The 269576-nt window shown below is 36.6% G+C and overlaps 1 protein-coding gene across 5 annotated transcripts; it reads left to right on the top strand.

The window, feature by feature from the left end:
- The first annotated feature begins 142887 nt into the window (after nt 1-142887).
- Nucleotides 142888-268044, top strand: LOC142858636 (complement factor H-like). Of its 5 annotated transcripts, none has more exons than XM_075988150.1 (22): nt 142888-143103; nt 154739-154924; nt 155249-155354; nt 157800-157876; nt 159752-159943; nt 162067-162237; nt 164021-164194; nt 175825-176019; nt 176403-176579; nt 189157-189339; nt 191455-191631; nt 198573-198746; nt 199462-199647; nt 199732-199911; nt 202101-202277; nt 204802-204984; nt 205177-205386; nt 205821-205994; nt 206116-206292; nt 210156-210332; nt 214708-214890; nt 222489-222947. In XM_075988150.1, exons 1-22 carry the CDS (start codon nt 143046-143048, stop codon nt 222698-222700), a joined length of 3729 nt encoding a protein of 1242 aa, XP_075844265.1. In that variant the 5' UTR covers nt 142888-143045; the 3' UTR covers nt 222701-222947. The 5 variants fall into 5 exon arrangements, with proteins under 5 accessions (XP_075844265.1, XP_075844266.1, XP_075844264.1 ...); XM_075988151.1 differs by lacking the exons at nt 214708-214890; nt 222489-222947 and adding exons at nt 263720-263902; nt 266894-268015 and having other exon boundaries at nt 142929-143103; XM_075988149.1 differs by lacking the exons at nt 214708-214890; nt 222489-222947 and adding exons at nt 253679-253861; nt 255198-256424 and having other exon boundaries at nt 142929-143103.
- The last annotated feature ends 1532 nt before the right edge of the window (nt 268045-269576 follow it).

Genomic DNA, 269576 nt, shown 5'->3' with positions numbered 1-269576 from the left:
CTTTAAAGAAAATCAAGAAAAAGTAACCAAACATATGAAAGAAACTATTCAAGACTTGAATACTGAAACAGAGACAATAAAGAAAACACAGGCTGTGGGAATTATAGAAACAGAAATCATGAAAAAATGATAAGGAAACACAAATACAAGCATGAAGAATAGAATACAAGAGATGGAAGAGAGAATCTCAAGCTCTGAAGATACAATAAAGAAAGTAGACTTGTCAGTCAAGGAAAACATTAAATCTAGCAAAAACTAAACCAAAAATATCCAGGAATATATATAGGACACCATGAAAAGGCCAAATCTAAGAATAATAGGTATAGAAGAAGAAGAAAAAAGTTCAACTCAAAAGCACAGAAAATATATTTAACAAAATCATAGAAGAAAACTTTCCCATAGAAAAGGAAGATATGCTTATGAAGATACAAGAAGCTTACAGAACACCAAATAGACTGGATAAAAAAAATAGTTCCCTCACTACATAATAATCAAAACACTAAACATACAGAGTAAAGAAAGAATATTAAGAGCTGCAAAGGAAAAAGACCAAATAACATATAAAGACAAACCTATCAGAATTACACCTAACTTTTCATAAGAGACAAGGAAGGTCATGGTCAAGCATTATGCAGACATTAAGAGACCATGGATGCCAGCCCAGATTTCTATATCAGGCAAAACTTTGAATTACCATAGAAGAACAAAACAAAATATACCCTGACAAAATCAGATTTAACCAATACCTAGCCACACACCCAGCATTACACAATATACTAGAAGGAAAACGCTAGCACAAAGAAGTTGACTACATCAACAAAAACACAGAAATTTGATGGTTTCATAGCAACATATCCCAAAGAAGGCAAAAATGAACAAATTAGCATCACCAACAATGAAAACTAAATCACTTATATCCCTTAATATAAATGGACTCAACTCACCTATAAAAAGGCACAAGCTGACATATTGGGTATGAAAACAGAATCCATCCTTCCTCTGCATACAAGAAACACATCTCAAACTCAAAGACAGTCATTGTCTCAGAGTAAAGGGTTTAAAAAAATCCAATCAAATTAACCTAAAGAAATAAGCAGGTGTAGCTATCCTAATTTCTAACAAAATAGACCTCAAACTAAAATCAATCAAAAGAGACAAAAAAGGACATTTCATATTAGTCACAGGAAAAAAAATCCATCAACAGGAAATCTCAATAGTGAACATCTATGGTCCAAATACCAAGGGCTGTTTTCTAGGACATTGATCTTTAAGTTTTTCCCCTAAAATAAATAACCCTTTTATTAATCATAATTCCAAACTGGTTTGGGATTGTTGTGTAACTTAAACCTTCATCTGACACCCAACGTTTGGTTTTAAAACTTCCCAGTTAGGCTGCTTGCCCCCCATTCACCTCTCATAGTTATTGATTTAAAGGATTGTGTCTACACTATACCTTTACAAGAAAAGAATAGAGAAATGTTTGCCACCACAGTGCCTACTTATAATAATTCTTAGCCTACTAGAAGATATCAATGGACTATCCTCCCACAGGGAATGCTCAGTAGCCCTACACTGTGCCAATTCTTTGTTAGCCAGTCATTGGAAATAATTCATAAGCAATTTCCTAAGTCTATAATCTACCATTTCATGGATGACATTTTGTTATTTGATTAAAATAAAGATACTTTAGAAAGGATGTTTGAAGAGGTGAGGAAAGTCTTGCTTAAATGGGGATTACAAATTGCTCCTGAGAAGATTCAAAGAGGAGATTCTGTTATTTACCTAGGTTACAGAATAGGTTCACAGAAAATTGGAACACAAAAGGCACAAATTTGGAGAGACCAGTTGCGGACTCTCAATGACTTTCAAAGATTATTAGGTGACATTTCCAGTCTATGACCGGCTGTTGGGATACACCTCATCTAATAATTCATTTTAACAAAATCTTACATAGTGATAAAGACTTGAATCGTACCAGAAAATTAACATCTGAAACAGTAAAGGAATTGACAGTTGTTGAGGAGAAATTACAGGAGGCACATGTGGATAGGGTGAATCCAAATCTTAATTGTATTCTAGTAATATTGCCTTCCAAAATTTCTCCTACAGGAATTTTAATGCAGAGGGATGATATTATCTTAAAATAGATCTTTTTACCACATAAACCAAGTAAAAAACTAAAAACCTATGTGGACAAGATCTCTGAATTAATTATAAAAGGTAAGTTGAGACTTCGTTAATTAGCAGGTATAGACCCAGCAGAAATTATAGTGCCTTTTACTGTTGATAAAATAAAAAAGGTTATGGGAAGACAATGAAGCCTGGCAAAGAGCTTGTGCTAATTTTTTGGAAGAAATTAATAGCAATTATCCCAATAACAATAGAATTAACCTTATAAAGAGAACTTCATGGATTCTTCACTGAATATTATGTGATGCATCAATAACTGGAGCCCATACATTTTATACTGATGCAAATAAATCAGGAAAGGCAGGTTAAAAATCAGATGAATTAAGTAAGGTGGAACAAAGCTATTCTTATGGTCCTAAGGGATTTTAAAGAAGCTCTCAATATAGTTACTGATTTGCAATATGCAGAAAGAGTTATCTTGCATATTGAAATTGCTGAACTTATACCAGATAATACAGAATTGGCTTCATTATTCATCCAGGTGCAAGACATGATCAGGAATAGGCTTTGTTCTATATACCTAACTCCTGTGGGAGTACCAGCCCACTATGCTGCAGGATCACCTTCCACTCCTTCAGCCAATAGCCGCCAAGATACCAGCCCACAGAGCGTGGTCTATTGCTCTTTAAAAAAAGAGCGGCAGTTTTCTGCTCTCTTGGTTCTGGCTCTTGGTTCCAGCTCTTGGTTCTGGCTGTTGCTACAGTGATTAGACTCCTTTCCTGGCTGTCGGTGTTCTGTAAGTTTCCCCTAAAATAAATACCCCTTTGAATTCAAACTGGTGTGGGATTGTTTCACGCATTATCTGGCGCCCAGCGTTTGGTTATAAAACCATCCCGCACCCCTCTCCCCCCCACCCCGGCTTGGCTGCCAGCTGTAAAAACTCCATGCTTCCCGGGATCCACAAGCCCAGATAGTCTGAGCGGTTTTAAGCTCAGCACTTGGGCAGGGGGAGTCAGAGAGCAAGCCGTTGCCATATCAAGCAGAAGCGCTATTTGAAATACCCGCCATAGCATTTGCATTTGCGGAATGGACGCTGGGCCAGCAGTCAGCTGTTCTCAGTTGGCCGGTCTCGCAGAGGCTGTGTCACTACCCTCTATATCGGGTCTGAGCACAGCGGGTGCCCAGGGTGAGCAGTGCTATTTATCAGCTGCTGGATTTTGGTACATATACACAGATCAAATTGCCCAAATAACATTCCTCTTCTCCCATGGTTCAGATGGTAACCAGCAGTGTAAATGTGGAGAGATCCAGGGAATCTGCTCCTTTCCCCGACTTTGAACAAGTCCTAAGTACAGCCTCCCTTAAAGTACCATATGATCCCTTATTTCTTAAGGCTTTAGAGGTCTCTTTGTCAAGAGCAGTCACTTGTGATAGCACTTCCTCTCTAAATCTAAATTCTAATTTTCTATGGACAAGCCAGTTGCCACTCACCTACTTCTTTTATTACTTCCAGAACTACTGTTGCTTCATCTACTTTACTTTTAGGTCTTATGGGTATTTTTATTAACTTCTTGCCAATTTACTACAAACAGGAAGAAATTGATTACATTTAATTCAATGACAGCTTTCCAAATTTATTTTTTATATTTAAATGTAGAAGATATTGTACTATATATATATATATATATATATATATATATATATATATGTCCCTGCTCCTCAATAAAAGACTATCAGATTTGTAAAATTAAAAAGTCATATGAACAAGATTGACAACTACGTGTAAAACAATAACACATACACAATTATGCTCAAATTCATTACTGTATCAGATCTGATTGGACACTTTTATACCCAACTATTTAGGAAATCTCAAGTTGTAATTATATAAAATAAGGAAGATCTGGATTAAAATTAAGTAACGTGAAAAAAGAGGGGTAAGGACATTTTAATTTTTTACTTTAGTTTATGTGTCTCTCTGTGTGTATATTTGTGTGTGTCTGTGTGTTCTGCATGTGGGAAGGGGCACGTGTGTGGAAATATACACAGAAGCCAGAAGACGATAGCTCCAGGCCTCCTGTCTAGACCTACATACAGCGGCAAGTCACTTGAAAGTCACTGGGAACTGAAGTCTGGTTCTTTGTAAGAGGAGTACATGTAGTTAACCACTGGATCATCTCTGTAGCCCTGACTTTTTAACATTAGTAAATGAACTATTTGAGATCTTTTCTGACCACGTGTTTGGGTGATGTCCAATGATTAGTTAAAGGGCCGCTTTGGCAAAACTCCGTAAACTCGGGTTAATCAACAGAAATCTAATGCCCCACAGATCCAGATGCTAGAGTGGGCTCAAGGTGTTGACAATGTGGCTCCTTCCAGAGCTGTGAGGGGAGACCTGATGTTAAGTGCATGTCTTTGGCTCTTCTGTTCACTTTCATGTTCATTTGAAACCCTTCCTGTATGCACCTTCCTTAATTTTTTTTTCTTGTATAGGACACCATTGCTCACAGTAGTTGCTTCATTATTACACTAAAATTTGTCAACACCTTGTCTCAAGATAAATTCAAATATTGAACTTAAGAGTAAGGTCTTCAACATATGAATTTCGTGGAAATAGAATCACTTCCTAGAAACCATTTCTAATGAAGGATGAGCTTTTTTTTTAAATTTACAGACATATGAGCAAGACATTCAAGTAAAGTACAGGGACCATGTCATGTAACCAATCATATTACCATTTACTAATCCAAGTTCATACAAAACAAAGTGCAGTTAAATTATCTCTTTGAAAACTGAAATCATAATGCAGCAATTTATTTAAGTTAGTTTGATTTCGAGAAGTCTGGACTTAAGAAACACATCAAAAAATTCTGTTCAGTCAAAAGTTACTAAACTGTTACCTACATATCTTTTTAAGCAATGCATATTTCCAGTCTCCACTTCAGATAACTGGAAATGAATTTTCAAAGGAGCATTTATTTTAAATGAAAATTTTCAATTGATTCCAATATTATCTGCTTGACCCATCTGCTTTCATTTGGGGTTGGGGAGAGTTAGGCCATCTTAACAAAACTTTATCTTGGAGGACATATTTAGCTAGAGGATTACTAAAATGTAAAGGATTAATAAAACACTTTTGTTGAAACACAATGGAAAATGTTTTTAATGTTAAAATAATCATAGCTAATAAATAGTTCCTTAACGTCAGTGAAAATTTAAGGTTTCAATGTTTCATTACAGCATTTTTTATTTTCTGTTTTTGGCTTTTTTGTTTTAGTTTGCTTGTTCGTTTGATTTTTCTTTTTTTAATTTCTTCGTTTCCACTCAAGCTAAGCAAAAACCTTGCATAGTGGAAACCAAAGTGTACTGAGGGGGTTTTAGGAAACTTACAGATGATGTCTTGTCCACTCCATAGTGGCTGATCAGAAAGAAGCAGGTCTCTTCATAATCCATGCTAAACACAGACAGGAAACAGAGCAACCACACAGAAATGCTACTGGAGTGGCTGTGTCATCGCCTGGTCCACATCTGCATGCCTGTCATTACGCTTAAAGGACAGCTGGATATCTTGCTTAAAATGACTATATTTGTGAGGGAAAAAACAGCTGGCATAAGTCATAGAACTCCATAATTTAGTGCAGAAAAAGAAGTTGAACTTTGCTTTTATTTTTTTTATTAATATGCTTTGCACAAATCAGTAACACTACTTATCATTATTTTCTAGCTAAGCCAACTCAGAACTACTTAGCTAGAGAAAGGGAACAGATATGCTTAGTGGTATTAAGTCAAATTGCACTGTATGTTAATGATTCAAGGAGACTGTTCAACATTTTGCTCAAAACTCTTTATTTCTCATGTTAATGTTCTTCAATTTTCAGAATTAGTAACTAAAAATATGTTTTAGTACTTCAAAAGTAGGGAATTTAAAAGCTAAGAATTGTTATTTTTCAAATGCTTAATGATTTAACTTTCTGGTACATTGTGATAAATTAGATTCTTCAAAAAACGTTTTCATTGGAGAAGAGAAACCAAAAGCCCAGGAAACTAATCCAAATAAAACAATTCTGAAGAAAACATTGAGGCATGATTGCTAAATAACACTGGTGTTGGACAACATTCTCTAAGCGTCATTTTCTGTAAAGCAGTGAAGTCATGCAATTGACCTTTGAAACTTGTTTGGAGACTCCTACTCCTTGTTCCTTGCATGAGGAATTATGCTGAAGAATATATTAGTTATCATTAAGTCCCAAATATTATATAAAATTAGGATTAGAAATGTACATACAGTAGATAGTCTGTCACCCTAAGAGATGTCTTTCTCAGCCCACCTCTTAGAACAGTGCTAGGTGGTCAACAGTCCCTTGTCACCCCCTTTTTTTGCCATTTATCTATTTACAATTTACATGGAGGGTTTTCTGTAAAGTGACCCTTTTTGTAGAAAATCATTTTAATACGAGTACTGCCACATAAAATCTATCAGAGATAACTACAGCTAAAACAAACAGCTTGGATTAAATTCCCAGAATAAAATGCTTCCACTACATGCATACATACCAATACACAGTGGAAAAGCTACGTGAAGAACTTTATTGATAGTAATCTAAGGAGATTGATTTATATAGATAAAAGAATATAGAGCTTTAGATGATGCAAATGTGGCAACTTCTAATTATTATATAGATATCAATTAAGAAAGTGTTAAAGCTCAAACTCACACAAGATTTGGTAATATCTGACTGTTTATAAAACTGTCACCTGTAGTATTTATTGGAGATAAACTCTAAGAAAAATCATATACTCTTAAGCTTTCTAGCTTCCCAATATTTACCATTCATTCTATTGTGGAAGTGTTTCCTTACTGTCTTGTTTCTTAAATTAAATAAAATAAACTTCAGCAAATTTATTTTCCTCTTGATAAATTAATGTCAGAATTCACAAATACTGTGTACCTAAGTATAATTCCGGATTTTAGGTGAGTCCTGGAAAGAAAAAGTCTTAGTTTATCAACTGTGATGAGGAAACCAGGACAATTAAAACAGGAGATGAAAGCATCCAAGGAAAAACATGAAGACATAATTGAATCTTCAAGAGCAGCAGAAGGCTCCAGGAAAGCCCTGCCTGCTTGAGATTTCTTCTGGTTTTGACACTAAGAAAATTGTTCTGTGCTAGATCTCATCCCCTGGTGACCTAAGTCCTCCCAATCCATTCCCTCACTCTGCTCCTGTGTTAGAAGACCAATCTCCCTTAACAAATATTTAGACCATAGCACCTTTTAAGCCTGTTGACAGGCATATAGATAATATGAGGGAAACTCCACAGGATATCTCAGAATCCTGCTTTCCCCAGCTCTGAGGACTCTTCAGACTTGAACCCCAGCAAGATAAATGTTGTTGCTGAATGCCTGCTGCAACCTCCTTAAAATCCAAACCATGACTCATGCTTGGTTATCTCACCTATATTTAGTCCAAATATTTTATTTTTGAAATGAAAGCCAAATTGCAAAATTTGGAGACTTTAACTGGAAGTCTGAACACCACCTTTATATCTCAGATAGCTGTCATTCTATCATGGCAACTTCTCATCACATGGTGTACGCATGCTATCCTAGACATCTGACCTAAAACAAAAGGACGAAACAGGAGCCTGTATTTCTAGCATTATTATTATATAATTAGCAAAACTGAGATAAATTTTATATTTAAATATGTGTAAAATGTATCTTGCAAAAAATTATGAGAGAAAATTATCAGTGGACTGAAAATTGAAAACTGAGATAGAATGTGGTGATGATGCCTACTTTGCTCATAGGAGACCCTAATCTTTAATGGCTGAGCCTTGAAAGTAAATCACTCTCTAGGACCACACTGGAATCTGTGGTACCCTCAGAACTTGTACATCCATCTCGGTAGGACAGGAAAATCATCACATAATAATCCTGTTCAAGGTAAAATTGGCAATGGTATAAGTAGAACCATGCTCTACTTTTTCCTAACAAGGTACAGAGAATACGTAAGAAAGCAGTCTTCTTTAATGATGATCAAGTTGAAATGAATTCTTGGTAATAAACATGTTTATATTTAAATTAAGACAAGTTAAATAGGATTGCACTATGATAAACATAAAGTTATAAAATGCAAACAATCCATCAGCCTGAGCTATTTCAATTGCATCAGTAAGTAGCACAAAGGTAGGCAATCACAGAGTATGTGCCACACACATCTTTAATTTAGTTAGCACTGTCCAGTGAGTGTAAAATACATACTGAATGGGAGAGAAAGGTTTAAGGGTCAATTCATACCTCAAAGTGTTGATATTAGACTGAAATTTATTATAGTCATTTAACTAGTATTATATTATAAGCTGGTATGTTGGAGCAACTTCTGATGAATATTTGTATAGTTGTGAGATTGTGATGTCCCATACTCTTGGGTATGTAGAATTAACATAGTAAAAATGCCAATTTTATCAAAAACAATCTACAGATTCAATGCAATATTCAGCAAAATTCTTCACATACCTCAAAAGAATAGTACTCAACTTCCTATGGAAAAGCAAAAAAAACCCAGGATAGCTCCAACAATCCTGTACAATAAAAGAATTTCTGGAGGCATCACAATCTCTGACTTCAAACTCTACTACAGAGTTACAGTACTGAAAACAGCCTGGTATTTGAAAAAAAAAAAAGAGAGAGAGAAAGAGAGACAGGAAGATCAATGGAACTGAGTAGAAAACCCGATATTAATCCACACAAACACCTAGTTTTTGACAAAGAAGCAAAAACTATGTCATGGAAAAAAGACAACATATTCAACAAATGGTACTAGCATAACTGGATATCAAGATGTAGAAAAATAGGGGAGTTGGGTCCCAGTCCTCCCGGCGCCCGGGCGGGCTCCACTGCCTTTGTTTCTGTGGCCTGCCTGCACCAAGGAGGGTAGGCGCTTTGTTTGCGAGCTGCCCATCCAGCACGGAGGCCTGATCTCTCGGCCCCAGGAGAACCAGCGTTGGGGTGAGTTTCTGGCCCACGGCGCCAGCCAGGGACGGGGATCTCGGGGGTCCCCTGGCCTCCTGTCTTTCTTGGGCTCTCTGCAGGACCTCTATTCCCTGGTTACTGCCTCTTTCTTCCTGGCCCACCCAGCTTCCGTCCAGAGCCCTCCCCACTTGGGCCCCCCGCCCTCTTTTGGCGCGAGGCATTGGGAGCTGGGTCCCAGTCCTCCCGGCGCCCGGGCGGGCTCCACTGCCTTTGTTTCTGTGGCCTGCCTGCACCAAGGAGGGTAGGCGCTTTGTTTGCGAGCTGCCCAACCAGCACGGAGGCCTGATCTCTCGGCCCAGGAGAACCAGTGTTGGGGAGAACCAGCATTGGGGAGAACCAGCGTTGGGACGAGCCAGGGTTGGGCACGGAGACCTGATCCCTTGGTGCCAGGAGAGCCAACATTGGTGAGGCCGCGTTGGGTAGGCAAGGAGACCTGATCTGGTAAAAGAAGACCCATAAGGGAGTATTTGGAAGAAGAGATGGGCAGACGCCAAGGCAAGAATTCGCCCAACAAACTGAAAAGCAACATGAAGCCACCAGAATCCAGCGACCTCACAACGGAAGGTCATGAACACCTTAATCAAGAAGGAGAAAAGTTTGACTTCATGAAAGTGATTGACGCCCTTAAACAGCATGTAAAAAACGCCCTTATAGAAATGGATGAGAAATATAACAGAAAGTTTGAAGAATTGAATAAATCAGTGAATGATACCCTAGAAAACCAAGGAAAAACAATCAAACAGATAATGGAAACAGTTCAAGACTTGAAAACTGAAATAGAGGCAAAGAAGAAAACACAAACAGAGGGCCGGCTGGACATGGAAAATCTAGGTAAACGAATAGAGACTACAGAAACAAGCATAACCAGCAGAATACAAGAGATAGAAGAAAGACTCTCAGATTCTGAAGATACCATAGAGAAAATAAACACACTGATCAAAGAAAACAGCAAGTCCAACAAACTCTCATCACAAAACATGCAGGAAATATGGGACACAATAAAAAGACCAAACCTAAGAATAATAGGAGTAGAAGAAGGAGAAGAAGTGCAGCTCAATGGTCCAGAAAATATATTTAATAAAATTATAGAAGAAAACTTTCCCAACCTAAAGAAAGATATACCTATGAAGGTGCAAGAAGCATACAGAACACCAAATAGGCTGGATCAAAAAAAAACATCCCCTCGCCATATAATTATCAAAACACAAAGCATCCAGAATAAGGAAAAAATATTAAGAGCGGCAAAGGAAAAAGGCCAAATTACTTACAAAGGTAAACCTATCAGACTGATACCTGACTTTTCCATGGAAACCATGAAAGCCAGAAGGTCCTGGATAGATGTACTGCAGAAACTGAGAGACCATGGATGCAAGCCCAGATTACTATACCCAGCCAAGCTTTCGTTCACTATAAATGGAGAAAATAAAATTTTCCAGGATAAAAACAAATTCAAACAATATGCAGCCACAAATCCAGCCTTACAGAAAGTAATAGAAGGAAAATCACTAACCAAGGAATCCAATAATGACCACAATAACTCAGACATCTAGAGACCCTTCATCAACACAAACCAAAGAAGGGATACACACAAACTCTATGACTAAAAAAAAATGACCGGAGTTAACAACCACTGGTCATTAATATCACTTAATGTCAATGGTCTTAACTCACCTATAAAAAGGCACAGGCTAAGAGATTGGATAAGAAAACAGGATCCAACATTCTGCTGTTTACAAGAAACACACCTCAACCACAAAGACAGGCACCTACTCAGAGTAAAGGGTTGGGAAAAGGCCTATCAAGCAAATGGACCTAAGAAACAAGCAGGTGTGGCCATACTAATCTCTAACAAAATTGACTTCAAACTTAAATCAATCAGAAGAGATGGAGAGGGGCATTTTATATTCATAACAGGAACAGTTCATCAGGATGAAGTCTCAATCCTGAACATCTATGCCCCTAATATAAAAGCACCCACGTACATAAAAGAAACATTGCTAAAATTCAAGGCAGCCATCAAACCGCACACACTAATAGTAGGAGATTTCAACACTCCTCTCTCACCAATGGACAGGTCAATCAGACAGAAACCTAACAGAGAAATAAGACAACTAATGGAGGTAATGAAACAAATGGACTTAACAGACATCTATAGAACATTCCACCCAAATAGGAAAGAATACACCTTCTTCTCTGCAGCTCATGGAACCTTCTCGAAAATTGACCACATAGTCGGTAACAAAGCAAACATCCACAGTTACAAAAAAGTATTACTAACCACCTGTGTCTTATCAGATCACCATGGATTAAAGTTAGAATTCAACAACAAGGCTACCCCCGGAAAGCCCACAAAGTCATGGAAACTGAACAGCCAACTACTGAACCACACCTGGATTAAGGAAGAAATAAAGAAAGAAATTAAAGTATTCCTGGAATTAAATGAAAATAAAGAAACAACATACTCAAACTTATGGGACACTATGAAAGCAGTCCTGAGAGGAAAGTTCATAGCACTAAGTGCCCACTTAAAGAAAACAGAGAAAGCTCACATTGGAGACTTAACAGCCCACCTGAAAGCTCTAGAAAAAAAAGAAGCAGACTCACCCAGGAGGAGTAGGAGACTGGAAATAATCAAACTGAGGGCTGAAATCAATAAAATAGAAACACAGAGAACAATCCAAAGAATCAATGAAACAAAAAGCTGGTTCCTGGAGAAAATCAACAAGATTGACAAACCCCTATCCAAACTAATCAAACGGCAGAGAGAGAATTTGCAAATTAATAAGATCAGAAATGAAAAGGGGGACATAACCACAGACACAGAGGAAATTCAGAGAATCATTAGATCTTACTACAAAAGCCTATACGCCACAAAACTGGAAAATGTAAAGGAAATGGATACTTTCTTAGATAAATATCATTTACCAAAGTTAAATCAGGACCAGGTGAACAATCTAAATAGACCTGTTAGTCGCGAAGAATTAGAAGAGGTTATCAAAAACCTCCCTACCAAAAAAAGCCCAGGACCAGATGGTTTCAATGCGGAATTCTACCAGAACTTCCAAGAAGACCTAATACCTATACTCCTTAATGTATTTCACAATATAGAAACAGAAGGGTCATTACCAAATTCCTTTTATGAAGCTACAGTTACTCTGATACCAAAACCACACAAAGACTCAGCCAGGAAAGAGAATTACAGGCCGATCTCACTCATGAATATCGATGCAAAAATCCTCAACAAAATACTGGCAAACCGAATCCAAGAACACATCAGAAAAATTATCCATTATGATCAAGTAGGCTTCATTCCTGAGATGCAGGGCTGGTTCAACACACGAAAATCTATCAATGTAATCCAGCATATAAATAAACTGAAAGAAAAAAACCATATGATCATTTCATTAGATGCTGAAAAAGCATTCGACAAAATTCAACATCCATTTATGTTAAAAGTCTTGGAGAGATTAGGGATACAAGGGTCATACCTAAATATAATAAAAGCTATATACAGCAAGCCGACAGCTAACATCAAATTAAACGGAGAGAAACTCAAAGCCATCCCGCTTAACTCAGGAACACGACAAGGCTGTCCACTTTCGCCATACCTCTTCAATATAGTGCTGGAAGTTCTAGCAATAGCAATAAGACAGCATAATGGGATCAAGGGGATTCAAACTGGAAAGGAAGAAGTTAAACTTTCGTTATTCGCAGATGATATGATAGTGTACATAAGCGACCCCCAAAACTCCACCAAAGAACTTTTACAGCTGATAAACAGCTTTAGTAATGTGGCAGGATACAAGATCAACTCCAAAAAATCAGTCGCCCTCTTATACACAAAGGATATGGAAGCAGAGAGGGAAATCAGAGAAGCTTCTCCATTCACGATAGCCACAAACAGCATAAAATATCTTGGGGTAACTCTAACCAAGGAAGTGAAAGATCTATTTGACAAGAACTTTAAGGCATTGAAGAAAGAAATTGAAGAGGATACCAAAAAATGGATGGACATCCCTTGCTCTTGGATTGGGAGGATCAACATAGTAAAAATGGCAATTCTACCTAAGGCAATTTATAGATTCAATGCAATCCCCATCAAGATCCCATCAAAATTCTTCACAGATCTGGAGAGGACAATAATCAACTTTATATGGAAAAACAAAAAACCCAGGATAGCCAAAACAATCCTATACAATAAAGGATCTTCTGGAGGCATTACCATCCCTGACTTCAAACTCTATTACAGAGCTACAGTACAGGGTGGTACTGGCATAAAAACAGAGAAGTCGACCAATGGAATCGTATAGAAGACCCGGATTTTACCCCACAAACCTATGAACACCTCATTTTCGATAAAGGAGCTAAAAGTATACAATGGAAGAAAGAAAGCATCTTCAACAAATGGTGCTGGCACAACTGGATGTCAACCTGTAGAAGAATGAAAATAGACCCATATCTATCACCGTGCACAAAACTCAAGTCCAAATGGATTAAAGACCTCATTATCAGCCCGAAAACACTGAACCTGATAGAAGAGAAAGTGGGAAATACCCTACAACAGATGGGCACAGGTGATCGCTTCTTAGGTATAACCTCAGAAGCACAGGCATTAAGGGCAACATTGAATAAATAGGACCTACTAAAACTGAGAAGCTTCTGTAAAGCAAAGGACACTGTCACTAAGACACAAAGGCAACCTACTGACTGGGAGAAGATCTTCACCAACCCCGCAACAGACAAAGGTCTGATCTCCAAAATATATAGAGAACTCAAGAAACTAGACTTTAAAATGCTAATTAACCCAATTAAAAAATGGGGCACTGAACTGAACAGAGAATTCTCAACAGAAGAACTTCAAATGGCCAAAAGATACTTAAGGTCGTGCTCAACTTCCTTAGCAATCAGGGAAATGCAAATCAAAACAACTTTGAGATACCATCTTACACCTGTCAGAATGGCTAAAGTCAAAAACACCAAGGATAGCCTTTGCTGGAGAGGCTGTGGAGGAAGGGGTACCCTCATCCATTGCTGGTGGGAATGCAATCTTGTGCAACCACTGTGGAAGTCAGTGTTTCGGTTTCTCAGGAAATTCGGGATCAACCTACCCCTGGACCCAGCAATACCACTCTTGGGAATTTACCCAAGAGATGTTCTATCACATGTCAAAAGCATTTGTTCAACTATGTTCATAGCAGTATTATTTGTAATAGCCAGAACCTGGAAACAACCTAGATGCCCTTCAATGGAAGAATGGATGAAGAAAGTATGGAATATATACACACTAGAGTACTACGCTGCGGTAAAAAACAATGACTTCTCGAATTTTGCATGCAAATGGATGGAAATAGAAAACACTATCCTGAGTGAGGTATCCCAGACCCAAAAAGAAGAACATGGGATGTACTCACTCATAATTGGTTTCTAGCCATAAATAGGGGTCACAGAATCTACAATTGGCGAACCTAAAGAAGCTAAGTAAGAAGGTGAACACAAGGAAAAACATATCGTTATCCTCTTGGATAAGGGAAGTAGACAAAATTGCCGGGGAGAAAAGTGGGATCTTGGGGGTGGGGTGGGAAGGGGGTAAGGGGAGATGGGGAGAGAAAAGGTAGAAGGGAAGGAGGGGGGACTTGGGGAAACAGGAGGATCGGGATAAAGGAAGGTTGGATAGGGGAGCACGGAACCACAATTCTTAGTTAAGGGACCCACTTTAGGGTGGGCAGGAGAATTGACCCTAGAGGGGCTCCCAGGTGCCCAAGCTGAGGTCCCCAGTTAGTTCCTTGGGCAGCGGAGGATAGGGAACCTGAAATGACCCCATCCTAGCGCAATACTGACGAATATCTTGCATATCATCTTAGAACTTTCATCTGGTGATGGATGGAGATAGAGACAGAGACCGAGACCCACACTGGAGCACTGGACTGAGCTCCCAAGGTCCCAATGAGGAGCAGAAGGAGGGAGAACATGAGCAAAGAAGTCGGGACCGCGAGGGGTGCACCCACCCACTGAGACAGTGGAGCTGATCTACTGGGAGCTCACCAAGGCCAGCTGGACTATTACCAAAAAAAGCATGGGACAAAACTGAACTCTCTGATCATGACGAACAATGAGGGCTGATGAGACGCCAAGGACAATGGCACGCAGTTTTGATCCTACGCAATCTGCTGGCTTGGTGGGAGCCTAGCCAGTTTGGATGTTCACCTTCCTAGATATAGACGGAGGGGGGAGGACCTAGGACTTACCACAGCGCAGGGAACCCTGACTGCTCTTTGGACTGGAGAGGGAGGGGGAGAGGAGTGGGGAGAAGGGGAGAGGGGTGGGAGGAGGGGGAGAAGAGTGGGAGGAGGGGGAGGGAAAGGGGAGGCTGGGAGGAGGTGGAATTTTGTTTTTTTTTCCTTTATTCTTTTATCAATAAAAAAAAAGATGTAGAAAAATAAAAATATATCCATATCTATCAACATGTACAAACTCAAATCCAAATGGATCAAAGACCCCAACATGTTGTCTGAGGATTTTTGTCCTGCTGGTTTGTTAAGTCCCAAAGAAATCACACAGAGGTCTATATCAATTTTAAACTGATAGGCTTAGTAGCTCAGGCTTCTTATTAACTCTTATAACTTATATAGGCCATTATTAGCCCATTATTCTTATCTGTGTTAGCCACGTGGCTCAGTACCTTTTTTCAGCGAGGCAGTCACATCCTGCTTCTTCTGTGGCTGGGTAAAGAACTTCAGAGGAATTGGCTTCCTCCTTCTTAGAATTCTCCTGCCCACCTCTACTTATTGTCTAGTTGTCCCACCTATACTTCCTGCCTGGCTACTGGCCAATCAGCGTTTATTTAAAATATAATTGACTGAAGACAGACTGTGGCCCCACACCACTTCCTCCTCTTTTTGTAAAAAAGAAAAAGAAAAGAAAAGAAAAGAAAGACAGACAGAAAGAAAGAAAGAAAGAAAGAAAGAAAGAAAGAAAGAAAGAAAGAAAGAAAGAAAGAAAGAAAGAACATCCATAGTCCATTTGGGGGGAATGTGAGATATAGGATATAGTTTCCCAGACTACTTCCTGCTCATTGGGGCACTGATAATCTTATGTGGACCTAAAGAAAATTTATAATTTTTATCAAGTCATGACTGGAGTATCCTGTGAGGCTTGATCATCTCAGGCAGCAGTCTTGAATCTGTTCTGGATGTAGAACTCAGACATCTGGGCCATCTGTTCCTACCAGAGATTTCGCAGATGGTCTTTCTTGATCAAACCTGATTTTTCTTAACTCAAAATAAATCCATAGCCTCCCATTTCCTGTGGAAACAAAAACGAAACAAAACCTCTTCTCCAAAGTAACATATCTTTTGACTTCAATTTTGAAGTCAAGGCATTTAAAAAAATATTTGTTTTATTAATCCAGCAGCATTTATATTTAAATGTTTTTTAGCAGCTGTTGCTCCTTCTTCAGCATTCAAACAATTCAAAGAGAACATAACAACATACAGTATCCAGACTTTCTGTGTATTTTTCATCTTTACATGGCTTTATTTTAACCTCTTTTTCTTTTATTTTTACTTTTAATTTTTGGCTTTTTGACATAGGGTCTCTGTGTATCTTTGGCTTCTGTAGACCAGGCTATCCTTGAACTCACAGCGATCTGCCTGGCTGCTTTTGCCTTCTAAGTGCTAGGATTAAAGGTGTGTGACACCACACCTTGAATTCACAGAGATCTGTTTGCCTCTGCCTCCCAAGTGTTGGGATTAAAGGTGTGTACCACCACACCCAACTACTCTCTTTCTTTTTTATTTTAAGGGCTTTAACCATTTTATTTAATCTCCCAAGCCTGTATATATTTTTAACACACTGTAAACCATCTAGAGATTTTCTTCATCTTTGAATCTCTCTTTACTGTATCTCTCTCTCTTTTTCTGATAACATGAGCCTTTAATTTGCTAAGCAATATGGAGAGGATTAAAGCCATGGCTTTAACTGCTTGATCCAACCCATTCCTTAGCTCTGAGATTACAGGCTCATAGTGGAAGTACTGGTCAGAGAAATGTTTATTGCCACAACTCTATGGTGTTTCAAGGTCCCTGCCAGCAAATAAGCTGCAGCAGTGTGCTTACAAACCACATTCAAATGCTCTGTAGCTGGACCTCCTGCCTGAAAAAGTAAGAATTTGCACTGGCAGGATGACCCAGAAAGCTGGCATTTTAAAATGGCACTGCTTTTTTACTGATATGGATGAAAACCAAAAAGCATGTGGTCAGCTTTTCATCAACACCATTTAAGCATTTCGTGGCAGGACCTCTTAAAAGAGCTGCAAGATTTTGCAGCTAAAACTGAGTCAGGAAGCCTCTCTTAAATGAGAGTGCTTGCCTCTAGCAAGCAGAGTCCACCTGAGAAAACACTGCTATCAATAAGCCATGCTTAACTCTATCCTTTTCTGTCTGGAATTACTTCCCAAGCTCTATCAAGCTTTATGTGAATGCAGTCGTTCATACGTTGGGCACCATTTGTTGGTGGGGTTTCTGTCCTGCCTGGTTCCCACAGTCATTAAGTCCCAGACACAGAAGAAGCAAGAAGTGACTGCCTCGCTGAAAAAGGTACCAAGCCATGTGGCTAACATATACTAGAATAATGGGGTAATATAAGTTTTAAGGGTTAATAAGAAACCTGAGCTAATGGGCCAATCAGTTTATAGTTAATTTAGACCTCTGTGTGATTTCTTTGGGACTTAATGACTGCAGGAACTGGGCAGGAAAGAAACCCTGACAACACCAACATAAAGCCAACCACACTGAACCTCATAGAAGAGAAAATGGGAAGTACACTTGAATGCATTGGCACAGGAGACCACTTCCTAAATATAACCCCAGCGGCACAGACACTGAGAGAAACAATTAATAAATGGGACCTCCTGAAACTGACAATCTTCTGTAAAGCAAAGGACACAATCAACAAGACAAAATGGCAACCTATAGAATGGGAAAAGATCTTGACCAACCACACATCAGACAGAAGGCTCATATCTAAAATATACAAAGAAGTCAAGAAATTGTTCGTCAAAAGAACAATTAATCCAATAAAAAATGGAGTACAGACATAAACAAAGAACTCTCAACAGAGGAATACAAAATGGTTGAAAGACACTTAAAGAAGTACTCAACATCCTTAGCCATCATAGAAATGCAGATCCAAACAACTCTGAGATTCCTTTTTAAACCGATAAAAATGGCTAAGATCAAACACACTGATAACAACTTATGCTGAAGAAGTTGTGGGGTAAAGGGAACACTCCTGCATTGTTTGTGGGAATGCAAATTTGTACAAAACCTTTGGATATCAGTATGGCAATTCTCAGAAAATTAGAAAACAACCTTCCTCCAAACCCAGAAATACCTTAACTTTTAGGTAAATTCCCAAAGGATGTTCAATTGTAGCACAAGGACGTGTGCTCAACTATGGTTAGAGCAGCACTGTTTGTCACAGCCAGAACCTGGAAACAACCTAAATGCCCCTCGACTGAAAAATGGATAAGAAACATGTTGTACATTTACCCAATGGAATACTACACACCAGAAAAATAATGACATCTTAAAATTTTCGGGCAAATGGATAGATCTAGAAAACATCATATTGAGTGAAGAAACCCAGACCCAGAAAAACAAATATCATATGTACTCACTCATAAGTGTCTTTCCAACATAAAGTAATGAAAACCAGCCTACAATTCACAATCCCAGAGAACATAGACAATGAGGATCCTAAAAGAGACATACATGGATCTACTCCACATGGGAAGTAGAAAAATATAAGATTTCCTGAGGAGATTGGGAGCATAAGGACCATGGGAGAGAGTAGAAGGGGAAGGAAGAGGAAGGGGGTGAAGCAGAGAAAAATGCATAACTCAATAAAAGCAATATTTTTAAAAAGATGCAAAAACAATAAATGATAAAATTGGGTTTAGGTCAAAATATTTCAAATTGCATGATCATTTAAAGACCTGGAAAATGCATTCAAAATGAAAATTGACTTAAAACTAACTAATATACAAGGACTTTGCTTTGCTGGAAAACTTCCCTATGAGGTTTCTCTAAAATACATCTACAGCAAGATGTTTAGTACTTAAAATCTCTATATTGTTAGTAGAGTTAATTATTATGAGATCATATTTGATTATATTTATTTAATATAAATAATATTAATAAAGAAATTAAAGTTGATGGAAAAGGTTAAGATCATAATATAGGATAAAAGTATTAAATAAAATACTATGTAGGTTAGATATCACTTATAAATTATATGTATATTCAAAATTGTATAAGTTTTTATTTATACAAATTCATTTAGGAAAAACAAAACAAATAAGTATTTATTCTTTGAACTGAACTAATTGTACTGCAAAAAAATTAGCTAATTCTTCTTTGTCTTAATTGTGCTTAGTCATACTCCAGGAAACAAATACACAAAAGGGAACTTCCAAGCTTGACAAGTAAGTGTGTTGGAATCTTTTAACATAGGACCTGAATTTGGCTCCCAGTAGCCAGACGTAGCAGTTCACAAGTCTACAACACCCCCTTCAGGGATCTGATACAATATTATAGTTTCTGCAGCCACCCATACACAGAAATACACAGGCACACTAAAGCCACATACGCACAGACACACAAATACACAAACACAAATATTAAATTAAAAATTTACAAAAGAGATCTTCCATATTCTTACATTCCTATTAGTAGTAGTACTTCTTATAATGATACTTTTCAAGATGACTTCTTCATTGTTTTATTGTATTTCATGTTAAAACTGACTGCTTCATAGAATTATTTATGTTTTACCTAAGAGAGAAAACAATCCTTTAAGTCAAATGGAATCTTTCTTTCTATTAATAACAAGTCTCATCTTTCTTTTAGCACACCTTCTTATGTAGATCCATATCTCACTCTCTTTGAATCTTCTTTCTTGTCCTGTTTCTCTGGGTTTGTGGCCTATAGGCTGTTTATTCTTTGGTTTATGTCTAAAAGCTACTCAAGCATGAATACATATTATATTTGTCTTTGTGAGACTGGGTTACCTCACTCAATATGTTTTTTTTCTAGATTTCAGAAGGAATAAAGGTTCATTAATGTATACATGGGCATCTGCAGAAAACTATTAACAATAATCAAATCATAAAGTTTTATATTCTTTGACTATTCTAACAATACTGAAAAGGGATGGACCTTGAAGAAGAGTTGAGGTCCCACCTCATGAAATGTAATGCTGTTATTATTGTGGGTAGATTTTTGCTGTAGGCAACATAGTTTATCCTATTGTATGAAATATTTCTTTTTCTGAACAACCTTATGTTATGCTCCCAGCATTTTGCAATGGAATGAAAAGAGAGTGGGCAGCTTTGAGCACCTTTGTGATGGATTTCCAAGATTTAGAACTGAATTACAACAAATTTCTGTTCTGCTCATTCATTAAGACTATTCAGGTTACAAGTATTCTGTCACAAACCAAACTAATACAGTAGTGTCTCTCAAATTGGAGTCTACAGTATAAAACAAACTTCTACAGAAAGTAAATGATATGTAAAAGAATTCAATAAAAAAAACTCTTAATGATACCAGATGTCCACAAATCAGAATTACTAAAATCACATTAGATATACCACCACTATTTAATTATAAAATAAAAAGTCAAAAATTATGGGAAATGAATGTATTGTGCATGTTGAAGAGTAATAATAAATTGGCAACATGAAACTCAGTACACAACTACAATCAATGATTTGAAAAAAAGATGTTCCAATTCATATATCAGTATTAAAATGTGGAAACTGTAGGGAGTAGAAAATCATGAGGGTTATGTCCTCAGACATGAGGGTAGTCAATCTTATGAAAGCACTGAAGCTAAGCACATCAATCTACTCGTTCTACATTCTGCCATGTGATGATGTACCAAGAAGACACTGTCTTAGAATTAGAGAGAAGGCTCTCACCAGAACCTAATGTGTAACATCTCATTTGAATCTGTTAGAAACAAAATCTACATAACTTTTGAATTGTTCATTTACCTGTATTTTTATGGAAACAGACTAACAAAAGATATCAAAACTGAGAACAGATTTTTGGCTTAGTGAATGCCTATACATAATGACTCAGCTTGTCTTCTGTTTTCTAATAAAACATTCATTTCTTACTTCCAACTAGTCAGGATCAACTTCAACATATATTGTTCAGCCAACATTCTTCTGACTCCTTCTGTGATCGTCTACTACAATCCTGATTTCCTGAACCCTGAGAGAATTGTCCTTAGTGACACATTCAATGTGATGCAGTCCTTGTCTTCCTGTTCCCAGTTTTCCATCCTCTATCCATTTTCCATTCCCAAAGCTGAGTCATTATGTATAGGCATTCTCTACTATAATGAGTTTGAGGCTAGGCTTGGCCACACAATATCTTGTTAAAAGAAAAAAAGGTAAGCATGAATATGAATACATGTATGTATACAAACAATTGTAACACTAAAAACAGCTTTTATTATAGAGCATACAGAATATAATACTTATGAAATTCATATCTATATAAACATAGTAAATGAAAGTTTGTAAATATGACATTTATATGTATTAAACATATTTATGCTGTATAATAATTTATACCTACATTATATAAACAAAACTATAAAATAAACAAAAATGGGACATGAATTAGTTTAAGTACCAGATGAATTTAGCCTATCGCTGGCATAGTTTATAAATATTTGAATGATTTAATAAACTATTTACTAAAACAAATGCTTGACTTTCATTCCCAAATAAGTCCTTGGTAGTGAATACTACAATACCAAATTGAATCACAGAGGCCGGTAAATACCATAGTCATTAGGGAACTGTTTACTTCATATTTTACAAAAAGAAATAAATAACTACCGATACTATAAAAGTTGTCTCTGTAGTGGCTGATTATCTATGCTCCACTGTCACCCTCTTTTTCTCAACTCTCACCGTTTATGCTCTTGCTGTCAGGTGTGTGTGTGTGTGTGTGTGTGTGATATGTACAACTTAATTTCCTGGTAGGATAAGAATAAGTGTGAAGAATTTTGTAGAAAATTACACAAGTCTATTATATTTGTGGTTGTGAGCCTAGCCTTTAACGGCTGAGCCACCTCTTCAGAAGGTGGCACACGCCTTTAATCCCAGCACTTCGGAAGCAGAGGCAGGCGGATCTCTGTGAGTTCAAGGCCAGCCTGGTCTACAAGAGCTAGTTCCAGGACAGGCTCCAAAGCCACAGAGAAACCCTGTCTCGAAAAACCAAAAAAAAAAAGAAAAAAAGAAAAAAGAAAAAGAAAAGAAAATTACACAAGTCCATCAAATTCTAACGTAAGAGAGCACACATACTATAATTTTAAAAACCTTTCAAAATTCATACTAACTTAAGAACTATTTTGAAAATTTACTTGTTCTAAGTTCTTTCTTTTTTAACCAAAGCTATGTCAATACATGAAGTTTAGCAAAATGTCAGACACTAAGCGCCTTTGGTTGTGAATCAACCTCCTACTCATTTTCTGATCCCTGTTAGAAACAGTCTCCTTAGGTAATACAACATGTGCATGTGTTGATGGTGGGAGGGGGCATTTTGCATACAGACAACACAAGAGAATATTTGGAGGAGTAGTGATTATTTGTTCAACTATGTGCTAATCATTCAAATAAAGTATGTATTGAAATCATTCATATTTTAATAATAATTCATATGGTTGTAGGAAAGGCTTGCTAGATAGGAAAATTAGTCAATTATTGTAATGGTAAAGAGTTTTAAAGGCCAACACAATTGTAGCACTGGAAATAGGAAGCAGTTTTTATTACAGTAGGTACAAATTTAATACCGAATTTAAGCAATGCTTGCTTTACCTAGAACTCTGATTCTTACAACACGCTTTATAAGGACTTAAGAGTTTTTAGATGATAAAAATATATTTTAATATAGATAATTATCAATTCATTCACAGATATAGTTCATTTATTATTAACCGAAGAACTCCAATACTCTCATCACATTTGATGAGTGTGGTTATTGTGTATCTGCATGCAGAAGTGGCTTTAGGAGAGACATGCATAGATTTCCTAAAAATGAGACTGTCAAATACCATACATTCATAATAAAAATATTCAATTTGCCTTTAATTAAAGTGCTAGAAATTTTCAATCAGTTAAGTACAGGTTAGAACCTTTCATTATGTCCATAGTTTATTGTAGCTAAAGAATTTTACAAAGCAGGAATTTTGTTAGTAATATCTATAGTTGAATATTTTTAATCTTCTTAACTTTGCACTGTCTGCAAATCAAGCAATATTGTTGTATGACTGAATAGATACTTCTCATTACAACTTACTTAATTACAACAAAAAATTTACTATTGTCTACTACTTGCATAAGCATTTTAAATAATTTATAATTTAAAATATAATACTTATGAATCTCAACCTTTTCTAGTTAATGCTTTGCTTATTATACATAAAAATAGATTCATCTATAGTTATTTAGTAGATTAAAATTAATATGTACACTTCACAAGGCTGTACTGTGAAATTTTTAGATAAACATTTTATATGAAACTAGTAGGCATCAAAATTCTAATTTGTGTTTCATAATTAAAAAACAGTTACCAGAATGATAATAAGGCTCTCCAGGTATAAGCTGGATGGCCTGGAATCTCATGAGAACCAGACATAGAGGCATATGCATAATTCCAACTCTGCCTGGGAGTTGCTTTCTGGGAAATGGGAGGTACAGACTGTAGTTTTCTAAAAGCTAAGGACCTACAAGCCTAGTATATGCAGCAGTGAACAAGAAGAGACTATGTTTCAAGCACGGTAGGAAACAAGGCTGACACTGAGAATGGTCTCTGGTCTCACACACATAAGCAGATTCACAATACACATCATAAAGACACTAAAACAATGACTATTTTATTGTGAAATTGTGTTATATTAACTCATAAATAAATTTTCTGATGATTTCTTTAATAAAAATTATTATTAAGAATAAATCACTGGTCCACAACCTCTGGATAGTGACCTGTTTGAAGGTTGACTGACCTTCATAGGGGTTATCTAAACCATCAGGAAACACAGGTTTTTATATTAGAACTCATAACAGTAGCAAAATTGCATTTATGAAGTAGCAACAATCATTGGGGCCACTACAACATGAGGAACTGAATTAAAGGTTGAAAAATACTGACAATCTGTAGAAGAATAAAAATAGATCCACATCTATCACCATGCACGAAACTCAAGTCCAAATGGATTAAAGACCTCAATAACAGTCTGAACCTGATAGAAGAGAAAATGGGAAGTACTCTACAACACATGGACACAGGAGACCACTTCCTACGTATAACCCCAGCAGCACAGACATTAAGGGCATCTTTGAATAAATGGGACCTCCTGAGACTGAGAACCTTCTGTAAAGCAAGGACATTGTCACTAAGACAAAAAGGCAACTGGGAGAAGATCTTCACCAACCCTGCAACTGACAAAGGTCTGATCTTCAAAATATATAAAGATCTCAAGAAACTTGACTGTAAAAGGCTACTCAACCCAGTTATAAAATGGGGCACTGAGCTGAACAGAGAATTTTCAACAGAAGAAGTTCAAATGGCCAAAAGACACTTAAGGTCATGCTCAACCTCCTTAGCAATCAGGGAAATGCAAATCAAGACAACTTTCAGATACCATCTTACACCTGTCAGAATGGCTAAAATCAAAAACACCAATGATAGCCTTTGCTGAAGAGGTTGTGGAGTAAGGGGTACACTCACCCATTGCTGGTGGGAATGCAAACTTGTGCAACCACTTTGGAAAGCAGTGTGGCGGTTTCTCAGGAAATTCGAGATCAACCACCTCTGGACCCAGCAATACCACTCTTGGGAATATACCCAAGAGATGCCCTATCATACAACACAAGTATATGCTCAACTATGTTCATAGCAGCATTGATTGTAATAGCCAGAACCTGAAAACAACCTAGATGCCCTTCAATGTAAGAATGGAGGAAGAAAGTATGAAATATATACATATTAGAGTACTACTCAGCAGTAAAAAACAAGGACTTCTTGAATTTTGCATGCAAATGGACAGAAATAGAAAACACTATCCTGAGTGAGGTAAGCCAGACCCAAAAAGAGGAACACGGGATGTACTCACTCATAGTTGGTTTCTAGCCATAAATAAAGGACATTGAGCCTATAATTCGCGATCCTAGAGAAGCTAAATAAGAAGTTGAACCCCCCAAAAAACATATAGTCACCCTCCTGGATATTAGTCTTCATCAGGAGATGAAAGGAGACAGAGACAGAGTCCTACATTGGAGCACCTGACTGAAACCCCAAGGTCCAAATCAGGAGCAGAAGGAGAGAGAGCACTAGCAAGGAACTCAGGACCGCGAGGGGTGCACTCACACATTGAGAAAATGGGGATGTTCTATCGGGAACTCACCAAGGCCAGCTGACCTGGGTCTGAAAAAGCCTGGGACAAAACCGGACTCGCTGAATATAGCGGACAATGAGGACTGCTGAGAAGTCAAGAACAATGGTACTGGGTTTTGATCCTACTGCATGTACTAGCTGTGTGGGAGCCTAGGCAGTTTGGATGTTCACCTTAGTAGACCTGGAAGGAGGTGGGAGTTCCTAGGACTTCCCACAGGGCAGGGAATCCTGACTGATCTTCGGGCTGAGGAGAGAGGGGGAGTTAATTGTGGGAGGGGGAGGGAAATGGGAGGCGGTGGCGGGGAGGAGACAGAAATCTTTAATAAATAAATTAATAATAAAAAATAATATTTTTTTAAAAAAAAGAAAGAAAAATACGTACATGATCAATCTTGCATTGAATGTTGCAAGTGAAAATATAAGAAAAGGAAAAAGTCCCCCTAATGTACAGAATGGAGAGTCCCCAAAATCTACAGAGGTGCAACAACACTGTTAGTAACAACAATGCTATTCAAACCTTTATTTATGACCTCTGTGATAATATGGATAAATTCTTTAATTTATTTCAACTTTATGCTCACCAGAAAAGGAAATGCAATGATATTAACTGAATTATTATCTATTATGAGAATTAAATGCACAAAAGATCAATGAAATACCTAGCACATAATAATGTTTAATTAATCACTTTATAATTTTGTTAATGGTTTCCAATTCCTATATGAAATAGAAACATAGAAATGAGGTTACTATAATCATTAAATTTATATGCAGAATAACTAACTATAATTTATAGTTAATTATCATATATAGTTATATAACTATAACAGAGTTTCTGATTTTATATTTCATTTACTGCAGTGCCTCTGTGTGTGTGGGTGTGTGCGTATATGTGTGTGTATGTCTGTGTACCTTTGGAGATCAGAAGACAACTTAGTGAAATGGATTCGTTCCTTCTACCATGTGGGTCCAACGAAAAGAACTCAGGTTCTCAACCTGGGAACAAGCATCATTAGTCACTAAGGCATTTAAAAAACCCCATATACATTCATATTTTTCTATTTATAAAGATATAATGACCAAAAGTAAACTAGTGCTGACAAATATTCCATTGGGCAAATGTGCCACTTTTTTTCCATGCTTTGCTTGAGTAAATTTGAAGGCAAACAGATGGAAACAGAAAAAAAAAAAACATACTGATGAGGTATTAAGACCCAGAAAGACATAGTATGAACTCACATGTAGATGAATATTACCTATAAAGTATAGAATAATTGTGCTAAAATTCACAGTCCTAAAGAGGCTAGGTAATAAGGAAGGCCCAAAGGGAAATGCATGAACTTCCCTTGGAAGAGTAAACAGAAAAGATCTCCTAGGTAGACTGGGAGCAGGACAGGATGGGACCTTGAAGAATCAAGTTGGGAGTGAGTGGACAGAGAAAATACTTTAAAGGGTACTTTTTGGTTCATGTAGGTATCTGATACAAGGGAAACTCCCACAGATCTACAAGGATGATCCCAGCTAAGACTCCTAGCTGATGTGGGAGTGTCATATATCAATCTGTTGATTTCATTGGCTAAGCAATAAAGAAACTGCTAGGCCCATTGGATAGGCCCACCCTTAGGTGGGTGGAGTAAACAGAACAGAATGCCGGGAGGAAGAGGAAGTGAGGTCAGACTCCACAGCTCTGCTCTCGGGAGCAGACGCCTCAGCAGAGACGCCATGCCCAGCTCCCAGGCAGAAGCACGTGATGAAGCTCCGACCCAGGATGGACTTAGGCTAGAATCTTCCCGGTAAGCGCACCTAGGGGCGCTACACAGATGATTAGAAATGGGCTAAATTAATATGTGAGAATTAGCCTAGAAGAGGCTAGATAGAGATGGGTCAAGCAGTGTTTAAAAGAATACAGTGTCCGTGTAATTATTTCGGGGCATAAGCTAGCCGAGCCGGGCAGGCGGCTGGGGTGTTTGGGGACCCAGCCCCGCCGCTCCCCTTATTACTACAGATGGCGCCCCACGTGATGGACTAAACCCACTTAAAAAACCTGAGAAGGCTTAAAAATAAGGGAGAGAGAGTTTAACACAGATTTTTGCTGTTTGTTGGTGGCGTGCTGTAGAGAGATTTCCTGATTCGGCAACAGCAGCAGAAAAAACGCTGTGTCATTTCAAAGCATGGCTTCCTGGGGCTGTGCCACCAGTGCAAACTCTGGCTTTATGTTTGTGTTCCCGCTTGGGATCTGAAGGAGAGTGCTCTGAGACCTTGACGATGACTCAGAGCTCCCAGCCTGCTCCTGGGCAGAAGGCAGAATCAGGCTTAGGCAGGCGGAAGAGCATGGCGGATTCCTGCTGCCATACAGAGATGTGTTTTCAGACTGCATAGTGCTCTGCGTGTCAGATTTGGATGTAACTTGGATGAAAAGAATTTCTGTGCTGCATGCTCAGTCTCAGAATTAAAGTGCTGAGTGCCGCTCCTACCTGGTAGCCCCAAGAGGCTTCCTGACTCAGCTTTAGCTGCAAAACCCTGCGGCTCATTAAGAGGTCCTGCCACAAAACACTTAAACAGTGTTGATGAAAAGCTGAACACATGCTTTTCGGTTTTCAGCCGTAGCAGGAAAAAAGCTGTGCCGTTTAAAAATGCCGGCTTTCTGGGCCATCCTGCCAGGGCAAACTCTGACTGTTTGAGGCAGGAGGGCCGGCTACCAAGAGAGGATTTGAGTGTTGTCTGTTGTAGTTCACTGGCTGGCAGGGACCTTGAAATGCTATAAACATGGCTACAGCCAGTACCTCAGCCACGAGGCTGAAAAGCTAAGGAATGGGCTACATCTAGCCGTCAAAGCCACGCCTTTAGTCCTACTGAGTGAGATTGCTTGGTAAACTAAAGACTCATGTGGTCAAAAAACAGAGAGATATACAGTAAAGAGAGATTCAGAGACAAAGAAAATTTCTAAATGGTTTACTGTGTGTTAAAAATATATGCAAGCTAAAAGTTGAAGTTCTTAAAAAAAAAGGAAGAGAGTTGTTGTGTGTCCTAGTACACACCTTTAATCCCAACACTTGGGAAGCAGAGGGAGATAGACCTCTGTGACTTCAAGGTGTGGTAGCACACGCCTTTAATCCCAGTGCCTAGAAGGCAGAGACGAACAGATCTCTGTGAGTTCAAGGTGTAGTAGCAAACACCTTTAATCCCAATGCCTGGGAGGCAGAGACAGGAGGATCTCTGAGAGTTCAAAGACAGCCTGGTCTACAGGGTTATTCCAGGTCAAAGATATGCGCTCAAAAAGCAAAAAGTTAACCTAGGAATGTCACAGCTTAGATTCTTAAGTGCCTAGTGATTTAAAGGTGCAAATCAAAAGTGCTCCTGGATGGTAAAAAATTGCAGATTCACAATAGGACAGATTCAGACTACTAAATGAGTCACACTGTTGGATGAATGTACGTAGGCTTGGGAGAGAGAAGAAAAAGAATATAGAAAATAAAGTTAATGTTAAAAAAAAGGTAAAGTCTTTAAAGAGACAGAGTACAGATAGTTATAGATATAAATAAAAATAAGCCGTGTAAAGATGGAAAATTCACAGAGAGTCTGGATTCTTTGTATTATTGTGTTTTCTTTAAAAATTTTGACTGTGAAGGAGCTAAGTACAGAGAGACATTTCATTACATGGGCTGCCAAGCTAAACCAGAATGGATATAAGGGTATTACGATTTTGAAATTTGGATCTAAGGATATGATGCTTTGGAGAGAGTCTTCTTTTGTTTTCACAGAGGACCAGACCCTTGGATTTCTTCTATCCCGATTTGGTATGATGGACCACGACCTCCTGAAATGTTCCTGTGAATGCCCTCAAAAAATTACGTCACTCAACTGCCAACTGAGATAAACCTGGCACATAGGTTACACCCTAAATGATCTGATTAACAGCGCCCCCATTCAGCAGGAAGCAGTTTGGAGAGAAAAAACTGCGCCCATGTTCCCAAAATATTGTTTATAAATGTTCTTTTACATTTAAAAAGGGGTATGATATAGGTATGAATAATTTGCATTAGTATAGATTTTGCTTTATTGATAGAGATTTAAGGTCAATTTTGTTATATGTATAAGTGTTTCTGATTTTGATTAAGGTATTGTGATTGTGTAGTTCATTTAAATACGTACTGTATAATTAAGAAATATAGGTTGTTAATGGATAATCATCGATAACAGTAAAGCTTGTAGTCATGTTAGTTAGATTTTCTCGATATATAGAGATATATTTTAGATAGACATTCTTCATGTCTTTCAAAGATTACAGAATAGGACATTTAATGTTTTAATAACTGAGGACTTTTCATGACAATGAGACACTCTGCTCCTGGCAGCACCAATCTACTTCAAGAGGAAGATGGGCATCGAAGAGGATCCTTATGGAGTTTGATAGCCATTTGGGCAAGAAACTGCTCTTGCCTGGACTATTGCATAAACTGGACACAGAGAACCCGCAGAGAGAGGACTACTAAACTTGCCTAAGGTGAGATGATCTTTCGGGGTTCCTGATTCATGAAAGAGTCTGCGAGACATTCTTCAGGACAAGCAGATAGTGACTGCCTTTGAAATTTCCTGCTTTATGGAAATGTCTGCTGGATACCATGGGCCTGAAGGCTGAAGATGGATGCCCCAATGGTACAGAGGAACTTTGGGTGACTGTCCAGGCAGCTAGATGTCTCTGTCATTTCTAGAGTTTTAAAAGTTGCTTTTTTCTTATTTTCTTATGTAGTATTGTATCTTTCTGGAGTCTTTGATGGAGTTAAGAATAGTTAGTTATAGTTATAGTTTTCCTTAGTTATGATAAAGATTATTGTAACTTTTACTTGATAACTGTTTTGTTATATGTAATTTTGCTATGTTAAGGTTAAAGCCTTCCTTTTTTTGTTTAAACAGAAAAAGGGGAAGTGATGTGGGAGTGTCATATATCAATCTGTTGATTTCATTGGCTAAGCAATAAAGAAACTGCTAGGCCCATTGGATAGGCCCACCCTTAGGTGGGTGGAGTAAACAGAACAGAATGCCGGGAGGAAGAGGAAGTGAGGTCAGACTCCACAGCTCTGCTCTCGGGAGCAGATGCCTCAGCAGAGACGCCATGCCCAGCTCCCAGGCAGAAGCACGTGATGAAGCTCCGACCCAGGATGGACTTAGGCTAGAATCTTCCCGGTAAGCGCACCTAGGGGCGCTACACAGATGATTAGAAGTGGGCTAAATTAATATGTGAGAATTAGCCTAGAAGAGGCTAGATAGAGATGGGTCAAGCAGTGTTTAAAAGAATACAGTGTCCGTGTAATTATTTCGGGGCATAAGCTAGCCGAGCCGGGCAGGCGGCTGGGGTGTTTGGGGACGCAGCCCCGCCACTCCCCTTATTACTACACCTAGCAATAGTGGATACATAGCCTTAACTGGCCTTTTCTTGTGATCAGATCAGTGACTATCCCAGTGGTGAACAGGAAGTCTTCATTTAGTAACTGATGGAAACAGAAAGATAGACCTACACCAAACACTAGGCATAGCTCAGAGAATCCTACTGAAGAGAGGGAAGGTGGATTGAGGAGCCAGAAGAGTCATGGACATCACAAGGAAATCCACAAAACAACTGACATGATACATAGGAACTCAGAGTCTGAACCCAAAGCCAGGCAGCATGCAAGGGACTGAACTAAGCCCCACACATATATGTGGTGGTATCCGTATAGCTCGATCTATTTATGGGACTCCTTACAGTGCGAGTTAATCCCTGGCAGTCTATCCCTAACGCTTTGGCTAGTTCTTGGGTACGTTTTCCTCATACTATACTTCCTTGTAAAGATTTAATAGAAAGGAAAGTGCTTAGTATTACTCTAATTTGATTATCCATGGTTTGTTGTACTCATGGTAGGCTTACTCCTTTCTGCACAGAAACAGGGAAGGAGTAGATGGGGAGAGGGACAGAGGAAAGGAACAGGTTGAGAATACAAGGAGAGTATAGAGATGAAATTGTGACCCGGATATAAAATAAATTAATTAATTTAAAAAAATTAAGAAGTGTTCTACATTCTTTGCTTTCTACATAATAAGAGAAAATTTTACAAATGGAGAAAAAGTCAGATTTACAGAAGAAGATACAGCAATGGAAACATAATGTATTTTCTTCTTTCACATCAGTGGGCCAAAAGAACTGCTAAGAGTGAACATCATTAATGTGCTACAATCCAATTAGTAGCCTGACAACTTACACCCACTGCTTTTTTTGTGGTGTGTGTGTGTGTTTATGTGCTTTGTGTATTTTTCTCTGTTCAAGGAAATAAGAAATTATAAATCAATTTTCAACATAGCCTGCCTAGCCAAAGGGAATATTCAATTTCAACATCTGGAATTAGAATTTATATTAAACTTTCACCATAAAAACAAAAAACATAACATAAAATGGTTAAGAATATCAAAGAGAAAGTTTTATAAGGACCTTAGAGATTGTAATTAGAGATAAACGGAAATAATGCACGCAAGCAAATTACAGTTAATTTGAGTTAGGTCTCTTAAAGTTGAATTTACCCAAAACACACACAAATGTATAGTTTCAGATTGCCAAATAGTACACAATGCAGTGTTTATAATATATCCTTGTTAGACACAACTGGGAGTATTTTTGTCTACCATTATAATTTTCTTAAATATTTATTTTTAAAAATCAGTAATAAGATTTTATACAAGTTCACATATACAGGGTTGTGGGAAGTGGTGCATGTGTTCTAACACTGGAAGTTTTGTATTTTTCTGAAATTAGTAACAGAGTTTGGATCCAATTTGAGTTTCCTCCAAGTGCATTGTGAAAAGTCAGCAAGCCTGGTGATACTGGTGTAGAGAGTCAGTCACACACCTTAGTAATGACAGAGTAGATAACAATGCAATGAAGATTTAGACAAGTAAATAAATAAATATAACCATCCATGGGTTAATAACCTTATCTAATCCTTCCTGAATGCTTCAACTCCCCTCAACTGTGGAAACAGCAACAAGAATAAACAAAGTTTCTATGTGAAAACAGAGTTGGGTAGACCCATAATCATTAACTTTTGACAAGTCTAAGCATACTTGACCTTTGGATGGCTTCACTGCCATCATTTACAGAAACTGACAATGAATTCCTGGGAAACAGCAAAGGGACTGGGAGATTCATTATATTCTGGGCACAAATTTCAACATCAGGTTAGCGACTTGTTTGAAAGTGTAGCTTGGTCCTGTGTTCCATATTACAATGGAAAGGCCAATTTGACCACAGGCGTTCAAAAGCTTCAGGGCTCCATATACATTCAAATACATATGACAATACTTGAAATAAGCACAGATTTTCATCCAAAGACTTTTCACGTCATTTATATGAGTTAATATTTTGTGGAATTAATTAGATCTCTTTTTTCTTTTTAACCCAGATTAAAAAATCCCACCAAATATGAACTCAAATAATTTGTGTGTTAACTAAACTGCACAACAAAAGTCTTCAGTTTGTGCTGTATAAATATTTTAGAATTACTCCAAAGTTATTTCCATACTTTATAACTTTGTTCATGGTTGGTACTAAATGACTCTGGATTAATCATTCCTTGAGCATAATTTAAGCCAAAAAATGGCTCAACAGGCTAAAATGTGTGCCAACAGCCCTATGACCTCAGTTTGACCCCTGCGAATCACAGGGAGCCAGCGTCTACAAGCTTATGTCCTTGTGTGTTCCTGCACACCCACACACATACACATAAAACAAATGATAAATGTTATTCATACTAAGAATAAAGGAATTTAATAGTGAAACTCTAAGGCCCTGGGTACATAGTTTTGCATCTGTTTTATTGCTTGAAAGGATCAAAACAAAGCATATTAAAATGACATGTTTTGCATACTGTGTTTCTGTTCTTTACATCAATTCTACTGTAACTAAGTAATTCCTCGACGTTGGCCAAAGCTGCTGTCTCCTTCACAGATCCACAAGAATGCATAGTTCTTACTCATCATTCTGTACTCTTTACCAATGTTGGTCACATTTTGCAAAGCACAAAGCATAAACACCAGTCCATCATATATACACTGTACAGTATTTCAGCACACAGTAGAACACCTGTGTGGTCCTACTCACGTGGAAGCCTGACAAACAGAACATGCTTTTACAGGGACTGTGAGCATAGAAAATGTGAATCAGTAAATTTAATTTCTACGAGAAAAGACGGTCTCAGGATTGCAACTCATAAAAACTTTGAAATCCAATTGCTTTGTAAACTGGAATACTGTTCAATCTCATTAAGAGTGATTTTGGTTAAAAAAACAAAGCAAGAACAAATACAAACCATCACACAGAATAACTATCACACACCTATGCAAACATCTTATACATAGTAACTGTAAGAAAACTAAATTTTATTGTGCTGTAAATACTTACAGTAGAAAAAAATGACTTATTGACAACTTCCAAACATAGAATCTAATATGAAAATAGCACTCATTTCTTACATAATATTTAGGTAATTATTCTTCCATTTAGTGTTTCATCTGTTTTGCTTAAATTAAATTTTCATCGGTTTCATATGGTTTTATTGTTTTGAAGGGAAGTGATTGACGGATTGAACCAGGGCATTTTGCACTATGTTCAAGCATATTCTTTTGTACTGTAAACAACACTGCCTCCAATAGCTTCATATATCTTTTGATAATCTACTTTCAGGTTTCACTCATTTCGTTAAAATGTAAGATAGAAATTGTCTGAGGCTACAGACTATGTGTAAACAAAACAAAATATAAAGCTATTTTCCTATATTATGACCTTCAATTAAATGGATTCTATATAGTCTACTGTCTTCCCTGCAAAATATATTCTTAACAAAAATTATATTCAATTGTAATTCATCCTCTTCAGTAAATAATATTTTAAGAAAAATGGTAACAATGATTAAACATTCTGTAAAACTTTTACAGACCAAAATTCTTATGAGGCATTACTATTAACAATACAAAGAGATAGGTTAGATGTTCATGGTGGTGAGGGTGGGTATTATTCATTGTATAGCATTCTGCTGTTTGTGTTGTTTTGGCTGTATGGGGCACTGATCATGTGTTTGTGTTCAGCCATAAAGTAGTAAGAAAATGTGCTTTGACTTAATAGGAGATGTTTTCAACTGTGAATTTTGAAGAGAAGAAAGACAACACTATGGGACAGAACCATGACTGGAGTAGATTAAATTAACTAAAAGTAAAGAGATAAATACTTATAGTTCATGATAATGAGAAAGCATAAGCAAGAGTCAAGCAAACCTCTGAGGCTTCAACATTCTTGCTGCCAAGGAAAACAAATCTTTGAAGAAGTTCTGTCATAAAGCACAAAGTAAGCACCTTTTGAGAGAGAGAGAGAGAAAGAGAGAGGGGGGGAAAGAGAGAGAGAGAGAGAGAGAGAGAGAGAGAGAGAGAGAGAGAGAGATCCATGTCATCTTTCTTTTCCTGTTTAACTACAAACATATTGGAGAAAAGATTTCTACCAGTCAAAATATAAAAGTAGGCCACAAGTAAGTTCAAGCAGCTTTTCAGTGGAATCCGGTGACACACGACTCTCTAGGCCATAGTATCCAGAGACACAGCCTATGCCCCAGCGCACCAATCAGAGCCCAAGGAACCTGGCAGAAAGCCTCCTCACAGTCAAAACCAGCCCACATCTGAGACCACCTAGGCCTTGGCCCCGCCTACAGTTGCATGTGTGAGAGTAGGGTTCCATGCTGGAGAGACCCACCCTCTAGAACCTGGAGGTACACCCCTTGCTGAATCCCCAGCCAATGAAACCCCAGAGCAGGCTTCCCACACCGCCAGCTGTTCCTCATGGCATCTGTAACCACTATAGCTTTGGTCTGAATGCACCTGGAGAGGTGAGTGTCTGGGTCCCTGGAGGCACATCCCACACTCTAACTGGCAGCAGCCTACCCATACACCCAACCAGCCCCCATGGCCTCTGTGATCACCAGAGTCTTGGTGCCACCTGCACCTGGAGGTGCTCCAGAGCCATATCAGCGTCCACCAGTAGCATGGACGTTCCTGAATCTGGAGGAAGCAACAAGTTCCACCTGCATCAACTGGAGGAAGGGAACCCCCTGAAGTGCAGATTCCAGCTGCACCCAGAAGAGGAAGTGATGGGCAGATGGCAAAAACATAAAGAGTAATATGACACCACCAAAAACTAGTGGTTCTACATCAGCAAGACACAAATGTCCCAATGCAGACAAAGCAAAACAGTGACCTTAAAAATATTTTTATGAGGATAATAGAGGCCCTTAAAGAGGAAATACAAAATTTCCTTAAATAAATAGAGGAAAAGGCAAACAAAAATTTGGAAGAAATCAACAAATCCTTTTAAAAAAGCAAAGAAAGCCAAAAAAAAAAAATCAAACAGTTGAAAGAAACGGTCCAAGATATGAGAACTGAAATAGAGGCAATAACTAAAACACAAATCAAGGGAACTGTGGAAATGGAAAATTTAGGTAAATGATCAAGAACTACAGATGCAAGCATAACCAACAGAGTATAAGAGATGGAAGAGAGACTCTCAGGTGTGTTGAAGAAACAGTAGAATAAATAGATCCATTGATCAAATAAAATAAAATCTTAAATCCAACAAACTCTTAACCCAAAATATCTATGAAATCTGGAACACCATGAAAAGACCAAACCTAAGAATGAAAGGAATAAGAAGGAGAAGTCTGGCTTAAAGGCAAATATATATATACATATATATAACAAAATCATAGAAGAAAACTTTTCCAACCTAAAGAAGGCTGTAACTATGAAGGTACAAGAAGCTTACAGATATAAGAAGCTTACAGAACACCAAAAAGACTGGACAAAAACTCCCCTCACCATATAGTAATCAAAGTACTAAACATACAGAATGAAGAAATAATATTAAAAACTTCAAGGAAAAAGGCCAAGAAACATATAAAGGCAAATCTATCAGAAATATACCTGACTTCTCAATAGAAACATTGAAAGTCAGAAGGTCCTGAATATATGTTCATTAAAAGACCACAGATGCTAGTCAAGATTCCCATACCCAGTGAAGCGTTCAATCATCATAAATGGAGAAAACAAGATATTCCATGGCAAAATCAGATTTAGTCAATACCAATTCACAAATCTAGTCCTATAGAAAGTACAAAAAGGAAAACTCAAACCTAGAGGCTACCTACACCCACAAAACACAGGCAATGGATAATCCCATGGCAGAAAAACCCAAAGAAGGAAAACACACGTGCAATACTATCACTACGAACTAAACCAAAATTAACAGGTACTAACAATCACTGAATATGAATATCTCTTAATACCAATGGTATTAGGTGAATTAATTCACCTACAAAAAGACACAAGCTAACAGAATAGATGGAAAGGTGAGGCGGGAAGTGGTAAATGATGTTCTATAGATGTCATAGTCTTTGCACTCATAAACTCAAAAGTGCCATGGGTACCTACATAGAAACTCCACAGTATCGTGCCTGTCAAAATGTCACCAAGGCTAGAGAAGTTGGTCTCCACAATGGAGCCAGAGGAGCTACAGAAAGCTAATGATCGTTAGGGGATAGAGAGTCAGTTTTCTTTATTGGTAGTTTCCTACGTTTCAGTGGATTTCCATCTGCACATGAGCAGCACTAACAGGATTAGGGAGGGTATTAATTTGTATGTAAACCAAGAAGGCATGGATTTAGAAGGAAAAAGTGTGTGTGTTTGAGGGGGGTTGTTCAGTCCTTAGAGGTGTGTAGTAATATGGGGAGCGCGGCGGCGGGGCTGTGACCCCAAACACCCCAGCCGCCTGCCCGGCTCAGCTAGCTTATGCCCCGAAATAATTACACAGACACTGTATTCATTTAAACACTGCTCTGGCCCATTCCTATCTAGCCTCCTCTAGGCTATCACTCGCACCTGGACTAGCTCATTTCTTATCATCTGTGTAGCACCGGTCTTACCGGGAAGATTCTAGCCTAAGTCCATCCTGGGTTGGAGCTTCATAGCGTGCGTCTTCCCTGGAGCAGGTAGCATGGCGTCTCTCCTGCGTCTGCTCCGGAGAGCAGAGCTGTGGAGTCTGACTTCACTTCCTCTTCCTCCCAGCGTTCTGTTCTGTTTACTCCACCCACCTAAGGGTGGGCCTATCCAATGGGCCTAGCAGTTTCTTTATTGCTTAGCCAATGAAATCAACAGATTGATATGACACTCCCACATCACTTCCCCTTTTTCTGTTTAAACAAAAAAAAGGAAGGCTTTAACCTTAACATAGCAAAATTACATATAACAAAACAGTTATAAGTAAAAGTTACATCAGAAACATTTATACATATAACAAAATTGACCTTAAATCTCTATCAATGCAAATTATTCATACCTATATCATTTCCCCCTTTAAATGTAAAAGAACATTTATAAACAATATTTTGGGAACATGGGCACAGTTTTTTCTCTCCAAACTGCTTCCTGCTGAATGGGGGTGTCGTTAATGATTTTAGGGTGTAACCTGTGTGCCAGGTTTATCTCAGTTGGCAGTTGAGCAAGGCAATTTTCTGAAGATGTTCACAGCAACCCTTCAGGAGGACGTGGTCCATCATACCAAATCGGAATAGAAGAAATCCATAGAGTCTCATCCTCTGTGAAAACAAAAGAAGACTCTCTCCAAAGCATCATATCCTTAGACCCAAATTTTGAAATCATACCCTCATGATATCCGTTCTGGTTCCACTTGGCAGCCCATATAATGAAATGTCTCTCTGTACTTAGCTCCTTCGCAGTCAAAAATTTTAAAGAAAACACAATGTACATAATCCAGACTCTCTGTGAATTTTCCATCTTTACGCGGCTTATTTTTATTTATATCTATAACTATCTGTACTCTGTCTCTTTAAAGACTTTACTTTTACTTTTTTCTTTTTAAACCATTAACTTTATTCTCTATATTCTTTTTCTTCTCTCTCCCAAGCCTATGTACATTCATCCAACAGTGTGACTCATTTAGTGGTCTGAATCTGTCCTATTGTGAATCTATAATTTTTTACTATCCAGGAGCACTTTTGATTTGCACCTTTAAATCACTAGGCGCTTAAGAATCTAAGCTGTGACATTCCTAGGTTAACTTTTTGCTTTTTGAGCGTATATCTTTGACCTGGAATAACCCTGTAGACCAGGCTGTCTTTGAACTCTCAGAGATCCTCCTGTCTCTGCCTCCCAGGCATTGGGATTAAAGGTGTTTGCTACTACACCTTGAACTCACAGAGATCTGTTTGTCTCTGCCTTTTAGGCACTGGGATTAAAGGCGTGTGCTACCACACCTTGAAGTCACAGAGGTCTATCTCCCTCTGCCTCCCAAGTGTTGGGATTAAAGGTGTGTACACACAACAACTCTCTTCCTTTTTTTTGTTTTTTGCTTTAAGAACTTCAACTTTCAGCTTGCATATATTTTAACACACAGTAAACCATTTAGAAATTTTCTTTGTCTTTGAATCTCTCTTTACTCTATATCTCTCTTTTTCTGACCACAAGAGCCTTTAATTTACCAAGCAATATCAGTAGGACTAAAGGCGTGGCTTTGCCAGCTAGATCCAGTCCATTCCTTAGCTTTTCAGCCTCTTGGCTGAGGTACTGGCTGTAGCCATGTTTATAGCATTTCAAGGTCCCTGCCAGCCAGCAAGCTACAACAGACAACACTCAAGTCCTCTCTCGGTAGCCGGCCCTCCTGCCTCAAACAGTCAGAGTTTGCCCTTGCAGGATGGCCCAGAAAGCCGGCATTTTTAAACAACACAGGTTTGTTCCTGCTGCTGAGTCAGGAAAATTTCAAAATGGAGGACATACCATTTTGTGCTAGCTCTGGGGCCACCAGGTAGGAGCGGCACTCAGCACTTTAATTCTGAGACTGAGTGTACAGCACAGAAATTCTTTTCATCCAAGTTACATCCAAATCTGACACGCAGAGCACTAAGCAGTCTGAAAACACGTCTCTGTATGGCGGCAGGAATCCGCCATGCTCTTCCGCCTGCCTAAGCCTGATTCGGCCGTCTGCCCAGGTGCAGGCAGGGAGCGCTGAGAGCCATCAGCACGGTCTCAGTGAACTCTCCTTCCGATCCCAAGTGGGAACACAACATAAAGCCAGAGTTTGCACTGGCGGCACAGCCCCAGGAAGCCACGCTTTGAAATGACACAGCGTTTTTTCTGCTGCTGTTGCCGAATCAGGAAATCTCTCTACAGCACGCCACCAACAAACAGCAAAAATCTGTGTTAAACTCTCTCTCCCTTATTTTTAAGCCTTCTCAGGTTTTTTAAGTGGGTTTAGCCCCACGTTGGGCGCCATTTGTAGTAATATGGGGAGCGCGGCGGCGGGGCTGCGACCCCAAACACCCCAGCCGCCTGCCCGGCTCAGCTAGCTTATGCCCCGAAATAATTACACAGACACTGTATTCATTTAAACACTGCTCTGGCCCATTCCTATCTAGCCTCTTCTAGGCTATCTCTCGCACCTGGACTAGTTCATTTCTTATCATCTGTGTAGCACCGGTCTTACAGGGAAGATTCTAGCCTAAGTCCATCCTGGGTCGGAGCTTCATAGCGTGCGTCTTCCCTGGAGCAGGTAGCATGGCGTCTCTCCTGCGTCTGCTCCGGAGAGCAGAGCTGTGGAGTCTGACTTCACTTCCTCTTCCTCCCAGCGTTCTGTTCTGTTTACTCCACCCACCTAAGGGTGGGCCTATCCAATGGGCCTAGCAGTTTCTTTATTGCTTAGCCAATGAAATCAACAGATTGATATGACACTCCCACATCAGAGGTGCTAGAGGGAGGTAGTCGAGGAAGGATATGATCAAAATATCTCACATATATTTTTTATAACAGCTCTAACTGTCCTGGAACTCGCTCTGTAGACTAGGATGGCCTCAAACTCACAGAGATCTACCTGCCTCTGACTTCAAGTGCTAGGGTTAAAAAGGCCCGTGCCTCCACTGCCCAGCTCACAGACATTTCAAAATTTCAAAGACTGAAAAAAGATCTACAAATTTTTAAAAGTTGCTTAAGTTCTTTGAAGAATGCTTGAATAATATGGTTTATCTCTTCTTGTTAAAAAATATATAAATGAACACTGAGAGAATATATCTTTTTAAATTATACCTTTTTAAAGTGCAGTGAGTAACCAGGAAAGTGCAGTAAACAGGCAGGATCCCATTAAATCTACTTTATTTCTGAACTGATGCTCCTTTACACAAATATGCATATTTCCAGGCTCTGTGAAGCAAACATCTCGAAAAAGAAAATCTTCTTTGTGAAACTCTTAACATGTTCCCTGAATTATGGCAGTAAAAAGGCTGCAATATATTTGAATGGTACATTGCACTTCACACATGCTTTTTAAAAAAATATAAAATTTCTGGATCTTTGTGGTTTCTCAGCAATGGTGGTTATGTTTAAATTTATACTTCAGAAATGGAACAGATTGAGAAAAAAGCAAACAAATACAATGAAAAAAGTACTATGGAGAAAACATACCATTTAGGGTATATTTTGCTTGAAGGGAAAATATTAAACCATGTGCTCTCAATGGTCAATATAAAAGATTTATAAAAGAATAGATTGAAAGTGTTTTTCATCTTCACAGATGGTACAATAGCAGGAACCAGCTCATATGAAACTCAAATGAGATATTTAGAACATCCTAAAATAAATTTGCTAACAAATCAAGTATCTAAAAATAAATATCAAAACTTTGCACGTAAAGACAAAAATTTCTAATTATTGTAATTCAACTGGATAATGAGAATTATAACAAAATTGAGTGACTCCATGAGGCTGAATTATTAAGAAAAACTGAAGTAATGTTTTATAATATGTGACTAGAAAAATACTGGTGAAAGTTAATGTAACTCAGGTTATAAGATAATTAAATCAAATTTTTTAATGCATAGAAAAGAGACAGTGCTGCAGTGAACCTTCCAAATTCTAAAGACATAATTTACAACAAACTAGCAAAGGTTATGGACAAGGAAGAGGATAACTGTTATGTCCAAATCCGTGAAGACCCCCAAAAAGCCAACAAGGAGACTGAGTCCATATGTCAAAGCAAAGACCCTTTATTTTATGCAAGTTTGCTAACTCAGTCTCTGCGCATGTCCAACGTATTGAAATAAACGGCGAGCCCAGAACTCAGTAAGAGTAGAGTTTTTATAGTAGGAAAAGTGGAGGTAAGGGGGTTTCTGAGGTTCAGGACCCCTGATTGGCTGATATTTGCCTAGAGGTGTCCTGAGGAGTGTGTGCTGGCAGGTGGTCCGATCTACAGCAGTTGGAATGTTAGGCATTTCCTTTGGATGTTCTGTTCTTGGGTAATGCTTGGGTAATCTCAGTTTGTGGTTCTTCAGGCAACCAGGCATTGCTTCAGGGTAAACTACTGAGACTCAGGCGTCTATTAAATTTATCGATGGCTGAGTCCTAATCTGGCAGGTAATAATGGTTGGAAGTAAAGAACTTCCTTTGGGTGATCTGTTCATATTTAAATGTTTATCATGGGTGGCTCCTACAGTAACCTGCTGTGAAATGTGCTGAAAATTTTCAGTTGGGAAATTATGAGTGGAGCCCTGATAAATGTTTAAGTATAAGGATTCTAAGAAACAGCTCAGGCATTGGAGAGATTGTGTAGTAGGTTTGGGTGATTGACATGCAATCATTAGGACCTGAATTGATCACATACATAAACACACACACACACACACACGCACACACACACACACAGCAAAAAAATATAGCTTCAAAGTATAAGTATCTAAATAAATTTAAAAAGTTGCATAACAAAGGAATTAAAAAGGGAAAAATAAGATGAAAATTTAAGAAGAAATTTTAAAAGAGGAAAAAAATGGTGGTGATTTTGTTTTTCGTTTGTTTATTTGTTTGTTTTTGGTATAGGATTTCAGCCAGAATCTGGTTGCTGGATGGTAGGAAAATGCTTTGATAATAATAAAAGTGGTCTATAAAAAGTGACATTGAATACACTTTAAAATAGACAACCATCTGGTTTGGATAGTATAGAGAGGGCTCTGTTTTCAAAAACGGGAAATAAAGAAATTCTTAGATCCATTATAGTCATACAGCACTTCATAAAAATCTGCTGCATTACACTTAAGAGATTTGGGGTTTTCCTGATAGGTTTTTTATTTATTATCTCCTGTTGGATTCCTCAAAGGCGTCTGTAACATAAGAGTCTCTGTGTCCGTTTCCCTTTAGGTTCCTTTCCAGATTTCTGTCTTGTAAATAGCACATCCCATTTTTACTTTCTTGGAACACAAACTAAACTTAAAATTCAGTTTTCTTCCTTCTCGTATCCTACATCTAGTTCCTCATATTTATTACACATCTATCTTTAAGATGAATGTAAAATATAACAACAGCAACTTTCTTGCTATTGTTCCAGGTCAAGACTTTAGAACCTCCTTCCTGGAATCCCAGAATTTCTGACTCTGCCATTCTCTTCCTACAGCCCATTCTCCATGGAGTACTCAGAGCACTTTTAATATGACATTTGTGAAAGCATTTTCTTCAAAAATATAAGAAAAATTCTGGTCTGGAGTGTTGGCACAGGTGGCATTTCATCCTGAACAAGCATTTTCCAGAAATATGCTTAGTTCACAATGTGTTCTTTATTTCCTAATTAAAATAGTATACCTTTAGACAGCCATTCCCTCAATACCCTACCTAAAAAAGCAGCCTGTTTCCAGGCTTAGTTCAACTTTACATTCTTTTACGTCATTAACTCTTTATTCTGTGTTGCTATTACTTTGTTTATTTTTCTTATTTCACACACAGAAGAAATACAAAAGTATTATAAAAATGAAAAAATTGTAAATACATTCTGGCCTCTACTTTCATTTTGATTTTCATGTTATTCTTTCAAATATGCTTTAGTATTTTTTTTAAACTATCAGTCTCTTTTTTAGTCAAAAAGTTTGGTGTCTATTGGTAGGAATCAGAGGCATAAACTATTTTATATTAATGTTTAAACTTTTCTACTCTTATGGTTTCTTCTTTTACATATTGTTCATGGGATTTTTTTTTAATTTAATCTAGAAAACAACTTCTTTTTTATACTGTGCCTCTTGAAGCCTCCCAGAAAAAAAAATTTGGTAAAGATATAATATCTTCTAGGTTGCCTTTTTCCATCCCCTAGGCTTTATCAGATAATTTAGTTTCAATATTTAAGGAATCTTAATCAAAGGATAACTAATCCCACAGGTCATTTGTCTTAGCCAATGTCTTGGATTTAAAGTCTCATGTGCTGCATGGTGGCCTCCTTAAGACTCTTGCTCCTTGTAAGAATTTGATGTAGTGCTTCCAGCCACTACAGCACTGAAGAAATGAATTTAAATTTCTCCACGTCTTAATAATGCCATCACCACATTTGCATCTACATTATTCCAGTACCTGCTTTGTCAATGAGATGAATCCCAAAATCAAACTGAGAACCAATAACTCCTGTTATATGAAAAGCAGTGATGATTAGTCATACTGTTTTCATTTCCATAGCCTGGTTGCCATCAAATTTTAAAAATACATTCTTCTTAAAGTTTTATCCTGTTTGTCTATTTTTATGACCTCTGACTTTTTCATCTGTTCATTATCTCTCTATATGACAAATCCAACAATCTAACATTTTTGTTTAATCTCATTTAATAGCTGAGTTTCACATCCAGTTATATATTTCAAACTAGACCTGTAACTGAGCCCTGCCCCCAAGTCACTTGCTGTTTGACTTTAGGATAGGTTCTACTAACATGACTTTGTGGACAGCAACGCTTTACTAAGAATTTCCAGGGAAGAAGAAGGAGGAGAAAGAGGAGAAGAAGAAAAGAACGAAGAGACAGGGAGTGTGTGTGTGTGTGTGTGTGTGTGTGTGTAGCGGACAGATATTTGAGCAGCATCCTCACTGTGTGTTTTGATGAGTTATTTTGGGTGGCAACAGTAGCAATTATGTTCATCTTTAGACTCAAGGATCATTCACAGTCACTCATCATGTGTATCTTGATCTCTTGAAAAGTAGTAACTGTGATAGTAAGGGTTCATTTTCAGGATCTAGGATGATATGAAAGAGGAACTCTGTTCATGTCTGTGGTGGGAAGACCCACCAATATTTGGTGGCATTATTCCCCAATGGGGATATTTATACTGGATTGTATAAATAAATAAAGGGTAAAACAGCTGAATTTGTTCATCACTATCAATGTTTTGACTGTCATACAATGTTACTTGTGTCTTGCTGCTGTTTCCTCCTTTCCATGATGTACTACAACCACATTCTGCAAGACAAACAAATTCATTCCTTTTTAGATCTCCTTTAGCAGAGTATTTTATCACAGCAACAGAAAACACAAAAGACAGCGGCCACAATACCTCCAACTTTGTTATTTATACTTTTATTCCCATAGTCTGAAGTGAGTTAAGCTTACTATTCATTTTTTTTTTTTTTGGCTTTCTTGAGAATTTCCAATCATTCTGTGGGCAATTCTCTCCATCGACACCCATGGTCACCTGTATTTACTGGGATAGATACTGAGTGAGATAGTCTGACCTCTTAGAAAATGTGTTTTATGACTTCCTGTTATAATTACTGGTTACTTGGCCCACTGAGTTACATAATTCTCTGAGTTGTATCTCAGAGAATCCACCCACCTACAAATAGTGTCTCAAAATGTCACATTTTGCACAAACTATCTGCAATTGTATCTCACATTGCCTCTTTATATTTATTCCACTGGGTTTTCATAAAACTGTAATTAGTACTCAAAAATAAGTACATATACTTTTACATTTATTATTTGATTGTCATTTGCCATTCTACTAATAATCATCCATTATACTAGAAACTGGCAAATATTAAAGAAATCTACTTGGCCCTATCTCTATCTGTAGCCCATAATGAGGTTCTTGAGTATATTGAATTCTAAAATAGCATCAATTCAATAATACATAATATAATCCAAAGCCATATTCACACTCCTTCATCTGTCCATATTGTCAGACAACTTGATTGCCTCTGTATGTTTTCTGCCATATTTCAATTTATAGTATGGCACAATACTACATATTCAGTAGATTGACTTTTATTTCACTTTCTCACTGGAATTTTGAGAAAGTGTATTTTTCCTTAAAGTTAAAAACTAATGTTAGGCTTATAATGTAATGTATATGTTTTCCCACATTTCTAGGTTTACAGCTTTCTTCAACATAGTATTACATTTTCTTATTATTTGCTTATTTTTCCTCTATCCTTTACTTTCCATCATTCTGATGCCTGTAAAACTGTTTAGAATCCTCAGAAATATCTGTCAAATTGTTTCACAGTATATTTTATTCCTCAGAGTACATTTACTCCATTACAGATTTCACTAGATTATTGCCCATGTTCCTAATTTGGTTACTGGCCCTTCTGAACAACTATTCAGCCAGCTGGACTCTGGCTGCAGTACCAGGAAGATCCCACTCCCCTGGTTACAATTTTTTAACATATTTTGTTCAATAGGTAGAAAGGCTTTAGTCAAATTAATTACTTCTCCCTTTATTTTTGGAAATCTTATCTAATAATTGAATTCAACACAGCCAATGTTGACCACACAGGGAAGCCCAAGTTTCAACAATCCCATGAGCTGGTGTAAATCCTCACTCATTTGTGTTTGAATAAGTCTCATGCTCTTCTATCCCCCACCAAGAGAATATGATTTCATCATCTCCAGTGCCATTTTTCTTGTCCTGAGTTAGGAAACAAGGAAAGGTGGAGTGGAAGGAACTGGCAGGCTCAAGGAATTGTTCTCCACAGTCTTCTCTCTACTTTGTTTTCCTTAACTCTTTCTTGGAACAGATAATGGCCTCATGATAGATAGTCATCCCCATCATTGCTCCAATTGCTACATTCACTTTTTGTTGGATTTTTAATCATCCTTTCTGGTATCACCATTTTATATATGACATATAATATGGAAACATAAGCCTGTATGTGTAACATGTCTTTTTTGTGCTACCATTATCACCTTTACTTCTGAATATGTCTTTTTCTGCTGGTCATCAAAATGTCTGTTTCTTAACTATTTTCTAGATATTATTATTCTTCATAGACATTAAAGTGTTCTTAATACTTCCAGAATCTACACAAGGAGTTTTTATTTGATTCTTTTGTCTCCCTACTGTGTTTCTGGGCATAGATTAAAATGATATAAAATTAAATTTTACCAACATCAGGTTCTTATTGTTGCTATTATAATATTTTATCTGCTACAAGATTTTCCCCAATAATATAACATTCTTAAGGTCATAGCATAATTAGTATTGTGAATATAGCAAATGTCTAACAAAAATCTTTACACTTATCAAAATTACTTTATAGAAATAGGAACAAATAATTATTTTAGTACACAACGTAAAGCAGAATATGTGGGCAAATGTAGGTATCTGTGCAGAAGGACACAAATAGTGATCTAAACAGGAGCGTTCTGAAACTAATTTTTAAAGAGTTAATTAAATTATCAATTTATATCTCAATAAATATACTATTTTTCAAACAAAAGATATTTTACTTCTAACTTGTGAATTCAATATCAGCTCAATATGTATTTATTTAATACTTCTGAGAGGCCCCTGGCTTGCACCTGGTCCCAAAGAGGTCTCTGGCTGGGGCCTACTCACTCAGTGGTCACTCCTCCAGTGGAGGTCACCAGTTCAAGTCTGCTCCTGCGGGGGTCACTACTTTGATCCTGCCCTGTTGAAGTTCACTGGCTCAGGCCTGCTCTGGCAGAGGTTGCTATCTCAGGCCTGTTTCAGAAGGCCCTGGGTTAGGTCTGCTCCTTCAAAGGTCCAGGGGTCCATGGCTGGGCCCAGGTACCACAGAGGTCTCTGGCTAGGGCCTGTTCCCTCACCAGTTGCTCCTTTGTACCTGCTTCTGTGGAGGTCACTGCCTTAGGCCTGCTCCAACTGAGGCCACTGGCTCAGGCTTGTTCAGCCAGATATTCCTGGCTTGCACCTGCTGCCTCAGAGATCCTTGACCTGCTCCCTTTTCCAAGTGTTTAGAGAGATATTAGGCATGATATGGTAAAAAAAGGAAAATTGAATCTTTACTCTTGTATTATACATATTTATATGAATATATATAGTATTATATATTGTATATATATGACAAAAATGTTTTCCTAAAATGTTTCCTTTACAAAACAGAAAAATATGCATATTAGTCATCTCAATATTATTTATGTCTATTTCAGAAATGTTCTACAAGAGAAGATGAAAGCTATTATTTATCCAGTAAACTGAAATAGTTGTACATCAAAAACCATAAACTCAGCTAGGCAATGGTGGCAAATGTCTTTAATACCAGCACTAGGGAGGCAGGCAGATCTTTGTGAGTTTGAGGCCAGCCTGGTCTACAAGAGCTAGTACCAGGTCAGGCTCCAAAGCTACAGAGAAACCCTGTCTCAAAAACAACAAAAACAAAAAACAGAAAAACAAACAAAAAAAAAAAAACCAAAACAAAAAGAAAAAACACAAAGCAAAAACCATAAATTCTGAACACAAAAAGAGTAGAGAGAAGAATGATGTGTGAGTCCCCTCAGTGTGCTGTGATTAGCATTAATCAATAAAGAAACTGCCTTGGCCTGTTGATAGGGCAGAACTTAGATAAGCAGGAAAGACTGGACTGAATGCTGGGAAAAAGAAGGCAGAGTCAGAGAGACACCACGGATCTGCCATTGGAGATAGACGTGCTAAAACTTTGCTGGTAGGCCATGAACTCATGGTGATACACAATTAATAGAAATGGGTTAAATTAAGATGTAAGAGTTAGCCAATAAGAAGTTAAAGCTAGGGCTGGAGAGATGGCTCAGCGGTTAAGAGCACTGACTGCTCTTCCAAAGGTCCTGAGTTCAATTTTCAGCAACCACATGGTGGTTCACAACCATCTGTAATGAGATCTGGTGCCCTCTTCTGGCCTGCAGGCATACACACAGACAGAATATTGTATACATAATAAATAAATAAATGTTAAAAAAAAAGAAGTTAAAGCTAATGGGCCAAGCAGTGATTTAATTAATACAGTTTCTGTGTGATTATTTTGGGTGTAAGCTAGCCAGATGGCTGAGAAGAACAAGCGACCCTTTCCCCCTACAGTAGAAGACACTAGAAGACACACAGCCTTCTCAGGCTTATGGATTAGTAGATTAAAATTGTGAAGATAACTATCATATCAAAAGTAATCTATAAGATGGAATGGGAGCACATGCCATTGATCCTAGTGTTCCTGTGGCAGAGGCAGATGGAACTCTGTCAGCACCAGGACAGACATTCTGTCTCAGAAAGAAAAAAAATATATTTTTAAAAAGTATTCTGCATATTAAATTCAATCACAATAAAAATTCTATATACCAGTCATAGCAAGCATACCATTCTCTTCTGAAAAAAAAAATCTTACAGATCATGTGAAAGCACAAAACAAGCTACATAGTGAAAACAGTTTTGAAGGGGAAAAAGTTAAACAGCTGATTTCAAATTCTACTACAGAGCCATAGTTAATGAGACAACCCAATACTTGTGTAAAAACAAGTGTAGATCATTGTAATGGGAATGAAAGACCCAAAAATAAGTTTGCGGACCTACACAGATCTGATTGTTGACAAGCATACAAAATTTAATTTCGGATTAAAGACATCTTTTTTTTAAAAAGGTTCTGGGAAAACTGAACACCTATACATGGAAGAACTGAGCTATGCTAAGAGGGAGAGAGGGAAGTCTATTAAGTGCAGACGGATGAGGATGACAACATAAAACCTGAAACCGTGACATGGTTAAAGCAAAAAGAAGGCTGGGACACAGCAATATGGGCACAGCTGAAGATTCCTGAAAAGGTCCCGGTAGGCTTAGAAAATGTGACCAAAAACTGACAAATGGGAACTTAGAGAGTGAAAAATGGAAAGAATCTGTACCATAAATGAAATGGACAGTCAAAGAGACAATCCAGCAATACACCTGACAAACAATTGTTACGTAAAATAGATAAGGGAACTCAAAAACTAAACATCAATAAAACAAATAACACTATCACATACTGAAGTATGGAACGGAAGAGTGAGTTCTCAAAAGGAGAAATACCAATGGCAAATAAACATTCTAATTAAGTGTTAGATATCATTTACCCACTGATAAATGCAGATGCAAACCAACCATATTGGGATTCAAAAATGTCATTCATTGAAAAAAATTAAAATAAATGCAGAGAAGGGTGTAGGGAAAGAAAAAAAAACCTTATACATTGTTGGTAAAATTATAAACTGTACAGTGACTATGGAAACTAATGTGGGGATTTCATACCATGCTAATACTATACCTATCATATGACTGATCAGAATCATTTCTGGACATATAACCAATAAACTTTACAACCTAATGTAGAAATTCTTGCATATGTGGATTTAGCACTGTTCTCTTCATAAAAGCAAGCCAATGAAATCAGTTGAGGTGTTTGTCAACTATTAAATGGATATTAAAATTGTGCTACATTTACACACACAAAAAAATCTTTCTAGTACTAAGGGAAAATAAAGTCTGCAGGAAAATATCAATAGAAAAATATATGGCGGAGATAACCTAGGCCTTGAAAGACAATTAGCTTATCATTTTTCAAATGTAGATCTTCATGTTCAAATCTTAAATAGGCAGGTTTAGTTTGAGTGAGATATCAATAGTGACCATGTAGGAAAACAAAGATCTATGCAATTTAGCAGGTTGGGACAGGCCAGAAACAAGGAAAAATGATAGTACAATACACGAGATGTGTATATAAAAGTAGGTAATACTGTCTGGTGGGTGTTGGCAGCTAAATGGTAGAGTGGTTATGAGGAATAGAGAAAGTTGAGGATTGTAGGAATTTTCAACCAAAAATAAGGATGTGTCTAAAACCCATATAGAAACTACTACTTTATAAGCTAACTGAAAAGTGATAGTTGCAATAATAAAGCTGAAATGACTTTCAAACAAAATCCCAGTGCCAAGTGAGGAACATTTTCCCTTGAATTGTTTAGCCAGGACCCACAGAGGCACCCTCAGTGAAAAGATAATTGCCACTGCTCTTTATAGCCCATAGAATTAAGCACAAAAATGTTGTTTCTCAAAACACCACATACTTTGGATACAGAACACAGAGAACACAAGTGGACACTGAACTGGGAGCTTCCTCCCTGTGGGTCCTGTTATAAAAATTGTAAACAAATCTTATGAAAATACTACAGTTTTGACAACCTTGCTGAAATTAAGATACTTAACTACTTATTAAAAAGACAAATACTCAACCATTATATAATATATATTTAAAATAATTTATAATAAAACTTAATGTCTGTAATTTAAACTTCACAATAGTGAAAATTTTAATTTCTGTTGACTTTTTTTAGTTTCTTATTTTCATATCTGTAGATTAAGTTTTTCTGTTCTATTAAAATGTTACTAAAAAACTGGATGGTAGTGGCACATGCCTTTAATCCCAGTACTTAGAGGCAGATGCAGGTAGATCTCTGTGAGGTCAAAGCTAGCCTGTCTGTAAGAGTTAGTTCCAGGACAGGCTCCAAAGCTACAGAGAAATCCTATCTCGAAAACAAAAGAAAAACAAAGGGTACTACAGTATTTAAGTATTATTCAAATCCAAATCTGAATTTGAGTTCTCCCTAGGTCATAGCCTAATGAGATTATATGATTTGTAATCATTTCCCATCTCAGCTTCATTATTATAACTGAAAATAACAATGTGTGCCACAAAAGCCCAATGAGAAAAACTAAATATTTAATACAAATGTATCATGAAAATCATGGAAAAGACTTGGTGTCTGCTTCCATTCTTAAAGGAACAAACATGCATGTTTCCCATTATATATGACTTATCTTCTACCTCCTTTCTTCTTTCAAAAATTCTTGTTTAACTTAATGTTAAATTTTAGTTGACCATATTTCAGCACAAAGTGATTATTTTTTATTTTGTTTTTGATTGTTTGTTATTTATTGTTTGCTTTCTTTTTTGAGACAGGGTTTCTCTGTAGCGTTGGAGCCTGTACTGCGACTAGCTCTTGGAGACCAGGTTGGCCTAAAACTAGACAACGAATGGGTACCACTGCCTAAAAGAATTCAGGTCTGGGTGTACTGGTTGACTGATTTTATATTTGTGTGTCCTGCATAAATAGTTGGTTCTGCCACTGTAGCATGGTGGTTTCAGTGTTCCCTTCACTCCTGCATCACTGCTTTAACTGGAGCTTCCCTTATTTAGAAGTCACCTATGGTTTAGCATTGGGGAATACTAATTTAAGGTGGGTTACTTTTGTTTATGTTGCATTTGTTTAACGCTGTGAAGCCCATCTAAAACACCTAATTGTCCAATAGTTGATCTTCCAATAGAAAGGCAGGAGAAAGAGATAGGCAGCAAGAATAAATAGGAGGAGAAATCTGGGTAAAAAGGATCAGGGGATGAGAGAGAAAGGTTAAGGACTTCAGGGTCATCCACTCAGCCAACAAGCTACACAGCCAGACACAAATAAAGAAGGAAAGAAAAAATATACAGGAATAGAGAAAGATAAAAACCCTGAGGCCAAAGATAGATGGGATAATTTAAGAAAAGCTGGCAAGAAACATGACAAGCTAAGGCCAGGCACACGTAACTAAGAATAAGGCCCCATGCATAATTTATTTGGGGGATGTGGTAGTGCCCACCAAAAGCCTACAGAGTAAATAGCAAAAATATCCAACCAAATTTTTTTTTATTGATAAAAGGAGAATAAAAAAAAAATTTCCACCTCCTCCGAGCCTCCCATTTCCCTCCCCCTCCTCCCACTCTTCTCCCCCTCCTCCCACCCTTCTCCCCCTCCCCCCACTCCTCTCCCCCTCCCTCTCCAGTCCAAAGAGCAGTCAGGGTTCCCTGCCCAGGGGTAAGTCCTAGGGGACCAACCAAAATTTTTAAGCCCAACTTGGGACAATGATATTCTTCTTTAGGGCCTTAGAAAGCTGGAGGAAAACGTGTGGCTCCTTTAAGAGTTTCTGCCCGCTGGTGAGCCCTTGAACACCTAGTACAACTTAAGGAGAAACAAGAAAAGGTAGTAAAAAAACGCCTGTCACAGAGCCAGCATCACCATTCTAGAGCTCTAGGAAAGTTGTATTCAGTTTCTGGTAAGAAGAACCTACTACTGGGAAGCAAGATTTAGGCTTGGCTCTCAAGAACCATGAAGCACACAGAGATGGTCAACAAAGCTGCACAGTCTAAAGGTTGCTCATGTTGTTTAAAAAAAAAAAGACTAAAATATACACAGTGTAAGAGTTCCACATGGAAAACCAAACAAAACAAAACAATCTAAAAAGGTTCCAATCTGTTTTACAATGTGAAAAGGATTTTTTTTAAAAAAAAAAAACGAAAATATGTATGGGCAGTTATAAAAAGAAATGAATAGTTTTAAAACAAAGTCTTTAAAGAGAAAGTAAGAGTAATATAAAAGGGAAAAAACACATATTAGGAAATACATAGGGAGTTTGGATGCTGTATGCCATTGTGTTGATTTTAATTTTTTTGAATACTTATAAGCAAAAGGAAGTTGCTAAGAGGCCTGGAATTGAAAGAGGGAATGTTGAAAAACACCAGCCTAGACATTTTAAGAGTTTCTTAACTTTAAAAAACTCAAAAGTCATCACCAAAGTGTTTTTGCTTTTGTTTCAACAGGAAGATGCTGTGGATTTGTTCCAGGTTGAAATGGATCTGGTTTGTTCAAGGGAGACCTCTTGAAACACTGAAGATGATAGCTATCAAAAAACATTATAACTGGTCTTCCCAGGACTCAGACATTATCTCTGGTTTTCTCAGGGACTCTAAAGATACTTCACCCACATCAGCCAGAAGCAGTCTAGAGAACATACAGTTCACATTCCCAACGGCTCATTTGTGGAAGGCTTTTGATTATTTGATGAATCATGGATGTTTGTTATGCCTAGGGGAAAATATACTAAAATACAACTGTTAGTCCAAAATATTATCCATTTGCATGGATTTTGGTATATGGATACAAATTCAAAGACAATTTTGTTACACTGTATATATGTTTTTACTCTTGTTTAAAGGACTTTTGTGTTTTGATACCAATTTAAGTTTTTTTTGTTACATATATTCTATATATGTTTCTGCTCTTGTTTAAGGTATTGCACCTATGCAGTTCATTTAAAAAGTAAGGTGAAATTCTAGTTTTAAAAAGCTATTATTATGAACTATTGAGAAGAATCAAGAAATATAGATCAGTAGTTAGTCATCTATAACAATCAAATTTGTGGATATGCTAACTATACTTTCCAGATCATATGGAGATAGGTAAATGGTCTTTATACTGTAGATGAATGTGATGAAGTAGTCCCACACAAGCTCAGAATGAAGAATAATAAGTTCTTTTAAAATTTATTTCATTTAAAAAAAAACAAAATCTTTAAAATAATTGTAAAAAATAAAAATTTATTTTGATTCACTGCTTCAGAATTATTAGTGCTTTTGGGGTATGGGAACACAGTGTATCGTGGCAGGAGTATGTGGAGGTTATACTTTTTTATTACCTACTGTGGCTGCCCCTTAAGCAATGGTTTCAGCTTCAAAGGCCATAGTCTGAGGGCATTATGTTCCCTCAGGCATGGATTCTTTCAAATCTACTAAGGGAAACTAAGTTAAAAAATTCACAATTCAAGTTTTAGATGGGATTCTGTTGCTGAGAGTAGATGAGGAGCAAGAAGCTAACCTTCTGCATCAACCCCACGCCCTTTCTGCTCCCGCTTTAGAACCCTTGCTACATGAGATTCTTCCTTACCACTTCCTGTCAGCTACTTGCTGACACAGCCTCCTGCTTGCAGATTAATTTTATTTAATCAAATACATCTTTGAATTGTTAACAAAACCAGTAGGAAAAAATGCAGCACACTTTAAAATAATATTCCCTGCCATTTCTCCTTTTTTTTTCTAATTAAAACCAAAAAGTTTTAACTGAGCCATTCCTCCAGCCACAAGTATACTTCTGTTATAGTTTAAAAGATCAGGTAGGACAAACAATGTATAATTCCTGGCCTCAGTATTCAAAGAGAGATTATGACACAAAATGTTATTTAACAATAGATATACTTCTATGTGCCTGAAATTTATAATTCTATCTTCATATAGCAGTCACCAGACATTACGAATGAACTACAGTCCCTAGACACAAATATTTCTCTACTAAATTCATTTTATATTGCATGTAATAAGCATTATTTTTTCAGCAACTATTTTTCTAATTTTGTCAATTCTTTAAGTTATTATGTAGAAGTATTTATACTTAGAGCATTTAATAAACTCTAATGACAAAAACTTTCTAAGATGCTTAGACTTACTGAGATAATAAAGGAGACCGCATTGATTAGTTCCAAGGTGAATGTGATTCATAAAATCTGTTTCCAAATATTTCCCTACAAAATAAATGTTGAATAAAAGCAAAAGTTAGAGAAGTACTGGGACTCAGAATTTCTCTAGTAATACCAATGCTTTTATTAACAGAATACTGAATCTGTATATGAATGCAGCAATAACTTACGCATCAATTTTAAGCAGAATTGTGCTCTTTGGTTTTATAATGTTAGAACTAAACTAAATATCCAAAGTAGACCAGTTAGGGAGTATATAACATTTGAACCCTATAATGCACTCTAAAATTAATTACTAGTAAGTAAAGTACATTAGTAGGGCCTTAAGATGAACTGACACAGTTTGTTTCCACTATCATAAATGTACTAGTTCATTGTAATGCAGCTTAATACTTTAGTTAATCACACTTGTGTTTTAATTTAACTGGTATTATTTTTCAAGTTTCATCAAATATGAAGAACCATTTAATCATGTACATTCTAATCTCACAATCTACACTATGAAATTAATCAGGACTAACTATGTAATTTTCAGGCCCAGTGAATAATGAATATATGATGCCTCTTAATGATTTCAAAAAAAGCTATGAGAATATTAAAACAGTTACAGAGATCCAGCTGCTGTGAAATCCTTTGTCATGAGACAGATGACATACTCATGAAGTTGACCTTGATTGTTAAGGTCTGAGTAAGGTCTTAATGTCCCTGTCATGTAACAAATGCTGGATCCTCTGTGTAGAGATTTAGTGATGGACATCAGTCTAAGGCCCCTCATAAGGGGGTGTCGACTTGAAGGGGATCAATGTTGCATTTGTGGATGCCTGTGAGTTTCATTCGGGACAGACATTCACAATCAGAGCAACCCTGGAATATGAATAGTCCGGGTTTCCCGCACCACCTCCTACACTCTTCAGGGCACTCTTCTTTACTGTAATGTGACCCAACACACAGGCATTGGAGAAGTCAAATCCATCAAGCTACATCACAGAGGCTTTTCAGACTTCAGAGCTATATGGGACTCATCTCTTCCTTTGTCACCAAGCCTTACAGACAAATATAGTACTTGACAACAAATCTTCAGAATGTCCTCAAAAATTTCAGTGTATGAAGAGATCCACACAATGGGAAAAAGAAATCTGGTTTGCCCACATTTTGCAAGCATCATGTAACATTAGATATAAATGAGAAGTTTTCAGTATTACTTGAGGTTGCAGTCAGTATACTGCAGTGCTAGATCATCTCTTTCCTATGTGCTAAGATGTTAACAATGTCTGCCACATTAGCTCACAACCCTTCCTCATCTTATAGCCAATGTGGTAGAGGAGGGAGCATGTGGGGTATGGGAACACACGGAGATCTTTCCTGCAAAGAAATGTCTGGAGTAAAATGATGCCTTTCTCATCAACTCAAGCTAAGCAAAAAGAACTGAAAAGAAATCTCTTAGCTTCATGCAGACCTGAAGTTATACTTAGCCCATGCCTAACATATGTGGGAAAATAAAAAAAGGAAAAAAATGAGAGCTAGCCTAAGAACAAGCCACAGTTCTTTCAATTATGACTATTTATATGTTATGTATATATACATTGTGTGTGTGTGTGTGTGTGTGTGTGTATGTGTTTAGAATTTGATATGGAAAATAAGGAAGGGAAACTGATATCTTTTTAAGCGGTTTTTCCTCAAAGGGTGTGTGCCAGAGATGACAGGGGACTGGAACAGATAGGGCCCTAAGGAGTCTGACATTCTTGTCAGACCTTGAGAAGCTAGCCTGAAGCACTGTATGAGGGGTCTTTAGACAAAAGCCCCAGCAAAGCCATGGAAGCTCTCACAGAGAAGGAGGAAGAGCTTGCAGTCATCTGCCCAAAGGATGTCACACCAGACTGCTGTGGAAAAACTGATCACATTCCCCCTTGGCTTTCTTCTGCTCCAGCCTCTCAAGTCACTTGGGAACAAACGAGAGGAAATGGAAGTGGGACGGAGCACCAAGATGTGGGTGGTCTGAAAGAGGTCAGTCCACGCTCCGCTTCCAAGAAAAAATTTAATTATGCATCAGTTGTTCATTTCATCCAATTAGCATGGACCAGTTGGAAGTTTTATGGATTTTGGGAAGTACAGGATGACCAGATTTTCCTACTGACACTGACTCAGACTTCTCCAATAGGCCATTTTAACTAAGTTTACTGATACCAGTTTATTTTTTACTTTACAGGGTAATACTTTTTCTCTTGGTATGTAAATGATTGCTATTCATTTTCCCAGTCCCTGGGACACACTGAGCAAGTTCAGTTCATGCTGCCGTCCTCTGATGTACATCTCCGTTTAACACATGATTTTTTTTAAATGATTTTTTTGACTCATTAAAGATGTCTTAAAACTGGCAACTTAAAGCGGATTTGACTGGCTTTGTTTCTAAATTATGTTTCACATCAGGACACAAACTTCCTTCTAAATTCTTGTATTCTTATTGTCTAGAGAATGAAATCCAAGCCCACAGTTATATTACATAAAGATTCACGATTTTAACTCTGGCTACTAGTTTAGCCTGTATTTAGAATGAGCCTAGCTCCATTCTAAAATCACCCACAGATTTATCGGTATTAAAAATTACAGTTTCCTGGATCTGCCAAGCTCTTTATACTTCTGAAACATTGTTCCCATTTCTCCCTCTGGATGGTATGCCTTACTCCCATACAAGAATTTGTAAGATAGATTATACTTATTTATGTACTTACTAGTACTAAAATAAATAAACAAATGAATAAATGAATTCCCAAGGACATCACCCCTCCATTCCTTTAATGTAATGCTTTATTATATTTAACTGAAATATATTCTTTTAATAATCTAAGTTGAAAACCCTTGAAAAAAGTTTATAAAATTAGAAACGTCCCTGTGTGTAAGTACACACAAATCACTAAACATGAAAGCAAATTTAAACATAAATTTTCTAGAAAAAATATTTCAAAATTGCTTATTTGTGTGTCATTCTAGAGACTTCTATCTATGCCTTAGTTACAACTTATAATCAATAACCTGTGACTTCCAAACAGGCTATCTATCGTCCAGATCAATATTCCATCTTAGAAATTCTGACTCAGGTCAAATATTTAATCCACTATTCCATATTGAGGTCTTGAAATCATAAATGTAATATGTCTGAAGGCCAAATTTATATCTTGCTCCTTATTGAGTTCTCTTCCAGTAACATAAATCAAGCAGCAAAGAGAATCCTATTACATCATGCTTTCCCATTACATGACTGTAATGTATCAACAAGACGTAAAGACTGGCAAACAGAACATGAAATTTTCCTAGTTCACATTTTGATTTCTTTTCTCCTCTCTCATCTAGTCAGACCTCCTAATTAACATCTGTCCATCTATGCCTGTCCCACAGGAATTTACCTAAACAATCTATAACTGTATTAAATTACCAAACATGCATTGCCAATATACCGATCCAGCATCCCTTCATTCCTCTAACTTCAAAACTCTTTAACTCTTCACACACTTTAACAAGAAAAAGTCCTAATAATGTACAAAACACTGTCTGTGGTGGTGTGTCCTGAGCTCTCTATCCTTATTTTTTAATTTAGTTTGAATTGCAAGGAAGTGTGTGTGTCAGCATGTAGGGAGGTATTTGCATTTGAGTATGAGTGCCCAAAAAGAATAGAGGCATTAGATTTTTCTGGCGATGGTGTTAGAGACTATTGTGGACTACCTGACTTGGGTGATGAGAACTAAATTCATAGCCTTGGGCAGAGCAACAAGCATTCTTAAGCACTGAGATATCTCTCTAGCCTTCTACCCTTATTTTAAAAGTCATTTTAGCTTCCAAGTAATTTTGATCCATTAAAAGTGGTATTACAAGTTTTCAAGTTGTCTTCCTGACTTCATTTTACATACTAAATTACTCTGAGGAGATTTATGGTTCTTTTGTTTTTGTTTCTCTTTCTTCCATCATCCGGTCATCGGTCACTCTAGGGAGGACATTGTCCAAACACAACGTTTTGTTGCAGCTAGCACTCAAAAGTAGATTTTATGCCACACAGTGATTTTCCATAAACACAAGTCAAGATGTTTTGATCTGTTCCTCATACAAATGCCACAAAGGATGAAGTTTCTAAATAAAGACTGTGATTACATTATGCTGACCGTACTAGGGCTGCTTCATTTTGTGTGTGTGTGTGTGTGTGTGTGTGTGTGTGTGTGTGTGTGTGTGTGTGTGTGTGTGAAGTGCGTGCGTGCATGAGTGTGTAAATGCGTGCTGCAGCAACTGAATGAATTTCTCACTGAAGACTATTTCATGATCAAACTGTACAGAGGAATAATGTGTTTACAGCTAAAAATAAACACATATATCTTCACTTATATTCAGTTTGCTTAAATCTTAGGTCTCAAGTTATCTTCTTAATGAAGTGATGCCTTCATAAATTTTCTTCCCTAAAATAGGCATTAAAAATAAATATAGAAAGAATCTGAGAGTTTCACATTAGGAATTCACAGTGGACATGCATTATAAAAATCCATGGGACAAAATTAAATTATGATTAAAAAAGAAAGTATGCATTGATGGAATTGCAACTATGCAGCAAGCAGTATTAAAAACAAGCAATGTGCCTCTCAAAGTCATATTTCACTTAATTCAACTTTCATGATAGAAATAAAAGCATTTGTTCCTTCCAAGAGATAACTTGCTACAAATTCTACATGTGTAATGCTAGGTTATTCTTACCTGAAGAATGCAATAAAATGTAAATAAACCTCAATCCAAACATTTCAGTTACCGTGGGCATGCCAGTCCTTACATTTTAGCAAAACATATAATAGCTAGGACACTGGGCAGTGGAGAAGAGGTTTTCTGAATTAGCCTTGTCCCATAGTCAGACTGATGCCTATCTTGAATATCACCATCAAATCTTTGTCCGGAGACAGATGGAGACAGAGACAGAGACCCACAGCAGAGCACAGGATTGAGCTCCCAAAGTCCAGTTGAAGAGCAGAAGGAGGGAGAATATGAACAAGGAAGTCAGGACCACGAGGGGTTGGTCCACGCATGCAGATCAGACAGTGTATCTGATCTAATGGGACCTCACCAAATCCAGCTGGACTGGGACTGAACAAGCATGGAATCAAACTGGACCCTCTGAATGTGGCTGACAATTGGGGACCACTGAGAAGCCAATGATAATGGCACTGGGATTTGTCTCTACCGTATATGCTCGCTTTGGGGGATCCTGTTCTATTTGGATGCATATCTTCCTAAGCCTGGATGGAGGAGGAAGGGCCTTGGACTTCCTACAGGGCAGGGCACCCTACCCTCTCTTAGGACTGGAGGGGGAAGAGGGGAAAGTGAGTGGGGGAGCAGAAGGAGAAGAGGAAGTGGAAATTTTGAATGGTATTATTTATAAAGTAAAAGTTATTAAATGAAAAAAGAAAATATAATAGATATGATCACCAAGGAAAACAGAAATCAGTTACAAAAATGCTGTAAAAGTTGCAGAAATGTAGCAACCTAGATGTTCTAGAGCCAAGTTTGAACCTTGGAATTATATATAAACATTCTATTGTTTGTTCTTGAGACTGTATATTAATTACATTTTTCCATTTCTTTTCCTCCCTCCAAACTGCACATAAAATCCTCTCTCACTCTCCCTCAAATTCATGTCCTCTTTTTTCACTAGTTGTTATTGGAAGTACATAAGTGTTTATATATATATATTTATATATATATATATATATATATATATATATATATATATATATAACCTTATTAGTCCACATAATGCTACTACTGAATGTATACTTTCAGGGCTGATTGTTTGGCACTAGACAATCAATTAGAGTACTCTTTTCTAAGGAAGATCACCTCACACACTGCCAGTTATCCCAGTTGTCTGTAGTTCCTTGGGTAGGGTTGAAAACCTGTGGACCTTTCCACATCTGGTTCCCCATCCTCCTTGTTGAGCTCCTATTTGGGCTGCCTTGTTAAGTGTTTCCTGTATAGTCTCTGATGTTACAGACTCACAGCAAAGTCCCTGACCCTCTGCTTTTTACAGTCTTTCCTATCTCTCTTCTGTAATGTTTCCTGAGCATTAGGTGTGTGAGTTAAGCATGTACTCTTTAGGGATAAATCAAGAAGGTTTAACTTACATAATTAAAAAAATCTGAGAGTTTATCTTCTTTGAATAGATCTCAAAAAGTATAATGAATTTATAACATTAAATATATGATTTACAATATGTAAATTTCAAAAGTCAAAGCATGACAAACAATCCAAAGTATTTAGATATACTTGAGGACATCTAGAGAATACAAGTATTTTTTCCAGATAATTTATTATGGTGATATATTTCTCAGAATTAATACTTTTTTAGAGTAAATGGAATAAGTAATCACAGACTTAACGAAAGCTTCTAGGTGTGATAAATTTTTATTTATGGAGGCTTGGAAACCATGTTGCAGTTTGTTTCTGTTTCCTTTGATTTAATAAATATGTATGTATAAAGAGAGTTTTATTTTAAATGCAGTTGATAAAGACTTAGAGGGTATTTACAGCCATAATTAACATGAATGGAAGGATTACATGAACACCTACCTACACATCTAAATAAGGAAAAAATGTTCATCATCCAAGGATTCGTAATTCATTATGTGGTAATTTCCACATGTACTTTATAATTTTGCTAATTTTGGTCTTAGCATCTATAATACATTGAACTTTTTACATTTTAATACTCAATCCTATTATGGAAAGCCTGATGTTGATGGGTTAAATGTTTGCTTAATATTGTATTTTTAATATTAAATACATAAATGCCAATATAGTTATACAAATACATAAAAGAAATATATGTTTAGTGTCTATTCACATTGATATCTCAGACCTCTGGGTATCAAACAATATTAAATATAGACAGAATTTGTAATGTAATTAAATACCATTTTTTTGCAAGCCCATTTTCTACTTTTTAAAATCCCTACTTTGTAGAAAGAGGAACTTTTAAAATTCTCATTTATAGGACATATGTTATTACCAATTATTTAATTTACTCATTGCAAAAAAGTTACCCAACATTGTACTGGCTAGTTCAAGAGTTCATAAATTTGATTAAATTTATGAGAAAAAAAGAAGATAATTAATAGAAATTTATTCTACTGTCACAATTTTATTTTTATCTTTTCTATTTCCTTTGTAGCATTTTGGATTTTAACATCTATTTCTCTTCTAGCAAAGCCATTAAAGTTTATGGGGGTCAGAAAGAAATATTACATATTATCAAGCTTAGTCTGCTAAGACATAATGTTCTGCTCTCATTTTCTCAATGACAGGAAGGAATTAATTATGAATGTCATCATGATATAATTGCAAAAGAAAGTTATCCTGAATCTCTTTGTATATTTTAAATTACTTCTTCAATCATAACTGGCAGTCCTTTCAGGAAGGTAGAAAAATCATTTTTATATTACCTTTAGTTGGAATTTGAACAAAATATGTTCACAAATTAATATTAATATTTGGCTATATTATGTTTCTTCAAATAAGCATGCACAAGGGAAAGAGACATGACATATATATCTAAAGGGCCCACATGCCTACTTGGTTAGGTGTAAGTCTCTTAAGCCTTACATTCAATATTCGTTACTCCTCTGAAGACTAAACAATTTTAAAGACAATCCTCACATTTCTATTTTACATTTTGAGTAATTGAAAATCTATCCCTCTGTCAATACAGGATTAGTACTATCTAAGTAATATAAATATATGTGATTTCATCACCCATCATCTTCCATATTCTCTTATGAGAATGGAACTTTATCACAGTTGGTATCTAAATCCCAGTTTCCTCCCATGAAATTTCTTCTTCCATCACTCTTTAGCCTCCCTATATTTTCTGTCTTCAAGAAATGCAGATCGTTCAGAGTAACATCTCTGAGTCAATCCTTCTAGCAAGTTCCTGCCCCCCAAAAAAAACCCAACATTATAAATTAAATAAATTATATTCTTAATTGTGCTTCAGTAAGATGAATTTCTGAAGGTGAACAGAAGCTCTCTGCTTTTTTCAGAAATCCCAGGCATTTTTCATTTTTCACACACTTTCAATATTGATCGTATTTAGACATTTCTACTATTCTACTATTCTTATGTTGCTATGTGTGACATGAAGCAAAAGTAGTACTTTCTCTTCCCACTTCTTTTCTGTCTTCCAATTGCTGTGTATTCTCTCTAAAACCTACAAGGTGATCAATCTACCCTTCAAATTCTAGGCTTCTACTTTGATATTGAGATTTGCATGAGAATTCCTTGACTCTCTTATCATTTCTGTGAAGATGAATATTGAATTCTAATGAATCTTCAAGATCTTAATCCTCACTCTGTGGTGTTTTCATATCATGCCTCTCTGTCTACCACCATGTCATAATCTCCAAAACCAGTTCTGTTCTATCTAGAGCCTACTTTGACATTTTTCTTTGTATTATAACTCTAATATTGTTTCCAGTCATTTCAATTCAGAAAACCTTAAAAATGGTGTTTTAGCTTTCTTTTCTTCATTGATCAAAACCAGCCAGCTCACCATTTATTTTTTTCCTTCAAAATCTTTCAACAGCTACAATAATTTGTTTGACCTAACCTAATCCTCACTAATGATCATTTTATTAGGTTGAGTTTTCTCTTTGCTTGCTTGGTTGATTGAGATGTCTTTTTATTGTTTACTTTTACTTTTCTTTCTCTCTCTCTGTTTTTTAAACCATATCTTCATGAAGCTCAGGCTAATTTTAGACTTTCCGTGTAGCTAAACTCGGCCTTGATTTCTTCATCCTCCTATTTTTATCTCCAAAGACTGTAATTACAGTGGTGCACAACCATGCCCAGCTTGATTTTCTCTGAACACTGCATCATTTATCACCAAACACATGGATTTTACTGTGAGATCTATTTTGGAGTCTTACTAGAACTTGATATGCGATGGTTTGAAGAAGAGTGGATTGGAAGCTGGTGACAGTGTGGAAATGAGGAAGGCACTAGAAGAAGAGGAGGGAGGGAAAATTGTGTTTAGGATATGGAAGGAATGAAGGGAGGAAAAAAAGAAGGAAGGAGAAATGGATGGAAGGAAGGGAAGAAAGAAGAAAGGAAAAAAGAAAGGAAGGAAGGAAGGAAGAAAATTAAAACTCTTGAAATAAAATTCTTTGGTATTTTCTAAGTGTGATTTTTTTTTTCTTCCTTACTCAAGCCCCTTTTGATCTGTTCTTCCCTCATCTCTGAACTCTCTTCAGAATCCAGTTACTCAGGGAGATCTCTAAGGATTTCCTGATCAATGCTGGTAATTCATTTTTGACACTATCACTCCTCAAATGACTCCTGAAACTCACTGTAATTGAAATTTTATATTTATTTGAAAACATTTATTTTATGGTTATTTCTCCCCAAATTTCAAGTCCTATAACATCAATTATTATGTCTGTTTTACTAGCTTGTTAACTCAGTACCAGGCTGAGCTTCCAAAGTCCAGTCAAGAATGGGAGGAGTGAGAATATGAGCATATGAGAATATGAGTCAAGACCATGATGGGGATACCCACAGAAACAGTTTACCTGAGCTAATGGGAGTCCACCATCTACAGTATGACAATGAAGGAACCAGTATATGTCCAAACTAGGCCCTCTGAATGTGGCTGACAGTTGTATGGCTGGGGCAGACTGTGGGGTCACAGGTAGTGATACCAGAATTTAACCCTACTGCTTGTACTGGCTATTTGGAACCCATTATATTCAGGATAGCTTGTTCAAAATAGACAGAGTGGGAAGGGCCTTGGTCCTGCCTCAAAGCAATGTACTAGACTTTATTGACTCCCCATGGGAAGCCTTACCCTCTCTGATGAGTGGACGGGTGTGGAGAGAGGGGGTAGGTGGAGGGAAAGGGAAGAGGGGAGGGAGTGGGAACTGGGATTGGTGCATAAAATGAGAAAAGAAAAATTTTAAGAATATAAATAAACAAAAGCGAAAATAAACCCATTACCTCACTAAGTGTACACATACAAGAGATTAGCCAGCCCATATGAATGACGGATGGGGTCAGAAAAGAAAAGACTACAGCTGGAAGTTTGCTATCTTTCCCTGAACATTTATTTTGTATTTTCATTAAAGCTTGAGAAACAAGAAACAAATAAAGTGCTAATTTAGTCCTGACCAGAGCATAGAAGCATAGTAGAGTCTAGTGTCCATACTGGAAAAGTTTTTTTGAAACCTAACTTTGCAAAGAATCATAAAAAAAACACTGACTTCAAGTCATACAAGTGGTAGTTAAGAATGCCAGTGATGAACCTACTTTTAAAATAAATAAACATTATAGGCTTTAGGTGTGCTGGCTGTGGCAGAGGTGGCCTTAACTCGTGAACATTCTTCGTCTCTTCCCAAGCATCCCAGAATAGAATGCAAAAAGCCACCACAGCCAGACACTCATCTCAATCCTGTCACAGTCTGAAGATATGACTAATCCTCATGTAAGATAGTTCTGTGAAGTTCCAGTAATGACTAATCCTCATGTAAGATAGTTCTGTGAAGTTCCAGTAATGACTAATCCTCATGTAAGATAGTTCTATGAAGTTCCAGTAAAAGTGGTGTTGGTTAAGTTACAAGAGTTTTTAAAACCAATTTTTCTTCTTCATGCACGTTATTATATTATATTTATGCTATGATGCAATTGTGTGTGTGTGTGTGTTTTGTATTATATAGAGAAATTTTTCAGCTTATTGGGAATATCAACATTAGATGCTTTGTTAAGAAAAAAATAAATTTTGAGATTTTGTGATACATTAGTCGGTGCTCCCTGAATCTACACAGTACCTATATGGAAAAGTAAGGAAGGACTGATGTGGGATTGTCATATATCAATCTGTTGATTTCATTGGCTAAGCAATAAAGAAACTGCTAGGCCCATTGGATAGGCCCACCCTTAGGTGGGTGGAGTAAACAGAACAGAATGCCGGGAGGAAGAGGAAGTGAGGTCAGACTCCACAGCTCTCCTCTCCGGAGCAGACGCAGGAGAGACACCATGCTACCTGCTCCAGGGAAGACGCACGTGATGAAGCTCCGACCCAGGATGGACTTAGGCTAGAATCTTCCCGGTAAGCGCACCTAGGGGCGCTACACAGATGATTAGAAATGGGCTAAATTAATATGTGAGAATTAGCCTAGAAGAGGCTAGATAGGAATGGGCCAAAGCAGTGTTTAAATGAATACAGTGTCTGTGTAATTATTTCGGGGCATAAGCTAGCCGGGCAGGCGGCTGGGGTTTTGGGGATGTAGCCCCGCCGCTGCCCATATTACTACAAAGGACTATAATATAATATTCATTTCTATAGTTTATCAAATATTGAAAAGACATAGCCACTGGGCAGTGGTGGTGCAAGCCTTTAATCCCAGCACTGAGGAGGCAGATGCAGGCAGATCTCTGTGTGTCAGAGGCCAACCTGGTTTACAGAGTGAGTACCAGAACAGCCAGAACTCCACAGAAAGACACTGTCTTGGGGGAAAAAAAGGAAAAAAAAAGAAAAAGATACTGCCACAATTCTATTTATTCATTGAAAAATTCTTATTATTAGTTAGGAATAATCTTTATAATCTGATCACATCAGATGTTATACTAAGCACCAACTTTAAGTCCAAATTCGAAAATTTCAAAATCAAGAAACATTCATATGTGCCTCAGTTTCCTTTCCAGAAGTTAAAACAAAACTAAGGGGAAAATAGTTTATTTTAGTTCACAATTCCAGGGAAAATTTAGGCACAGCTGTGAGGAATTTGAAGCCACTAATGACAAGCACAGTCAAGGGCAGGGAGAGAAGGAATGCATACACGCTTGTGCACAGCTGACTTTATCTTGTATAGTCTAAAACTAGAATCAAATAACTGTTGCCACCCTCAAAAGGCAGGTCGCCCTAGTGCCATATGCAAGACATCACAATAATTTCTTACAATCTTTTGTTTTGTTTTCTTCCTAGGTCATTCTTGAATGTGCTGTAAATTAAAATAACCACCATGGTGTACTTCCTCACTTAACCCTGCCACTAACTACTACTCCCATTACTAACAATAACACTGACAATATTACTACTACTACTACCACTACTACTACTAATAATAATAATAATAATAATAAAAATAATAATAATAATAATCTTGAACATTTTCAAAAGTCAAAACAAGGATGTGCATTTAGATAAAATTGAAATGTATGCTTCTACGGCCCTGAGGAAACACAGCTCTTCTTCTAATGTGGCCACTAACAAACAGAGCAGTCTCGTGCACTACAAACTTGAAATTCATAATGACACACCACATGCACCAATGTTTGCAGTACCCATGATGTAAAAGATTCACAGTAAAATTATTTTCCTATCTTTCTGTTTTTCCATACTGCAATAGTTCATATTGGTTTGATTCCTGGAAGAGGTGTAAAAATAAAGAATAACAGCTCAAAATATCTGCATTCTTATCAGGTCAGAGCGATAATTAAATAAATCTCATTGACGAATTAGCCTCATTATTTTAAAATAGAGCCTGTTCCCACAAAGGCCACTTCTGTTTTTAATTAACCAAGACTGTATTGTCAATAGAACTGAACAAAACAGTGTACTCTAACTGGAGACATGTTAGTTTATTATGGTTTTTAATTGCAGTTTAATCTAGTTTTTCAAATGCATATTCTTTGTAATTAAGACTGAGTATTCTTAGCAATATTGCACAGAAGTTAATTGTAGAAAATTTTGTTCTCTTATTGTTTCCAAATAATATAATTTTATTCTGCCATAATTCACCAATGGCTGTGCACTACTAAAAAACTAGGCTTAATAACAATGGAATCTTATTTTTTTTAAATTAAGAGCATCATGAATAAGCCATATAAACTGTTTAGGTCATAGTTAGAAGGACCATGATACCTGATGAAGAAGGTTAAGTAAACATGCTCTGAATTGATTAACAGACGCATGAACATTCTTGTGATAAACAGTTGTAAGAAAGGTCTTCCAATAATTAGTAAAGATGGAATCTAGAATTAGATGTTATCTTTTTAGTTTATTTTTGTAGGATATATTATAACAGTCCTTAAGAGTAAAGTTTTACATTGTGCAATTGTTTCCAGTTTTTCTTATTAAAGTGAATTAGTTTTTTGTGGGTTATTTTCTACTCTCATTTCAGATCTGTTGTTGCAATAACACATAATAAACACTGCAGGGTTGGAAGGGCTTATTTCATCAATAGGTTATAGTGTCATAAAAATGACTCTCCTCTGGTGAGTATTCAAATAATGACTGACCTAACTCTGATTAATGGTGTTGAGGAAGACTTCATTCTGGTGAGTTAACCCCTTTAGGTAGTATCTACTGATAGGGCTTCCTTCAAAACTCTAAAAACAAAGTTATAAAGGCATTGGTTATTCCTAACTTTACCACTAAAGCTACTCTGCCATTGAGAATATCTCACCAGTATTAGCTACTGATGTATATCCTACAGTCAGTATATGAATATGCTCTCACAAAGCAGGATTTTTCTCTATGAATGCTACCTGCTGACATACAATTTAATTAAAAGTAGTGTAAAAAGATCCAGGCATTAAAATTAACAGCCCTAACTATGTGATGGTACAGTTCAGATCTCTATGATTCTTACATTGTAAACAACAATCATGTTATTATAAATGGTCTAATGGCATGTAGGATTGTGCAAAGCAGCAAGTTCAGCAGGGTTCCTTATTTTATATTCTCTATGTCTTCAGTGGTTTCCAGTTTCTTAATAAGAATCTTCAGGATGTTAACCTTATAACCTGCTTATGAAGTTTTTCCTCCAGGCTATTTTCCTCAAACTCTATTTTTAATGATTACCAATACTTACAAAAATATTCTTTGAGTGTTGGTATAAACATATAAGGTACTGTCATCATTTTCATCCCAGTTACTCTTTTGTTCCCCCTTTACTCTTGCTCAACCTGTTCTACCCCCCAAAACAATCCCATACTTCTTTCACACGCTTTGTTTTATTTTCCAAACCCTTGAGTTTAATTGGGGTTACTAGCTGAGTACGGGTCAGGGTATTTCCAGGAGAGTGACCATTATCCAGTGACTACACCACTGAACGAAATGACTTTTCTATCCCCAGAAACCATTAACTGCCATATTAGTGAGACACAAGACTCGTGAGACCCACCCCAACACATATTGCAATCAATACAAGGTTCCATGACTTTGACTTTCTGATCCTTCTGCCTCATCATTCTGACTGCTAAGATTAATGGTGTTTGCCACTTAAACTATGTTGTGCTTTTCAGAATTCAAATAGGGTACACAAGGATCTACTTAGTCATGTGGGGTGTAGAGACTTAAAATATTAAAGAGATTTTTCATCTACCTAGATGCAGCATCTTCTGTTTTGATTTTTAGTTTCTTACTCTTACTTTTGACTAAATATTCTCCCAATTTTATTCTGTTATACAGATAAGGATCTTGTGAAATATTACACTGCTGGGATTGAGGTAGATTCCCATTCAATGAGTGATGGAAATAACGTAATTGGTCACTGCTTTTTTTAAAAAAAAATTTAATCTCTTTTTACACATGTTTTCATTTGTAGAATTCAACTTGGACCCTGACAACAGAAAGTGAAAACAAATTTATATAAGCTCATTACATCTTTATTTTATGGAAATCAATAGAAGCAGACTTAGCAGTTCTTCAGATACTTAAAAATAAAACTATTTGAATTAATCCATCATATATTTGGAGTGAAATTATATGCCATAGAAAGTGAGAATTGAGTAAAATACTGTAGTGCTATTTCAGGAAAAGAATTCCTTGCATCCTAATTTTAAAGATAGGTTAAATATCATGCACAGTTAGTTGTCTAAATTAGTGAGTTAACAGTTCACATTAGACGATTTCTAAAAAGCATTATTTTTAAGCTATTATATTTAAAATGAATCCCCCAACAGAATCATGTTCTCTAATATTTTCCTGCTGTAAGAATGAGGACTATAGGAGCGAGATGATCAAGGACACTACATGAACACCAACCAAAACAACTACACTGGACTCATAGGAGCTCACAGAGTGTGGGCCAGCAAACAGGGAGTCTGTAAAGGACCAATGCACATCGTGTGTGTGTGTGTGTGTGTGTGTGTGTGAGAGAGAGAGAGAGAGAGAGAGAGAGAGAGAGAGAGAGAGAGAGAGAGAGAGAGAGAGACTGTTGTGTAATTTGGTCTTCTTGTGGGACTCCTAACAGTTAAAGGGAGGACTGTCACTAACACTTTGGCTGTCTTGGGAACCTATTCTTCATACTGGATGCCTTGCCCAGTGTTAAAACAATGGGAGTAACTTAATCCTACTGCAACTTAATATGTCATGCTTTTTTGATACTTATGGGAGGCTTGTCCCTTTCTGAACAGAAACAGAGAAGAAAGGGATATGGTATGACAGAGGGGAGGTGAGGAGAGGAAATGGGAGGAGAGGAATGTGGTAACATTATGGTCAAGATGTAAAATAAAAAAAAATAATTGAATTTAAAAAAGATTGAACTAGATAGACAAAAAAAATCACCTTCAGGCAGGGCCATCATTAATCCACTTTCAAAGCAGGACTCTAATATCCGAATATCAGTTTTTTTTATTAAAAATTTCCGCCTCCTCCCCACCTCCCATTTCCCTTCCCCTCCCTTCATCCCCCTTCCCCTCCCTCTCCAGTCCAAAGAGCAGTCAGGGTTCCCTGCCCTGTGGGAAGTCCAAGGTCCTCCCCACTCCAACCAGGTCTAGGAAGGTGAGCATCCAAACAGATTAGGCTCCCTTAAAGTCAGTACATGCAGTAGGATCAAAACCCAGTGCCATTGTCCTCGGCTTCTCAGTCAGCCCAAGCCTTCCACTCTACCTAGAACCTACTTAGGACAGAGATGAGTTTACACTTTCCTTTTTTGTTTAGTTATTTTTCTCATATTTAAATATACAGAGATCAGCAAAGAGTTCTAATGAGCATCAGCAGGTGAAGGCTGCATATTATAAAGAAGCAAGCCCACTAAGGGTAAAATGCCTGTTAATCTACCGGGAACTAAAGTCAACCATTCCCAGTACAGCACCTTTCTACATCATGTATCCCCATCCACAGAACTGCATGTTTCTCCCTCATGTATCACCATTCACAGAACACTCTCTTCCTACCAATGCTTTACCATTCACAGAACTCCACCTTTCTGTTCTATGTATTGACACACTCCCTAATATTCCACATGTTATATGTTATATGATGCAATTAACATTTTTAAATAGTAAAGAAGAAATTTTGTCAGGTGCAGAGATTTGTTAACAGTCAACAATTGTCTAAGTTTTACTCATATTCACTATGAATTTTGAATAAAAAAACAGTTAAGTCAAATTTCAATGTTTACACAATCAAAATTTTCTCTAGATTTTCCTTACACCACAAACTTTTGAATATGCACTCTGCATGGCCTTAATATATTCAGCACTGGTTTTGTTGAATTTTTAAAAGAATATGTGAAATAAAGCAGAAAGAAAAAATAAGTGACACAGGAGGCTATGAGTTAAAAGAATACTACACTGTTGTACAATTCCACAATCTCTCTATTCTATATATGTAGGAAGATCCATAGTAGCTAAGAAAATGAAATCAAGAGTCTTTGTTGTACCAAAGGTTTTTATTATTTATGATAAACCAAATTTATTCAATTATGAGACGTTGACCTATGGAATAGAATCAAAGACCCAGATATTAACCCACAAACCTATGAACACCTGATTTTCAACAAAGGAGCTAAAAGTATACAATGGAAGAAAGAAAGCATCTTTAACAAATGGTGCTGGCATAACTGGATGTCAACCTGTAGAAGAATGAAAATAGATCCATATCTATCACCATGCACAAAACTCAAGTCCAAATGGATTAAAGACCTCAGTATAAATCTGACCACACTGAACTGATAGAAGAGAAAGTGGGAAGTAGACTGCAACACACAGGCACAGGAGACTACTTCCTACGTATAACCCCAGTAGCACAGACAATAAAAGCAACATTGAATAAATGGAGCCTCCTGAAACGGAGAAGCTTCTATAAAACAAAGGCAACCTACTGAATTGGAGAAGATCTTCACCAACCCTGCATCAGACAAAGGTCCGATCTCCAAAATATATAAATAATTCTTCAAACAAGTATTTTTTGTTCTGTGTAGACTGAATTTTGTCATATGAAATTTATCATAGCCATGTTTATATTATATTCACAGTGTTAAAATGTTATCAATTTACAACATTTTCTATATATTTCAGATTTTTATTTATCTCTAATTCTAAATTCTTATTTAGAATTCCCAAATAAAAACTTTCCTTCACTATTTTCAACAATCCACCCAATGAATTGATAAATGCTTCTGTGTAGGAGAAGCACTATAAAGAAATATGTTCTTTACTGATACTTTTAGAATAATTACTGTATAAATATTTACTCAACAAATAAATAAATAATATATTAACATTATATACAAGTAATGTTATATTTATTGATAGATTTAATGTATCTTACCTGCAAATTTTATATCAGATTGATTTCAGACTCTTGATATTCTGTGACATTTTCATATACAACGACGTATTTTGCAGTTGGAATTTGATTTTAAACAAAGGTCATTGAAGTTGCCTATACCATTTATATACACAGCCAAAAGGTAAATTTATGTTTTAAATTATTTTTAAAACAAAGCATAGTCTTGACCGCATCTTCAGTCTCCAGTTGTGAATATGAGCGAGGATTGGCGGAGGTGGCCACTACGGCACAGGGACGAAGACTGAAGGGGGAAAACTGTAGAGTTCCAGAGAAAATATCATGAATTATCATAAGCACATGATACTACCTGTAGTTTCAAGGAATGAAGAGGCAGAAACAAGGAAGGTCACAAAACCTAGGAGTTTAGAGGCAGTGTGAGCCAAAGAGGAGAAGGAAGGAGAAGAAAAAGAAGAGGTAAAAAAAGGAGAGAAGGGAGAAGGCAATAAGGAAGGGACAAAAATGTGACCAATGAAAGTAAAATACAGATTTAGCAAACTGTGTTATCATTAACATTCTCTTTTGTAACTTTTCCATTCTCTAGGCCCTGCAAGGGAGATAACTGAAGTACAACTACATCATTTATTGTCAGTCTTGTAAATGTCCATGGCAGACATGATACATAGTGCAAACAGTTTTGTTCATATCAAAGCCACATAACAATTCGCAGTGTTAAGTATGATAACTGTTTCACTATTCCATGAGTAAATATTCATATTCATATAATATGTATGAATATATGTGATTATTTGTAAAAATATTAATTGAATATAATACATACTCATATTTATATAGATATAATCAATGCATGCGTGTGAATTATTCACACATGCAGGATGCCACTAGCTTGCAAAAGAAAGTGATGTAAAATGATTTTAATAATCAAATGAATTTTCTGAAAGTGAGGCCATTATCTTTACAGTCTCAAGTACTTGAATCTGCTTGAATCTTTTTAATGGAGCAGAATATTAATAGGAAAGCATTATTCTGCTGGCAGATCAGTGTGTGCCCTTTGAAAGGAGCCCATATTTGTGGTGTATGAAGGATATATGCTTGCTTGTGTGAAAGCAGAAATTTAAATAAAAATACAAAGTTATGTGGAACAAACTTACCAAAGCACATGAAGAAATATAATTCATACGAAAATATTTTAAACAAAACACAGAGGTGAACTCATGTTTCTCTGTGACCAGCACATTTAAAAAAGTTTTTTTCCCTTGTTTTATACAGAGAATTCCAAGGAAAGGTGCAATTTGAAAGTAATGAAACTAAAGGAATTTTCTCTATTTCTGCATCTTCAACAACTACCCATTCAATAGTGTGTACCTAACCTATAAAATGATTATTTTTATAGGTGTACATATTAAGTACACTTATACCTTTATGTGATAATAAATGGAAAGTAAAAAATAACTGGCATTAACAGTAAGAAAGATACTTAACTACCAACTGAATTTTTCTTTTTTTATTTTTCTTGCAGAATTTAATAGTTTCTCAAATTTATTTTTTCTGATTTTTATTACTTTATAAATAATGCCAATAAAAATTTTTATTTCCTCCCCTCCTCCCACTTCCCTCCCGCTCCCCCATTCACTTTTCCCTCTCCCCTTCCAGTCCTAAGAGAGAGCAGGGTACCCAGCCCTTTTGGAAGTCCAAGGCCCTCCCCCTACATCCAGGCTTAGGAAAATATGCATCCAAATAGAATGGATCCCCAAAAGCCAGTACATGCAGTAGAGACAACTCCCAGTGCCATTATCATTGGCTTCTCAGTGGTCCTCAATTGTCAGCCACATTCAAAGGGTCCAGTCCCACTCCAGCTAGATTTGGTGAGCTCCCATTAATTCAGGCACACTATCTCAGTGGGTGGACCAACCCCTTGCGGTCATGACTTCCTTGCTCATATTCTCCCTTCTTCTGCTCTTCACCTGGACCTTGGGAGCTCAGTCCAGTGTTCACATGTGGGTCTCTGTCTCTATCTCCATCTGTCGCCGGATAAAGGTTCTATGGTAGTATTCAAAACTATCATCAGTCTGACTACATAACAAGGCCAGTTCAGGCACCCTCTCCTCCAATGCCCAGGGTCCTAGCTGGGGACATCCCCATGGACACCTGGGAACCCCTCTAAAGTCAAGCCTCTTGCCAACTTCACAATGCCTCCCTTAATTAAGATATCTACTTCTCTGCTCCCATATCTGTCCTTCCTCCATCTCAACCATCCCTCTCCCCCAAGATCTTCCCAACCCTCTCCTCCCTTCTCTCTCCCCCTCTCCCCTTCCCCCCACTCCCACCCTTATGCTCCCAACTTTTGCCTGGTGATCTTGTCTTCTTCCAATTTCCAGGAGGATCTATATATGTTTTTCTTTGGGTTCACCTTATTACTTAGGTTCTCTAGAATTGTGAACTATAGGCTCAATGTCCTTTGTTTAGGGCTAGAATCCACTAATGAGTGAGTACATACCATATTCATCCTTTTGGGTCTGGGTTATCTCACTCAGAATAGTGTTTTCTATTTCCATCCATTTTCATACAAAATTCAAGATTTCATTGTTTTTTTACCGCTGAGTAGTACTCTAATGTGCATTTTCTTTATCCATTCTTGCATGGCTAAAAAAAAATGATAACCTATGCTGGAGATGATGTGGAGTAAGAGTAATACTCATCCATTGCTGGTGGGAATGCAAACTTGTGCAACCACTTTGGAAATCAGTGTGGTGGTTTCTCAGAAAATGGGGAGTCAACCTACCTTAGGATCCAGCAATACCACTCTTGGGAATATACCCAAGAGATGCCCAATCATAATACAAAAGCATTTATTCAACTATGTTCATAGGAGCATTATTTGTAATAGCCAGAATCTGGAAACAACCTAGATGCACCAACTGAATTTTTCATTTTCAAAATATATTCACTTACTATTTCATGGTCCCAATTTAGCATAGAGTTGTAATAACATGCCTGGCACATGTGAGTAGGTTACTTTTTCCTTACCATTGTAGAACTTCTCAGAGTTCAAATGACTCTCCTTATAACCATGGGATTGGCTTGCTTGGGAATTTCAACTAATTGCCAAAGATCACATTGCTAATAAAGACTGAGCAAGCACCTAATGAGAGATCAAATTTTCAACAGCAAGCAAAGATATCTGGAAATTTCTCATCCCCTTTCTTACACTTGCATGAACACTACATATGAAGCATGCAGTTCTTCTCATGACATGGTATTTAGAGTGAGATCTTGCTTATAGATGGGCAATTGAAGCTCAGATCTAGCGAGCGACTTGAATGGAGGAGGCGAGGGAAAGATGATTCTGTGGCTGATTCTGACATCATGCCTCCTGCTTATGTCCACATTTCTTCCATCATTCCACTGTACTCCCTGACTCACTTCCAACTTTCTTAGCTTCAAATCAGTTCCAATTACCTACTTATAAAAACTTTAAGCCATCATGTGACTGATCACAGTTTTCATAATGATATATAAACAATTTCCATGTCTATCACACATGTTTCTAGATAAAAATTAAAATTATTTAATCTTAAAAGAGAAAGGAAAAAAAGAGAAAGGCAGGGAATAATGCTATATCATTTTCAATTTTCTAATTTTTATATTTTTATCAGTGTTTTGATCACTGTAAATCACACAATAACAAGGAAGCTGTTGTACTTTATATAAGTTATCATTTTCTAAGAAGTTGTAGTCAGGCGAAGAAACATACCAAAAAAGCAATTTACTGCTAATGCTACAATGCTTAGTTGCCCCAAGTACTTACAGAATAAAAATAAGAACTTAGACACTTATTTTTTTCTCTGACTTCCTCTGGACAGCATTTAATAACAAAATAAATTGCATGTGATATCTCTTCACCCTGTTCTTCAGAAGTATTCAAACAAGTATCAGAGAAAAAGGACAGCACTGGCCTCCCTTTCCCAGTGACTTATAAGCCAAAATAGGTGCTATTGACAAAAAGACAATAAGAAATGCAATAAACATTTACTCATTACAATCCCTCACACATATGCTCCCTTAGCATAGCTCATTTAAGGGAGATGCATTTTAGTTTTTAACATTGACCATAAACTGGTATGGGAGGCAGAAAGAAGGTGGAGTCAGGAGAAGCCATGTAGCCCTGCCAGAGACAATGCTGGTGGAACCATGTCAGTAAACCACAGCCACATGGCAATACACAAATTAATAGAAATTAGTTTAGTTAAAATGTAAGAGCTAGCCAATAAGAAGTTAGAGCTAATAGGCCAGCAGTGATTTAATCAATACAGTTTCTGTGTGATTATTTCAGGGCTGAGCAGCCGAGAACAAACAAGTGGCCTCCTACAACAATAAATCACACAATCTTTAGTGGAATACAAATTTGACCTGTGTGGTGATTTCTTTCTTGCTGCCTGAAAACTGTTTGTCATTAGTAAAAATGGGTCAGCACTTCCCTTGATCATTTGGTGGAATTATTCCCTTGATGGATGACATCAATGTATCTGTAATGGTCCCATCTGCAATACTGGCAGACCAGCCCCAAAAGCTCTGATTTAAAAAAATAGAGGCAGATATTTTGGAAGAACACTCTATAAACCATTGAAGAGGAAAAAAGATTTGAGCTGATGCACCCAACTATTGCATAACCTTCTGCTGTATAGTTTTGCTGTTATTAAGTATTAAACACGAGTCTGGATATAAACACAAATAATGAGATTGAATTGTACATAGATCAAAGGCTGAAAGCAACATATTGTAAATTCCTTCCATTTAAATAGTGGTATTATAGAAAGGATATTGTATTAAATTAGAGTAATTTGACAATGATTTAAATTTGCAGTATATTATATAGTCAATTATTTTTCAGTCTCTCAAAAATATACTGCTGTGATTAGTCCTGCTAACACTAAAGTTGGTGCTATGAGAGAAATTATGTTTTGCTAATCATCAAAATAAAAAAAAATCAGACAAAATGACTTCACTAAATCTGAACATCATTAAAAGTGCTCTCTATCTTAGAAAAAATAAACAAGAAGAGAAGAAGTAATTATAGCTTTAACCGTCAATACCATCATCATTTCAACTGTCATCATTTCAACTTTTGGTACTTACATATTACCCTACAGTACCTTTTTCTCGAATCAGGAATGGATGGTTGCAGTCATGGGAAAGGTATAAGTGTAGATCCACAAATAACTAGCTTTGGAGACATAATCTTCTCAGGCATTGCTCAAGACAGAAAGAGATTTCCAGCCACAAACTCTTTTCGTCCAGGAATATGATCAAAGAATTCAAGGCTTGAGCTTTATCATTTTTAAGGATGTTGGTAGGGTGAAAACATGTCAGACTCAGCAGCTGAGTCTAGTTTCTTTAATGTTATCCTTGATTCAGCATCTCTTGACAGACCATTAAGAAAAGGTTGATGATGTAAGAAGGCCAATGTGAAGGTTAACATGATTGATTATTTACAGAGCACTGTGTACTCACTAAGAGCAAATAAACTCCCACAACATTCTTCTCTGCTTCTTTCTCAAAATCTATTAGTTAAGTCTGTTCAGTCACAGCACTCTTGGTGGTGAAAATTCAGAATATAACACGTTCCAGAAACTGTTGCTTGCGATTTTCTCTTTTGTAAGCAAAATCAGATGTTAATTTTAAGAAAGTCAGATACTACAAAACTGTCTACTAACCACAAGCTTCACAGTTTGGGAAAAATGCAGCATTCATAGCTCAAATACAACCTACTGAATTGGTGAGGCTTTCAGGCCTCAATAAGTAGGAAATCTCCTATGAGAATATCTTAATGGCATAATGCCAAAATAAGAAATATATCCATGTTTTAAATATACCTGAATAAATTGTACATATAAATAATGATAAAATTCATAAAATGTAGAATTCAATGAAAACGTGATATAAAAGTGAAAATTGAATGTTAGAAAGTTATTTAAAATTTATATGAAAACATTGGTGCAAAGCTGCATTGAAATTTTTAGAAGCTTTGTTTTTACTGAAAGTAAAAAAATATAATTTCTCGCCTGGTGGCAGAGAGCCTCCCTGCTCTGCCCGCTTGGGCGCTGGGTCCTAACCCCAAGCGTAGGGTAAAGGGGAGCTCGGGGGCTTCTTTGTCCCCATAGCCCGCCTGCAGCAAGCAGGGTGGGCCCTTTGTCTGCGAGCGAACCTAGCAGCACGGAGTTTCGATCAGGGCACCTAGTGAGACATCATTGTGGTGAGTGAGTGCTGCGGCACCCGGGAACAGCCCGCCTACACTTCCTCATCAACCTACAGGGCTACACTGCCCGGTACCTCCTCTCTCTTCCTATCCCATCCAGCTTACATCCAGATCCCCCTACCCCCTGTCTCCCTCCATCCCTCCCTTCTTGGGGCAGAGTGCCTCCCTGTTCAGCCTGCCTGGGCGCTGGGACTGAACCCGAAGGTGAGTGCAAAGGGGAAGGTGGTAGCTCCTTTGTCTCCATAACCTGCCTGCAGCAAGCAGGGTGGGCCTTTGTTTGCAAGCTAACCAAGCAGCAAGGAGATCGGAACTGGACTCCAGGAGAAACATCACGGGGGAGTGACAACACTTGGAAGGTACATCAGTTGGCAAGAAGACCTGATCCTGTAAAAGAAGATCCATAGGAGAATATTGGAAGGAAGAGATGGGGAGACGCCAATGCAAGAATTCACCCAACAATCTGAAAAACAACACGAAACCACCAGAAGCCAGCGACCTAACAACAGGAGGACATGAACACCTTAATCATGAAGAAGGAGAAAAAACTGACTTCATGACAGTGATTGACACCCTTAAACAGCATATAAAAAACGCCCTTATAGAAATGGATGAGAAGTATAACAGAAAGTTCGAGGAACTGAGTAAATCAGTGAATGATACCCTAGGAAAGCAAGGAAAAACAATCAAGCAGATAATGGAAACAGTTCATGATTTGAAAAATGAAATGGAGGCAAAGAAGAAAACACAAACAGAGGGCCGGCTGGACATGGAAAATCTAGGTAAACGAATAGAGACTACAGAAACAAGCATAACCAGCAGAATACAAGAGATAGAAGAAAGAATCTCAGAGTCTGAGGATAACATAGAGAAAATAAACGCACTGATCAAAGAAAACAGCAAGTCCAACAAACTCTCATCACAAAACATTCAGGAAATATGGGACACAATAAAAAGACCAAACCTAAGAATAATTGGAGTAGAAGAAGGAGAAGAAGTGCAGCTCAACGGTCCAGAAAATATACTTAACAAAATTATAGAAGAAAACTTTCCCAACCTGAAGAAGGATGTACCTATGAAGGTTCAAGAGGCATACAGAACCCCAAATAGGCTGGATCAAAAAAAAACATCCCCTCGCCATATAATAATCAAAACACAAAATATACAGAATAAAGAAAGAATATTAAGAGCCGCAAAGGAAAAAGGCCAACTTACTTATAAAGGTAAACCTATCAGACTTACACCTGACTTCTCTATGGAAACCATGAAAGCCAGAAGGTCCTGGATAGATGTACTGCAAAAACTAAGAGACCATGGATGCAAGCCCAGACTACTATATCCAGCCAAGCTTTCGTTCACCATAAATGGAGAAAACAAAATTTTCCAGGATAAAAACAAATTTAAGCAATATGTAGCCACAAATCCAGCCTTACAGAAAATAATAGAAGGAAAATCACTAACCAAGGAGTCCAACAAAGACCTCAATAACTCAGACATCTAGAGACCCTTCACCAGCGCAACTCAAAGAAGGGAAACACACAAACCCTACTACTTAAAAAGTGACCGGAGTTAACAACCACTGGTCATTAATATCACTTAATGTCAATGGACTCAACTCACCTATAAAAAGGCACAGGCTAAGAGACTGGATACGAAAACAGGATCCAACATTCTGCTGTCTACAAGAAACACACCTCAACCACAAAGACAGGCACCTACTCAGAGTAAAGGGCTGGGAAAAGGCTTGTCAAGCAAATGGACCTAAGAAACAAGCAGGTGTGGCCATACTAATTTCTAACAAAGTTGACTTCAAACTTAAATCAATCAAAAGAGATGGAGAGGGACATTTTATACTCATAACAGGAAAAATTCATCAGGAAGAAATCTCAATCCTGAATATCTATGCCCCTAATATAAAAGCACCCACGTATGTAAAAGAAACATTGCTAAAAGTCAAGGCAGCCATCAAACCGCACACACTAATAGTAGGAGACTTCAACACTCCTCTTTCACCAATGGACAGGTCAATCAGACAGAAACCTAACAGAGAAATTAGAGAATTAATGGAGGTAATGAAGCAAATGGACTTAACAGACATCTATAGAATATTCCACCCAAATAGGAAAGAATATACCTTTTTCTCTGCGGCTCATGGAACCTTCTCGAAAATTGACCACATACTTGGTAACAAAGCTAACTTACACAGCTACAAAAAAATATTACTAACCACCTGTGTCTTATCAGACCACCATGGATTAAAGTTAGAATTCAACAACAATGCTACCCCCAGAAAGCCTACAAACTCATGGAAACTGAACAGTCAACTACTGAACCATACCTGGATTAAGGAGGAAATAAAGAAAGAAATTAAAGTCTTCCTTGAATTCAATGAAAATAAAGAAACAACATACTCGAACTTATGGGACACTATGAAAGCAGTCCTGAGAGGAAAGTTCATCGCACTAAGTGCCCACTTAAAGAAAACAGAAAAAGCACATATTGGAGACTTAACAGCCCACCTGAAAGCTCTAGAAAAAAAAGAAGCAGACTCACCTAGGAGGAGTAGAAGACTGGAAATAATCAAACTGAGGGCTGAAATCAACAAAATAGAAACACAAAAAACAATCCAAAGAATCAATGAATCAAGAAGCTGGTTCCTGGAAAAAATCAACAAGATTGACAAACCCCTATCCAAACTAATCAAACGGCAGAGAGAAAATTTGCAAATTAATAAGATCAGAAATGAAAAGGGGGACATAACCACAAACACAGAGGAAATTCAGAGAGTCATTAGATCTTACTACAAAAGCTTGTATGCCACTAAACTGGAAAATGTAAAAGAAATGGACACTTTCTTAGATAAATACGATTTACCAAAATTAAATCAAGACCAGGTGAACAAGCTAAACAGACCTGTCAGTCGCGAAGAACTAGAAGCTGTTATCAAAAACCTCCCTACCAAAAAAAGCCCAGGGCCAGATGGTTTCAATGCGGAATTCTACCAGAACTTCCAAGAAGACCTAATACCTATACTCCTCAATGTATTCCACAATATAGAAACAGAAGGGTCATTACCAAATTCCTTTTATGAAGCTACAGTTACTCTGATACCAAAACCACACAAAGACTCAACCAGGAAAGAGAATTACAGGCCGATCTCACTCATGAATATCGACGCAAAAATCCTCAACAAAATACTGGCAAACCGAATCCAAGAACACATCCGAAAAATTATCCATTATGATCAAGTAGGCTTCATTCCTGAGATGCAGGGCTGGTTCAACATACGAAAATCTATCAATGTAATCCATCATATAAATAAACTGAAAGAAAAAAACCATATGATCATTTCATTAGATGCTGAAAAAGCATTTGACAAAATTCAACATCCATTTATGTTAAAAGTCTTGGAGAGATTAGGGATACAAGGGTCATACCTAAATATAATAAAAGCTATATACAGCAAGCCCACAGCTAACATCAAATTAAATGGAGAGAAACTCAAAGCCATCCCGCTTAACTCAGGAACACGACAAGGCTGCCCACTTTCGCCATACCTCTTCAATATAGTGCTGGAAGTTCTAGCAATAGCAATAAGACAGCATAATGGGATCAAGGGGATTCGAATTGGAAATGAAGAAGTTAAACTTTCGTTATTCGCAGATGATATGATAGTGTACATAAGCGACCCCCAAAATTCCACCAAAGAACTTTTACAGCTGATAAACAGCTTTAGTAATGTGGCAGGATACAAGATCAACTCCAAAAAATCAGTCGCCCTCCTATACTCAAAGGATATGGAAGCAGAGAGGGAAATCAGAGAAGCTTCTCCATTCACGATAGCCACAAACAGCATAAAATATCTTGGGGTAAATCTAACCAAGGAAGTGAAAGATCTATTTGACAAGAACTTTAAGGCATTGAAGAAAGAAATTGAAGAGGATACCAAAAAATGGATGGACATCCCTTGCTCTTGGATTGGGAGGATCAACATAGTAAAAATGGCAATTCTACCAAAGGCAATTTATAGATTCAATGCAATCCCCATCAAGATCCCATCAAAATTCTTCACAGATCTGGAGAGGACAATAATCAACTTTATATGGAAAAACAAAAAACCCAGGATAGCCAAAACAATCCTATACAATAAAGGATCTTCTGGAGGCATTACCATCCCTGACTTCAAACTCTATTACCGAGCTACAGTAATGAAAACAGGGTGGTACTGGCATAAAAACAGAGAAGTCGACCAATGGAATCGTATAGAAGACCCGGACTTTATCCCACAAACCTATGAACACCTCATTTTCGATAAAGGAGCTAAAAGTTTACATTGGAAGAAAGAAAGCATCTTCAACAAATGGTGCTGGCACAACTGGATGTCAACCTGTAGAAGAATGAAAATAGACCCATATCTATCACCGTGCACAAAACTCAAGACCAAATGGATTAAAGACCTCAATATCAGCCCGAAAACACTGAATCTGATAGAAGAGAAAGTGGGCAATACCCTACAACAGATGGGCACAGGCGATCGCTTCTTAGGTATAAACCCAGAAGCACAGACATTAAGGGCAACATTGAATAAATGGGACCTACTAAAACTGAGAAGCTTCTGTAAAGCAAAGGACACTGTCACTAAGACACAAAGGCAACCTACTGACTGGGAGAAGATCTTCACCAACCCCGCAACAGACAAAGGTCTGATCTCCAAAATATATAGAGAACTCAAGAAACTAGACTTTAAAATGCTAATTAACCCAATTAAAAAATGGGGCGCTGAACTGAACAGAGAATTCTCAGCAGAAGAAGTTCAAATGGCCAAAAGACACTTAAGGTCATGCTCAACCTCCTTAGCGATCAGGGAAATGCAAATCAAAACCACTTTGAGATATCATCTTACACCTGTAAGATTGGCTAAAGTCAAAAACACCAAGGATAGCCTTTGCTGGAGAGGCTGTGGAGGAAGGGGTACCCTCATCCATTGCTGGTGGGAATGCAATCTTGTGCAACCACTGTGGAAGTCAGTGTTTCGGTTTCTCCGGAAATTCGGGATCAACCTACCCCTGGACCCAGCAATACCACTCTTGGGAATTTACCCAAGAGATGCTCTATCACATGTCAAAAGCATTTGTTCAACTATGTTCATAGCAGTATTATTTGTAATAGCCAGAACCTGGAAACAACCTAGATGCCCTTCAATGGAAGAATGGATGAAGAAAGTATGGAATATATACACACTAGAGTACTACGCTGCGGTAAAAAACAATGACTTCTCGAATTTTGCATGCAAATGGATGGAAATAGAAAACACTATCCTGAGTGAGGTATCCCAGGCCCAAAAAGACGAGCATGGGATGTACTCACTCATAATTGGTTTCTAGCCATAAATAGGGTTCACGGAGTCTACAATAGGCGAATCTAAAGAAGCTAAGTAAGAAGGTGAACCCAAGGAAAAACATATAGTTATCCTCTTGGATAAGGGAAGTAGACAAAATTGCCAGGGGGAAAAGTGGGATCTTGGGGGTGGGGTGGGATGGGGGTTAGGGGAGATGGGGAGAGAAAAGGTAGAAGGGAAGGAGGGTGGACTTGGGGAAACAGGAGGATCAGGATAAAGGAAGGTTGGATAGGGGAGCACGGAACCACAATTCTTAGTTAAGGGACCCACTTTAGGGTGGGCAGGAGACTTGACCCTAGAGGGGCTCCCAGGTGCCCAAGCTGAGGTCCCCAGTTAGTTCCCTGGGCAGCTGAGGATAGGGAACCTGAAATGACCCTACCCTAGAGCTATACTGACGAATATATTGCATATCATCCTAGAACTTGCATCTGGCGATGGATGGAGATAGAGACAGAGACCCACACTGGAGCACTGGACTGAGCTCCCAAGGTCCCAATGAGGAGCAGAAGGAGTGAGAACATGAGCAAAGATGTCGGGACCACGAGGAGTGCACCCACCCACTGAGACAGTGGAGATGATCTACTGGGAGCTCACCAAGGCCAGCTGGACTGTTACCAGAAAAAGCATGGGATAAAACTGGACTCTCGGAACATGGCGAACAATGAGGGCTGATGAGACGCCAAGGACAATGGCACACGGTTTTGATCCTATGCAATGTGCTGGCTTGGTGGGAGCCTAGCCAGTCTGGATGTTCACCTTCCTAGATATGGATGGAGGGGGGAGGACCTAGGACGTACCACAGGGCAGGGAACCCTGACAGCTCTTTGGACTGGAAAGGGAGGGGGAGAAGAGTGGGGGGAAGGGGAGAGGGGTGGGAGGAGGGGGAGAAGAGTGGGAGGAGGGGGAGAAGAGTGGGAGGAGGGGGAGGGAAATGAGAGGCTGGTGGGAGGAGGTGAAAATTTGTTTTTTTTTCCTTTATCCTCCTTTTATCAATAAAAAAAAATAAAAAAAAAATATAATTTCTCAGTAACAGAATTCTAGTTACACTTTTTAGTAGATCAGCAGTGTTTTAAGTATTGAAATCACAAATAACATTGGAAATATCTTATAGAGTGAAAACCTAATAACAAACAACAAATAAGTAACTAAGTATTGATATAGTGTAAATCTGTTTTGGTAAGTCACAAATTTATATGCAGGGAAATTTGTCCTTTGAGAATTTAGAAAGTTGAGGTGTACTATTTATTTTAAAGTTTATTGTAATTGCTTGAACAATGTCAACATAATGTTTATGTAATAAAAATAAAACATAAAATAAGACTGTCGAGAGCATCGACAATCACTGATTAGATAATCTCCAAGGGGAAACTATTTAGATAAAGTTAGCCTTTGAGCATGCTTATGAGAGATTACATAGATTATGTTGTTTAAGAAAAACCCACCCTAAATGTGAGCAGGATCATTCTTTGGGCTGGGTCCCAAACTGAAAAAAATTTATTTCTTTCTGCTTCCTGGCTGTTAGCAATAAGGAGTTACCAGAAGATCCTGCCCCCACAGCTTCTCTGTTTTAATGGATTGAACTCACACCTGTAAGCAAAGAAACCTTTCCTTCCTGGAGTTCCTATTGTCAGGTATTTTGTTGAAACAAGAAAAGCAACTGATACAGACAACACACATTTATACCCAGAATTTGGCTTAGTAACATCAATTCCACAAAGCTTAAAGCTAAATCTGAGTCTCAAAATGTCTATCCCTTCAAAATCACTCTCTGAATACAAATATCTATTTCATAAAACATCTGTTCTTGATGCTTTACTGCTGAGGGGGTTTACCATACCATTGCATAAATTTTGTTCACTGATTCTGCTTTATAATTATTAATTATATTAACAACTATCACAAGAAGGTTAACCTTCTATCACTGGCTGGGAGACATCTTCTATTCAATTGACCTGGAACCATGTTTTTCTCCCAAGACCAAAAAAGTAAAGAGAAAAGATAGTCTAGAAGTTCTTGTAGTAAAAATCCCTTCACAAGCCTCAAAAAGGTTGAGACACCCTCTGAAGATGATAAGGAATAGGGAAGTGAAGGAAGAGAAAGGAATCAAACTTCATAACCTCCAGGAGCAGTGCTCAGGTCAGCTTAGGAGAGAGTATTACTGTGGAATTCTGAATTCACCAATATTCACAGTCTTCTCTAAGTAAAATGGAGTGGTGATTCTTATATTCTAATGCTGACTTGAACATATGGGAAAGGTATATAAAAGCTTCTCCGTTTATGGTTTCTTTCCTACATCTTCATCACCCCATTGTACTATAACCAATATTATCCCATGCATTGATAGCACACCACGTCAAAGTAAATGAGTGTTCAGTAAGGACACACAATGGTATCCATGAGAAATGAAGATTTACAGTTAAGTTTATTGAAAGGTTTAAAAGAACTCTAAGCACAGTGACTATCTTAGGCCAGTTGTCACTAAAGTTGCTATGAAATAATGACAGCAGTCAGTTGTATTTCAGCAATGAGACGTAAGAACAGTAAGATGCATGCCAATTGAAGTGGAGGAGAGACTACTGAAATATTATTTCCCAGAATTTAGAAGTTTAAGTGTGCTTATCTATAAAACTTTTGGCTTTGATTGTGTGTCCTACCGAGACACTAGAATGTGTGTCTTAGTTGCCTTTATCAACACTACAGTAAGGTATTACCTTTACTGAGCAAAATTTTTATCAGACCTTTTCATCTGAAAATAAGATGCCTTGTCAAGGATTGAGGTTTATTTACTGGACTGTGATGAGAAATGAGGAGCAGCAAAAATATTCTGACTTAAGAAGTGCTTTGGAAAACATCGGAGTTTGTGCAGACTACATGCTGCCAGGAATGTCTCCTTCTGACTCTGAAAAGTACATAAACACCAACAGTGGCCAAGCAAGGAAGAGAGAAAGGAAACTATTTCTACGTAACGTATTTTGACATGAATTGAGTTTCCAGCACCAACACCAGGAAAACTGTAGTTCTTTTGCTTGTTTGTTTATGCTTTGGGGCCCTGCCACCTAGCTCCCAAATAAATACACGCAGAAGAAATTTACTTTTATTTATGAATACCCGGCCTCAGTTTGACTTATTTCTATCCAGCTTTTCTTAATTTAAATTATCCCATCTGCCTTTTGCCTCTGGGCTTTTACATTATTCTGTATACCTTTCTTTCATTATTACTCAACAGGTGGTTGTGTGGCTGGGTGACTAGACCCTGGTTTCCTTCTCTTCTCCTTTTCTGGCTGCTTTTTTTCTTCTCCGGAGCCAGGATTTCTCCCCCTATTTATTCCCTCTGTCTGGCAGCTCTGCTGATTCTTTCTCCTGTCTAGCTGTTGGCTGTTCAACTCCATATTAAAACAATCAGGTGTTTTAGGCAGGCAAAGTAACACAGCTTTACAGAGTTAAACAAATGTAACCTGAAATAATGCAACACATCTTTGCATCACTAAACATATATTCCACAGCATAAAAGATTGTAACATCTTAAACTAACATTCCACAACAGAAAACCACTCAATAGCCAAGCTTATGTTTTTACTTTTTTGTTTTGTTTTGTTTTCCATATACGACTGGAACTTTTAAACATTTCCAGGCTCTAGATTATAATACAAACCATATTAACTAGAAAATAAAAAAGCCTTAAGATAAATTGTATGTTTATAGAAACCAAGAGGTTGTGGGATTTCTTTTTGTTCTTGAAATTTCATAGTTCCTAGCAAAATTGTATGTGTAATAAATTTATTAATTACATAAAAGAAATATACACTAACTGCCGGAAAATGGAGAGTCAGTTTGCTCTGGGATTCAAAAAATTGAAAAAATGATAAATGTATCAGTATATTTCAATAACTCATCAAGAACATTCATGAAACTTTTAAGCAATGTTCTCTAATAATACACATTATTTTTTCTACTCTCTTTACTAACTTTGCAGTCTGTAAAGGTATGCTTGAATTATAACATCCTACTTGGTTCTAGTATATGATCTCTTATAATCCAAAACCAAAACCATACGTCTTCTATGTGAAGAACTACCATGAACCCAAGAAGTTCGTATCACATTTTATCTGTGTAATTTTAGAAACACTTCTTCCTCTCCTGTAAATTTCCCTCTTCCATAAGGAAACAAAAACTTAAACTCAAAACAAATATCCATACTAACATCCATACTTTTATACTGTCAGTGTTGAAAGCCATTCTTTTCCTAGGCTAATTAAGGATAACAAGAATGATGTAAGGAATACATGTTTTGTTCTCAGGGGCTAGAAAAATCATTCTGTAGCTAAGAGTACTTGTTGTTCTTGCAGGATCTGAATTCAGGTACCAGCAACCACATGGTTGCTCACTCAAGCTCCAGAATACCCAATGTCCTCTTCTAACTTCAACAGACACCAGGCACAAAACAAACACACACACACATTTTCAAATATACATGCAGCAAACCACTTAAATATACTAAATAGATCTTTAAAAATATTTTCAGGTTATTAGCTAAAGTGATTATTAAAGTTATCCTAGTCCAATTTATGTGTTGCTTCACACTTACCTATATTTTAAAGCAGAGGGGAGGCTAGTGATGTGTTGCAGCTTTCCAGCAGAGCACAACTGTAGATCTTCTCAAGGCTGAGTATAATAATATTCCCCTTAAATATATGGGGAGTTCATGATCTTCATTTGTTTCAGGGGATGTTTATAGGTATAAAGCTTCTAAGAGTTGCTTAGAATATCGTTTCTCAATCTTCCCAATTCTGTGACCAATTAATACAGTGTTGTGATGAGCAAATTAAATTGCTTTTATTGATGTTCATAACTATAATTTGTCTGCTGTTATAAATCACAATGTAAATATTGGAGATGGAGGTTTGCCAAAGGATCATAACCCACAGGTTGAGAACCAGAGTCTTAGAAAGAGAAATAGGATCCAAAATCCAAAAATAATGCAATAGAAATATGAGCCAACTGAACTCATAATAATCACTAGCACCCTTATGAATCAAAATATAAATAGGAATAATTACTTTTACCTTTTTGTGTGCCCAGTGTTCCACAAAATTGAACTACTCTTCCTATCCATTCCCTTCCCACCAACTACCTTGGAATTTTTTAAATCAACCCATTTGTGAAAAAAAGTTCCCATTTACTTCCTATCTATTTATTCCACATGTTTATTTATTTATACTGTGGTGATCATAAATTTTGTTCTCATATTGCTTGTGATAGTCAGAAAAGTGAAGCAAGTCAATAGCAATAGTTATATACACACTGTCATAAGTCCTATAAATGAAAATTCCATGAAGCTTAAAGAACAGGTTGGAAGGGCTAAATATGCCTCTACCTGTGGGTGAGTCAACCCGAAAAAGTAATTATGAAAAATGAAAGTTGGTTAACACTCACAGGCAGGAGATAACTCATGACACTTGCAGGAAAGACTGAGCATTCCCATACCATATGGGCAAAAGCAAGGACACTGATGTGTGGAGTAGGGGGAAGTCTTATTTAAGACACATCGATGTATTAACTTAGCAAATCACAGTTTTAGAAGACTAATTCTATAGTCAGTGATTGTCCATATTTCAACTTTGACTGCCTTTGGTATATGAGCATTTATCAATACAGTTATGTTTTCAGGAAAACATCACATGGAGATAATTTTCATTGGAGTAAACTGGTTTCTTTCTTGATAAGGAAGGCAACTGTCTCTGCCTTAAAAGTGGACAACAGACGAACTACATTAAAATGTCACATCTTTAAATCCTATCTCAGATTATAAATATGTACAAGCCAAGAAATTACTGTTAACATATTATCTACTAGACTTAAGGTGCAGTTATTTGAGCCAGGTAGGAATACTAATGTCACAAGCTATCCAAAGATGTAAAAAAAGAAGGAAATGAGAAGACCAAGAAGGATGATGTAAATTAGGTTAACTTTAAGTAGGATAAACGTAGTAAAAAAATCTCCACTCTAGTGTTGAGAACATAAAATGATACAAGTTTATTTTATTATATTTATGATGACAAAATCCATGAAAATTTCCATAATGAATATATGCAAAATCACTGCAAGAAAAAGCAGTGAATTTTGTGGCGCTTATATAACTCCTTTGCTTTATTTTTACTGGACCATTTCAATAAGGGAGACAAAATCTGAAAGATACCCTTACCCACATGAGGGAATTGTTCATTATTAATTTCCAAAAGTGTATTAGTGATGATTAAATATTTCATGTCTTTAAAATTAACCTACCTCACTTTTCAGTATATGATTCTATTTCAAAAAGTATGATTTAGATTGTAATATCCTGTTCCAGGGTGGTTTGTGTCTAATTCATACTCCATCTTGCTGAAAAGGATGCAACTACTTTGAAATGCCACTATTCTGGTTATTCTCATGAATTCAGATATCCAGTTTTCTAAGAGGAGTCTGGGATGATGCACCCAGGCACATCACATTAAAGCCATTGTAATCGGCAGATTATCTGTTCACCTTTGACTAAAATTCATATTTTAACTATCAAAACATAAAGCTTCAGTTGTTCAGCAGTTACCTGTTTGTAAAAATGTCTGTCCTAGGTTTGGTGAATTTATAGGTAGCATCGGTAGCAGAAGGAAAACTGGAGATTCAAGAAGCCCAAATCAATTAATATCAATTCCAAACAAAACTTGACAATTGAGAATCATTCTAATGAGTATTTTTAAATATACAGTAAAAACTTTCTCAACATTGACTCTCTCAGAAGTCCCTTTGGAACTTACTAGAATCATGCTTATCTCTTTCATTGCCTTTAATGGTATCGTTAATTTACAGTACAATATTGTTCTGTGTAAATTTTTACTACAAATAGTTATGTTTTGGAAAGTCTAAATTTGAAGTAGAAGAAATGTTTAATGCATATCAACATTGCAACTAAACTATACTAACATCAATTTTAAAGAACCATTTCACTGACTTACAATGATTATTCTGAACATTTCTTAACTTATATACCTTACTATATGATGAGGAAATAAAACTGCCATGAAGTTTAGTGGTTGAGTCTTTAAGAGACAAGCCACACCCACTCCCGGTGACCCCCCTGCCCTCCTCTTGCCATCTCAGATTCTCATTGTCCCCTCTTGGCGCGCACGTGCCCCTCTGTCCCTCTTCCCTTCTCTGTCTCTCTCTTCTTCTTCTCTTTCTTCCCACTCCCCCCAAGTAATAATATTCTTATTATTTATTCTATTCTGTAGGATGTGCCTGCCCATGTGCCTTCTACCTGCCGCCTGCTCACACCCTCCTGCTTCACTGGGACCAGCCATGGCTCCGGGGATCGGCAGCCATCTCTGCCTGGGACTAGCTGCTCTGCGGGCCGCCAGGGATCATTTTTTAAAAAAAAATCATAAAATTGGTGCTGTGTGACTCAGATAGGCGCTCCTGCCCTAAACTCCTCTCCCAGGGTTCAGGATCCTGAACCGGGTTTTTATTTCCACTCCTACCACCAGCTTCTTGGCTTCTATCCGTCTGTTCTGCTACGGTTGCTTCCCTTTATCAAAATCGTGTTTGGACTGACCCAGGGTGGTCAGTCAGCAGACGCATTAGCACCGCACACTCCCCATACAGTGCATTCGGCTGGGGACCTGGGTCTCCCAGTTTCTTTATCTTTTTTTCCCATTTCTTCTCTTTCCTTTTTTTCTTCTCTCCTCATAACCGCCACTCAGAGCAGCCCAGCCTCTCTGGTTTCTGGGTCACCAGACCAGATCTAGCTAGGCCATAATACCTCACTCACAGTTCTCGTCCACGAGTCCTGGGTGTTTGGACTGATTTCCACCCCGCCTATCCTGCCAGAACACGTTCCCTAATAGGCCTTGGGTGCCGCTGTTTCATGGGTTTCCACGATTTTGATTCTGGATAGCAACTGGCTCCCTGGCTTTTTTAAAATTCCAGACTGCTTTTTCAATTCCAGCCATGGCATGGTGCATTTTTTTTTTTTTGAGTTCCAGCCTTTTGCTCCCCTCTGCGGCTTGTGTTGTGGCATGGCAGCTCAGCAACAGGGCAGATCATGCCTTTAGGTTCCTCTCATTAAGCTTAAAATCCTTATATCTCAAAAATTGTCACTTTTTTCATACAACACATGGCTGCCACCATTTTGACTGGGGTCAGGTGACTTTGCCACCATCTTAGCTGAGAGCCAGGTCACGTGACCAAGCTCTCCCATTTTTACTTAAATATACCCTGCCTTTTCCCCCGGTTTTTGCTAAAATCCTCTTGTTAACTCTGTTACATGTGTTTTGTGCAGTGGCATGCCTTTGATAGGGCCCATCAAAAGCATCCATGTTGCCCAATTCCTGTTCACTCTTTCTGTATATAGTAATTGTTCATTACATCTCACTTGAGACTACAAAATCATAAGTTTCATGTTTTAAACTGGTATGTACTTTTAAGTCTCTTACAATAATGCTTTATATTTAATCCAACCCTCATTTAAAATATATTAAGATGTCTCTACTACTGTCAGTTCTGCCATAACCTTCTATTGCAAGCAATTTCTTCTTTTTGTCTTTTTACGAGTATAAATCTTACCTGTTAAGAGCCAGTACAGTCAGGTTGAGACTCAGCCTTCCAGGCAGATTCTGTACTGCAGCTATACCTAATAAACAGCTCTCAATTGCTCAGATATCTGGGGAATATACCTAAATATTTAATTATTAAAAATCTTTTCATAACAAAAAGAGGCAGGTTGGCTCCCAGCAGCAGCTCCTTGCTTCCTCTAAAGAAGACAGAAGACAAATGGGCGCAGAACAATGTCTATCTACAGTTTGCTTCAACTGCCGGGTGCTGACCATTGGACAAAACTACCTTTCACCTAAACTAAAGATCTCCAGATGTGGACAGAATTGCTGGAATCAACAGCTTGGCTGCTCAAGTCAAGGTAGGCCTGTCTTCCTACAGATTTCTTAGCCCACAGGGTCTTCTGGAGCCTGAGAGGCCCTGCATTAAATAGCAAAGGTCAAGTGCAACCTTCAGCGATCATGGAGGACCCAAAAAAGAGTAGCTCTGGGTGCCAACCAAGTAAGTTCTCTGTCACTTTTTTTAATCAGTAACTCAAGTAAAATCTTATCCTTCTCAAAGATCTCTGATACAGTTTGATAGCTGAGAGGTTTTGCCAGGTTACCTCACCAAACAAGTTTCAAATTAAATTTCTTTCTTATGCTTCCTTCCATAGTCTTAAAAAATGCTTTTCATTGTACAAAAATATGCCACCATCATTACGTGTCTAATACTTCTGTTTTCACAAACCCAAGGCATTCTTGTGAGTTCCAGGGAGCTGAATTAAAGGATCCACCTTAAACAAGTCAGATACATCCCTCTCAATCCCCTGGTCCTAAGTATTTTTTTCCCTTAATTTAACTTTGTTCTTTGTTCTGCCAATACCTTAAACAGGATAAGAGACACCAGACATTTCTATGCCATAGATACCAGTCAGGAGTAAAGAGACAAGCTATGCCAGGATGTGGCCAGCACCCAGCCTTCTCAGGTCCTCCCCCAAAGATGACACCCACAAATAAGCCAAAAGCAGTCTTGAGAATCCACCGCCCCAATTCCGTCAAACTGTGATGTCTAATCTCCCTCTTTTTATTATAAAAAAGAGCTAGAAATGTTATGGTTTTCATCTCTTTAAGATACAAGCCACCCCTACTCCGGTGACCCCTGCCCTCCTCTCGCTATCTTAGATTCTCACTGTCCCCTCTTGGCGCATGTGTGCCCCTCTCCCATGCTTCCCTTCTGTGTCTCTCTCTTCTTCTCTTTCTTTCCACCCCCTGAGTAATAAATATCCAGTTCTATTCTGTATGATGTGTCTGCCCATGTGCCTTCTACCCACCGCCTGCTCACATCCACCCATCTCTCTGGGACCAGCCCACGCCGCCATGCACCAACCTGCCCTGGGACCAGCCACCACTGTGGGGACCGGCAGCCATCTCTCCCTGGGACTAGCTGCTCTGTGGGCCTACCAGGGATCTTGCAGCATTTAAAAAAAAATCATAAAATATACACTACAACTAAATATGTCCTTATCTGAGGTACAACAAAAGTTGCTTTAATTTCTCCTTATTATGGGATTTTGGTAGTTCTTTTATTTTGTTTTTCTCTAAGCATGGGCACTTTTTTACAGTTCATGAAAATAAGTTATAAAATGTCCTTGGAGAAAACCATTAGAATCCAATAGGAAAAGGATAACTAATCTGCATAACTAAAATATCTAAAATATCTTATGGCACCAGCAAATTGACACAGATGCTTAAAACGTGACTTTCTGTCGTGAGCTACATGGAATGTTATCAGTTTTTCCAGTTTTGTCAGGGGGCTCCAGAGGACAGTCTGAATCCCATTGGGGAGGTGAATCTCTCTGAATAATTTGGGCCCAGAGCCAGAAAAGGAATCCTCTGCAGATTGCTTTTGGAATGGGTGATGGAGGGGTTACACCCTTCTAAACATACCAATTTCTTGCTGTTCTTAAAACTTTGTTCGTCTTTTATGATGTCTGCGTTTATCTGTATGTATGTTTCTGGATGAATGACAATGGGACAGCCTATTTTCTCTACTCACTACCAGGACAGAGCATGAGGGGAGGATGAAGGGAGGGCAGCAGGGACAATGGCACCTCCACTGCTGCCCAAAGTAGCAGCCCATCTCAGGTCCCACACCCCTAGCTCTGAGACTGGTCTGGTGGCACAGAACACACTGTCTGGGAGCCATGAGCCCTGCTGCCTGCCTGGAACTATGAGATGTGCAGTGTGGCAGAGGGATCTGGAGTTCAGTGGTGGCAATCTCCATGCAAACTGGGCCTTGTGCCCTTGTGGTTCCGGGATCACTTTGGAGGTAGTGACTCAGGAGGGGCTTGGCGGTGGCAGTGCCTGCTTGCCTCCCCACCACCACCACCACCCCCAGGCCTGTGAGCAGCTTCTGGGACCCAGTGGGTGGCAAAACCAGCAGGCATCCTGTCTGGGAGCACAGAGCAGAGGCCCACAGATCAGAACAGCCATGATGGTGGCTGGCAGTGGAGAAAACCAAGGCAGTAACATGCCTGGGGGTGGCGACGTGCAGCAGCAGTGGTGGATGGCTTGGCCCAAGGAGAGTGCTCATATACACTCAATTCTGGTGTGCAACCGGCCAAGCAGTCAAGGAGCCTTCCAGGACAGGAGCAATTTCCCCACCCCCTCTGCCACAAGGTCTCCTTATTAGGAGGACAGGTCATTTAAAAGAGGGAGGGAGCAAGCCGGGCGGTGGTGGTGCACGTTTTAATCCCAGCACTCGGGAGGCAGAGGCAGGCGGATCTCTGTGAGTTCGAGACCAGCCTGGTCTACAAGAGCTAGTTCCAGGTCAGGCTCCAAAACCACAGAGAAATCCTGTCTTGAAAAACCAAAAAATAAATAAATAAATAAACAAAAAAAAAGAGGGAGGGAGCAGAGAATTGCGCCTCTGAGTGCTAAGCTACTGGAAACACACACACACACACAGAAAGTTTTTGGTAAACAAAGCAGAATGGTCAAAGATTTGGATATTAATGTGAAAAAAATAAAGCTAATTAAAAAGTTAACCAGTAACAAAAGTTGGCATAATTCCAATTTTAGAAAATATACCTGGCTCTCCTAGCTAAATGTTGTAATCTAACAGTTACCCAGGTAATAATGGTTAAATGCCAGAGCCAGCTACAATGAAATAGAGCTAGCTATAGGACATTTGTGCTTATAAAATGTATTGTAATTGTTAATACTTAGACTTAAAATAAAAAGCCAAGGTTAAGGTTGCAACCATGAGCACCAAATTCTAACGAGAAACTGGAATGTTCCATTTCCTGTGATAGAAAAACAACAACCTAAGTAATCTGTTAAAGGGCTTGAAACAGCTTCTAAGCCCATGAATCTCAATTCTTTGGAGGTTGTACAGGACTAGCTTAGAACCAGATGTTTAAACTGAGATTCAGAACATTAACAAAACTTCAGTTGTAAAATAACAATGGAAATCCTGTACTGAAAGGTCACAACATTAAAAATATTAAAAACCAAAGGCTTAAAAATGTATCTTCTTACTTCAGGTTTATTCAGGTTTTAAAATGTATATTTAACCTCCTAGTCTTTGTTAACTTTGTTAGGCTTAAGTTTTTTTTTTTTTTCTTTTTGGATTTTCGAGACAGGGCTTCTCCTTAGCTTTTGGTTCCTGTCCTGGATCTAGCTCTTGTAGACCAGGCTGGCCTCGAACTCACAGAGATCCGCCTGCCTCTGCCTCCCGAGTGCTGGGATTAAAGGTGTGCGCTACCACCGCCTGACTTAAGGTTTTTTTTAAGTCATCTTTTTTATTAAAACCTTGCTTAGTTCCCTGTATATGTTTTTAAAGTCATGCTTAAAACAAGTGACTAGCAACACAGTTTGTCTAATCAGAGATACCTAGGTAGCCCTAAAATACTCCAAAGATTAGAGAAATATGGCATTTAAATTGATGGTTTAAAAGTTTATATCAGATAGAGTCCCCCAGATTCTAGCAGTGATTCAAGGTCTCCAAAGAAGATTATAGGACATCACGATGTGTCCACCTGGATGATGACTACTCTGACCACTGGGCGAGATGCCCCAAAGCTACAATCTGCTGCCAGGACCCAGCCCAGACTCTGAACACTGGAGAATTGATTTTACCACTTTTGCTTAAAAAACGTAAGATCAGTCTTTTCCATGTCCCTCTTCCACAAGAACATAACACTTTATGCGCATGGTGAAGCCTGCTGTTCTGATACTTCTCCCTTCAATACTATTGAGAACTGTTATGACTAGATATGGATTGTTCCCTGACATTTTTAATCTATTCTGAACTGTTTGGTCTGTACTTAAGTATAATTTATTTATCCTTCTGAGATATCTGACAGTATTGATGCCTAAGCTAGCTGTAGCTTTGCTAAATCGACATCATCAAAAAAAAAGTTCTAAGATATGTAAAGGTCTGAGGATTTAAAAGCTCATAAGCTTTAAGGGTCAAAGAAAATAATTTAAGATATAAATACAATGATACAAATAAATAAATATTCCTCTGATAAGCTGGTAGAGCAATGACTGGTTACTGTTTGTGTCACAAGTTCAAGATTTTAAATTTCATTTGGTTGTTCTGAGCTTTTAACCCAAATCTATGAATTTTGCTTGGACTCAAAGGAATGAGTCTATTTCTGCTGTTTTACAGACATCTATTGTCTGCTTTTATCTATGACATTGATTTCAATACTGGCCTGGAAGGTTCAAATGTATTATTTTCCTTGTACATAAATTTGAACTTCTATTCCTAGTTTGAACTTGTCTCAACAGGTCTCCACCAGGCTGGCAGACACAGCCAAGCATCGATTGCTGACTATATGTGCTCAAAAAGCTGCAAACCCTGGACTTGCAGAAAGCTGATACGGACCAATCCAGTGCATGTAAATGATGTTCCCTGACTATTCAACAGAGTCTGCAAACTGGATGCTTCTGATAAATACCCCATTGCCTGAATTCCCTTTTTACTTTTGATTCGCATTTGTTTGTTAACCCCTGACAACAATGCCCTAAAGTCAGCCAGAAGCAGTTATAGAAAAGAATACAATGCCCTAGGATCCCTGGCTGTGATGCTAAGTTAAAAGAAAACTCCCTTACATAGGGAGATTATCTATGGCACTGGATAAAAAGATGTTCTTTCTATGTTGACCATTCAGGGTTAGTGAAATCCATTAAAATTTAAAAAGGACTGACCAAATACAAAAAAGAAGGAGAGGCAAATCAGGGATGGTTATTGGTTCCCTTTTCATATTAATCTTACTCATAAAACAAGATCGAGGCCCATGATTGGGTTCTTGCAGTCACAAGAAAGAGAAGGGAATGTGAGGATCTTACTTTGAAAACTCCATTTTAAAGAAGAGACTTTATCTTAAGCCATATAATGAGATGAGTGGGGTGCAGTTCTCAGCTCCAGAAATGTCCAGCAATAGCAGCAATTTGAATGGATACCTTAAAATTAGCCAATTAAGAAGCTAAGGGACAAAGCTATAAAATTTAATGAGGTTCAGATTTCTTGGGGGGCATTCTGTCCTTGAAGATACCTTGTAGGTTATTAATGGCTCTTTATTAGGTTTTCATGCCCCAAAACTGACCAATGGTTTCAGAAACTATCTTACCCTATGCCCTCCTTACCCAATCCCAAGACAACAGACTTGAACTCCCCTAATTATGGCATTTCTCTGATGGAGGAAGGTCATTGGTTAAATAAAAAGAAACTGCTTGGTCCTCATTGGTTAGAAGATAGGTGGGAGGAGTAAACAGAACACTGGGAGGAAGAGGAAGTGAGCTCAGACTCGACAGCTCTCCTCTCGGGAGCAGACGCCTCAGAGAGATGCCATGATCCCCTTGCCAGGCCAGACCCACGCTATGAAGCTCCGACCCAGGATGGACATAGGCGAGAATCTTCCCGGTAAGCGCACCTAGGGGCGCTACACAGATGATCAGAAATGGGCTAGTCCAGGTGCGAGAATTAGCCTAGAAGAGGCTAGATAGAAATGGGCCAAGTGGTGTTTAAAAGAATACAGTGTCCGTGTAATTATTTCGGGGCATAAGCTAGCCGAGCAGGCGGCTGGGGTGTTGGGGACGCAGCCCTGCCGCCCTTATTACTACATTTCTCCTTTAAAAGTTATATTCTCCCAGGGCTTCCTGCCACACTTTCTGCACACACCATGCTGGAGTTCTAAAAACCTGCTTGTCCAAACTTCAGTTTCTGTATTAAAAACCCTCATGTAACTTGCATCAGAAATCTGGCTCTGTGAATTCATTTGGGGACAAGAAACTTGAGAGGAATGGGCAACTCCTTTTGGAATTGGTGATCAAGTGTACTCATAGACCCCAAATATTGCAAACTAGTCATAGCTCTGGGCTACCTCTGTAAATCAACGGTAAGGCCCTATTGCTGAAGCTACCACAAACTTGAAGAGCAGACATGGAGAATTCAATATGGATTTAGCCAGTAAGTTTCATCCCTACTAGCTAACTACATAGACTTCTGAAAGAGAAAAAGTAATCACTGATTGTATCCATCTACCAACCCTAAAAGCTACCATAGCAACTTTTCTGGAAAGCCCACTCATGCCATAGTAACACATGCTCTGGAGGTGACCAATAGATTTTGATTGGTTCTTAGACCCATTCTACAAGAGGGAATCAACACCTGGCATAATTACTAGGACAAGGAGCTGTGGCTAGAGATATCACAAACCCTAGAACAGATCCTACTAATATTTCTCTGCAAATGAGATATAGGGTTAAAATCACTCCTAATAACTTCTTGTTATAGACATAGCTTAATGCTTGTCTCCAACCTCATGAAAGAGGCTGCTTTTTTGCAATAGAGGGCAGTCAACATGGAGAAAAACAACTCCTCAAGGTACACAGAATGAAAGACTTCAACGTGTTCAGCACTCAATGGGACACCTAGAACAAAACCCATTCTTTCAAGGTTCAGAAATAATTATAGAGAAAGAGGCCAAGAGGTGATAGAAGTAAATGATTACTAATATATATACATATATATGTATATGTTAAAATTGTTTTATAGACATAAATAGGTCAGTTGAATTCAAGCCATTTAATATTCAAAGTAAGCTCAAATCAGAAAAAAAAATCTCATCAAAGAGTTGGGATGGGGAGCATGAAAACCTAAAACTCCCTCTTAAGTAATAGTCACTTAGTAGCAATTACTACCCAGGATTAAGCTAAGTACTTTTCAAGTATTGCATCTTAGTTACAAAACAAATAATACTGTTAACTCCAACAACCTGAGAGATGAAATAACTATCCTTTGCTATACAGCTACCACATGCTGCAGTAGGAGCACAAATCAGTAGTGTGGGCTGGGTAAAAGATTGTGCCCTAACAACACTGCAGTACTAGCATTTCAAAACGTTTGACCTTTAGCTCCTAATTATTTAATAACTACCATAATGCCAGAACACAACAGCTATCATCATCTATTAACATTTTGTAGCATTGTTCAGGTGGCTAAGTGTCATGTTTTGATTTCAGAGTCCTAATTTATGTAGATGCTTATATGACTTAGTTTTGCAGGTTTTATTTATAGTAATTTATGGAGACGTATTTACATAACTATCAGATGTAGAATTTTCACGTTTTTATTTCAGCCTTATTTATAATGAAAAAAAAAAAGGAGTGCCATAAATGACCCACAAATATACAAATTCCAGGATTAATACTTACTTGTTTAATAAAAAAATTCTCCTTTTAATTTCAATTTAAGGGAGAGAGGTACTGAATGAAAAATAATATAGAGGCCCATTACACAACTAAAAGCTAGAAATTTTGCTTCAATGTACTGATATGCTTTAATATTCCTAAACATCTAACTTACTTCAGAGAAAAATGGATTACTATTTTCTAAAACACACTGGAGCTCTCTGGCTCAATGTCTTCCTGGTTCATCCTTGATAAAAAGTTGCTGAAAATTATGATCATCATAATCAGCGTAATCAATACTTTGAGAAGCTTGTGCATCAAATGTGATAGAGTAAGAAATGCATTTACTCATTTTTATTAATCTAAGCTGCCATTTCAAGCAAGAGTGTCTTTGGGCACCTAGAGTTTTTCAGTGTACCTTTTGTAGGTAAATGTAACATGGTATTTAAAGTATTTTAATGAAATGTAATAGTTTCTACTATTTGAAACAAGATATAAGTGTATACAAAAACAGACAAGGAGAGAGAGAGAGAGAGAGAGAGAGAGAGAGAGAGAGAGAGAGAGAGAGAGCTTATTTATTTGCAGTAATAAAAATTTGGCTTCTTCCTTTCCGATTCAAATTCCCTTGATCTCGTTATGTAGTCTTACTGCTATTGCTAGAACTTCAAGCACTATGTTGAAGAGATATGGTGAGAGTGGATAGCCTTGTCTTGTTCCTGATTCTAGTGGAATGGCTTTGAGTTTCTCTCCATTTAATTTGATATTAGCTGTTGGTTTGCTGTATATTGCTTTTATTATATTTAGATATGATCCTTGTATCTCTACCCTTTCCAAGACCTTTATCATAAAGAGGTGTTGAATTTTTTCAAATGCTTTTTCAGTATCTAATGAAATGATCATATGTTTTTTTTTTCTTTCAGTTTATTTATATGTGTAGGGGAAGCCCAGCCAATCACCTTGTTTGTAGGGCGGGATCCCTTTAGGCTAATATTTACTTATAAATCTTGCGGGTGGGGTGTGCTCCCTGCCCTCTCTTGGTTTTGCTGCTTTTCACTGGAACCCTGGCTTTGTAAGCTCCCCCCTTTCTTCCCCTTATTAAAGCTGAATATATATTAAAGCTAGTCTCATTAATTCAATTTGCCAGTCGTTTACGCCCCTTCATCTGGCACCCGAATATGAGGCTTTTTGGACACCGGTTTTTTAGATACATAGATATTATATTTAGTACAGATAGTATAATATTCAACCTCTTTGAAGAGCTGTAAAAAATGGCCTTTAATCTAACCTAGAATTCCATGCCAATGAGACACAATCACTCCTGGCAACACCTCACTACTCCCGAGAGAACATTGAACACCAAAGACACTCCACTGGGAGCTTGTCTTTTTGGCAAAACTAGCCTTTGGATAAAGAAAAGCCCATACCTCGACTACTGACAAAGATACAAAATATCTGTAAGTGGATAAAATAGGATTGTCTTATCTTGCCAAGACAGGGTAGGATAGTTCCCGAAAATTTCCTTGCCTTTGATAATGATATGTCAGTTATGTTAGGCCTTAGCCAAAGTTGGTTTACTCAACATTGCAAACAAGACTTTGGATGATTGCCCAGGTAGTCACTTGTCTCTACATTTGTTGCACATTTTGGAAGTTTCTCATTTGTACTTCCTGGTTGCTTAAGTAATATTACTTCCCTTTTCAGATCTTTGATGGAGTTGAAGATTATATAATTGTAGTTACTCTGTACATATTTAGACTCCTTGAAATAGAATGTTTAGTAAAACTTTTGTTATATATTTCTTGCTTAATATTGTTTGTTATTTGTAATTTTATATTTATTGTTTGTTTCTATTGTATATAGTTGTATTTGGTTTGGTTCTGATATTTAGACAAAAGGGGGAGATGTAGGGGAAGCCCAGCCAATCACCTTATTTGTAGGGTGGAATCCCCTTAGGCTAATATTTACTTATAAATCTTGTGGGTATGCTCCCCACCCTCTCTTGGTTTTGCTGCTCTTTGCTAGAACCCTAGCTTTGTAAGCTCCCCCTTTCTTCCCCTTATTAAAGCTGAAAATATATTAAAACCAGTCTGACTAATTCGATTTGCCGGTAGTTTATGCCCCTTCATATATGGTGGAAAACATTAATAGATTTTCGTATGTTGAACCAGCTCTGCATCTCTGGGATGAAGCCTACTTGATCTTAATGCATTATGTTTCTCATGTGCTCTTGGATTCAGTTTGCCAGTATTTTATTGAGAATTTTTGCATCGATGTTCATGAGCAAGATTGGTATGTAATTCTCTAGCTTGGTTGAGTCTTTGTGTGGTTTTGATATCTGGGTAACTGTAGCTTCATAAAAAGAGTTTGGCCATAACTCTTCTGTTTCTACTATGTAAAACACCTTAAGGATTATCAACTCGGAAAGAAAGAAGTCAAACTTTTGTTATTTGCAGATTGTGTACATCAGTGACCCCAAAAACTCTACCAAAGAACTCCTACAGCTGATAAACACCTTCAGTGAGTGGCAGGATACAAGATCAAATCAAAAAAATCAGTAACCCTTATATACACAAAGGATAGAGAAGCAGAGAGGTAAATCAGAGAAACTTCACTTTTCATGATAGCCACAAATAGCATAAAGTATCTTGGGGTTACACTAACCAAGGAAGTGAAAGATCTATTTGACAAGAACTTTAAGGCCTTGAAGAAATAAATTGAAGAGGACACCCGAAAATGGAAAGATCTCCCATGTTCTTGGATTGGGAGGATCAACATAGTAAAAATGGCAGTTCTACCAAAGGCAATCTATAAATTCAATGCAATCCCTATCAAAATCTCAACAAAATTCTTCACAGACCTTGAGAGAACAATAATCAACTTTATATGGAAAAACAAAAACCCAGGATAGCCAAAACAATCCCATACAATAAAGGAACTTCTGGAGGCATTACCATCCCTGACTTCAAACTCTATTACAGAGCTACAGTAACGAAAACAGCTTGGTATTGACATAAAAACAGAGACATTGACCAATGGAATCGAATCGAAAAACCCGGATATTAGCCCACAAACCTATGAACACCTGATTTTTGACAAGGGAGCTATAAGTATACAATGGAAGACAGAAAGCATCTTTAACAAATGGTGCTGGCATAACTGGATGTCAACCTGTAGAACAATGAAAATAGATCCATAGCTATCTCCATGCCAAAACTCAAGTCCAAATGGATTAAAGACCTCAATATACATCTGACCACACTGAACCTGATAGAAGAAAAAGTAGGAAGTAGTCTGTAACACATGGGCACAGGAGACCACCTCCTACATAAAACCCCAGTAGCACAAGAGCAACAGTAAATAATTGGGACCTTCTGAAACAGAGAAGCTTCTGTAAAGCAAAGAACACTGTCATTAAGGCAAAAAAATCTTCCTACTGAATGGGAGAAGATCTTCACCAACCCCGCATCAGACAATGGTCTGATCTCCAAAATATATAAAGAACTCAAGAAACTGGACATGAAATTTCTAATTAGCCCAATTAAAAAATGGGGTACTGAACTGAAAAAAGAATTCTCAGTTGATGAATTTTGAATGCCAAAAGACACTTAAGGACATGTTCAAACCTCTTTAGCTATGAGGGAAATGCAAATCAAAACAACTTTGAGATACCATCTTACACCTGTCAGAATGGCTAAAATCAAAAACACCAAAGATAGTCTATGCTGGAGAGGATGTGGAGCAATGGAAACACTCATCCATTGCTGGTGGGAATGCAACTTGTGCAACCACTTTGGAAATCAGTGAAGTGGTTTCTCAGGAAATTAGGAATCAATCTACTTCAGGAACCAGTGTAGTAATATGGAGCGGCGCGGCCGCATTCCCAGCACCCCAGCCGCCTGCCCGGCTAGCTTATGCCCCGAAATAATTACACTGACACTGTATTCTTTTAAACACTGCTTTGGCTCATTTCTACCTAGCATCTTCTAGGCTAACTCTCCCACCTGGACTAGCCCATTTCTTATCATCTGTATAGCACCGGTCTTACCGGGAAGATTCTAGCCTAAGTCCATCCTGGGTCGGAGCTTCATAGCGTGCGTCTTCCCTGGAGCAGGTAGCATGGCGTCTCTCTCTGAAGTGTCTGCTCCCCAGCGGAGACCTGTCGAGTCTGACCTCACTTCCTCTTCCTCCCAGTGTTCTGTTCTGTTTACTCCACCCACCTAAGGGTGGGCCTATCCAATGGGCCTAGCAGTTTCTTTATTGCTTAGCCAATGACCTTCCTCCATCAAACCAGCAATACCACTGTTGGAAATATACCCAAGAGATGCCCAATCATAATACAAAAGCATTTGTTCAACTATGTTCATAGCAGCATTATTTGTAATAGCCAGAAACTGGAAACAACCTAGATGCCCCTCAATGGAAGAATGGATAAAGAAAGTGTAGAACATATGCACATTAGAGTACTACTCAGTGGTAAAAAATAATGACATTTTAAATTTTGCATGCAAATGAATGGAAATAGAAAACACTATCCTGATTGAGATAACCCAGACCCAAAAAGATGAATATGGAATGTACTCACTCATTAGTGAACTCTAACCATAAACAAAGGATGTTAAACCTATACTTGACAAGCCTAGAGAAGCCAAATAACAAAGTCAACCCAAAGAAAAACATATATAGATCCTCTTGGAAATTGGAAGCAAACAAGATTGCGGAGCAAAAGTTGGGAGCATGAGGGTGGTGATGAGGGTGGGGTTTGGAGAAGGGGAGAGGGGGAGAGAGAAGGGAAAAGGTAAAGACTGGAGAGTGCTTGGGGGAGTGGGAGGGTGGAGATGGAGGAAGGACAGATATAGGAGCAGGGAAGAAAATATCTACATTAAGGGAGCCATTTTAGGGTTGGCAAGAGACTTGGCTCTAGAGGGGATCCCAGGTGCTTACGGGGATGTCCCTAGCTAGGTCTTTGGGTAGTAGAGTAGAGGATGCCTTAACTGGCCTTGCCCCACTATCACAAATATCAAATATCTCAAATATCACCATAGAGTCCTTCATCCAGCGATGGATGGAGATAGGGACAAAGTCCCTCATCAGAGCAATGAACTGAGCTCCCAAAGTCCAGTTGAATAGCAAAAGAAGGGAGAAGATGAGCAAGGAAGTCAGGACTGCAAGGGGTTCGCCCACCCACTGAGACAGTGTTCCTGTTCTAAGGGGAGCTCACCAATCCAGCAAGAACCTGGACTGAATGAGCATGTGATCAAAGCGGACGCTCTGAATGTGGCTGAAAATGGGGGCTGACTGAGAAGCCATTGATAAAGGCACTGGGACTTGTTTCTACTACATGTACTGGCTTTTTGGGACCCTAGTCTATTTGTCTATTTAGATGCAAAGCTTCCTAGGACTGGATGACAGGGGGAGGGGCTTAGACTTTCCACAGGGAGTGGGGGAGTGGGAGGAGGGGAAGAAGTGTAAATTTTTTGAATGGAAAAATAAAATAAATAAATAAAAATAAATAAATAAATAAATAAAAATTTGGATGCTGCTTATTTACCTTATTAGGTTTTCCTAGAGGGCGACATTCATACGTGATTTGTTTGCTTCATTTGTCCAAATAGCACAAAGCTAAGTTTTAGTAACAAAACAACACGGACTTATTGCAGCATTTCGTTGGGTTTTTTAAATTGTAGGGTTTTTTTTATTATTGTTGTTACTGCTAACACAAATGCTATGTCAATTTCCTTGTTTTACTGCCCATTTGTTCCTGTTTTACCAGTGATACGAATGCACAGTGCTATAAAACTGCACATGGAAATGTGAGAGGAGCAACATTATTCTCTCCAGTCAGACCTGCTACTAAAATTATCTAGAAGGTGGATACTTATGGAAGCCAGTTAATTTACCCAAATGACATTACATGAAATGCCTATTGTAAATATAAATTTTAATCACATTTCTGGCATATCATGAGAGGGATGCATTTTAAGTCATCAAATACACTCAGATTTGTTTCTAGGAATATGTTAATTTGACATTTTGGTTTTTTTAAGGGTCATCATCAAAGCAACACCAGAGATATATACTTAAAATTATATATATTTCCAAAAGTGTAAATTATCAGCATAAGAATGAACATTTACCATTGACAATAAATGCCAACTAAATAAATATCAGGTTGCACATTCTGGAGCAGTTTGCTATGAGAAAAAAATCTTTTGCAAAAAGAGTTCATGGCAGATAAAAATATATCAGAACCTGTCTCAAAAAACAAAAATATGTGCCACAGTATTTGTGTTCTAAACATACTAGGATAGAGTCATAACTTCATTAAAATTAAGAAAATAAAATAATATGCTTTATTAACAAATGAATTATTTTACTAAAATTAGTCATAATATTTTGTCTGGCTCATTTCTGTTATGAAAATATCCTTGCAATATCCATGAGCCAAAAACAAATCCCATAAAAGTCACACTGTCACAGTTACTCAAAGAATTCTCTCTCATTTATGAATAAACAATATGGTATATGTGTTTATGCTAGTGATGTCCATTTGCGTATGGCAAGGAGTAGCTTCTATATTCTTGACTGATTCTTTGTATTGTTAAGAAACCTAAATGCTCCTCTTATTCACTATGGCAGTTATTGAACCCATACCCTGTTACTCATCATATTTCATTTTTAAAAAAATATCCCATCCAAATCAATTATTATGAAACAGCTAACTAGCCAGCCACGTGGTGGCGCATGTCTTTAATCTCTGCACTTGGGAAACAGAGGCAGGTGGATCTCTAAGAGTTCAAGGACAGCCTGGTCTACAAGAGCTAGTTCCAGGACAGGCCCCATAGTTATAGAGAAACCCTGTCTCGAAAAACAAAACAAGCAAAGAAGGAAAGAGCTAACTATGTTCCTACAATCATTCCTAAAGCTAGCATCAAGAAGGAAGATGACTAGCTTTCCTCTTGCTTTTGTCATTCCAATACCAAGAAAGAAATGTAGACCTTGATGGTTTTAAAATACTAAGGACATTCACTGAAGTGGTAAAGTCGGTATTGAGAGAAATAAAGCCAAATGTACTATAATCTCCCACACAGGTTATGGATATTCTCCACCTTAAATATACTGACCAAAATTATAAAAGAACAAAAAGGGAAAAAATCACTATATAAAAATTCCACAGGTACCATAAGTGATCAAAAGAAGCCTGCTACTAACAGACAACATTATGATTATTAATATGCATAGCTGATACTATTTGTCAGATGATTTGTCAAGAAACAGTCTAGGTAGCAAAATATCTGGAGTGAGGACAGGTTTTAGATGACAGTCCTTGACACCCTCTTCCTCCTCCAGAGCTTACCTGCTTCCCCCAAAATAACATAGCCGTTGTATGAGGCTGCTTGTTCATTCCCAGCTGCTCAGCCCCAAAATAATCACACAGAAACTATATTATTTGCAATATTGTCTGGCTAATAGATTAAGTTCATTTTTTGCTAACTCATATCTTAAACTAATCCATCTCCATTAACCTGTGTATCGCCATGAGGCTGTGGCTTGTTGGGTAAAGTTCCAGCGTCTGTCTCCAGTGGGGCTACATGGCTTCTCACTGACTCTGTCTTCTTTCTCCCACCCTTTAGTTTAGTTTTCCCCATATAGCTAAGTTCTGCCTTGTTATAGTCCAAAGCAGTTTCTTTATTCATTTAACCAATACAATCAGCAGGTAGACAGAAGGACCACCTACACCACACAGCCCTCAAGCTATGCCTCTAGAGTAAGAGTTCAGTGTGCACTCCATCCCTCAAAATCCATTGGATGGTGTACTTTAAGTAGTGTTGGTAAGTCAGTATTGTTTCTAAATGGAGACTTTTGAAGTCGCTTGGCAGCACTGGAGACCTTAGCCAACTGTAATTTGTGGGCTCCTGTACATACTCCACCTCAATACCAAAAATTCCAAAGTCCACCCACCCTGAATCTTTATGGTAAAGTGATTTAACAAAGAAAATGTTTAAATATAACTCATTCTGACACATACCAATAATTCTGTCTTGCAGAAGGCTAAGGCAGAAAGATTCTGAGGACAGCCTGGGCTAGAGAGTACAACCTTGTCAAAAACAAAAGCAAACAAAGCAAAAGCTTTGTTTTTCATGGTTGAATCAAAATATCATATCATGGGAGCTATGTTCAATGCTTCCCATTTCCAGAGTGCCCTGGAAAAAGAGAGTAAAATGTTTATTATGTTGTAAGTTCCCTAAAGGAATGCATGAACATTCATAGATTGGACCATTTTGCTTGTCAAACAGGTTAGCATACCTAGTGAAGTTGTAATTGCCTCAGGAAACTGCTCATAAGTGAAGGATAACAATCAAATGGTTAATGAACTACAATTTACTCATGGTTAGAATTTTTTTCTACAACATTCATACCCCCACCCTAATCTCTTCACAGAGCACACACAGTTTTCCCGCATAAGCCAAACAAGATTATTCACACTCCCCAAAGTCATCCGATTCTTCAGACCCTAAATTCACCTCAGTCCTGGGGGACGGGGGAGAGTGCTGAACAAAGATGGTCTAAGAAACTGTTGGAAACTCCTTTCTTTCAGGTTTGGGCAGATAAAGAGAATATGACAGAATTCTAGCCGGTAAATATGAAAGTAAATCTGTTGCGCTACATTGGGCTCAACATTTCTCTTCCTGTCCCCTTCCCTCCCCTCCCCTCCTCGTCTCTTCTCTTCTCTTCTCTACAATCTGGATTTCCCCTACTACTTATTCTCTCTGCCCACTAGCCTTGCCTCTCCCTCTATTGTCTAGCTATTGATTGCTCAGCTTTTTATTAGACCAATCAGGTACCTTAGTCAGACAGGGTAAACCAGCAACACATTTTTACATAATTAAACAAATCCAGAATATAAACAAATGAAACATACCTTTACAGAGTTAAAGTAATATTCCACAACACACTGGGTCTCCAGTTCATCTCACAACCTACTGCTACTAGAGTCTACTCAGCTGGACTTCCATGTGTCCATTCACCGGCTTGTTCATGTATACCTAAACATGCTGTTTTTGCTCTGGACACAGTCCTGTTATGTTATCTGAAAAGCTGACTGAGACCAGTGGTGGTGGCAGATACATTTAACCTCAACACTTGGGAGGAAGAGGCAGGCAGATCTCTGAGATATCGAAGCCAGCCTTGTCTATAAAAGCTTGTTCCAGGACAGGCTCCAAAGCTACAGAGAAATCCTGTCTCAAAAAGAAGAAAGGAATTGAAGAGCTGACTGTGTGTTAACTCTCTATGTTGACTGCTTCATGGTCTGATCTTTATAGCAACTGCTACTTTCCTGCAAGTAAAAGTAGCTTATTCATGATCTTATCAACACAGACTCTACATCATCTCTACCAGCCTACTCCTAGAACCTGTTCAACTCAGCTGTAATCTTTTCCACTCATATTCATTTTGTAACGAACTTATGTTGATAGATGGGCAGATGGATAAATCAAAGGGTTGGTTTGTGTCAACTTACTGTGTGATGTGTAATGTGTGACAAGAAATTTAATATTAGTTATTAATATTGAAATAAAATAACATGTATTCACACCAACTTGAAGTACTATCTGAGCCATCACGAGAACTTAAATCAACCCAGTTTCTTAATTTACTCTACACTAATTCTGACATTGTGAAAACACACAAAACTGTTCCTCTCCTGGTTATGATCATAAACATATTTACTAGTAAGGCTATCTGAACTGAATTTTCTGTAACTTACAAAAGAATTAAAATGTATTTATTTTTCTGAAAAGTATTTAGACTTCATTTAATTGAATTTTGTCTTTACATAATAAAGTGCAGTGTGATTGCTTTAATAATGCACCCACAGTGTTAGTAATGCAAAAATCTATTCAAATGGGTTTAAATTCAGTATATTTACCTCATATATCATTCAAAGATCATATATATTCAAAATTTGCCTGATTATTTAATTTTATTGGATTAAAAAACATAAGACTCTCTCATACTTTCAAAATGGGAAAATTATGATTTTTCCCTACTGTTTGTTCAGTTGAATTAAATTCTGTAAACACTGAAGATGAGTGGCTTGACAGACCTTTCCAGGAGTTAGATTTGTACACCAATTAGACAGGAAAATCCCTCCTCAAGGGTTTACAACTTAAAAGTGGCAACAAGTTTCACTGCGTAAACACAGCAAATACCAAGACAAGTTGTTTCTCCTTTTGTGGTTCCCCTCCTCTCATATCCACACCCTCTGTTGTCCACTCTCGGTCTAAACAGAACCAGCAGAGTCTCTTATTGGACTGTGTTTCCTGTTGACATCTTCACTCTCACCATCATACTGCTTCCAGTCCACAGGAGTCACGAGTGGAACACCCCTTTTCTCTTGCAAACCATGCACATACTTCAGAAATACCCACTCCAGTTACAGCATTGATCATGCAATCTTCTTATCCATAATCTTCTGCCAGTTTTTCTATGGAGGAAAAAATTCAAACTCTTTCACTTATAAATTCTCCTACAATTCCCCTGAAATACTTCACATATACTGTGGTTTATGGTTTAGTCTACTCGCAGTTTTTGTCATTGAACCTCCCCTGGAGAGGACACCAACTACAGACTTAGGTTAAATCAATATGTGAATTTTAATCTGTAAAAATTAATTTCCTTCTGGAATACTCTGTTCGAGAAGCTCTTCTCCATAACTTCTATCAGGCCAGCCTGTGGAGCACATCCTAGTGACATGTCAGCTCTTTTATTCATCTTGGCTTGCTAAATCTGAGCTCATATCACTGAAGTCCATCTCAATAGATATCACATCTCACATTATAAAGGAATAAAGTACATTTTTGAGCAGAGTTTAGTGTGCACATGGGAACTTTCTTCTTTGTTCTACATACATGTTTACTAAGCAGGAGATACTTAGAAAACACCATAGAAAGACTAAAATGAGCAAGGCAACACAATAATGTAAGATCAGTTTCATTCATCTTCTTATAGAGGCATGAACTTACACTCCTGAGAGTGACTACCTTCGGACTCCCTTCTATAAAGTAGAAAAGTTGCAAGTGCAAAGAGACACAAAAGCTTCTATATGACACTGGAAAGGCAATGATGTGTAAGCAGAAATGTCACATCGTGTAGCAAAAGTAAACAGGAAAGAATAAACTTAGTACCTAGAATGAGAACTGAAACTCATGAGTCATTTCCTTTTTTTAGGACTAAGCACCTCTGTGATTCCAGGCTTGCCTTGAATTTGTGCTCTTCTTCTCTCCATCTTCTGAATGCTGGAAATACAACTGTGTACACCAGGGTTGGCAGGAATATGTAGTTAAAGACAGCGTACATTCTCTCTAAGGATTTGAAACACGTTTGCATTTTTTTCCTCTAAGAAAATTACTATCCATGCTAACATTGCAGAATCAACAAACTCTTAAACTATTGTAAGTACCATTCCTCAATTAAAAATAAAAGATTTCTTTGGGACTTAAGGTATAAAGAGCATACCTTTCTGTTCCTTCTAAGCACATATTACTACCACAACATAACTCTATGTGAGACAGGTCTCTCACTGACTCCACTTCCACAGTCCCTAGGACAAAGCCACTGCCTGCTACAAGCTCCCCATGTAAATTTCTGAATTTATTTTAACAGTTATATGAATTGTCAAAGTATGATTTATAGACTGAGGGACATTCTGATTTATTATTTCTGAAGGAAATTTCCTCATGCCTATTAAATTGGGCATTGGAAAGATATTTTCAAGTGAAATGACTTAAACTTCAATACCTGGATAAAAATAAGCCTTAAAATTATCTTCTTTCTACAGGATGGAGAAAAAGAAAAACTTGAATTCAAATAACCTTTTATTTCCATTATAATAATGTATCTAAGTGGTGCACACAGATTCACAGCTAATTTAGGAAAAATTTTTGCTAATATTATAACATTATAATCACTGTGCTTTAAGATAAAATTTTATTTACTAGTGTAGAAATCAAAATGGATTGGAAATGTGTTTTATTCCTTAGAAAGTCATGTGTCACACCTGTAAACCACAAGCAAAGTTGAAGGCTTATATGCCCTGCAGAATACAGTAACTCTCAAAATGTAAAGAATTAATTTCAAATATTTCATTACTAAGTTGAGTTCTGCAAATAGTTTGAAGTCGTATTATGAGGGAGAATGACATAAGAAGATACAAGATAAACTCCAGCCATGATGCATCAGGAAAACCCTGAGGCAGACACTGGCCTGTGAGACAAGGGATGGTTTCCCTGGAAAAGGGTAGAGATTACATTTCAAGAAGTGTATGGTAAGAAAAGTTAGTGAGTAAACATCACTGGTTGTTGAAGGAATGGTTTAGTTGTACCACAATAAACATCAGTGACAAACAGGCTTTATAACATGAATAGTTCATGGTAAAATCTTCTCTGAGAAATGCATACAGGAAATAAGGCTGGATTGGGCAGTGAAGATTAGTAGGGTGGAGTGCAGAAGGCAGGCTTGGAAATAAGAGGAACCTAGGTAAGTGCTGCAATAGCATAAATAATAAACAATAATAAGAATCGACCATAAAAAGGCTATGCTAAGACCTGAACACGCTGTCAGAGGAACAAATACTGCTCTAATAATTTGAAATGAAAAGATCTAAAATGATTATATCCAATATATTTTGTGATGGATTAACAAAAAATATGTTCTTATTTTATATTATTTATATCATAAATGAACAACAAAAGTTGGTTAAAATATTATGCTAATTATATATAAGTAGTTAGTATAATTTTATAACAACAGTCAATATATATCCTATACATATAGAGATATATGCATTTACCTACATTTATCAAGATAAATGGAGTCATATAAATAATCTTGTGGCAAATCCCAAATTCAAAATTATCATCCATTTTCTTTGTATAGTTTAACTTTTAAGGAGAAATGGCACATGAACTCATTTGTGGGGAGAGAGCCAAGGTACAAAATGCTAAAAACTTCATCTATAATTTGCCAGTGCAATTATCACATCACATGTCAGTGGCTCAAATCATTAACATCACTCGTTCAAGGTACCTGTGCAGTGAGCTGATCACCCTCTTTAATTCCTAGGGGAGTGAGTGTTATTTCTATTTTGATGGGCCTAAGACAGCATGCTATTCATTATTAAGCACACAAATGACTCTCATTGTTAGTAACTGGTTGTTTACAATATGGGGACACTATAGGAATATTTCTCCCAGAGAGTTAAACAAGGTAGAAAGTGTTAATCAGCTTTTATCCCTATTTACACAGTGATTTTCAAGATGAGTTAAGCGTGCCCTTGCAATACCAGTCTTTTACTATGATTGTGTCTAAGTCCCATGTATGAAAACCAAGAACATGCAGGCCTTTATTTCCAAGTTTTGCTGCTTTTCCTCTTTGGTCTTTGAATGCTAAGTCCCTTTCTTAAACATATCAAGATCTCATGAAAGTGGAAAGCACCTCAACTTAGAGTTCACAGAACTCACACACCAAGGAAGATATTGCTGATTTTTAAAGTAGTACAAAATGTTTGCAAAATTGATGAGCTGAAAACCAGTTGGAAAGAGAGGTCATGGTGACTCTGAACAAGAAAGGGGTCAAGAGTGGCTGGTCTGCTGTTTGCCATGGTCCTTGGAGATGCACTAAGCTTGATCATTGGTTTCTGTTTCTGTTGTCTTCTATTTGTCAAATAAAGATGAATAGGATCAATTGAAAGTTCAGTTTGAAATTAAGGAGAAATGCACGTTTGGTCTTCCTCTCCTGCTCATCATTCTCTGACTCCATACCCAAAACATTCTCCTGTAATTTCTTTGTGAAACCTAGGGCTTTCCTGACTCTAATCTCTTGATCTTCAGCCCCCAAGGCTTCTCCACTTCCCAGTCAGAAAGACAAATTGAATACCATGAGTTCACTAATTGATTTCCTTTAAATAAATTTTCTGATTCCAAGTATGTGAAGGTATTGTAGATTGCAAAAAAAAAATAGTCCCATATTAGCTCAGAATGGGGTATAATAAAGAATATTTTATTCAGGGTTAGACTCACAGATCAGTAGTTCTCTAAATGAGTGGGAAATAGGAATCAAATCCAGCAGCCAAGAGCCTAAGCACATTTTTACATCTGTATATATTGAACATGTGGCCATGTCCAAAATATACCAGTATCTTAAGGAATTCCCACAGTACATCCCCTTTTGTCTAAATAAAAGAGTTATAAGCCAAATACAAAAGTATATACATGAGAACTAATATCAAGAATAAAAATTAGAATTACAACCAGCATAAACAATATCAAGCAGGAAACATATTAAATGTTTCAATAGATATCCTATTTTCAGGAGTCTAAATCTTGCATTAGAAATGACTTGGCTAAGTCATGAGAGGAAAGTAACTATGACTATCTAGCCTTTAACCCCATCAAAGACCTGAGAAGGGAAATAATATTACTTGAGTAAACAGAAAGTACAATCAAGCAACTTCCAAAAGGTGCAATAAATGAAAGAGACAACTGGCTACCTGGGCAATCACCCAAAGTCTCATTTGCAATGTCAAAGCAACCAACTTTAGCTAATGCCTAGAGAAACTGACAGAATATTTTCAGAGTCAGGAAAAATTTTAAAACCATCTTACCCTGTATTGGTAAAGTTTGGCAGTCTTTTTTTTTTTCTTGTATCCTTCTAGTCTAGTCTGGACACTGTGCATTTTGTCAGTGGCTGACATTTCTTTGGTCAAAGATCAGTTTTGCCTAGAAGAAAACAAGCTCCAAGTGGAGTGTCTTCAGTGCCTAACATTCCCTCGGGAATAGATTCGTGCTGTCAGGAACAATTATGTCTCATGTCAACAACCCTAAATTATTTAAATGCCATATTTTATAGTTTTTGAAGTGGTTACAGATTACCTATCTATGCAGAATATAATCTCTGTGCATCTAATGAACCACATTAGTCTAACTATAACAAATATGAATGACTAATAATCTATAATTTTTAACACCTATATAGCTTAAAGACTAAGACTTCATATTAGAATATTAAATGTGCACCAGAACAATCTCTAAACAACTGTGCAGCAAATGAAGATAATGACCTAAAAATGTGAACAATGTATAAGTATCTTGATCAGAGGTAGAAATGTATAGTGCAATGTGATAAATATACCCTAAATTTGCATCAGTATACAAAATATTTTAAGCAGAGGTAGAAACTTGTGTGTATATAATCTGACAAAATAAATTTGCAGAGGTGTACAAATATTGTAAAAAGAAATAGGCACATATTCAACAAAACAAATATAATTTGAGTTTGTATCAATATATAAGAATCTATACCAATGTAAATTGTCTATAAATAATAGCTCACAAGTATTCACTCTATTACTATTATTATTGGTGTGAGTAAGCTCACATGAATCTACCTATTATCCTGTCCACTTCTTCTTTTTACAAAAGAGATTCCTGATCCTACATAGCTTCCACCCCATTCACCAATCCTATACAACTTGTAATCAACCCCTAATAGATGTCCCTAATCCTTATAACAAACTTATTTTGGAAAGGGGACATCATCTTTTTTAATTACTTCCAGCTGTCATGGGTGTGAAGTTATTTCTATGGAATCCTGTAAAAGTAAAATGATGGTTAAGTTTCAAGATTACAGTTTGGTATAATTGTAAATATTCTCTGAGTAGTCTGTAGGCTTTTTTTAAGTCCTTATTTGAAGTTCTGGCCAGAAAGTTGTGTTGCATGGAGGACCCACTTGTTCTTCCCAGCCACCCGGCTAGCTTAGCCCCAAAATAACCACAGAGAAACTGTATTAATTAAATCACTGCTTGGCCCATTAGCTTAGCTTCTTATTGTCTAACTCTTACATCTTAATTTAACCCAGTTCTATTACTCTGTATATCACTACAAAGTCATGGCCTACCAGTAAAGTTCTGGCTTGTCTGACTCTTGTGGAGGCTCCATAGCGTCTCTCTAAGTCTGCCTTCTTTCTCCCAGAATTCTGCTTAGTTTTTTTGACCTACCTAAGTTCTACCCTATCAACAGGCCCAAAGCAGTTTCTTTATTCATTAGCCAATAAAAGCAATACATAGGCAGAAGGACCTCCCACATGAACATTGTAAGAAGTTGCACCATTTCAACTAACCAAGTTAAAATCATCCTGAGCAGCAACTACACAAAACCGTCATCATGTCAACAAGGTGGAATCTTGTTGTGGGGCCCCATTTTCTTTATGAAAACTTCAAAATTTACTTCAGGAAAATGTATTGCTCATTGTGGAAAACTTAAACACATTCTTATAGACATATATGACAGAGACAAAAACAGGTATGAAGAAAAGTAAAATTTTTCCTAAATTCTTTCTTTTTTCTGCCCCATACCAGCTGGCTCCTCACATGAAACAGAAACTCTGAAGTATTCTTTGAACACCATGTTTGGATTTAGAGAAGGATAGCCATTGTCCAATTCCAAGGCCAGATTTAATTTTTAAGTGAGCTGCAATTTTTATTATACTGAGAAATTATATATATATATATATATATATATATATATATATATATATATATACATACACACACACACACTTTCTCTTTGCTTAGTTATTCTTTCTGGATAGTTATTTTTTCTTCTTCTTTAGGCATCTAGATGTCCAAGGTCTCTTTACTTTTTGAAGAATGATATTTTTCTGCAAAGTCAAGAACAGAACCCTGCCCCAATCCTTATGAGGTTTCCTTACCACCTGTATGATTGTCACCTCTCTGGATGAGCTATCATTTTTCTGTCTCAGGAAGTATCTCTTTTTCAAAAAAAAATATCTTCATCAATTTTGATGGTATCCATACCTTTTCTTCTCCTGTGACAACAAGAGTGAAGCCACTTCCCCAACATAGCACATTCCTGGTTTCCATTCTGACGTCATCACATCCTTGAAATTCATTGGCTGATTAAATTCAGATGTTTTTTTTTCAATTATTCAATGTCTTTCTGCTGCCATTGTTCTTTTCTCATTAGCATTAAGAGAATTCAAGGTTAATAAAGCATTATGTCATCTATTTCTGGCAGAACTTTCTTTCTATTTGTTTAGCATATCCTTTATAGTTTGATTTGCTGTTTCTATAATTCTGACCTCCAGGATTATTTGGTATACCAGTAATATGCTTTATATTATAATGAGCAAAAAGCTGCTTCATTTTATTAGAGATATATGCTAAACCATGATGGCCCTAACTTTTAATATATGAGTGATTACTGAATCAGTCTTTTCTGCTCAAAGCAGTTGCCTATTGAAAACCCGATTTGTCAAATTAAGAGCCATTAAATCAATTCTGTACATGGAGAGGGAGTTTTGGTAAACAGAACAAAAGAACATACTTCAACATCAAAAATAGACACTACCTCATGATAAAGACATGGAAAAGATTTTCCAAGCAAATGAACTTAAGAAAGAAGCTGGTATAATCATTCTAATACCTAATAAAATAAACTTCAAGCCAAAATTAATCAAAACAAATAGGGAAAGCATAATCTTTTTCATCAAAGGAAAAATACACCATGATGATCTCTCAATTCTTAAAATCTATGCCCCAAACTCAAGTGCACCTATGTTTGTAAAATAAACACTGTTAAAGCTTAAATCACACATTGCACGTCACACACTGATAGTGAGAGAAATCAGTACCTTATGCACACCAATTGGCAGGTTATCCAGATAGAACTAACACAAAAATAATGGAACCAATACTTGTTGTGAACTAAATGAACATAACAGGTGTTTGGAGAACATTTCACCCAAACACAAGAGAGTATATGTTCTTCTCAGTAACTTACCGAATGTTCTTCAAAATTGACTACATACTTCTTCACAAAGCAAGTATCAATAGAAACAAGAAAATTGAAATAACTACTTGCATCCTATCAGACCCATGGATTAAACCTGGATTTTCACAATAGAAAACTTTCAAACTTATGGAAACTGAACAATTCACTACTAAATGGGCTACAGGGTCAAGGCAAAAATAAAAAAATTAAAGACTTCCTAGAATTCAATGAAAATGAATGCACAGCACACCCCAAATTATGGGACACAATAAAAGTAATGCTAAGAAGAAAGTTCATAGTACTCAGTGCCTACATAAAGAAATTTAAGAGATTCAATACTAGCAAATTAACAGCATGACTAAATGCTCTTAAACAAAAAGAAGCAAGGTTAGCCAAGAGGAGCAGACATCAGGAAATAAACTGAGGACTAAGATCTATAAAATAAAAACAAAGAGAAGAATACAAAGAATCAATGAAACAAAAAGTTGATTCTTTGAGAAAATCAACAAGATGAACAAACCCTTTTCCAAGCTAAAAGACAGAGGTGTGTGCAAATTAACAAAATCTAAAATCTAAAAGAATAGGTCATATATTAAAACTTATACTCCACAAAAATAGAAAATCTAGAAGAAGTCAACAATAATCTCCATAGATACCACTTACTGAAGTTATATCAAGATCAGATAAACAATTTAAATAGACTTCTAACCCCTAACAAAATAGAAGTTGTCATTGAAAGTTTCCTACCACAAAAAAGTAAGGTAGTTTTAGTTTAAGTTTCTACCAGCTTTTCAAAGAACTTACACCAATACTCCTCAAATTACTTCAAAAATAGAAATGGAAGGAACATTGACAAATTCAGTTATGAGTCCACAGTCACCCTGTTACCCAAACCACACAAAAATTCAACAGTGAAAGATAAGTACAGGCCAATTTCCTGTATGAACACAGATACAAAAATACTAACTAAAATACTTGTAAACTAAAAACAAGAATACATATGTTGTAGGAAAATGTTCTGAGTACACATGTTACTCATGTTAGTTTAATAAAGCACTGACTGACCAGTAGCTAGGCAAGAAGTATAGGTGGGGAAACCAGACTAAGAGAATTCTGGGAAGAGGAAACCCAGGGATGTAGTCATTAACCTGATGCAGAGGAAGCAAGATGAGGATACCTTACTGAGAGAAAGGACTAAGCCACATGGCTAAACATACCCAAGAATTATGGGTTAATTTAAGTTGTAAGAGCTAATTAAGGAAAATGTGGTATATTTACACAATGGAGTACTATACAGCAGAAGAAAATAACGACATATTGAATTTTGCAGGAAAATGGATGGAGCTAGAAAACATTATTTTGAGTGAGGTAGCCCAGTAACAGAAAGACAATTATTACATGTACTCACTCAAAAGTGGTTTTTAAACATAATGCAAAGAAAATCAGCCTACAAATCATGATCCCAGAGAATTTAGACAACAATGAGAACACTAAGAGAGACTTGCATATAGATATAAACTGCATGAGAAGTATTAAAAAACAAGATCTTTGAGTAAATTGGGAACATGGAGACTTTGATGGGAGGGTTGATAGGGTGTTGTTGGGGGTTTCTGTCCATCCCAATTCCCACAAACATTAAGTCCCAATGAAATCACACAGAGGTCTACATTAACTATAAACTGATTGGCCTACTAGCTCAGGCATCTTATTAATTCTTATAACCTATATTAGCCCATTATTCTAGTATATGTTAGCCAAATGGCTCAGTACCTTTTTCAGCAAGAAGTCACATCGTGCTTCTTCTATGTCTGGGTCAGCACTGGGTCTACTTCCCAGAATATTCCTGTTCTCCTTGACCCACTTCTACTTCCTGTCTGGTTGTCCCACCTATACTTCCTGCCTGGCTACTGGCCAATCAACATTTATTTAAAATATAATTGATAGAATACAGACCATGGTCCCACACCAAAACAGGCAGGGTAGAGAAAAGGAGGGAAGCAGAGTAAAATTTAGACCTTAATAAAAATCAATTAAAAGAAGGAAATTGAAGACAACACCAAAAAAAAGGAAGATCTCCCATACTCTTGGGTAGGTAGGATCAACATAATAAAAATGGGAATCCAAACAAAAGCAATCTATAGATTCAATGTGATCCCCATCAATATCCCAATACAATTCTTCACAGACCTTAAAGATGAATTGTATATGAAGAAACAAAAAACCCAGGACAGCCATAACAATCCTGTACAATAAAGGAGCTTCCAGAGGCATCACCATCCCTGATATCAAGCTCTTTTGTAGAACTACAGTAATGAAAATAGCTTTATGGTATTGGCATAAAAACAGAGAGGTTGACCAATGTAATGGAATCAAAGAAGCAGATATTAATCCACACACATATGAACACCTAAGTTTTGACAATGAAGCTGAAATTATACAGTGGAAAAAAGAAAGCCTCTTCAACAAATAATGCTGGCATAGCTGGATATCAACATGTAGAAGAATGAAAAGAGATCCATATCTATCGCCATGTACAAAACTCAAGTCCAAATGGATTAAAGATAACAGTATAAATCTGACTACACTTAACCTCATAGAAGAGAAAGTGGGAGGTATTCTTCAATGCATGGGCACAAAAGACCACTTCCTAAATATAACATCAGTAGCACAGACACTGAGAGCAACATTAAATAAATGGGACCTCCTGAAACTGAGAAGCTTCTGTAAAGCAAAGACCACAGTCACTAAGACAAAAGGCAAACTATTGAATGGGAAAAGACCTTTACAAACCCGACATCACACAAAGGACTGATCTCCAAAATACGTAAATAACAAGAAATTATTCATCAAAATTCCCAAAAAAAAACCAATTAAAAAGTGAGGTACATATCTAAACAGAAAGTTTAAAACAGAAGAATCTCAAATGGCTGAAAGACACTTAAAGAAATGTTCAACATCTTTAGCCATCGGGGAAATGCAAATCAAAACAACTCTGAGATACCATTTTACACCTATGATAATGGCTAAAATTAAAAACACCAATAATAACTTATGCTGTAGAGGATGCGGAGTAAAGGGAACACTCATCCATTGCTGGTGGGAATGCAAACTTGTACAACCACTTTGGAAATGAGTGTGGTAGTTTCTCAGAAAGTTGGGAGTCAACCTACCTCAGGATCCAGTAATATCCCTCTTGAAAATATAGTCGAAAGATGTTCAGTCATACTACAAAGACACTTGCTCAATTATGTTTATAGCAGCATTATTTGTAATAATCAGAACCTGGAAAGATCCTAGATGCTCCTCAACCAAAGAATGGATAAAGAAAATGTGGTACATTTACACATAGAGTGCTATTCCTTGGTAAAAAACAATGACATCTTGAATTTTGCATGTAAATGGATGAAACTAGAAAACACCAACCAGACCTCCAAGTATTGTATGTACCCAATCATAAGTGAATACTAGCTATAAACAAAAGATATTGAGCCTATATTTCATGATCCTAGAGAAGCTAAGTAATAAGCTGAACCCTAAGAAAAACATATATAAATCCACCTTGAATGTCGAAATAAATAAAATCACCTGAAAAAAATAGGAAAATAGGGGTGTGGGGGGAAGGGAGAATGGAAGGAGAAGAGATAGGAAAAGGGGGAGAGGCAAGAAGAACTTAAGGGAACAGGATAGTTGATATTGAGGAATGACAGAGACAAGAGCAAGGAAAGAGATATTTTTTTAATTTTTTTATTGATAAAAGGAGGATAAAGAAAAGAAAAAAAAACAAATTTCCACCTCCTCCCACCAGCCTCCCATTTCCCTCCCCCTCCTCCCACTCTTCTCCCCCTCCTTCCACCCCTCTCCCCTTCCCTCCACTCCTCTCCCCCTCCCTTTCCAGTCCAAAGAGCTGTCAGGGTTCCCTGCCCTGTGGTAAGTCCTAGGTCCTCCCCCCTCCATCCATATCTAGGAAGGTGAACATCCAGACTGGCTAGGCTCCCACCAAGCCAGCACATTGCGTAGGATCAAAACCGCGTGCCAATGTCCTTGGCGTCTCATCAGCCCTCATTGTTTGCCATGTTCCGAGAGTCCAGTTTTATCCCATGCTTTTTCTGGTAACAGTCCAGCTGGCCTTGGTGAGCTCCCAGTAGATCATCTCCACTGTCTCAGTGGGTGGGTGCACTCCTCGTGGTCGACATCTTTGCTCATGTTCTCACTCTTTCTGCTCCTCATTGGGACCTTGGGAGCTCAGTCCAGTGCTCCAGTGTGGGTCTCTGTCTCTATCTCCATCCATCGCCAGATGCAAGTTCTAGGATGATATGCAATATATTCGTCAGTATTGCTCTAGGGTAGGGTCATTTCAGGTTCCCTATCCTCAGCTGCCCAGGGAACTAACTGGGGACCTCAGCTTGGGCACCTGGGAGCCCCTCTAGGGTCAAGTCTCCTGCCCACCCTAAAGTGGGTCCCTTAACTAAGAATTGTGGTTCCGTGCTCCCCTATCCAACCTTCCTTTATCCCGATCCTCCTGTTTCCCCAAGTCCCCCCTCCTTCCCTTCTACCTTTTCTCTCCCCATCTCCCCTAACCCCCATCCCACCCCACCCCCAAGATCCCACTTTTCTCCCAGGCAATTTTGTCTACTTCCCTTAGCCAAGAGGATAACTATATGTTTTTCCTTGGGTTCACCTTCTTACTTAGCTTCTTTAGATTCGCCTATTGTAGACTCCGTGAGCCCTATTTATGGCTAGAAACCAATTATGAGTGAGTACATCCCATGTTCATCTTTTTGGGTCTGGGATACCTCACTCAGGATAGTGTTTTCTATTTCCATCCATTTGCATGCAAAATTCGAGAAGTCATTGTTTTTTACCGCAGCGTAGTACTCTAGTGTGTATATATTCCATACTTTCTTCATCCATTCTTCCATTGAAGGGCATCTAGGTTGTTTCCAGGTTCTGGCTATAACAAATAATACTGCTATGAACATAGTTGAACAAATGCTTTTGACAGGTGATAGAACATCTCTTGGGTAAATTCCCAAGAAAAAACCATATGATCATTTCATTAGATGCTGAAAAAGCATTTGACAAAATTCAACATCCATTTATGTTAAAAGTCTTGGAGAGATTAGGGATACAAGGGTCATACCTAAATATAATAAAAGCTATATACAGCAAGCCGACAGCTAACATCAAATTAAATGGAGAGAAACTCAAAGCCATCCCGCGTAACTCCGAAACAGGACAAGGCTGCCCACTTTCGCCATACCTCTTCAATATAGTGCTGGAAGTTCTAGCAATAGCAATAAGACAGCATAATGGGATCAAGGGGATTCGAATTGGAAAGGAAGAAGTTAAACTTTCGTTATTCGCAGATGATATGATAGTGTACATAAGCGACCCCCAAAATTCCACCAAAGAACTTTTACAGCTGATAAACAGCTTTAGTAATGTGGCAGGATACAAGGTCAACTCCAAAAAATCAGTCGCCCTCCTATACTCAAAGGATATGGAAGCAGAGAGGGAAATCAGAGAAGCTTCTCCATTCATGATAGCCACAAACAGCATAAAATATCTTGGGGTAAATCTAACCACGGAAGTGAAAGATCTATTTGACAAGAACTTTAAGGCATTGAAGAAAGAAATTAAAGAGGATACAAAAAAATGGATGGACATCCCTTGCTCTTGGATTGGGAGGATCAACATAGTAAAAATGGCAATTCTACCAAAGGCAATTTATAGATTCAATGCAATCCCCATCAAGATCCCATCAAAATTCTACACAGATCTGGAGAGGACAATAATCAACTTTATATGGAAAAACAAAAAACCCAGGATAGCCAAAACAATCCTATACAATAAAGGATCTTCTGGAGGCATTATCATCATTGACTTCAAACTCTATTACCGAGCTACAGTAATGAAAACAGGGTGGTACTGGCATAAAAACAGAGAAGTCGACCAATGGAATCGTATAGAAGACCCGGACTTTATCCCACAAACCTATGAACACCTCATTTTCGATAAAGGAGCTAAAAGTATACATTGGAAGAAAGAAAGCATCTTCAACAAATGGTGCTGGCACAACTGGATATCAACCTGTAGAAGAATGAAAATAGACCCATATCTATCACCGTGCACAAAACTCAAGTCCAAATGGATTAAAGACCTCAATATCAGCCCGAAAACACTGAACCTGATAGAAGAGAAAATGGGAAATACCCTACAACAGATGGGCACAGGTGATCGCTTCTTAGGTATAACCCCAGAAGCACAGACATTAAGGGCAACATTGAATAAATGGGACCTACTAAAACTGAGAAGCTTCTGTAAAGCAAAGGACACTGTCACTAAGACACAAAGGCAACCTACTGACTGGGAGAAGATCTTCACCAACCCCACAACAGACAAAGGTCTGATCTCCAAAATATATAGAGAACTCAAGAAACTAGACTTTAAAATGCTAATTAACCCAATTAAAAAATGGGGCGCTGAACTGAACAGAGAATTCTCAACAGAAGAAGTTCAAATGGCCAAAAGACACTTAAGGTCATGCTCAACCTCCTTAGCGATCAGGGAAATGCAAATCAAAACAACTTTGAGATATCATCTTACACCTGTAAGATTGGCTAAAGTCAAAAACACCAAGGATAGCCTTTGCTGGAGAGGCTGTGGGGGAAGGGGTACCCTCATCCATTGCTGGTGGGAATGCAATCTTGTGCAACCACTGTGGAAGTCAGTGTTTCGGTTTCTCAGGAAATTCGGGATCAACCTACCCCTGGACCCAGGAAAGAGATATCTTGACCGAGGGAGCTATTATGGGGTTAAGAAGAAACCTGACTCTAGAGAAATTCCCAGGAATCCACGAGGATGACACCAGTAAGGCCCTAAGAAATAGAGGAGAGGAGACCCATTTTTATTTGCCCTGTAGTCAGACTGATGAATATCTTAAATATCACCTTCATCCAGCAACTGATGGAAACAGAGGTTGAGACACATTGGAGCCCTGGACTGAGCTCCCAAAGTCCAGTTGAAGAGTGGGAGGAAAGAGAGTATGAGCAAAGAGGTCAAGACCATGATGGATTCACCCACTGAAACACAGTCTACCTGAGCTAATGGGAGTTAGCCAATACCAGACAAACTGGGAAAAAAGAAGCAGAGAACCAAACAAGTCCCTGTGAATGTAGCTGGGAGTTGCATGGTAAGGGCAGACTTTGGGGCCACTGGCAGTGGCACCCATTTTTTTCTTTATTGCTTGTACTTGTAATTATGTGTTGGTACACTACTGAGAATGTAACACAGACAAGATCACATCAAAGGAAATAGAGACTACAGGACAAGAAAAAGGAAAAGGTCTGTAACACCGGCTCTGGAAAGATATACATATGAAATGAAGTGGAACATTTGAATAAACTATAGGTGAGAAATTTTGAGAATAAATGAAGATGATACAGGAAACACAGAATGTGACAGGATGCACGCAAAAGTACACATCCTACCTACCACACAATAATATTGAAGGATACAACAAAAAGAAGCTGTCAACATAAGCAGAACCAATCAAAACTCAATGAACATCAGTGCTAGAAATGAATAATGCTAAAATAGGTGCAAAGTAACATATAATTAAAAATATAACAATAAAGTCTGAACAATAACAGAAATAAGGATAGTAGAAAACAAGCTAAACAAGACTTTTAATAAAACTTAAAAGCAATTGCTCTAAAATTACCAGCAAATATATATGCCTCTGGTAAGATTAATCAGAAACAGAAAATAGATGTATTAAGAATAAATAACGAGGCTGTTATAAATGGAGTCAAGGTGATACATTTGAAGTTGTATCTTATAATTAAATCTTAGTAAAATATGGAAGTTGGTACATTTAAAATTGATTTAAAATAACAAAACACAAAATTGAAAGTCATAAATACAAAAGATATGGATCCCATCTTGAGTTAAAAAAGCTACAGAGAAACCTTGTCTCGAAAAACCCAAAAAAAAAATCACAAACATCATGAGAAAGATTATGAACACTCCTTATTCCAAAGCATGGACTATTATACTTTGTTTGGACTCAGGCCAGTATTCAGGAAGAGGAGACCAGAACTGGATGGTGGATGTGGTACTGGGTCCAGAAAAGAGTAAATAAGCCTTTTCTCTAGTTCCTGACACACTTAAAAATTCACACATGACTACAAAATCCATGCAAACAAACACATATATCATTTCAAGAACTTGCAGAAGACTTAATAATAGCATATTGTGATTCAAATTCTGCAAGTGACATGCTTAGGTGAAATCTTTAATACCCAGAAATGCTGACATAGGAAAGGCCTCCTTCCTTCACAAACTGAATTGATATAGCTTGTCCCAGTGTTTGCTAAATGGGGAAGGAAATAAGGGAGTTTTTGTTTTGTTTCCTTCCTTTTTTATTTTAAAAAATTTTATGTATTATATTCTGATAACTCAGCTCCCCTTACTCCTCCCATATTCTCCCCACCTTCCACCCACCCAACTGCCTGAGGTTTCTTTCTCTCTTTCTTTAGAAAACAAAGAGTCCAACAAACAGAATATTAAACACACACATAATATATAAAAACACAAAAGCAGAAACCATAATATACAACAAAAAGCAAAAGGTGGGTAAGACAAAGTATGCTCAAACAAAGGAATATGACCCAAAACATCTATAAAAACACCGATGAATTAATTTTGTATTGGTCATCTGGAGCAGATCATAGGCCTACCCTTACATGTGGTTAATATACTCAATGGTTCTCCATTACAGAAAATAAGTGGGTGTCAATTACAAATAGCCTCTTAAGGAAAGAAGCCCAAAAAGAAAGGAAACAAACAAAAATGCTGTGTTGTAGACACATAGGAATCATATACATATAAATTCACAGGTGGCAGAACATGCAGGGTCTGCACAACTTCAAGCCAGATGAGATTCCAATGCTAAAAGGAAGAAGTAAGTCTTTTTTTATTTTTTTTATTTCATTTTATTAAAGATTACTGTCTCTTCCCCGCCACCCCCTCCCATTCCCCTCCCCCTCCCCTGGTAAAGTTCCCATCCCTCAACAGCCCAAAGAGCAATCAGGGTTCCCTGCCTTGTGGGGAGTCCAAGGACCTCCCACTTCCTTCCAGGTCTAGTAAGGTGAACATCCAAACAGCCTAGGCTCCCACAAAGCCAGTACGTGCAGTAGGATCAAAACCCAGTGCCAAGGAGACAGAGACCCACATTGGAGCACCGGACTGAAATCTCAAGGTCCAAATCAGGAGCAGAAGGAGAGAGAGCACGAGCAAGGAACTCAGGACCGCGAGGGGTGCACCCACACACTGAGACAATGGGGATGTTCTATCGGGAACCCACTAAGGCCAGCTGGCCTGGGTCTGAAAAAGCCTGGGATAAAACCGGACTCGCTGAACATAGCGGACAATGAGAACTACTGAGAACTCAAGAACTCATAGAGAGCTGCCTGCCTCTGCGTCCCAAATGTTGGGATTAAAAGTTTGTGCCACCACATTCAACTACTCTCTCTCTTTTTTTTATTTTCAGTACTTTATTTTTTTTCTTTTATCTCCCAACCCTACATATATTTTTAAAAACACTGTAAACCACTTAGAGATTTTTTTCATCTGAATCTATCTTTACTGTATACCTCTCTTTTTCTGACCACATGAGACTTTAATTTGCTAAGCGATATGGCTAGGATTAAAGCTGTGGCTTTGATGGCTGACTCCAGCCCATTCTTTAGCTTTCTGTGAGTCTAGACCCATGGCAGAGGTACTGGCCACAGCTTTAATCCTAGATTCAGATGAAGAAAATAGAATAGTGACTAAGACAGAAACTGGTACAGAAGCTGGGTGAGGTATTGCTGACACACCTGACCATGCTGCTTGCTGGAGGAATTCAGAAAACTTTTATATTTTTCACTAGAAAAGCAATTGAATGCTTTAAATTGGGCTTAATGACCATACAAGTAAGAACATGGAAGAAAGTGGCGCTGAGAACAGTGTAGATTATGACAGCTTGTTTCAAGAGGTTTCAGAGAAGATGAATATTTGTAAAGGGCCTAGAGAGCATTCTTCTGATATTTTGGAAAAGAACATTGCTGATTTCTTCTCTTGTCGAGAAAATCTTTGAGGATACATCAAATACTTTTGGAGACTTCAAGACACCCTAGTATTGACTCGGTAGTGTAGTTATTAGTGTCCATGATTATGCAGATCTATAATGTAGAGGAATAAGTTTAGCAAGAAAAAAATTCAAAATATAGAGTTTGAGGAAAAGGAGAGCACCAGGAAGTATAATGGAGCAAGTCAATTGCTCAAGGAGATAAAAAGTTTAAAGAAAATCCTGATGTTAAATCAAATGTAGGGAGTGGTAACCTCACGACAATACCCACCCATCTAAGTTTCCAACTTGTGGAAAGGAATAAAGGAAAGCAGTGAGGAAAAAAACGTGAAAAAATAGAAAGCTAGTGCAAATATAACAGATCAAGACCAAGTTCTACCACCAGAAAGCAGCAGAATTTGTCAGCTTTGACATCATTGTTCTGGCTTTACAGACAAGAAAACAAGAAACAAGGGATCTTCCTCTGTATCTAACAGCTGCTGAGGCCAGGTGTTTGCTAGTGGTATCCCAGCATGGAAGCCTGTTGAGGTTTATAATAAATTAGTCCTACACAAGCCCAAAATGTAGCATAATAAATGTTTATTTATTTAGTTGTAGACTCACAGAAAAAGCAGTGATCAGAAGTCTTCTGCATGAGCAGAGACCTGGGACTGAATCTAGCAGCCAAGGAACTCACACATGCCCCTATGTCTGCACATAAACCGGAGACCATGCCCAAAGTAGGCCAGCAATCCAAAGGCCATTGGCTGAAGGGGTTCGCACAGTACCTTCCCATTTTGTCTAAATAGTAAAGTTCTAAACCCAATACAAAACTATATACAATAAGAAATAAATCAAGTACAAAAATTTGAATTAAAACTACCATAGACAATATCAAGCAAAACATATATGCTAAATATTTCAATAGTTATCCTATGCTAAGGAATCTAAGTTTTATATTAGAAATGTCATGGCTAGTCATGAGAGGAAAGTAATTATGATTATCTAAACTTCAACCCCATCAAAGACCTGAGAAGGGAAATAATATTACTTGCGTCAACAGGAAGCACAATCAAGTGATTTCTAAAAGGTGCGAGAAATGAGAGAGGCAACTGTCTAGCTGGACAATCACCCAAAGTCTCATTAGCAACATCGAGGCAACCTTAGGGCCTAGAGTAACTGACAGACCATTTTCAGAGGCAGGAAAAATTTTCAAAACTTCTTTACCCTGTCTTGGCATGGTTGGCAGTCTTTTTGTTGGTATCCTGCTTGTCCAGTCTGGACACCAGTCATGTTGTCAGTGGTTGAGGCAGGGGCAGTTCTTTGCCCAAAGGCCAGTTTTTCAATAAGAAAACAAGCTCCAAGTGGAGTGAGTGTCTTCAGTGCCCAACATCCTCTCAAAAATAGATCTGTGCTGCCAGAAACAATCATGTCTCACGTCAACAGATCCTAAGTTATTTAAATACCATATTCTACAGTTTTTTTAGGTGGTTGAAAATTACCTATCTATGTGAAATACAATCTCTATGAATCTAAGGAACCTGATTAGTCTAATTATAAATGTGACAAACATGGATGCCTATTAATCTATAATTCTTAATACCTATAACACTTAAAAACTAGGGGTTCATATTAAAATATTAAAAAATATTTAAACAAATATGCAGCAAATAAGGACAATGACCTCCAAATATAAGCAACATGAAAGCATCTTGATCAGAGGTAGTAATGTATAGTACAATATGATAAATATACCCTGTAAGAGCCCGCTCCTACAAAGTCAGCTAGGGTTCCTGGATAGGAGACCCTCAAGGCCAAAGAAAAGTCAGATGAAAAAAAAAACAGAAGACAGGATAGAATCAGGAGGTCTGTCTGGTCGTGCCGAAGCAGTCAAACATCCCAGAGTTTATTTCAGAACTTGCTTATATACAAAAGCAGAACAAAGCACAGCACAGATAGTAAGTATCTAACCACCAAAACCATTGCTGTCCTTGAGTAAGCATCTTTCTCTCCAACTTGTGTTTGCTGTTTGGAAGCAGCCTTACTTTCTATTTTGATATTCCTCAAGTTTGATATCAGCAGTACCCTTTCTATTAGTTAGAGAATTCTTTTCTCCTGGGCTAAATCAGAAGATTCTCATAGCCCTCAAGGTTATTGAAAAAAGCAGATCAGGCAATCTTGAACTCAATGACTTAAGTCAGAAATTACTCCAGACGGAAACTGAGTCACACATGGGATCCCACAATTCTCCCTTTTTATTATATTTTTAAGGACCTCTTAGAGTCCCTCAGAAAACTGCATCTGCCTTGGGAATTCCTTACTGCACTCTAGTCTTACCCATCATGGGAAAATGGATCTTATATTTCCATCTCGTATTTTAGCTTGAAAAGAGGCAAAGAAAACCTACCCGTCTCTGACTGCAAGTCTCTGGTGTCAAGTTTTTAGGGAAGTGTGCTGCGTTTTACTCCATGAAGTTCTGAGCTCACTTTACACAGTGAGTTCATAATCAGCTTGAAACTAGAGGTAAACAAACTATGTCCAAAATAACCTAAGATCCAACAGCTGCTTACTTCACTAAGAAGTGAAGTAAATGCTGACCATGATGGAACAGACTTTTTAAATTGTTCCAGAATATCCTCAACTGCTTTTGATTCATCAAAATCTATTTTAGCCTTTTTCAAATCCAAAATCTCTTGATGTAATTTAGCAAAATCTAAGGATTCATTAGAATCATGCCGAATTCCCAACCAATAATACTTTCATTATACATAGAAAATATAACACAAATCCTTTCAAAATTAGCAGGACATTTCAACATTCTTAGATAATTAACAAAACCCACATTTTGAATAGACTGAGACAAAGCCACTGAAGCAACTGCAGTAGTAGTAAGCATAACAACAAGAGTTGTAATCCCTGCTACAGCTAATCCAAAAGCACGTTTCTGTCTACCTAAAATTTTCTTAATTTCTTCAATTATTTGTAACCCTTTGTCATCACACAATGGATTATTTACATGCACTGGTAACATTACAAAAGAAAGTTATTTTAACACCAGTACACAGATAGAATCATCCACTTGAGAAATACAATTAGTCAAAATACGTTTTTAAAACACACTGTGACCATTTAAGAGTCTTATTTTTGTCTGAATCTGTCTTTATTGCGTATTTGTAATCATTTTCTGACCAGGAGCAACTTTTAAAAAAAATACTAAGTGGGCATAGTTAGAACCAACTCCTCAGCCCTGTCTGATCATCACTCCACCCAGTCCAACAAGGCTGAAGCATTTTCACCACCCCAGTTCCAGGAACATAGTAAGTCCATGTCACCATTAAGCAACTAGTAGCATGCTGTTCACAAACCCCATTTAAGTGCAGCACCTCCCAAAAGAGCCAGAGGGCATACCTTGTTTGAGGACATGTGTCACTAATAAAGGGCTTCGAAGTTTCAGAAGCCCATGTCAGGCCTAGTGTTTCTCTCTTCCTCTTGCCTGTTTATCTAGATATAGAACTCTCAGCTATTTCTCTTCCAGCATGTCTTTGTTTGTTCTCTGCCAAGATGATAATAGACTAAACTTCTGAAACTGATAAGTAGGATCCAATTAAATACTTTCTTTTATAAGAACTGTGTGGTCATGGTACCTCTTCACAGCAATAGAACAGTGACAGCAAGAAAGGCATTTTTAGTTAAAGCACCTTCATATTTCACTTCTGGCTGCCATTGTCTCATGGTCATCTCCTAATACAAAATGCATCCATTCCAACCTCAAGAGTCCTGATAATTCTACCCATTCCAAATACATAAATATTTCAAAATCCAGAGTCTTTTCTGGACCTCATGGCAATTTCTTAGCTGAAAGCCTCTACAAGATAAAATGACATCAGAAAAAAAAACAGTTTTTATATACAGACTCTCAATATTTTTTATAAATAAAAGTGAACAATTTTACAGTGTGGTATATGTATAGGGTAGACTGGGAGTTACTGGATAGTGAGAGTGTCAGGCTTTATAGAGTTTTAGCAGTCATAGCACTTAGAGCTGCCTGGAAAAATATTCAACCAATCTGTAGGCAAAGGGATTTTCCTTCTAATCCTTAGATTGTCCTGTGATTTTCAGCAGAGTCTTGTAACCACCAAAGGGAGGGTAAACTGAGTCACAGGTTACCTTTAAAATTAGGGTTGCCTTTGATTAATACATTATAAAAATTCTTTATAGAATCTCCAGGGTTCTCTTCCATCCATGTGTTCAAGGATTTGACTAAATATCCAGCATCATACTAAGAGGAAAGCAGTGACTTTAGAAACTATGAGAAGTGGTAGATAGGCATTCTGAGGCCAGGTTCAGATACTGTCTCCATGCAGTAGCCTATCTACAGTCAGTTTTGATGATTTCTAAATGTGATTTCTAAATATGATGCTTTACTAAATGGGATTTCTGTATAAACTGACAACATGACCACTCAAAAGCAACAAGTATACAGAAAGACTTTCCACACCATTTCCCCCTTTCTGTTTAAATAAAAGGAAGGTTTTAAATTTAACATAGTATAACCACTTATAACAAAACAGGTATCAAGCAAGAATGACAATTACAACATTTATATCTACTTTCTCTTTTATCATAACAAAGGGAAACTATAATTATATCTATTCTTCAACTCCATCAAAGACTCCAGAAGAATATAATATTACCTAAGTTAACATGAAGTACATTGCAATCAACTTCCAAAACTCTAGAATTGAAGAGACATCTCACTGCCTGAACAGTAGTAACCTAGAGGTCTTCTGTAATGTTGGAGCATCCATCTTCAGGTAACAGGCCCATCGTAGCTTCCAAACTTTTCTATGAAGTAGGAAATTTCAAAAACAGTTCTGCCTATATTGGCAGTTTGTCAGTCACTTTTTCCTGTGTCCTGAAGAATGTCTTTCAGACTCTTTTATGAAGCAGTAATCCCTAAGGACTATCTCACCTTCTTTAGATGACTTCAGCAGTCATTCTTCTTTAGGCCCTGCATGTCCAGTTCATACAGCATAATATCAATCAGTCCAGGCAATAGCAATTTCTTGCCCGAATGGCTAGCAAACTCCATAAGAAACCTCTTCAATGTCCATCATCCTCTTGAAGTAGATTGGTGCTGCCAGGAGTAGAGGTAGCTCATTGTCATGAAAAAGCATAAGTTGTTCAAACATTTTAAATACCATATTTGACAGTATCTGAAAAATTTAAAGAATACCTATCTAACTGAAATATATCTCTATATATCTAGAAAACCTAACTAACATGACTATAAGCTTGACTATTATACATAACTCTCTATTAGCCTTTATTTCTTGATTACACATTTCTAAATGAGCTACACAAAAACAAATCCTTAATCAAGAGCAGAAACATATATATAACAAAACTGATTTAAATTTCTATCAGTAGACTAATATCCATATCAATACAAATCTCTATAGTATGTCCCCTCTAAATGAAAACAAACATTTATAAACAATATTTGGGAATTTGAGCATGTTTCTATCCAAACTGCTACTTTTTGTAGTGTGAGGAATATTTGAGGGTGTTCACAGTGACTTTTTAGGGGGTCTTTGTCCATCAAATCACATTAGTCTGAAGAATTACACAGGCTCTCATCCTCCATGGAAGCAAAAGAAAAACCTCTTTCCCAAAGCAACAAATGCTTAGACCAAAATTGTGAAGTCAAGACATCTTTAAAATATGTATGTTGGTTTAAATTAGCAGCCCAAACAATGAAATGTCTCTATGTACTCAGCTCCTTTACAATTAAAAAATTCAAAGAAAACACAATATGCATATTCCAGTCTCTCTGAATATATTCTGGCTTTCCTTGGTTTTTTTTCTTACTCTATTGCTTTATAATATTTACTTTATTATCTTTACTCCTTTAATTTATGACTATCTATACTCTGTCTCTTTAAAAACTTTGTTTTAACTGTAAAAACCACTTTTTATAACTTTCTATAAGCTGCTGCTTCTTCTTCTCTCTCCAAAGCCTATGTATTTTTATTCAACACTGTGGCCCATTAGAGGTCTTTTTCATCTGAATTTGTCTTTATTGTGTATCTATAATTATTTTCTGATCAGAAGCGCCTTTTTAAAATGCTAAGTGGGTGTGGTTTTGAAACTGCACATGCTCTTTTTTATTTTTGTTTTTGTTTTTGCTACCACTGAATCATGAGGAACTCTTTTATAGGAGCTGCAACATGCTGCCAGCCAGCAGAGCCCTTTCAGAAAAAAAAAATGCAGCTAAACTTTGGTTTTTAGCATCTAGAGTCCCTCTCAGGTTTTAACTGGATTTAGTTGGCCACATTGACACCAATTTTTATTAGGAGACAACTTGTTCATTCCCAGCTTCCCAGACCTGAAATAATCACAAGGAAACTGTACTAATTAAATCACCACTTGGTCTTTTAGCTCTAGCTTCTATTTGGCTAGCTCTTACACCTATAATTAACCCATTTCCATTATTTTATATTTTATCATGAGGCTTGTGGCTGACCTGCAAAGTTCCAGTTGGCAGCTCATGTCTTTCCCCTCTGTTGGCTACATGACATCACCTGATTCTGCCTTCTTTCTCCCAGAATTCAGTTTACATTTCTCTGCCTATCTCTATTCTACCCTATCACAGGCCAAAGAAATTTCTTTACTCATTGACCAGTAAATGCAACACATAAATCACATAAATAAAAGGACATTCCACACATGGCAATCATAGAAAGAAAGAAATAGATTAAAAATAATAAAGTCTTGACACTAAAATAATGTAAAAGAAAAAAAGTCACATAAAAGTGAGAAACACAGGGAGCCGAGATCTCATTTAGTATTGTGTTGATTTTAAATTTTTTGATTGTAGTCAAAGAGTAGCTGCTAAGAAACCTGAAATTTGAAAAGGGACTGTTGAATAAACCAGCCTCGATATTTTAAGTATTCCTTAATTTTTAAAAAAATCAAAAAATATATTTGTCAAATGCAAATCAAAAATGATTTGGAGATGAGGTTTTGCTTTTGTTTCCACAAGAAACAAGAGGCTGTGGATACATTTTAGGTTGATTTGGTTTGATCTGGTTTGATCAGGGGAGACCTCCTGAATCTTGACAGATTTCCACCTTACTAATATTGTAGGGGTCTGACTCAAAAATTTTCTCATTTTTACCTAGAGATATTCTGAAGACCAAGTTTCAGAGGTCGGTACAATTACACTTGTGCTGGGTCCCAGAATGAGCCATTTACCAAGAACCATTGCCTCTGTAGATGCCTAGCTGTTGACTCAGCATAAGTTTTTAAAAACTGTCTTTCTTGCCATTGATGCAAGTTAAATGTTGACAAGAGGGGGATTTACTATTTAAAAGGGAGGATTTTCTTGTCACGTATATGGTATGTGAACTCCAGGATTCTAGTCTAGTAGGATTATTAATTTCTTAAGAACACATCCACTGGAGATTGTGGTTTTGAGTGGTTGCTCCTCTTGTGGCTCCTTTGCTTTCCACATTTCCCCCCTGTATGCAGAGGGACAGTATATGTCATCCAATTTTTATATCTTGTTCTCCCCACCTTCTCTCTCTTACTATCTTGTTACTAAAAACATATTAATAAATGTCTAGACACTGTCTCTGTTTTAAACATTGGTTTCCACTCTGCAGTTTCCCTGACTCTGCAGTGGAAGGAGAATATTTGGCCTTTGGAAATAGACTCTGGACTGCCTCACTTTTTGGTCTGCTTTCTCAGTTTTTCTTTCTTTCTTTGCATCTTAAACATGTTTTCAATGACCACTCACCTCAATGTCAGGTCCAAAAGGAACCAAAGTCAAATGGCTAACTGTAGTGCCTAATAGCATACATACCAAAGCACATGCTGGTCCCCCTGTTCACTCAGTACCTGTGGCTCTTCTCAACACTTCTCACTCTGCCCGTACCCTAAACTCAAACATTTTGGCTTCTCTTCTGCCAGCTTCTGATTCCTATGTAACCCTGCTATTTCAGCCATGAATACTCTTGGCTTTGTAATCTTTCTTGACTCTTGGCTTTCTCTCCTAGTCTTCTTGGCTCCCTCTCTGTTGTCCCTCACTCAGTCCTGTCCTCTCACTTTCCCCCTCTCTCCTCTCAGAGCTTGGTACAGTCTATTGTTCATGTATAGTCTGCCACTTACTCTACTAGATGTGATTCTCATTCATGGGCTAGATACCCTCTTGGATGCATGAGTGATAGACTCCATCTATTCTCTCCTTAATTAATGTAAACTTAAATTGATTTCAAATAAGCACCTGTAGTTGTTATGCACATTAGTTCACAAATCAGAGCAAAGGTGCCACCTCAGAAGGTATTGCTTCTATGTAACATTTTTCTTTTAAAATACATCCTTAGGGGAAAAAAACAAACAAAAACAACAATAGCAAAAACAAGCTGGGCGGTGGTGGTGCATGCCATTAATTCCAGCAATCGGGAGGCAGAGGCAAGCAGATCTCTGTGAGTTCGAGGACAGCCTGGTCTACAAGAGCTAGTTCCAGGACAGGCTCCAAAGCTACAAAAATCCTGTCTCAAAAAACAACAACAAAAAAAATGTCCTTGAGTACTGTTGTACATTTTATAATATGTTTAACCAATTACTGCTTAGAACAACTGGCTCAGCAACATATCACTAAATAGTACAACAGTGTCACTGACATTATGGGAGTAACCAAAAGCTGTCTCATTGGACTTAAGAGTGAGTCTTTGGATTGCTTCTGGTAAGATTGTCAAAAGCTTCTGTAAAGCAAAGGACACAGTCAACAAGACAGAACGACAGTCTACAGAATGGGAAAAGGTCGTCACCAACCCCACGTCAGACAGAGGTCTGTTCTCCAAAATATACAAAGAACTCAAGAAATTGGTCATCAAAAGAACAAATAATCCAATAAAACAATGGAGTATGGACCTAAACAGAGAACTCTCAACAGAGGAATTTAAAATTCCTCTGAAAGACACTTAAGGAAATGCTCAACATCCTTAGTCATCAGAGAAATGCAAATCAGAACAACTTTGAAATTCCATCTCACACAGGTAAAAAGGCCAAGATCAAAAACACTGATGACAACTTATGCTGAAGAGGTTGTGGGGAAAAGGGAACACTCCTGCACTGCTGGTGGGAATGCAGGGCTGGTACAACCCCTTTGGATGTCAGTATGGTGATTTCTCAAGAAAATCATGAAACAGCCTTCCTCAAGACCCAGTAATACGACTTTTAAGTATATAATCATAGGATTCTCAATCATGCCACAAGGACATGTGCTCATCTATGTTCATATCAGCATTGTTTGTCATAGCCAGAACCTGGAAACAACCTAAGTGCCCCACGACGGAAGAATGGATAAGGAAAATGTGGTACATTTAAACAATGGACTACTACATAGCAGAAAAAAATAATGACATCTTGAATTTTGCAGGTAAATGGATGGAGCTAGAAAACATTATTTTGAGTGAGGTAATCCAGACCCAGAAGACAATTATCACATGTTCTCACTCATAAGTGGTTTTTAAACAAAGCAAAGAAAGCAGCCCACAAATCACAATTCCAGAGAACATAGACAACAAAGATGACCCTAAAAGAGACATACATATATCTAATCTACATGGGTAATAGAAAAAAACAAGATCTCCAGAGTAAATTGGGAGCATGGGGACCTTGGGAGAGGCTTGAAGGGGACGGGAGAGACAGGGAGGGAGTAGAGAAAAATGTAGAGCTAGACAAAAGTCAATTTAAAAAGAGAAAAGAAAGAGTGAATCATAGGAGGGAATTCATGCCTGTTACTGTCAACCTACCCAAAAACAGACAGCTAGAGAGGTTATAGAAAAAAACCTATTACTGCTATTTTGCCAAACGAATACAGCTTCCAACTATATTCTAAATATTTGTCCTTAAATACCCATAAGTAAGTTCAGCTCTCACCCTTCATCAAAGAAGCTTCTCTTTGTGCCGCAGATAGACTTTATTACCCAATCAAAAATGTAGAGAATAAGTGTTTGTGTGATTCCCAGCATGACTGATACACATACAACACAACTCTTATAACCAAATCTGAAGGAACATCACATAAGAGGAATGGAAAGATTGTCAAAGATAGAGAATCAGGATAGGATTGGTGTACCTATAAATTTAACCATATGTTTACCTATACAAGAACTTTTCAGGATGACATCAAACAAATGACAATGTGAACTGAGGAAAATTTCACACTTAGATGAAAAGTTATAAGCAGTCAGTGACTGGGAGAATTAGTTGTCTTCAGTGACCAGCACTCCTGTCATGTTTCTCAATCCTAAGTGATCATCCCTAGACACAAATATAGGTAGCAACATTAATTAGAGTCAGTAGACTCTGCATGTATACATATATAAACGTAAATGCACATATATGATGTGATTATAGAAGAAGAGATCAAGAATTAGAGATGAGCGGGATGGACATAGGAGGAGTTGCAAGGGGAAGAGAGGTGTGGAAATCATTCAAATACAGTGTATTCGTGTATAAAATTCTCAAAAAATTCAAATTCAAATTTAAAGTAGATATATAGATAAAATTAAAGATCAATTATCATAAATTATAAGTTTAAAAATTGTTAAGTAAAGCCTGGCAGTGGTGATATACACATTTAATCCAATACTCAAGAGGTAGAGGCAGGTAGATCTCTGTGAGTTTGAAGACAGTCTAGTCAACAGAGTGAATTCCAGGACAGCAGAGGCAGAAAACCCTGTCTCAAAAAACAGACAAACCAAAATTGATTAGTAAAATAAAAAAAAAAAACAATTGTACATATAAGTTATACATGTCACTGAATGCCTTCAGCACAGCTGTCTTTTTCCTACCACTCTGTGAAACTTGCAGTTGAGAACTTCAAGACTCCTTATCTGTCTCCAGACAACAGCTTGCACAATAGAAAGTATCCAGTCACTTTTTAGAATTTTTTTAATAGAGCTATATAGTTTTCCTATTCTCTTCTTTCTCCCTTCTCCCCTTCCATTCTGTCACCTGGACCCCCATACTCACAAATCTCTGGAGCTGTGAATTGTAGTCTGGTTATCCTTTGCTTTGCTTTATGTCTTCTATCCATTGTATAGTTTCTTGAGTGAGTACAAAATGTGTTTGTCTTTCTGAGTTTGGGTTATCTGATTTCTCCTAGTCCATTCATTTGCCTGCAAATTTTATGATGTCATTGGTTTTTTTTACAACTGCAAAATACTTCATTGTGTAAATGTACCACATTTTCCTCATACATTCTTCAGTTGAGGGGCATCTAGGTTGTTTCCAGGTGCTGGCTATTAAGAATAATGTTGCTATAAATATTGTTGAGCAAGTTTCCTGTAGTATGATTGTGCATCCTTTGAGTATATGCCCAAGAGTGATATCGCTGGGTATTGAGGTAGATTGATTCCCAATTTCTGAGAAACTACCATATTGATTTCAAGAATGGTTGTACAAGATTGTACTCCCACCAGCAGGGAAGGAGTGTTCTACTTGCTCCATATCCTCTCCAGCCTGTCTCCTCACATTTTTTACCTTAGCCATTATGACAGGTGGAAGACGGTAGAGTCATTTTGATCTGCATTTCCCTGATGATTAAGAATGTTGAGTAATTCCTTAAATGTCCTTTGACCATTTGAGTTTCTTCTGTTGAAAATTCTGTTTATTTCTCCACCCCATTTATCATAAGATTATTTATTATTTTGTTGTATAGTTTCTTGAGTTCTTTATATATTTTGGAGCTCTGTTGTAAAGGAGACTGTTTGTTGGTTCCCGGCTACTCAACTCCAAAATAATCACACAGAAACTGTATTAATTAAATCACTGTTTGGCCCATTAGCTCTAGCTTTTTATTGGCTAACTCATATATATTTATTTAACCAATTTCTATTAATTTGTGTATCACCACACTGCTGTGGCTTACTGGCTAAATTTCTGGTTTCTGTCTGCGTTGGGGCTACATGGCTTCTCTCTGACTCTGCCCTCCTTTCTCCCAGAATTCAGTTTAATTTTTCCTGCCTACCTCTGTTTACTCTATCAGGGGCTCAAGACAGTTTCTATATGCATTAGCCAATAAAAGCAACACATGGTCAGTAGAAACTCCCACACCACAGATCAGCCCTCTGTCAGATGTGGCAGTTGAAGATTTTCCTATTCTGTAGGTTGTTGCTTTGTCTTGCTTCTCTGATTCAGGAGGTCCCATTTATTTATTTTTGTTCTTGCTCTATGTGCTACTGATGTTATATTTAGGAAGTTGTCTCCTATGCCCATGTATTCAAGGCTACTTCCTATTTTCTCTTCTATAAGGTTCAATGTAACTGGCTTCATGTTGAGGTCTTTCATCTACATGGACTTGAGTTTTATGCAAAGTGATAGATATGGATATATTTGCAATCTTCTACATATTTTGACATACAGTTATGCCAGCACCATTTGTTAAAGTTGCTTTCCTTTTGCCATTGTACCTTTTTGGCTTCTAGTGTCCAAATAAATATGTAATTTCTCTGGTGAGAACCAGCAGAAGTTACCCTCAGTCCAGTTTTTCATGAGGTGACTTGAACAATTACCTTTTCAATGATATTTGGAAAATAATAAAATAAAATAGACTTGAATCTGCAAAAATGATGAATAAGAATTAAAAAGTAATACATTATGAATATTATTTAAATAATAAGATCTAATATACTCTTAATTTTCATATTTTGGTTGTCTATATACTTTTGATTATTTTGCTATAAACCTCAATTTATTAATAACTTCACTAGAGATAAAGAGGAAAAACATCTATTTTGTATAGCTGATTAAAATTTTTTACTTGTTATCAAAATATTAGAAAAGTCAGAATCTCACCATCCATGATTTGTAATGTCTGTACATTTTAGTATTATCAAAGTTTAAAAACATTCTGTCCATTTTATCTAATAAAAAGAACAAAACTTTAGGACGTTAAGGTAGCTGTTGTGACATGATTAGCAGTAAGCACTCTGAAATGAGGTTTTATAATCTGTTCTTTTATCTCTTGTGGGGTGGAGTTGCAGACTGAAGAAATAGAGAGTTGAGCAAGCATTTATCACTGCTTTCTGCAACCGCACTGCGGTCGCTAGGTGACCAGCTGCTCCTGATCCTGTGGCTGTCCTTACCCTGCTATGTCTATGGCAAGTGTGAGTCAAAACAAACCTTTCCTTCCTTAAGTTGCTGTTGTCATGTGTGTTGTCACCACCCACAAGACAAAACACTCTTCTAATAGCTATTGACAATTGGGTCTCTACACACCAGATTAGGAGGCAAACCATCGGAAAATATCTATCTGTATAGATTCAATGTATGATTTGGGGGTACTAGAGCCCTGAGTTTAGCATACCACTGCAGAAAGTTCTTGTGGCCTTAAGAGAACGTTTAAATGTCCTGTGCTCAGTTTACCCATTTATATGATTGATAGAGCAACCGTTTAAAAACCCAACACAGTATAACATCATGGGACTACTCGTATTACTTCCTAGCTGGATTCCATCATTAACATGCGCAGGAATAACTAAAAATTGTCCTATATTCAAATTGAATACTGTATAGAACAATCATTAACAGCCAGGAGCCGTGTCTTATAATGGGGTGCCCCAAATAAAGTTCTGACTAAAGGACTCTAACTAAACAAAAGAGTAAATTGCTCTCTCCTATTTACATACACTGAGTACAGACAAATACAGTCCACGTTCTTGGAGACACCGACTGTGGGTGGAAACTGGGAGAGCCAAGCAGATAGAAATGAAGGCAGAGGTAGCAAGTTTGGCAGTTAGGCATTGATTATCGGCCTGGATTCTGCTTCATTGCAGCAACATGCTACTGACACTTTTTGTACCTCCACATTCCTTACCATACGATAGCTCAATGTTAGAAAATCAGCATTTCAAATGCTTGATTTTTGAGTTTTTAGTTTATATCCAAGGAAGCATGGAAAAGTTGGCTCACACATATAAAAAGAATTCCTTGGAAGACTAATTTCGTGAATTCGGAAAAGCAGTTCCCTCCTTTGTGTGATCATCTCAGCAAAGTTTCTTTACTGGTCCCGGGTGTCGGTCCTCAAAACCTTACCTAAGGGAAATTGCCTAAATGATTTTTAAAAGGGCCTTCATTGCTTTCTGTTGTGTGGTTATGAAATCCAGAGGCGATCACCAGGCTCTCACATTCCGAGAAACCTGAACTTGTTTCCAAAGAAAACAAGCTGGCATTTACAAGAACAATTCAGCAGGTCACAGGCAGGGCACAGCAAGCGCAAGGATCAAACGCCCACGCTGCTAGCTGGACTTGTGGTCTACCCTTTTAGCTTATTTTGCAGTAGTTGCTGGGGAGGGGGGTGGGCGGAGCATCTAGTCATCCTGATTTCTTAAACAGACTTTCAACTTCCCTTTGGAGCAAGTTTTTTCCTGCAGTAACCACAGTTCTTAACAGAGGAGAACTGGATGGTGCTGTACTTCTCTGCGTCCTAGAAAGATCCAAAACATGAGACTATCAGCAAGAATTATCTGGCTTATGTTATGGACTGTTTGTGTAGCACAAGGTAAGTTTTAAACAGATTGCCGTTCTCCATTCTGGCTGAGCCGCACTACACAACATTTGCAGATAATAATTCTCATAGCAATCATTCAAATGAAGTCTAGAAAATGTGAAGGAATTACTGGTCTGTAGCTTAATGGCTTTTGGTGGTAAGTTTAAAAGCTGCAAGCAGTTCATTTGATTGCTGTAATTGATGGTTCCTCCCGATGTAAAACACAAACAGTGCTTGAAACATGTTTCTGCAGTCCATAGTTCGGTATAGTCATTTAACTTTTAGTCATCATGAAATACAAACCCCTTCTTTGCATGAGTGTCCCTGAAATACTTCATGTAAAACTAGTGAGAAATATGTTAATGCCTGTACTTAGTGAAAGCTTTTGACAGTTTTTAGTGAGTGGATTTATTTCAGGCATAATTCTAATGCTTCCTGAAATCATTACTAACAACTGATACTGCCGTGGCTTTAAAGTTTTGCACATAAGAACAGCATGTATGATAATAAAAAGATTATAAAATTTGATGCATAATCTTTATATAATATGTGTAAGATCTTATTTATTTGGTTTCTGTTTTCCCATAAGTATTTATGGAACGTACAGCTTGTGAAAGCCATTTGTTGACTGGGTAGTCATGAGTGTTGGCACTTCCCCCATGTCAATAGCAGAAGTTCTAAGTCTATCATTCAGTTCAATTCCATCAAAACTGTTCCCTTTATCCAATGAAGGGGTTCACTTTCCTAGTTCATGGTAGGTAACTAGTGATTTGATTAGTATTCAATTAGCTTTTTTTTTCATTTTGTATTTTTTAAAAGAGGGTGCAGCCAGTTTGTCCGTGAACTCACTGTAGTCCTCCTGTGTCAGCCCTCTATGTGCTGAGGTTACACAGGTGCTAGTAACTGCCATACCTGACTTAGCACTTGTTATATCAAGTGAATAACACAACACTAATCATTTTTCCAGACGTTTCACTTTGCAATTTGTGCCTTTGCTGTAGAATTTTCACTGAAGAATATTAACACACAAGCTCTAACTGGATATTTACCTCTCCAGATAAGAAAGACAGATATGGTTTCTCAGTTTGATCTTTTAGTCAAATTCTAAAAATTTGTTTAAGACTGTTTAATATGTTTGATTGACTTTTTTTCAATTATATTTTCTAATATTATTCCTTGAATTCTAGCTTATAAGTCTTATATTCAAACACCTTTTAGACTAAGGTATTTATTTCCTTACATATGAAAATATGAGTATTATTAAAATGAAATATAATTATATTGGCTAGGATTTCTAAAGCAGTGTTGATATTATTAAATATAACTCAAGCTTTTCTTTTGTCATGTCAATGCTTTTGTCTTTTATTTTAATGTTCTACATTCATACTACTTACTGAGATATTTTTGAAGCTATATATAATGAAAAAAGATCTGTTTAATTTTTACCGAATTCTTAAATTTGAAGAAATGATACAAGTGAAATCAAGCTGTTTATCTAAACACTAAGTGGAATTTGAATATTAAAAGGAAGCACCTTGCAGTTTACATGATAATTTAATATTAATGTTTTAAAATTCTCATACCATGGATCCAGCTGATTTTCTTGTTATTATTGGATATGATTTTTCATCATTATGTATTGAAATATGGTGCCAGTTCTTACTGGTGAGTTGGACAGTTGCACTGCCCACCTCACTGCTTCAAGAGCTTTACAGTAAGAGATGAAGAAGGAGTTTAATATTTAAAGAATTATGTAGAGTAATCTCATGATATTCACAAAGTTCACTCAATGGAGAGAGAGATGTGAGAATTTTCATGGACTTTTAGTGGACACAGAGCTCCCTCTTCATTCTCAGCTTGGCTAGTAGCCTGGGTCTGTCTGAAAAGTAAACAATTTCAACAGCCTATCTATTTTACAGGAATTTCACCATGCAGAATATCTTGGATTAAATATTAAAACACTTACATATACACTTCAATATTTGCTTTTCTTTTTATCCCACACATCAAATAATGGCTTTTGGACTGATTAAAAAATGGTTGTAAAATGCTATCCTAAAGCTTTCTGTGCCTGGAAGAAGACTCAAGTATTTCACAAAACTTTTCGGCCTTGATAAGACCAGTATTCTTCCCAAACCACTATTAACTGGGCCAGCATGAAGGCTAAATATGTTAATGAACTTGCTTGCCACAGAATCTGGCTATTTGAGTTAAATCTGCGGGACCCCAGTGAGAGGAAGAAAAGGCCTCCTACAAGCCATGTTCTAGTTTCTATACACAAGCATGGCAACTGGATATCACACCTGCCCATATTAAAAAACAAAAAGACCCAAAAGTACAACTTTAACAAACATTCTAAAAAAAAAGAACTATGAATCTAGTTTTCTTTTTGTCTTCCTTTTTCCATATGTCAAGGACTGTCTAATACATTTTTAGTACAGTACCTGCCTGCGTTTACACTTCTACCTGCTAGGAACAATAAATGCTGCTTCTTGCAAAATCACATATTGTTCAGAATTGGGTAAGATTTACAGAACAACCTGTAACATAAGAGTTCCTCAATCAAGCTGTGTATTTTCAGTTCTGGGAAATGGATTATACCCAAGCTTTCCAAGCACAAAATTTGCTCTCACAATTGGATATTGTATGAAATTAGTTCACAGCCCAGAATTGCTGAAACAAACCAATTAAACCTGTGTGAAACACGACCAAATAACTACTGCAAACTTCCAGCGGGGGAGATAAGTGTTCTTTAATCCTGGAGGTTTAAAGAACAAAAATGTCCTTTCAGGCTTAGAGATTTCAATCATAGAATGGAGAATTCATTTAATTCTATATTGTGTTATTTTTAAGTGTAAGATAAGATGTGAAATGTGAAAAAATTGATGTTATATATTAATTATGAATTAATAATAGTTATTCTTTAGAGATTAGAAGGAAAAGTTATTTACGATTTTATTTAAAACACAATGATATAATGGCAAAAAGTCAACTGTGATGTAAATTATTTCTGCTTTTTTCTTAAGAGAAAGAACTTATATGGAAAGTGCTCATACTTTTTCCTTCACTCTATGTCCACAGTCCATGGCAACTTGTAGTGTAGAGTTCGCTCCATCTTTTCTTTTTTAAAAACAGGATGTCTCTGTATAGCTCTTGTTGACCAGGTTGGCCTCAAACTCACAGAGACCCACCTGCGTCCCACCTGCTTCTGCCTCCCAAATTCTGGGATTAAAGGCATGTGCCACCACCATCGGGCCACCATATCTTAACTGAAATCTGCATCTGTCACTTTTCCTTGTGTCTTCACTTTAATTGTTTGAGATATAGAGTTTCACCTTATGGTCTAACCTGGCCTTGAACTCCTGGTCTTCCAGACTTGGCCTCCCAATTACTGGAATTCAACATCCAGAAACACCTGCTCAGATTTTCTATCACCATTTCTCAACTGAATTCACAGGGATAGCTGCTGGTCCTTCCTTAGAAGAATGGGAAATTTCTTTTAAATTTCAGATTGTCCAAAACCTTCTGAAGAAGCAATCAATAATTTCCCTTCCTAGAGGAAAAGAAAAAAATCTTTCATTAAAAAAGAAATGACCAGCCCTCAAAACATACATCATAGTAACATTACACAGACTTAACAAGTTATATTTAGGAAAATATATGTATTACCTGCATATATGCAGGTAATAACAATCATGAAAATAAGAGGCCATGAATTTTAAAGAGAGCAAGAAGGGATATATGAGAGGTTTGGGAGGGGCAAAGGGAATGAAAAAATGTTGTAATAATATTATAATTAAAAAAAATAATAGTAAAAAGAAATAGGAATTCGTGTAGTAAATTAGAAAATAATGTGGATACATATTAAAATAAGGAGTCGAAAATGGTTTAGTTTACACATGAAACCAATCTTAGCATTTTGCCTTTATGCTCCTTTATCACATCAAGGGTTTGTAACCCTGTCATAGGATAAGCCAGGACTTACATGTATGTACCTTTTAAACATTTCTTTTATTTCAAATTATACTCAATAATTGGACTTACTGTTGCAGTCTAAACTATGAATATCATAATAGCTTCAAATCCAGAAGATATATTAAATCTCTGAAGTCATCGATCAATGGTATTCGTTTGGACTTCTTGTTTGGGCATAAGGGAAAGAATTCACAACTACAACCAAAGCACCTATTGCAAATTAAATATTCTCCTTACACTTACAAAGCTATCACTTTACAATTACACAAGCAACGCTGGGCCTATTGCAGTTGTCTTGCTTCTCCCCAGAGCCTTCCTCTGCTGAATCTGAGAATTAGAACAAAAGGGAAGTAGTCTTTTCATCACAAGCCATGGAAAGAAGGAGACTCAGACACTTCCTTAAGGAAAGTGTCTGGAAGCCATGGGGAAATGTATAGCTCAATTAAAAAGACTAAAGTATATATGAAATAAAAAATCAGAAATGTGACCGAGAAGACAGCATAGACATTCTTCATTGAGCCTTGAATTTAGAATTTTCAGAAAAAAAGAGACTACAGAGACAAGGTCAGGAAAACATGTGCCCTGTGCAGTAAGGTCCTTGCCCAATCTAGACATTTATTCATCTTCCCCATGGTAGTCCCTCAGGCCTCAGGGGCCAGAGGTCCAGGTTTATTGACATTGCTCCTTCACAGTCTATTTTAAGAGAGTATGTGAGTGTTATAGATCTTTGTGTAAACTAGAAAAATGGGTAAGACTAGTTAATTATCTAAGCTAGGTTTTAATTTCAGTGGGACAAGTAACCCCTACGTTCAAAACCCATGTTTTCACGAATAGGGTTGTATTTCCCTAAGTGGTGTTCTTCGGCATTGTGCTGTGTTCCAGCTGTCTTCCATGTTTTCTCTTCTGCAAATCTTAAAATACTTGACATGTTTACAGTACCACAAACCCAACCAACCTATAATTTATGTGAAAAGAACAGTATTTAAATTTAGTGATAGTCTGTGTTACTATAAAATTTCACTGAGAGAATTAGGCAGAGGTAAGGACAAAGTCTTTCTGAGACAGGAAGTATTTCAGTGTGAAATGTTTCAGTTGTCAAAGTCTGGAGAAATTGCTCGCAGTATTGTGAAGACAAACCTTGCTTATTTTCAGCACCGTTGTATTCTAGGAATGTGCATGCCCTTTACTGAACATAATTTTAAACTTCAACTCTAATTACTGTGAGCTAGAATTATTCTGAGGTAGAAATTGTCACATAGCAAATAGTCTTCATCTTTGGACTTAGATTGCTCAATTTTGAACTCTTTTCCCTGCCGCTCAGATTAATCCATTTTTGTTTGTTATTTCTGATTGCCAGTCAGTCCTTACCAATTTCCGACACACACACAGACACATGTCACACCTACCTTTCATCATGTGAGGAGATGCTGGCAACCAAGATGTGTGTGCTCAGTTGACTGGTGGGTGCCTTACCTAGTTCTTCTCAGAACATAACATATGAAAATTACACAGGTAATTGGGAGAAAACTGTCATATTTTGGTTAAAAGGAAAGAATAAGGAAATGGTTTCAGAGACTGGCATTTTAACTTAGAAATCTTAGTTTCGCACAAATGGTGCTAACTGGAAATGCAATACACAGAGGATGATTATAGAAACACCCCTTCCAAGATTCCTAAGAACTTTTTTTACACTTTGAGCTAAATGCAAGGAATTCCTGAGTAAAAAAAAAAACTGCAACATAGATTCACACTTGGGAGAGGGACAGATGAAAAGTTGTCAGTGCAGGCAACAGACCTTCAAGTTCACCAGACAATGGTCCCCTTGTCTTTTTTTTCCTTCCAAGTATTATTCTTTATTTCTCTTCCAGATCTTGTCTTTTAAGTTGCCCACTTATCACTCTTGGTGGCATTTGTACATATTGCTTGTATGAATGTACATCCTGGAAATGCTGCTACAGTTCTGTTTGTGCTCATTCTTTCTTTTATTCACGTTCACTTTTCAATGACTTCTAAATACTGTGTGGTATAATCATACCTTCCAAGAGGTAGTCATTTAGGGGACAGGTGAAGAATTGGCAGTGTATTTAAATATTCAAATATTGAAGTTCATGTTATAAACTATAAAATCGCTAAAGCAGGAAACTGAACGTTGGGAAGATGAGCTATGTATACAAAATGGAATTTATTCATCTGCACAAAATTAGAAATTAGGAAATTAATAGGAAAATGGATGAATCCAGACTCAGAGACAAACACTGCATGTTCCCTTTCTTACTTGCAAGCTAGTTTTAATGCAGACACTTAATATTTGTTTGTTGTATTGTATATGTACACATGTACATACATGGGTAGGAATTCTGAGGACATGGAACTAGAAATGGAAAGGCTAATGTGGATGGAGGGGCGATGAAAACACACGTAACATGAAACCTAAAAGAACACTGGGGTAGAAGAGCACAAAGCAACAGAATAAGCAGTAGAGAGTATAAAATAAAACTATTTTGAAAAGCCATAAGAAGATCCAGGTGGGATGGAGAATGCCTTAACTCTAGTACTAGGGAGGCAGAAGCAGGTGGATCTCTGCGTCTTCAAGGACAGCTTTATCTTCAAAGTGAGTTCCAGATTAGCCAAGGCTACACAGAAAATCCCTGTCTCATGGGAAAAGGTTGGGGACAAAAATAAAATACAACCCTTTGCATATTAATTTAAAAGTAAAATTAAAAATAAATAATTAGAATGGGTCAGGAGGGGGAGAGGATGACAGATGACATTTGTCTAGAGATATTTTTGCTGTTTTCGTTTTATGTTGTTTCTCTGAAACAGAGTCAGACTAAATAGCACAAACTGGCCTCAACTCACAATCTACTTTCTCCAACATGCTGAAGTCACAGGCATGGAGCCTCATGCAGGCAGGTTTTGAACACTGTATAGAAGTTCGTCCGACAATGGCAAAAGGGAGGCTAATGGTTGGGGGCAGCATCAGTTATACAGAAAGAAATAAAGAAGCTGTGTAAAACTGGAACTCATCTCCACACATCCAAGTAAAGCTGCCTTAACTTCTGCAAGAATTAGGGGTAGGATTTCAAAAGGAGTTGTTTTCCCTTTTGCTTTAATTCTTATCCTCAGGATCCCACTGGAAACACTCAGCATTGATGCTGCCTGAATTTCAAGGTTTGTTCGCTTCATCCTGCAGCTAAGCTACTTTTTGAGGCAACCATTCAAGCCTACAGAAAAAACACTCAATACATACTAATAGTTTATTACAAAAAGACAACAATGTGCTTGGAACCAGACTTGCTGTTAGGAGACTGCAGTCCAAGCAGTGACCATTCAAAAGTGTTGACTGAATGGATTTCAAGCCCCCTCCTCAGGATGACATAAAAGTCAGCAGATTCTGCTGATTTCTTCAAGGATTCACCATGTAGCCTTAATGATCTATTCTGTCCTCAAAGTTAACATTTTTACAAATAAACTACATAGTCACTCCTGTATACATTAGAAATTGAAATTTATTTTTCAAATGTTTGTTAGTGTCATTTGAACTTAAATTTTTGTAGTTTCTTTTTAAACTAGTTTATTACAGCTGATATTTCTTTGTTCAAAAAATTACAAACTTTATATTCTTGCACTATTTATAAATCACTCTGAATAATTTTAATTAACAAAATCTCTCTCATTAACACATATGCATAAAATTAGTGTGAATTTATATCAATAAGGAGGCAAATGGGAACTTTAATAAAATATCTATTTTTGATATTTCCGTTTTATTCATTTACTTTATTTTTTCTAAAGAACTTTAGTTTCCAATTATAGTATATTCTACCATCTGTTAAGAGAAAATAGTTTTAAAATGATACCACCTATTCTTTTTGAATAATCTTTTAGGAGCTATAGTAAATGAATGAAGAGGCCTCCTCTTACTTAAATCTACCAAAATTATGGGTACAAGTGATACATTTTATAAAATATAAAAATTCATTAAGATTTATTTCATTTCTGCATAAGCATTTCAAATAATCATTAAGAGAAATATTGGCATTAGAAATAAAAAACAGTATCTGGTTTGTGTGTGAATACTAGCTCTTTAAATTTGAATATAAAAATGGCAAATCATGATTGCTAAAATAGCAGATGTTTGCTTTTAAATTTCAAAAATTATAAAATTATCTCCCTCAAGTTAAAGTAGACAGACTCCTGTTTTCAGATAGTCAAACCTATGAACACTCATTACTTTTCTGAAAAATATTTGAAATTGACAAATTCAGCCAAGTAAAGATAAAATCAACACAGACAGTTTCAGAAAACAACATTAACTGTCAACTGTGTTACTTCCTACACTAGGATCAGGTTTTTTTTTTTGTCAGAACCTGAATAAATATGTAGGCACAAGAAAGGTGAGTCCACACATTCACCAGGAGCTAGAAGCAGAAGTCTTGCCCCTTCTCTGGTGGTTTTGAGATGAATCATCCCCTGAACGTGTTTTCTCTGCTCCCCTCCCTCTTCAACCCTCCCCCAAGCTCCCCATGCTCCCAATTGACTCAGGGGATCATGTCTTTTTTCTACTTCCCATGTAGATTAGATCTATGTAAGTCTCTTTTAGTGTCCTCATTGTTGTCTATGTTCTCTGGGATTGTGGTTTGTAGGCTGGTTTTCGTTGCTTTATGTTTAAAAACCACCTATGGGTGAGTACATGTGATAATTGTCTTTCTGGGTCTGGGTTACCTCACTCAAAATAATATTTTCTAGCTCCATCCATTTTTTCTGCAAATTTCAAGCTGTCGTTATTTTTTTTCTGCTGTGTAGTAGTCCATTGTGTAAACGTACCATATTTTTCTTATCCTTTCTTCAGTCGAGGGGCATTTAGGTTGTTTCCAGGTTCTGGCTGTCGAACAAAGCTGCTGTGAACACAGTTGAGCACATGTCCTTGTGGCATAATTGAACATCCTATGGATATATATCCAAAAGTTGTATTACTAGGTCTTGAGCATCCTTTGGATATATACCCAAATGCCAGTAAGATTTGCTGAAGGAGGCAGAGGCAGGAGGATCACGAGTTCGAGGCCAGCCTGGGCTACACAATTTTTCCAATAAAAAAAAAAATGGAGTACAGTCCTAAACAAAGCTCACATTTTGAAGCACCAGATTTTTGCTGCAGTAGTGGTGGTGGGGTATTTGCGCCATCTAGTGAACAGAAGCTTAGTTACTGAAATGATGAAAAATTAATGTACTGTAATTTATTACACAAGTTCACTAAGATAGATGTTCTAAACACTAGGAAAATACTCAAAGAAAATATGTTTATCCGACAACCTAAACAAGTGTTTCTATAAGCTCCAGCGGTCTCTTATTTCATCACATGTTGTATAATGACGTCCTATAGATAAGTTCTAGGTGGAACTTGCCTCAGGTAATTCTTTTGCCTGCAAAAGATGAAGTTTAGAACAGAGTGGTAAATTGAAAATCAGTAAATCAGAAGTAAAATGAATATAGAAATTAAAGTAATAATTATGTGTGTGTGTGTGTATATATATATATATATATATATATATATATATATATATATTAGATTAAAAGTACTGTAATCTGCCATAGGAACCAACATTTTGGGTTTACTAACACAGGCATTTAAACATCAGGGTATTTATTATAAAATTAATCAGCAGGCATCATTAAAAACAATTCTATTCCATAGCGCTAACATTCCAAAGCAATAATTTCAGCTCTTGGTAAAATAATAAATAGGCAAAAGGATTGGTACATAGAAGGATGTATGCACAACTATTGCAGTAAAATATTAAACATGGGCACTTATTTTCACTGTAAACTCAAACTTTTTCTATATTTTCGAACTTTTCTGTTAGAAACATAAACAAAAATGTTTCTCCTATAAAACTCAATAATAAAGCACGGCACCTCGAATTTACTTCCCAACCCCAAATCATAAGAAATGGTTAAAAAACATAAGCTTCCCTGTTTTGCAAAACTTATGTTCACTTTGTGTTCTGCCACTTTCAGATACCTTGGAAAAGTTATTAGGTGTTTAAATCTCCATGCCCTTAACCAGAAGATGATAATGAAAAATAAATAAATGCAAACAAGAGGTACAAACTTAGATATTAATTTTCTTCCCACTTTTAATATACTATCCTTAGTTAATCTATTGAAAAGTAAATGTAATAGAACACCCAGATATTTTGTTAATTTTAAGTTTAAATTATATAATACACATGTTTATATTATATTTAATATACACATGTTATATAACATATACATAGTTTAATGAATAAACTGTGAATATGGTATATCACTAATTACTATTTAATCACATCAAGACACAGAGAATTCCCAGCACCCCAGAAGATCCCCACTTATCTCTTCCAAATAGAACAAGTTATCCTCAAAGCTATACTTACATTTTTGATCTTCATTGTTTCACAGCCTGTGTATGACTGCATGGTACATACAATGTTGTTCTTAGACTTTATGGTGATATTAATAATCCTAGAGTATCTGATACAACATTATGGTTTTACATCCAATATCTGAATATGTTTTATGTTGATGTAATATTTACCACATGCCTGTCAATATTTATTAATTCAACTGCTTAGGTTGTACTTTCTAATTCTGAATATAATAAGCCACATTGTCACCATCTTTACCACAAATGAAATTGAGGTCACCTGCACATGCATCTCTTGGTTGTACTTTCAGTGATATAATTGCTGACTTAATGTGGACATTGTATTTGTTCTATCTCCAAACCAATATATATTGAAGCAGAGATGGGTCTTGGGAATATAATTAAGTTTAGTTGAGGTTATGAGAATAGAGTCCTAAAAAAGAAATAAGAGAGAGAAAATGCGTCGAAATCTGTCTCATTCCATTATTATTTGCCTCTCTGTTCTCCCACCCCACCTCCCACCCCCTACCTTTTGGGAACAAAGAACATCCCTTGTTAGGAATACATTGTGTTTAAGCTTCCCAACCTGTTGACTTTTTGTCCTAGCAGTCCTCATTGACTAAGATAGAGCACAAGTATTCAACTTCAGTCTGAGTTGGGGCTTTGGTCCCCTTTCTTGTGATTGCTCCAACTTTTGTCATGTTAGCCATTCTTTTCTTTTTTAAAAAAAAAAATATTCTTTACATACATTAAATCTTGACTGCAGTTTCCTCTAGGTCCATTCCACCCAGCCCTCCCCTCTTCATTCCTCACAGCTTCCCTCTCCCCTAGATCTATACCTCCAGCTCCCCACCCCCCCCCAAAAAAAAACACCAGCAGTTTTACCAAGGATATCAACTGAACATGGCATAACAATTTACAATAAGACTAGACACAATCCCTCACTCATATCAAGATAGGACAAGGTGACCCAGTAGAAGGAAAAGGGTCCCAAGCACAGGCAAAGTATTCAGAGATATCCCCAGTTCCTGCTAACACCAAAATACACACCCATAGCATATATGCAGAGGACATACATCAAAACATACCAGTAAGACCACTCTCTGTGAGCCCTGTGTTTCACTAGCAGTTCTTAATATTCTACTTTCCCCCAAATGTGAAGCTTTTAAAAATTGTCTTTGTTGACAACACCATTTGCTTTTATATTTAAGGTTTGTTATAACTATGTAAATAGATATTTCAAATATTGGTTTGTTTGTATTGTAGATTGTAAAGGTCCTCCAACAAAAGAAAATACAGAAATTCTAACAGGTTCTTGGTCTGAACAATCATATCCAGAAAACACTGAGGCTACCTACAAATGCCGCCCTGGATACCGAACACTTGGGACCATTGTTAGAGTATGCAGGCGAGGAAAATGGGTGGCTTTAAACCAATCCAGGAAATGTCGGAGTAAGTACTCCATGTATGAGAACCTTAAGACAAATTTTATTTTAGAATGGACGACATGTTTTGTGTTATAACACTATAAAATTATATCCCTATTGTAACTAAAATATAGAAAAGTCATTTTAAAATGTTACTACATTTAAAATGGAAGTAGGCAGTTACTTCCATTAAAAATGGAAGTAGGCAGTTAACTTCAAATTAAAAATACTCTTTGCTGTTTTAAGTTTCCTTCTATTCAATAATATTCTAATGAGCCCCCCTCCAACTCCTAGATAAGGTGTGTTCAATGGACTGTATTCTAATATTGAATCTTTATTTTAATTTTAGAAAAGCCATGTGGGCATCCTGGAGACACACCCTTTGGGTCCTTTAGGCTGGAAGTTGGAACTGGATTTGAGTTTGGTGCAAAGGTTGTTTATACCTGCAATGAGGGGTATGTTGTCAATATTAAGGCTTGTCATTGAAATTGCAAGTAGAAAGTCTACATGGTTGTGCTTTAATGAGACTAATTTTTTCTAACATTTAAAGAATAACATACATAAAGCTATGACGTAAGTAATTTTATTTGAATGCCATACTATCATCATAGCATTAAAAAGTTAGGTGAGTTATGATTATTCTGGCATAGTGTTGAAATAAGAGAGTGTTAAGTCAGTACACACAAAAGTGTTCAGCTGACAATACCTTACTAAATTCCATTATTATGTGAACAATATAATGTGAAATGGGAAAATTTTATATAGTGGGGCAATAGGAATTCTGAAAACAACTATGTTATATGGTAATCCTCTTAAAAAGATTTTACATTATTTAAAGAAAGCAAGACTTTTTTATTTTACCTTTTTTATTAAATTATTTTTACATACCAGCCACAGTTTCCACTCCCTCCTCTACTAAGTTTCCTCATCCACCTTCTTTTTAGCCTCCTCCACTCCTCATGAAAGGTAAGGCCTCCCATGAAAGTCAACAAAGCACGCCATATTAAGTTGAGGCAGGACCAAGCTGCCCCCACCCCAGCATCAAGGCTGAGTGAAGCACCCACCATAGCGAATAGCTTCCAAAAAGCCAGCTCCTGCACCAGGATAGATCCTGGTCGTATTGCTGGGCCCCACAAACAGACCAAGAAAGCAAGACTTTTACTTGTGAGTAAAATGTCTCTCTGCTGAGCGCTATTTTAAAGCTTAGTAGTATGCAAATTATTTTTATTTATGGGACCCAAAGGCTATTTTTTTCAGAATCATTGACTCTACCCTCTGACCAGCTACTGGGTATCAAGGCTGAAATCATTACTGAGTCTTCTATAATTTTTCTCTAATGCTACAGATTATTTTAAGAGTCCATATGAGAAAATTAAGAACTCTATAGTATTATGAAAAATAAGTATAAATAAACTTAAACATTGTGAATGGAATTTTTTCATTGTTCATCCTTTATTTCCTAACTTAAAGAAATAAACTATTAACAGTTTAAAGTTTTCAGATTTATAATTAGCTCTAAAACATTCCCAAACTCAAATACTCAATGTTCATAAACTATTAACTCATTCCTATCCCTCTCTGACAAAAGTGGAAACTTCTTATCAGCATCATGGCATAGGCAGGGGATATAAATATGACCTACATTAGAAACCCCTAAAAAAATTCTGAGGTACTTAAAGTATTCATAAGATACTCATTTCTTATTTATCTTCTCCTTGCCCATGACCTGAAGGAAATTTTTCAAACTCATTTTTATGCCAATTTTTATTCATCACCGCTCACCTTATTGCACAAAGCCAACAAGAATCGCCTTGGCGTGAGTTTTTCAGGCTGTTCTGCTGTTCACCTTTGAGATATTCCATCCCAGGCTAGCCTCCCTTATTTGGGTTTCACACTTGTGTTGAAAATGGGAATCAAAACTCATATGTTCTCTTCATTTGATTTCCACAGTCTCCGAACTTATATTTACAATTTGGTGAAGAAATGAACTGGATATTTTCCTCTAACTCTGGCTCTCTGGAGCTCATTATTGCCTCTTTCAGCTTGTTTGTATCAAGAGCAAACACTGATAGAACCCTGTTATGTCAGTAACTATACATATTGAGCTTCAATCACCAACAGACATCTGTTGGTCAAGTTACTGACACATCAATGAAAGTTTTCACACCATGTAGGATAAGTAGGTAAAGTAGTTCACAATAATTTAAATTTTTATGGGAGAATATTTTGTCTATTTTTGTTAACCTAGAACTGAAAACTAAGAATGGAGCAGGTTTATTGCATCCCTGTTTATTGCTCAACCTTTTGAGTCCTATATGTCTGTCTTCATTTTCTCTGTTGTGTGTAGGTTTAGTTACATATTATTCAGCGGAACGATTCCTTATGAACAATCATTTTATTGTTCTTCATGTAGGTGATTTTGAGATGACATCACAAAAAGTTTTTTCTGTATGGATCTATATGGTCAACCATTATCTCCTCTCCCCTCCCTCCATGAACATAGGTCCAGGAAAGTTTTGTGTAGAATTTTGCAGAATGTCTGAAGGAGCATAACATAATGGGGTGGCTCTGCTGTGAATAGAAAGCCTTTACTAGGAACTTTGTTTTGCTGTCAGAAGAGGACACATAAGGGAGCTAGAGTATCACATTTATAGTCAATTATTACATCTCCTCTACAGCAAGCATTAAGTAAACCCTAAATCCAAGCTCCTTGACTAATGTATTCTGCTTAAGTGTTTTCTTTCTATTAAGAATTAGGAACAAGATGAGAATAATACAAGAAAGAGAAAGATTTTTTTCCTTAAAAAGTTCTTACTGGAGGACAACTGTAACAGTCAAGAGCTTAAAAGTACGTAAAAATACATGATGTCTCAACACATTTTTTTTGTTTCTGTTTTTAGGTATCAGCTGTTAGGTGAGATTGATTACCGTGAATGTGATGCAGATGGGTGGGTCAATGATATTCCATTATGTGAAGGTAAATAAGAAGCTGTTTTTACATGTATGACTACACACCTACATTAGATAAGATTTTTCCACATTTTACAGAAAAATATTTTTGAAATTTATTCTTCAGTATGTCTTACTTATAATATTTTGTAGTTTCTAGTATAAACAGAAATAGCTGTTTTATTATAGTACTAGTTTGTATTTCAGTGTACTAAGTACTAAGTCAAGAGGGTGGTAAATTTTTAAGGGCTAATGTAGATTCCTTGGGGTCATGGACATGACTCAGCAAATAAGGGTCATCAAAAACACTCAGACTTTCAGTTGGGCTGTGGTGGTGCATTCAGGAGTAGGGTAGATCTCTGTGAGACTGAGGTCACCCTGATATAGAAAAGCTAGTTCCATGACAAGCTCCAAAGCTACAGAGAAACTTGGTCTCAAAAAAATAAAAAATAAAAAAAGCAAAACAACAATAAAAACCCTCAAAACTTTCTAACAATATAATAAATATAAAATGAGATTGATATGATTTTTTGGTCAATGTACTGATGGTTAGAAATACCAAAGCCAATTTTTCCTTTATTTTATAGTTCAAACATTAATAATATGTACAACCATCACCATTTTGATAAAATATCAGAACTTGGAAGCTGTATTCATGAAGAATGTTTCCCATGACAACCATCTAGTTACAGTGACATAGGCCTCCACAGTGGTACAAAATGAGATTGAAATATCTCTCAGCAGTATGCTGCTATGAAGGCTATCCCATGGCCTGAACTTTAGAATAAAAAGAGAAAAAGAAAAGTAAGAATTTAGAAAGAACTCAAGCACTGATTGCTCTTCCAAGGTCCTGAGTTCAATTTCCAGCAACCACTTGGTGACTCACAACCATCCATAATGGAATCTGAAGCTCTCTTCTGGCATGCAGACATACATGCAGAGTGGCACACATAAATAAATAAATAAATAAATAAATAAATAAATAAATAAATAAATAAAATAGAATTTAAAAAGAAAACTCTCTTATCTTTTCTTCTTGTTCATATGCAGTGCAAACAGCAAGAACAGGGAATACATGTTTTGCTTGTGGTTTTAGGGAAATAGTTCAGATCTCTAGTTATCATGGAATTAGCAGAGGCTCATCTAAATGCTAGGTCCTATTTCCACAGTAAGTAATAAAGGAAAGAAAGCAAATCCAGTGGGTGTGAAATGAGAGAGAGAAAGAGAATGTGGTCACACTGGACATTCTCATGCCTGGAAAAATATAGAAATTTTATATACGGAAATCAGAAGTTGTTCCAGGGAGTAAGCATTCATATTCTTGTTTAAAATTGAGCTTTGGACCATGGAATGACTTGTTGAGTCCGTATCTTTGGGTAATAAGACAAGGAAACACCCCTAGAATATCTCCTGCATCCGAAGTTTCTTCAGGAAACATAAACTTTGAATGCTTTCACAACAGAAAAATTTTAAGAAAAATGAAAATGTAAATACCGAGGTTGAAAGAAAAGGAAAATTGGGGGCAATTTCTCCATTAGAAGAAATACCTTAAAATTCATTGCTTTTCCATCTTATTAGAATGCTCTGGGGCATTTCTAATTTCTGAAGCATCAGTAAAACATCTGTATGTGATTGTTCCAGAGCTCATATAAGGAGACTTTTGCTATCATGGAAATTCAAACTATCATTTGAAGTTACAGTTTTCTCTTCCCATTCCGACAGAAACTGATAACCAAATTCCTTATGTTAAATGATCTTTATCTCTTCCAAACAATCATAAATATTTCTAAAACATTTAAGTAATTTCCTCCAGGTTTATCTTACTGGTGTTTTTGTTCATATACACATGCTTCATGTAGAAGCTTTCAGTTCTGTCAGTAAAAAATGGCACCTGTATTTTCAGTTGTTAAGTGCTTGCCAGTGACAGACCCGGAAAATGGAAGAATTGTGAGTGGTGCATTGGAACCAGACCAGGAATATTCCTTTGGACATGTGGTGCGCTTTGAATGCAATGCAGGCTTCAAAGTTGAAGGACAGAAGGAAATGCACTGTTCAGATAATGGCCTATGGAGCAATGAGAAGCCCAGATGTGTGGGTAAGATATACATACTTATCTGCTTGGTATTTGAATACTTTTTATCTATTCTTAGGAAAAATGTTCATGTCTTCTTAAGTATGTTTTTATTTAAAACAGAATTGCTTCACTCTGATGCTTATTAATCATGACTGTTGCTCTATAGTAGACTGAAGTTTTTTTGTTTGTTTGTTTGTTTATTTATTTCTTCTGTAGCTTCATGACTTGGTTAAGGTTTCACAGTCTAACTCAGCTTTCTGTTCTGAGTTGTAAAATTGACTTCCAGAGCAGAATTTTACAAAGGTTTTGGAATGCAATGGTTTACTATATGTTTCTGATCATGCTCCATGATGGCATTCTAATTTTAATTAATATTATTAGAAAGAGTTGTTGCAGGTTTTAATTTTTAAGACATTAATTTCAATTTTAATTGATGTTGTTAAGAAGTGATATCCTAGGAAATTTTGATCCTTAAGATTAGTTTTCAAGAAAGAGCAAGGTATTTTCAGATGTAAAAAAGAGCAAGGATAGCAGATCGCAGAAGGCCATGGGGCAAAGATGGAAAGACAGCAAGGTGTCTAAGGCACAGTGATGTCCTGAGCCTCATCACCTGCTACAGAAGCCCCACCACAGGATGTGGCTGTATAACTCCATTACTGAGGAAATTAGAACAAACATCTGTTCACTTCAGATAGGAAACTGACGACAGATCTACCACGAAAGTCTGCCTTGTGAACTTAAGAGTTTACTATAGCTCCAGGGGGAAAAGTGACTCAAAGATAAGCGGCATCACCTAAAGCCTGCCCCAGCAAGAGTGGGGCAGCTCACAAAAGCTGCAAAGCTGGAGCATAATGCACAGTGATCTGAGGCTTTTCTCTTCTCGGAAGCTCATCTGACCCAAAAGCATTTACAGCAGTCATTGCTGCTTCTGCATTCATGGGGAAGTGGGGCCCTAATCAATGTGCTCAATTTCAAAGACTTTCTGAAGCCTTTAAATTGTTTGCTTTCATAAAAATAAATAAATAAATTGTTTGCTTCCCGAGCTTAATGAACTTTCTTGGACGATGGGATGCTCCCTTTAGAACAATGGTTCTCCACCTGTGGGTCATAACCCCATTTGGGGGTCAAATGGCCCCTTCACAGAAGTCACTTAAGACCACCTGCAGATCAGATATTAACATTATTATTCACAAGTCACAAAATTACAGTTATGAAGTAGAAACAACAATAATTTTATGGTTGGTGGTCACCTTAACGTGAGGAACTGTATTAAAAGGTGGCAACATTACGAAGGCCGAGAACCACTGAGTAGGGGTTTCCCTCCTAAGCAGAATGTTTTATCTTAGAGAAAGTTGCTACTCAAAAGTTGAACAGAGGAGAGCAGTCAGTAAGAGAATGAGCATAAGCCAGTACAGTTACTATTTACACAAGTCTTAAATAACTCATTGATTTGGGAAAGGATGAAACATTTCAAAGTGACCATTTGAAAGTTTATTTAGTTATAAACAAGAAAAAATGAAATAAACAGATGGGGAAGAGGCTTTGAGAGACCAGTTGCCAGGACCTCAGAGTTGGAGTGGTATATTTTAAGAGAAGTATGTTAAAATTGGTGGTGGCCAGGACTTCCCTAGGTTACTGTCCTTAATTTTTTTTTGGAGGGGGGAAGGGAGGTGGGAATCGTATGCATGGTGAAGACAGCAAAACAGAAGCCTATCACTTTTCAAAGATCAAATGAAATGTGACTTTAATAGATTTTTTCAAAAAAGTGCAGTCCTGAAAATTACTGTGGATAATCATAAGATTTGTTATTTTGTAGATTATACAATGAAAATATTAACCTGCAAGGCTGTGTCTGTTTTCATTTTAACAAGAACCTGAGGGCTGTTACAGATGGCCATTTATTTCAAGAGGCTAATTTACATAATGCTAAAAACAATTAATTATACTTTTAACTTTGAAAAATTAATATTTGAAACAGCAGTTACACAATTAGGAAAACAGTCAGGTCAAAACAGTTGTTGCTTGGTTGGTTGGTTTTGACTGATTGACCTAATAGAAACAAAACACTGTCATTGTGAAAATATGACTTGCCCAGCAAAGTTCCTTTCACAGGAAACATGATACAATTACTCTCTTGTATTTAGAAATTTCCTGCACTGCACCAGAAGTTGAAAACGGAGTAGCTCTATCTCAGAAACTATCTTACAAGCAGAATGAAAGGTTTCAGTATCAATGTCATCAAGGTTTTGTGTACAGAGAAAGAGGGGATGCCATCTGCACAGCTTCTGGATGGAGTCCTCAGCCTTCCTGTGAAGGTAAAGTTACTGTTATTTTCTAAGTCTTTTATTTTATTTAAGAAGTTGCCCAGTGAGTGGAAAAGAATGATGGTTTGTTTTCAAGATGTTTATGGTTTCTAATCAGAGAAGCAGTATCTGCCGTAGTCCTCTGGCATTAAACCGCTTCCATATGTTTAATTCTAGGTGTCCTCCTAAATAGACCATTTATCCACTAAAAGATCAAAATATAACCCATAAAGTGTTATTTTATATTAAGTTGTTATCTTGCACTTGAGAACTTTTCAATCAATTATTTCAGCCTCCAGTGAATTTAGTGCAAGACATGAAGAATTAGAGCCCGGGGTGGTGGAGCACAACTTTAATCCCAGTTTAATTCTGCTCAGGAGGCAGAGACAGGTGGATCTCTGTGAGTTGTGGCCAGTCTGGTATTCAAGAGTTAGTTCAAGGACAAACTCTAAAGTTACAGAGAAACTCTGTCTAGGAAAAAAAAAGACATAAAGAATTCAATTCTGATATATATGTATATGTATATATGTGTGTGTGTGTGTGTGTGTGTGTGTGTGTGTGTGTGTGTGTGTTATTTGGTGTGCCATGACTATTTCACTGAAGCCTAATATTTCATATTTTTCTTGACCACTTAACCACTTAATTAAAGACTCTTCCTTGGCATTTGTTTATTTTTAATCTGAGAACTATATATGGTTCCCCAAGCGTGCTTTTGCACATCCTAGGTTTGCTTCTTTTGAAAGGGAGAGTGGGAAGGAAAGGAAGGGGAGACTTTTCATTTAATTTTCTTTTTAAACATTTCTCAAACACAAGTACAAGTCAAATATTAAATGTTTAAATCTGTGTTATTGAAGGTTGTTTTCATTAAGGAGAGAGTTAACAGAGGGTACTCTCACAAGACAGTAAATAGCAGTTTGATGATATAAATATAGAGACCTGCAGTAACTCATATAGACACACAAATCTCTTACAATGTGCTTCATTTTGATGAATGAATGGACCTCAATCTCCCTGACATCACGTAGCTGAAAACACACTTTGTCACAGCTAGATTCACAAAAAGCTTGGAATCCATAAGCAATCAAAATTCAAACAAGATAATATATTAACTTCCTTCCAGCTGATTGTAACCAGACCAGGGGTTTCAGAACAATTTCTAACTATATTTTTCTGCAAACTGAAAGATATAGCTTCCAAATTCAGTAAGTTGTTCCATGTAAGTCAGAAGATGCATTTACTTCAATGAGGAAGGGCTTAGAAATCATCACAACTATACAGAAACAAGAGCTTGTTAATATTAATAAATAAGCCAAATGAGAGTCTGAAGCCAACAATGACAATCAAAGAAACAGAAAATAGAAGACTCTACTAACATTATATATGATGAAGTTATTGCTGGTTATGGAATCAGGAAGCACTATATGTCATGGTTTCAAGAGAGAAGTATTATTATCAGAGAGGCACAAATACATCAGGAGGAGAGAGAGGAAGCCATACTAATATGTGAAGCATATGTGGATGTGCTTATTTCAATGTCATTTTTACATTTATCAGTGCAAGTACATAGTATCTGCCATTTAATGCTCATATTCTTCAGTTTAATGAGAATTAAATATTCCTCTAGCTGGGAGTCCTAGTTCTCAGAAGGCAGAGGTAGACAGATCTCTGTGAATTCGAGGCCAGCCTGGTCTACAAGAACTAGTTCTAGGATAGCTAGGGCTGGTACACAGAGAAACCCTGTCTCGAAAAAAATTTTAAAAATTATTCCTCATTATTTGTATATGTTTCTTTTCAGAAAAGATATGCCATCCTCTTTATATTGAAAATGGTGACTACTCACCTTACAGGATTAAACACAGAGCTGGTGATGAAATCAAATATACATGTAAAAATGGCTTCTCTCCTGCAACTCTGGAAACTGCTGTAAAGTGTACGAGTACTGGCTGGATCCCTTATCCAAGATGTACCTGTAAGTTGTTTTTACATATTGAATCCCCATAATTGTTGTAGGGGGGGACACATCTTTGTTTCCCATCTGCCCAGACTCCCAAATAACCACAGAGAAACTGTATTAATTAAATCACTGCTTGGCCTATTAGCTCTAATTTCTTATTGGATAGCTTTTACATCTTAATTTAACCCATTTCCTTTAATCTGTGCATCACTGAGAGGTTGTGGCCTACCAGCAAAGTCTCAGTGTGTCTGTCTCCAGCAGTGGCTCCATGGATTTTCTCTGACTCTGCCTTCTTTTTTTTCCAGAATTTAGTTTAGTTTTCCCCACTTAGCTCTATTTTACTACAGGCCAAACAAATTCTTTTTTAACCAATGGTATTCACAGCATACAGAGGGGAATCTCACATTACCTCCCCTTTTCTGTTTAAATAAAAAGGAAGGTTTTAACTTTAACATAGAGAAATTACAAATAACAAAGCAGTTTTCAAGCAAGAATTATAGTTAAAATATTTATATCTATTTTATCTTTTTTAATGACTAAAGAAAACTAATCTATTTTTCAACTCCATCAAAGACTCTAGAAGGATAATATTATCTAAATAAACAGGAAGTACATTATAAGCAACTTCCAAAACCCTAGAATTGACAGAGACATCTTGCTGTAGTCACCCAAAGTCTTCTATACTGTTGGGGTATCCAACCTTCAGCCTATAGGCCATAGTATCCAGCAGACTTTTCCATGAAGCAGAAAAATCTCAAAGGCAGTTTCACCCATATTGGCAATTTGTCATTCACTTTCTTCTATGTCCTGCAGAATGTCTTACAGACTCTTTCATGAAACAGAAACCCTGAAGGATCATCTCACCTATAGGCAAGTTCAGCAGTCATTTCTCTGTGGGTCCTGTGTGTCCAGTTCACTCAGCATACCATCAAACAGTCCAGGAAAGAGCAGTATCTTGCTCAAATGGCTAACAAACTTCATAAGGAGCCTCTTATGCCCATCTTCCTCTTGAAGTAATTTGTGCTGCCAGGAGCAGATGTGTCTCATTGTCATGAAAAGTCCTAAGTTCTTAAAACATTTAAATGTCATATTCTGAAGGTCTGCGAAATATTTGAAAAAATACCTATCTGAAATATAGCTCTCCATATGTAGAAAACCTTACTAACATGACTACAAGCTTGACTATTATAGATGATTATCCTATATTTATTAATTATACATTACATTTTTTAAAAAACTGCAAAAACATAATACTTTAATCAAGAGCAGAATATGCATATAACAGAAAAGACTTCAAATTTGTATCAATAAAAAAGACCCATACCAATGCAAATTATTCATCTCTATAGCATATTCCCCTTTAAATACAAACAAACATAAACAATATTTGGGAATATGAGCATAGTTCTCTCCAAACTGTTTCCTGCCTTTTGTTGGACGAAGTAATATTTGGGGGTGTTCATGGCAACCTTTAGGTTCTTCTTGGTCCATAAAACAACAATAGCCTAGAAGGATTCTACAGGTTCTTATCCTATCCTCTGTGGAAGCAAAAGAAGAACCTCTTTTCCAAAGCAACAATTCCTTAGACCCATATTCTGAAGACATGATACCTTTAAAGTATATTCATTGATTACTTAGCTCCTTCACAGTCAAAAAATTTAAAGAAACACAATATTATATATAATCCAGACTCTCTGTATATATTCAATCTTTATGTGGCTTATTTGTTTTTATTCTATTACTTTTTAATATTTATTTTCATTACTCCTTTATTACATTTACTGTCTCTTTACTTTTCTCCGAAGCCTACATACATTTATCCAACACCATGACCCATTTAGAGGTCTTTTCCATCTGTATTTGTCTTTATTGCATATCTGTAATAATCCTTTGACCAGGACCACTTTTTTTAATGTTAAGTGGGTATGGCTAAGACAAACTCTACAGTCCTGACTTCTTGCTCCACACAGTCCAAAATTGTGGAGTCATGTTTGCTGCTTCTGAGGGCCATGCACATTGTCCCATTTTCAGGCACAAAAGAGGGCCTATGTTGTCATTAAGCAAGTTGTAGTATTCTGCTTACAAGGCCATTTAAATGCTCCATAGCTGGACTTTGGCAGAGTTTGTACTGGTAGCATGGCCCAGGAAGCAGCCTTTTAAAAATGGTACTACTTTTTTTCCCACTGCTGCTGAATCAGGAAGACCTTTCTTAAAGGAGCCACAGCATGCCACCAGCAAGCAAAGCCCATTCATGAAAAAAAAATGTGGCTAAACTTTGGGTTTCTTTTGTGTCTAGAGTTCCTTTTCAAACTTTCTCAGGTTTTATGTGGATATAGTTGATCACATTGGAGTGCCAGTTAGTACTAAAGAGGCCACTTGTTTGTTTCCCAGACACCCAGACTCCCAAAATGACCATATAGAAACTGTATTAATTAAATCACCGCTTGGTCTATTAGCTCTAACTTCTTATTGGCTAGCTTTTACATCTTAGTTTAACCCATTTCTATTAATCTGTGCATCACCACAAGGTCATGGCCAACCAGCAAAGTTTCAGTGTGCCTATCTCCAGTGGCAGATTCATGGCTTCTCTCTGACTCTGCCTTCTTTCTTCCAGAATTCAGTTTAGTTTTCCCTGCCTAGTTCTATTCTTTTGCACCATCACAGGCCAAGACAGTTTCTTTATTAATCAATGGTATTCACAGAATACAGAGGGAAATTCCACATCATATAATCCTGAAATTATTCTTTTAAACATGGACAAAAGGAGATAAGTAGCAAATATTTTACTTTTTAGTCTGTGTTCAACCTTTGAAACACTCTACTTTTAAAAGTAAGTAATATTTTAAATAATATTATATTTTCCCTTTAAAGATAGATTATTTTCTCATGCAATATATTAGGATTATAGCCTTCTCTCTACTGCTCCTAATTCTCCCCAGCTCCCCTCACTCCCAGATCCACTCTCTTTCTGTCTTTCATTAGAAAAGAAACATCTTTTAAAAGATAATAACTGAATGTTACAAATTATACTTAAGATGAGGTGAAAACTATCATATGAAAGTTGGAGATAATAGCCTGAATGGAAGATAGAAATCCCAAGAACATGCACAAGGGTCACAGACTCACTGGTTCTCACAGTCAAGATTACCACTAAAAATGCAAAGTAATAGCTATAATACATACACAGAGGACCTGGTGTCAATCTTTCAGTGTCTGAGAACTCATAAGAGCCTTGCTTAATTGATAAAGAGGGACTTATTCTCCTGGTGTCCTTTTATCCCCTCTGGTTCTTATATTCCTTCCACCTCCCCTTCTATGTGATTCCCTGGGCTCTGTGGGGAAGGGTTTATGGAGAGCTCAAATTTAGACTCTCCAACTAATATCTGACTGTGGCTCTCTTCATATAGTCCCGTCTGCTGACAGAGATGGGATGATCACTGGATAAAGTATTGGTCTATAAGTATAACAGAATATCATTAGAAATATGATTTCTTTCTTTCCTTCTTTCTTTCCTTCTTTTTTTCCTTCTTTCTTTCCTTCTTTCTTTCCTTCTTTCTTTCCTTCTTTCCTTTTTTCTTTCTTTCTTTCTTTTCTTTCATCTTTTACCTGTAGTGTTTGGTTTTTACCATAGATCTGTGGGCTACTTAGTCTCTAGTTCTTTGTTACTCAAGCAGTGTTGGGTGTGGGTTCCTTCTCATAGAGAGGAACTTAGATCAAATCAGACATTGTTTAGCTATACCCACAAATTCTGTGCCACTATTGCCCTAGAGCAATACAGACAGGAAGGATTGTAGGACAAGACATTTGGGAACGAGGGAGTGTTTACATTTTTGTTACCCTGCAGAGTAACTTCTATAACCAAAGGCACTAGAATCTAGAAATAAAGGCTTTATGTAGGCACTAGCTTGACTTCTCCATGATCAATGAGTTTGTGGATGTTGTCTGGCCATGGGGTCCCACTCTCAATTTGCAAAGGGCAATCTATTCTCTTAAGCAACAGCCTAGGTTGTTTGGGGATTTCCATGGAAACCCTTTAGTCAACAACTCAATGGAATACAACCCAGTGCCACTACTGGAAGCTTGTTTTTTGACAAGAGATGACCAGTTGAGACTCCACATCACTGTTATTAGAAGACTATATTAGGGTCATTTTCATATATTTTAGAAAGTTTCCACTGCACTAGGTTTCCATATCACCCATCAAATGCCCTTAAATTTCATCTGTCTATGCACAAATTTTCTTCCTCTACACTATCTTTCATCCCTCTCCATACTGTGTTTTTTTTTATCAAAAATCAGATTTCCATAGGGATGTGGATTTATGTCTGGATCTTTAATTTTATTCCATTGATCAATGTATCTGTTTTTATGTAGATACCATGTGGTTTTTATTACTATTGCTCTGTAATACAACTTGAAATCATGATTGGTGAGATCCCCAGCAGTTATTTTATTTTTCAGGAGAATTTTAGCTATCCTGGGTATGTATGTATGTATGAACTTCATTCATACACAAACACACACACACACAATGTGTTTGTGTGTGTATGAAGTTTGGGATTGTCCTTCCAAGATCTATAAAGAATTGTGTTGTAATTTTAAAGGGGATTTCACTTAATCTCTAGCTTGCTTTGATAGAATGGCTATTTTTACTATGTTAATCCTACCTATTCATGAGCATAGAAGTTCTTTCCATCTTCTGATATCTTCTTCAATTTCTTTCTTCAAAAATTTTAAGTTTTGAATCATACAGATGTTTTACTTGCTTGGTTCAATTTAACTCCAAAATATTTTACTTTATTTGAAGTTATTGTAAAGGGTGTTATTTCCATGATTTCTTTCTTAGTCCATTTGTCATTTTTTGTATAGGAGAGCTACTGATTTTTTTATGTTACCTTGTATCCAGAAACCTTGTTGAAAATGTTAATCAACTGTAGGAGTTCCCTGATGGAATTTTGGGGATCTTTTATTTATACTATCATATCATCAGTATAAAGAAATTTTGAATTTTCCTTTTCCATTTTTATCCACTTGATCAGCTTCATTTGGCTTACTGCTCTAGCTAAAGCTTCAAGTAATATATTGAATATTGAGATTATACAACCTTGTCCTGTTTCTGATTTCAGTGGAATTGCTTTTAGTTTCTCTCCATTTAATTTGATTTTTGGCTATAGTCTTGCAGTATATTGCTTTTATTGTGTTTAGATATGTCCCTTTTTATCATGAAGGGGTATTGGATTTTGTCAAAGAATTTTTCAGCATCTAGTGAGATGATTATGTAAGTATTTTTCTTTCAGTTTATCTATATGGTGAATTACATGGACTGATTTTATTATGTTGAAATATTCTTGCCTCTCTTGGATGAAGCCTACTTGATTATGGAAGATAATCTTTTTGATATGTTCTTGGATTCTGTTTGCAAGTATTTTATCCAGTATTTTTACAACTACATTCATATGAGAACTTGATCTGCAGTTTTCTTTCTTTGTTGAGTCCTCATGTGGTTTGGGTATCAGGGTTACTCTGGTCTCATGAAATGAATTGAGCAATGTTATTTTTTTTTTTTTGCTTTATTGTGGAATAATTTGAGGAGTATTGACATTAACTCTTCTTTAAATGTCTGCAGTTATTTCCATAGAGGTTATAGATCTATTTAAACTGTTATTTAATCAATTTTGATTTAACTTTGGTAAGTGGTACCCATTGAGAAAAATTATTCATTTCTTCGGAATTTTCCAATTTTGTAGAGTTCAGGTTTTTTTTAAAATGAGTCTATACGATTCTATGTTTTTTTTCTAGGTGTCAATTGTAATGCTCCATTTTTCATTTCTGATTTTTTGTTTACTTGGATATTCTCTGCCTGCCTTTTAGTTAGTTTGGAGAAAGGTTACTCTATCTTATTGATTTCTTCAAAGAACCAACTGTTTTTTTTATGATTCTTTGTACTATCTTATTTATTTCCATTTATTGAATGCATCCTTCTGATTATTTCTTGCTATTTACTTCCTTTGAGTGTGCTTCTTTCTTTTCATTCTATAGCTTTCAGGTATGCTGTCATGTTGCTAGTATAAAATCTCTCTACTTTTATCAGGACACTTACCATTGATGTGGGAGTGTCATATCAATCTGTTGATTTCATTGGTTAATTTATAAAGAAACTGCTTGGCCTGATAGGTTAGAACATAGGTGGGTGGAGTAAACAGAACAGAATGCTGGGAGGAAGAGGAAGTGAGGCAGACACCATGCCGCTCCTCTCCAGGGCTGATGCGATGAAGCTCCGGCCCAAGATGGACTTAGGCTAGAATCCTTCTCGGTAAGCTACTGCCTCATGATGCTACACACATTATAGAAATGGGCCAACCTGGAACTCACTTTCTCTTCATCTGTGTCTTTTTATTGGGTAATTGAGTGCATTGATTTTGAGAAATATCACGAATGATTGTTTATTTCTGTTATTTTGTTGTTATTGTTGCTAATGGTGTTTGTGTGAGTGCATGCACATGCACACTTTCCTTCCTTAATTTTCCTGGTATAAGATTATTTATTTCCTGTGTTTCATGAGTGTAGCTACCCTCCTAGGTTGAAATTCTTCTTTTAGCATCTTCTATAGGACTGAATTCCTAGATATTGTTTAAATTTGACTTTAGTATGGAACACCTTAATTTTTCCATCTACATTGATTGAAAATATTGCTGACAATAGTTATCTAGACTGGCTCCTGTGGTTTCTTAGAGTCTGTACCACTTATGTCCAAGCCCTTATGGCATTTAGAGTCTCCATTGGGAAGTCAGGTATATTTCTAATAGGTCTTTCTATATTTATTACTTGGTATTTTTCCCTGGAAGCTTCTATTATTCTTTCTTTGCTCTGTATATTTAGTGTTTTGATTGTTATGTGGTGAGAGGACTTTCTTTTCTGGTCTGGTATATTTGATTTTTTGTGCTTCTAGTACATTTATAGGTATCCCCATCTTTTTGTCAGAAAATTTTTCTTCTATGAATTTGTTGAAAATATTTTCTGGACCTTTGAGCTGAATTTTTTCTCCTTTCCTGTTATTAGTAGGTTTCTTTTCATAGTATCTCACATTTCTTAGATGTTTTGTATTATGATTTTTTTTTTAGATTTAACATTTTCATTGTTTGATGTTTCCATTTCTTCTATTGTATCTTCAACACCTGAAAATCTCTTTTACATCTCTTGTATTCTGGTGGTGAAACTTTCCTCCATAGTTTCTGTTCAAATTCCTAAATTTTTCATTTCCACAATTCCCTCCATTTTTGTTTTGTTTTTTTATTTCCATTTTCACTTCTTGAGCAGTTTTAATTGTTTCCTTCCACTGTTTGTGTGTTCTTGGATTCCTTAAGGTATTATTCATTTCCTCTGATTATTTGTGTTTTACTGGATTTCTTTAAGGGATTTGTCAGTTTCTTCATTAAGAACCAATAGTATCTTCATACAGGTAGTTTTAAGGTTGGTTTCTTATGCTTCAGCTATATTGAAATATTCAGGGCCTCCCATGGTAACATAGTCAGTCGCATTCTAGTGGAGACTTATCACCTAGACTGTCAATTATTTTTTCCTATGTTTGCATCTATGCATGTGGTTTTGGCGTGATTATAGGTCTAAATTCTAATTAGTGTATTTGTCTTTGCTGGATGGGTGATTTGTTCCTTGATTTCTGTCTCCTCAAAGAAGTTTTGGAGAGTGTGATGGCCATGTTTTGCTTATTATCCTGGCCTGTCCAGCTGGTATATTCACAAGGAACTTGGCTTAGCAGGGGGATGTTGTCTGGAATTGGGGGCTGGAACAAAGCAAAGTGTACAGCAGGCAGGAGAGAAGGGGAAGATCTGTGAGATCTATAAGAGATGGGAGCTGAGGTAGGATACAGAATATTGTCATCCGTGTTCTGATGCATACCTGGGATTGAGGCTGGGGCATTGGATCTGGGGAAACACAGAGAGAAGACAAAGCCTGCATGCAGCCTTCCTGGTGTTCTGGCAAGCAAGGCCTGTGCGATAGTCAAAGGTGCCTACTGGATTGAAGGCTGAGATAAAGTAACAAGTAGGAAAAGGGAGGTTAGGAGGGGATCATATGTAAGATCCAGCAGAAGATGTAAGCAGAGGAGGGGGAAAGAAGACTGCAGCTGATATTCTGTTGCAATGCAAAGGAAGACACTGGGGTGTTGGTTTGGCGGTAAGGAGGAGTGGTGAAGGTCTTCAGTTAGCTTACTGGTTTCCCTGTCCTTCTCAACTGGTATGTTCCCAGTGAGTGCCTACTAATATCTGAGACTGGGATTCTAGGGTATATTTGGGGAAGGAAAGAAGGGAGAAAAGAGCTTAGTGATCTACTGGGGACTTCAATGGCTTCAAAACTCACATGCAGCACAATGTCACTTGAGTCAAGATATGTTATTTCGGTATACTTCTTTCATTCCTTTAAGGTTTTTGCCTATCTGTATCTATATTCCTTTCTTCCTGTCTGTAAGACACTGATAAATGTATATCATGCCAAAGCTTGGTATCCCTTAAGCCAAACAAACAAACAAACCCTACAGTGACAAAAGAGTGATCAAGGATCTCTTCTTAGTCACTTTCTGTCTCTGTGTCAATATTACTGGAAAACATAACTTAGAACAAGGGCTTATTTACACTTTTGGTGACTTTGGTTTACTATCTGCTAATCTCACCACTTTAAGCCTGTGACAGGCATAGCTTAATGTCAAGGAATGAGAGCTAAAGCAAACTGCTTCCCTCCTACCCACCAGGAAACAAAGCTATAAAATAACGGCCAAGATCCCAGTACCCCTTCATTGCACAGCCCCAATGATCTGTCTTATTTCATCCAGGCTACCAACTTCTGAGCTTTACACCCTCTCCCAAAACCACCAGAAATGAGAAACCAAGCTTCTAATAAAGTGAGATTTTGAAAAATATATGAGATTCAAATTACAGTAAGAAAAAAAGGTAATTTTCAGTAAAAAATATTATTAGTGTATTGGAATTGTAAGAAAATATTAATGACCTTTCTATATTTTATTTATTATGTCTTTGACATAAATTCCTTTATGTCAAAGTTTCTTACATATATACAAAAATTTCTGGATATCCTATTTTCATATTTTTTTCACATCCCAGATCTACCAACAATACCTCATAGTCGCAAGTCCTGCCCCCAGATTCTTAAGTTTGAGTTTTGATGAGTGGTACATATAGTTTAACAAAGGACATATATGTAATAGTTGAATTGTCTTTTGAAAGTACTGCTTTAGCCATTAGTGGGAATACACCTAAAATCGTCAACTCACTTTTTATTCTGAATCAATCTGATGAAATAGTTCAGAGATGAGAGCCACAGTTTCCCGAGAGTTTACTCCATTTGTGCCTGGATGTTGATGGGCCATTCTTGATTGACTCTGTGCAGACATCTATAGATGTTGATCTGTAGATGTAGTTTGTGATTATAATGGCTTTGAATAGTTCAGAAGATATTTCAAAGTCACGATGACTACATTCTTGCTCTTACAATCATTGTATCCTTTCATCCACATGGTCCTTGAACTTTTGAGGGATGGTGTAAATGTCATGTTTAATGATGAGCTCACTCTCAGAACTCCCATGTGCATTAACAAGTCTCTACATTCATTATAGTTTACTGGAAAGAAAAAGCATCTCTGATTGATGTTGACAGTGTGGAATTACCAAAATACGAACATATATATTCAGAAGATTATTCAGTGTTATGTCAATTTATCACAATCACAGAATTAAGTTCCCTCAAGATCTCATGACACCCCTGCCATGGGCTTTTGAGTTAGTTTATAATTACAGGTATGAAATCTGCATACTGCAGTGAACCTCAAACCCAAGATCCACAACACAGATCTCCCCCAAAGGTACCTGATCCGTCTATGGACTAAATATATCTGAATCTGAATTTTCTCACAGCAGAATTTCTGGTGTTTTGCTGGATAAAATAAAGATGACAAATCTCTCTGTAATTTCATTAAACACCTTTTCTACTTAAAATGTGTAGTACTCTCTTCTCAGGCCTCTCCAATTACTCATTTTTTTCATCAAATGATTTTTGGTAATGGGAAAACATAGTATAAATTTAAAACTGGAGCAATACAAAGGATGATGATCATGAATCTTCATTAGAAGAAAATATACAATTTGATCTTTTGTGCCATGTTGAATCTAAAGTAGAATTAAATTTATCAATAATAATTAGGAGATCCTATGATAAGTCAAAAAATGAACTGTGCTAGTACATATTTAAAGTAGTTGTACAGTATGCTTGAGCTAACCCACCAACTCCAACTGGACTGGGAGTGAATGAGCATGGGATCAACCAACGCCCTCTGAAGGGGGTTGACAGCTGGGGAAGACTGAGGATCCACTGACAGTGATACTGGGATGTGTTTCTACTGCGTATACCAGCTTCATGGGATCCTATTCTCTTTGAATGTAAACCCTGCTCAACCTAGATGGAGTAGGGAGGGCCTTGAACTTTCCACAGGGCAGGGTGCATGATACTCCCTTAGGGTTGGAGGGGTGGTGTGGGAGGGTCTGTGGAGGGAGATGGAGGGGAATTGGTGGAGGGGAGGGAGTGGGTATTTGAATTGGTATTTTAAGTAATAATAATAAAAAGACAAAAAGCATAAATATTTAGAAGACAAAACAAGAAAATTAGTAAATATATTAATCAATCTTGTGAGTAGCTGAATTAAAACTTCGATGGACCAACCATCACTGCAGATGTGGCCAAAACCACATCTGGAAAAGTATAATATTTAAATGGGGCAGCTGTTAAGTACTGACTACCTCTGCTGGTCATTCACTTTCAGTAATATTCGACTTGTGTTAAGGAATCACTTATAAAAGAGACAAAGACAGATTTGTCTTTTCTCACATGAGAATGAAGATTAATTAAAAGGCAGAGGAACCTAGTTTAAACCATGTCTCCTTTTGTTACCCTTTAAAAGGAAATCTCAGTAAGTTAATTAAATTTCTTGATGTCCTATGAACAGTAAAATTCTCAAATTTTAAAAAAGGACACTCAAGATAAAAAGAATTAAATTTATACACAGTGTAACAAATGTGTGTGTTCATGAACAAGGAAGCTATAAGAGATTTCTGGTTTTTGGCATGTTTGGAGGAATTCTTTTAACAGACTGCATGAGAGTGCCTGAAGAAAAATCATACTCCATAGAAAATTATACTATTCTGATATTAAAAGTATTTATTATTTATAAATAAGAACATTATAAAGGAAAAAATTAATGAAATATTACATATAAATTTATTAATACAGTGAACAATATATACTTCAATATGAATTTACAAGGATAGTTCACTGTGATTTAATCACATTAGATTTCAGTTCTAATAAAAATTAAAAATATTCAATGATCATATTGAATATTAACAAATATCCCTGAGCTACTTCTCTGGTGACGTGTGAGGCATAACTTGGTTTCCTGAGGAAAGACCTTCTCACATACCTCAGCAGTCTGGATTCTGTTTGTCTCCTTCTCCAAACACTCTCTAGACTTGTAGTTATTATAATTAATAGAAATGAATTCACTGATCAAGAGGTTTATCTCTGATATGAGTGTTTTTCTGTCTTTTTGTTTTTATTGCAAGATCAACCATGTGCTTTTCCACAAATCAAAAATGGAGAACTATATAGAGAATACTGGATCAAACGCTACTTCACAACAGAAAGAAAAGAGTGGTTCTACTACCATTGCAACGAAGGATTTGTGACTCCCTCGGGGGAACACTGGGACAAAATTCACTGCACTGTACGAGGGTGGGAGCCTGCAGTCCCATGCCGCAGTAAGTCAATGTCTGTATCAAATCATGTTTAAGTCTGTCAAACACTAGAAAGAAAAGATGACAAATATAATAACAGTTAAGTCTCTTCTGTTAAGAAACAAAAGAGTTTGTGAGCAAAAAACTAGTTTCTGTCCTTTATGAGCAGCTCTTCATAAAATGTATGTGAAAAATAAGGACCATAATAATACCTTTATTGGTTGCATATTTTATTTACAAAAATTAAAGATAATGCTACTTTTTGAAACATTTGGTATTGTTTTCATTTTTGAATGTCACGCATACTTATTTAACTATTGTAAAGTTAAACTATAGTTTTATTAAAAAAAATAAATGAGTGTTGTTTGTTTTTAACTTAACATTTATGGTAAATTTATGTTCCTTAGAGGTATGTGGAATCCATTATATAGAGAATGGGGAACTTTTACAACGGAGAGGAGACTACACACAGGACCAGTCTGTAAGAGTCCAGTGTTACTCTGGCTACAGTCTTCCAAATGATCAGGACACAGTTACATGTACAGAGAACGGCTGGTCTCCTCAACCCAAATGCATCCGTGTCAGTAAGTAACAGGCTCCGAGATCACAAGATGCTCTTGACTCCCCATTCCATGCATATTAACTGTGTCAAATGTTTCTTTTTGAATCTGTATAAGTGAATACTAAGGATTCTTTGCAAGTATATAGCAATGTAAACACAACTATCAGCCATTAAATCAAAATACTGAGTAAATTTTGGTTAATTTATAGTTATACAAATTTTGAAATCACTTTGTCATTGGATTCAAAATAATTTTTAAAATATGGTTTAAAATTAAACAAATAAGATAATAGCTACACACATCATTCATATATTGAAGTACTGACACGCCATTTTAAAGAATTAATAATTGCCTCGGGAATCCACTGTGATGTGTAACTGGGAAGGGAATTCTGAGATATTGTGTATTGTCTAGTTTTCATATTTTTTCCAATCTCTGGACTTTTATGTTTATACTGATGGTTACTTCATGTTCTATGTTCTTTAAGTGACTATGTAGTGTCATATTTTATTTTCAGAATAAATGTCTAAAAATGATAAACATAATAATGCAGATTTGAATTTCTTCCCTTATCATTTGGGTTTTAGAAATATAATTCTAAGTCAATTTGCAATAAAAAATTTTTCAAGGGCAGGTTTTTTTAAGTCAATAAACTTGTAAATAGTTTGCTGCAATATTAGTAATTCTAAAAATCAGTCTGGGTTGCTGTATTCCTTATTTAATATAGATTTTCAACATCTTTTAAATAACATTGGTTAGGTTTAAAGGACATTATTTTGAATTTTCAGAACAATTTTAAAATAATTAATTATATAATCATATTAAATATTCCTATTCACGAATTTAATATATATTTAAATATCTAATCTGTTTTTGAATGTTTGTCAGCTGTCTCCTATTGTACCAATTTGCTGATGAGAATCTTTTGTTAGCATTTTTTTTGGTACAGTCCATTATATATTTAATCTCTAAGAAATTGTATATTCGGTGATTTAAAATTTTATATGATTAATATTAGTGACCTGTTTAAAATTTTTACTGAGTTGTTATTTGATAGCCTTTCCACCATGCTGTTTTTGCTCATATTTTTAATTTTATGAATTTTTCTAATGTCTTTGCTAATAATGCTGATCTATATGAAAACACTGATTTTCATATTCCTGACACTTTTCATTTTATAAAAATCCTATCTAGGTAAATTGTTTTAGCTTTATTACTTCTAGAAACTCAGAAATATCTTAAAACAACTGACAGTTTCACTCAAACTTTCAAAGGACTCATCAGTGAAAAACCATATTTATTCAGGGATAGTTCAAATATGTTTAGAGTTCAGGTCAGTGACGTTGACAAATGAGTGTGCTTATATGAATACAACCCATCAAGCTAAAACTAGTCTTAATCTAGTGAGGAATTTCTATTGTTCCCTTTCTCTTCAACTCTACCATCATAAGAAATAACATTTCTTTTTGTTACTGTAGTATTGTGTTTCTACCTCTTCATATCAGTAGATTTAAGTATCATGTTTTCAAACTTAATTCCATAATTTTCAGTACAATATCTGTGCCATTCTTCTATATTATGATTTGTATAGTAACTGACTTTTATTGTTGAGAGATAACTTTACATATTTACATAATAATTTAGTTGTACATACCATTTTAAGGAACATTTTCACTATTTTAGATCTTAACAATTTTTGAGCCATTTCTGAAAATTTAAAGATATGTCATTGAGTTAAAATTTATACTGTATTTCTTAGATAAATATCCAAAACTGAAATTTATAAGTACTTGGGAGGTGCATGATTCAGTCTGTAAAATACCGGCATGTGGATTTTCAGGATGTTTGGGACACTTTTAATCCATAACAGCAATGAGCAAGCTTCAGTTGACTTGTTTCCCTTTAAGTATCAGGAGAGTGAGATTTTATAATCTAAACACATCAGACTAGGAGCATATTATTCTCCTTTAATTTTATCTTTCTAGTGGGCTAAAAATAACTATATATATATATATTTACCTAAGAATGTCCAATTTACCTTCATGTTTTCTTTTATAATTTATTTTATAACCATTTGCACACTAGAATATGACTCTGTTATCAAATTTGTTAAGATTTTCTTTTATGAGATGACTCATTTTATGAGTGTCTAGTAGTTATTTCCGTTAACTTTATTTTAACACTCAATGAGGCCCATGTAAATATCTGTCAATTATTTTTGCTTAGATAGGACATTTAATAACAGTTTTAATTTTTTGAGAATTTCCATTTTATACATATCTGAAAATTTTATAAAATATTTTATTATATTCACCTATCCCCAACTCTTCTCTGGTATGTGTCCCTTCTACTACCAGTCCTCATCCTCAATATTTAATTATTATTTTATGTGTATAAGTGCTCTATCTGCATATATGCTTGCAAGCCAGTAGATGGTAGATCCCTTTGCAGGTGGCTCTGAGCTACCATGTGGTTGCTGGGAATTGAACTTAGGACTTCTAGAAGAGCAGCCAATGCTCTTAACTGCTAAGCCATGTCTCTGGCACCTTTCTCTCCTTAAAACAATCCATGAAGTACAATTTATGCTGTTTCTATATTCTTGCAAGTGTGGTTTTACACTTGAGAGTAACTGATTTACCAGGTGTATGCTCATAAAGAAATTGATTCTTCCTTTTCTAGCAGCTACAAGCGGTGGGATTTTGTGATCTCCCTTCACCCTCACCTTCAATGTGGGAACTTGTGCATTTTCACACAACTACACAGAATTCATATGTGCATCTTCCTTGCTGTGTCTGAAAAATACTGATACATGGTAGTTATGTACCTTTTCTGACCCTTAAACTCTTCCTGTCTTTCCTCTGCAGCATTCTTTGAGACTTGATAGTAGAGAATGTGATAAAGGTATTCCATATAAAGCTGAATATTCCATTCTTATTCTCTGCATTTTGATCACTTGTAGGTATGTGAGTTAAATGAAATCAACTGCAAATAAAGCTTCTCTGGTGAGAGTTGAGAGGTGTGCTAATTTATTGAAAATTCATCTTTTTAAATAAATATTTTTATTGATTTTATTGAGCTGTACATTTTCCTCTGTTAACCCACTTCTTCTCTCCTCTCGTTCAACCCTCTCCCATTGTCCCCATGTTCCCAATTTACTCAGGAGATCTTGTCATTTTCTGTTTCCTATGTAAATTATATCCATGTCCTCATTGTTGTCTACATTCTCTGGGACTGTGATTTGTAGACTGGTTTTCTTTGCTTTATATCTAAAAGCCACTTATGAGTGAGTACATATGATATTTATCTTTCTGGATCAGGGATACCTCACTCAGTGCGATGTTTTCTAGATCCATCCATTTGCCTGCAAATTTCAAGATGTCATTATTCTTTTTCTGCTCTGTAGTAATACATTGTATAAATAAACCACATTTTCCTTATCCATTCTTCTGTTAAAGGGCATTTGGGTTGTTTCCAGGTTCTGGCTATGACAAACAATGCTGCTAAGAACATACTTGAGCACATATTCTTTTGGTGTGATTGAGCATCCTTTGGGTATATAACCAAAAGTGGTATTGCTGAGTCTTGAGGTAGGTTGTTTCCTAATTTTCTGAGAAATTGCCATACTGATATCTCAGGTAGCTGTATCAGTTTGCACTCTCACCAGCAATGGAGGAGTGTTCTCTTTACCCCACATCCTTTCCAGCATAAGTTGTCATAAGTGTTTTTGATATTGGCCATTCTTACAGGTGTAAGATGGAATTTTAGAGTTGTTTTGATTTGCATTTCTCTGATGGCTAAGGATGTCGAGCATTTTTTTAAGTGTCTTTCAGTCATTTTAAAGTCATTTGTTGAGAGTCCTCTATTTAGGGATGTACCCCATTTTTTATTGGATTATATGTTCTTTTGATGACCAATTTCTTGAATTATTTGTGTATTTTAGAAATCAGACCTCTGTGTGATGTAGGGTTGGTGAAGATCTTTTCCCATTGTGTAGGCTACCATTATGTCTTGTTGACCATGACCTTTGCTTTTCATAAGCTTTTCAGTTCCAGTAGGTTCCATTTATTAATTATCTCTCTGTGTCTTTGCTACTGGGGGTACATTTAGGAAGGGGTCTGCTGTACCAATGCGTTCAAGTGTACTATCTACTTTCTCCTCTATGAGGTTGTGTGGTTGGCCTTATGTTGAGGTCTTTGATCCATTTGGACTTGTGTTCTGTCATGGTGATAGATACAGATCTATTTTCATTCTCGTTTTGATATCCAGTTATGCCAGCACCATTTTTATAATTTTTGCTTCTTTGTCAAAAAATCAGATGTTCATAGGTATGGAAATTAATATCTGATCTATAATTCAGTTCCATTGGTCCTCCAATCTGTTCTTATGGCAATATCAGGCTGTTTTCAGCACTGTAGCTCTGTAGTAGAGTTTGAAGCCAGGAATTACAATGCCTCCAGAAGTTTCATTATGGTACAGGATTGTTTTGGCTATCCTGGATTTTTGCTTTTCAATATGAAGTTGAGCATTGTTGTTGTTTTGGGGTCTGTGAAAATTTTTGCTGGGATTTTGATGGGCATTGCATTGAATCTATAGATTGCTTTGGGTAAGATTGCCACTTTTATTATGTTAATTATACCTACCTAAGAGCATGGGAGATCTTTCCATTTTCTGGTGTCTTCTTTAATTTCATTCTTCAAAAATTTAAAGTTCTTGTAATACAGGTCCTCCACTTCTTTGCTTAGAGTTACTCTGAGATATTTTATGCTATTTGTGGATATTGTGAAGGGTGATGTTTCTCTGATTTCTTCTCAGTCCATTTATCATCTGTGTCCAAAAGGGCTACCGATTTTTTTTTTTAGTTAATCTGGTTTTTTCCTGCTACATTACTGAAAGTGTTTATGAGTTGTAGAAGTTCCTTGGTAGATTTTTTGGGGTCGCTTAAGTAAACTATCATATCGTCAGCAAAATAGCAAGAGTGTGACTTCTTTTCTGATTTGTATTCCCTTGATCTACTTTTGTTGTCTTATTGCTCTAGCTAGAACCTCAAGAACTATATTGAATAGATATGGAAAGAGTGAAAACCTTGTCTTGTGACTGATTTCAGTGGGATCACTGTGAGTTTCTCTCCATTTAGTTTCATATTGGCTGTTGGCTTGCTATATATTGTCCTTATTATGTTTAGGTATGTTCCTTGTACCCCTGCTCTCTCTAAGACCTTTATCATTAAGGGATGTAGTATTGTGTTGAAGGCTTTGCAGCATCTAATGAGATGATCATGAGTTTTTTTTTATTTTTCAGTTTTTTTATGTGGTAAATTATATTGACAGATTTTCATATGTTTAACCATGCCAGCATCCCTAGAATGAAGCCAACTTGATTATGGTGGATGATTTTTCTGATGTGTCCTTGGATTCAATTTGCCAGTATTTTATTGAGTATTTCCACATCAATGTTTGTGAGTGATATTGGTCTGTAATTCTCTTTCTTAGTAATGTCTTTATGTGGTTTGGGAATCAGGGTAATGGTAGCCTCATAAAAAGAATTTGGCAATGTTCATTCTGTTTCTATTGTGTGAAACAATTTCAGGAGAATTGGTATTAGTTCTTCCTTGAAAATCTTGTAGAATACTGCACTGAAACAATCTGGTCCTGGGATATTTTTGGTTAGGACACTTTTGATGTCTGTTTCTATTTTTAGTGGTGATGGGTCTAGTTAATTTGCTTATGTAGCCTTAATTTAAATTTACTATGTAATATTTATCCAGAAAGTTGTCCATTTCCTTTAAGTTTCCAATTTCGTGGAATACAGTGTTTTGAAATATGACCTAATGATTCCCTGGATATCCTCTGTGTATGTTGTTATGTTGTCTTTTTCATTTCTGATTTTGTAAATTTGGATATTCTCTCTCTGCCTTTTGGTTAGTTTTTTTCTCTTTTCATTTTTTTATGGATAATTCATCATCGTTTGCTTTGAATGGAACTTTCTGTGATCCAGTGCTAAGTCTCATTGCTATTCCCATTTCACACTAGAGGAGGGTGCTTCTGGGAGGCCTGGAGAAAAGCATGCCAAGTTCCCTTCCTGGGTTGCAGTCAGATTCTAACCGCATCGGTTTTTAGGCACCACCTAGCGGTTGCTTTCTTTTCTTTCTGTTTGCTTTATTTATTTATTTATTTATTTATTTATTTATTCCTTCCTTCATTCATTCATTTATTAAAGATTTCTGTCTCCTCCTCGCCACTGCCTCCCATTTCCATCCCCCTCTCCCAATCAACTCCCCCTCCCTCATCAGCCTGAACAGCAGTCAGGGTTCCCTGCCCTGTGGGAAGTACAAGGACCTCCCACCTCTTTCCAGGTCTAGTAAGGTGAGCATCCAAACTGCCTAGGCTCCCACAAAGCCAGTATGTGCAGAAGGATTAAAGCCCAGTGCCATTGTTCTTGACTTCTCAGCACTCCTCATTGTCCGCTATGTTCAGCTAGTCCGGTTTTAACTTATGCTTTTTCAGACCCAGTCCAGCTGGCCTTGGTGAGTTCCCGATAGAACATCCCCATTGTCTCAGTGTGTGGGTGCACCCCTTGCTGTCCTGAGTTCCTTGCTCCTGCTCTCTCTCCTTCTGCTCCTGATAAAGGTTTGTCTATTTTGTTGATTTTATCAACAAACCAACTCTTTGTCTAATTGATTCTTTGTGTTGTTTTGTTTCTATTTTATTGATTTCAGCTCTCAATTTGATCATTCCCTGCCATATAGTTCACCTGATTGACTTGCTTCTTTTTATCCTAAAGTTTTCAAATGTTCTGTTAATTCACTAGTGTGGGATTTTTCTAGCTTCTTCATGTAGGCATTAGTGCTATGAACTTTCCTCTTAACACTGCTTTCATTGTACCCCATAAATTTGGCTATGCTGTGTGGTCATTTTCATTGAATTTTAGGAAGTCTTTAATTTTTTTTCTTTTATGTCTTCCTGGAGCCATTGATGATTCAGGTGAGTATTGTGTAATTTCCATGTGTTTATGAACTTTCTGGGGTTAGTGTTGCTGTTGAATTTTAATTTTCAGCCATGGTGATCTGATAAAATACATTGAGTTATTCTAATATTTTTGTATCTGTAGAGGTTTGCTTTGTTACCTAGTATGTGGTAAATTTTTGAGAAGGTTCCATAAGGTGCTAAGAAGAAAGTATATTCTTTTATGTTTGGATGGAACGTTCTAAAGATGTCTGTTAAGTACATTTGAGTCATAGCATCTGTTAGTTCCCTTATTTCTCTGGTAATTTTCTGTCTACAGACCTGTCAAGTAGTGAGAGTAGAGTGTTGAAGCCTCCCACTATTAGTGTGCATGGTTTAATGCGTGATTTCTGTTTTAGTAGTGTTTCTTTTACATATGAGCGTGTCCTTGTATTCAGGGCATAGATTTTCAGTATTGAGACTTCCTCTTGATGATTTTTTTCTGTGACTAATATGAAATGCCTTTCTTTGTTTACTCTGATTTACTTTATTTTGAAGTCTACTTTCTTAGATATTAGGATAACTACACCAGCTTGTTTCTTAGTTCCATTTTATTGGAAATTTTTTCCCATCCCTTTACTCTGAAATGATATCTATCTTTGAGGTTGAGATGTGTTTCTTATGCAGTAGAAGGATGGATTATATTTTCATATCCTAAGTGTTAGCCTCTGCCTTTTTATAGGTAAGTTGAGTCCATTTATACTAAAGGATATTAATGACCAATGATTGCTATCTCCTGTTATATTTGTTTTTGTTTTTCATGATGTTATTTTGTGTGTTTTCCCTTCTTTGGGATTCGCTGCTGAGAGATCATCTATTGTCTGTGTTTTTGTTGATGTAACCAACTTCCTCGGGTTGGAGCTTTCCTTCTAGTACTTTCTGTAGGGCTGGATTTGTAGCTAGGTATTGTTTAGATTTGGTTCTGTCATGGAATACCTTGTTTTGTCCTCTATAGTGATTGAAGTTTTGCTGGGTGTAATAGTCTTGGCTGGCATCCGTGGTCTTCTAATGGCTGCATAAGACTTGACCAAGACCTACTGGCTTTCATTGTTTCCACTGAAAGTCAGGTGTAATTCTGATAGGTCTGCCTTTATATGTTGCTTAGCCTTCTTCCTTTATAGCTTTTAATATTCTTTTTTTACTCTGTATGTTTAGTGTTTTGATTATTATGTGGCTAGGGAACTTCTTTTTTTTCAGTATATTTGGTGTTCTGTAAGCTTCTTATATCTTCATAGGTATATCCTTCTTTAAGTTGAGAAAATTTTCTTCTATGATTTTGTTAAATATAATTTCTAAACTTTTGAGTTAAACTTCTTCTCCTTTCTTTCTGCCTATGATTCTTAGGTTTGGCTTCTCCATGGTGTCCCATATTTCCTGGATATTATGTGTTAAGATTTTGTTACATTTAATGATTTCTTTGACAGATGAGTCTATTTCCTCTATTGCATCTTCAGCACTTGAGATTCTCTCTTCCATCTCTTGTATTCTGCTGTTTATGCTTTCATTTGTGGTTCCTAATCATTTTTCATAATTTCTGTTTCTATAATTCCCTTGGCTTGTGTTTTCTTTATTGTCTCTATTTAAGTTTTCAAGTCTTGAATAGTTTCTTTATATGTTTGATTGCTTTTCTTGTTTTTTATGGGATTTGTTGATGTCTTCCAATTTTTTTTTTCTGTTTTCCTCCATTTCTTTGAGGTAATTGTTCATTTTCTCTTTAAGGGCCTCAAAAAATTCCCTAAAGTGATTTTTAGGTCACTTTCTTTTGTTTCATCTATATTTGGTTGTTCAAGTCTTGCTGTTGTAGGGCCACTAGTTTTTATTGGTGTTGTGCTGCTCTTTGTGGTGTTGTGTGCATTCTTACCTTGTCTACCCATCTTTTCCTCTGATTGGTGTTGTTGTGACTCTCTGTGACTCTGATATCAATCTTCCAAGTGCCAGTTGATCCTAGGCTCAGATGGTTGCTCCTCCTGGTGCAGTCAGGGCCATGGTTCCAGCCACCCCGTTGGTCACTCTGTTTTCCTGGAGGTCACTGGGTGCTCCCAAGGTTGGCTCTAGTAGAGTTCTCTGACTTGAACCTGCTAGCTTGACTGTTGCTCCCTTGTACCCACTTCTGTGGAGTTTGCTGCCTCAGCCTGCTCCAACGGAAGTTGCTGGCTCATACCAGTTTCCGTAGATGTCCCTGGCCTAAGCCTGCTTCCATGGAGGTCTATGACTTGGTCCTGGTCCCAGAAAGGTCTCTGGCTTTAGCCTACTCTCTCAGAGGTCCTAGACTCACAACTAGACCTACAGAGGTCCTGGTTCAGGTCTCAAAAATTTATTTCTTATACACAAGTACTATATTTATATAACATTATCTTCTCTCTCCTCTCATCTACTCCTCTCATTTCCTCCCCTCTCAATTTCATGAGCTCTTCTTTTTTTTACTATAATTTTTCACAAGCATATATACATACACACACATGCATACATGTACATGCATGCACACATGCATATCCTACTCAGTACACTTAGGACTGCTTGAATGTCTATCTATTTAGGCCTGGTCACTTGAGATTTAATAACTTATTGGGTAGAATCATTCCAAGAAAAGACTTATTTTTCTTCTACCAGAAAACATTGATTACATATAGCTCTTGATCTATGGATTGAGATGATGAGAATTTCTCCATGTGCATTGGCGTGTCTACTTCTATTATTCTATTATGCTGAACAACCTGTTTTCTGTGATTTTGTTAGTGAAGTTTACCTGTTTTAAATATATATATGTATATATATATATATATATATATATATATAGAGAGAGAGAGAGAGAGAGAGAGAGAGAGAGAGAGAAAGAGAGAGAGAGAGAGAGAGAGAGAGAGAGAGAGAGAGAGAGAGAGAGACTATCTCATTGCAGACATCCTGGTTCTCTGGCTCTAACAATCTTTCTGTTCCTTCTTCTCTAATGTACTTAGCTAGTAAATGTTTTTCATATTGAAGCAACTATATTCACATTAAATATTTTTCTAGAGTGACTTGTATAGTCTGTGGCTTTTAAATTCCATTAACTTTTAACTTGTCAAATTAATTAACAAGGGTGTCCATAATATTCCAATTGGTCTTTAAAATAGGTAAAAATAAATATGATATAATTCTCACCATTGCTGATATTAGTAATTTGTGCTATCTCTACTGTTCTCTGCTAAATTTTTTTTAAATGTTATTAACTTAAGGATTTTTTACAGTATCAATGTGTAAAGTTTATTTTATGTACAAATAGGTTTGCATATTACAAACTATTCTTTTTATTTGTGCTTAATTATTTCAGTTCAGGACATGAAAAACCTGCCCAAACACATCTACCCACTTTAATTTAATCTCTTCTTTTTCTAATGTCTTAAGAGAGTCTCAGGTAATTGATATGGTGATACTGTTTTTTCAGTGTGTATTGAAGTGCATCCAGCTTCCTCCATACTCTTTGTTGTAGTCCCATAGATTTGTTTATGTGATTTATCCATTGATACTTGGATGCATTGAGTGAGCATGACCAAATGCTTTTCTGGGAATTTTTGTTGGAGATAAGATGTTCCCACAATATATTTTCTTTCATATCCACCACAATCTTTGGAATAAATCAGCAGTATCTTGTTTGTTTTTTCTTTTCTTTTGTTTTGTTTTCAGTTTACTTTTTCTTTTATTACTTTAAAAAATACTAATCCAATTTCCACTTCTACCCATCCTCCCCTCAGTGGCCCCTCAGTCTGCCCCAACTGTCAACCCCCTTCAGACGGACTTGTTTGTTCCCATGCTCATTTACTCCCAGTCCAGTCGGAGTTGGTGAGCATCCACTGAGACAACAGTATCTTGTTAAAAACACTTGCTGCTAGTGCTTGGGATTGGATATCTGCAGGAGTGGAAGCTGACTTTGATTGATTATTATGTTCCCTTTAAATTTCTTTAGACTGGTTTTGGAGCTTTTTCTTTCCAACTAGTGTTTTCAGAATATCAATAAACCTCTTCTGAAATATTACTAAAGGATTTGGGTGTTCAAAAGGAAATGTTCCACTTTTCCAATTTGAATGTCTCATATTCCTGTCATTCGGGGAAACTTTGACCTTGGAATCTGTCGTCATTTTTCTTCCCTTCTTCTTTTGCATCACAAAGTCTTGTACTGTGTTGCAATATGTTGGCATCTGGCCAGAGAATCTAGAGAATGGTGATGGAGATCTGTTGTGCTCTGCTTAGTGTTTTTTCTCTTTTCTGTTTTTCTACGCCACAGGTTCAGTGTCTCCAATTTCTTCGAGGACAGTGATTATTGTTTCTTAAGTTCAGTAAAACACCCATTTCTTTTTTTTTTTACTGTCAGGATCTTTCTCACTGTGCTATTTTCTGAAAAAACCCTCCATACTTAAAGCTCTTTGATAGTAATAAAAGACTTCATTAACCTTTGGCTACTCTGGAATTCTAGTTCGGTGCTTTTGTCTCCTACTAGCAGGCATTGGCAATTTTCAACCATATTTATTTATGCCCTCTTTGTGTCTAGCACTCTTTCTTTTTTTTATTTACAATTTCATTACATTTTTTTACAAATATTGTAACTTCATTATCTTTCTATCATTTGACTTTTGCATTATTTTTATTTACCTTTTTAAATTTTTACAATTTGTGCTTGTCTTAGTATTTACTGCCTTTTCCAAATTAACAATGTGAAAAAGCTTATTGAATTTTATTCCTTATTAAATTTTATTCTTTATTATTTTCCACTTGTTTGATGAAATTTGTTTCTTCACTATTTATTGATATATACATAAATTTTATCTAATATTTTAATTGGCATCTATATAAAATATTTAGTGTCTTCTTCTTTGATTTCCTACTTATCCATAAACAACCAAATATATGTTCTGGATAGTAATCTAGTAATTGGAAGTATACTTTTATACTTTCTTTTTTAAATTATTTTTTATGGAATTTTTTTGGTACATTGACCCGTGAAATATTGTTCAGCTGATAAGAAAAGTGAAATTAAAAAATACTTTTACATTTCAATTCAGTTATTCACGAGTTGGGGGCATCATTTTGTCATGAGAAGATGATTTTTTCTGTTTGTTTCTCATGATTTCTTTGAATATTGCACACCATTGTATTTTAGGCATGAGGTTACAAATGCATTTCAAATTCTTGGCACTGGACTTTGTAGCAACTATGTAGATAGATTTTCCAAGATTTTCACCCAACCCAAGGAACCCTAGTTGGATAAATGAGCCTAGGTGCCTAAGAGAGCCAATTATTCTCAGCTTTAAAGAAACTACAAGTTAAAAAAAAATTGTTTAGAGCTCTGACGTTCTGTAGAATTGTGGATACACTTAGACAAAAGAAACACATTTTTAGATGGAATTATGAGTACTTAAATATTGTTGTATTAGAAAAATTCAAACAAGATGTTGTGCATCTTGAACCTATGATTTGTTTTCCTTGTTTCAGTAATGTAAATAATTTTGATTATTTCAGATCTTCATTTACAAGTGACTAATGGCTATTTTAATATAATTTTATATTGTAAACCCTTAAGTTACTGAACATAAACTCAGCTTTTTTTTTTACTTTTTCCCTTTTAGAGACATGTTCAAAGTCAGATATAGAAATTGAGAATGGATTTCTTTCTGAATATGCTAGCACATATGATCTAAACAGAAAAACACAGTATAGGTGTAAACAGGGATTTGTAACATCGAATGGAGAGACATCAGGGACAATTACCTGCCTCCAAAATGGATGGTCAGCTCAACCCTCATGCATCAGTGAGTACTGCATTATATTGCTGCCATTATACGGGTGATGAATCAGGGTTTAACTTTACTCTTCTTTGAGGTGGCTGATCTTGCTTCATGATGAGTTTCAAACTTCAAGAAAAAAATTTCACTATTTTGTAACATGAGGGATGGCTTGTCAGGGTTTTTGTCCTGCTCGGTTCCCACAGCCAGCTAGTCCCAAAGAAAATCACACGGAGGTCTCTATAAGATTATAAACTGTTATGAACATGGCGAACAATGAGGGCTGATGAGAAGCCAAGGACAATGGCACGGGGTTTTGATCCTACTTCATGTTCTGGCTGTGTGGGAGCCTAGCCAGTTTGGATGTTCACCTTCCTAGACATGGACGGAGGGGGGAGGACCTTGGACTTTCCACAGGGCAGGGAACCCTGACTGCGCTTTGGACTGGAGAGGGAGGGGGAGAGGAGTGGGGGGAGAGGGAGAAGGGTGGGGGGGAGGGAAATGGGAGGCTGGGAGGAGGGAGAAACTTTTTTTCCTTTTTCTCAATAAAAAAAAAAAGATTATAAACTGATTGTCCCAGTAGCTCAGTCTTCTTATTAGCTCTTGTAACTTATATTGACCCATTACTCTTATCTATGTTAGCCACATGGCTCAGTACCTTTTTCAGTGGAGCAGGTCACATCCTGCTTCTTTAGCGGTCTGCGCAAGAGTGGGAAGAATGGGCTTCCTCCTTCCTAGAATTCTCCTGTTCTCATCATCCCGCCTCTAGTTCCTCTCTGTTAGACCCACCTAAACTTTCTGCCTAGACAATCAGTATTTATTTAAAACATGATTAACAGAATACAGATAATTCTCCCACAACACTATTTTGTTTTTACTTTGGGACTCATTCTTGCATTGTAGACTATCAGCCCATTTCCCTTTTCAATGGTTGAAAATACCCTATAGTTTTAAATATAGTAAAGGATTTTTGACCAGCTGCCTTTTAAAAGATCTGCCTTACATATCAAATCTTTTGCTCCTAGATATAAAGGTAAAGTTTTAGGTGAAGATATATCCATGTTTTAAATCTCAGAATATGTGATAACATTATAATGTATATTTGACACTATCAGTTAAGGTCCATTTTACAAAGTCTCCCTCTAGAAATTCTTCGCAAATATCTTGATATTGGAAAGAAAGAAATATTTCCAGGTAGGTCCAATTTTGGCACTTTAGGACTACGGTCAATGAAGGTTTTCTAAGAATGATTAGTTCATCTTGTCTTACTTGTGAGAAAGCTAACCAGTCCTATTTTCAAGAACTATTCAATGTAACTTAAATAATAATGTGATTTAAGATACTTACTGCTTTCTGAATTTTTATTCTTCACTTACTTTACTTTTATAGGATTTATTTAAAGAAAAAAACAGCCGGGCAGTGGTGGCGCACGCCTTTAATTCCAGCACTCAGGAGGCAGAGGCAGGCGGATCTCTGTGAGTTCGAAACCAGCCTGCTCTACAAGAGCTAGTTCCAGGACAGGCTCCAAAACCACAGAGCAACCCTGTCTCGAAAAACCAAAAAAAAAAAACAAAGAAAAAAGAGAAAAAACAATTAAATTGTTCCCATGTAATATTCATGTATATTAAATCATAATTAGCAAGCATTTTTGGATTTTATTACAGTAAAACATTAAAAACCTTTGGTATAATACAGTAAATGCACCTGTTTCAAATTTAACTAATCTACTTTTCTAAATTTTTTGTTATATATAAACTGCAAAATACAGGACTTTATCTCACAAAATGCTATTCTATTTCCCTAAAACTAAATAGATCTACACTTGTCTATTTATTTGCAGTATATGATAAATATAGGGGAAAATGAGCTGAGAAACTATTTTTAAAATAAAGTTTTTTGAAACTTTACTGAGGAGGTAAATGCTAATAGCGATATACTTTTTATTCAATAACCATTTCAGGAAAATGATTTCTTGTTGGTCTTCCAAGGGTGTTTTTATACAGTATTTAATTGCAGTATTTAATTATACAGTATTTAATTTAATTATTTACATTAACCTGGGACTACTTTTGCTCTCATGAGAATCTCTCGGTTTGGCCATTGACACTGACAAATGAAATCTTCCATTTTCTTTTGCATTAGAGTCTTGTGATAGGCCTGTATTTGAGAATGCTGTGACTAAAAACCATAGCATATGGTTTAAACTCAATGACAAATTAGACTATGAATGCCATGTTGGATATGAGAACAGACATAAAGATACCAAAGGATCCATAATATGTAATGATGATGGATGGTCTGATAGACCCTCATGTTATGGTGAGTACTACTGTCTCTGAATTGTTTTTACAAAACAAAAATAAATATTTATGTGTTACTTAAAAAAGTAAACTTTCTAGAATCTTTCTTTTGATTTAATGTAAACTGGGAGAAAGGACATTTTTCAGGACTAAATATGATCATATTTGACTTTATTATTTCATTACATTCATTTATTTATCCTGGATAGAGAGGAGACAGACAAGGCACATAGGAAAAAGGCTGTATAAATATACTGGGGTACCTCATATTAGGATTGTAGGGCCTAATGAACACTAAAGGAAGAACCCAAACTCAAATAGTATGCAAGAACAAAGAGCATTTATTGATATTTCAATATGTATGTGGGGTCCTTAACCTGTACAAAATGGCAAATATCCTGAATGAAGCATGCTGGCTCCTTTTAAACACAGATAGAGGAGTTTCAGTGATGGTTAGGTTATCTCAAACATAATTGGTTAAGAAAGCAGAAGTTACATTAGTGCATTTTTAAATGATAGAGATTATATCTTTGGACATACTTGGGTAAGTTTCAAGAGGGTTGTAGGAACAATCCTTGAGACATTATGGGCTGATTCAGGCCTATGATCTCTCCCTTATGCCTAAATATATTTTGTTGATAAATGGCCCTTTTTTGGAAGAGACACCTGTTTGCCCCTCCCAAAGAACTAGGATCTAAATTCAGTTGTAAAAGTAGGAAAGTATAAACTCTTCAGGATAAGTTGTTTAATTTGACTTGGGCTTGCTAATTATGTGAGCAAAAGAGGACATTTGTTCATTGGACTTCAATACTTTAATAGCTGGACCTTGGTAGTCAACCAAGAGGAGGAAGTGTGATCAAATAAGAGAATAAAACTTGGTGGGTTGTTTCGAAATTCAATCTAATGGTTTTAAAGCCTAGGCAGAGGGAATGGGCAGAAGCGCAAGGCTTACTAGAACCATGTTTGCCATGCCCCGGATGGCCAGAATCCCTTCAGAATGGATAGCAGCAGAAATTAAGAAATTTGATTTGCAGTATCAAGGGTCAACTCAAATGTAAATTAATAAGAATGTCTACACCTGACAAGATGGTACACACCCATAATTCCAGAGCTTGGGAGGTTGAAGTGTGAGCATCTTGAATTTGAGATAAGTCTGGAGGACATATGAAGATCTATCATTAACAAAAAGAATAAAATATCCCCCCCCAATTAAAAGAAATTAAGCTAAACAAATGGTAACCATTAATTTCTCTCTGATTGTAAGCAGTTCAAGATCATGAAATCGGGGCTTTCTACAATATAATTCTAAAATAGAATGCAAAGGTAGGGAAATTAGTTCTTTGGGACAACACTTGAATAATTCACAGGCCTAGCATTGATCTAAGCATTACAAAACTAAAATTAAAAAGGAACTGGCCTAGGTCTGAAAAAGCACGGGATAAATCCGGACTAGCTGAACATAGCGGACAATGAGGAATACTGAGAACTCAAGAACAATCGCAGTAGGTTTTTGATCCTACTGCACGTACTGGCTTTGGGGGAGCCTAGCCAGTTTGGATGCTCACCTTAGGAGACCTGGATAGAGGTGGGCAGTCCTTGGGCTTCCCACAGGTCAGGGAACCCTGATTGCTCTTCGAGCAGATGAGGGAGGGGGACTTGATTGGGGGAGTGGGAGGGAAATGGGAAGCGGTTGCGGGGAGGAGGCAGAAATCCTTAATAAATAAATAAATTTTAAGAAAAGGAACTATGAAATTATAAATGTGGCAAAAGTTTTCCCATGGAGATGATAAATAGGCATCTACTCACCTGTCCCAGACAAGGAGTGCATGACAGATCATACAGAGATACAACCAAGGCCCAACTTGATGACCAATGAGTTTTATTGGAGTTATTGAAGTATGGGTTGTTGTTAAATATTAAAATATCTGGGGTCCCCCCGCCCGCAGCAAACTCCGGCGGGTCACAGCAGTGCCGGGCGCCAGCTCTAGGCGCTCGAGCACCGGGCGCCAGCTCTAGGCGCTCAAGCAAACGGCTGCAGCTTCCCACCAGTGGGGGGGCATACACGCGGTGGGTCCCGGCGGTGGCGGCTGTGGCGGCGGCTGTGACGGCGGGTCAGACATATAAACACAGGAAATAGCTATATAAGAATTTATTAACAAGGAGAGAAAGAAATAAAGGAAGAGAGAGAGAGAGAGGGAGAGAGAGAGAGAGAGAAAAAGGGAGGGGGGAGAGAGAGAGAGAGAGAGAGAGAGAGGAGAGAGCGAGGCCAAAGCCCCTTGTGAGAGGAAAGCAGAAAGAGAGCGATGTCAGGGCGGGGTCAGGAGTTAAAAGGAGTGGGCGTGGCCAGGGCACGGACCAAAGGAACAACATTCCCACATCTTGCTTTTAATAAAAAGCAAATTAGACACTCCAGTTTGAAGGAATTGGGGCGGCGAATTCTCAAGACTGCTTCCGGCTGATTGTGGGCGTCGTCTTTGGGGGGGCGCGAGAGAAGGCTGGGTGCTGGGAACATCCTGGCATAGCTGGTCTCTTCGCCCTTGACCGATGTCTGTGGCATGGAACTGGTATCTCTTATCCTGTTTAAGGTATTGGCAGAACAAAGTTAAATTAAGGGGAAAAAATTTTTAGGACCAGGGGATTGAGGGGGTATCTGACCTGTTTAAGATGGATTCTTTAATTCGGCTCCCTGGAACTCACGAGAACTCCTTGGATTTGTGGAAACAGAAGTTTTAGACACATAATGACTGTAGCATAAGAGATAAATTTGGTTTGAAATTTGTTTGGTGAGGTCACTTTGCAGAACCTCTCAGCTGTCAAACTGTCAGAGATCTTTGAGAAGGATAAGATTACTTGAGTTACCGATTAGAAAATAACAGAGAACTTACTTGGTTGGCACCCAGAGCTACTCTTTTTGGGTCCTCCATGGTCGCTGAAGGTTGCACTTGAACTTTGTTGTTTAGCGCAGGGCCTGCCAGGCTCCAGAATATCCTGTGGGCTAAGAAATCTGTAGGAAGACAGGCCTACCTTGACCTGAGCAGCTAGGCTGTCGATTCCAGTGATTCCGTCCACGTCTAGAGGTCTTTACTTCAGATGAAAGGCAGGTTTGCCCAATGGTCAGCGCTCTGCAGTTGAAGGACGTTGTTCTGCGCATGTCTGTCTTTTGTCTTCTTTGGAGGGAGCAGAGAGCTGCTGCTAGGAGCCAACCTGTCTCTTTTTTATTGTTGTGAAAAGTTTTTTTTAAAAATTAAATACTTAAATATCACATTCCCCAGATCTCTGAGCAGTTGAGGGCTGTTTATCAGGTATAACTATAGTATAGAATTCGTTTGGAAAGTTGGGTCTGAGCTTGACCGCACTGGCTCCCAACAGGTAAGATTTACATTTGTAAAAAGGCAGATAGAGGGAAAAAACTGCTTGTAATTAGTGGCAGAACTGACAATGGTAGAGAACAGCTTAAGAGACTTAAAGGTACATAGCAGTTTAAAATATATGTATTATTATGTATAGAAACAGTGAACAGGAATTGGGCAAGTGGACAACTCTGATGGGCCCTATCAGAGACATGCCATTGCTCAAAACACATGTAACAGAGTTAACAGGAGGATTTTAGTGAAAACCGGGTGAGAAGACAGGGTAAGACTGGGGGTAAAACCGGGAGAGTGTGGTCACGTGGTCTGGCCCTCAGCCAAGAGGGCGGAAAGTCACCTGACCCATCTGGCCTTCAGCCAAGATGGCGACTGCCACGTGTTGTCTGCTCTGTTGGTGAGCCGCTTTGCCGTAACAAAAAGCCGCGGAGGGGCGGGGCAGAGGCGACAAGGGGGAAAGGTGCAGGCGACATGGGAGGAGGAGGAATGTGTTAGCCAATCGCTATTGCTCGACTGGGCGGAGCGAGAGCGAGTGGCCCCTCCAGGAGCGGTGGGGGGGGGGAGCTTGAGGTTTTAGAAGCTGCCCGAGTGGGGAGGATGGAGGGATTGGCTTTGAGTGCTCGAGCTCATGGCTAAAGCGGAGGTCACCCACGAAAAGGTACCCAAAAGGTACCGCGAACACGGCAGGCCAAAAACACAGGCGTCCGAGTGTTCTTGGGGCGTGCTAAGGCTTAATTGGCCCGAACCCAACAACCGTACGGGGTAGAAAGAAACCCCGGTTGGGAGGAGACAATTAAGCTGTTTGGGGCGTGTTGCCCGAGAAGCGCCGCAACGTAGCGGGGCCGGAGACAGAAAAGTTTAGAAAAAAGGAGAAAAAAGCCGGAAGCACCGAACTCCCGGTTGTGGGTGACGCAGGCCTAGGCCAAGGGCAAGAAGCAAGCGGGGGGGGGGGGGGTGGGGGGGTGGGGGGGGGTGGGAAAGGAGGTTGGCGACCCAGTCCGGGACACAGCAGAGAAAGCCGGCCGGACAGTCTCTGAGCGCCCCGGGGGTTAACTCACGAATGCGGATGAGGCCGTGGCAAACAGGCGAAGTTGGGCGCAGGTAATCGGTCGAGATGAGTCACATGGCACCAAATTGTTGTTAAATATTAAAATATCTGGGGTCCCCCCGCCCGCAGCAAACTCCGGCGGGTCACAGCAGTGCCGGGCGCCAGCTCTAGGCGCTCGAGCACCGGGCGCCAGCTCTAGGCGCTCAAGCAAACGGCTGCAGCTTCCCACCAGTGGGGGGGCATACACGCGGTGGGTCCCGGCGGTGGCGGCTGTGGCGGCGGCTGTGACGGCGGGTCAGACATATAAACACAGGAAATAGCTATATAAGAATTTATTAACAAGGAGAGAAAGAAATAAAGGAAGAGAGAGAGAGAGAGGGAGAGAGAGAGAGAGAGAAAAAGGGAGGGGGGAGAGAGAGAGAGAGAGAGAGAGAGAGAGGAGAGAGCGAGGCCAAAGCCCCTTGTGAGAGGAAAGCAGAAAGAGAGCGATGTCAGGGCGGGGTCAGGAGTTAAAAGGAGTGGGCGTGGCCAGGGCACGGACCAAAGGAACAACATGGGTGAAGAGTTATTGAAGTATGGGTGAAGTGTGGGAGGAGAGCAAAGAAAATATATAGCTCAATGAAAACAATTTAAAAAATAAAGAATAGAAACAGCTCAAAGATAATTGCATCACCAAGGCCCACCCAGCATGGGTAACTTCTCACAGAAGCTTGGAACTTAGAGTGCAATGCACAGCCTGCAGGTGGTTCAACAGGTTGAAGAAAGGTTTTTCCAAGTGACTCAGTTGATTTAAGCTTCTTTTTGGGAGCTGGGCTTGTTTTTGCTTCTTCTAGGCAGCTGATATGGTCGTAAAGCCTTCCATTTAGAATCTATACTTGTCTGAGTATCTTATTTGCAGCTTGCCTCTTCTGAGAATGACTCATCAACTGCTTGTTTACTTGGGAGTAAGGGGCCTACTGAATCTTGTCACTTTCAGGGACTTCTTCAAGCTATTTATGTAATAATAGGAGCGGCGGGCTACGTTCCCTGGCACCCGGCCACCCGCACAGCTAGCTTTACCCAAAATAATTACACGAAACTGTATTCTTTTAAACACTGCTTGACCCATTAGTTTTAACCTCTTATTGGCTAGCTTTTACATATTGATCTAACCCATTTCTAAAAATCTGTGTAGTCCATGAGGTGGCTTACCAGGGAAGATCTTAACTTGCATCTGTCTGGAGTGGGAGAATCATGGCGACTCCTTGACTCAGCTTCTTTCTCCCAGCATTCTGTTCTGTTTTCTCTGCCTACCTAAGGGTTGGCCTATCAAATGGGCCTAGGCAGTTTCTTTATTAATTAACCAATGAAAGCAAGAGATTAAAAAGAAATCACTCCCACATCATATTTAGAGTTCTTTTCCTTCCTGCTAAAGGACCTTCCCTACAGGATGGGATATTTTAATCTTGAATGAACTGTCATACAGTAAATTCCCATAGATATTTTACAGGCCTGGTGCCAAATCCCTGGTAACTAGTAACTAAATAAAAATCCTCTTCTTATTAAAATTTATTCATGTTTATGGTGAATATCTGAGTGGCCCCTGACTTTTAATAACTGTGAGTCTTGCAAAGGGTGATTTTTCCCGCTTAATCTAAAAAAACTCAATATTAAAACAAAGGAATCATTTTGGAAGTATTTCTAGATGCTCTAATATTTGTCCTTCTTGTGTGTTCTATCACCAGTCCCATTGTGAAGTTTTGGTTATTTGTTTTAGATAATTGCTTTTAAAGCTTGCTTTTCATTTCTGTTGCTAATTGTATATTAACACTTGACTCTTGAAAGTAGAAATTTTCTTTTATGTATAACCCTATTTTAAAAATTGCAATCTTTAATTTTGTAAATTAGGACTTCAAATAAGAAAAAATGTTTATTTCTTATAACAGTTAACAATGTCAACAATTTTTAAACAATTAACTGTAATGGAGAATGTTACACATTCTTAATTTGAGTCAGAATGATGAAGGGTTAGTTATGAGAATTGAAATTACAGCAAAATAACTTAGTGTGTTGTAAATATTTAAATGCTCAACTAATATTATGGTTTTGTACAAGTTTTTCCTGTTTTTTTATTTTAAAAAATACTAGTTTTATTGTCCTAACTTCAAATATATAAGAATTATTTTGCCTGTTCTATTTTCTCAAGTATATTAATCTGAAATAATTTTTTTAAAAAATGTTACAAATATGCTGTATAGTATTAATTTCAAATATGAAAGAATGATTTTGCAAGATAAGAATAGGGTATTTGTGAACTTAACAGTAATAATTCTCTTCAGCAATTCAGATCCAGTAAAAATAAGTTAATTTTATTATTCAATTGTATAACAAATATATTATATCACCATAAATTTCTCAGACTTCCATGTAAATTTAGGGGCTATATAAAATGTAATATGCAGCATTCTTCAAAAGGAAGAGGGTTACTGATGTTTCCCTGCAAATGTACATGAGAGAGATAAAACTACTTCTTGATTAAATATGTTCTCTAACTTCTTACTTTTCAAGAAAGAGAATGCGGAGTTCCCTTTTTAGACCAATACTTGCTTGTCAATCCCAAGAAAGAAAAATATAAAGTTGGAGATTTGTTGAGCTTTTCTTGCCAACAAGGACAGAGAGTTGGACCAGATTCAGTTCAATGTTACCACTTTGGATGGTCCCCTAGTTTCCCAACATGTAAAGGTCAGTATCTGTTTTACATTTGGTGAATGAAAATCAGAGGTTTAGTTTCCATCTCCCCATATCTCCCATTCTTACATTGCATCTACAAACTTAAGCATATCCATTGACAACCATGACAAAGCTGTATGTTGTATGGCTAATATATAATCACTTACTGATAAGGTTAATCCTGAACTTAAAATGTGTTATCAATGTGTGTAAACATGTAGACATGATGGCTTAGAGTACAAAGATATCTCTCATCTTGTCTGTTGTTCTGATCATTTTCCAACATAAGCATTTCCTCACATTGCACAGAGAATGTCTAAATTGTATGAAAGCAGAGTTTGATTAATTCAACAGCATTTATTAAAAAATTAGGATACATTAATTAGATGCTTTCTACAGTGCCAATATTTTTAACAAATAAATAACTGTGTTTAAAAATATTAAGAGTGTGAAAATCACTATAACTGACAAAGCTAAAATTGCTACCTGTTTTCATGCAATTTCAAGGATTCAGGTTTATCAAACATTGTACCAACTTCAATATGCTTTCAATGCTATTTCAATGGACATGTTACAAGTGTGAAATGTGTGTTTAATGTATATAATATTGATTTAATAAAATGTTATTAAAAGTGATATGATGAATAAATTCTTATTAGATTTTTTTAACTAGATTTTTAGACTGCAAGATTGACATTTTCATTTATATGTACACAATATTCTACAGTAGATCAAGTGAGAACATGTGATCAACCTCCTGAACTCTTCAATGGGGAATTCAATGGAACAAAGAAAGAACAATACAGCCATGGTGAAGTGGTGGAATATGATTGCAAGCCTAGATTTCTACTGAAGGGACCCAATAAAATCCAGTGCATGGATGGGAATTGGACAACCTTGCCAACATGTGTTGGTAATAAAAATGCTACTACTTAGACACTGTTTTGTTTCTCATGTGATATCTTAATCACAACATTTGTGAAACATCTATCTACAGAGGAGGAGAGAACATGTTCAGACATTCCTCAACTTGAGCATGGCTTTGTCCAATTTTCTGTTTCTCCCTACTATCATGGAGATTCAGTGGTGTTCAGCTGCAAGGAAACATTTACGATGATTGGACATGGGTCAGTTTCATGCATTAGTGGAAGGTGGACCCAGCTTCCTCAGTGTATTGGTAAGGTTATCTACCTTGATTTGAACCTTCATAAAGTGTAATATTTTTGGCCATAATATTTCCATATATATTTTTAGTTAGAAAACTTCTTAGAATAATCTAGTCCTAAATAATATTTATCCAAACATTCATTGTTTATAATTTAATATGTGTCTACAGATGAATGGAAATTATTAATGTAATCTGCAGATGGTTGTTTAAGTTAAATCTAGTTGTTAGTTATAAATTTTTATCTGAGTAAAATGTAAATAATAAGAAGAAGAAAATATAAAAATATTACAAAATAGAATTTCTGTTATCATATGGCACTCTCCTTCCATAGCATGTAAAGATAAGAAATCAAGTGTGTGAAGCACCCATTTCCTACTCTCCCATAGCAAAGTTCATTCTAGCAGAACTTTTATGTTTCTAGCTGTTCTACAGTTTGCAAACTGAAGTCAGTGTGATTAGGGATGGGCTGTTGGTCCTCTCATTGGCTATAGAACTGAGCTATACCTAAAAGACTGGGGTTAGGTTGGCAACATTATCTCATGGGTGACTTCACTCTTTAATAACTATCAACACTGTTTTTTTTTTAATGAGTAACTAAAAGCATCTTGATGCCTACATTTACTTTTCTGAGAAACTGAAGTTTTTCTTAGAGTGTTCTTGATTAATTACTTCAGAATATCCTTGATACCCAATATTTACTCTTCATTATGATTTTAAGAGTTGGTTACTTTTTATAGCTAGAGAAACCTGGAGCTCCTTATGAAAAGGTACTTATAACTGTGTTGTTTAGTGATATGTTCTGCATACACAGAAGATTGACCAATTCAAAAGCTCAAATTTAAAAAGCACATTTTTTTCAAATCTCTACCATCATGACTTTAAAACACTATTTACATGAGTGTTTTAAAACTATTTAAGAAATAAATTCATATAGAGTAAAAGTCAGACTATCAAAAACGAAAACAAATCTTCATTCTGTTACAGATTTCTATTTTATTATTTGTTCAGATTTCTGAGGTTTTGTTCTGATGTTTAGTCTCCCTACAGTTACCTTCATATGACCCCTCTAAGTTATCAGCTGCAACATTAAAATTACAGCACAAACATTTTTATTATGCCATTATACATTGTCTTCTCCATGTCTATACCTTTCTCTTTACAAATAAGAGACTCTTATGAAACAAATCAATCACAGAGTCACCATGCCCCCATGACTATTGATATTCCTTCACTTACCTTTACAGCTTTTTTGTCTTCCTGTGAACCAATCTTAAAGAAAGGACTATTTCTTGCATGCCTTAAGTTTTTGAAGCACTCTAGTCAATATTTAAACATTGTTATAAAGGAAGTTTATAGAACTTTGGCTAACAACTTACTTTTATTTACTCTATTCACACACATTGCACTCTTCATTTCAAATTATTAACAAATGTTATCCAGGACCTATACTGAAATTTTGTCAAATAAATAAGGACTCTCATCTTCAGTTGGTAATTATAGCACATAACATATTAAAAAGTGTATATATCAACCTTTCTTAAGTCATAACAATATCAGTTTTATTCTTATGACATAGTATTGCTATATTATAGGATTATATAGCATAGGAAATGACTTCTTATCAACTTTTATGAAGGGAATATAAAGGAGAGAGATGGTGAATACAAGCATGTAAGATCTTATACAAATCTGGCTCTCATACAATTGTTTTGTACACAATATATCTTAGATATTCGTTTTAGAGAATAGATCTATCAAAAAGGAAATTCAAACTAGCAAGCCGCTTACAATCTATCCACTCATGTTTTTATTTTAATATATTTAACATTATGGACTAAAATTAGGAAAAGGGGAAATCAGAAAATGTGAGCATTTCACAGCTTTCAAGTAGGGGACAAAAGCTGGTCACATAATAATCACTTCCTATGTAGACAATGATTTCCTTTGCTGTTGCAATTGCCTAATATCCATATCTCTTCACGAAACACTGTCTCTGAGATGTGCAGGACTTGACATGAGGTCTAGTTCTAGCACCATAGGCCAATCTGTATGATAACCTTAGCAATTTAGTTGGCAGAACTTATGAGTATAAATAATAGTTCCATGTGTATATTGAATGCTCTGTAGCTATTTTAATATGGCAGCTATTTCACTTCTTGTAATTGTTTTTAATTTTTCCTGCAATTATTTTCACATAGCAAAAGATAAACTTGAGAACTGTAAAGAACCATACTCAATTAATATGGAAGTGATTCCCTCCAATAAGAATGAATTTAATCATAATGTTAGCATGAGATACAGATGTAAAGGAAATCAGGACTATAAACAGTCTATCTGCATCAATGGAAGATGGGATCCTGAACCAACCTGTACAAGTAAGTTCTTGTTTGCACTGTCTTCTAGTAGTTATTCTAATCTTTCCTTACCTGTAATAATAGTAGCTTTACATTCTTAAAGCACAGTAATTATTCTTCAGAATTATACTTCAGAATCCTGAATCTTTATCATTTCCACCTCTCCCTCTTCCACTCAAAAATATACTGTGTCCCCTGTACTTCCTGCCCAATTCATGACCTCTTCTCCACATATAAACACATATGTATATGGAAATATATACCCTACACAAACAACTTGTATATATAAATTCAGCCTGATGAGTTCATTTATTGTTTTTCATATAGATATGTAACTAGGACTAAGAATTTGAGATTGGATAATGTATTTTTGGGGGGTCACACATCCCTGGAGAGAATTTATTCTCCTCTTCTGGACAGACATTAATTGCCTGTAGGTCTTCACATTAGGCAATACTTCTCAATCCTCCTAATGCTATGACCCTTTAATATAGTTGCTCATCTTGTGTTAAACCCTAACCATAAACTATTTTTCATGGCTACTCCATAACTCTAATATTGATGCAGTTATGAATCATAATGTAAATATCTGTGTTTTCTGAACATTTTAAGCAACCATGAAAAGGGTCATTAGGCCCCCAAGGGATTGTGCCCCACAAGTTGAGAACCTCTGATGTAAGGGTAGGGCTTTGTAAGAGTTCTTGCCTATCCATGTTGACATGCCAAGTGGTATTGGCACAATGCACATCATGTTTAAGTGTCCATGCTTTTGAAATTTTATAGGTTCAGCTACCATGTCATATATGAAGGAAGACACTGTATTATAACAACATCCTGGAAAAATACTTTTCAATATATAAAATGATTTAGAAATTGCTATCACCTTTTGAGTGACCTGTAGTTTAAAACACACAAGTAAACTTAATCATGAATTTACCTCCTTGTATTAATGGTCCCTTACTCTCAGAGTTCCATTACATCTAATTATTTTATCACAATAAATGTGATGTGCCCTTCCTATGCCTATGCTGAATCATCATGCACTTCTGTATGGCTATGTGTACTATCAATATAATAATTTATTTTTTTCTAGTAACAATAAATCTGACATATGATACCTCCAATTTCAAATAAATAGGCAAGAGTTGATTGCACTATTTTTGCTTCCCTATTTGTATTTATCACTGTTATTTTGGATGCCTGTCTCACTCAATATCTTAAACTATTTCTTAAAGTCTAAATTTTACTGAAAGTATGTCCATGCCAGATGAAAATCAAAACTATTGCACACATTTAATATACATGCCATTCTGTAGTTGCCTCTGTTTTTTATCATGTTTGATTTCATTTAGATTATAGTATGAAGTAAGGTAGTAATTGTTTTTCTTTCCTGCACAGCCAGCTATTTGCTTAAAGAATGTGGAAAAATATATTTACTATACAAATGTTCATTTATTTTTAATCCTTTCATCCACTCTACTTAAGCAGAGATCAAAAAGAAGATTATTAATAATCACTAATAAAGCACATTGCCACATTATGAATCTGCAAGATGAATCTGAAATATCTTGATTTTGAGGTGATTTAGACAAAACTTTTTAAGTGGGTGTTAATGTCAGTACTAACTGCTCATTATCCTAGATGCTTGCCAATAGTTTTCACATCTCTAATCAGTTCACAATAAATAGGATGTCCAGAAAGATGAAATTTTGAATAACATGCTCTGAAACATTTGTGAAAATACTCTATACCCTCATTGACTAAGAGTCAATGCCAAATTGTTTATCAAAGTGTAATGATTAATAATACTTATTGTTTACTTGACAAAAGTGACTTAAGAAAAACAGCTCTGAGCATGACTGAGAGAGAGAACATTTCTAGTTTGGGTAAACTCAGGTTGGGAGATTCATGATAAAGGTAGGTGGCATCATTTTATGATCAGGGGTCTTGGATAAATAAAAGGAAAAAGAAGCCAAACATCTGCACTAATTCTGTGCCCGTCCTGACAATAGATGCCGTATGACTAGCTGCTCCACACTTGGGCTGCCATAACTGCACTACATGATGAGCTAAGCCAAGCCCTTCCTTCCTTCCTTTCTAAAATTGTTTTTGACAGACATTTTGTCACAGCCATTAGAAAATCCACTAGTAAATCACTAGTAAAAAGTCACAAACTAAATATAAGTATCACTTTCTTCAGAACCCTCTCTCAGGACTTTTAATCTAATCCAAAATATTAATTCATAGATTTTAAAATTTCCATGTAACCTCAATTTATAATATTTCATCTTATAATTCATTTAAAATAACATAAATTAACATAAGTTTAACAAAATTCTGCAAAACTGCTTTATAAAGGAGTGAATGACAATGACAACCATTCAGAGGAAGACAAGAATAGTTACTAATTGCTAGACCAGATGAAAAACATAAAATATACATAATTATTATGTGGTCATAATTAATTTGCTATTTAATAAAATTCTTGCTTCAATAATTTAAGATACTATCTTTGTCAAGAACTCTGATTTTAAATATTTTTTAGGAGTAGAGAAAAAATCCTGCCCTCCTCCACCACAGATTCCACATGCCCAAGTGATGGAAACCACAGTGAAATACTGGGATGGAGAAAAAGTATCTGTTCTTTGTCAAGACAATTACTTAACACAGGACACAGAAGAGATAGTGTGCAGAAATGGAACATGGCAGTCATTACCACTCTGCATTGGTCAGTAGCTATGACTTATTTTATAACATTCTTTCTTAAAATACTGAAGAGAACTAAAGTAATGGGGGAGGATATTAAAATACTAAGGTTTAACATAAAAACTGTGGAGACATGACCCAAACAGTTTGTTTTTATTTTCCAGTGTAAAATTTTTGTCTATACTTCACTATTACATTTCTGTTCTTCAAATAGTGAAAAGCCCATGTTCTCAGCCCCCTGAAATAGACCATGGAAAAATTAAATTACTCAGATCACCAGAAGAAAGGGGAGACACAGCAGAGTCCAGCAGTTATGAACACGGCACTACACTCAGCTATGTTTGTGATGATGGCTTTAGGATGGCTGAGGAACACGGGGTAACCTGTCACCTGGGAAAGTGGAGTGCTCCACCTCGTTGTGTCGGTGAGAACAGCATGAAAATTCAATTCTGAATTTAGAACAAGTCTTTACTAATAATCTACTCTCATCAAAACCAGAAGAAAGAATTATTTAGTTTGGCACACATAATTGTTCATATATTTTACCATAAATTTCTATTTGTATAATTCAAACAATCCTGCTTGTGTTAATTGTATCGTTTTGAAATCTACTTTTATTCTTTCATTTCTCTTTTTAAATATGATGCATAGTCTACTGACTTCACCTGCTCATGTGAGTTTTAGTGTGGTTGAAGTTGAAGGTGGACTTGGGATGCACTGTCCACCTCTTCTGTGATGGCACATCTTCCTTCTTAACATTTCCCTCTGTACACATAGAACTGACATACAAAAGCGAGTTTCTGAATTAGTGCAATATAGAATCATCTCACTCTTTTCCTCTCACTGTGTTATTTTTAGGACTTCCTTGTGGACCTCCACCTTCAATCCGTCATGGTATTGTGTCTAATGAACTAGACAGTTACCAACATGGAGAAGAGGTGACATACATTTGTTCTGAAGGCTTTGGAATTGATGGACCAGCATTTATTAAATGTATAGGAGGAAAGTGGCCCCATCCACCAGATTGCAAAAGTATAGTTTTATTTTCATTCTTTGCATAATAGATTATCTAATTCAACCTAACCATCCCTTCATATATTATATATCCAACAATTTCCTAAAGGCAAAACCAGAAATATTCTTTCTCTTTCAGGAACTTATTGTGACAGTCCACCCAAGTTTGAAAATGCCATACTCACAGGTCCAAAAAAAAGATCGTATAGGCCAGGTGAACGAGTGACATTCACATGTGCACCTTTTCATCATATGAATGGATCCAACATTGTGACATGTGTTAATCGCACATGGATTGGAAAGTTGGTATGCAAAGGTAGTTTGATGCACTTTCAATATGTTTTTATTATAGCTTTAGAAGACTGATAGAAATGTCTAGCAAAATGTAAAGTGGCATCCAAATTAATCTCTTCAGGAGGTAAATGTTCTACTTTTAGGGGTTGGAACTTTTTCTCAGGAAAAGCAGAGCACAGGATGGGTTGAATGTATAGAACTGCAATGAGAGAGAAGAAAATTAAAGCTATATGTGACTAACATAGCAATGAATTTCTGGATCAAGATTTTTGTAAAGCAATGAAATATTCAGATTAACATCCCCCAATCAAAAAAAAAAACAAAAATTACCATATGTTTCTGGGAAACTATTATAAGATATTACAAAGAATAGTCATTGACCACTCATGTTGTACAAGAACAGGGCATAACAGACCTGTTGTTTCAAAGGCACCAAGAGCACTACCTTTAAAATGGTAGACAAACCTGTATGGGTTGAGCAATGGCATTTCACAACAGTGATACTGTATTCTTTAGAGCAGCTGGTAAAAAGACAACTATATATTCAACACTTTGAAAAATCAACTGGTCTTTCATAATCTTCTATATTTGTTGTTAAAATTATATCTAGAAATTGGGGAATGGTAACAGATCTAAGAGATATTAATAAGGTGATTCAGCTGATGGATTCACTATATTCTGTATTTTTTTTCCTTCTTTGTTGCCTAATGAATGGCCTCTTATAGTTACTGATTTAAAAGATTGTTTCTTCACTATACCTTAATAAAACATGACAGAGAAAAATTTGCCTTCACAGTGCCTACTTGCAATAATTCTAAGCCTGCTAAGAGATATCTATGGAAGATTATCCAAGAGGAAATGTTAAATAGTCCCAAATGTTAAATAGTTAAATGCCAATATTTTGTATGGCAGCTGTTGGAATGTATCCATATGCAATTTCCTCAATCTATAGTTTACCATTACATGCACAACATTTTATTTTCTAACTCAAATGAAGGTACTTAAGAAAGAATGTTTGAAAAAGTAAAGAAAATTTTGTCATGTTGGGGAATACAAATTACTCCTGAAAAAAAAATACAAAGTAGAGATCCTATTAATTATTTAGGCTATAAAATAGGGTTACTAAAAGTTAGAACCCAAAAGCACAAATTAGGAGAGATAAATTGCAGACTCTTAATGGCTTCCAAATATTGCTAAGAGACATCCCATATATATATATATGCACTTTCAATATGTTTTTATTATAGCTTTAGTGACTGATATATATATATATATTATATATATCATCTGATTCCATAGGGGCCTGCCAGGTTCACTAGCACAAGGTATTGCAGAAATTGATCAATTATTGATTTAAAATAATATTGAAATGCAGGTTAGCACTTAGCCATCTATTACAATTTGAACCTGTAATCACATTAGGTATGTTTTCAAGGCCAAACCGATGAATTTTAAATAGACAGGTGATCTTCAAACACTTCAAAGATCTAAAAATATGGCATTTAAAATGTTTTAAAAAAATTAGATTTTTTTATAACAATGAGGCATATCTTCTCTGGCAGCTCCAATCTATTTCAGAGATGATTATGGGCATTGAGGGAACTCCTCATGAAGTTTACTTTCTTGTGACAAAGTAAGCCCCTGTGCAATAAAATGTCCCTCTCTCCAATGTTGACAGTGTACTGGCCTAAGAAGACAGGCAGGACACAGAAGACAGTGACTGCCAAGCCTTTTTAAGACAAGGGTGACAGCCCCTCAGAATATTCTACTTCATAGATAAGTCTGTCAGATATGCTAGGCCTGTAGGCCAAAGATAGATGCTCCAACAGTATAGAGAAAATTTGGGAGACTGTCCAGGCAACCAGTAGTGTCTGTCATTTCTCACATTTTTTGGAATTCACTTGCTTGCACTTTCTGCTTACTCAGTTAATATTATTTCCTTCTTAGGTCTCTGAGGTAATTGAAGACTAGGTAGTTATAGTTACAGTTTTTGTTGTTTATGAGACTCAGAAAAGAAATTCACTAAAGAAATGTAAAGTGTATAAGGTTGAGAGATATCCAAAGATAGATTTTGACAGTAATGTAAGTCATGATAAAATGTAAATTACATACAAGACTTTGGACTCATCAAGATAGACTAGTTAATGAAGTATTTTCTCTGAATTGGTCAAATACAAATGGACTAGACATTGCTGATGTACCTATTGTCTGTATATAGTGAATATCATTATTGTAATTATTGTATATAGTTTTTCTTCTATTAATTATAGATATTTTTATTTTAGACAAAGGGGGAAATATAGTGATATTTTATTTGTGTTTTAATAAATAAAGTTTGCCTGAAGATTAGAGTGCAAATACAAGTCAGACAGTGGTAACACACACCATTAATCCCAGCAGCCAAACTAGTTAACCATGGGGACTAGGCAGTGGTTGTGCACACTTTTCATATCAGCACTAGAGAGAACTATAAGGTAGAATATGATAGACCTTGCTCTATTTTCACTCTGAAGCTTTTGTAGAGGTAAGAGCCTTCTAGTGTTTGGATGTTTTGCTTTTCTGATCTTCAGCTAAACTCCAATATTTGTTTCCTGGTTTTTATTATTCAGACCAATTTGAATTTGAGCTATAGTTTTGTTTGCTTTTATAAGACTATTATTTGGTTCCACAGTAGTATTAGATCCCTGGCTATCTAGTCTCAGGTCTTGGTCACCCAGGCAGTGTCAGATATGGGTTTTATCTCATGGAAGACCCCATAATTCATATTAGATATTTCTTGATCAATCCAACAAACAAGATATCTCCATTTTCCTATTGCACATTGCAGACAGAGTATCATTATTGATCAAGGGTTTGTGGCAGGGTTGGTGTATATATTTCCACTTTGGTAGTATGTCCAAACTGTAGGACTGAAGTTGCTATAGTAGGTACCAGCTTGATTTTGTTATGTTCAGTGAGTTGTGAAGCCTTGCCTCCAGTTTAGATGAAAAGACATAGTCTTGACATCATCCCAGATGCTTTGAACATTCTCATGTCACCTCTTTGGGTACTAATTCAACTGGATGTAATCCAATCCTGGTACTGGAAACTTCATTTGATGACAGGAGTTGTCCACTGGCATTTTGTCTCCCCACAGTTTTGTTTATTGTATATGGATTGCCTTCATATATGTACGTATTTTAGGATTAAGTTTCTACTGTATTATATTTCTATAATAGCCCTCAAATAATACCTAGTTTTATTTGTTGTTCTCTGAATTCTGTTCCTTGTCTGCCTTTCTCCATTCATAACTTTATACACTATTTCACCGGATACTCCAGGTCTTTTGCTCTACACATAATCTCCCTTGTTGTATGGATTGTAGTTTAACTTTCATTGACTTAACAGCTAGTATCCAAATAAGCAAATATATACATGTATGTCTTTCTGGGTCTGCATTTCCTCACTCAAATGATTCTTTTCTAGTTTCATCATTTTACCTATGTGTTTGCTGAATTCTTTTGCGAGTATGTGTGTGTGTGTGTGTGTTTGTATGTATGTAAATGTACCACATATTCTTTTTTTATTGATGTACCACATATTCTTTATCTATTTATTGATTAAGAAATGCATTTGGAGGGCTGGAGAGATGGCTCAGTGGTTAAGAGCATTGCCTGCGATTCCAAAGGTTCTGAGTTCAATTCCCAGCAACCACATGGTGGCTCACAACCATCCATAATGAGGTCTGGTGCCCTCTTCTGGCCTGCACACATACATACAGATAGACTATTGTATACATAATAAATAAATAAATATTTTAAAAAAAGAAATGCATTTGGAATCTTATGTGTTGGTTGAATAATCAAGATGAACAAACAGCTAATGATACTTTCTTTTTCTCTTAAGATAATTCCTGTGAGAATCCACCACATGTGGGAAATGCTACTATAGTAACAAGGGCCATGACTAAATATCCATCTGGTGAGAGAGTACGTTATGAATGTAATCGACCTTATCAACTAGTTGGGGAAGTAGAAGTGATGTGTAAAAATGGGATTTGGACAGAACCACCAAAATGCAAAGGTAGGCCATCATATTTCCCAATGCTTTCTTGCTATCTTTCTTTTTTTCTCTTTCTTTCTTTCTTCCTTTTTTTCTTTCTTTCTTCCTTCCTTCTTTTCTTTCTTTCTTTCTTTCTTTCTTTCTTTCTTTCTTTCTTTCTTTTTTGGTTTTTTGAGACAGGGATTCCCTGTGCCAACAGAGTCTGTTCTAGAACTTGGTTGGCTTTGAACTCACAGAGATCCACCTGCCTTTGCCTCCTGAGTTCTGGGAGTAAAGGCAGGTGCCTCCACCACCTGTCCCCAATGCTCATGTAATAATGCAGTTTTGTTATTGTATATTAGTGAAGATGAAGTGATTTTCACAAGAAGTATTTTTCTAACTTTTCTGTTTTCTTTTAATAATGAAAATAGATTCTTCACTTATACAATACATCACTACTGCTATTACATCCTTCCTACCAACCTCCCTTTCCTAATATATTTACTCTACTCCAGATCCACTCCCTCAAGTTTGCACTTCAGAAAAGAACAGGCCCTCAAGAGACAATAACCAAACAGGACAAAACAAGATACAATAGACAAGTCAAAACTACTCATATACAGGCTGTACAAGGTAACTCAATAGGTGGAAAAGAGTCCCAAGAGCAGGCAAAAGAGTTAGAGATACAACCACCAGCACTGGTAAAGTCCTAAGAAAACACCAAGCTAACAGCCATAAAATATATGCAGAGCACCTGCTGTAGCCATGAATGCTCTGTGTTTGCTGCTTCAGTCTCTGTGAGCCCTGCTTAGTTTTCTCAATGGACCATACTCTCCTGGTGTCCTTCATTCCCTCTTACTCCTACTTCTGCAGGGTCCCCAAACACCAAGGGAGAGATCCAATAGAGACCTGCAATTTAAACCAATAAAAGTGTGGCTATGGGCCTCTGCACCCACTCCCATCTATTCTTGGAAGAAGCCTCTCTAATGATAACTGGTCAAAGAACTATGCTCTTTCCCTGGGCTGTCTAGTCACTGGTTCCTGGTGATTTAAGTAGTGTGTTACAGATGTTCCCTATAGATAGATCAGCCATTAAATAAAAAGTTCACAACCAAAATGATAAAAAATATAAATAAAATGATACTGATAAAATTTTAATTCTTTTGGTGAATTTAATTAAGAATCATGATAGAAATTTTTCAATAAAAATTCTATCAGATTATAGGAACATTGCCACTCAGGAAAAAATTATGAGTTAAAATGTTAATCCTTTCATTTATTTATTAAATATTAAGTGAATATAATACATTTATATGATGTTAGATAAAAATTTTTAAATATTTTCATTCAAATATTTGAAATTTGCAAATGAATAGTGTCATAAAATATCTTCATATAGTAAAATATAATTTTTTCATTCCCTGCCCTTGCAATCTCCTCCCAAAATAAAATAAAATAAAATTTAAAAGAAAGAAAAAAATCTCAAAATCTCAACATGGAAGCTGTAGCATGGCACAGTGAGTCACTCTGTGTACTATTTATTCCACACATTATTACTTGTAAGTGTTCATTGAAAGGAGTCATTAGTCTAGTTTGAGGCCTTTGAATTCTGCTACACTATTGATACTGGGCCCTCATTGGAACTCTTCTTAGATATGCTGTTGTTGCCCTGTGTCATGGAGATGTGGCAGCTTTGGATCCATAGAACTGGCCCCTTCATGTGCCTCTGCAGATTATAGATGGTATGGATATTAGGGTGGGTGAACCCATAGATCAGGTTTTGAGCCTGGGTGGTATCTGCTTTGGTCAGCCCTCCAGCTTTTCTTCATCCTCACCCCCAGGGAGGGCTCTCCACCCTGCACTGGCTAGCTCACCAAATGCAGAAGGGAACAAGGGGCAGGGCTCATTCTCCTTTCCTTGCTCCCTCCAGCTGACTCAGTCACACCTGCAACATCAGGACCATCCCTACTGTGCTGTACAGGCAGGATGCAGGGACAAATAGATATACAGCTGTTGAGGAGCAGGGCCAGCTTCAAAATATCAAGACCCATGGGGTTGGTTCCCCTGCCTGCCACATGTGATGATGGGCAAAGAGCAATGGGATTTCTTTAGTTCTTACATGTTGAATTCAAAGTTTGGGTATTATCTAGGAGTACTTGTTGAGACTTAGTTTTATAAGAACAAAAATTTCTCAAATTACCTCTATTAGTCACATATTGAATATGAACTCTGTATTCTTAATGCATAAATTTACATCATATCGATAGAGAAACTTTGACTGCCTAGTCCACCATTCACATCATTTGCATGCGAAACAGGTGCTAGTATTGTTGCTATATCTGCTCTTTTGTCAGTTTGTGTTTTTGTTCTCCGATTATGAGTCTTATTTCTCCTTTCTTCCTTTTGTTTTGGAAGAATGGTTCTCAAGAATTTTATTTTGGCATGCATCTTTTCTTGGTTTTGAGTACACAATTTGAGAATGCTATCTCTAATTATTTCCTAACCACCTGTTACCAAAGTCACTCTAGGTAATTATGTGCTTGCCTGTGGTGATATTTGGTATGCAATAATAAATAAAGCTTGCCTGAAGATCAGAGTGCAGAGCTAGCCACACTAGTTAGCCATAGAGGCCAGGCAGTGGTGGCACACAACTTTAATCCCAGCACTTGGGAAATGGAAACAGACAGATTTCTGTGAGTTTAAAGACACCCTGGGATACACGAGATTGATTCAGTCTAAAAGAGAAACAGGCTCATACCTTTGGCCCCAAATCTTGGTATCACATGCCTTTAATCCCAGCCCTAGGGAGGTAGGGACAAGAGTAATTTGGCCATGCAAAGAGAGGGCTATAGGGCCAGAGGAGACAGGTACTCAGGGCATTCAGCATGAAGATTCATAGGAACAGGATTGCCCCTTTTGTCTGAAAATTCAGTAGAGGTAAAAGTTATTGGCTGTCTCCTATACTTCTCTGATCTTTAACATTAACCTAATATCTGACTCCAGGTTTTTATTATTAAGACCAATTGGATTTTGTGCTACATTTTGTCCTCCTTTACTGATGCAGACATTTTATATTCCAAAGAAAAACTAGAAGTTGTTCTTATTTAAAATCTCTTTATGGTTCACATTTTTCATGTTTTACCTAAAGATTCCTTTAGGATTTACTTTTATATATCTTGAGCACCATTCTGCAAAGGGAGGTTTCATCTCAAACATAAACATAATTTTATGAGCAGAAAAATTATCTAGTTTTTTACCAATTACTTTTTTATTTAAGATTTGTTATTTTTGAGATGAATTCTGCTACTTTTTTATGAGGAATTCTCTATTAGAAATAAATCCTCTTTATTTTCTTTTATCTGATGTCTTCATTGATGTCAAATTTATTTATTCACAAGGCTAACACCATGGGACATAGAATTCAAGACTGATACTCAATTTTTTTCACCTCCTATAGACTCCATGGTGGTAGACATGAAATTAATTTCTTTTGGATTTTGATCCACTGTGGCAGTAATTTTATAAGGCTGTTTTTCAAGATGTTTTCTTTAGGCAGTTTCAATACATGAATCTGCATGGATTTTTTGGTATTGTATAGTTTGAGTTTAAAACACGTGCATGCTGCCTTATGGCCAATTTTTTTTCATTTCCTTCCACACTAAAATATTTTGTTTGGATCTTTACCACTTGTTTTTCTTCTAAATAGTATTGGTGTTCAGTTCAGTTTCATGATGCTCCTGTTGAGAACTTCTTCAAAAGACAATATCAGTACTTGATTTCAGTCCTTCCCTGTGGCCTCAGCAGGACAATTCACAGTTCAGAAGGGAAACAAATATCACACAACATCGTGCAGTTAATTAAGTCCTGAATCTCCTGACTAGAATTATCAATGTCTTCTCTCTTCTTATGTTGTTTATTAAACATATATCCAAGAATTCCCGTTGTAACTAGCAATAGTATAACATACAGATGCCTATAATTACCTCACCTCTATCAGGGACCAAGTATAACTTATTTACATTCTGTAACTTTAAACTTTAAATTCCTGTCGATAAATATCTTTCTAAAACTGTTAATTAATATTAGGAATATATAGAGCAATAAATAGTCCAGTGTCTTAAAAGAAAGAAACCCTTCCGGTCAACATTGGCATCTGTATGTTTAGAAGCTGTTTAAAACATTTACTAGCACTGGAAGTCTTTAGAATAGACAAGCTTACTCAAGGTCAGTAAGTGCTTTAAATGAGTACAAAGGAAGAATTTGTAACTCTAAGTTTATACAAGTGAAATTTCTCCAAGCAATTATCCCTGTAGCCAGAAATCACTAAAGTCTTGTTTAGCACTATACTTTCATTTCTTCTATTTAAATCTGTACTATGATTTCATCTCTCAGACAGTCAAATGTTTTGTGTTCTTAGATCCAAAAGAAAAATGTGGGCCTCCTCCACCTATTAAGAATGGAGACATCATTTCCTTCAGATTACAAGTATATGATCCATTTTCTTCAGTTGAATATCGGTGCCAGTCCGAGTACATACCTCAGGGTAGCACGAAAATAACATGCAGAAATGGAGAGTGGTCTCAGCCACCAAAATGTTTAAGTAAGTACCTTGTTCTTATAAATCACAGGAGATTCAGTTTCATGATACAGATATTTTTCTGTTAATAAAGAATATTCACAGATTAAAAGTATTCTTTTGCTTAGTGCTTCACTGACAAATATGAGCATGTGAGGAAAGTAAGATTATTAGGTTCTTTTTTATATAAAGACAGTTGACAAATATAATTATGCAAGTTATTTTTATTGAGTTCTACTAAAATGTATTGATGTCCATAAATCTTGGTGCCAGCATATTTCCACACCTGTTGTCTCAGTTGATGTTCTGTTGCTTTAAAAAGACACCATGACCCTAGCAACTCCAAGAAAACTCTCATTTTATTGATCTTTCCGTTTCAGAAGCTTAGTTCATTATCATCATGTGTGAGGGCAGAGAGCATGGTGGCACACAGGCTGACATGGAGGCAGGAAAATAGCTGGCTCTGAAGGCAGTACGAAGCTATAGACACTGGCCTGGCTTGGGCTTTTGAAATCTTAAAGTCTATCCCCAGAAACACACTTCTAACAAGGCTAGCCTACTCCAACAAAACTACAGCTCCAAACCTTTTCAGTCAGCACCACTCCATGATAAATATAGAAGCCTATGGAGTCTGCCTTACTTAGGGTTTATATTGCTGTGATGAAACACCATGACCAAAGACAAGTTGGAAAGAAGGGGGTTGTATTTGTATCTCACTTCCATATTGCTGCTCATTATCAAAGGAAGTCAGCATAGGAACTCAAGCAGGACAGCATTCTGGAGGCAAAAGCTGATGCAGAGGTTGTGAAGGGGTGCTGCTTACTGGCATACTCAACCTGGTTTCTTATAGAATTCACAACTGTCAGCCTCAGGATGGTGCCATATACCATTGCCTGGTTCTTCCCACATTGATTACTACTTGATAAAAAGCCTTACAGATGGACTTCATGGAGGCATATCCTCAATTGAGCCTCATTCTTCTTCAATGATTCCAGCTTGTATCAAGAGTCAAGTTGACATACAAAACCAATCAGTACAGAAGTCATTCATATCACTACACCTGTATAAACTTTGCAGTAGTTAGATTATATCCCTCATAAAAGCCCCCCTTTCCTTACATAAACTATCTAACTTATACTATTCACTGTGAGGCAGTCAAGAGGAATTTTAGTTTTTCTTTCCATTGTCTGAGAAAGAACATGAAGGACTTCCTTTTTATGTTTGGCTCACATTACTTAATATCCTTCAATGCTTTTTCCTAATGAAAATAATAAAAATTATCTATAATGTCTGAAGCATATTTCACATATAAATATGCCACATTGTCTTAATAAATTCACCAATTTGTGGGCACTCAGACAATTTTTCTATCTCAGTTACTATGACATAGAATTGTGCAATAAACATATATGTGCAGGTTGAGTAGGTTGCTTTCATTTCTTCTGGATACATATCAGCAGAGGAACACAGGTATCATATATGGAAAATCAATTTTTAGATTTTTATGAAATCTCCATATTATTCTCCATAGTAACTGCACAAATCCACATTCCCATTAAGAGCTGTTAATTTTATTTTCCACTACAGACTCATTAGCATTTGTAATTTTTAAGGGTTCCTTTCTGCAATGCCTGTAGTGACATTTCATTTGTATTTTAATAAATAAAGCTTCCCTGAATATCAGAAAAGTAAAACAGCTGCCCTGACCAGCCTTTCAGATCAGACAGCACTGACACACACCTTTAATCCCAGTAGCCACACTAGCTTGCCATTGAAAACAGGAGGTAGTGGTGTACGCTCTTAATCCCAGAACTACAGAGGATAAAATGGGAAAAGACAGCTCTCAGACACAGTTTCATTCTGAGATTCTTGGAGGCAGGATCACCATTTCAGACCGATGTACAGGTAAGAGTCAGTGGCTGTTTTGCTTTTCTGACTTTCAGGTTGAACCCCAATTTCTCTCTCTGAGTTATTAACTGAGCATCATATGCTATTCTACCTAGGTGATAAGGTAGAATAATCTCATTGAAACCTTATTAGGCAGTCAAATGATGGCAAATGATATTATTTTCCCCCTCAACCACATATATATTTATTCCTTTCAGAAGTGTCTCTTTATTGCCATATCTTTGTTTGCAAAAGTATTTTATCTTTCTTTCCTATTTGTTTTTTGTTTTGTTTTGGTTTGTTTCTGTTTCTTTGGTTGGTTGGTTTTTGGTTTTTCAAGGCAGGGGTCTCTACATAGCTTTGAAGCCTATCCTGGAACTTGCTCTGTAAACCAGGCTGGCCTCAACCTCACAGTGATTTGCCTGTCTCTCCTCCTGAGTGCTTGGTTTAAAGGCATACAATACCACTGCCCCCTGGTGTATTTTCAATTTCATATATATTCTTGACATAGGAAATTCTTATATAATGTATATGAATGCCTGACAATTTTTTACAATTCTATAGGTTGTCCCTCCTTTATTGTATTGACCATGTTCTCTGCTATACCCAAGTATTTCTTCATGATAAACTCCATTCATCAAGGTTTGTCTTTTGCCTTGTGATTTGAGATCCCATCCAAACATTCAGTGTCCAAAACCAAAAAAGTGTTTCCCTATTGTTTCCCCTTGTAGTTTCAGCGTCCTGTTCTTATATTTGATTGACTTTGAATTGATTTTTCCTTACAATCAGAAATAAGAATCAAATTTTATTTATCTCCATGTGGATATCAATTATCCTTGTATCACTTATTGAATATGTTCTCCAACAGATGTTGGAAACTCTATTAAAATCAATTAACTTTGAAGACATAGTTCAACTTTTCAAATCTCTTTTCTCATTTATTTGATAGTTAATCCCAGTGTCATGGTATTCTGGTTACAGAGGTATTCTTAGAGTATGCTGAAATAGTGTATTATTTCCAGTTTTTTCCTTTTTGCTCAAGTAATAGTTGTCTACACATTCTACTGTAATTCCATCCAAATTTTAGATTCCCCCATTTATCTATATAAAAAATGTTGTTGGCATTTCAATGTGGTTTCTAGGAGTATGCTAACTGGTATGGGAATCATGTATATATTAATGCTGACATTAATTCTTCCAAACTTTAACATAAAAGATTTCTCCATTTTTGTCAGTTTCAGGTTCTTTCAGCAGTTAATTAATAGTTGTGTCTACAGTCTTGTACCTGAGTTGTTAAATTCATTACTGGATTAAGTTTTTGAAGTTAATGATAATGAGATTGTTTTATTGATAATTCTCAGAAAAATGGAATTGGTCTATAGAAAACTGACTTTTGTATAATGATAATGCGCATCACTACCTAGTCACTTTTGTTTTCAGTTTTTATATTTTGGGTGAGTCTTTAGAATTTAACATGTATAGAAATATATAATGCTCAAGTAAGAATGATTTGACTTTTAACTCAATAATTGTATGCTTTATCTTCTTACTTATTATAATTCAACTTCAGAAACTGCAGTGAAAGTGATTAGAGAGAATGGATGCCTTTTTCTTATTGCTGACCACAGTCATTTTTCCTTTATTTAAAATAGTTTTCATACAATATATCCTTATAATGCTTTCCTCTCCCTCTACTCCTCCAAGTTCCTCCCCATAGCCCCCGCTCTCAAGATCCATTCCCTTTCTGTCTCTCATTAGAAAAGAGCAGGATTCTAGGAGATGAAATCTAAACATGACAAAATAAAATATTATAAGATGAAGCAAAAACTTTCAAACAGACGATGGGTATGGCATCCCAACAGAAGGAAAGAATTCCCAAGAGCAGGCAAGAGAATCTGAGACCCACTTATGCTCAGAGGACCCTCATAAAAATATTAAACTAATAGCTATAATATATATGGAGAGGTCCTAGTTCAGCTCCATGTCAGCCTTGTGCTTGTGGCTTTAGTCTTTGTGAGTTCATATGGGCTTGCTTAATTGATTCTTGGGATCTTGTTTTCCTGGTGTCTTCTATCGAATCTGACTCTTACAGTCTTTCCACCTCCTTTTCTGTGGAATTCGCTGAGAATCGAGGTATGGGATTTGATGGAGACCTTTAATTTAAACTATCTCTCTCTCTACAAAAAGAACAGCTGTGGGTATCTACATCTGTTTTTATCTGGTACTAAAAGAAGCCTCTCTGATGATGCATTTAGTCAATTTTTAGGGCATTTCACATCTAGCAAGTCAATGGCAGTAAGTATGTCAGGTGTAAAAACATTTTATGCCATTTAATGATTCTGCATTACTTTGTTTTATATGCTTAAACTGTTCAATCATTTTTTTATCTTGAAAATATTTATAGTTTTATCACATGGTTTCTCTGTTTCTATTGAAATTATCATTTAATTTATTATTTGTTCTATTGGTAATGCATTATTAATATATAAGAACTGAATTATCCTTATATATTACTCTCCTGGGAGACAATAATTTGATTCTGGTGGACAATTTAAAACTTCCCACAGAAATATTCAAAAAAACTTAAATAAACTTTAAGAAAGTTGAAAACAAATTCTCTGTTCAGTTCATCTGGCCATTTTTTGAGTGATGGTCTTGTTTACTTAGTTCTCAAGTTTCTGAATCTTTATAAATTCTATGTATTAGCCACTTGTCTAAAGTGTAGATGGTAAGGATTTTCTCCCAGTATATTGGCTGGGTTTGTTCTACTGGATGTTTCCTTTGTTCTACAGAAACTATTTTATGATGAAACACAAGCAGTTTCATCTTCTGATACTTGGTGTTAGTTTCTGTTCTGCTGGTGTTCTAGCCAAAAGTTTTTGTTTATCCCCATACCTTAAAGTGGATACCCTATGTTTTCTTTTAAAATTTCAGTGTTTCAATTATTTTTTAAGTTCTCTGATCTGATCTAAATGGATTTTTGTACAAGGTGAAAGTAGGAGTCTAATCTCATTCTTCTGTGGTTAGAAAACCAGTTTTTCCAGCAACATTTGTCAATAGGCTCTCTTTCTTATACATGTTTTGGCCTCCATTCTCCAAAATTGCTAGTCAAAGATAGTTTTCTATTCCTGTCCTTTAATCAATCTGTTTATATTTATGCCTGTACTATTCTGTCTATACCTCTAAAGCTCTGATTGAGTTCTGATATTAGGACCATTCCTGCAGAGGTTTTACTACTTAGCATTACTTTTGGCTCTTTTGTGGTTATATAAGATTTCTGATATTTTTTTCTAAACTATAGAATGTAACATTGGATTTTTCAGTAAAACTGCAAATTAATTTTTACAGTTTGTCTATTTTAAAAGCATTAATTCTGAAATACCTGTTTTTTAGAGAAGGGGTTTCTCTGTGTAGTCCTGGCTTTCTTGGAATTTGCTCTGTACATCTGCTCATCTCTGCCTCCTGAAAGTTAGGATTAAAGGCATGAGCTATCACTGCCCAGCTCTGAAACAAATCTTTAAGAGAATTTTGTATCTTCAGTTCTATTAGCATTTATATGTATTTAATTTCTCTGCTGGCAGTTTTGTTTCATTTTCAATGCAGCTCTTTAGAGCACATTTTGTTGGATATCTGTGTTACATGTGCATTCATTTGATCTTCAAATTTTACGACATTTATTGGTTGGTTGATTGGTTAACTCTACGTTTATACATATTAACTTCTAATGAGTTATAATTGTCATTAGGAATGATCAGGATTTTGCTTCTAATATCATTTCATATCTGTTTCATTTAAATTGCACAGTTGTTAATTTCCAATTCTTATATCTTAATGTTTGAAACAATATCTTCTCTGTATCATTTTTTCACTCATATTCCCATTGTCTTTCTTCACTTTGACAATTGTTTTTCTGTATTCTCTTGGAAATAATTGTGTTTTAAAAAATGTTCCTTGGACTTCCCACAGGGCAGGGCACCCTGATTGCTCTTTGGACTGACGAGGGAGGGGGAATTGATTGTGAAAGGGGGAGGGAAATAGGAAGCAGTGGTGGGGAAGAGACAGAAATCTTTAATAAATAAATTTAAAAAAATAAAGCAAAATAATACAAAGAACCTTCAACAACAAAAAAATGATATTTAAAAACTCTTTCACATATCTTTTAATCATGTCAGTACATTTGGAGTCTTCTACTGGAGGATAAATGTACCACTGAAGAATCTGGTTGCTTTCCATATTTTCTTATTTCCTGTGTTTTGTACTTCTGCCTGATAATTTTTTATATAATTTATCTATGGAGACTTTCTTAGTAGGAAGTATTATACAGATGATGTATCTTGAGCTACAGTATAGGAGTTGCTCCCATGTAACACCTATGGATTATTTGTAATTAACATCTTTGGGCACTACTGTTTCTATGAATTATACTGAAACTTGGGCATTTATCAGCTCAGGTAGTTGGCAGAGACAGCACAGGATACAAGGTGATTGTTATGTCAAAATTCCTAGAGTGGATATGGTGGCTCATAAAAGATGATGCAGGTTTTCTCAGAAACTGTGATTGGCAGATGTCCAATAGCAAGGGTTATTGCTATTGGAAACTTCAGCATAGAGTTGTCAGGAGGATTCTCCTCTGACTAGACAGGGCGTGGGACCAGATGCAACAATGGGAGATGGTTATGTGAATTTGGTACCCATTCTGTAACACTTAGTCCCAGGCTTCACAGTAGTGTATGATCAAATGTGCTGTGGGGCAGGTGGCAGTGCTAAATGATTGGTTGGAGAAAACATGAACGTGAACATCAAGTCCTCTTGGCTTTCTAACAATGTAAGGGAGTCCGGGGGCAGGAGTGATGGTTGCAGAATCTAATTTCCAAGCAGGTTTGTCACTTGTTCACTGTGGAAATTTCGTAGATTTATTTTTAAAACCATGACAATCAAATTCATAATACAATAATCACTATTCAGAGTTACAACTTTTTGAGTGAATGATGAACATTGTGAGGTGGTTATGATTTGGCTTTCTAGGAGCAATATTTCTATATATACTTACCGAACTGATTATCAGGTGTAGTGATAGGAACGGCAGGCTGCGGCCCGGCTCCCAGCTAGCTTTACCCAAAATAATAACACGGAAACTGTATTATTTTAAACACTGCCAGGCGCAATAGTTTCAGCCTCTATTGGCTAATTCTTACATCTTGCTTTAACCCATATTTAGTAATCTGTGTAGCACCACAAGGTGGTGGCTTACCAGGAAAAATTCAGCATGTCTGACCTGGCAGCTGGCTTCATGGTGTCTGCCTGACTCTGCTTCTTTCTCCCAGCATCCTGTTCTGTCTACTCTGCCTATCTAAGCTATTGTCCTATCAAAGGCCAAAGCAGTTTCTTTCTTAACCAATGAAAGTAACACATAGACAAATGATCCTCCTACATCAATCAGGTCTGAATATCATACACTTGTCAAGTTTCAAATTTTTACCTTTCTCAATATCTAAGTCAATGCAAGCAACCATGGATGTGCTGAAATATGAGTACTTAATTGACATTTGAAATCCTTCCTGTAGATATCTAATTATCACATTAAAAATATTGCTTTGATACCATTTGCTATCCAATGTGAACTAATTTTATGTGTATGTTTAATATGTGTTTTTAAAAATGTTGAGGAATTGTGCTTGAAAGCTGAGTCTCTGTAGGTTTATGTATTAATTAACTTTTGATAATTTTTCTTTCAGATCCATGTGTAGTATCAAAGGAAATTATGGAAAGACATAACATGCTTTTGAAATGGAAAGAAAACCAAAAGCTATATGTTCCATCATCAGACTATGTAGAATTTGCGTGTAAACCTGGATATGAAACGACAAATGAATCACCTCCATTACGTACAATGTGCATTGATGGTCACATTGATTATCCCCGTTGTATAAAAATTGTTCGTGGTTAAGTGGATGAATGAACATTTGTTTAGAAATATGTAGGCATATTACTAATACAGTTTCAGTTTATGTTTGAAGTGCTGTTTAACTCATTTCTTCTCATAAGTGTAAACATGGGTTGATATATAATGATTAATTTGGAGACTGACAGACCGTTGCCACAAATGCAAAACAGTGAGTTCAAAATTCCTAGAACAGAACATGCTGTGTCCTAGAACAATAACCAATAGCAATAAAATAGATGCAATCACTTCAGTGTCTGTATCTACCCATAAATTTTCAAAATTTCTCCTCTCTTCCTCAATACATTTTGATCAAAAGTTCTGATTCATAGTGAAATAAAAGCATATTGTTTCATCTTCAAATTAGCATTACCTCACAAATATGTAATAATCAAACTGTCATACTTAGCATTACTTATGAATATAAGTAATTGCTACACACTACTTTTGGTTTAATAAACAAATCTAAGAAATATTTTACATATAAACTTTTGAACACGTTAATTTCACACATTGAAATTTTCAAGCAATTATACAAAGGAGTTGAAATTTCAATGGGTATCAGATTCTGTCAGTGATATAAATCTATAAGCACTGTGTATACTTAATAAACAGGAAATAAGCACATATGTACTTTTTGCCCGAATTAATAAAGAAATAAACATTAAATACATACAAATTTATAATTAGAGAAAACTGTATTTATCTTTAGAAGAAATACTGTTATGTGTTTCTATTTAATATCTTTCAAGGCAGTTTCTAGTTTACATTGGAAGGACATTTTGAGTTTATAATAGTGAAAAGGTGGCAATTATTCACCAAACATTGCTAAATTTTTATTACTATTTCGGAACTCTCTATATGTATGTAATATGACACTGTGAAAATGGATAGCAGTAACTCACCATAACCTCCTATTTTTCCAGGGTAACAAGGCAACATTTCAAAAGACCTGTATTAGTTTATCATGACTAATAGAACATTGGATATTTACAATGGATTTAAACTGACAGTATTTTCAGTTTACCTTGGCTAGTCGGATATAATTCCAGTGTAAACTGGGTAGTATTAATGTTTATCTTTATATTTCAGCACCTCTATCATGAACATAATAAGTTTTGAATCATAAAAATAAGTTATTTTAAGAAAAGGATGTCTAAAGATATTTTAACTTTTCAAATGTTGGGTTCTTTAAGGTTTAAATATAGGTATAAATAACAAGATAAAATTGAGAAGATTATCTTATACCTTTTTATTATATATCATTGGATAGGTGCCAGACCAGTTATTTAATCATCAAGGAAATGCTTATTAGTAAAAATAATACTCAAAAGTATTTGTGTTTTACTTTAACACTAGTGAAGATAGTTGTGTGTCAGCACCACCCTGACAAATTACCAGAAGCCACATGTGTTAGCTTAAAAAGCACTCAAGTCATAGAGTTCTAAATTTTAGAATGTAAAGGACTACATACCTTAGATGATGGCCTAAGATTTGATGTCTAACATTGCCTTCTCATTCCTGGGTGCTTCTGCTGGGCAGCACATTGTCATGGAAACACTTTATGGTTTCTTTATAATGGAAGTTAATTCCAATAGTGAAGAAATTACTAATCCAATCACCAGTAAAACTCATTATCTTTATCATCATGAAGGTGATGTGGAAGACACATGTAAAAATTGTGGAGAAACCACATTAAGACTATAGGAGAGGAATGAAAAATACAGTCCACAGACATAAGAGGCATAACACAAAATGATTGTGACTCACATTGGACAAAATAGAACTTTATACAAAATGCTAATAAAGGAAAATGAAGGTAATTGTGTAATGAGAAAAAGCAATTCTCTAAATACATATAACAATTAGGCCATTCACCAGGGTTACCTAGGATACAGCCTAATGTGTTTTCCCACTCAATTTATGGGATGATATATAAACTGTTTGGAGAATAAACTAGAGAGACCTTGCCCTTCCATGATGGCCATGTAAGTTGTGTCTGATTATTTTTCACGACTCTGTTCCAGTCCAGTTAGGGAAGATAATTATCTGTGTTGGACCCACACGGCCTCCAACAATTAACATAGAAGGACAAAACAAGATATTCCATTACAAAATCAGAATTGATTAATATCTAGCCACAAAACTAGCCCTACACAGAGTACTAGAAGGAAAAATTCCAACCTAAGGAAGTTGGCTACATCAACAAAAACACAGACAGTTTATAATCTCACAGCAGCAAATCCCAAAGAAGGGAAAACCACAAAAATCATCATACCAAAAATGAAAACTAAATTAACAAGAGATATCAATCACTTTTAATTAAAAATCCTTAATATAAGTGGACTCAACAAACCTATAAAGGGACACAGACTAATAGACTCTATACAGAAACAGAATCCATCCTTCTTCTGCACACAAGAAACACACTTCAACCTCAAAGAAAGACATCACCTCTGAGTAAAGGGTTAGAAAAAAAAAATCCAATCAAATGGACCTAAGAAACAAGCTGGTATAACTATTGTAATATCTAACAAAATAGACTTCAAACAAATCAATCAAAAGAGACAAAAAAGGACATTTAATATTAGTGACAGAAAAAGTCAAACATGGAAATCTCAATACTCAACATCTATGTCCCGAATAAAAAGGCACCCTCATATGTGAAAGAAATGCTTCTAAAGCTTACATTAAACCCACACACTAATAGTGGGAGACTTCAACACTTCACTCTCGTAGCTGGACAGGTAAGTCAAACAAAAAATTAACAGAGAAATAAGAGAACTAACATATGTTATGACTCAAATGGACTTAACAGACATCTATAGTCTATTCTATCCAAACATAAAAGAATATACCTTCTTCTCAACACCACATGGAACCTTTTCAAAAGCTGACCATATATTCAGTAACAAAACAAACTTCAACAGATAAAATTAAAAAAAAATATTGGAATACCCCATTGTATCTTTTTGGATGTCATGGCTTAAAACTAGAATAACACAGAAATAGTAATTCCAGAAAGCTCAAAAACACATAGAAATTGAACAATGCTCACCTGAATCATAAATGTATTAAGGAAGAAATAAAGGGAGAAATTAAGGACTTCCTAAAATTCTAAGAATATGACCACACAACATGCCCAAATTCATGCGGCACAATGAAAGCAGTGTTAAGAGGAAAGTTCATAGAATTCAATGCCTACATAAAGAAGCTAGAAAATTTCACACTATTGAATTAACAGAATATTTTAAAACTTTAGAACAAAAAGAAGAAAATTCACCCAAGAAAACTAGATGGTAGGAAATAATCAATTGAGAGCTGAAATCAACAAAATAGAAACAAAGAAGACAATACAAAAAATTAATAGGACAAAGAGTTGGTTCTTTGAGAAAACCAACAAAATAGACAAACCTTTACCAAACTAACCAAAAGACAGAGAGAGAATATCCAAATTACCAAAATCAGAAATGAAAAGGGGGACATAACAACAGACATGAAGGAAATCCAGAAAATCATTAGATCATATTTAGAAAAACTATACTATACACAATTGGAAAACTTAAAGGAAATGGACAACTTTCTGGATAAATATCACTTACCAAAATTAAATTAAGACCAGATAAGCAAATTAAACAAACCTATAACTTCTGAAAGACTAGAAACAGTCATCAAAATATCCCAACTAAAAAAAAGCCCAGGTCCAGATGGTTTCAGTGCAGAATTCTATATTTTCAATGAAAAACTAATACCAATACTACTCAAATTGTCATACACAATAGAAACAGAAAGAACACTGCCAAACTCTTTATGAGGCTACAAGTTTCCTGATACCATACTTAGTAATAAAAGACATTACTATGAAAGAAAATTACAGACCAATCTCACTCATGAACATTGATGTAAAAATACTAAATAAAATACTAGCAAATTGGATCCAGGAACATATCAGAACTATCATCCACTGTGACCAAGTCATCTCCATCCCAGAGATACAGAGATAGTTCACGACATGAAAATCTGTCAATGTAATCCACCATATAAACAAACTGAAAAAAAAACAAACCCACATAATCATCTCATTAGATGCCAAGAAACTTCCAACAAAATACAGTAACATTGCTTCGTGATAAATGTCTTGGAGAGCAGGGATACAAGGAGCATACCTAAACATAAAGACAATATACAGCAAGCTAATAGTCAACATCAAACTAAATGGAGAGAAACTCACAGCCATCCCACAGAAATCAGGAACAAGACAAGGTTGTCCCTTCTCTCCACATTCTATTCAATATAGTTTTTGAGGTCCTAGCTAGAGCAATAAGACAACAAAAGGAGATCAAGGGGATACAAGTCAGAAAGAAAGAAGTCAAATTCCCACTATTTGTTGATGATATGATAGTTTACATAAGTGACCCAAAAAATTCTACCAAAGAACTTTTACAACTCATAAACACCTTCAGTAATGTAGCTGGATACAAGATTAACTCATAAAAATATCTGTAGCCCTCCTGTACACAGATGATAAACAGGTTGAGAAAGAAATCAGGGACACATCAAACTTCACAATATCAACAAATAGCATAAAATATCTCAGAGTAACTCTATGCAAACAAGTGGAAGACCTGTATGACAAGAACTTTAAATCTTTGAGGAGAGAAATTGAAAAAAAAAAAAAAAACGAGAAAGTGGAAAGATTTCCCATGTCTTGGGGAGGTATAATTAACATAGTAAAAATGGCAATCTTACCAAAAGTACTCTACAGATGCACTGCAATGCTGATCAAAATCACAGCAAAATTCTTCACAGACCTCGAAAGAATGGTACTCAACTTCATATGGAAAAGCAAAAGACCCAAGATAGCCAAAACAGTCCTGTGCAATAAAAGAACTTCTGAAAGCATCACAATCCCTGACTTCAAGTTCTACTATAGAGCTACAGTACTGAAAACAGTCTGGTATTGGCATATAAAACAGACAGAAGAACCAATGGAACCAAATCAAAAACCCAGATATTAATCCACACACCTTCGAACACCTGATTTTTGACAAAACAGCAAAATATCTCGGAAACTGTGAACAAGTCCCCTCAAATTAATTTTTCCCTATAAGAGTTGCCATGGTGATGGTGTCTATTCACAGTAATAAAAACCTAACTAAGACAGAAGTAGGTACCAGGAACTAGGTTATCATTGTGATGGTTTGAAATATGGTAGTTTTTTTTTTTTTTGAGAAAATTTAACTTTTGTACTCGGGGTTTAAAAAACAGTGGAATGCTTTAAGAACTGATTAATGGTCCATACTAAAAGGAGTCTTTTGGACAAAAGTGCTGATAATAATTTAAAATGTTGGGAGCTGACTTTCAAATAAGAATTTTAGTATATTGCCTAGAAATTTTCCTATGATATTTTGGTGAAGGAAGTTGTAACAAGAATAATAAAGGCCCAGAGATAGATACTGGGTTTCAAGCTAAAGATCAGAAAAGCAAAATAGCCAAGCTACTAGAGAAGTCTTACTTCTACCAAGTCTTGGGCGATTGAAGACTGAGCTTAGTGCCTCTGTCTCCACCCATCCTCTATTCTCCTCTAGTGTAGTAATTAAAGTTATGTGACCAACTGTTGGCAGAGACTGCTCATTTGTCTCCCAGCCACACAGATCCTAAATAATAGCACAAAAACTCTAACAATTAAATCACTGCTTGGCCAACAACTTGTGCATATTTCTAGCTACCTCTTCTATCTTAAATTAAGCCATTTCTATTAATCTATGTATTGCCACAATGCTTTGGATTACAGGGTAAAATTCCATGGCATCTGATACCTCCATTGGCTACATGGCATCTCTCAGCTTCTACCTACATTCTCTGAGCATTCAGTTTGGTTTTCCCACATAGCTCTACTCTGCCCTAACACAGGTTAAAGAGGCATCTTCATTCATAACCAATAAAAGCAATACATACAGAAGGGAATCCCACATCACCTCCCCTTTTCTGCCTAAATAAAAAGAAAGGTTTTAATTTGAGCATAGTAAAATTGCATATAAAAAACAGGTATCAAGCAAGAATTACAGTTATAATATTTATATTTACTTTATCTTTTATCATAACTAAAGAAAACTATAACTATCTGTTTTACAACTTTATCAAAGACCCCAGAAAGCTATAATATCACCTAAGTAAACAGGAAGAGCACTGTAAGCAACTTCCAAAACTCTAGAATTGACACAGGCATCTCACTGCCTTAACAGTCACCCAAAGTTCTTCTCTAACACTGGGGCATCCAATCTTCAGCCTACAGGTGCATAGTATCCAGCAGACTTTTGGATAAAGCAGGAAATTTGAAAGACTCTTTCACTTCTATTGACAGTTTATCAGTCACTATCTTCTGCGTCCTGCAAAATGTCTGGCAGACTCTTTCATGAAGCAGGAACACTGAAGGACTACTTCTACTTTAGACAACTTCAGCAGTCATTTTTCTGTTTTCCCTGCATGCCCGGTTTATACAGCATATCATCAAGCAGTCCAGACCAGAGCTGTCTCTTGCCCAAATGCCTAACAAAGAGGCTTCAGAAGGAGCCTCTTTAATGCCTCTCATCTTCTTAAAGTAGATTGGTGCTGCCTGGAGCAGATGTATCTCAGTGCCATAAAAAGTACTAAGTTCTTAAAACATTTTAAATGCCATAATCTGTTAGTCTCTGAAAGGTTTAAAGTCTAACTGAAATATATCTTTGTACATCTAGAAAACCTAACTAACATGACTATAAGTTTGACTATTATAGATAACTATCTATTAACCTGTATTTCTTAATTGTGAATTACATTTTTAAATGAGCTGCACAAACACAATACCTTAATCAAAAGCAGAAATATACACATACCTTAAGTATACACATCCCTTAAATCTTTATCCATAAACCAAGATCCACACCAATGCCCTTACTCATCTCTATAGCATATCCTCCTTTAAATGTAAACATCATTTATAAACAATATTTGGGAATTTGGGCGTAGTTCATTAAACTGCCTCCTACTTTTTGTTGGGCAAAGTACTTTTTTGGGGGCGTCACAGGGATCTTTGGAGGAAACTTGGTCCATTAAACCAGATTAATGTGGAAGGAATCCAAAGCTTCTCATCCTCTGTGGAAACAAAAGTAAAACTTCTTTTCCAAAGCAACATAACCTTAATCCCAAATTTGAAGTAAAGATACCATTAAAGTATATATATATATATATATATATATATATATATATATATATATATATATATTGGTTTGGCTTAGCAGCCCATACAATGAAATGTCTCTCTGTACTTAGCTCATTCATAGTCAAAAATTTTAAAGAAAATACAAGAGTACACAAAATCCAGACTCTCTGTGTACTTTCCATCTTTACACGGCTTATTTTTCTTTACTCCTTTAATCAATGACTGTCTGTACTCTGTCTCTTTAAAGACTTCACTTTATTTTTTAAAACCATTTATTTTTTTATGTAACTATTTATTCTCTCTCCCAAGCCTACATACATTTATCTGACACTGTGACCCATTTAGATGTCTTTTCTATTTGAATTTGTCTTTATCACCTATTTGTAATAATTATCTGACCAGTAGCACTTTTAAAATTGTAACAGCATGGCTCCAGCAGCCCTAGATGCTGGTTGCACCTCTCTTAGGCTTTCAATAAGGCAGAAGAAGTTCACTGCTGGCTCTGGAATGGCTGAGTTGGAGTCATCCTCACCAGCTTAACTCTGCATAGCACTGTGCACCATACAAACCTGTTATGTATGAGTAAAAGCTAAGTCTGCCATGAAGCACACTGCAGAGCCTGGAAATATCTCTGTGTGTGGCATAATAAATAAAATGTCACTATAGTAGGTGGCCACATTTTGCCCTTGTTTGAAGAGTTTGACTGAAGCTAAACTGAAGATTTTTTTAGATTAATTTGATTGGCAGAAGAAATCTTAAAACAGCCTAGTGTAGAATCTGTCATGTGGGTATTGGTGGTAACTCTAATGAAGATTTATAATTAAAAGGAGCAAGCTTTGCAAAGAAAAATATTTATTTGAGGAGAAAAAGAGAATCCAAACATAATGCAGATAAGTTCTTTGTTCAAGGAAATAAACAACTTAAAATATTGAATAAAGGGAATTGTGGCCACAAAGCAATGTCCTGCCCAACTAAATATCCAACTTATGAAAAGAAATTGAAGAAAAGCTTAGAGCTGGTTATAATGGAGCACACCTTTACTTACAACACCAGGCAAAACAGAGGCTGGTGGATCTCTGCATTTAAAGCCAGCCTGGACAACAGAGAAAGTTTTGGAATAAATAAACCAGGGGAGTGAAAAACCGTAATCTGGGGAAAATGTAATTGAATGAAATGGCCATGTGCTAGCGAGTAGTCAAATTTGGCAGCACACCCACCTGGTTCTGGCTTTAGAGTTAAGGATAGAAGAAATAAATAATAGAATAACACTGCTAAGGCCAGGCCTGTGTCAAGGGTGTCCCTAGTAGAAAGGTTATTGTATAAAGCTGTGAAGTTGAAACCTGGATTGCTTTGGAGAATTCAAGATGTTAGACATGAAAGAGTTGTGGAATACTTGCCAAAAAGAACATCTATCAGTGAGTGGAACCAGCGCATGAAAAAAAAATATGTTGCAGTTAATCCTGAATGGAGATGGAGGTCTGAAGAGGGTTATGACATCGGACATGGAGGTGCAAAGATTGGAGTTTGCCCAGCTGGTTTTTTTGTCTTGATTTGCTCCAGTATTTCTTTACTATGCTGTTTTCCCTACATTCTGGAATGGTAATGAATATCTTGTACCATTATATGTTGAAAGTAGGTGATCTGGATTTGTATTTTGATTTTATAAGGAATTACAATAAGAGAATGCATGACTCTCAGAAGAAACGTTGAAGAATTTTAAACATTTTGGAGACTGTGGTAGATTATAGAAACTTTTGAAATTGTACTAAATGAATTTTGCATTATGATATGGCTGTAAGTATTTTTGTAGCCAGGGGGGTGGAATTTGATATTTGAAAGAAAGTGGCCCCTAAAATGGGTGGCACTATTAAGAAGTGTGTTGACAGAGGTTTCTCTCTTGCTTGGTTCTGTGGTTGTTCAGTTCCAAAGAAACATACAAAGATCGACATTAATTATAAACTGGTTGGCCTATTAGTTCAGTCTTCTAATTAACTCTTACATCTTAAATTAACTCATAATTCATGTTTGTGTTATCCACATGGCTTGGTACCTTTTATCAGTGAGGCATTCTCATCTTGCTTCCTCTGCATCTGGGTGACAACTGCAGACTGAGCCTTTCCTCTTTCCAGCATTCTCCTGTTCTGATTGCCCCACCTATACCTCTTGCCTGGCTACTGGCCAATCAGCATTTTATTAAACCAGTGACAAATCTTTACAGAGTACAAAACAATTGCCCCATAGCAACCCCCTTTACAAAAAAAAAATCTTCAATCTAATCTCCTTTGTTTAGGCTTTCCCCTGACATTATCAATAATAACTTATAACCAACACTCTAAACAAAAACAGACATCCATAATCCATGTTTTGGGAATGTGGGCATAGTTTTCTAGGCTACTTCCTGCTGATTGGGTGTTGGGTTCTCTGGCAGAAAGAGCAGGGGCAGAGCCTGACCTGCCAGACTGTTCCTGGGGCTAAGCAGGATGGTAAGTGTCAGATGACCCAGCCCTACCCCGACCCTAGCCACCGGGGATAAACACACCCTCTGAGTCAAGAGGCTGCCAAAGCTGGATCTCCTTTAATGGTTTTATGGTATCAGGCAGGAACTGATATAGGGTTGTGATAGAGGTGGAGAAGCATGGAATGGATGAGGCAGAGTAAGAAACAAGGGCCAATAATATTCTGACATGCTAGTGGTGGCTCAGAAGAGGCTGTTCTAGGTCAGGATGTGTTCAGTCACATACACGCAGAAGTCATGGCCAAAGACAGGTCTCCAAACTCGAGGTAGACTAAAGAAGTTACACTAGACCTCACACCAACTCAAGTTAGGCTCAAGAAGCTACACTGGGACTCATGAGGCCCAAAATCTCCCCCTTTTGTTTTTGTCATGACATTGGAAGACACGGTCCCTTTCTTAGGTCAAGTGAAGGTTGGAGGAGTGGTGTTTATATGAGGATTACCAGTCATACAGTCATACTAGGAGTCCAGACTCCTTAGTGGAAAGTATATCTTGACCTGATGTAATTCAACTGACTCCAATCTTTGGTAAATAAATTGTGTGATCTTATTGAACACACAAAGCCCAACAGTAGAGAGGAGAATAAGATAAAAGGAAGGATCTGAGCAGGGAATGAAGCCAGGTAAGAATCCATGAAAGCCCATCTACAAAGGGTTGTCCTGAAGGTCTCGCCATCTCTTTTCTAGGTCTTACTAGGATAAGCAACAGTATCCACGTTTTCAATTTTTCTGTGGAAGAAGCAGAGAGGCACTCTTCAGGGATGGGACACTCCCTGAAAACATCATTATTGTAACATGAATGGGGGCCTGCTTGTTTTGGGGGTTTTTGTCCCACCTTGTAGCCTACAGCAGGCAAGCCCCAATATAAATCACACAGAGATCTCTATAAGTTATAAGATGATTGGCCGATTAGCTCTAGCCTCTCACTGGCTAACTCTCACATCTTGATTAACCCATTTTTCTGATCTATGTTAGCCATGTGGCTCAGTAACTTTTTTCAGTGGGGCAAATCACATCCTGAGCTTCGGTAGTCTGGGCAGGAGAGGGAGGAATCAACTTCCTCCTTCCCAGAATTCTCCTGTTCTCATTACATCATTTCTACTTCCTGTCTGGTTTTCCCACCTATACCTTCTGTCTGGCCAATCAGCATTTATTTAAAACATGATTGACAGATTACAGACAATTCTCTCGCACCACATTATCATTATCCTCTTGTTGGAATAAATATTTACTATCTTCAGCTAAAGTTAAAGTAAGTACAGATTCCAAATGCTCACTCAATGAAGGTGAGAAACATAACCTTACCAAAAGTTACAACTCCAGACCTGCCTCCAGATGCTCAGGTCCCATTGGGAAAAAAAAACCTACATACATAAAAATAAAGATGATATGTCCTTCCAAAATTAGTGCTCTCATATTAATCTCTAAGAAAGCAAACTAGATGATAGAATGACAATGAACTCAAAGTAGCAATTATAGGGGCTGGAGAGATGAGTCTTCAGTTAAAAGCATGTATTTTTCTACCAGATGATCAGAGTTTTCCTCACAGTACTTACATAAGGAGGCCAAAGCCACCTGAACCTCCTGCTCCAAGAGACCTGATTTTTTTCTAATATACATGTACATATAAACACAGAACAGAGGCAACACTATTTCATACAATTTTTTCTTTAATTTCATGTGAGGAGATATTTTCATAAATAGATTCTCTTGTCATAACTTATTCAAACTGTTATCTATATTTTCACTTAAAATATTCTTATACATATATGAAAGATAAGTGATTTGACCAACAACTAAATAGTCAACTCTGATTACAATTATATTATTCTTAGACAGTAGTACGCAATGAGGTAAGAAGAACAGTGCTTAACACAAAGTGAACTTGTTTCTTTTTCTGTTTATTTTTGCTTATTTTTCTTTTTTGTCGGGGAGAGTTCATGGAGAGCAGACACTGGATGACTGGGAAGTGAGTGGGATCAGGATGCATAATATAAAATTCCATACTATGTTAACCAGTTTGGATGTTCACCTTCCTAGACCTGGATGGAGGGGGGAGGACCTTGGATTTTCCACAGGGCAGGGAACCCTGACTGCTCTTTGGACTGGAGAGGGGGAGGGAGAAAAGTGGGGGCAGGGGAGAGGGGCGAAGGATGGGGAGGGAAAAGGGAGGCTGGGAGGAGGCGGAATTTTTTTTCTTTTCAATAAAAAAATTTAAAAAAAATTCAAGAGCTCTGGACCTCTGGGAAAAGGCATACCCTCGTCATCAAAAACAGAATAAATACAGTCAAAGAAACAAAATATTTTCAGCCAAAAACAAAATAAAATTATCCAAATATAGGGAAAAACATCCATATTCAGGTGAGGAGGACTATAGAACAACAAATAGACAAGGCCAGAAAAAAATCCTCTGTTTTATATAAGACACTAAATGTACAGAACAAATAAAGAATTGAAATCTGCAACAAATATATATGTTGTCCCAATATATGCAATTACTGTCCATCAGCCCAGCTCCTCAGAAGGAACTAAAAGAAAAATATCAGTCTAAGAAAGTTAATTACACCGAGAAGTACAAAGGATGACTAATTCCAGAAGAGTAAAACAAAAGTAGGGGAATTCTTCCACCATCACAAACAAATAACAGGAATCTATAAACAGGAATCAATAAAGTGATAACATAATAAGAACCAGAGTCTCATCCCCAGCCACGTAGGGATTTTCAGAACCCTATCCTCCCTCTCTGATTCCACTCCCTAGAGACTCTATTGAACCTCATGAGAAAAAAAAACAACTTTAGTCTTAGAGTGGACATTTTAAGATCCTCCCCCTAGTAATATCACTAATCCTGACTGTCAATGCTGATTACTCAGAATCATTTTTCCCGGTGAAAACAGTAGCCAAACCTGTAAGCTAGGACTACTGGGCAAAACAGGCCAGCACATGTCTCTATATCTAGATAAGGCAATAGGAAACAAGAATATGACACCCATGCAACAAGACAAGACAAAAGACTAAACTTCAAATTGCAACCAGCCCTAACTCAGATGCCTTGACACCAGCACAAATGACAACAAGTAGCACCCAAAATAGTGTCTCCACCAGAACCCAGACACCTTACTTACAGCAGGTGGCCCTGAGAAATGCAATAGAGCTGAAGCAAAGGACAAGGACTTCAAAATAAATAGCTGTTATAAATATGTTTAGGAACCTTAAAGAAGATATGAATAAACCCCTTAGTGAAGTCAATGAAAGCACAAACAAACAGTGGAATGAAATGATGAAAACAGTCCAAGACATGAAAGGTTAAAAAATTACTAAAGTTCTAAAGAGATGGCTCGGTGGATAAGAACACTGGCTGCTCTTCCAGAGGTCCTGAGTTCAATTATCAGCAACCACAGGGTTGATGGCTCACAACCATCACTAATGAAATCTGGTGCCGTCTTCTGGCCTGCCGACATACATGCAGGAAGAACACTGCATACATAATAAATAAATAAATCTTAAAATTAAAACACTAATGTTCCAACAATAGGGATAAAGCCTGGACCCACTGCCAGTGGTCCCACTGACTGGCCAAGTCACGCAACTGCCATCCACATTTAGAGATCCTAGTTTGATTTTATGCAGATTCCCCTGTTATCATTCCAGCATCAGTGACCCCCCCCTTCATTCAGATCAGCTGTTTCTGTGGGCATCCTCATTATAGTCTTGACCACTTTGATTATATTATCGCTCCTCCCTCTCTTCAACTGGTCTCAATTCACTGTTTTGCTGTGAATCTCTGCATCTGTCTCAATCAGTTGATGGATGAATGTTCTATGATGACAATTAAGGTAGTCATCAATCTGATTAATAGGAAAAACCAGTTCAGGTACACTCTTTTTTTTTTCATTTTTTTTCAGGTACACTCTTGACTATTAATTAGGGTCCAAGCTAGGGTCATCCTTGTGGATTTCTTTTTGGAGCCCAGTCTCTTTGGAGAGATATCTTGCTTAGCCTAGATATAGGGGGAGGTCTGTGATATGACAGACTATATTGACTCCCCATGGAAAGCCTTACCCTTTCTGATGAATGAATGGGTGGTAGGAAGGAAAGTGGGGGGAATGGGAGGAAGGGAGGTTATTTTTTTTATACCAAAACCATACAAGCACTCAAACAGAAGTTGAATATTAACATAATAAAGGCAATTTACAGAAAAGAAGAGGAGAAACTCAGAGAATTATATAGCAGGAACAAGACAAAAGTGTCCAATTTTTGACACATACCCAATATAATATTTGAAGTCTTATCTAAATCAATAAGAAAACTGAAGGATATAAATTTACACAAATAGGATAAAGAAGTAAAAATACCTTTATTTGTAGATGAAATGGTTATATATATAAAGACCCTAAAAATCTCTATTAGAAAAATTCTGCATTTGATAAATATTGCAACACTGTAATAGGAGACAAAACTAATTTACAAAAGTCAGTAGCCTTCCTGAACACAAATAAATAAGAAATATGGTGAGAAAGAAGTCATGGAGACCTTGTGCTTCACAACAGCAAAAGAAAGGAAGGAAGGAAAGAAGGAAGGAAGGAAAGAAAGAAAGAAAGAAAGAAAGAAAGAAAGAAAGAAAGAAAGAAAGAAAGAAAGAAAGAAAGAAATGTCTGGATATCTTGGGGATAACTCTAACCAAACAAGTGAGAGACTTGAATAGTAAAAACATATAAACATTGAAGAAAGAAATTAAAGAAGACATCAGAATGTGGAAAAATATCCAATGATTTTTGATTAGTAGGATTAACATTATAAAAATAACAAATGCTTCTATATGCAATCAACAGATTTAATGCTTCCCCCCTCAATATTCCAGCACAATTCTTCACAGAAATTTAAAAAATACTCCTCAACTGCCTGCATAAAAACTAAAATCTCAAGATGACTGAAATAATCCTTAATGATAAAAGAATAGCTGGAGCTCTCACCATCCCAGACTTTAAGTTATATTACGCAGTGTTAGTAATTAAAAATAGTATGGTATTGACATACTGACATAAAGAAAGACACACTGACTAAAGGATTACAATTGAAAACCCAGATATAATTTCAAACATCTACAGATGTGTGAACTTTCGACAAAGGAAACAAAAATACACACTTGAGAAAAGACAGCATCTTCAGGAAAAGATGTTCAATTTGGATAGCTCTATGTGGAAGATTGCAAATAGAACTATGTCTGTCATCCTTTGAAAAATGAAAACTCCAGCTGGATCAAAGACTTCATCATAAGACTGGATATTCTGAATATCATGTAAGGAAGAGTTGGGAATTCACTTGAGCTCATGGGCACAGTAGAGAATTCTCTGAACAAGACACCATTAGCATAGCCAATAGCACACTTTAGTGAAATGGGATCTCCTAAAACAAAGGGGCTTCTATAACAAAAGCTACAATCATTTAAAAAAAGTGGCAGCCAAAAAATGGGAAAATTTTTAAACCTACAAACCTACATATTCCCAATCACAGTAACCTAAAAAATAGTTAGGACTAAACCTAAGCTTGGGTGTATAGGACCTGTACTGTGAAAATGTTAAACCAGATTCAAATTCAGTGGGAAAAATATAAATACCCAGAAGGAAATCAGAAAAAAAAAAGTAGTTATACAGGGAAAACCCTTCAGATTTTAAGATATATTACAGTCACTATAGTAAAGACAGTATGTTATAAGAACAAAAACAGACATGTATACTAGCAAAACAATATCAAATATCAAAACATAAGAACTTCCTAATACATGAACTGGCTTTGTGGGAGCCTAGCCTTTTTGGATGCTCACCTTCCTGGACCCGAATAGAAGTGGGAGGACCTTGGACTTCCTGCAGGGCAGGGAATCTGGACTGCTCTTCATTCTTGAGAGGGAGGGGGAATGGAGTGGGAGGAGGGGGAGAGGGAGAGGGGAGTGGGGGGAGAGGTGATGTGTGGGAGGAGGGGGAGGGAAATGGGAAATGGGGAGGAGGCAGAATTTTTTTTTCAACAACTAAAAAAAATAAACAAAAAATAAAAAAAAGAACTTGTAACATCAAGCACTTAATATCTGACAAAGATGTGAAAAACATATCCTGGAAAAAAGCATTTTTAACAAATGCTACTAATAAATACAGATGTCTAAATGCAGAAGAATGAAATTATGCCAGTATCTACCACCTTGTCAAAAAGCTATCAGGCATAAAAGACCTAAACCTACCATCTGAAACAATGAAACTACTGAAGAAAAAAACATAGCTTGTATCTTACATAATATACGTATAGAAATAGTCTTTCTTTATAGTATTACATTGTGACAAAAATTAAGGATAACTATTGGCATGTGGAATTTCATAAAACTTGTTTCTCTATAGTTAAAGAAACAGTCAGTGGGATGAAGAAGCCCACAGAATGAGGAAAATATTTGTTAGCACCCCTTTAATATATATATATTAATTACTAAACAATATTAGTGTATATTACCTAATATATTTATATATTATTTTGCTATTTATTATGTATGTATAATCTTATATATGCATAAGATTATAATATATGTATAAGATTAATATCCTAAATACAGAAAGAACTCAAAGGACAAAAAAATTAAGCAAAAACATACAAATGACCCTTTCAAAAATGGGCCTGTAATCTTCAGAGAGAGTTCTCAAAAGAAGAAAAAAACAATAGCTAAGAAATATTAAATGAAATTTTCCCTATTAGGCTCACAATACTTCCTTTATCAACCCAACGCAATCTAAGAAACACACCAAAACTAGGCAAGAGAAACACTCTTCTGAGTTGTGGAGCCCAAAGCAATACAGACTATTGTTAATTACAACTGGTTGTCCCCAACAGACTGAAGATAGGTCTCTACCAATGAAGAAAAACACCATGTTGAAACACAGGGTCTGAGGGACCTGAGCTGGGCCTTTCATGAATGACTCCTCATTGAGGACCAGCATTAATGACACCAGAGGTTCACAGGCAAACTTCGGGGAAAAAAGAAGCAGCCAATACTCCTACCAGCTATGGTGTCTATACAAAGGCAAAAAAAAAAAAAAAAAAAAAAAGTTTAATCTCTTTTTTCTCTCAATACTTCAGTTTGATTGTCTAGAAGACTGGCTCTTTCATTGATTAATAAAGATAAATGATTAACATAGAGTATTAATGTGAAAGCAATGAGTAAACATTGTTTGTTTTGCCCGTCTCTTGTGACCTTTGATATTTACCAAACCAGCTTCCAGTAATGCACTGAAAATCAAAGTCATGCCCAGAGTCCCCAGAACTCCACCGCTGCCGGAGCGCTTTACGTTTTAGATGATGGGGTGGTCTACTGTGTTGCTCTTAGCCAGTGCCTATCTAACCTTGTGTCTTTCTACAGCCGAAGGAGAAGGTAAGTGGAAAAAGATTTGCAATATCTACTCTCTAGTCAGATGTATTTTCTGCTATGTGTACAAGGATACTTTTAATTCTTTTAAATTTTATTAAAATATTGGAAATAGAAAATCAACTATCAAAGTACTTATGGGAAAAAATAGGAAACATTTTGAATTATAGACAAATTTATTTATGGATATAGTTCTTATAAGCAATTAAAGGGAAAATTGAATAAAGGTGATTTTTTTTCTGCTTTATAAACTTCAAAGTGTGAATACTCTATAAATATGATTTGGAGAGAATAAATTTTATTTTTCAAATTCATAAAGAACTAATGTAGCCGGGCAGTGGTGGCGCACTGCACTCAGGAGGCAGAGGCAGGCGGATCTTTGTGAGTTCGAGGCCAGCCTGGTTTACAAGAGCTAGTTACAGGACAGGAACCAAAAGCTACAGAGAAACCCTGTCTCGAAAATTAAAAAAAAAAAAAAATAGAACTAATGTAACCAAACAAATTCTCAAACATTGACCAGGACAATGCTCCTGACAGACTCTAAACATCTCTCGATCTGTGTGAAATTTATTTCATCTTCATAGATTGTATAAGTTTTCACACTATAGTCATTAAAATGAGTAACTTTCCTATTTTAATCAAATCATCATTTATCAAATAGAAATGTCTTTAATAAGACAATGAAGAGCACTGTTCTTTTTGTTGTAAACTATCAAAAATGCCAGTCATTTGCTCTTTTTCTGATCTCTCCTATGAATGTAAAAAAAATAGAATGAAATTATCTTACCTTTAGACTGACATTGTGTCCAAAGACTCTGTGTTTGACAACTCCACAATATCCCCAGAATCACAATCCCTGAAAGAGGAGTTGGATTCTAAAATTTGGTAACTGTGCTTGACTCTGGTTTCAAAAAGACTTTATCCTGCTATTTGTGTTTTGATGATCTTTATATATAATTAAGGTTAATTTAGATAGTTCTTCATTTCTCACATAAGTACAAAGGATAGGAACAAGATAATCCTTTCTGAGATCCACTTTTACAAGGTTTGTAACATTATTTCAAAGATTTAAAGATATTTTATTTATTGTGTTACATTTCTCTGTGAGTTATAGTCATCCTCTTTAATGAGAGAAAAATTATGTCCTGCCAAATGACGGAAAATATTAATTTTATTTTTTTCTTTAAAAACTTTTAGGTTTATAATAGTTTATATTTCTTTCTTTCCTTTCCTCCTTACAGACCATCCCATAGTCACCTGCTGGTTCTCAAACCATGGCCTCATTTTGATTAGTTGTTATTGCTTGCCCAGATGATATTATTGTATTGGTGGATACTGTGTGTCTGGCTCTGTACCGACTGGAAAATGACTTACAATTGTAACACCTTTGATTTAGAATGAGTGAATTTACTCAGAAAAAAGCAAGTCAGAATAAAAGAATAAGCCGTATTTAAGAGCTTGACAAAGAAATGAGAGATCAGCCAACATAAAGACAAACAGTCAGCAAAACGGTATTTCAGGCCCTGAAGAAATATGAGGCAAGCTTTGGCATTAATCCTCTAAGGTGGCTAACTTATGACAGCCATCTCAACCGGCCCACTGAGAGTCTTCTTGGATGATGTTTCTACTTAATAATAAATAGCAACATAGAGAGAACACATGCTCATATCAGGTACTCACAACTTTCAGCAGAAATTGTCTGAAAAAGTTGAAACAGTAAGCTGGAGTTTCCAAATGCACCCCTCCCTGTAGAGAAATTCGCCATGGTTTATCTTTCATTTGATTTCTCTGCTCTTCCTGGGAACCCAGAGGGGAAATGCAGCTGGCTGCATTAACATGATTATTCAGTCACAGTCCAGCTGGGCTTGGTGGGCTCCCAATAGATCAGTAGCACGTAACATTGAGAATTAATGCTAAGTAAAGGGATATGAAATGTTTCACTATTTGTGAGGATATGACTACAAAATATTACCAAAATTTCTAGTATACACTATGTAGTCTGGGTAAAAGTTAAATTGATAATATGGGAAGTTGTGAAATGTGCATGTAAGAGCAGCATATGATTCTTGTGTTTTATGAAAATTTCATGTAGACTAACTTTCCTAAAACAAATCTGAAAATGTTTACCTGTAGAAAATTGCAAAAATTTGATAAAAGACCTAACAATTTACATGTTAACTGTTTTAAAGTTTTTATGCCTTTGTATGTAGAGATTGAACATACACATATAATTATCCACATTATTCTAGGTAGTTGTATTTAAAAACCTAATGTCACCAGAATTAAGCTGCAGTTTTATATTAATTGGATTGATCTTTTTGATTCTTTGTGCCTCGCTAATTTTAATGATAGCACATTTATTGAGAAACCTGACAAAATAAAATTATGTTCCTATATATCATACTGAACTGACTACTCAACATATTTACTACTCCCATGAAACATACACTAGTGACAATCCTGGAAGATACATCAATGATATCAATGAGAAGAACGAGGAAGGATGGCAAAGCACAGCCCTCTCATCCACCCATCACTTACTATGCAGTCAAGTTTCTATGCTAGCATCCTATTTCAGTTTTTAAAAAGTCTTGTTGGGCTACTTTTTTGAAGACTCCCAAAAACTTCATAGTTCATATCAAAATGTAAACTTCGTGTTTATTAATAATAGCAGTCTCAAATATTCACATGCTCAAGGAGTATTGGCTGATTAAACACCGCAGTGGGTTCATAGAGAAATTATTATACTTATTTATGAGCTTCTTGGTGATCATTGTTCTTCAGTGATGTAATGATACACCAGAAGGTGCTTAAACTATATCCACTTAACCTATATGAAATAAAAAATGATCATCAAATACAAAAAAATAATTGATAAGTGATGATTAGCATTTGCTTCTTTGTTTTATTTTTTCAGAGAGATTTTGTGATTTTCCAAAAATAAGCCACGGAATATTATATGATGCAAAGAAATATGACCCACTGTCCCCCGTTCCTAGTGGGAAGGTTTTATACTACTCTTGTGAATATAATTTTGTGTCTCCTCCAAATTCCTTCTGGAATCTCATAACATGCACAGAAGACGGATGGTCACCAACACCGAAGTGTCTCCGTGAGTAAATGTCTATTCTTAGAAGAATACTGAGTGAAAGAAAGAGAAGAAGGGTTCGTGGGGTCCAGAATGTGACGGAGTTGGGCTGTGGAAGGGTCAGGTGCAGTCTTTGTTTTGTGAACTATTTTTCTTAGGAAAATCCAGTGGAGAACATATTGTCAACAGGTGGTCTACAAAAATAGTTAATAATTGAAAGCTGATGATGAATGCATTTGACAACTAACAGATCTTGTCAAACATCTACTTAGTAGCAACTTAGCCATGTTTTTTATGTGCAAAAATAAAAGTCACTTTGTGTATCCACTGTGTCTGGATTATCTTTTCTCTCAAGTATTCTTTTTTAAATTGCTTTTATTGAGCTACATATTTTTCTCTGCTCCCCTCTCCTCCTCCCCACTCACCTTCTACCCTATATTATGATCCCCATACTCCCTGTTTACTAAGGAAATCTTGTCTTTTTCAAGTGCCTATGTAAATTAGATCCATGTAAATCTCTCTTAAGGTCCTCTTTGTTGTCTAGGGTCTCTGGCATTGTGAATTTTAGACTGGTTTGATGTAGGATTCCCTCTGTATGCTGTGAATGTGTTTGATTAATGAATAAAGAAGCTGCTGGAGCCTATTACAGGACAGAATAGAATAAACAAAATCCAAGCAGAGATGGAGGAGAAAGTAAACTGAGTTAGGAAAACACAATATAGCCGCCAGAGAAACAGATCAATGAAACTTGCCGGTAGGCAACAACCTCATGGTGATGAACAGATTAATGGAGATGGTCTGATTTAAGATGTAAGAGTTATCTAGAAATATGCATAAGCTAATAAGCCAAGCAGTATTGTAATTAATATAGTTTCTAAGTGATTATTTGGGGGTCTGGGAAGCTGGGAATGAACAATCAGTATCTGCCAGCAATGGAGGAATGTTCGCTTTACCTCACAGCCTCTCCAGCATAAAGTTGTCATCAGTGTTTTCAATCTTGGCTATTCTTCCAGGTGTAAGATTCTTAAACTTAAACTGAAAGCAGGCTGGTATTTGCATAAAAGCAGAAAGGAGGACCAATGGGACTGAATTGAAGACCCGGTAATCAATCCACAAACTTAAGAACCTCTGATTTTTGACAAAGAAGCAAAAAATATCAAATGGAAAAAATAAAGTATATTCAACAAATGGTGCTGACATAACTGGGTATCAACATGTAGAAGAATGAAAATAGACACATATCTATCACCATGCACAAAACTCAACATAAAACAAACCTCACTGAACTTCTAAGAAAAGAAAGTGGGAAGTACACTTAAACACATTAGCACAGGAGACTGCTTCCTAAATATAACCCCAGTCACACAGACACTGAGAGAAATGATTAATAAATGGGACCTCCTGAAACTGAGAAGGTTCTGTAAAGCAAAGGACATGGTCAACAAGACAAAACGGCCACCTAAAGAATAGGAAAAAATCTTCACCAACCCATATCGGACAGAGGACTGATCTCCAAAATATACAAAGAACTCAAGAAATTGGTCATCAAAAGAAAAAAAATTGAATAAAAAATTGGGTACAGACCTAAACAGAGAACTCTCAACAGATGAATCTAAAATGGCAAAAAGATATTTAAGAAAATGTTCAACCTCTTTAGCCATCAGAGAAATGCAAATCAAAACAACTCTCAAATATTCTATGGAAAGATATTTTACTTTTGCACGTTCCAGAGCTCATTATATCCTTAGACTTGTTACCTATAATACATTGATCCTTTAGTGAATGTGTGCTGCACACCCTGGGAAGACAGGTGTTTTAAAAGAACATGATAGGAAACAGGATAGGTCAGTACAGCAGACAATACCATCACTTGTTGAAGAAACATCCAGAAATGAAAGATAATAAGTATATAAAAAACTATTTTATACAGATGTCTTTCAGTTGTAAAATATTAAATTTGGAAAGTTATTTCAAAAGTAGAGACATGGCATCCCTGTAGAAAACTCACACTGTAGACCACCAGGAGTTGGCAAGCTTCAGAAACTTTATTCATATAGCCCGCTTCAGGTGTGTAGGTCTTCTAACAATCCTTTAATATGCAATCTAACATGCTCTTAATTTCTCCCATAAGGCGAATTAATCTCTTTTTCTTCCTAAGGGCTATGTTTCTTTCCTTTTGTGGAAAATGGTGATTCTACATCTTCAGGACAAACACACTTACAAGGTGATACTGTACAAGTCGTTTGCAATCAAGGCTACAGCCTTCAAAATAATCAGAGCAGCATTGCATGCACTGAAGAGGGCTGGTCCATTCCTCCCAAATGCATTTCCACCAGTAAGTACCACACTGTGCTCTCATTTCCTGCCATTATCTGTAGTGTTTAAAATCAAGTTTACTGATACATGTTAAAGGTCTTTTTTCTGACTTTTGCCACTAGTCATTTCTACTTGATTTTCAGATGCATCTAAAGGGATATCCAAATATACTGGTTTATGTGTCTATTTCAAGTGGATGTAATAAGTAGAAATATCATAGGAGTACATTCTGAAGACATACTGCTCATGATATAGTCAAACCATTTTCTATCTGCTAAACCATGATTCATAGGAATCAAGACATGATTAAAGAGATAAAGTCCTAAAATGAGTTATAAATATAAACTGTAATGTGTCCATTTTTAAATCCCAATTGACTTTAGGGAAAATCTAATGAAAGTGTTATCATTTAAATTGATTACTGTATTGGCAAGTGTTTCATGGCATTGTTAACAGCATTGTAAATCACACTTTAGAAAATGAATGTTAGTGTCTTGCCACTTATCAAACATTTTATTTTTTATTAAAGGTTCTATATGGACATGCACATGTAATGAAAATATGAGCAAAATATTCTTACACTTGAAGAAAGGGTATTAGTAGAAGCTCAGGATGACCTGAAACTTACTTATGTAGCCCAGCTTTCCTTGAACTCAATGAAGATCATTTTGTATTAGCCTAAAGAATGCTGGGATATCAGACAAGAGCCACCATTCCTAGCTGCAAAGACCTTTCAAGTAACTCTTAATAATAATAAACTCTTCAAATAGTGCTGTGAGTTTAATGAAATAATGCTAAATTTTGAATTGCATTTGTCAAGCACAGCATAGCTGTCACCAGTGCAAATAATTATAACAAAAATATAGTCTATTTCCAGATATCAAAACCTGCATGTAGTTATAAATGACAGTCTCTGGGTCTCCTCTCCAAATTTCTGAAGAGTCTGAAAAGAAATATTAATCCTTTTAACAAGAGTTAAATGCCCACTTGCTTGATCTCAGCATTTTTCTACTTAGACTTAATACTCCTCCAGTCTCACTTGTCCATTTACACGTCTTTGCAGCCAGTGGTTCAATGTGAAGGGTCATCCGTGTTCAGATTCTGTTTCTTCTAGATTTTACAGTTTATTCTTAGCAAATGTTTAATACTGGTCTTCCCTGGAGCAAAACTAAAGTGCAGATTTCAGGAAATTACCCCACATGAGTTCTAAGACAGCCCCTCTCATTGACTGGTGATCAGGATCTGTGATAAGGTTGCTGGCACTTCCACCAATGGAGCCTGCTGTAACCATCCAGTTCTCCTCTGGTAGAGAGTCTTCTCCCCCAGCAAAACATTGTCACTGTGTCAGTGTGTCGTAGCTCACTTTCCTTGGCACTATTACAGGTATCTGTCTCCAACAAAATTTCTATCTCTGATGATTTTCAGAACCTGGTTCTAGGTTTCAGAATGGGATGCCAGCATGGGGTGTCTCCATTTATTCTTTATATCTTTTCTTCTGATGATCATTTTTATTGCTAGATACAAATATCATGTGTTAAGAGCTTTTGATAATTTTTCGAATGATTAAATATACATAGACATTTTAAAATGTTTCATCAGTTTTAACATTACTTTTGGCCTTTGTATCCAGAGTGCTAGGATTAAAGGTGTGTGCCACAACCACCCAGGTAGCCCTCTAGTTTTTAAAACTACTCGTGCAATAATAACTTCCTAAACTACCATCTGGTTAAAAATATTTTTGATATAACATAAAATATACTGAAAAGGAAAAAGGTTTCAAAACAGAGCAAAATCTAAATGTTCAAAACCCTTGTGCTTTGAGTTTAAATCCCACATATGTTCAAAATGAACATGGGGGGGGGGGCTGGAGCTAGACCAGCACTTAAGAACACTGACTGCTCATTGAGGACTATGCTTTCTGCTCCCATATGTCAGCTCACAACCCTCTGTATCTCCATTTCTGGATTTTCCAGTGCCATCTTCTTATATCTCAGGATACCATGGGTACAGGTGCTGCGTGCATACACATTCAGAAGAACACTGTTGCACATAACAACAAAAATCAATATAATAATTTTTAGCATGGTTGTCATTTTTTAACCATCGCTGAAAAAGAAAACAGTCAAGTTTGATTGCAGGGGATATGTTTATAAACATCAGTTGATAATATTTGTTAGAGGAAAACAAGAAAACCTTTTTTTTTTTCTAGAATTGAACTCTCACAAAATGGCATATCATTGCCTTGGTACAGTTGGATTTCTTTCTCTGACTACCATGACAAGTCACTACAAATTTGGTGGAGTAAAACAGTATAATCTATTCCATTATAACTTTGGAGACAAGAGATCCAACACATTGCCTCTTGGCTCTAGTCCAAGTGTTGTTCTCCCTTGTTTCTTTATTTTCTCTAAGAGCAGTTCTATTCACCTGCCTTTTTAGTAGCAAGATTATATTGTTTTGTCTGATGAGGGTCATCTTCCTCAAATTTCAAACTCAGTAGTTTGTCATATTTGAACATTTTTCTCATAATCCCTACCTCTGCCAAGGCATTGTCTTCTGTCATAGCAGATAAAGATAACCACCTCTTTCAAGATCCTTAATCACAATTCTGAAGTTACTTTGACTTATAAAGTCATTTTTTTTTTTGCTTTGGGAGCTTAAAATATAGAATCAGGTGGGGATATCATTAAATCTACCAAAGTAATTAACAATAAAATAGCAAGCTTGTAATTACTTTATAAATATTTTTAACTGAAAAGACTTATTTTTCATTCAATATACAGATACCCTTTTCTCATCTTCTCCCAGATCTTCCCTATCTCCCCTCATTCTAACCCCAAAACTCCTCTCTCTCTCTCTCTCTCTCTCTCTCTCTCTCTCTCTCTCTCTCTGTCTGTCTGTCTCTCTTTCTCATGAGAAAACAGACATCTAAAAATATGAAAAAATAAAATAAAAAAAAAGTCAAGTAGGACAAAACAAACAAGCAAATAGAAGAAAAAGAGGCAAGGAAAAAGTAAAAGAAATGCAGCTAGCCATAGAAAAATGCTGTGGATTCTCTTGTATGCTGTAAATATTTACCATTCTAATTGGTAGCCAAGTAGGAAGCATCTGCAGGGTAACCAAACTAAGAATGCTGGTAAGAGGAACAGCACAGTCAGGAGTCGTTAGTCAGACACCAAGGAAGCAAGATGAGAATGCTTTTCTGAGAAAAGGTACCAAGCCATGTAGTTAAACATAGATAAGAATTATGGAATAATGTAGGTATAGGAGCTAGTTAGCAATATGCCTGAATTACCTGCTGAGCATTTATAATTAATATAAGTTTCTGAATGATTATTTGAAAGCGGCTATAGGATGGGAAGGAACAGAGAAACTTCTTTTACAAAAACACGCATTGTAAATAAGGAGGCCACCAGTTAGTTTTCAGTTGCTCAGCCCCAAAATAATCTCTCTGAAACCATATTATTTGCAATACTGTTTGGCCAATAGCTTAAGCATATTTTTGGCTAACTCTTCTATCTTAATTTAACCCATTTCTAGTAATTTGTATATTGCCACATGGCTGTGACTTACCAGGTAAAGTTCCATCTGGCTCCAGCAGCCTACATGGCTTCTCCCTGACTCTGATGCCTTCTCTCTCCCTGAATTCAGTTTAGTTTTCTCTGCCTAAGTTTTGCTCTATTAACAGGCCAAGGCAGTTTTCTTTATTAATTAACCAATCATATTCACAGCATACAGAGGGTAATCCCACATCACATGCACAAAGAAATCTCATAAACACAAAACTGAAAATGATAATATGTAAAAGACTTGCAAATTTTATTTTTTTAAAGTTGCGAGAATGTTATTGAGTTTGTTTTGTGCTAGCTGTCTGTTGCAAGGCATGAGATATGCTATTATCATGATTTATATACTCAAATAGCGAGACTACCTTGGAGAAAACTAAAAATTTTTTTCTGTCGTGAGATGTAATCAATTGGAGATAGATTCTGGCTTGTGTCCACTTCCCTCTAAAGAACTAGGGCCATATCTAGCTTTGTTGTAGGAGGCTGCTTGTTCATTTCCCAGTCACTCTGACCCAAAATAACCACACAGAAATTTGTATCAATTGCAATACTGTTTGGCCAATAGCTTAAGCATATTTTTGGCTAGCTCTCACATTTTAAATTAACCCATTTCTAATAATTTTATATTTTACCATGAGATTCATGGCCTGCAGGTTCTGGCTGGCAGTTCATGTCTTTCTCATCTGGCAGTTCCATAGTTTCTATAGACTCTGCCTTCTTTCTCTGAGAATTCATTTTAGTTTTCCCCGCCTAGCTGCACTCTGATGAGACATTGGACAAAAGCAGTTTCTTTATTAATTATCCAATAAAAGAAGCATAAATACAGAAGGACTTCCCACACTATTTTCCCTTTTCTGTTTAAATAAAAAGGAAGGTTTTAACTTTAACATAGTAAAATTACATATAACAAAACAGGTATCAAACAAAAATTATAGGTACAATATTTATATCTACTTTATTTTTTTCATAACTAAGGAAAACTATAATTATAACTACCTATTCTTCAACTCCATTAAAGACCCCAGAAGAATATAATAATACTTAGATAAACAGGAAGTACATTGTAAGCAACTTCCAAAACTCTTGTCTCATTGTCATGAAAAGTTTGTTTTTAAAACATTTTAAATGCTATATTCTGTAGTCTTTAAAAGATTTGCAAAATACCTATTTAACTGAAATATATTTTGATATATCTAGAAAACCTAACAAGACTACAAGCTTGACTATTATAGATGGCTATCTATTAACTTATATTTCTTAATTATACATTACATTTTTAAATGAGCTGCACAAACACAATACCTTAATCAAGAGCAGAAATATACATATAACAAAATTGGCCTTAAATTTTTATCAATAAACTATGATCTATACCAATGCAAATCTCTATAGCATAGCTCCCTTTAAATGTAAACAAACATTTATTAGTAATCATGTAGGGTATTTGAGCATAGTTCTCTCCAAACTGCTTCCTGCTTTTTGTTGCATGAAGTCATTTTGGAGGTGTTCACAATAATCTTTGGGGTGGGCTTGGTCTGTCAAACCATATTACTCTGAAAAAAATCCATATGCTCTAATCTTCTGTGAAAACAAAAGAAGAACCTCCAAAACAACAAATCCTTAGACCCAAATTTCAGAATCAAGATACCTTTAAAATATCTATGTTGGTTTAGTTTAGTAGCCCATACTGGAAATGTCTCACTGTACTTAACTTATTCACAGTCAAAAATTTAAAGAAAATATAATAATATATGTAATCCAGACCCTGTGTATATTTAATCTTTATATGGCTTATTTTTCTTATTCCATAACTTTTTCTACAAATTTGATATTTATTTTGTTATCTGTACTCCTTTAATCTATGACTGTCTATACTCTTTTATGTTACATTTACTGTGTCTTTACTCTTTTTCTTCTCTCTTCCAAATCTATGTATATTTTTTATGTACACTGTGTCTTATGTAGAGGTCTTTTATGTCTAAATCTGTCCTGTTGTGTATCTGAAATCCTTTTCTGTCAAGGAGTACTTCTCAGCACTGATACTAGGACGAAGACTGCTTTGCCTCTTGCCTCCACCCAGTCCACATGCAAAGGTCTGTTCACTGTCTCCTGTGAGCCTTGCACACTAACCCAGTTCCAAGTATACAATGGATCTATGTAGCACCATTAAGCAGATTGTAACATGCTACTCACAAACCATATTCAAGTGCTCGACCACCCTGAAGGAGCCAGAGCTCATGTTGGCAGCACAAAACAGGGAGCTACCATTTGGAAACCATGCAGTTTTTTTTTTCTTTTGCTACTACCACTGAATCAGGAAGACCTCTCTTAAAGCAGTCAGTCTCTGCTTGCTGTCAGCAAACAGAGCAAGAATCTGCTTTAAACTCTGGTATATTTTGTTTAGAATTCCTTTCCAAACTTTTTCAGGTTTTTATGTGGATTTAGTTACCCACATTGGCGAGCCAATCCCTTGTAGGAGGCCATTTTCCAGCTACTCTGACCTGAAATAACCACACAGAAATCTGAATCAATTGCAATACCGTTTGGCTAATAGCTTAAGCATATTTTGGCTAGATTTTATATTTTAAATTAACCCATTTCTAATAATTTTATATTTTACCATGAGATGCATGCCCTACTGGCAAGGTTCCAGCTGGTGGCTCATATCTTTCTCTTCTGGTGGCTTCAAGATTTCTACAAACTCTGTCTTCTTTCTCTCAGCATTCAGTTTAGTTTTCCCTGCCTAGCTCCACTCTGACAAGGCATTGACCAAAAGCAGCTTCTTTATTCATTATCCAACAAAAGCAACACACATAGGGAAAGACTTCCCACACCATAGCTTAGATCCATGTAGATTCTGTGTATAATGTCACACACCCTATGAGTTTACATGTGCCTGATGTGTTTAGAAGCCCTTGTTCCCTTGGTGTCCTTCATCCCCTCTAGCTCTAACAGTATTTTATCCTGGTCTGCCTCAGTAAAGATAGTTGAGCTAGTCAAGCTCTTTGCTTTAGAAGAGAATTAATAACTATTATTTTATAGAATTATATGGTGATATATAAATAGAATAAGTAAAACCTATTTAAACATACATTAATAAAATGCACAAACCTATATGAAGTTGTTTTAACCTAGTCAGTTGTACTTTTACACTACTTCAAAGAGATCATTTCTCCTCTGAATTTACTCTCTTTTCTTAAGAAAAGCATTATGTAAAAGAAGGAAAAATAAGAGAAAGGAGAGTAAAGGGTAAAAAGAAGCTAGATAGGTGTCTTCATCTTGATGTTATAAATAAGAAATTTGCAAAGCTTTCTTTGTCATTTAAATTATCTGTGTTCTATAGTTTGTTTATATTATCTGTGATGGAGGAAGGTCATTGGCTAATAAAGGAACTGCCTTGGCCCATGTTATTGGTTAGGACATAGGTAGGTGGAGTAAACAGAACAGAATGCCGGGAGGAAGAGGAAGTGAGGTCAGACTCAACAGCTCTCCTCTCGGGAGCAGACGCCTCAAGAGAGACGCCATGCCCCACTCCCAGGCAGACACACGCTATGAAGCTCCAACCTAGAGTCTTCCCGGTAAGACCGGTGCTCACAGATTATTAGAGATGGGTTGATTGGGATATCAGAATTAGCCAGTAAGGGCTAGAGCTAAGGGCCAAGCAGTGATTAAAAGAATACAGTGTCCGTGTAATTATTTCGGGTAAAGCTAGCCGGGCAGGTGGCTGGGGTGTTGGGGACGCAGCCCCGCCACCGCCCATATTACAACAAATGACGCCCAACGTGGGGCTGGAACCCACGACCCTGAGATTAAGAGTCTCATGCTCTACTGACTGAGCTAGCCAGGCAGGCGGTCGGGGTGCTGGGGACGCAGCCCCGCCGCCGCTCTTTATTACTACATATCTGCATAAAACTGTGGGTATGGTGAGCACATCCACAGTGAAATTCTAGAGAATATCCTAAACCTAATGTTTTACTCCAAAATTTGATAATATAGAGAATAAACAAGTATAGATCATCATGGTTCAGAAATAGATGTGAGAAAAAGCTGAGATGGTAGGCTTTGATTTTAAGAAATGAAAAAATAGCAATTGGTGTCTGATTATATAAGCTCAGGGGAAAAATGCTATATCTTGTGCAATGTAAGGAAATTGATTTAAAGGAAATGAAAGGAAAAGAAGTAATTTTGCTTTACTGTTAAGCCAATCCTGAACCATATACTTGTCATCTCAATGTGATGATGAGTATTGGATGTCAGCAGGAATCACCCAATCAACAAGCATCTGGATATGTCTCTGAGCATCTACTAGACTAAGGTAACTAGATTGGGGGTACTGCATGGGAAGAAACACCCTGCACCGGTGAACATTGTTCCATGTGGTGCAACCTCTAACTCATAAAAAGAGACAGTAAGCTGAGTAACAACAGTAATCTCTCTCTGCTTCCTGACTGCAAACACAGTCTGAGCAGCTAGTCTGAGCAGCTACTTTGTGTTCTCACCACTATGACTTTCAGAGAATAATGACTGGGCCCTCCAACTGTCAGCCAAAGCCAAAGAGCAAAAAGAAAAAAAAATTACCTTTGTAAGTTCCTTTTGCCAGGTGTTTTGTCATAGCTACAATATAGTTACTAATACATTATGTGCTGCTCATTTAAGGTGGGTTTCCACTTAGATATTTTTTTATTTTCTTTCACTGTTTTTTCTTCTCAAAGGTTCTTCATAAATAAATATAATATTTACTTTCTCTGTTTATGTAATTAAACTTTCTTCAAGCAATAATTTCTATAGCCACAAACCACTAAAGCCTTGATATTATGTTTAATGCTGTACTTTCATTGGTTCTGTTTGAGTCTGTACTTCGGCTTGATCTCTCAAACACTCAAATGTGTGTTCTTAGATTCAACAGAAAAATGTGGGCCTCCTCCACCTATTGACAATGGAGACATCACCTCCTTCCCTTTACCAGAATACCAACCATTATCATCAGTCGAATATCAGTGCAAGTCCTTCAGTAAAATGCAGGGCAACAAAAAAATAACATGTAGAAATGGAGAATGGTCAGAGCCACCAAAATGTTTAAGTAAGTAACTCATTTTCATAGATCATGGGAAAGTCAGTTTCATAATCAGAATATTTTTATCTCTATAATAATATATTCATACATTATAATTAGTGTTTTCTCACATGCACAATTACCAAATATCAGCATGTAAAGAAAACAAGATTAATAGTTTTTTATATAAAAATAGTTAACAAAATTACATGTTATTCATTATAAATGTTAGCTCAATTCAGGAAATAACTAGGGTAGCTAAAAGATAAAATAATTATATTTTTATTTATTATAAGGGGAAAACTCATGAAACAAGAATGAGATATCCAAACTCAGCTGTGCTGAGAGAAAACCACACAGAGAGAGGGCACCTGGGTCACATGCCATTTTTCTCTGGGTCCCAGAAAGCCAAACACTAACTTGGTCCCACCTCTTAAAGATAATTGGTTGGCAAAGATTCCCCATTAATTCATTATTGAGTGCTTATTACCATGTATTGATATTCATAAATTTTCATGCCAGCATAATATTTCCATACCTGTGTACATTTTGCTGTGACTAAATTCAGCATCTCTCATACACCCTCCTGTTCCCTTAAATATACCATCTAATTTTACTAATCACTGCCAGGCACTCAGGAGCAATCTGCTCTTCTTTCCACTGTGTGAGAAAGATCACAAAGGACTTTCCTTCCTGTGTTTGTCTTATTTCACTTAATGTCCCTCCATCTCTATTAACTCACCCTCCCACTCATACCACTCAAACTCTAACACTATCACATATTCAGGAGGACTTTATTTTTTAATTTTCACTGCAAAAGAGAATACATGAAGCTTAACATCCTCTTTTTGGCTCGTTACATTTATTGTCCTGCACAGTCATTTTCTCATTCAAATAATAAAAAAATTATCTATGATGTCTGAAAAATATTCTACCATATGAATATATGACACTGTTTTTATGCATTCATTAATTGATGTTAATCAAGATGGTTTCCCATCTTAGCCATTTTCAGCACATTCATTCTGAAATATCTTAAAGGGACTTTTAAGAGAATGTTTGCACCTATATTTGCTTCTTCCCCACACTTGCTTTATGCATCTTCTGCTATGATGGGAATTATATGTTCTCAATGTTTGATACTGGCAGCTATTTTTTTCATTTTTAAATGCTCTTCTAACCAGAGAATATTATGTTATGGAAGCTATTTAGAGATGCGTTCCTTCAGGATTTTTTTATTTTCTTTAGGCATTCTTTGTTGGTTGCTTATTTTCTAGTTCAAGTCAGACTTACTGCATTATACAGGTTTTTCAAATAAAGAAATAATGCTTGAAAGATGAGTTTCTGTATTTTTTTCTTTCAGATGCATGTGTAACATCAGAAGAAATTATGGGGAAACACAATATAATTCTCAAATGGAGAGAAATTGGAAAGGTTTATGTCACATCAGGGGACTATGTAGAATTTACATGTAAACCTGGATATAAAAAGGCAAATACATCACCTCAATTTCGTACAGTGTGCATTGATGGTCACATCAGTTATCCCAGTTGTACAAAAAGAAGTTTGTTTAGTAGTTGAATGAACCTTTGTTTAGAAACATGCATGCATATTACCCACACAGTTTCAATTTATGTTTGAAGTGTTAACTAATTTCATCTCATAAGTATAAACTTGATTAATTTGGAGCTTGAGATATGATTGCTACAAATGTGAAAAAAGTACATTCAAAATACCTAAACCAGAGTGTGGCAAGTCCTAGCACAATAAACAATGACAAGAAAATGCAATTACTTCAGTGTCTGTTTTGATCCATCACTTTTCAGTTCTTCAATTTTCTTCAATACTGTGAACCTAATTCTCTGATTCACAGTTAACTGAACCCATATTGTCTCAGTCTCCAAATTAGTATTATTTCACAAATATATAGCAACCAAACTGTCATACTTAACATTAATAATTAATATAAATAAAGCCACATAATATTTTATGCTAATAAACAGATCTAAAAGTATTTTTATTATTTCCTGAACATATTAATTTCTCAATTTAAATATTCAATAGTTACACAAAGAAATTAAAATTAACTGAGTATATGATTCTATAGCTATCATAATGTCAATATTAAAAACTATAATTATTCTGAACAGGCAATAAGCACATATATACTTGTACCTAAAGTAATAGAAAAGTAAATTAACAATAAATACAATAAATTTTATTTAAAGACTATATTTATCTTTAGAGGTAATAGTGTTAAGGGTTTCTATTTGATATCTTTAAAGACAATTTCTAGTTTACGGTACCAAACATAACTTGTATACCTTATGACAATGAAAAAGTGATATATATTCAGCAACTGATGCTGCAGTCTTATATTTTTATTTCTGGGCTATATATATGTAACATGATATTGTAAAAATGCATGGCAGTAACGCACCATAGCTCCTGTTTGACCAATGAAAACAAGCAACATTTCAAAAGCCGTGTGTTGTTAACTCTGATTAATAAAACATTTGTATGTAAAATGAATTTTAAACACTATTTTCAGTGTACCATGGCTAGTAAGGATATAACTCTTGCATAAACTAAGCAATATAGATGTTTATCTTTATTTTTCTATATCTTTACCATTAATACAATCAGTTTAAAACCATAACAATAAGTTACTTAAGACAAGAATTTCAAAAAGGTTCACTAATATCTAGGAGAACTATAAAGATGTCAGTGATGATTTTAATATCAAATAGCAGTTCATTTATTTATGGTTTAGAATAGTCTATTTGGCATTTCAGCATGTAATTCTGGGAATTTCAAATACATAATTCAAGGTGATCTTTTTCACTCATCTTAAACAGCCTTCCTTTAATTACTTTTGGCAAAACAAAAAGTTTAACCTTTCAAAATGTTGAAATCTAAAAGATAAATATGTAGGTATCAAAACAGAGCAGGTTTCTTGTATATTATATAATATTAGACAGTGGACATACTGTTGAAATGCCAAGAAAATGCGTAACTATTACTAGTTTGAAATAATTTTGAAAATAATCGTATTTAACTTTAACACTTGTGAAGGCAGTTGTCTGTCAGCACCACTGTAACAAGCGGCTGTAAACTGGTGTGCTGCCTTACAAGGCACTCATGTCAGAACGTTGTACAGGATGGCATATCTAAGAAAATGGCATAAAATTTAGTAACTGCCCATGACATGATTTTTTCTTACATAGGTGCCACTGCATGGCAGCATTTGGCAAAGAAATGCTCTGCAGTGTTTTTTTAATGAAACTAACTCCATTAGTGAGGAAAGGCTTCTGGACACAATCACCTGGAAAACCCCACTACAGTATCATTGTAGTGTGAAGATGATGTGAAAGCAACATGTATTATTAGGGAGACACCACATTAAGACAATAGCAAATGAATGATAAAGACATTCCATGAAAACAGGAACTAAAACCTGTTGGGGAGGGGACAGGAATTGGGAAGAGGGCAGGGAGGGAAACTTGGATGGGATGCAAAAACAAACAAAAAAGCAATAAAAGTTTTTTTTAAAGTAAATAAATTTAAATTAAAAAAATTAAAAAGAAATTTAATCTCTTGTCTTCCTTTCTGAATTCTTGTTTGATTGTCTAGGAGACTGGCATAAAGAAATTGGATGCTTGCTTTTCTTTTTTTTATTTTGTTTTGTTTTGTTTTTGTTTTCATTTGTTTGTTTGTTTGTTTTGTTTTCAGGACAGGGTTTCTCTGTAACAGCTCTGGCTGTCCTAGAACACACTTTGTAGTATAAACCAGGCTGGCCTTGAACTCGTAGAGATCTGCTTGCCTCTGCCTCCTAAGTGTTTGGGAAATTGGATGATTTTTATTGTTTAACAAAGGTAAAATGACTAAATTAGAGTACTATTGTGAAAACAATGTTTGAATATTGTGAAAACAATGTTTGAATATTGTGAAAACAGTGTTTGAATGTTATTTATTTTATCTGTCTTTCTGTGAACTTTGATATTTACTGAGCTAGCTTCCAGTAATGCACTAAAAATCAAAGCCACACGCAGTACTGTTAATGACAGGATTCCCACAAGCACCACCGCTGCTGGAGAACATTAGGTTTTAGTAGATGGGGTGGTCTAGTGTGTTACTCTTAGTGTTCTAACCCTGTGGCTTTCTACTGCGACAGGAGAAGGTAAGTGGAGATAGTTTGAAAAATATACTTTCTAATCAAATGTATTTATCTGTTGTGTGTATGGGGATATTTTTTGCTAATTTTAAACTTTATTATAAAATATTGGACATAGAAAATAAACTATAAGAAAGCTTTAAGTGAACAATTAGAAAAATTTTGAATAATTAAAAACTGATCCACTTATGGAGTTTCTGATAAGCAATTATGAAGAAAATTTTTAACAAAATGGGCTTTTCTCTGTTCTCTAAACCTCAAAGTATGAATGGCTTCTAAATATAATTTTGAGAGACAAAATAAACTCTTTTTAATGTGTAAATAATAAACATAGCAAGATCAATTTTCAAAATGCTATTCAACTTAAATTAAAGAAAGCCACTGAACAAGACAAAACACCCAACAGACTTTAAATATCCCTGTGTCTGTGTGGGATTGATTTTATTTTTGTACAAGTTGTATGTCATAGTCACTAAAATGAGTAACTTTTCCCATTTAAACCAAATTATCATTCATCAGATAAGTCAATCAAGAATATTTATTTGTGAATGTAAGGCACCAAAGTGCCAACAATTGGCTCTTTCTGATCTCCAATGAACTTAGAAAGTAGAAGATTATGTCACATCTGTATTATTACTTTGTGCTTTACCAGGATTTTACATCTGTCTTTCAGTGTTTGAGAATGCCATCATATCTAAGGAATCTCAAACTATGCCTTAAATGGGTATAGGGTTCTGGAATTTCATCACTATGCTTGACTCTGATGTTAGGTACTCTATATTGTGTTATTTATTGTTTGCTCATGTTTACATATAATTAGGGTTGTGCATGTAACTTGTTAGTCCTCACTTACGTGGAAAAAGCTAGGATCAAGACAATTTCAAACTTTGAAAAAAATTCACCCTTTTACATTTTTAGCCAAATTTATATCATAGATCTTAAACATTTTATTATGCTCTGACATTTCACTTTGATTGTGGGAAAACAGTCACCTAATGAGAGAAAAATCCATCCTGCCAAGGAACAGAAAATGTTTACTCTAAATTTTTTATAGTTTTATAATATTTAAGATTGATATAATTACATTTCTCCTTTCTTCATTCCAAACTGTCCCATATATCCTTCATTTATCTCTGTCTCATGGCCTCTTCCTTTACTAATTTTTATTACATTCATGGGTGCATATTTATGTCTGCATGTGTGTGTGTGTATATATATATATGGAATATGTATATATGTATACATATATGTGTATGTGCATGGAATATATGTGCATATGTGTATACATACATGCTCAGTCTATATAATAGTATTTATAAATACAGTTTGTCTGATATTCTGTACAGACTGAAAAATGACCTAACATACTCATAATTTCCCTTTTAAATTTACTTTTAAGTTTACTAAGTATGCGGCAACAAAAGTAGAAGAATACATAGTAAGGAAGAGGTAGATAAATACATGAAAAACAGATAGGCAAGCAGGCAGGCAGACAGTAAAACATTATTTTAGGCCCTCAAGATATAAGCATTGGTCCAGATCTATATTTCTTTCTGTCTCTCATTTGAAAAGAATAGATTTCTAAAAGTTAACAAAAAACCATAACCAAATAAAATATAATAAGGTAAAATAAACATCATCACTCTGAAACTGGATAAGGCAAACAGACATAAGAGTCCAAGAGAATTGGTAAACTATATATGTATTGCATTAAAATACAAAACTGAAAGCTTCATATATCTGTGAAGCACCTGGCACAGACCCACACAGGCCCTGTGCTTGTTGCTTCAGTCTCTGTAATTTCATGGGAGCTTGCTCAATTTGTTTAAAGGACCTTGTTTTTCTGGTGTCCTCCATTTGCTCTTGCCCTTACACTCTTTCCACCTCTTCTACCACAGAGTTCCCTGAGCTCTGAGGAGAGATATTTGGTGGAGACATCCCATTTAGAGATGACTATTCCAAAGTCTCACTGTCTGTCTCTCTGTCTCTCTCTTTCTGGGAAATGTCTGTCTGTGTGTCTCCGTAATTGTTCAGATATGCTGTAGAAAGAGCCTCTCTGATGATCACTGAAAAAAGCACTGATCTATGTGTACAGTAGAATATTATCATTTTGTCACCATTTCCTTTTTAAAAAGACCAGTACTTTTTGGTTTTACCCTATGTCTCTGGGATATCCAGTGTCTGGTTCTTAGTCACCTGATTGTGATTCCCTTCTGTATGCTGTGAATACCATTGGTTAATAAAGAAACTGTCTTGTGCATGCATAGCAAATACAGACAGGTGGGTAAAACTAAAATGAATGCTGGGAGGAAGAAGGGTGAAGTCAAGGAGAAGCCATGGCCAGAGACAGATGTGCTAAAAACTTTGCTGGTAGGCCACGACTTTGTGGTGATGCACAGATTAATGGAGATGGGTTAAATTAAGATGTAATAGTTAGCCAATAAGAAGCTAGAGCTAATGGTCCAGGTAGTAATTTAATGAATACAGTTTCTGTGTGATTATTTCAGGATTCTGGGCAGCCAGGAAACAAGCAAGCAGCCTCACACTACAGACACCCAATAGTGTTACATATAGGTTTAACCTCATAGAATGAGCCATATGTCAAATCAGACATTGGCTGGTTGTGTCCACAAGCTTTGGCCTCCATTGCCTTAGCTTATTTTGCAATCAGGACAGGATATTAGATCAAACAACTTGTGGCTGACTTGTATACATTTCTCTTTTGGTAACCTGTAGAGTACCTGCCTTTACCAAAGACACTAGAACATAGGGTGAAGGTTCAACGTAGGTACCTCTTGACTTCTTCATGTTCAATGAGTTGTGTGAGTATTGTCTTTAACAATAGGGCCTTGCTGTCGATTTATAGAGAGCATCTTACTCTTGGCAACAGTCTGGATTGTTTGGGGCCTTCCATGGTATCCATTTAGCCAATAACTCATTTGGATGTAACCCAGTCCTTGTACTGGAATCTTCTTTTAGTGACAAGAATAGCCAGTTGAAATTCTTTACCACCACTATTTTGAGACATTATTTGGATCATCTTCTTATATTTGAGAAAGAAATCCTACACTAGGTTTCCATACTGTCACTCTATGGCCTCTCAACTCTAGCTGTTCCTTCCCACATTCTCTTCTCATTCTTACCCAATTCTCCTGTTCCAGCTGCAACCTTCCACAGTCTATCCATAAAACTTTTTAACTTCCATATCCCAGGAATTCCTATGTATCCCCTTACCCAGTCTCTTCCTCTATACATAACTTTCTGGTTCTATGGTTGGCAATATCTTACATAATGGCTACTATCTAATATAAGTGAATACATAGTGCATTTATCTTTCTCAGTCTGGGTTACCTCACTCAGCATAACTTTTTCTAGTTGCATCCATTTGCTTGCAAATTTTTGCATTTCTATTATTTAATTGTTTCTCAATCATTTGCAATTCCTCTGTGGAGAATTATCTATTTAGTTCTATGCCCCATTTTTAAATTGGATAATTTAGCTTTTTGATACCTCATTTCTCAGTTCTTCATATAGTTTGGATATTAATCCTCTATTGATGTGGAATTTGATGTAAGTGGGTCTTCTATCTATCTGTTGTTTTATTGGTTAATTAATAAAGAAAACTGCTTGGCCTGGTAGGTCAGAACATAGGTAGGTGGGAAAGACATAACAGAATGCTGGGAAGAAGAAGGCAGTAAGGCAGACGCCATAGCTCTCCTCTCCAAGATGGACGCAGGTTAGAATCTTCCTGGTAAGCCACCACTTTGTGGTGCTACACAGATTATTAGATATGGGTAAGTCAAGATGTAAGAGATAGCCAATAAGAGGTTAGAACTAATGGGCCAGGCAGTGTTTAAATGAATACAATTTGTGTGTTGTTATTTCGAGTGTAAAGTTAGCCATGCGGGAGCCAGGCAGAACGAATAGCAGGCCTGCTCACCTCTTCACTACAGGAATTGGTTAAAATCTTTTCCCATTATGTAGGCTGCCATTTGGTCCAATTGACAGTGTCCTTTGCCTTATTGAAGCATTTCAGTAAGCCATTGGGATTGAACATAGGTCATGAGGCTTAGAGGCAAGCACTCTCAGTGGCTAAGCCTTCTCATTAGCCAATAATCTGTTTTTCTCATAGGACATTCATCAGGTGTGATGGCACATATTTTGATTCTAGCAGTTAGGGCCTTGGAGCAAGATGTTTTAAATTTGAGAACGTGTTGGCCTACATAATGAATCCTTGTTTCCAAAAACAAATGAACAAAATATTAAATTAATGACTCATGTGTCTGACCTGTGTATATTCTATATCTGTGATTAGAATGTAATTGTTTTATTATCATAAATGCCAGTTCTTATTAAAAGTATGTCTAAATTATCAAAATAATGATTTGCAGTAGGAAGCAGGGTCATGCAAACTTGAGCAATGTGAGGAAAGATGAAGGACAATAACAGAGTAGAAAATTTGAAAAGATAGCAACAGACTGAAAAACTTGATTCTCAGCTCAAGGGCCCATTCAAATTTAATTCATTAAGGATGTCAATATTTGGCAAAGTGGCACACACCTGTAATTGTAGAACTTGGGAAACAGAAGCATGAGTGTCTTGAATTCTAGAGAAGTTTGGTCTTTCTTTGAATACTTATCACAAACAAACAAGAAGAAACCTGTGACCCCAAAATAATAAAAATCAAACTAAACAAATGATACTCACTAATTTCTCACTGATTATAAGCAGTTCAAGATTATGAAATCATGACTTTCCTTAAAACAATGCTAACATAGAATGCAAGGGTAGAACTCTTAGTTCTTTGGGACAACACTTGGCTAAGCGGTGGCCTTGGGGCCATCTATGAAAATTAAATAAAAAAAATGAAAGTATTTATATGTACAATTCTGTTGCATGACTAAACTTTTCCTGAGCAGATGATGAACAAGCAGCTACTTGCTCCAGATAAGGAGACCAAAGAGATCAATGTACAGATGACACTAAAGTCAAACAAGTGTCAAACTTGGTGAACCATGAGTTTTAGTGAAGTTACTTATAGAAACATAAGTAAAATTTGACTTACAGGAGTAGAAATGACTCAAAGAAAGTTGTATCACCAAAGCACCCCCCCCCAGCATAGGTGACAACTCACAAAATCTGGGTCATGAAGTACACTGCACAGTTTCCAGCAGCTCAACAGGATGGAAAATATCTTTTCCATGTGACTCCATTGATATAAAGAACTACCCAGGAGCTCTGCTGGTGCCGGCCTCTTCCAGGCACTTAGCAGAAAAATATAACTTAGAGATACCTACACTCACCTGGACCCTATCAGGAAACCAGCAAGCCTTATCTACCTCTTGTCAATAAATGGGTATTTCTACAAAGTAATGATGAAGATCAAGAATATGTGGATACAGGAACAGTGTCTTGAAAACAAACTCTGTCTGTCTGCATTGACATCTGTCTGTTCAGTACTGTTCTGAGTAGCACTGGAAGGTTTCAGAGCACACATGCTTGCTCTAATTCAGTAAGTGTTTTAGGTGAGAAAGAAGGGAGAAATTGCCCTTTATCTCTCAATTTATATGATTAAAATTTCTGTAAACAATCATTTCTGTAACCAAAAATCACCAAACCTTAATATTATGTTTACTACTTCACTTTTCTTGGTTTTTGCTTGAGCTTGTACTTTGACTTGATCTCTCAAACACTCAAATGTGTGTTCTTAGATTCAACAAAGACATGCGGGCCTCCTCCACCTATTGACAATGGGGACATCACCTCCTTCCCCTTATCAGTATATGCACCATTATCATCAGTTGAATATCAGTGCCAGTCCTTTTACCAACTTCAGGGCAAGAAGAAAATAACATGTAGAGATGGAGAGTGGTCAAAGAAGCCAAAATGTTTACGTGAGTATCTTGTTTTCAGAGATCCTGGGAAAGTCAGTATCCAAATAGGAAGATTTGAGTCAACTCATTTTATTTGAAAGTACATATTGTCCTATGTGGTAAATCTTGAAGAGGCACCCATATATAAGAACTGAAAACAAATCTGATTAACAAACAGTATGGGTATCATTATACAAAAAAAATCAGTCTTTTTTTATATGCCAATCTCATTTTTATGAGAAGTAACAATAAAAGCAATATCATTCACAGTAATTTAAAAAATTATCTAGCAATGAATTTAACAGAAATGAATGACTTCTGAATTCTGAAGTTAATTGATAAAAAAATCTCATAAAACAAGATAATAGAGAAATTTCTTATATTAGTGGGTTGGAAGAATTAATATTAAAATTACCATGTTTCCCAAAGCAATTAGCAGACTCTATGAAACTCCATTAAAATATGGACAACATTCTTCACATAGGTATGAGAAATAATTTTAAAATTTTTATAGAAGTACAATAACAAGAAGTTCAAACAAAGAAAAATATGGAATATTGTAATATCTTGTTCCAAGATTCACCAGTAGCATAACTAAAACATTATGATATTTGGATAACAACTGATGCAAGAAAGAGAATATATATTTGAGAACTTGATCTATGCATCTATAGTTAATTGACTTGGATAGAATTCTAATAACATATATTGGAAAAAATGATAGAATCTTCAATAAATGATGCAAGGAAAATTGAGTCCCACATAGAGATGATTGAAATTTGATTCCTGTCTCTCATTCTGGGAGAAAGTCAACTCCAAGTGGATCAAAATTAAGTATAAAACACTGAAAGTACAATGAAAACAATGGGAAAACACAGAAGTGGGCTTAATCATTAAATTTGGGATGGAATCCCAAAACACAAGACACAAAAGCAAACCTTAGGCAATGGAGTATAAGACATTCAAATACTTCTGTATAGTGAAGATCATGATCAAGGCAATTATTACACAGACCCTAGAACTGGAAAAAAAAAGATTATCAGCCATTCGTGGTCAGTGGTTTACATCTGTAGTACAAGGGTTTCCTATGTCAAGGATACATAAAACAATTTAAATACATTTTAAAAGATAAGTGAATCTACCAAAACTGGGAAAAAATGAGCAGACAATTACCAAAGAATAACTATGCATGACAGTGAGGGAAATAATGCTTAATTCCATACTTTTCATGGCGCTGCCAATCAAAGCCACAATGAGATACCATATCATCCAGTTAGAGCTGTAACACAAAAAGGATTCCTTAAAATAACAAAAGCTCATCACTGTGTAGAGGGAAAGAACCTCTTAATCTGAATCTAGGAATGTGATTTTGTGCAGTTACTATGGAGAACAATATGAAGGCTGCTTAAAATCTGAAAATAAACCTACCATATATTATCCCTATGCCCCTTCTTTGGTATATGCCCATAGAAATGAAATCAGCCTACTCAATCTTCAAGTATATGTTAAATGCACATACTACTTCACAGATCCTGAGAAGGGAAATTTGTTACATTCCTGTCAATTGTTGAATGCCGAAAGACAACATGGTATACTTGTATGATGTAAGCCCAGGGTCCAAGGTAGTGGTTGGTAATCTAATTTCCACCAGGACTGCCACTTGTACAGTTTGGTTATTCAATAGATAAATAGAAATTTCTTTAAAAAAGAACTTTCAAAATAAAATGCATGATACATTCATAGTTACTACTTTGTGAATATATGATGAATATTGTGCAGGCAATTATGATTAGGCTTTCTAATCACAGTATTTTTTAAATTCTTTTAACTTTTATTGATTCTTTGTGGATTTCATATCATGTTTCCTGATGCCACTTATCTATCTCCCTGTCTCCTCACATCTGCTCTCCACCCTTGCAACCTCCCCCATCACTGCAAAACAAAACAAAATCTAAAAGAAAAACCAAAAATAAAACCAAGCAAACAAAAAATAAGGAAAAACCTCTCATCATGGAAGCTGTAGTGTGACCCTGTGAATCACACAGTTTATCCTTTAGTCCATTCATCTTTACTTTTTTTTAATTAATTTATTTATTTATTAAAGATTTCTGTCTCTTTACCGCCCCGCCTCCCATTTCCCTCCCCTCCCCCAATCAAGTCACCCTCCCTAGTCAGCCCAAAGAGCAATCAGGGTTTCCTGCCCTGTGGGAAGTCCAAGGACCACCCACCTCTATCCAGGTCTAGTAAGGTGAGCACCCAAACTGCCTGGGCTCCCACAAAGCCAGTACGGGCAGTAGGATCAAAAACCCATTGCCATTGTTCTTGAGTTCTCAGTGGTCCTCATTGTCCACTATGTTCAGCTAGAGAAGCTAAATAAGAAGGAGAACCCAAAGAAAAACATTTATCTTTATTTTTAAGAGTTCATTGCTATGAACCATTGGTCTGGTTCCTGCTACACTACCAATAAGGAGCTATGGACATCAACAGAGCATTCACAGTATTATTAATGATTGTCACACCACTGAACATTAGATTTGCTTACCATACATGTCATGGCTCAAATTGCATAACTCTGCCCAATAACTAATCAAGAAAAACAATTATAATTATCCTGAAATGCAAGTTATGAATGTTAGGAGCACTTGGTGATGAATCGAATTATTATATTAAACCTATAACTTTTACATCATGTAATATTCTCTATTTACTTAAATTTATGTGTTCCTTTCATGGTTTTTAAGAATTTATCAGTTGGGTCGCAGTGACACACACCTATAATCCCAGCACTTGGGAGGCAGAGGCAGGTGGGTATCAGTAAGCATGATGCCAGCCTGGTCTACAAAGCAAGTTTCAGGACAACCAGGATGGTTATACGAAAAAAAAAAAACTGCCAAAAAAGCAAAAAATAAAAACAGCTTAGTAAAAATTACCTCAAACATAATACTTTCTATGTGAAAACTAAATCACTGTAGATATATGTATTGAAATTTTATGATAATTTTTTTCTTTTAGATCCATGCATAGTATCAGAAGAAATTATGGAAAAACATAACATAATTTTCCGATGGAAAGAAAAACAAAAGCGGTACTACAAATCAGGGGAAATGCAAGAATTTAAGTGTAAAAATGGATATCACCTGGCAACATCTCAACGATTCCAGACATTTTGCATCGATGGTCACATCAATTATCCTACTTGCACAAAATCACACTAAAAACATTAGTAGAATTAAGTCACATACCTTTGCTCAGTTAAGGTGCATGCATATTATCAATAGTTTTAATTTTACTTTTGAAGTATTACTTAACTAAATTTTATTCATAAGTATAAGCTTGTATTATTATATTGTGATTAATCTGGCAGCAGAAAGTGCTGACACAAAGCCACAAGCAGTTTATTCAAAGTTCTCAGAACATGATGTGTCTCGGAATAGACGCAATTGCTTCCCCATCTTTCTCTATCCACCACTTTCCCAAAGCTTCTTCTATACTTTCTGATATACAATTCTGATTCACAGTGAACACGAGACATAGTGTCTCAGTCCTCAAAAATGTAACATTTCATAATCTGAAAGAACAAAATGTCATGCTTTATATTACTAATGAAAATAAGTAATTTGTGCATTTTTGTTTTTGTTGCTAATTAATAAATAGGAAGAATTTGGTGAATTAACTTCCAAATATACTACTTTTATAATTTTAAATATTCAAGTAATTATACAAATGACTTAAATTTTAATTAGGTATAAGCGTGCATTGACTATCACAATATTTTTTACACTTAAAGATGTTTATTAAAATATAATAGTTTCTTTACATCACATCAGACCATTTTTATTATAAAGCTAAAAATATGCAACACCTGTCTTACTCTTGGTTGGTCTGTTTAGTCCCTGCTGAACTTTTGCCCTTTGACTAGCTTTTTCTCAGTCCCTCTATTCCAGCCACGTGCTTCCCCCAGTTTTGTGCAAAGGCCACTACAATAGCACCTGCTATTCCATAGTTACAGATCCTTCCTTCTGATATTTCTGATTGAAACCTTCCGAAGCTTATCTTCTCTTGCTTGTCTTCTTCTATCACAATATTGATGTTAAAAACCTATGAAAATTTTGTGTAACTTTTAAACAGGCAAGTTTTGCCCCCAAACAATAAAGAAAAAAGGTGTTAAATATAATAAACATAAAACCCAAGTTTGTCTTAATAAATGGCAGTGTTGCAAGTTGCTCCCTCTCCTCCCAGCCTATGGCCTCACGATGTTTCTCCCTAATTCCTCCAGTCATTAGCTTCTATCCATTCCTTCTAGCCATGTTCCACTCCTTCCTCCTTATAGACCTACTGCACAGCTTTTTTCTGCCAGCACACATGTCTGGAACTCGGAGACCCTAGAGCCACTACACATGGCTAGAATTCAGAGTGGGCAACAGCAACCCAAGTGTTAAAGTCCCACTCAGCAAAGGTCAGATGAAATATTTGCAGTGAGGAAAATGTCAAATGGCATGACTCTTGATGTCTAGATCCTAGCACAAAACACAAGCCTGAATAAACAAGACAATATGCTTTCTCCAGAAGCCAGAGGCCCCATTGTAGCATGCCATGAGAAAAGCAATAAAGCAAGCGCTTCACAGGAGCAACTGGGAATGTGTTGGAGAAACTTAAAAAGATTACCAATAAATACTAAACAAAGGCAGTGAAAACAACACAGAAACAGTTGAATGAAATAATGAAAAAAATCCCAGATATGAAAGGAGACAACAACAACAAAATGGAATCACTAAAGAATTGCCAAACTCCTGGGCAGTTTGTGGGGCCACTGGTAGTAGAACTAGTATTTCTCCCTAATGGGTGAACTGGCTTTTTGGAGCCCATTCCCTATGGAGGATACCTTGCCCCACCTACATACAGGGCACAGGGCCTTGGTCCTGCCTCCAGTGATGTGACAGACTTTGTTGACTCCCCATGGGAGGCCTCACCCTCTCCAAGGAATGGTAGGGGATTAGGAGGTCAGGAAGGTTGGAAGAACAGAGAGAGGGGAGGAATGGGGGAACTAGGATTGATATGTAAAATGAAAAAGTTCTTTCTTTCTTTCTTTCTTTCTTTCTTTACTTATTAAAATTTTTCAACTTCTCCCCTCCTCCCATTAACCTCTCCCTCCCCCCTCCCTCTCCAGTCCTAAGAGAAGTCAGGGTACCCTGACCAGTGGGAAGTCCAAGGCCCTCCCTCTCCATCCAGGCCTAGGAAGGTGTGCATCCAAACAGACTAGGCTCCCAAAAAGCCAGTACATGCAGTAGAATCACATTCCAGTGCCATTATCTTTGGCTTCTCAGTCAGCCCCCATTGCCAGCCACATTCAGAGTCTGCTTTGCTCACATCCTTGTTCAGTCCCAGTCCAGCTGGCCTTGGTGAGCTCCCGTTAGATCAGCCCTACCATCTCAGTGGGTGGACTCACAGTCCTGACTTCCTGGCTCATCTTCTCCCTCCTTCTGCTCCTCATCTAGACCTTGGGAGCTCAGTCCAGTGCTCCAGTGTGGGTCTCTGTCTCTATCTCCATCCATCACCAGATAAAGGTTCTATGGTGATATTTGAGATATTCATCAGTGTGGCTATGGGACAAGGCCAGTTCAGGAACCTTCTCCTCTGCTGCCCAAGGAACAAGCGGGGGACATCTCCTTGGACACCTAGGAACCCCTCCAGAGCC

This window comes from Microtus pennsylvanicus, chromosome 10 (assembly GCF_037038515.1).
Source record: "Microtus pennsylvanicus isolate mMicPen1 chromosome 10, mMicPen1.hap1, whole genome shotgun sequence".
NCBI classification, from domain to species: Eukaryota; Metazoa; Chordata; class Mammalia; order Rodentia; family Cricetidae; genus Microtus; species Microtus pennsylvanicus.
This window is presented reverse-complemented; position numbering and strand designations above follow the sequence as displayed.

Bases quoted from the DNA above. Each gene is read 5' to 3' on its own strand.
- LOC142858636 (XM_075988149.1), top strand. From the start codon at position 143,046: ATGAGACTATCAGCAAGAATTATCTGGCTTATGTTATGGACTGTTTGT. The intron at 189,340-191,454 runs GTGAGTACTGCA...CTTTTGCATTAG, and splicing joins AGCTCAACCCTCATGCATCA to AGTCTTGTGATAGGCCTGTA. The intron at 210,333-253,678 runs GTAGGCCATCAT...GTGTGTTCTTAG, and splicing joins AGAACCACCAAAATGCAAAG to ATTCAACAGAAAAATGTGGG.